Source organism: Pan troglodytes, chromosome 18 (assembly GCF_028858775.2).
Source record: "Pan troglodytes isolate AG18354 chromosome 18, NHGRI_mPanTro3-v2.0_pri, whole genome shotgun sequence".
NCBI classification, from domain to species: Eukaryota; Metazoa; Chordata; class Mammalia; order Primates; family Hominidae; genus Pan; species Pan troglodytes.
In genome coordinates this window covers 3,870,368-4,099,858 of record NC_072416.2, presented here as the reverse complement: position 1 = coordinate 4,099,858, position 229,491 = coordinate 3,870,368, and the positions used below count along the sequence as shown (strand labels likewise).

Below are 229,491 nucleotides of genomic sequence, written 5' to 3'. Positions count from 1 at the left end.
TTTTTTTTTTTTTTTTTTGAGATGGAGTCTTGCTCTGTCGCCCAGGCTGGAGTGCGGTGGCGCGATCCTGGCTCACTGCAAGCTCCGCCTTCCGGGTTCAAGTGATTCTTCTCCCTCAGCCTCCGGAGTAGCTGGGATTACAGACCAGCTAATTTTGTATTTTTAGTAGAGACGGGGTTTCGCCATGTTGGCCAGGCTGGTCTCAAATTTCTGATCTCAAGTGATCCGCCCGCCTCGACCTCCCAGAGTGTTGGGATGACAGGCGTGAGCCACCGCGCCAGTCCAGATTTTCGGTTTCTTTTCAGCTACGTGCAATCTGTTTAACCCATCCACTGGGTTATTAATGGCAGCGATTTTTTTTTTTTTTTTTTTTTTTTTGAGACGGTGTTTCGCTCTTGTCGCCCAGACTGGAGTGTGATGGCGCGATCTCGGCTCACTGCAACCTTCGCCTCCTGGGTCCAAGCGATTCTCCTGCCTCAGCCTCCTGAGTAGCTGGGACTACAGACACGCGCCATTAACGCCCGGCTCATTTTTTTGTATTTTTAGTAGAGACGGGGTTTCACCATGTTGGCCAGGCTGGTCTTGAGCTGCTGACCTCAAGTGATCCACCCGCCTCCCTCGGCGTCCCAAAGTGCTGGGATTACAGGCGTGAGCCACTGCACCCTGCCAATGATTCTATTTTTGTCCTATTTGATTTCTTATATTCTAGCAGTTTTAATAGGCTCTTATACTTCCAACCACATATTTATCTTTAAGAGTTGGGTGTGCCTCATAACTACAGTATCTGCAGCCTTTGCAGGTCTGATTCTGCATGTCATCCTGGTTGACTCTTGGCTTAGGGTCCCCTTTCCCCCATTCTGAGCTAGTGTCCCCAGGACTTTTGTCTCTGGAAGTACTTGAGGCCTGAACTTAAAATGTGTTGCTCCGTAAGATTTGCACTTTATTTTGCCGGGCAGGGGGACACCATGAACCCAAGACTTTGAAACTCCATTTGGGAGCCACACATGTATTGTGAATCCTGATGAAACCACATCAGTGACTATTTAATGCTAATAGAAATGGCCACTTACCGTCTTTCACCTACTGCAATGCTCATCAGTTCAGATCCTCTCATCCTAATCTGATTGCACCGAAACAGTAACTCCCGTAACTGACACCCTACTGATTTTTTTTGTTGTTCAGTTTTTAGAGGCAGGGTCTCACCCTGTTGCTCAGGCTGGAGGCACTGGCATGATCAGGGCTCACTTGAACTCTGAGGCTCAAGTGATCCCACCTCAGCCTCCTAAGTAGTTGGGTCCACAGGTGTAAGCCACCACTGCTCGGCCAATTTTAAAAACATTTTTGTAGAGACAGAGGTCTCACTGTTACTCTGGCTGGTCTTGAACTCCTGGCCTCAAGCGATCCTCCCCCTTGGCCTCCCAAAGTGCTTAGATGACAGGTGTGAGCCACCATGCCAGGCTCTATTGTGTTTTTCACATTTTCCACTTGCAACATAATTTGCCGTATAGATGTTCAACCATCCCACTAAGAGGTTTCATTCAGCCTCAGATTCCAATTTTCCTGGGATCCCAAGTGACTTAATTTTGCCAAATCTCCATTTCTTTTCTTTTTTTTTTTTTTCTGAGATGGAGTCTCAGTCTGTCGCCCAGGCTGGAGTGCAGTGGCACCATCTCAGCTCACTGTTACTTCTGCCCCCCGTGTTCAAGCCATTCTCCTGCCTCAGCCTCCCGAGTAGCTGGGACTACAGGCATGTGCTTCCACGCCCGGCTAATTTTTGTAATTTTTAGTAGAGATGGGGGTTTCACCATACTGGTCAGGCCGGTCTCAAACTCCTGACCTCAGGTGATCCACCCACCTCGGCCTCCCAGTGTTGGGATTACAGGCATGAGCCACCGTGCCTGGCCCCAAATCTCTATTTCTAAGCCTGCAAAACAGCCTAAAACATCCAGCCTATTAGGAATGTCAGCTAATCCATGAAAGGAGCATGGCGCCATCTCCAGCAAATAACGTGCGATAAAGGTTACGGAGAGTTGTGAGGTTCCATAAAGTGAAAATGATGAGGCTGGGCAAACAGATGTAATCTATAATTCTTCCTGGTGAACAAGTTAGAGCAAGCTTGCATTTTGGGGGATGTTTAAAGCTTCTGCTTTATACCTTTGAGAAACTTGAGCCCTTTGAATTCCTGAGGTAGCACACTACAGTAGGAGCAATGCTACCACAGGGAGAGGCCAACAGACTTGGCCATCGACTCAATTGATTAATTATCACTACCATGATTGCACAGATTTGTTACTTTAAGTTGGTTAAAATGAAATTTTAACAAGGTGCTGGATAATTCTTGATGCTTATGGAATCATACAACTGGTCTTCTCCTGAAAGCTGGTGCTGAATTAGAACTTCTTACAGCTGGGCATAGTGGCTTACACCTGTAATCCCAGCACTTTGGGAGGCCAAGGAGGGAGGATTGCTTGAATCCAGAAGCTTGAGACCAGCCTGGGCAACATAGTGAAACCCAAACTCTACCAAAAAAAAAAAAAAAAAAAAATCAGCCAGGCGTGCTGGTGCATGCCTGCAGTCCCATCTACTTGGGAGGCTGAGGTGGGAGGATCACTTGAGCCTGGGAGGTTGAGGCTGCAGTGAGCAGAGATTGTGCCACTGCACTCCAGCCTGGGTGACAGAATGGCTCTGTCTAAAAAAAAAGAAGAAAGAACTTCTAGTAACAGAGGAGTTGACTTCCTTTCAGATTCAGAAATACTATTTGGGATGCAACTTTTTCTCACTAAAATACTTTAAAATGTAAGATGGGCATGTAAAATATAAAATATGTTTCTAAAATTCAACTTTAATTTCTAAGTATCTGCCCTGATGCTTGCTAAGAAGCCACACAGTTCCCTGTGATGTTCCTCTCATCTTCATGAGCTGAGTTTGAGAGAGCATCTTTAGATAGCACTTTGTAGCCACACATTACACAGGAGTATTTCAGTGATGATCTTCAAGATGGTCAGGACTATAAGTGCAGAAGAAATTAAGCAGCCAGCACGGGAGGAGGCATCTACACGCTCACAGGGTGTGACCTACCAGGTACACCACAAAGATCATACGGCAAAGTTACCTGACATCAAAAGAGCCTGTGTATTCCTGGACAAGGCACGGGGCTTGAGGTGGCAACCCTTCGGGGTCTGTTATTCACACCCTCACCCTGTACCAGGTGGCACCACCCGCGTCCTTCTAGACTTGGCCACTGCCAGGCCTCTGGAGACGGAGGAGCTGTGACTCCCAGAGGTTCCCATGCTTGCTGGTGGCCTTGGCAGCCGCTAGAAATAGGAAACTTAGCGTGTCATTACCTAGCCTGGTTCTTGGAACTCGCTCTATACCCTGTGGGTGAACAAGTGAAGACGGTGTTTCAGTTAATGCATGTTGGTTTTCTTTCTCAAGCGTTGACTTTCATCTCATCTGGCCCCGATCTAGCAGGCAGAATGGTGTGGAGCCTCCTAGAGAGGGACTCTCAGGCTCACAGTCTGAGAAGCTTACCCTGAATCCACATAATGCCTGTAAGGATATTAAGTATGTTTGAAAACATATGAAAATAGCTAATACATCAGAAGAAAGACATCCAATCTGTTTTTTATTTTATTTTTTTACACAGGGTCTTGCTCTGTGGTCCAGGCTGAAGTGCAGTGGCATGATCATCACTCACTACAGCCACAACCTCCTGGTCTCAAGTGATCCTCCTGCCTCACTCAGCCTCCCGAGTAGCTGGGACTACAGGCATGCACCACCACATCTGGCTAATTTAGAAAAGTTTTTTTTTGTATAGACAGGGTCGCAGTATGTTGTCTAGGCTGGTCTCAAACTCCTGAGCTCAAGTGATCCTCCCACCCTGGCCTCCCAAAGACCCAAAGACCACAGACCTGAGCCACCATGCCCACCTGTTTTCTTGACAGGACTTGCATATGACAAGCTCTCTGCTTCTCCTCACCTATGCATTGCAAGCCAGGTCAGAGGCAGGTTAAACACCTTAAGGACGTGTTAGGACAAGTGGCATACAAGGGAAAAAAACCCATTCATTTAAGTTACAGAAACAGAAAAAAAAAAAAACTGGCTTATTCCCACACTTATTCTACGCAAAGCTTTGAGAAGACTAATTTTGGCATCCTCTGGCTAAATACAAAACAACAAAACAAAACAAGGCAAACCCTTTCAGCAAGAGCTGTGGGGGAAGGGACTATAAGGGACACACACAACTGACAGGCAAAAGCTCTGAGCACGTGATTGCTAAGTTTAATTCAACTGTTACACCCCATTCTGCCTTGTAAAAATAACAAAACGCTCCTATCAAAATGACATTGTGATGTGAGTACAGGCTTGTTTTGGTACAGCTCTAGAAAAATGTTGGCACCGAATGCACTTAAGAAAAGTGTTAAGGCTTAATACAAATACAGAGACGAGTCATTTCTCAATGCAGCTTAGAGGGTGAGAACAGGATGCTAGGTTTTTAAATCTTCCAAATACAGGCAGTCCCCAACGTACAGACATACAGGACACCTCCCAAATGTAAACGACAGCCACACAGCAGGGCTTGCATACGCAGGAACTCTTCTTCTCCCAGTGAGCAGACTAAGCACTCTGAATCCTGCCCCACTGCCTCGCAGAGGGAAAGAAGGCAGGACAGATGCAAGAAGAGTAATGTCAGGGGCTCCATCACAGCTGCCCAGGGGCTTCTGCTGTAGTTCATATTTTCCTCATTCCCATCTCTGGTTTCTCCCATAACCCAGAAGTCCCTGCCAGGGGCGGAAGTAAAGAGCTTTTCCTCTCACCTAGTGGACTGAAGGGCTGGGAGAATCACAGGGCCCAGTACCATCACGTCCTATTTCTTCCTGGCAATCTGATTTGGAATTCGTGAATCATTTTCTCAATAAAAAAACAGAAGTTATAAATGGTAGTTCATTTCCACCATTAAACTGTTTCCTTTCAAGTTGCATCAATGACTTTGAAGCACAAACCACCTGAAGTGTGTGTAGAGTCACACACAGTGTTTCTTGGCTCCAAAGTCTACAGGCAATCAAAAGGGGGAAGCTGTCTTTGGTTGACAAAGCCTTGTGCAGACCCCAGTGTGCCAGGTGTAGGAAAGGGAGCTTGGCAGGCGGCTCCTGCAGGCACTTAAGCAGTGAGGCAGCATGAGCCTGACTGAACACGGCTGCTGCTTTTCTGAAGTTTAATAATGATGATGTTTCTAGCACCAAGCATTAGCTTTGTAGGCACTCAGAGCAAAGCTGCCGCCACCCAGACGTTCTCCTCTGTTAACAGATGCCCACCCAAGGGCAGCATGAGAACTGGGCCTGCAGCCCTTGAGGGGGATGGGCAGAGGCTTCTGCCTGAAGATGAAAGCACCACCACCTTTGCCATCCCATTAGCTGAGTGAGCAAAGCTCAGGGAATTGGACAGGTGTGACTTTGCTACTGAACTCCTTCATCTCCTGGCCTAAGGTCTCTAGTCTCTTCCGGAAGCTTGTTTGTGAGTTAGATCCAGAAGTTCTATAAAGCTTTGTAGAGGGTGGCCTCCACAGCTCTTCTTCCTCTTTGGTGTACCTGAACAATTGACTTTTTTCTGGAAAGGTGTCAGAAACAGACCAGAGTCAACAATCATTTACGTAAAGCTGGTATTCAAAATTTAGCTTTTTAGATATTATTAAAGAATCCAAACCTAAGAACCCAAGGTTCCCAAGCATCTCTTCTTTCCACCAACCAATTAAGGAATAAAGAAAGACACAGGAAGAATTTAAACAAGCCACTTACTCGGAAATATCTGAATAGATTTTTAAAGTCCCGCAGAGGTCAGCGGGCCTCATTTATGGGAAGAACTGTGACTTGTGAAGGGAACTGTCTACATCACTGGAGAACAACAAACGCCTAGACTTAAGGCTGATGAGAGGAAAAAAGCAAGAATTCACAAGCAAAACTGGCATGTAAAGGACCAAGACCAGCCCTGTGTGAAGGACAGGCAGATTCCAACATGAGATCAGATCAGGCCGAGGTTTCAGATGGCAGGAACTGGGCACTTCAGAGGGTCAGGGCACCAAAACAATCTTCCATGAAGTAGAAGACGGATAACTATTATTATTTGGTTTTTTCAAAGCTGCCGAGGAAAAGCAATCAAGATGTTTCAAGAAAAGACTATAGAACAATATGCTGGGGGTAAAATGAAGTGGGGATGCTGGATTTAGCAGCCATGATCTCCAGAATGGAAGCGGTTCTGCTGAGAGGTCAATATACTGTTAGTGTTTCTGCTTACGCCTCCTCCATCCCACAGCAGCAGTGGACAGGTTGTTTTGGTTTCTTTCAGCCATTCCTAGACATCCAATCAGCTGGCGGCCTGTTGATCCAAGGACCATGCCCTGCCCCACCTCCCCACCCTCACCCCCCTTCCAGTTCCTCTCAAACCTGGACTACACATGAGTGATGGCCAGGGGTGCCCCATTTCGTCCCCACAGAGGCATCTCCCAGCCATCTGGAAGGCACGGGTCTCCAAGCAGCTGTCATGATGGCCAGGAGACGCTGAGCAGCCAGGCTCACACAGGACTAACCCTCTTCCCACCCCGCTCATTTGGGCAAAAGGAAATGAAAACATTGCTACCCTATCTCTTGAGTTTCTGGTCTGGCTCCGGGTGGAGCAGTGGCTTCTCTTAGTAGAAGGAGATGCTGGATTTGCCTCCCGGTGGGTTCAGGACCTTGTTGTGAGAGCGAGGCCGCGGCCCCAGCCGGGGCTCATGGCTGTCGACTGTGGGCATGGGCTCCTGCTCCTTGGCGGGGCCTGCTTCTCTGGCGCTGCCTTTCTCACCTGGCTCTGCTCCAGCCGGGATGCTCCTTGCAGCTGTGGGACACAAAGTTAGCACAACATCCCATTAGAGGCAACCTGTGACCCTGACAGGCAGGCTGTGGAAATAAAAAGTGTGTCATAGAGCAACCTGCAAGAAATTCATGCTGTAACTGGGAAAGAGAAGACAATACAGACAGGCTTTTCATCTGGTACCAAAACAACTCACTGTAATTAGCAGATGCAGTTTTGAAATGGGCATAAAGTTGGGGCTTGCTACTTTAAATACTCCTTGATTTCTTCCTAAGTGAATTGTTTCTTTATATTGCTTGTTAGACACCACTCCCATTTCTTCCATCTCAAGTATAGAAAGCAAGCCCCTGAGAGTGACCATGAGGCGGCGAGCGAATGCATCCTAGGTGAGGGCTTAGCAAGGCAAAGGCAGGCCCTGTTGCTGTTACCCTGGGCTTTTCCAAGGTGAATGAAATCCCACAAATCTTGGTCATTAGTTAAGGGAAATGGAGACCCAAGGCAGAAACCGGTGCTCATGGTCAGGCTAAAGAGCCGTGGGGAGAGTCGAAGTCTGCCGCTCAACCTGAGCAGTGGCTCACTCCCCCGGGGTGACTCACCATGGAGACACCCGCCTCCCCATCCTCCATCCCTCCCTTGTGCCCCTCTCTTCTCGATTAGCTCTGCCAGCTCTATGCTTGGTCATGAGTTCACTGAAGGTTTGGGATCCCTGCCCATCACTACACAGATGAGCTTCTAGGAGACGACCCCATGGCCCTGGGCCTAGGCTGATGAGCAGGACAACCAAGTCCCAGGGTTTCACCCTAGCCTTCTTCAAATGCTGAATCCTCTTGCAGTGGATACAACCTGAGCTCATTTTAATCAGGTGGCCCAGAAGGTGCAGAGAAAGACTCCTTTTCATTCTCAGAGGAGAGACTAGCAACTCTTCCAGAAATAATGAGGCCACTCAGGAGAAGGGAAAGAAAACAAAAGCTCACCTTTAAGATCCGATTTTGGTTCTTCTCCTTCACATAAGAAAACATGATCCTGCAACAAGGCAAACCACCAAATCAGGACTCACTCAGAAAATTTTACCCTCATTCAAATGGACAATGAAAATCAGGACCATATAACCTTTTAATTTACAAAAATGCTTGTACATCTGACCTCAGGACCCCCCCAGTCCTCTACAGATTATTCTGAAACAAACCTGATATCTCATTTATCCATACATATTTCAAGATGTAGCTCTTAAAAACATCCTTTAAAAAATAACAGTAACACCATCAAAACTGCGAATATTAATGATTCCTTAAATATCAAAGTCAAATTTTTTTTTTTTTTTTTTTTTTGGAGACAAGAGTCTTGTTCAGTCACTCAGGCTAGAGTGCGGTGGCATGATCTTGGCTCACTGCAGCCTCTGCCTCCTAGGCTGAAGCGATCCTCACATCTCAGCCTCCCGAGTAGTGGGGACTACAGGCGTGAGCCACCACGCCTGGCTAATTTTTCTATTTTTTGTAGAAACAGGGTTTTGACAGGGTTTTGCCACGTTGCCCAGCTCATGGACTCAAGTGATCTGCGTGCCTCAGCCTCCCAAAGTGCTGGGATTATAGGCGTGAGCCACTGTGCCCAGCCTCAAAGACAAATTTTTAAACACTGGCATAATATTTCATCCATGCTGTAATATTTCATCCATAATAATTTCATCCATGCTGTAGCGCGTGTCAATGCTCCATTCCTTTCTATGGCTGAGTAATATTCCATTGTATGGACAGACCACATGTTGTTTACCCATTCATCTGTTGATGGACAAATGAGTCATTCCCGCCCTTGGGCTACTGTGAATAATCCTGGTGCAAGGATCTAGTGTTTGACTCCTTGTTTTCAAATCTTGTGAGTACGTACTTAAGAGTGGAATTATTCGGTCATGTGGTAATCCTGTTTAACTCTGAGGAATTGGCAGTATCCACAGCCACTGCACCATCTTCCATTCCCACTAGCAATGCATGAGGGCTCCAGTTTCTCCGCATCCTCACCAACTCGTATTTTCCATTTTTACATCACACCATCCGAGCAGGTATGCACTGGCATCTCACGGGTTTCTGATGTGCATGTCCCCAGTTATTAATGACACTGACCATCTTTTCGGGTGGTTTTTGGCTGCTTGTATCTCTTCTTTGGAGAAATGTATATTCAAGTCAACTACCATTTTTGAATTGGGTTTGTTATTTCGTTGTTGAGTTGTAGGCATTCTTTATATATTCTGGATAGTAACCCCTTATCAGAAATGATTTGCAAATATTTTCTCCCATTCTGCGAGTTATCTTTTCACTTTTTTTTTTTTTTTTTGACACGGAGTCTCACTGTGTTGCCCAGGCTGGAGTGCAGTGGCGCAATCTCGGCTCACTGCGCCCTTTGCCTTCTGGGTTCAAGCAATTCTCTTGCCTCAGCCTCCAGAGTAGCTGGGAGTACAGGCGCCCACCACCACACCTGGCTACTTTTTTTGTATTTTTAGTAGAGACGGGGTTTCACCATGTTAGCCAGGATGGTCTTGATCTGACCTCGTGATCCGCTCGCCTCAGCCTCCCAAATTGCTGGGATTACAGGTGTGAGCTACTGTGCCCAGGCTTTTTTGTTTGTTTGTTTTTTGTTGAGACAGAGTCTCATTCTGTCACTCAGGTTGGAGTGCAATGGCGCAGTCTCAACTCATTGCAACCTCAGCCTCCCAGGTTCAGTTGATTCTTCTGCCTCAGTCTTCCGAGTACCTGGGATTACAGGCATCCACCATCATGCCCGGCTAGTTTTTGTATTTTTAGTAGACATGGGGTTTCACCATGTTGGCTAGGCTGGTCTCGAACTCTTGACCTCAGGTGATCCGCCCACCTCGGCCTCCCAAAGTGATGGGATTACAGGTGTGAGCCACTGTGCCTGGCCTGTTTTCATTCTTTATAGTGTCCTTTGATGCACAGAAGTTTATAACTTTAATGAAGGCCTATTTATTTACTTATTTTTTCAGACAGTCTTGCTTGTTGCCCATGCTGGAGTGCAGTTGCATGATCTTAGCTCACTGCAACCTCTGCCTCCTGGGCTCAAGTGATCCTCCCAACTCAGCCTCCTGAACAGCTGGGACCACAGGCGTGCACCACCATGCCCGGGTAATTTTTTTTATTTTCGCGGAGAAGGGGTTTTGTCATGTTGCCCAGGCTGGTCTCAAAATCCTAGGCTCAAGCAATCTGCCTGCTTCAGCCTCCCAAAGTGCTGGGGTTATAGGCATGAGCCACTATGCCTAGGCTTTTTATAATTTTTTTGAGACAGGATCTCATTCTGTCACCCAGGCTGGAGTGCAAATGGCAAAATCACTGCTCTCTGCAGCCTTGAACAACTGGGCTCAAGCAATCTTCCCACCTCAGCCTCCCAGGTAGCTAGGACCACAGGTGCACGCAACCATACCCAACTGATTTTTTTTTTTTGGGGGGGGATGGAGTTTTGCTCTTGTTGCCCAGGCTGGAGTGCAATAGCACGATCTCAGCTCACTGCAACCTCCACCTCCTGGGTTCAAGCGATTCTCCTGCCTCAGCCTCCTGAGTAGCTGGGATTACAGGCATGTGCCACCACGCCCGGCTAATTTTATACTTTTAGTAGAGACGGGGTTTCTCCATGTTGGTCAGGCTGGTCTCGAACTCCCGGCCTCAGGTGATCCGCCTGCCTCGGCCTCCCAAGGTGCTGGGATTACAGGCATGAGCCACTGTACCCAGCCCCCAGCTAGTTAAAAAAAAGTTTTTTTCGAGTTGAGGTCTCTCTATGTTGTCCAGGCTGGTCTGGAACTCCTGGGCTCAAGTGATTCTCCCACCTTGGCCTTCCAAAGTACTGGGATTACAAGTGTGAGACACCATGCACGGCCCAATTTATTTATTTTTAATTTTGTTGCCTCTGTTTTTGGTGTCATATCTAAACCTCCATTGCCAAATCCAGGGTCATGAAGATTTGTCCCTATATTTTCTTCTAAGAATTTTATAGTTTTTGCCCTTAACTTTAGGTCTTCGATCCATTTTGAGTTCATTCTTGTGTATGGTGTAAGGCAGAGTAAGCTTTTATCCTTCTGCATGTGCATATGCAATTGTACCAATGCCATTTGCTAAAGAGACTGTTCTTTCCCCACTGGATGATCTTGGCACCCTTGTGAAAAAAATTAATTCACCAAAGGGGTTTATTTGGAAGGCTTTATTTCTCAGTTCTCAACTTGACTCCACTGGTCAGTGTGTCTGTCTTCATGCCAGTGCCATGCTGTTTGGATTACCATTGCTTTGCAGTAAGATTTGAGAGCAGGAAGTATGAGCTCCAACATCTTTTTCAATTATTATTATTTTTGGATGCTTGGGGTACCATGAAATTCCATATGAATTATAGGACTTTTTTCCCATTACAGAATAAAACACCATTACGACTCTTATAGGGCTACATTCTTGTCTCTCTTTAATCCTCAGGACCTCCCTCTATTCTCGTCATGTCGTTTCCTATGTAAGCCATTGTTCTGAGCGCAGCTCTGTGGTGTTAATTAACATGTGGCTTGGTCTGATTTAAGCTTGATTTTTTTGACGAAACAGTGTCAATGGGGGCCCATGGTGGATTTCCATTCCCAGGCCCATAAGTGTTGGTTCTCTCTCATTTTGTGATGTTAACGGCCACTGATGAACATTTCTCAGATCCACGATTTCAGTACAAGTTTATAAAACAGTGATATTCTAATTCCTTTATTCCTTCTTCACTTACATCCCAGAGACTTTTATAAAAGGGAACTTTCTTTCAACAGCTGCTATCCTAACACACACTTCATGCAGGAAATGCTGGCTAAATGCCCCCTTCTGTCTTCCGCCCGCTTTCGCAGTGACGAGCTGGTCCTCCAGCATTCTCCCAAGGTCATAAATTACATTACTTTTAGTATCAATAGGAAGCCGGGAATTCTGAACAGTTGGTGAATTTAAATCCACTGCAATTATTTCACTTATTGATAATCAAATGGTCCCATCTCTGGCCCCATGGCTGCTCTTCACCTTGGTCCCCAAGTCCTCTGACACCACCCCAGCAGCCTGTAAGGGCTTCCTCATTTTCTGGCATTACGAGATATTCTAGGCTTATTTTATACATTCCCTGACCCTGACCTGGAATTAGTCATTTCTCTGGTGATGCTAGCGATGTCCAATGGTCCTGGACCAAAAGAACTTTATTAAAAAATCAAAGAAAGCTCTACTCTGTTTCCACTTGTTCTATGCCCAGTTGTACTGATGGCCTACAGTCCTCTACCTGATCTACTACGTTCACTGGAACGTGTGAGTCTCAGCAGGAAGCACCTTGCTCTCGTGTCCGGCTAATTCGAGTGCTTTATGTAGTGGAGGAATTGCTGACTTTTGGGACATTTCTGGTCTTGCCAAAGTTCACCTTGTAGTAAAGCCCCCAAAGATACTTCCCAAAGAGATGCTCTCTTGAAAATAACTCAGACAGCATGGCAGGGCACAGTGGCTCACATTTGTAATCCCAGCACTTTGGGAGGCTGAAGCGGGTGGATCACTTAAGGACAAGAGTTCAAGACCAGCCTGGCCAACATGGTGAAACCCTGTCTCTTCTAAAAATACAAAAATTAGCCGGACGTGGTGGTGCATGCATGTAACACTGGCTACTCGGGACGCTGAGGCAGAATTGCTTGAACCCGGGAGATGGTGGCTGCAGTGAGTTGAGATCGTGCCACTGCACTCCAGCCTGGGCGACAGAATGAGACTCTATTTCAAAGAAAACAACAACAACAAAAAAAAACACAACCAAACCTCAGCAGAGTCTAACAGGTCCTATATAAGACTCTATACACTGGAAACAGATGTCGCTGCAGAGATGCCAGCACAAGAGAGATGTAGGGCAATCCAAACCAGGCTGGCCGCGATCAATGCCCTCATCCACTCATGTCCTCTCCTTTCTGTCTACATTTCCATTTTAATTCTGCAATGGGCCATCTTCCAGCATATAAACCAATAAACATGCAGCAGTTTTCTAGGCGTTAAGTAACTCTAGAAATGGTTAAGAATTTTCCACTTTAAGGAACTAGACCATATCTTTTAACCACAAAAAAGGTAGAACAGTGAATAGATTAAAAAATATCGCTAATTATGTTAGTAATAAATCCTGGTCTTTCTTACTGACGAACGGTGGCTGCAGTAAACCCTAGAAATGTTCTGCCACCATTCAAACAAATGTCCAAGCTAGGGTAGTGCAGGCTCTGGTCCTCACGAAAGCCGAGACTGGCCTTAGGCAAGCCCTCCACCATAGCCCAGGGAGGCTGCAGCTCTGATCAATCCCTGCTAAGGCCATGCCCGAGGTCGCATCGCGTAGGCATTCCTCTCCTTTCCAGGCCACTTGTCTTATCCTACTGATGCCATTACTGGGTCAGAGGCGTCAGCTACGCTTCAGTCAAGTGCTGACAATCTCCACAGGTAACCAGCCGAGGACCTCGACTGTGCGGGGAAAAGCCCATCAAAAAAGAACTGTCACTTTTCCTCTGCAAGGTGAAACAGGAAGAGTGGAAGACGGACAAGGGCCCAGCTCCTCTGCAGCACGTTCCGCTCCCCACCGCTTCTCCGTGCCCCGCAGCGCTGCAGTGAGGAGCCGCCACAGCCCGTCTGCAGTGGGCGTCCGCCACCAGCACAGGAAGAGCTTCCCCCACGGCTTCAGTCAGCACAAGGCTGGACTGTTTCCTGGGTGACTCAGGGGAACTTCCAAACTCGATGACTAATGCTTGCATCCAGGATAATCTACGGCACCCACCATGATTCTCCCTAAAAACATGTCGCATCTGCCTTGGAGCCTTTTTGGAAAGAGCACCTGGCATACCCGCTGCTGCGCTGTCACGTCTGAATGCAGTCCATACCTTGGGTTTGTTTGGGTGTGCCAAGCGTGAAGTGGCAGTGACCGGAGACCCAAAAATGTCGCTGGTCTTCCCTCCAGGTGGGTTCAGGTGCTGTCGAGTCTGCACGGGGGTTGATTCGTCAAAGATACCACTTCCTTTACCCCCTGCAGAAATGATCACAGAACACTGAGCAACCAGACGTCCACCGGACCCCACCCCACCCCACCCCCGCAGTGCTTTGGAGACCTCCTCTCATAGGAACCCCGAGTGCCAGCCCTGAGCTCCAGGCCAACAGGGCAGGATGCTCAGACTGAAACCCCTGAAGATCCATGAAACCCCTGAAAACCATGGCTGGATCAGGGGCCTGCCTGCAGCCCTTATGTCTAGAACTGAGCTCATCTAGGCTGGCCTCTAGAGGTGAGATGGCATCAAACTGCAGATTTTCCCTCTAGAATTTCTTTAACCCTGAACATTTCATGCTTTCCTGTTGAAGTGTCTGCTCACAAAACCCATGAAAAGTTCTTCAGTAGATTAAAAATAAACAGCTAAATGTTTAAGTCACACAGATAAGAGTTCTGAATTTAATAACATGCCCTATTCAAGGGAAACCTGCCATCCTGAAAATATTTATTAGTCATTCTTCTGACCTCATTCTGGCTGGTACTTCCAGTGACTAGATATGTCAGCAAATTAGACACATGTAACATCTTTGTGGCCAACTATAAGTGACTTGATAAGCCGTAATGAAAATGTGCATCTAAGATGTAACTTCCTAGTAGCAGGTGACTAAGGGCTAGATGCTCAGTATAAATGCCCGTGCCTAACATTCCACAGAAAGATGGCTACCCTGTGGGACCAACTGATCATCTCTTCACTCAGCAGACACCAAGCACCCGCTTTTGACAAAGTGCTATGCTAAATGGAGGTTGGTGTCATTAAAATCACGGCCCTGGTGCACCAAGAACTTATAATCTAAGAGGAAAGAAGATGCATTCTGCTAACTTGCTGTGTGATCCTATGGAAGTTACTTGGCCTTTCTGTGTCCCACAGTCCTCATCTGTAGAATGGGGATAATAAAAGAACTCCCTCACAGGACTGGAAGAAAGCTCAGTGAGTTACTGTAGCTCATATGTCAAATGCTTACAACAGTGTCTGGGATGGAAATAAACATGTCAACTCTATTTTCTATGCAATGATAAAGAGGTATCTATACATATCATCCAGTGAAAAAACAAGGGTGCAAACAATCCGTATAGCATGCAGTGTTTTCATGTAAAAGGGGAAGTGTTCTTATTTGCTTTTATCTGAAGAAAAGCGGTTACCTGTAGGGGATGCCTACATGTGTGAAGAAACAGGACTGGGGAAATGCAGGGGCTCCACACTGCTTAACATGGTCTCCTTTTTTTATTTACAGAGTTTTGATCTTTTGCATTTTCTGTTCTCAAAAAATTACATTTTGTAAATTGACTTATTTAACTTAAAGAGAGTTTATTCATGTGTAATGCTTGAGCATAGCCCACCTGGAAACAACAACTCCAAAGGAATGGAGTCAGTGTTCTGAAGTAGAGACATTAGGGTTTCATTTATATAGGCAGAGACAGAGGAGCTTTTAGCAGGACTACAAACTTTTCTCACACAAGGTTAGTGTACAGTTACAGCAATTTGGTTACAGGAAAAAACCACATTTTCAACAGTTAATTCCTAGTGTTAACAATCCACACTGCTCCACAGAAGCAACCGGATGAAGAGCCCACGTGTGCTTGCGTGGAGATGAGGCTCGGCTGGGGGTCTGTGCACCTGCTCGTCTTCAGACCCGCTTGAGGGCCCCACTGCTGCGGCGGGGCCTAAAGCAGGGTGGCTTTCTGGGACACCAGTTCTAGGGGCCCAGAGTGCAGCGACAAGGAGGACTATAACAGAGTACAGCAACTGGGGGGTCGGGCGGGCGTGTCTACCTTTTGCAGGTGGTAACAGAACACCTGGGGATATGCGGGACTCGCCCTGCAGAGAAATGTGTACATTTTTCACATGATTTCAGGGTGATTATAAACCTTCTGAACCTCAGCCATTGACCTCCCAGGGACCCACAGTCCCCAAGCTTGACACCCCTGGCCAGGGAGAGCAGCACAGCACGGTGGGGAGAGTGTCCTGTGGCCAGACTGCCTGGGTCAGGGAGTCTCTGCTCAGCTGCTCACTAACTGTGAGACCTTGGACAAGTTATGTCAACCTTCCTTCATATCCATCTTCTTAACTTTAAAAAGGTAACAAACAGTCCAAGTGCACTGGCTCACACCTGTAATCTTAGCACGGTGGGAGGCCAAGGTGGGAGGACTGCTTGAGTCCAGGAGTTCAATACTAGCCTGGGAAACAAGTGAGACCTTGTCTCTACAAAAATATTTTAAAATTAGCCTCTGGTCCCGCTCCTCAGAAGGTTGAGGTGAGAGGACTGCCTGAGCTCAGAAGTTGGAGGCGGTGAGCTGTGATGGTGCCACTGCACTGTAGCCTGGGTGACAGACTAAGATCCTGTCTCAAAAAACCAACAAAACAAAAAAAAGGTAATAAATAATCATACCTACCTAGGGTCACTGGTGAGGCTAAACAAGTTAACTCAGGTGACGTGGTTAGAATAGTCCTGGCATGCTGAGTAAGCCCTCAGCAATGCTGCGGGGCTGTGTCAACAAGCACGTCAGGACCACGGGGCGGAGAAAACTGTGTGTGCAACCCCCAGCCCCCACTGCATTGTTCCTGGCTGTGCTATAACGGCTGACTTTTTTTTTTTTTTTAATGTGACTCCAGCTTTTTAAAATAGAAGATAAAAGTAACTCAATTTGAAGTTTTTGGCCAAAGACATCACTCATTTTTAAAAAATAGTTAAACTGTGAAACATAACAGAAAAGTCTGTAAGACATTAACTATCACAAATAACTACAAGGCAGACACCAGGTAACCACTGCCAAGGTCATCGAGAACAGTGCCCGTTCCCAGAAACTCCTGTGTTCCTTCACTCTCACCCAAGGTTACCACACTCCTGAATTTTTTGGAAACCACAAACATTTTTACCACGTATACGTGCAATAGGTACTAAACAATGTACCTCTGCTTTTAACCTTCATAACTAGGTAGTCATACCACATATGTCTATTACCATTTTACTTGAAAAATAAATTCAGCTTTGAAGCAAGAAAACATGCTTAAATTCACTAATAATTGAAGATAAACTCGAGAGATGTTTTTTCCTCCTGCTAGATTTTTGATTTCCAAGGGCTCTGTGTTATTTTGTTTTTAAAAATATCATTTATTTATTTGGGAGATTGGGCCTCGCTATGTTGCCCAAGCCAGTTTCAAACTCCTGGGCTCAGGCAATCCTCCCACCTCGGCCTCCCAAAATGCTGGGATTACAGGCGTGAGCCACCGCACCTGGCCTACAAGATTTGTTTTTAAAAGCAAAACTAAAAGATAAATACTGCTGGTGCAAATAAGCACATACACAAGAATGGTAAACACCGGGCAATGCCCTGAAAAACCGGTTGGAACTATCTATCCATATTTTAAACTCATATATCATCTGATCTACCAATTCCATTTTGAGAAATTTATCCCAGTGGATACATTCAGGAAGTCAGTTTAAGGCATGGAATCTGGAGTCAGAAAAACCTCAATTCAAAGGCTAGCTCTGCCACCGACTAGCACTGCTACCGGCTAGGTCTGCTACCGACTAGCTCTGCTACGGACTAGTTCTGCTACCGACTGGCTCTGCTACTGACTAGCTTGGGATTTATGCATGCCAGTGACCTTTTCCAAGCCTGTTTCCTCCTCTGTGAAAGGAGCAAAACAACCTACTCCTAGTTATAGCGAACACCAAATGAAAAATACACATGCAAAGCACTTAGCACAGTCCCCGGTAAATATTAACAATTCATAGACGTTGGTCATCATTGCTAGAAGAGGAAGAACAATTCATGGAACATCTAAACCAGGTGACTAACAAAGAACACAGAGACTACTGAAGATTCACTGAAACACTGAATGGGAATTGATAAACATTCGATGGCTATGATGTGGTCAGTCACACACACTCTCGGCCTCTGCATACTTTTCTCAATCAAGCCCTGCAACTGGAGGGCTGTGGGGCTAGGTCTGTGTGACTAAGTGTAGAAAGAAGGCAGGACTCCAGATCTCGTTGGGTGGTGAACACAACTAGCAGTTTCCCTTTCAGGCTTCCCTTGATAATATATCATAAACCGTCTTCCAAGAGCACTGGAGAGATAGGAAAACTCCCAACAACCGTGAGAAGGACCATGAGAAGCAGGAACCTGGCATGGGGAGCCATGATGGCTGGCACCACACACTGTGACCGGGAGTAGAGGCTGGCTCACTAGCCGCAAGGGGCCGGGCTCCCCACTGGGCATGAGACCATGTGGAACGGGCAAAGTGGTACCGCCTGCCTTCCATGGAGTGCTCTAGGAACAGCTCCAGACATGACTCTGCTGAGTAGGGGCCAAATGAGCAGATTCATACACCTGGAAATGGCTCAGATAGGATTCTATCTTGCATGCGATGTATTATTCTGCTATCCTTGCTAAAAAGGACATGCAGGAGTCCCTGGGCCTAAATTCATAAACCGGAAACAACGAGAATGTTAGTTACTTAATAAGAAACACTCATTTCTCTAACAACCAAAAAAGCAACCAAACAGACCAAAAAAAAAAAAAAAAAAAAAAAAGGCAAGCAGCAAACCTAGCTTCAGCCGGGCACAAGGGTGCATGTCTGTAATCTCAGCAATTTGAGAGGCCGAGGTGGGCAGATGGCTTGAGCCCAGGAGTTCGAGACCAGCCTAGGCAACACGGTTAAACCCTGTCTCCACAAAAAATACAAAAAAAAATTACCTAAGCATGGTGGCATACGCCCGTAGTCCCAGCCACTCAGGAGGCTGAGGAAAAAGGATCACCTGAGCCTGGGAAGTCAAGGCTGCAGTGAGTCATGGTGGTGACACTGCACTCCAGCCTGGGCGACAGAGTGAGACCCGGTCTCAAAACAGACAAAAAACAAAAGAAAAAACTACTTTCTGGATCTACTGCTTTTTTTTCTCTACATTTGGTCAAGAAATATTGGTACCCCAAAACGGAGTGAGGTCGGGAGTGGATCTGGCTCTGATTCATGACCTGCCTGACACAGTGACAACTAAGCATGGCCTCTCACACCTTCTAAGGATGGAAGAGACCATGCTTTCCCCTCCTGTACAGACAGGGGAAAGCGACTCAGGTAACCTCCACTGGGTGGTTATTCAACTGGACAGTCTATCAGCCAAGAGAAACCTTTTTCTATTTTTTTTTTTTTCTTTTTGAGACGGAGTCTAGCTGTCACCCAGGCTGGAGTGCAGTGGCATGAATTTGGCTCACTGCCACCTCCACCTCCCGAGTTCAAGTGATTCTCCTGCCTCAGCCTCCTGAGTAGCTGGGATTATAGGCGTGCACCACCACACCCAGCTAATTTTTGTATTTTTAGTAGAGATGGAGTTTCGCCACGTCGGCCAGGCTGGTCTCAAACTCCTGACCTCATGATCACCTGCCTCGGCCTCCCAAAGTGCTAGGTACAGGCGTGAGCCACGACGCCCGGCTGAGAAACCTTTTTCTTTTCTTTTCTTTTTTTTTTTTGAGACAGAGTCTTGCTCTGTCACCCAGGCTAGAATGCAGTGGTGCGATCCCGGCTCACTGCAAGCTCTGCCTCCTGGGTTCACGCCATTCTCCTGCCTCAGCCTCCTGAGTAGCTGGGACTACAGGTGCCCGCCACCACGCCCGGCTAATTTTTTTTCTTTTTTAGTAGAGATGGGGTTTCACTGTGTTAGCCAGGATGGTCTCCATCTCCTGACCTCGTGATCTGCCCACCTTGGCCTCCCAAAGTGCTGGGATTATAGGCGTGAGCCACCACGCCTGGCCAAGAAACCTTTTTCAAAGAGTCCCTCCCACTGTAACCACTAGGAGGTTGGGTAAATACTGAAGAACTATGTAGATGTGTGCTAGATCAATTCTTCCTTGTTAAGAGTTTCAATCCCACTGACGATCTGAATAAAAACACTCTCCCTCCCTAGGAAAAATGTTTAAATGCACAATAATTTGCACGCAATTTCAGGAATCTCATGGGGGTCCGTGGAACAATTGGGAGCAGCTCCCTGGCAGGAACCAGAAGCCCCCGTCCACTTTTGTGTCCTCAGTGCCTATATTCAACCAAAGTCTCCAGAACAGATGGAGAATTCAAGACTACTCAAGTCACCTTCAAGAGAGAAAGTACAAATCAGAACGTTTTCATTTTGGAAGAACTCTGATGACAAGTGATTACCTGAACCAGACAATATGGGAAAGGATCAGTATAAAGAAACAGAAAATATTTTCAAAAGAGAATCGTGGAGGCCAAAGGATTAAGGATTTCCAAAGGCCCATACCTGGGGGATTTGTCCTCTTGGGTATGTTCTGAGGTTCTTCTGTTGGTCCAAAAATATTAGATGCCATCCTATTAGGCCTGCTGGAAGGAGTAGCTTCTTCTGGACTTCCAAAAAGATTGCTCGATTCTCCTCCTGGGGGCTTCATGGCCCTACAAGCACAGAGTACATGCCAATTACTGATGGCAGACCTGAAAGCTTGTCACTGTGCAAGGATTTTGGCACAACTAGACAGGGTAGAAGTATTTTGTTTTTTTCTTTTTGAGACAAGGTCTCATTCTGTCACCCAGGCTGGAGCGCAGTGATGTGATTTTGGCTCACTGCAACCTCTGCCTCCTGGGCTCAAGTGATCCTCCCACCTCAGCCTCCTGAGTAGCTGGGATTACAGGCACCCACCACCACAGCTGGCTAATTTTTTGTATTTTTGGTAGAGACAGGGTTTTGCCATGTTGCCAAAGTTGGTCTTGAACCCCTAAGCTCAAGTGATCCGCCCACCTTGGCGTCCCAAAGTGCTGTGATTACAGGTATGAGCCACCATACCCAGCAAAAGTATTTTCTTAACATCTACTGAGAAATCACATACCACCATTAGTTAATACTGGTATGACTAGTTTACAGACGCCAGACTTCTGCTGCTGCTCTTTAGTTTCCCTTAAAAGTATTCTTTTTTTTTTTTTTTTTTTGAGATGGAGTCTCGCTCCATCGCCCAGGCTGGAGTGCAGTGGCACGATCTCAGCTCACTGCAACCTCTGCCTCCTGGGTTCAAGTGATTCTCCTGCCTCAGTCTCCTGAGTAGCTCAGATTACAGGTGCCTGCCACAACACCTGGCTAACTTTTGTTTCTTTTTTTGAGACGGAGTTTTGCTCTTGTTGCCCAGGCTGGAGGAATGCAATGGCGCAATCTCAGCTCACCACAACCTCCGCCTCCTGGGTTCAAGCGATTCTTCTGCCTCAGCCTCCCAAGTAGCTAGGATTACAGGCATGCGCCACCACGCCCGGCTAATTTTGTATTTTTAGTAGAGACGGGGTTTCGCCATGTTGGTCAGGTTGGTCTCGAACTCCTGACCTTGGGTGATCCACCTGCCTTGGCCTCCCAAAGTGCTGGGATTACAGGTGTGGGCCATCGCACCTGGCTCTTGAATCACTTTTTATTGTAAAAACTTAAACTTAAGAACTAATAAGGAATTGCCACAAAGCTCTATTTCTAGAGCACTATCTACATTAGCAAACCAGTGAAACGCTGAATTCAGAACAACTGGAAAAACCCTTTAAATGCATTTGAGAGAGAGGCTTACTGAAATTGAGATTTAAACCAGTGAGTGGCTCATGCTCTCTCACTAGTCCTAAGCAATGGGACTGTCTGTGATCCCAGACGTTTAGAAACGAAGTCAGCCCTCTGTATCCACGGGCTCTGCTTCCATGGATTCAACCAACCTCAGATCAAAATGTCAGAAATAAAAGGATGGTTGCATCTGTACTGAACATCTACAGACTTCTTTTCTGTCATTATTCCCCAGGTGATACGGTGTAACAACTATGTGCATAGTATTAGGTATTATATGTAACCTTGTAACCTAGAGATGATTTAAAAGCATATGGAGGATGTGCATAGGTTATATGCAAACAGTACACCACTTTATATCAAGGACTTACACATCCTTGGATTTTGGCATCCTGGGGGTCCTGGAACCAACTCCCGCAGGATACCAAGAATGACCATACTTGAAATTACAGGGCTCAGCATCACACAAAAACTATGATATGAGGTTAGATCTCACTGGAAAGCTTTGCAAACACTGACCACTCAAGGTTTGGTTAACAAAAATAACAGTTTCTCCTCAAAAGATCTAGAAAGAGCGCTGAGGGCTCCTTGTGACTGGATGTGAATGGAGTTCTCAGATCTCCTGCTATAAAGCAGGAAGGCAGAGAGTGCTTCAGTCTCTGCCTGCAGAGACCCATGGGCTGGCTACTGTACCCCAGAAGCCAAGCGTGTGCTGGCTGACCTCTGAAGTGGTGCCCAGGGCCCCTGTCCACTCAGGAGGCTGGGGGAGGTGGATGCCAAACTTCCTGTCAGCAGTTGCCATTTCCTGGAGGATTTGAGGAGGGAGAAAAAAAGACAGGTGCACTTGAGAAAAATTATTTTTTAAAAATAACCAATAACCAAGCTTAAATGAGAAAGGGCCGTCCGGGAGCAGTACCTGGCACCTGTAATCCCAGCACCTTGGGAGGCCGAGATGGGAGGATTGTTTGAGCCCAGGAGTTCGAGACCAGCCTGGGCATATGGGGAGACCCTGTCTCTACAAAAAATACAAAAATTAGGCCAGGCGTGGTGGCTCACGCCTGTAATCCCAGCACCTTGGGAGGCCGAGATGGGAGGATTGTTTGAGCCCAGGAGTTCGAGACCAGCCTGGGCATATGGGGAGACCCTGTCTCTACAAAAAATACAAAAATTAGGCCAGGCGTGGTGGCTCACGCCTGTAATCCCAGCACCTTGGGAGGGGTGGGCGGATCACGAGGTCAGGAGATCAAGACCATCCTGGCTAACACGGTGAAACCCCATCTCTACTAAAAATACAAAAAATTAGCCGGGCGTGGTGGCAGGCGCCTGTAGTCCCAGCTACTCAGGAGGCTGGGGCAGGAGAATGGCGTGAACCCGGGAGGCAGAGCTTGCAGTGAACCAAGATGCGCCACTGCATTCCAGCCTGGGTGACAGAGCGAGACTCCGTCTCAAAAAAACAAACAAACAAACAAAAAATTAGCCGGGTATGGTGGTATGCGCCTGTCGTCCCAGTTATTCGGGAGGCTAAGGCTGGCTTGAGCCCAGGAGGTCAAAGCTGCAGTGAACCATGATTGCATCACTGTACACCAGCCTGGACGAAAGAGTGAGGCCTTGTTTCACCAAAAGGAAAAAAAATAAAGGGTGGGGGGTGGGAGGGCATGGCTTAACAAGATTTTAGGTGAGATGCTCTTAGAGTGGCCATAAGGCCATCTGACTTCCATATCCATTTTTGAATCACGCAGCCCTGCTAATTCTACATTTTTTTTTTTTGAGACGAAGTCTCGCTCTTGTTGCCCAGGCCAGAGTGCCATGGCACAATCTCGGCTCACTGCAATCTGCACCTCCCGGGTTCAGGAGATTCTCCTGCCTCAGGCTCCTGAGTAGCTGGGATTACAGATGCCCGCCACCATGCCCAGCTAATTTTTCTAGTTTTAGTAGAGACGGGGTTTCACCATGTTGGCCAGGCTGGTCTTGAACTCCTGACCTCAGGTGATCCGCCCACCTCAGCCTCCCAAAGTGCTGGGATTACAGGCATGAGCCACTGTGTCCAGCCTATTTTATTTTTTTGAGATGGAGTCTCACTCTGGTACCAGGCTGGAATACAGTGACGCGATCTCAGCTCACTGCAACCTCTACCTCCCAGGTTCAAGCAATTCTCCCGCCTCAGCCTTCCGAGTAGCTGGGATTACAGGTGTGTGTCACCGTGCTTGGCTATTTTTTTGTATTTTTAGTACAGACGGGGTTTCACCACGTCGGCCAGGCTGGTCTCAAACTCCTGACCTCAAGTGATCCGCCCGCCTCGGCCTCCCAAAGTGCTGGGATTACAGGCGTGAGCCACTGTGCCCAGCCAATTCTGCATGATTTTTCTTGGCTAGTGTAGCGGGTCTAAACATGCGCGGGTCTCTACAGTTCTCTCTTTGGAAATAAGGGATGAAGGCCTGCAATCTTTAGAACTGAACTGGATTTATCAAGTCTTATGTGAGCTGAGCATGAGCTATAATTCCTTTTACTGACTTATTTCAAATATGGCTTTTCTCTCAAGCCCTCAAGGTGCTACAAACTGTCAGATCCGATTCCAGGTAGACTCGCCTTGACTGCAAGCTCTGTAGGACTCTTTCCCGACCCCACATTCCCTACATTCACAGTCTCCTGTCTCCTCTGCCTTTCACCCTTGCTTCAGTTCAACTTGCACATCTCTCGAGCACCTATCATTGGCAATCCTTCCCCAGACGCCGTAGATAGAGGAAAGCAAGTCCTTACCCTGGAGGAGCTTCAAGTTTAAACAGGAAAGCTAGAGCTCTGCACAGGTGGTTTCAGTGTCTGCGTGAGTGACGTGACAGATGCCTAGTGCCATCGGGACTCCAAAATTTGGAAGAGGTGAAACCCAAATCGAGTCTGTGGCCTCCATGTGGAATGGGGACCAATGGGCGCAGGAGGTGAGTGGTAGTTACTTGCAATGACCAGTGTTACTTTGGGGTGATGGAAACACAATATTTAATATTGTTCTATGTGCTTTTCTGAATTTTATTTGAAAACAAGCGAAGAAAAAAAAGTGGTACCAAAGAATGTTTTAGCAGAAATTATGGCGCACACAGGCCCAGCCCCAGGCAAGGGGCAGCGGCTATCTCGGTCACAAAGGCAACAGGTCCCACTGCAGGTTTCACACAGACCGCAGGGCTGGGCTGCCTCAAAGGGGTCTCGGATGAATGGAACTGAGCGTTCAATAGACCTTTCAACAAAAACAGCCCGACAACAATGGCGCAGTGTGGCTTTCTCTAGGCTACAGGCACTTACCACTATGACACTAATAGGGGGAGGGGGAACGCTAGAGCTCACACATTTGGGGACAAATTCACAATGTGGGTGGGGGGTGCTTCCCAATTATTTTTTGCCTTTTGTCGTACCCCTTCCATATATTTCAGTGAAGATATTCAAAACACACAAGAGAAACTCAAGCGCACAGGAGAAGAAAAACCTCACACAGCTGGAGTGGACTGCAGCACTGGAGAGGTAGGGAAAAGCTGTGTGACCCTCCTTGGGGGTCTCCATGCTCCTGACCCTCTCTAACAGTTTGTCCCCGAGTTTCAGAAAGGATGAGGGGACTGGTCAGGCTTAGAGAGAAGCAGTGAGAAATAAACTTGGATTAAATTCCTTACAAATAGAAATGTTACAGCTTGAAGGAAGACCTCAGGTTAATCGCGGCTAAAGCATAACGCTTTTACGAAACCCCTTTAACACAAGACAATCCCTCAGCAAGGAAACAAGAGATGTGAGGTCTCAGGAGAGGAAAACCTGGCTAGGTAATCTTACAGCCACCACCTGACTCTCTTCACAGTAAAACTAAATGTGACGCTTACAAGGCGCCCGCCCTGCGACTCGACCCCGTTCAGATGAGTGGCAAATGTGCAGCGTCTGGTGGACCCCAAGCAGAAGCTTCCAGTGATACCTCATCATCCAGTTCAGACCGGCTTTCCTTCCTCACCATCCTAAAAGGAAGAGTTTTCTCCCTTTCTCAACACCTTGTCCAGAAACCAGTCCCCCAGGGTAGTGTGAGTATGACTTTAGTGCGGCCCTGTGCAGCTAACTTCTGGAGCGTGAAAGTCAACATAAAAACATCGGCGTCGCTCAGGGTGATAATAAACACCATCATTTACCGGGCAGCCAGTGCCAGGCAGCGCAAACAAAAAGGAAACGTACTAAATGCACACAACTGGGACAGGGCTGGGGATGCAGTCCCTCCCCCCACTGGTGTGGGTGGTGCAAAACTCTGGCCACCAGGAACCAGAAACCGGATTCGCTCTGAGCACTAGTTTAAACTCCTGGTCCCACATCGGTGCAGACCTAGGCATAATAATCACTGTTCCATGGATGAAGGGCTGTTTCTTTGAGACAGAGTCTTGCTCTGTCATCCAGGCTGGAGTGCAGTGGTGTGATCTCGGCTCACTGCAAGCTCCGCCTCCCGGGTTCACACCATTCTCCTGCCTCAGCCTCTCAAGGAACTGGGACTACAGGCACCCGCCACCACACCCAGCTAATTTTTTCGTATTTTTAGTAGAGACGAGGTTTCACTGTGTTGGCCAGGATGGTCTCGATCTCCTGATCTCGTGGTCCACCTGCCTCAGCCTCCCCAAGTGCCGGGATTACAGCCGTTGAGTCACCGCACCCTGCCACGGGTAATTATTTGGTTACAAGTATTACTGAATACTGACCTAACTCCCTCAAATCTAAAGGGTTTTTTTTTTTTTTTTTTTTTGAGACGGAGTCTTGCTCTGTCGTACAGGCTGGAGTGCAGTGGCATTATCTTGGCTCACTGCCACCTCTGCCTCTGGGTTCAAGTGATTCTCCTGTCTCAGCCTCTCCAAGTAGCTGGGACTACAGGCACACACCACCACGCCTGGCTAATTTTTGCATTTTTTGTAGAGACGGGGGTTTCACCATGTTGGCCAGGCTGGTCTCGAACTCTTGACCTCACGTGACTCGCCCACCTCAGCCTCCCAAAGTGCCGTGATTACAGGTGTGAGCCACCACGCCCGGCCAATCTAAAGGGTTTTTATTTTTAGCAAGTTGGAGCAATTCTTTTACCTAGTATTTATTCAATATAGTATTTGTCTTCACTTGATCATAGCCAAAAGGTTGAGAAGCAATATAGTATTGGTCTTAACAGTCATGGCACACATATTCTCTTCTACTTCTCTGGCGAGGCTGTGCCACAGAGGGGCTCATCGTACAGAAAACCTCAGGCATCTGAAGACCCAAACTTCACAATGCAAGTTTACTGCTCAAATGGCACGAAAGACCTGGTAAGCTCTGTCCCTCTGATTCATGTGAGTCCCAATACCCAAAGAGTGCTTTAAAAGTTCAAAAACATAAGAAAAGTGTGCTCAGTGTTCCTGGCTATTAAAGCTGAGTCAGGAGATCTTCCTCCGAATCCACTTCCTCCTACAGCGAAGCCCAGGAGCGCCATCCACCTTCCCAGGAGATAGAACTGACTCTTCCCCAGACGCCCTGGCACTTTCCAAAGGAAGTGGACTCACATGAACTAGTGGAAGCGCGGCCATGGGCAGGGCACAGGCCACACACACACCAGGGACACGGGCAGGGAGCACGGCCACACACACACCAGGGACACGGGCAGGGAGCACGGCCACACACACACCAGGGACACGGGCACACGGCCACACGCACAGGAGGGGGGGTACGGCCAGGCACACCCCACGAACACACCGCCGCACACCCCTTAGGGACACCCCCCTGGGAACATGGACACGCATCCCACAGACAAAACGGGCCGCACCCACGGGCACACCCCGCCCCCAGGGAACCCCCCACGGAACGCACCACACGGAATGCGGGCGCCCAGGCGCGAGGGAGCGCAGCCCGCCCTCCACACAGCTTTGTTCCCAGAGCCCGGGCGCCCCTCCCCGCCCTCGGCCTCGGTCGCGGGCAGCTCTCCACAGCCCGGGCCTCAGCGAGCGGCCCCTCGGGCTTCGGGCCTCGGTCTGGCGGCGGCGCAGAAAGGCGGGCGGCGGCCCCGAGGGCCTCTGTGAGGTCGCCCTGCCCCCCAACCCCACCCCAACCCCACACGGCTGGTGGACGCCCTGGGCTCGCCCGCTCCCGCCACGTGGTCGCGCTATCCGACCGCCTCCCGTGTGCCCCGCGCCGCACCTGGAGCCGGCGCGGCCGCCCTCGCTATCCGGAACCTGGAACATGTCGACCGCCGCCACCCTCAGCTCGCCGCGCGCCGTTCCCGCCCGCCCAGCGCAGGTACTCAAGACCGCCCGCCAGCGCCCATTGGGCGCCAAGACGCCAATCATCCCTCCGCAGCCTATCTCAGCGCGGCCACCGCCCCTCACGCCCACCCCCGACGACTTAGGCTTTGAACGGTCGGCGCCGCGCCCGCAGCCGATTGGGGAAGTCGACGCCGCTCGCGGAGGTGGGAGCTCGCATTGGGCGGCGGGCCGGGCGGGCTCTGGGACGGCCGCGCCCTCGGGAGGAAGCCCGGTCTGCGGGAGCCCGCGAGCCTACCGCGGGGCCGCACCTGGGCCGCACCTGCCCGACCAGGGACTGCGGGCATGGGCGCGCGGCCCTGAAGAACAGGCACAAACGACAGTCCTTAGATCAACATTAGTATGTATTTATGCACAATAAAAACATTTACAAGTTGAACTGGAAATTTAAACAGAAGTTTAACAGCTCTTATTATATTAAATAACCAAAACACCTTTTATTCCCAAAATTGGTAAAGAATAAATAATATAATTTACAATATGGTACAAAAAATAACCAGGAAAGGCAGGCATTCTGCTTTATACATACACTGTATATGCATATTTATAATCTATAAAACAAATTCACATCTGAAACGAGCGGAGGCCTCGCTATGGCTTAACCGAGTAAGAGAGAGAAGGGGAGCGGGGCGCGGGAGGCAGGGCCAGGGGCTGGGCTCCCCACACTTCACCCACCCCAAGGACACGCAGCCACTGTGACATCAGGAGAGCGCTGACAGCCGCGAAGGGTGTGCTGTGGGTTTTTTTCCTTCGTTGTAAATTACTCTTTCCTTGCTTTCTTTTTTTAACTTGAGACCCAGTTTCGCTCTTCTTGCCCAGGCTGGAGTGCACTGGCGCGATCTCGACTCACTGCAACCTCCGCCGCTGAGGTTCAAGTGATTCTCCTACCTCAAGTCTCCTCAGTAGCTGGGATTATGGGCATGCGCCACCACGCCCGGCTAATTCTGTACTTTTAGTAGAGACAGGGTCTCTCCATGTTGGTCAGGGTGGTCTGATACTCCTCACCTCAGGTGATCCGCCCGCCTCGGCCTCCCAAAGTGCTGGGATTACAGGCGTGAGCCACTGCGCCCGGCCTCTTTCCTTCTTTTCTTAAGACAAAGTGCTGTATTTCCTGACAAATGCATCGGCTAGAGCTCAAGGTTTAAAGAGAAAACACAACTGTCTTCCTCCTCCCTCGTTCCCGGTGTCTTATGCCCCACAACTTTCTTTGCAGAAGAAATTTTGAATTCAATGCTGTGATCTAATTAAAGATGCTATTAAACTAAAAAGGTTATCCACCAGAAATGAGGCCACAGCCTCTCATGCCCAGAACCTGGAGGTGCGGCAAAGCAAGGAGGCCAACCGTGGAAACGCCGCCAAGACCCCACTCCCTGAGCTGGCACCCTACAGCTACAAGACATAGAAGGACAAAACAGCCAGGAAGCCACGAACTAGGCATCCCCCGAGGCACGCAATGCCCGCTCATCACTGCACATCCACAACAGAATTGAGGCCAGAGGACTAACTTCCCTGGACCACAGATGCTCTGTCCCCATCTCCAGAAAAGACGAATCAGCAGAAAGATCCCAGACAACGTCAGAGGGATTCAGGAAAGCTTTTTCTAAGAAACTGATCTCATCTTAATTACAGCATGCTCAAATGCACAAAGGAAGCCACAGGCTCATACTGAGACGATCACCGCTTCTGTTGGAAAGGCAGAAGATGCAGGAAGTCTCTGTTTGGATCTTTTGAAAATTCCAGCCTTTAACAGTTGCCTATGTTTGCACATAAATATTCATTTAGGCCAGAAGAAAATGTATCCATTGTTTTTCTGCAACAAATGACACCATTTTCCCTTAATGTGGCAAGCAAATGCGTATCACCTGTCTAGTTACTAGAGAAGCAGAATCCTCTAGAACTCTGTCAGCTTTATTACAGGAGAGGAGTCAGCCCGTCCTCCTCCCTAACCCATCTCCCCACTGATGGCAATGGCTGCAGTCGGCTGCTCCCAGGAGTCTACGCTGGAGAACCAAGTGGTAGGTGCTGTCTAAAGAGCCTACGAAAGCAGACTCTGACCTCCAAAACTTCACCTCAGTTGTCAGGGGGTAACAGGTACCCTGACAGGCAGTTCACAAACCCTCCTGTCCCTGGCACAGTGCACACAGCTCAGTGCTGTTGGGACTTGGCGTCTCTGGTCTAGCCTGTGGGAGTATGAGAAAGCTAGCAGTGGCCTGAACTCGGCCTGGTATCCTAACCCTCTAGAGACGCAGCAAAGCCAGATGCCCAGAGGGAGATCTCCTTGTCTTCTCTGGCTCAATGAGATGCTAATTTTGGAAGCTGGTATACTTAGCACAAAACACAAGCTAGTGTAAAGATGCTGTAGTTCAAACACTGCTGTCTCTCTCCTAATCAAGTGGCATGTTTCTTTTTTCACCCTTAAGAGGTTTGGGACTGTTTGCTTAAGATCTCATGTCAATGTCTGAAGGAGGGAAGCCAGCTCAGGCAAGAGCTCTAAGAAAAACTCATGAGACAAAAGAAGGAAGCTCTTGCCTGGAAGTTCACTGTCCTCTCCACGTCCTCCCAGTGGTGCAGTGCAGGGCCTGCCTGTGGTCTACAGTGGCTGTGGTGGGCTGGCAAGACTGCAGGACGGAGGGCGTCCACATGCTTGTCCACACCAAAGGCCTTTCCCTCCTCTTTTCACCTTCTCCATTGTGGATGGGGAGAGAAGCAGTGGAGGGGCCAGGGCTGGCCTTGAGGGCTGCTGCGTGCCACACGTGTGGGGGAAGAGGAATGGTGGGGAGGAGGGAGAGTAGGTCCAAGGGGGTTAGGAAAGCACAATCAATCCCGGCTGCTGCGGGGGATGAAATGAGGCAGGAAGGGAGAGATGGCGGCACAGGCATGGCCTGCCCAACACCTCTGTAGCAGCTCCAGGCCACACTGGATGTGGCTGGACGGTGACTCATGTGCCTGGAACTCCTGAGGATGAGAAGGCAAAGGGGCCCTTGTTAGCTCTGTCCTGGGGAAAGACTGGATGTTGGGCCGTCTGCAGTAGGAACGCTGGCCACCAAAGAGGGCGCAAGGAGGGAGACCACCACGAAGGCATATATTTGGTGAGGTCTGACCACATCCAGATGTCTGGGCCCTCGCCTGGGTGTCCCAAATGGGAAGGAGACACAGAAGTCTCAAGGCAAAGGTATGCAAGGGACTGAACACGTATGTCAGGCACGCCCACACCAATGCCCGTGAGAGACACTTTCCCTGCAAAGGCAGGTTTGTCTCAAGTGCCAAACAGTCACACATCGAGTTTGAGAACTTATCAGGAAAGTCTTCGCTGTAATCATATTAGCGCCTAAGGGTCACCCCAGGAGGGAGAAATGACACCTTAGATCACCTGGAAGCTTGCAAAGGGACACAGGAAGGAAAGCAACTACAGAGGGGCCTTTGTTCTTCCTCTTCCATGTCTCCTAATTCTTAAAACACAAGAAAAACATTTTCAACCAGCTTAGCAGGGTCCCATGTAAAGTCCACACAACCTGCATAGTACAGGACTCTTCCTGCCCCCACTCCCTGTTAAGAGTACGAACAAAACCTCTAGGGAGGGGAGGCACCAGCCCAGGGCCCCAGGACTCCGCAGCAGCCCTGTGATCGGTATCCATGCTCTTGCTGCCTTGGGATGTGACACCACCAGGCATGAGCCCAGGCCACACCCAACTGTCCTGCCCGTTACAGTCCACAGAGGGCACAGCTGATGCATAGCACAGGTTTGGCAGAAAGCAAGCAGCAGGGGCTGGGGCCTCCCTGCAGAGAGGGAGATCACAGCTCCTAGTGCAAAGCAACTACACCAAGGCACACATACTCCCTTGTCTCAGAAAGAAATGCCACCGGAATGTCCAACACAACAATCGAGGCAGAGCACAGGCTGAAACGGGATCATTATGCAGACCCTAACATGGGCCCAGGCGTGGTGAAGAACGGCTCTAGTACCACAGTGATTTCTAACGCTGGCTCTTGCCAAGAACTCATCCTAGTCTCCTTGGACGCCGTTGCCTGCTGCTCGTGGGGAAGCAGCTCTGTGACCATGTTCCTGCCCGTTGCACAGTCTTGGGTGCGGAGATGCCTCTGTTCAGACCATCTTCTGGGGCTGCTGGGTTTATCTATTTTTCTCTAGCTCGAAGAGGGCTTCATCCGCCACCAGGACGTGTGGTCACTGGGACAGGTCACTGACAGTGGGGCCGCCTCCACCACCATCAAACAGAGCTTCTCGGCGGCCAGGCTCAGCGATGGACAGCTCTTGGGCCAGGTCATTGAACCGAGAAATGTAATCAATGCTGTTTTCGTTCATCATGCACACCAGCTGGGAATCCACAACCTGCAGGAAGAGGAGACAGGAAGAGCAAGTCACTGCGACCGGCTGGCCCTTCAGTGGAGGGCGGGTCCTGAAACAGGACGAGAAGCTCCTATCGACTCCCGCTGCAGGAAGCTAGCTAGGGATGGCAGCCCAGGGCTCTGTGCAGAATCACAATCACCTGTCGTCTGCCCGCACACTCTTTAGATAAGTGCTCGCAGAGAGCCTATGATGTGCCTGGCACATCTGATGGCTGGGGTGAGGGTGCTGGTCCCCCCGCCCGCCATGAGACCTATGGGGGAAGACACCCAACAGGTAGACAGACTGTATGCAGCAGACACAGACACTGGGGGCAGCCTGCAGAAACAGATGCAGAGTGAGGGGGGAGAGAGTGCCGGGAAAAGGAGACCAGAGAGGGTGCTCCAAGGACTGGGACCTGAGCGGGAGGTGGGGTAAAACCCGAGGACACGTGGGGGACACGTTTCCATCATAGACATGAGGACAGGTGGGGGGCACGTTCCCGTCACAGACATGAGGACAGGTGGGGGACACGTTCCCGTCACAGACATGAGGACAGGTGGGGGACACGTTCCCGTCACAGACATGAGGACAGGTGGGGGGCACGTTCCCGTCACAGACATGAGGACAGGTGGGGGGCACGTTCCCGTCACAGACATGAGGACAGGTGGGGGGCACGTTCCCGTCATAGACATGAGGACAGGTGGGGGACACGTTCCCGTCATAGACATGAGGACAGGTGGGGGACACGTTCCCGTCATAGACATGAGGACAGGTGGGGGACACGTTCCCGTCATAGACATGAGGACAGGTGGGGGACACGTTCCCGTCAGAGACATGAGAACAGGTGGGGGGCATGTTCCCATCATAGACATGAGGACAGGTGGGGGACACATTCCCGTCAAGAGACATGAGGACAGGTGGGGGGCACGTTCCCATCATAGACATGAGGACAGGTGGGGGGCACGTTCCCATCATAGACATGAGGACAGGTGGGGGGCACGTTCCCATCATAGACATGAGGACAGGTGGGGGACACGTTCCCGTCAGAGACATGAGGACAGGTGGGGGACATGTTCCCGTCACAGACATGAGGACAGGTGGGGGACACGTTCCCGTCACAGACATGAGGACAGGTGGGGGACACGTTCCCATCAACAGACATGAGGACAGGTGGGGGGCACGTTCCCATCATAGACATGAGGACAGGTGGGGGGCACGTTCCCGTCAAGAGACATGAGGACAGGTGGGGGACACGTTCCCATCATAGACATGAGGACAGGTGGGGGGCACGTTCCCATCACAGACATGAGGACAGGTGGGGGGCACGTTCCCATCATAGACATGAGGACAGGTGGGGGGCACGTTCCCGTCAGAGACATGAGGACACGTGGGGAGTACGTTCCTTTTTTAAAGAAGCAACAGGCATGTTCCCTGAGACAGGAAGAGGCTTTGACTGAAAAGCACGACCAAGGTGGTGGCCATGACAGAGTGAGTGAGGCAGCACGGAGCTGAGGAGACGGAGGACGGGAGGGCCTCGGCACCGGGATCTTGTCCCATGAGCAAATACGTAGAATGTGCCGTTTTCACTGCTTATTGTCTGCCTCCTGCTCTAGAGCAGAAGCCTCATGAGGACAGGGGCCATTGTTTGCACACAGCAGACCCTGCAGAAATATCCCTTAATGAACTGCATGACACTGTGAATGCAAGAAGTCTGGAAAATTCTGAATAGAGCTATGGCGTAAATGAAGTTTTATGCTTTGATTATGGGAAATGTCAGACAAATTAAAATTTGTTTTCAAAAGCAGAGCAAAGAGTAATTCTCCTTCCCCTGTATGTCCATCAGCAGCTCCCACCTATTTCATCCCAGGGCCACCCAGCTCCACCCCCGCCCCCTTCATGCTAGCCCTACCACCAGACCCTTTCATCCACAAATGCCTCAGACCATCCTTCCAGATGACGAGGACCTGCTGACAAACACACTCACGTTCTGAGTGGAGGGTTCTTGGGAAAATCTCATGCTAAACACTGATCTGCTCTTTCTGCAGGTGAACACATGTTTGCATTACTCGCGACGGGCAGCGTTTCACAAATACTAACTGCATGCACCCTTTCTCTGCTACTCACTCCCAAGTGCCGTCTGTTGCCCAGGATTTTGTTAAAGGTGCAAATTCTGATTGGGATGAGGCTAACACTCTGCATTTCTGACTCCAAGGGGCTCCTGTCACTGGGCTGTGGCCCGTCCTTTCAACAGCATGGCCTGAGCATGCTGCCTCAGGGCACGTACGCAGCGCCCAACTCCACAGAGCCCAGCACTTAGGAACATGCGCACAAACACGGGAAGAGACAGAGACTGGCTTCTCGGGAAACATCAGAGTCCAAGGTGTGCTCTGAATAATGATTCTGGGGCCAAACAGGTTTGAGAAACGCCACACACTGTGAGATGGAGGTCTACGCTATTAATTGTGTCTATGTGTATATTTGGCTAAAATTTCCAGTCATATCATGGCTTGGCTTGGAATTCTCCAAAGCCTGCCCATGAGTTCATCATCTCAAGAGTCACGATTCACATTCCGATACTGGGTAGTGGAGGTGTCCGTGAGAAACAGCTGTTTTGAGCTTTTTTGGATCCAGGGTTTCCCTCAAGTATCTACCCACAAAATCCTCAAGGAACACCTGCCAATGTCCCAACATTGTGGGGACTAGATTCCGGGAATGCTGCTCCAAGACTTTCACATGGGCTAAGCCCATGCGGATGATCTCCTGGACCTGGAGTTCCCTCCCTGTCCATAGAGCCCTCACCCGATTGCCCACACACCTGCCACTCTGCACTTTACGTCACAGTGAAACGGGCCTGTCTTCACCCTGCAAGCCTGACCTGCCCACGAATGCCACACAAACCATGTGGTGGACGCCTTGAGGGCTACAACCAGATAGCCTGGCCAACAAAGAGGGACGCTGCATCTCATCAAAAGAGGAGAGTCACAAACCACGTTTCGCCTTCCCCTCAAGAACCTGCCCCAGTGACTCCTCCTATCACTACCCTGGGCATGGGAGAAGCATGAGGACAGCAGAGCCCATCCCAGTTCCCCTGCACCGCAGCTCAACATGACAGGGAGATGCCGCTCAAAGGTCCTGCTGTTAGGATGGGAGCACTGATAACACAACTGCTGCCACCACCCCTTACTCCTCCCTCCACAACACTCCCCGCACCTCAGCACCTTACAGCCAGGGAAGGAGAGGTAACATCCCCACTCGGCTCTGGCTGCCTTCAGAGACCCTGCTCTGCGCCCCAGACCAGGGCTTCCAGTTCAGAGGCCTGCAGAGCTCAGCTATGACTAAGTCTGTCATTCTGCATGTGGGGACGAGAGCCGGCCCAGCGTCCCCAGATCTCTCCATTCTCAGTAGTCAGGGACCTGAGTGTGGACGTGCTGTCTCCTGTTCTTCTACTCTTGGCAAACAGCTCTTACTAACCCACAGGTGTGCAGGAGAGTGCTGGCAACCTCTGGCACGAGGGTTGGCGGTCAGGTTCAGCTGTGAGGTCAATGCACTCACCTCTGCAACGTCAGCCAGGGACCTGGACACAAATGAGTCCCGCGAGTTTCCATCCAACAAGCTGGGGCCAAGCAAGGAAGTGCCACTGTTGGTCCCAATGGGAGTCGGCAACATCTTCCGGCTCTTCTCTGGGGAGATGAAGCTTGCTGCGGAGAAAAGGCCAGAGGAAAACACCCTGAACCCTGCTTGGTCTGGACCAGTACAGCAGAAGGGTCCTGAGGCTGGGGGCAGCCAGGCCAAGCCCTGGCCCCAGCCCCGGCCCCGGCCCCAATCCAGACTTGTGCGAAGAGCTTCCGAGGGACTCAACATGCCATGACGAGCTCTTCTCGTTTAACAGGCCTTCGTGCATACAGACATGCACCTTGTTTTCCACGAGTCCCACGGTCTCCCACCTTCACTGCCATCCCCCACCCCCATCACAGTCTCCCACCCTCACTGCCATCCCCACCCCCATACTTTCTTCTGTGTGACTAGTCTCATGCAGGTTGTTTCCAACTTTGCTTTTAATTTTTTTTAAAGGCAGGGTCTCGCTCTTGCTCAGGCTGCAGTGCAGTGGTGATCATGGCTCACTGCAGCCTCGAATTCCTAGGCTCAAGCAATCCTCCCACTTCAGCCTCCCGAGTTGCTGGGACTACAGGCATGCACCCCCACACCTGGCTAGTTTTAAAATTTTCTGTAGAGACAAGGTCTCTCTATGCTGCCAAGGCTGGTCGCAAACTCCTGGCCTCAAGCAGTCCTCCTACCTTGGCCTCCCAAAGTGCTGGGATTACAGACATGAGCCACCATGCCTGGCCTGTTTCCAGTTTTTCATGATTAACGTGTGACTTTCCAAACATCTGCACTGCTACATGAGACAAAAGGAAATGCCTGCAGGGTGCTGGGTCCCTCAGCACCTCCCAGACCCAGGTCGCCCAACTGGTTCAGGGCTGTCAGGCATGGTACCGGCCATGCCTGATGTGCCCAGCCACAAGCCCTGGCCCCGTACAACTGTGGGCGGGAAGACCCCAGACATCCGAATGGGAGCTCTCTCTGGGCAGGCAACAGCAGCAGGGTGTGCCTTTCCCTGATACACCCCCTTCCTGCCACACTTGCTACCCAGTGGGCAAACGGGCAGTGGGGGAGGAGGATGGACACGTCCTCTGAACTCTCCGATCTATATTCAAGAATGTGCCAGGTGGCAGCTGGACCATCCACTTCTGAATACCTTACTGACCACAGAAAGAGAAGAGCCAAGAGAGTGCCAAGACACCAGTTTCCTTTTCTCCCCTCAAGAGAACCCAGTCGGGAGGGGCCAGGCTAGCTGAACAGACTGGGAAGGCACACAGAACCCAGCATCTGGGGTCACGGGAATGTTCTAGGTCTCCATTGAGTTGTGGGTTACCAGGCTATACATGCTTGCCAAAGCTTGGTGAACTGTACACTAAAAATGTGTACATTTTCCTACATGTAAATTACACCCAAAAATATTAACTCAGAAAAATACAAACACTTGAGAAGCGAACAAGCCAACCGTCCTAGTGGGAGTTTGAGTAGAATGAGAATCCAGTGTCCCGCAGACCCCAGCCCCTGCTGCCTTGGAAAAGGAGATGGGAGCCCTCCCCATACACTCACCAAACAGGCTGCTGAGCGAGGAGTCGGTGGAGTCACTGGGGTACCACTGGGGGTCGTGGGTGGGAGAGGCGATCCAGTGTGGCTGGGGGCTGCTGGACGGGGAGGGAAGGCTCTTGGAACTGTCACTGCCATTCAGTTTTGCTGGAGAAAGAGGGACTCCTTCACCTGCCAACCAAGATCCCAGATCAGAAACACCTTGTTGCGGGGTGGTGAATAGCAACTCACTTCTCCAGCCCACCACGGAGAAGGCAGCAGGGCCGCAGGGCTCTACCCTGCTGAACCAGATGGATGGCATGGCTCGGCAGGTAAGGAGCGCAGCACCGCAGAACAGCTCTGCAGGGAGGCAGGGCGCAGCAGAGTGAAGGCGACGGCAGCAGCCACCACGGATTCCACATGAGTCATCTCACGGCACCCACAGCAGCCCTAGGAGCTGTACCTTATTCTCAATTTACCGCTTAGGAAAGGGAGGTTCAACAAGTTGATGACCTGCCCAAGGCTACATGCTAACACACTGTGAACTCGTATCTCTCTCAACCCACAGCCTGGGTCACACCAGTGAGCAACAAACCACTGCTCCCAGGAGCTTTGTCCCAGACAGCAGGTGAGACCAAAGCCCACAGGGCCCAGCCCAGCTGCTTCACAAGCTGTGCAAGACCCCAGGCCGCCTGCTCAGGTTCAAGATCAACTAGGAAAACACTCTGTGATCCCCAGGCTGAAGAGCACCTGGGGGCCATCCCACTGTCTCGCCTGAAGGTCAGGAGCAAGCCTACCAGGCCATCAGCTGCCTCAGGTCCCACAGGTACCTTATCCACCTGCAAGGTCCCTGCTGGAGACAGGCAGCACCTTGTAGGTGACAGGTTTTCAATTCGTAAAAATTACAAAACTGGAATATCCCCAGGAAGTGTGGCCAACATTGGGGCAGGAGATCAACACCTGATGACAGGAAGGGCTGTGAGGCCGCCCTGCCCTTACCGTACTGACCGGAGCTGATGGCGATCTCAATGATGGAGTCACTAATGTGTGTGGCAGGCTCGCCCTGTGACAGCGCATCCTCAGGCGGGCCGGGCAGGGAGATGTCGAGCAGAGCAGAGACGTCTGGTGGAGACAGCCGGGTGCTGGAGCTCTCTGACGAGGACAGCGGTATGGAGAGGCCATTCTGGAGAGGGGCCTTGGGCAGCTCAGATAAGGAGAGAACAGATGAGCCCTGCTGGGAGACAGGTATTTTTCAGACACAACCAGGTCTATCAGAACCCATGACAAGGGATGAAACACCAGCTTACTCTCCTAGCTTGCAGGCAAATCAATAGGGTGATGAGCGCTGCAGTCACCTCATCCTTCCAACTCAGGAACACACTCGGGGAATTTATTTCTCCCAAAAACACTCACTATGGCAGAGTCAGAAAGTCAGGCTGCAGTGGCCTGGACCTGCTTTGACTGCCGCCAGAAAGAGAGTGGGGGCTGGGGGAGTTACTAGCTGACAGCCTCCTTCTCCCAGAAAGCTGAGTTCTTCCAGAGCGCTAAGTTCTTCCAGAGCTGGGTCTGAAACAGCCCGCCTTGGAGAGGGGAGGAGGGAAGTCTAAGGTGGCGGACAGCCATATTCATTTATCCACCCTGGGCAGTCGGCACAGCAGGTGGAAGAACAGCAAAGCCACTGCACAGTCTAGGAGAGAAGCCGGGCCACTCCAAGACTGCAGGTGGCAGCTCAGGGCACTGGAGGGAGTCCTGGGGCAGCTGCTTTGCTCAGCAGCCCAAGAGCACACTCTACCTGGAAACTGTCTGCCACTGGCTCCTGCTCAGGCCTCGAAGGGATGCTGACAAATGGGTCGGAGCCCTGCAGGAAGAGCACACCCATGAGTAGCCGCAGGGTGCACCAGATGCCACCCGTACCCTCACCCGCGACAGAGTTCCAGAAAAAGAGGCGTTCCATCCCCCTGGCCTCCTAACAGCAGAGGGACAGTAAATGGACAGGGATCTAAGGTCGAGAACACTGAAAGGCTACTTTCAGGTGTGGACCCTGTACTTCCAATTTTTTGTTGCTTCCAAGAGTGAAGTAAAGTCCTATCAGGAAGTCAACCTTGTAGCAGGCAGGGCTGGGCTCCCTGGAGTCTTAATAGCATCAGCCCACCCCACCCTCCTCGGGGCAGCTCTGAAGTGGCCATGGGAGGCCAGAGAAACCAGGTGCTCAGAGCCTTGGAAAGGAGCAATGGCCAAGGCCATACAGGCTGCTCTCTTCCCAGATGAAAGAGATGCTCAGTGGTGTCCGAGCACAGCGCTGTGGGCTGCCACCTTGGTTATGGTCACTCTCAGGTGGAGCTATGTTTCCACACCGTCTTAGCTCTGAGTTCTCCAGGGCCACATGGCAAGCCTGTCCCCACCTTTCGTCAGTGGCTCTGGAGGCCTCTCCTGCTCTGTACTACACAGAGTTTGCTTACGCCATGGCACCCCTGGTCCAGAGACTCTCCTCCAAAGGCAGAGCTGGAGTCCAGCGTGATCTCAGCCCCATGGCTTTGGCGTCCACACCAGAAGTTGGTGGTAATGCTGAAAAGCCCTTCTAAACATACTCACCCCCACGGTGGGGAGGGTGTCTCCATCCTGGTGAGTTCCAGTAGAGTCCTGCCCCGAGATGGCACCCGTCACCTCGTCTGAAGACAGTGGAGAGATGCCAGACAAGCCCTCGGTGTCCAAGGCAGGGAGGGGGTTCCCGGAAAGGATGCCGGCACTTGTAGCTGCTAAGTCGATAGCACCTGGCAACAAAAAGGACGCTGCACATCTCTGCTCTACTGACAACCCATAAGATGTCCCAAGAGGGCTCGGGGAACAGCTTCTCCCTCGCACCTCATGTCAATGCAAGAGCCAAGGGCTTAGATGTTCTCGGTGAAGGGTAATGAGACATTATGATTTGGAGAAGAAAACATTCAAAAAACCTGGTCACAAAAACATCCCTCAGAGGCTCACTCAGTGGCTGTGGCCATGCAGGTACAGACTTACTGGCCAGGTGACTCGTGGCCTGGGGTGGAAGGACCTTGGGCACGATCGGCCGAGACAGAGCTGCTTTGGTCAGAGAAGACTGGATGGGCCGGAACGAACCTCTCCCTGCGAGGGCGAGGGCAAAAGCAGACATGTCGAGCCCGCCCGCCATGCCCTCACAGCAGGATGGGGCCGCAGGGGGCTTCCTTTACAGCCACTGTTGGGAGTGTGGGAGCCGAGCCAAGCTGGAAGCCACTGAACATTCCAAATGCTAACATGAGGAGTCAGAGGTCACACAGGCCCCCAACGTGACACAAGCTCTGGCACCCACCACTGTGCCTCCCAGGAGCTACTGGAAGGCTGCGGTCACCACTGTCATCCTGCGGAAATGGCTCTTGAAGGGTGACAAGCCCCCAAGCTGAGGTACAGGCCCCAGGGCAGTCAGAGCATCAGATTCTGGACTAAGATGCTGCCACTGCAATTTGGTTTTATCTTGCCAGGCTTCCCACAGTTGAAAATTGACAAGTAGGCAAGAGAAAAAGCAATTGACAGCTGTTAAGGGTCTTGCAATAAGTCAGTGAGAGACGTGAAAGTCAACACTGGTAGAAAAGGGAAGTCACAGAGTATGTGTTTCACTAGAGGCTTCTCCCTGTGTAATATCTACTGCAAGGAGCCAAGGCCCCCACTAAATGTACAGACTGATGGAAGCATAATCCATACACCCCAAGAACACATCCATTCCATAAAACGGCTGACAAGACATTACACAGAGAGAGCAGACAAGAGACACAACTCGAACCAAGCCAAGCGCCTCACACAGGGCCATCTGAGGCCACAGACGAAGGGCACCCTTTGGACTAGCTGCCTCGCTGGACTAGCTGCCTCGCCCGACACCGCAGCCTGCAGCCCAGCACATAGGGCACATTAGGTATTTGTCGGTATAATGGAAAAGGAATGCCTGAAAATAAGCCATGGAAATAAGCACCCATTGTCTCCAAAGCCAAGGCCCTCATGTGAGGAGGAGGGACAAGCTACCCCAGAAAAGCTCAGGGTCCTTACCAGTTACGGAAGAGTTAGACAGGATGGAGAAGGAACAAACGTTGTGGGACTGGTTTTCCGATGGTCTAGGGAGCAGTGTTCTCTGTGGGGAAAATGGTCAACAATCAAGGTGATGAAACTCCCACACCAAAAAATCACTCCCAGTTACAAAGGAATGTCCCAAGTAAGAGGGTGCCCAGCATAGCCAGGTGGGGCTTTTTCCAGAGCCGATGACACAGGGTACCTGGGACTGCTCAGACAGTTAGGACCCGTGTACCCCAAGCTCCAGTTAGGTCCTCTCTCAAACAAACCCAGGTAATCAAACCCTCCCCAGGGAAACTGGAGGAATGTCAGAGTCATCCACTTTTTTTTTTTTTTTTTTTTTTGAGACGGTGTCTTGCTCTGTCACCCAGGCTAGAGTGCAGTGGTGCAATTTCGGCTCACTGAAACCTCCGCCTCCCGGGTTCAAGTGATTCTCCTGCCTCAGCCTCCCGAGTAGCTGGGATTATAGGCACTCGCCATCACGCCCAGCTAGTTTTTGTATTTTTAGTAGAGACGGGGTTTCTCCACGTTGGCCAGGCTGGTCTTGAACTCCTGACCTCAGGTGATCCACCTGCCTCGGCCTCCCAAAGTGCTGGGATTACAGGTGCGAGCCACCGCGCCTGGCCTGATCCACTTTTAATCCAGAACTTTCTTCTGGATTTGGCTGGAATGCAACTAGTTATACAAACCTGTTTATAACCACTGGACATGGACTTTTAGGAGTGACACCTCCCATTCTGGGCTTCCTCACACATGGGGTGAGTAAAATAAAGTCACTGCTTGTAACACACAGGCACCAAAGGGCATGAAGTGCTCCTTTCCAGGGCTTTTGTGTGTGAACAATTAGGCTGAATGTGCTACGGCAGGTTTGAGTGACAAGGACTACCATCTGAGAAACCGTGTTCATCACTGAAACTGCTAGTAATCAAGATAAAACACGAACAAAAAAGTATCTCTCGACCTACAAGTGTCTGAGGCGCTTCCGCCTCTGGGGGTGCCGCTGCAGTTCTGACCCTTTGAAATGCCCCAGGACACTGGCGTCGGAGAGACTAGAGAGGAGGCACTACTAGGGACAGCAGTAGGCTGCAGCCTAGTAGCCTGAGCTTTCACTCCAAAGGCTACACTTTTTGTAGCAGAGATTGACACACTTTTTCTGTAAAGGGCCAGGCAGGAAATATTTTAGGTTGTGGGGCCGTATACCTACCCGTGTGGAAAACAGTAGATAGTACAGAAATGAATAATCACGGCTGTGTGCCAGTAAAACTTTATTTACAAAAATATTATGTGGAAAAGAACACAAATTGTATGATCCCATTTATAGGAAATGCCCAGAACAGACAAATCCATAGAGACAGAAAGCAGATCCGTGGTTGCCAAGGGCTGGCGGGAGAAGGCAACGTGAGTTCATAGGAGCAGGGTTTCCTTTCTGGGTGGTAACGTTCTGGGATTAGACCATGGTGATGGTCATCGTACACCTTGTGACCACTGAGTCATAAAGTTCAAATGGGCAAACATTATGATATGTGAATTCTCTATCTATAAAGTTGTTTTAAATTAAACAAAACAACGGTCAGGCTGGAAGTGGTCCCTGGGCCATAGTTTTCAACCCTGGTCTTAGTTTGAACAAAGAACACCTAAGATTTAGCAGGCACTTTCTTCCTAAGACCGTTCATGCAATGTCTCATTTGTAAATATACTAATCTCAAGGGAGAAAGAGATTTCTAAGAGTCTAACAAAAGGAAACCTGTGCATTAATCCAAAATAACACACATCCATACATTTCTGAGGCCATAATTACCTCAGACTTCCCACCTCACTTTCTGTATTTTTATGCGTCAGAATGCCAAACTCTTCTTCTGAGGTGCCTCTGAGTCCCTGGCTGTCCCCCAGGCTTGCATACGGCATCCTCGGGGACTCCCAGGGAGCTCATGAGAGGCCTGGGCTCTGGCTGACCCACATGCCCTGGCAACTGCTCCCACGGACTAAATGTTTATAAATAGGTGTTGAGAGTCCATAAATACATCCCAATCTGGGACATTCTTTGGACTTGAATCCCTATAATTGTCTTTTTTGCAAGTGGATTTCCATGTTGTTGAAAGATTACCTTTACTTCTGGGTACCATTAAGTTCACTGTTATTACTTGTATTTTTACCCTACTCACAAGCGGGAAGGAAGGGGCAGGAATTTCCCACATTTTACACCATGAAAATGTGAGAGAGGGAAGAAGCCCTGTGTCCTGGTTGGCCCAGCCACGAGGCCACACGTTCAGACTTGAGAAGACCCTGACCTGGACCACCAGTGGCTTCCGCAGGTGCCGGTTCCGCAGCTTCCGGGGCTTTGGCAGGAAGAAATCCGACTGCATCTGTAAGGGAGCAGCGTCCGGCACCTGAAGGTGCACTCTCCAGACCACGGGGACGCTCGCAAGCGGGCGGCCCGGCCCCACACACTCACGCTGATGGAGTTCAGATGCTGGCGGAAAGTCAGCTCTGCTTCTTTACTGGGAGAGAAGAGCTTCCCATGTCGGCTGTTGGGTGGCAAGGTTGTCGGGACAGCAAAAAGGCCTCCATCTGAGTCATTGGTTCCTGTGCTGGAGGGACCAGGCACCAAGAGGGGTCTTGGAGGGTTTCTCAAACCTGGAAGAGGAGAGGAGAGAATCAGTGTGACAGCATTCACCTAGCAACAGGTCCAGGGTCACGGAATTCTGTTGGGAAGAAAGTCAGAAAGACATTCTCTTGGCAACCTGTTCGGCTGCCTTGAAAGGAGACACCTCTATCTCAGTCCCACATAAAGACTGATTTTCTATCCTTCTCACTGAAATTCTTGTTCCCATTTTGAGCAGACCACTGGTCTCCTGGATAGGACAAAAGCACTTCACCACTTCGCTCAGTGCTCAGGGGTAAGGGCAGATAAGACACCAAAGATGTTGCAGGGCTAGAAGAGCCTTCCGTGTCTCCAGGGTAGACCAGAAGTCAGTCAACTTTCTTGGTGAAGGGCCAGATAACCAATGTCCACTCTGTAGACCACACCGTCTCTGGGGCAACTCAGCCGTGCACAATAGCAACTACAGACAACAAGTGAGCAAATGAGTGTGGCTGTGTGCCAATAAAACTTTATTTATAAACAGCAGGCAGTGAGCTGGATCTGGGCTGCAGGCCTATAGCTTGCTGCTCCCTGGTGTAAATCTCTAGTTTTTAGAAAACAGACCCAGAGGTAAAAGAACAGGAAATATTTGAGTTAGTATTGTGGGACCCTGCTAAATGTTTTCATCACTGTCAACTGCTGCTGTAAATCACCCTGTGAATTCATGGTAGGCCAGCCTGGCCAACATAGCGAAACCCTGTCTCTACTGAAAACAAAAATTAGCCGAGCATGGTGGCACATGCCTGTAATCCCAACTACTCGGGTGGCTGAGGCAGGAGACTCGCTTGAACCCAGGAGGTAGGGGTTGCAGTGAGCTGAGATCACGCCACTGCACTCCAGCCTGGGCAACAGAGCGAGACTCCATCTCAAAAAAAAAAAAAAAAAAATTCTTTCATAGTAGGGACTGGCCCCCTCTCACAGTACCCCGCACCTGGCCCCCTCTGTCACCCAGGAGGCCAGGACCCCTCACCCGGCCCCTGTCACCCAGGAGGCCAGGACCCCTCACCCGGCCCCTGTCACCCAGGAGGCCAGGACCCCTCACCCGGACCCCTCTGTCACCCAGGAGGCCAGGACCCCTCACCCGGCCCCCTCTGTCACCCAGGCTGGAGTGCAGTGGCACAATCACGGCTCAGTGCGGCCTTGAACTCCTGGGTTCAAGTGATCCTCCCACCTCAGCCTCCCGAGTAGCTGGGACCACAGGTATGAGCCCCAACATTCAACTACTTTTTTTATTTTTATATTTTGTAGAGATGGGGTCTTGCTATGTTGCCCAGGCTGGCCTCAAGTGATCCTCTTGCCTTGGTTTCCCAAGGTGCTGGGATTATAGGCATGAGCCACTGTTCCGGGCCTTATTTTACCTTGAAAACTCATTGTTTTTTTTGTTTTTGAGATGGAGTCTCGCTCCGTTGCCCGAGCTGGAGTGCAGTGGCGCGATCTTGGCTTATTGCAACCTCAGCCTTCCGGGTTCAAGTGATTCTCCTGCCTCAGCCTTCGGAGTAGCTGGGATTAACACGGGCGCACCACCACGTCAGTCTAATTTTTTGTATTTTTACTAGAGACGGGGTTTCGCCATGTTGGCCAGGCTGGTATGGAACTCCTGACCTCAGGTGATCCACCAGCCTCGGCCTCCCAAAGTGCTGGGATTACAGGCATCAGCCACTGTGCCCAGTCTAAAACTCACCATTTTTACACTTAAAAATTCACCATTCTAACCATGATAATCTCTGCTTTATTCTAAAAATACTATGGGTTGAAAGCCAGTGAAACTGATGCCTCGGGAAACTGTTCATGCTTGTCTTGGGGTTTTATGCACCAGGAACACAATTTATGATCCCTGAATTTAAATTATTTCCTATACGCAGCTGGGGTACACTGTGGACTTGGAGATTGCTCCATCATTCTTTCCGGGACTTGTGTTAACCTACTGGCACCTCCCCTAACTGAAGGATTCTCTATTCTGAGGTTTTACATGTAAAGAAAAACAGAAAAAAAACAACCTTCTCAGGGACTTTGAACCACCAAACTCAGCACATTAGCGAGGCTTTTGCTGGCCCCATGAAGCAGACCCCAAAGTGACCAGACTGTCAAAGGCTGGCTTCTCACCAGCTTCTACGCCCTGGGACCCCAAAGTCCTTCACGACAAGGCCTGGCATCACCCTCCCCATGAGGAGGCAGTGATTCTGCACCTTCACCCTGTCGGCTGGATAGTGGTGAGCTGGACAGTGGGGTCCGGCCTCAGGCACACCTGTGCTCTCAGCTTCGGCACGGCCCCTGAAGCCTGAGGTGCCATCAGGGCAGCCCAGGCACAGGGAGTGTGGCTGCCACGGCCTCACCTGAGGAGCAGGGTGCAGAGCTGGGCGGGAAGGTCTTGCTGCTGCGGAGGGAGGCCTGGTTCCGAGGGCAGCGGGGGCTGCGAGAGCTGACGGTCACCACCTTCCCTGGGGGCGTCATCGACTGCTCCTCCTGGGCGGGCCTTACTGAGGCTGTAGAGACGGTGTTTGCTTCCAGAGCCTAGGACAGAAATGGGCCAAACAATGTCCAAACTCAGCACATGAGAAACGGCTCTTGCGTGCCCTGGAGTAGGAGGCACGAGAAAATCATCAAGCTCAGAGAGCACAGTGTCATGACGGCAAAGGCCAGGGCCAGAGACGCCCAACCTCAGTGTCCCCAGAGTCGCTTGGCAGCTTGCCAGTTTTAAAAGTTACTGGTCGGCCAGGTGCAGTGGCTCACACCTGTAATCCCAGCACTTTGGGAGACCGAGACGAGCAGATCATGAGGTCAGGAGATCGAGACCATCCTGGCTAAGACAGTGAAACGCTGTCTCTACTAAAAATACAAAAAATTAGCCGGGTGTGGTGGTGAGCGCCCGTAGTCTCAGCTACTCCGGAGGCTGAGGCAGAATGGTGTGAACCTGGGAGGTGGAGCTTGCAGTGGGCCGAGATTGCACCACTGCACTCCAGCCTGGACTACAGAGCAAGATTCTGTCTCAAAAAAAAAAAAGAAAAAAAATCAATCAATCAATCAATCAATAAAAGTCACTGGTCAGGTAAGTAATGAAAACCACTCCCTTCCTCACAAGTACCTTTCCACGTGCTACAGGCAGAGGTGGGAGGGAGGGAACCAGCCCGAAGTGCCAGCACAGGCTGCAGGAAGAGGTGCCGGATGGCAAGTGACAAGTGTCAAGAGCTCAAAGCTATATTAAAAAGTCAACATGAGACTGCAGCAGCCTCTCTGCTTGTGAGTCAGAGGAAGGAAATATAGGCTGACTTTCTAGAATCAGACACAAGCACAGCTGAAGAGCACTCTGCAGGGATGAAGCCCAACTTTGGGGGGTGTGCAGGCCCACAGAGCCCAACCCCAGGGGATGTGCAGGCCCACGCCACAGCCTGCAGAGCCTGCTGCCGAGTCCTGGGGTCCCTGTCTGGCTCACCACAGAAACGCCACCACCACTGGGAAGACTCGGCCAGCACCCCAGCCTCTCGGCTCTCTTCCTTCTCCTCACTCTCCTGAACACCCCACACACCCCACCCGGGGCAACCTCCCTATGGACTAAGAAGCCCTCCACCCCGTGCTCTCAGCACAGCCCTGCCCGTCTGCTCATTCAGAGCCTTCAGGCCCTAGCCCCATACCCCAGGCTTTCCCCAGGACCCCTCCCACCTCATGACCCTTCCTATGCTACTCATTCCACCTGCGACAGCGGCTCAGCAGCCTCCGGCATCTCCTGATCTCTGGGGCTCAGGCCTTTTGGGGTGCCTGTCACAGCTCCACCAGGCAAGAGACAGCACAGGGCCACCTGGCCCCACATCTGAGCTACATCAGGCACCTGTCTGTCTGTCCAGTCTGCCAGGCCCACCCCAAGTCAGCCTCCCTAACTAGCTCCCAGGGGATGGGGATGCCTTTCCATGTGGGATTCCTACCTGTTCTGTGTCCCAGAACCGCTGCCTGCCCTCTCAGGAGCCTACCCTGGCCCCTTCCCTGGGGCACCCAAACACAGGCGCCATGTCTCTCCTCAGCCCCTCCCATGAGCCCACCAAAAGCCAAACCTGAAAAGCCTTCTAAAGACACTGTCTTTCCGGTCCCCGCTTACTCACCCTGGTGTCCCTGCTATGCTACCCCCGAGCCACTTTCACCCTCAGGCTTGGCCTCAGAGGTGCCTGAGGGTTGGGCTCAGTCTCCACCACCCCTGCAAGAACTTTCTTTCCTCCAGCCCCCATGATGCTCCCCAGGCAAATCTGCACATTCCTGCCACCTGTTGATGGACCAACTCTCCGGGGCAAGCCCTGCACGGGCTGGGGGTGGGAGCGGAAAACCAGCGGGAGGCGTGGCGAATGCAGGCAGAAGTGAGCATCACTCAGAAGCTGTAAGACGGCCTGTGTGGAGCAGTGGGTGTGTGGGGGCTCGTGAGCGCCCGAGTCCCGAGTACCCCCAGCACAGGGACATGTGAGCCTCACACACATTCTGACCATGAAACAGTGCTAAGGGGTCCACAGTGACCTGCAGCTCCTGCCCAGTCCATCCTTTGAGCCCCTCGCTCATGTCCAGCAGCTCGCCAGCCCCTAAACATGCCATTTCAGGATGGACCTGCCGTGGGACCTTGCTCTCTTGCACCCAGAGATCCTATCGGACTTGGGGCTGTGGGGTAGGATTACTCCTGGCAGCAGTGCCTTCTGCACCCCATCTGTCGGCTCCACCAACTGGCCTCCCTGTGGTAAGGGACCCTTCCCTAGGCTCAGGGACCACCCACACCCTGCAGGGACCATCCTGTCTGGTCCCCAGCTCCACTATTCTCCTGCGGCACCACATCCCTGCTCTTCTGTGACAGCCTCTGACTTTGCCACATCTGCACAGCAGCTGGGATGGTCTTTCCAGAGCAAGAACTACACCCATCATTCCCTCTGTGGAAACCTGTTAACAGTGATTAGATAAGCCAGAAGGCTAGCTCGGCTCCAGGCCTCACTCTGTCACCCTGGGTCCTGTGCACACTGTCCCTTCAGCTGCATGATTGGGCTTGGCAGACTCCCAGGAACACGAGGAGGCTCACAAGGTACTGCCTGCCTGTTGGCCGTCTTCTTCCACGCCCCACACAGAAGGGAGCACCCAGGCCACTCATCACTGCACTTCTGGAACCGTGCACGTAAGTGGGGACACTCATCAAGTGCCCGAGGGAGAGGAAAGTAGTCTGTGGAGAGCCTCTGTCACCCGGATCATTTGGGTCCCTGCCTCTCCCCCTTCCTTGAGGTCCTGCAGGCTCCTGGCCCCCAGCCACAGGACCCTGTCTCTCTCATCTGGACCCCAACCGTGCTGGCCCTAGCTACCCAGCAGGGAGCCCTCCAAGGCTGGGCCCGGCTTCCCTTGGGCCGCCAGAGGGGCTGGGCTCCAACCTACTCACCAGCTTGGGGTTGACCTCGGTGGAAATGAGCTTCAGGAGGCAGCTGAGGAGGCGCTGCTTGTGGAGGGCGGTGGGCGGGGAGCCGGGGCGGGGGTCCTGGCGGCCGGGCCCCAGCCAGTCGTACTCCAGCTGCAGCTTGCTGGGCTTGCCCATCATGAGGTAGACTTCGGCCAGCGTGAGGCTTTCGGAGGTCTGCAGGTTCCAGCCCTCCTCACGGAGCTGCTGAGCCAGCCGGCTGGCGGGGACCTCCTTCGGGGGCCTGGCGGCAGGCTGTCCCTGAGGTGGCGGAGGCTCCGCGGGGCTCCCCTTCTCCTGGAACTCCTCTGCAGGTGCATCTGCCAAGTCTTTAGTGCAAACATCCAGCAGGAGCCCGGGGCAGGGCCTCGGGGATGGGCCAGTGGGAGCAAGGTCAGCAGCCTCCTTGCTGACAGGAGCCAGCACCTCTGGGGAGGCCGCCCCGCCCAGAGGGGGCTGCTCGCTCCCAGGCCGTGTGTCCGCACAGCGGCACTGCTCGGGGACAATGAGGTCCTGACAGGACTTTAGGTAGCGGGGCAAGGGGTCTAGAAGCGAGAGCTCGTCCTCCAGGTCTGGGAGCTGGCCACAGGCACACGGCAAGGCCCCTGGCTCCCGGGTGGGACTGTCCCTGCCTTCTGCAGGGGTCTTCTGAAGACATGGCCCAGTGTCCTGGTGCCTGGGAGGAGGCCTGTCAGGAGCATCCGGGCTGCTCAAGCTTAGGGCAGCCCCCTCCCCGGGGGCGCTTTCGGGGGAACTCTCTCCGGAGCTCTGCGAGGCGTCAGCCGCAGGAGGGGGCCGCCCCACACCCTTGCCCTCAGCTCCGCTCCGCGGGCATTTCACCTGGCCCCGGGCCGTGCCCTGCCCACTCTGGATGCCCAGGATCTGGGCTGGGGGCAGCACGTGGGCGTCCTTGGCACTCTGCTTGCACCGGCCGCCCTCCTGCCAGTGCACTGTGCAGAAGGCCTTGGAGTGCACCACGCGAGCCACGCCCGGCAGCGGTGTCAGTGTACAGTTCTCGCCTGGGAACAAGTGCAGTGTCACCTTCTCCTGCATTGGTGCGGAGCATGAGTCCTGCAGCTGCCGCTCCTCGAGTGTCTTCCGCTGAGTGCCCGTCAAGGAAGGCCCACACTGGCTAGCACTGAGGTCGGGATGCTTACCAGGCACATGGGTACAGACACGAGCCATGCTCCCCACTGGCATCCCCCAGGGTATAAATCATGCCACCACCCGGGGCTTTCCTCACACCACTACCCAACAATGCTGACCCGGGCACTTAGTACCTTCAGGAAATTCACACCTGACACGCACCACGCCTATGTGGGGAGCAGGCAGGGCCGGGAGCCAGCCATGGATGTGAAGAAGGCTGGGCTGACCCTTGGTCGTTTTGCTCAACCTGCTGGTAGGAATGCTTTGGCCACACCCCGTGGGCCGGACACAGGCCACTGACATCGTGGAGGGCTGGCTGTGACTGAGTTCTAGCACTGCAAGGCCACAGAGGGGGCTCCACACCCAGGGAATAAGGGGCTCCAGGTTATGGTTCCAGATGTACACCATGTCACAGCATGGCTGTTCTGCCCACCGGGACCATGACGATGACAGGCACAGGGAGGCGTGGTCCATCTCTGGGCAGCAGAGGCAGCGCAGCCTGGATGGTTTGCTTTAGCTGGAAAAGGATACAACTCGCACCTCATGGAGCGCCCACTTCTGCTTCAAGAATTCGATGAGGCTGGAGACCTTTCGATGTAGCTCCACGATCATCCTACGGAGACGACAGACAGGAGGAAGTGAGGTTCGCAGAACAGGAAGGAAACCATCTGAAGAGTCCCGAGGCTGCTTACAGCAGGAGGGTGCCAAAAGAGACAAGGGACCTCTGGAGAGGCACCCGGGAGCGGGCGTCCGCAGGGCCCTTGGCTCCTGTGGCTAAAAACCAGCCTTTCCAGCTGCGATGGCCAGAGATTCACACAGAGCTAAAGAAGACAACACAGAGATCCCAAGTATTCTTTGCCAGCAAAAGGTCTCCGCCAGGCGTGGGCGTGGATGCTGGCGCACAGCCTCTGCCTAGTCTACCAGCTCCTTCTGGCTTCAAGGGCGGGCGGGCCTGGACAGTGTTAATACATTCTGAGGGAGAAGTACATGAGCGGAAGGAATGAAGTACTGACGCGCTATGATGGGTGAACCTCAAAAGCATCACGCCCAGTGAAAGATGCCAGGCCCGGAGGCCTCTGCGTGTGATTCCGTTTCTATGAAACGTTCAGAGCAGGCAAGTCCACTGAGACACAAGGCGGACTGGGAGGTGTCGGTGGCCGTGGGAGGGTGAGAACGGAGGAGTGAGTGCTGAGGTGCACAGGGCCTCTTCTAGCGTCATGAAAATGCTCTGGAGGTGGACAGAGACGGTGGCCACAGAACAGTGTGATCGTGTTAAATGCCCTTGAACTGCACACGTAGAAATGGCTAAGTTCACCGGGCACGGCGGCGCACACCTGGAATCCCAACGCTTTGGGAGGCCGAAGCAGGCAGATCACCTGAGATCAGGAGTTCGAGACCAGCCTGACCAACATGGTGAAACCCCGTCTCTACTAAAAATACAAAAATTAGCCAGGCATGGTGGCACGCGCATGTAATCCCAGCTGCTCGGGAGGCTGAGGCAGGAGAATCACTTAAACGTGGGAGACGGAGGTTGCAGTGAGCCGAGACTGCGCCATTTGCACTCCAGCCTGAGCCACAGAGCAAGACTCCATCTCGGAAAAAAAAAAGAAAAAATAAAAAAAGGCTAAGTTCATTTTATGATATGTGAATTTTACCTCAATTTTTTCTTTTTTTTTTTTTTTTGAGGTGGAGTCTTGCTCTGTGGCCCAGGCTGGAGGGCAGGGGCGCAATCTTGGCTCACTGCAACCTCTGCCTCCTGCATTCAAGTGATTCTCCTGCCTCAGCCTCCCGAGTAGCTGGAATTACAAGCACCCACCACCGCGCCCGGCTAATTTTTTTTGTATTTTTAGTAGAGACAGGGTTTCACCATCTTGGCCAGGCTGGTCTCAAACTCCTAACCTCGTGATCCACCTGCCTTGGCCTCCCAAAGTGCTGGGATTACAGGCGTGAGCCTCCACACCCAGTCACCTCAATTTCTTTTTTGTTTGTTTGGTTTTTTTTTTTTGAGACAGAGTCTTGCTCTATCACCCAGGCTGGAGTGCAGTGGCGCGATCTCGGCTCACTGCAAGCTCCGCCTCCCGGGTTCACGTCATTCTCCTGCCTCAGCCTCCCGAGTAGCTGGGACTACAGGCGCCTGCCACCTTTGTTTTTTGTATTTTTAGTAGAGATGGGGTTTCACGGCGTTAGCCAGAAAGGTCTCGATCTCCTGACCTCGTGATCCACCCGCCCTGGCCTCCCAAAGCGCTGGGATTATAGGCGTGAGCCTCTGCACCCGGTCACCTCATTTTTTAAAATGTACAAATGAAAAAGGGTCCATTTCCACGATGGCGCCTTGTGCATATGCGAGCCACGAGTCTCCAAGAAGTGGGTGGGAGAGGAACTGTATGGGCCTTAGTGGGGGACGAAAGGAAGGCTCTGCAGCTCCTCTTCTCACCGCGACATCCCCTCCACGGCCTGAACACAGGTTGGGCGATCCCTGCCCAGATACAGGACTGCAGCCCAGTGCTCCCTGGACTCCAGTCGCCTCCACACTGCTGCGTCCTCGTGTGATGACAGAGCATAGGGGTGGACCTGCTTCTCCTGGAAGTTCCTTGAGGGAAACTCACACACGTTGCTTCCAGTCCTGCTCAAGCAGTTGGGACCCCTCTGCGTGCCAAGGGCCATGTTACCTGAGGCGTGGGTTCTGGGCAAGGCTCTGCACGCGGGCCCAGGCGTGGTTGTTCCGCGGCTGTAGCTCTATAGGGACTTTCAGAGGCAGGCGCACTGGCTTCTGGTCCTCTTCATCACTCAAGCCTGCAATGCAGAGGAACCATGAAAGTTTAGTGCAGCCCAACCTTAAGGTAGAAAACCAAGGGCTTGGCCAGAAAAACCAGTGAAATCAGCTGTGAGCAGACGGCCTTGCCAACAGAGGCAAGGAGAGCAGAGAAACCCCAGCGAAGAAGAAACTCCAATGTAGCTGCTCAGGGGTTTGCAAAGGCCACAGACTGGTCCAGAGAGGCCATAGGAGACTCGATCCTGACAACCTCCGACCACTCTGCTGACTGCTGCCATGGCTCTGAGCTCAACTTGACTGAGTGGTCGTAGGGAGCATTTCAAGTTCAAGAGTGGTCCATGTGCAGCCCTGGGATTAAGCAGGGTCAGACACAAAGCAACTGTGGCAGCAACCCGGTAGCTCAGCCTGCCCATCATTGAATGGGACACCATGGGCACCGCCTCTGGTCCCGGGAGCGCCCCATTCACTTACCATCCGGATCGCACAGCTTCTTCAGGGCGCGGCACATGGGCGCTTTGATCCGCAGGTTCCGCCCTTTGTAACGCACAGTGGTGGCCCTGGGAAAAGAGTTTTGAAGGAACGCTGAGGCCTGTGAGTGAACAGAAGGACGGAAGGGCCAGCACACGGAGAGGCGCTGAGCCAGGCCAGGTGGGGCCTGGCCAAGCATCCACCCCCAGCCTCTCGAGCCCGCGTAGGACAGTGGGAGGACACAGTGACAAACAAGAAGTGGTGACTCTGCACATCCTGCTACTTTCCTGACCACACCTCACACTCCAAGGGACACCTGCTGTTTACAAAAAATGTGCTGTGCCCTCCTGCCTTGGTGACTGGCCTGGCACAAGCTGATGTCCCATCCCTGGAAAAGCCACTGTCCTGGGGTCCCCTCAGATGGCCACCCCTCTCTCCACTGCCCCAGCTCTGTGCAGTCCTCCCGCTTTAGGCCCTCAGAGCAGAAGCTCTCAGTCCTCCTCCCCATGACCTCTCAGTCTACCTCTCCGTGACCTCTCAGTCCACCTCCCTGTGACCTGTGTGTGACCTAAATCCAGCTCTACATGACCTGTGACCTCAGTCCACCTCCCCATGACCTCTGTGTGACCTCAATCCACCTCTACATGACCTCTCTGTGACCTCAGTTCACCTCCCCGTGACCTCCATGTGACCTCAATCCATCTCTAGATGACCTGTGTGACCTCAGTCCACCTTTCTGTGACCTCTGTGTGACCTCAATCCACCTGTGACCTCTGTGTGACCTCTCAGTCCACCTCTCCGTGACCTGTGTGACCTCAGTCCACCTCTCTATGACCTGTGTGTGACCTCAATCCACCTCTAGGTGACCTCTGTGTGACCTCAGTCCACCTCTCCGTGACCTCTCAGTCCACCTCTAGGTTACCTCTGTGTGACTTCAATCCACCTCTAGGTGACCTCTCAGTCCACCTCCCCATGACCTCTGTGTGACCTCAGCCCACCTCTCCGTGAACTGTGTGACCTCAGTCCACCTCTAAATGACCTGTGTGACCTCAATCCACCTCTAGATGACCTGTGTGTGACCTCAGTCCACCTCAACATGACCTCTGTGTGACAATTCACCTCTAGGTGACCTCTGTGACCTCAGTCCACCTCTCCATGACCTCTCAGTCCACCTTTCCGTGACCTGTGCATGACCTAAATCCACCCCTAGATGACCTCTATGTGACCTCTCAGTCGACCTCTCCATAACCTGTGTGTGACCTCAGTCCAGCTCTCCGTGATCTCAGTCCACCTTGTGACCTCTGTGTAACCTGTCCAACTCTGTGACCTCTGAGTCCACCTTTTTGTGACCTGTGTGACCTCAGTCCACCTCTCCGTGACCTCAGTCCACCTTTTCGTGACCTCTGTGACCTCAATCTACCTTTCCATGACCTGTGGCCTCTGAGTCCTCCTCTCTGTGACCTCTCAGTCCACTTCTCCGTGACCTCTGTGTGACCTCAATCCACCTCTCCATGACCTCTGTGTGAGCTCAGTCTACCTCTGTGACTTCTCAGTCCACCTCTATGTGACCTCCCTGTGAGGAGTTTCTGATCTGAGAGAAAAACCAACTTGAATTCCAAGGAGTGGACCCCAGTCAAGACATGGCTTTGGGCAGCGGCCCACTGGCTGGTGAATGACAACGGGCTTGTGTTTTACAAAATGCTCAGGGCATGTGTATCTTGTTTTTACGGCTTTCTGCCTTAACCAATTTTAGCAATTCACCAACTCCCAGTTGCACACGTCAGGTAGGAGAGTTGCTGCTTCTATATTTGCTGTTGCTATTCAATTTCTAAGAAACAGTCTATGAAAAAAGCTACAGAACAGAGCGTGATTCTAAGGATGCGTAAAAAATTACATCTTCATCTCTGTATGTATCTATATTTGTACCTGTACACTTACTTATGTAAATTCACTAAGAAAAAAATTCAGAAAGACACACATGAAATGACTGTAAGTGGTTAGCTTCGATGAGATGAGCAGGATGGGGTGGTGAAGAGGGTCTTATATTTTATCTGTGTATTGTTTGAAAATTGCTTAAGACTTATATTTATGCATTACTTGTATAGTTTTTAAAAAATCTTATTCCAATACAATGCTGACCAAAATTAGAGATCAAAATGTGAACAAGAGTCTGAAGCGAGTGCTGCGTGGGAGGGACTCTCCAGATGACTCCCGCAGTTTGGCTGAAAAGCAGCCTCTGCTGAGGGCGTCTAATGGAGACAGCCAGTTCTGGCAACCTCAGACAGGCAAAAAGGGTGACACCACAATCTCCACATCCCAGTAAACAAAGCTGCAATCCCCATCCTTTTAAAAGGGTCCTAGCTCTAATTTCAGCATTATGCAGTCTCAATACCCCGCAAAGATTTTACCATCACCCCAAAAACCTAAGGCTTTAATCAAGTGTTTAGGGCCAAACAAGCCGGGCAAGGTGGCTCACGCCTGTCATCCCAGCACTTCGGGAGGCCAAGGTGGGCAGATCAGCTGAGGTCAGGAGTTCGAGACCAGCCTGACCAATATGACGAAACCCTGTCTCTACAAAAAATACAAAAATTAGCCAGGCACGGTGGCATGCACCTGTAATCCCAGCTACTCGGGAGACTGAGACAGGAGAATCACTCGAACCCAGGAGGCAGAGGTTGTAGTGAGCTGAGACTGCGCCACTGCACTCCAGCCTGGGCAACAAGAGCGAAACTCCATCTCAAAAAAAAAAAAAAAGAAAAAAATAGTGGCTCATGCCTACTGTTGTAGGCTCAGCTCTTTGGGAGGCCGAGGCAGGCAGATCACGAGGTCAGGAGCTCAAGACCATCCTGGTTAACACGGTGAAACCCCGTCTCTACTAAAAATATAAAAAATTAGCCAGGCGTGGTGGTGGGTGCCTGTAGGCCCAGCTACTCGGGAGGCTGAGGCAGGAGAATGGCGTGAACCCAGGAGGCGGAGCTTGCAGTGAGCTGAGATGGCACCACTTCACTCCAGCCTGAGCAACAGAGTGAGACTCCGTCTCAAAAAAAAATAAAAAAATAAAAATAAAAAAAAATAAGGCCAAACAAACAGTGAGGTCCCAATTGGCAGAAAGGCAGGAGCAGCAGCTGGGTTTCAGTAGCTATGGAAAGCTCAACAATCCCTCGTGCATGGCAGCTACTCTTCTATCTATCCATTGACCATGCCTCTACCCACCCACTCATGTGTCCATCCATCCATCCACTCACGTGTCCGTCTGTCCACCCACCCAACTACTGACTGAGTGCCTTCTGTGCTGGGAATCAAACACAGGATACCAAAGGACAGAGCTGAGCCTTGGAAAGCCTGACCAAAGAGTCAAGACGGTAGAAAAAAAACTTCCATGCCCTCACCCCCTTTCTGTCTGTACAGATTTTCTGTCTTGAGGGATAATTTAGAGAGGATGAGTCCCCAGAGAACAACATGTTGTACTGAGACAAACTTCTTTTTTTTTTTTTGAGATGGAGTCTTGCTCTATTGCCCAGGCTGGACTGCAGTGGCATGATCTCAGCTCACTGCAACTCCGCCTGCTGGGTTCACACCATTCTCCTACCTCAGCCTCCCGAGTAGCTGGGACTACAGGCGCCTGCCACCACACCCAGCTAATTTTTTTGTATTTTTAGTGGAGACAGGGTTTCACCACGTTAGCCAGGATGGTCTCGATCTCCTGACCTCGTGATCCGCCCGCCTCGGCCTCCCAAAGTGTTGGGATTACAGGCGTGAGCCACCGCACCCGGCCTGAGACAAAATTCTTAAACCACCTTAACCCAGCTGAAATACACAGATCTAAGTGCCACAGCAGTTTTATGAGCATTAATGATGTCAGAGTAGGGTGGCAGCAGAAGGAACCAGGGGAAACATTGGTCAAAAGCAGTCATTAAGCATGAAGTCAATTCTTTTTTTTTTTCTTTTTTTGAGACAGAGTCTCATTGTGTTGCCCAGCCTGGAGTGCAGCGGTACAATCTCAGCTCACTGCAAGCTCCACCTCCTGGGCTCAAGTGATCCTCCTGCCGCAGCCTCCCAAGTAGCTGGGACTACAGGCGCCCACCACCACCCCTGGCTAATTTTTTGTATTTTTAGTAGAGACAGGGTTTCTCCATGTTGGCCAGGCTGGAACTCCTAACCTCAAATGATTCGCCAGCCGCGGCCTCCCAAAGTGCTGGGATTACAGGCGTGAGCCACTGTACCCGGCTCGAGTCAATTCTAAAATAATCTCCTCCAATGAAGTGCTCTGGAAACAAATGGACGTTTCCACTCACCATTTTTTATTCCATCTGCCCCAAAACAACAGTAGTAGGCAAGATTCAAACAGCTGGCGGAGCTGTGTCATGTGGCACCTGTGTTTTCAATAATCACATTTTCCGTTAAACTGCTATTTTGTGACTTCCTTTTTTTTTTCCTTCAATCAAACTAAGTGCACCCTTCTGCATTCATATGGAACCATTCTGAGGTTACAGTCCTCCGTCTTTTTCTCTCAAATGGAAGTTCTACGACCGACTTGAGGCTGCGGCACCGAACACGATGAAAAGCCATGTTCAAGTGCGAAAGCCAGGGTGACGCTTAGGCCTGGTCACAGTTCCGGGACGTGATCCATACCTCCCCATCCTCGCACCAGCCTGGAAGCTGTAAGACAGGCTAAGACTTCCCAGATAGGCCCGGCACAGGGCTATAAGAGGTGCTGTCTATAGAAGAATCACAAGCTGACCTCTAAGTGAGCCCTCAAACAGAGGCTCTATTTACACCCCTCCATGAGTAGCTTTTTTTTTTTTTTTTTTTTTTTTTAAGGCAGAGTCTCACTCTGTCGCCCAGGCTGGAGTGCAGTGGTGCCATCTCAGCTCACTAAAACCTCTGCCTCCCAATCCAGGGCCTTAGGCGATTCTCATGCCTCAGCCTCCCGAGTAGGTGGGACTACAGGCATACACCAACATACACCCGGCTAATTTTGTATTTTTAATACAGACGGGATTTCACCATGTTGGCCAGGCTGGTCTCGAACTCCTGGCCTCAAGTGATCCACCCACCTCGGCCTCCCAAAGTGCTGGGATTACAAACGTGAGCCACCACGCCTAGGTGAATAGCATTTCAGAATAGAAATATCATTGCAGAACAGAATAGCATTTCTGAATCGAAAACAGAGTAATTCCTCTATGTACTTGGGAGCCTGGCTTTCGTTTCTGATAGATTTATTTTCTTCTCTGCAAAGCCACTTGATAAATCGAATAAGCACGTGATAAACTTATGCCTCTGGGTCTGTGAACAACGTAGTAAGCTTTCACTTTAGTTTAGAGCTTTACTCAATTCATTTAGTCTTTAATTTAATTTTACAATTCTAAAACCAAAAGAAGATTCACAGTTAATTGAAACAGGTCTGCATGAGAGGTAGAGGCGACAGCAAGTCAAATACCCCAATCGCTTTTGAGCTGAAATCCAGGGGTAGCCTCCCACAGGCACCTCAGTCATTTTCCCAATCTCTCACCTTGACAGGTTTCCCGTTTGTTCGTAAATACGAATGTCTGCTGGTCAAAGAATGGTCACAAAAGTTGACAGAACAGAAGGTCCAGAATGGACCCACACGGTACAGTCAACTGATGTTTGACAAGGATGCAAAGGCCACTCAATGGAGGAGAGACAGTCCTTTCAGATGGCACAGCTTGACACCCACAGACAAAAAGCAAAGCTCCACCTAAACTTCACATGGTACACAAAAGTTAATTCAAAGCAGATCATGGATTTAAATGTAAAACTAGAAAACTTCTAGAAGAAAACACAGGGGCACATCTCTGTGACCTTGGGTTAGGCAAAGAGTTCTTAGATGTCATATTAAAAGCATAAACCATAGAAGAAAACAGTGACAGACTTGACTTCATCAAAGCGAAGGACTTTCACTCTGTGCAGGACAGTAAGTGAACAAAAAGACAGGCCACAGTCTAGGAGAAAGTATTTGCAGATGGAGTATCCAACAGAAGACTTGTGTCTACAATATACAAAGAATTCTCTAAACTTAAGAAGAAGAAAACAGGCACAAGATATGAACAGGCACTTCACCAAAGACACACAGCAAATAAGCACGAGAAAGACACTCGGTGTCATGAGTCATCAGGGAAACGCATCAAAACCACAGGATGATGCCACTCCACACCTACTAGGGTGCCTTTAGAAAGACAAACACCCCGAACACGCTGAGTGCTGGGGAGTGTGGGAAGCAACTGCAACTCTCTTGGAAGAGTCTGGCAGCTCCATGTAAAGCCAAACACACACTCCCACCTCCTCCTCCTGGGGACCGAAAACCACGCTCACACAAAAACCTGGAGGCAAAGCCTGGGCACTTCTTCATCAACACTAAAACACTGCAAATAGCCCTGGGTCCCTCCACTTGGAAGGGATAACAGAGTGCAGCATGTCAACACCGTGGAACATGACTCAGCAGGTGAAAGTATAAGCTGCAGATCCACAAGTCAACACGGAAGAGCCTCAAGGGCATACTGCAGAGTGGGGACGCCCATCTCAGAAGGCTGCACACCATGATTCCCTTTAGATGGCTTTCTGGAAAAGGCAAAATTACAGGGAACGGAGAGTGGCGCAAAGGGTGCCTGGGGCAAGGTGTGGGGGAGGGACAGAAGGGGACTTGGGGGTTGCTGGCAGCGTTCCATATCTTGACAGTGGTGGCAGCTACACAACTCTACGAATTTGTGAAAACTTCTAGAACTGTAAGTGAAGAGGCCAATCTACAAAACTAAGCCCAGGATGATTCCAATGTGACGACGACACTCTGGGAAAGGTGCAGCTAGAGAGAGCGGGAGACCAGAGGCTGCTGGGGTGAAGCTAGAGAGAGTGAGACCAGTGGCTTCTGGGGGCACCAGGAAGCAACAGGCAGAGCACAGGATGTTCAGGGCAGTGAACCGCCCCCGTGTGATGCCAGAAGGGTGGGCACATGTCATTACCCATCTGTCCAAAACCACAGAAGGCACAACGCTGAGCGGGCCTGTAAGTAAACTATGGACTCTGAGTGATGAAGAAGGGTCAAGGAAACCTCATGAGTTGTGATAAAAGGACCACACGAATGCAAAGTGTTAATTACACCTGTAATCCCAGCACTTTGGGAGGCCAAGGTGGGAGGATAACCTGAGGTCGAGAGTTCAAGACCAGCCTGGCTAACATGGTGAAACTCTGTCTGTACTAAAAATATAAAAAATTAGCCGGGCGTGGTGGTGGGCGCCTGTAATCCCAGCTAGTCGGGAAGCTGAGGCACGAGAATCGCTTAAACCTGGGAGACAGAGGTTGCAGTGAGCCAAGATCGTGCCAGTGCACTCCAGCCTGGGCAACAGAGCAAGACTCCATCTCAAACAAAACAAAAGAAAATAAACCAACGAAGTGTTAATAACGGGGGAAATCGTGTGGGGCAGGGGAGGGGCGTAGCTCTGTACACAGTTTTTCTGTAAACTTAAAACTGCTCTAAAAACTAAAATGTTTTAAAACAAACTTCTATAACTGTATGACAAAAAGCAAAAAAAAAAGAACAAAAGTAAAAATATTAAAGCAAAAAATGGGTCAGGTGTGAAGGATCATGCCTGTAATATCAGTGCTTTGGGAGGCCAAGACGGGAGGATCACTTGAGCCCAGGAGTTTGAGATCAGCCTGGGCAACATGGCGAAACCCCGCCTCTATTTAGAAAACGAAAGAAAGAAAAAGAATGTACACACCACACCACACCACCTCCAACAGCGTCCCCATCTCTTCTCCACAGGGAACGAGAGGCATAGTTTTACCCAGAACGAGGGGCTCTCCTGCTGCAAACCCTCCTGTGCTCAGAGCCGGGCCTGGCCCAGCCCTCCAGCCTCAGCTCTGCACTCTTCCTCTCCCCTCCCCTCCTGAGGCTTCCATGACCCAGTTCCTCCTTCCCACCTTCCTTTCCCTGGGCCAGGTGATTCCCCAACTCTTTGTGTGGCCCCTGATCGCTTCCCTAAACGCCCCAGGCAGGTTCCCTTCCTGCCAGTTGCCATGTCTGCACCCACCTGCCACGTCAGTTTCACAATAACTTTCATCCCCAGTTACTGTACATGTCTACACCACATGCTAAGGTGACCTGTTCAATGGACATGCATCAGCTGCCACACCACAGCTGTCACCGCTGCATAACGAGCACCCATTCCTGTGCCAGGCACACACAGGCACCCAGACATTTCTAGAACCAATGAACACACTATTCAGCAGCCGTTCTGCCTCAGATCTCTCCATGGGTGCAGACAGAAATCTTTCCTTGCTGGTACCATGCTGTTCCAAACCTTTTCTCCGTGTCTCACACCTCTCTGGAGGATGACAATACGACAGGTGAGGCTGGGGCCCAGAGAGTCAGGTGAGAACGGCCAGGTCCCTTAGCGCAGGCTCCCACTCTCGCTGCGGCCTCACCCAGCACTCGGTCCAGGAGTCAGCACTGCCTTCACCTGCCATTTGCCAAAATCCTTGGCTACACGGGCAAATTCTCCATCAGCGCCCACACCTGAGCTCACCTTTTCTTTTGCCACCTGCCCAGTCTTTTCCAGACAAGCTGGTAGCCAGGTGAGCTACCTCAACACTAGCTTCCTTAAGAAAAAGGACAATCAATCTTGCCATCCTGCTGACAGGCCCACCGCCTAGGCCCACAGTCAGTCATCTCAGAGCCCCTCCACTGCGGGAGTACAGCAGAGGATGACAGCCGACATTCAGCCATGCCGCCTTCTGGCCAACATGCCCAACACGCGGCCTGGAGGAGCTGGGGACCCATGCCAGGCTCCCTCTTCATTTGGTTCTCAGAGTGGCAGATGGCACGACTGTAAATGGCACCAAGCGTGCTGCATAAGCTCATGACACATTTCGATTCCGCTGTCCACGCACCTGCTGCCCGGGAGGATGAGGCTGGAGGGGCGCTAGCACACATGCTACTGAGTACAGACATGGCCCAGGCCCATGCCTGCTTCTTGCCCTTCCCTCGGCAGAACCACCTGAGGGTTGTTTTTTTTTTTTTTCTTTCCCCTAGACAAAGTCTTCCTCTGTCACCCAGGCTGGAGCACAGTGGAGGGATCTTGGTTCACTGCAACCTCCGCCTCTCAGGTTCAAGCGATTCTCCTGCCTCAGCCTCCCAAGTAGCTGGGATTACAGGCATGCACCACCACACCCAGCTAATTTTTGTATTTTTAGCAGAGACCGGGTTTCATCATGTTGGTCATGCTGGTTTCGAACTCTTGACCTTGTGATCCACCCTCCTCGGCCTCCCAAAGTGCTGGGATTTCAGGCGTGAGCCACTACGCCTGGCCAACCTGAGGGTTCTTTATACCAGAAGGCACTTTCCCTCTGCACACTTTAGCGAGCACCTCTAGTCCTGCAAGCCACAACCCTGTCATCACTCGGGAGACTACACTCTATCACGCAGCCCATAATCAAAGCCCCCAGTTGTCCCTAGAATACTCTTTGTAACCATTTCCTTCCTTCTCCTTCCTTGGTTTTTTTTAAGGTTCAAGACCTCCACAAAGCTACTACCTGCATTTGTTTGTCGAGTGTCTCCAGTCCCTGGGAACTCCCTGTGCCCATGTGGTCAGAAGGAATCTATTTCTTACGTAAGTTCTCCTGCGGATGGCACTGCAGGTGCCCACCACGCCCCCGCTGGGCAGCACATCTGTGTTTTGGCAAAAGGAACGCTCATCGGACAGGCCACTCTGTGCACCGTCCTCAAGCATACAGCAAAGAGTCTGGAACTCTGGCTTCATTCCATCAATCATGGAGGAAATGAAATAAAAGGTGAAGTAAGATTTGCCCCAAGTATGGATCCTGCGGCAGTGTTTTCCCTCATGGGACAGCCCCTTGCCTACTGGTCAGCTGACATCAGAAACCAACCAAGCCTTGGATCTTGGGCCTTCTCAAGACGGTTCCTCCAATGTGCCCAGTGCTGCTCAGGATAAGCCAGATACTGCCTGATGGAGGTAGAGCAGGAGCAAGAGTGGGAAGGAAGCAGGGCTCTGAAGCTGGGAGGGGCGCCTGGGCAAGGCGGTGAACACCCTCCCTATGGCTGGCGGCCCCTGGCTGTACCCCAGACCCACTCTGGGAAGTCTGTCCGGTGTTGGGGCAAGCTGCACTTTCTGGTGGCTGTGGTCACCCAGTTACAGTCGTTGGCTGCAGGCTGGTGGCAGCTCACACACAGCCTGGGAATCATGCCCAACACCTGCTGTGCTGGGACTGGAGGGAAGGCCTGTGCTGGCCCAGCAGGCACTGCTCCCACTGGGGCAGGGAGGGTTCCCAGGTCATCAGACACAAGCCTGGGGGAGAAGGGCCAAGGGGAAAAGCAACCAGAGGTCCAAGGGTGAAGTGCTATGGACGGAAGAGAGATGGGTAAGGACTGTTCAGGAGTGGCTGCAAGGGCAGGGCTCTTGGGTGCGGGTGGCACACCCACAAGGATCGGGGCTGGTTGTGCAGACCCAGTATCTGCGGTTCAGTGAACTGAGAGCAGTCAGCCAGGCTGCCGGGATAGCTCTGGTGTGGTCAGTGGGCGGGATGGATGTAAGATGGGATGGCTACCCATGAGGACCCACACCAGGTGAGAAATGTACATGCACAGAACCCCACCAGGCTGTGCACTGGGAACCCCCAGGCTGTGGAACGGGGACCCCCCCCCCCAGGCTGCAGAGTGGGGACCCCCCAGGCTGCGGAGTGGAGACCCCCAGGCTGTGGAGTGGGGACCCTCCCCAAGCTGTAAAGCAGGGAACCCCCAGGCTGTGGAGTAGGGTGGCGGGGCCCTGCCCTGGAGTGCAGCCCAACAGCAGCAACTGGGCAGATGTCAACTGGACCATCAGGGGCCCGGTTGTTTGTGTGGCCAGGAGAGCATGTGCCCTCTGGGAGTCAGGTGTGTGAGGGGAGGAGAGCGGCCAGTTGGAGACGGAAGCATCCAGGGCACAAGAAGCTGTCAGAAGTGGCCCAGGACACGACAAAAATGCAATGGAAAGGAGAGGCCCTAGAAGCCGCGGACCAGCCCCACAGCAGGCACAAAGGTGGAGGAAAAGGAGCACAAAAAGCAGGGCCCTGAGTGCTGCGTCGAGACCACAACGCCCAGCCAGAGACCCTCGGGAAGGAGGAGGCCAAAGACGGCACTTCCTTCCCTCCCCGGGGCAGGCACAGGCTCTGGGCGCAGTCACCGCTCCCTGGACCAAGCACCTTTTGTTGGGACTGAACACGTAACTGAGAGGTTATGAAGTTTTAACTCGGAAGGTCCTCACTGAGAGCATTTCAGCTTCTGTATTTTAGAGAATAAACACAAAACACCCAGAGAAGTGATGTTTCACATGGAAACTGGGACTTACCCAACCTGAATGAGTTCATTCAGCTTTGTTGCATTCTTGTCATCCATACCTTTAAATGGAAAAAATAAATAAATGAGACCACGATGTAGTTAGGAGCAAAGCCCTGAAGATTTCCCATACAATTCCGCTCAATATAGACTCAAATCCCATTACCGAATATTAAAGTTCCTCTGGAATAAAAGCCCTACAGTAGCTGCAGCCCCTCCCTCAAAGTCACACCTTCGAGTCAGCTGCCCTGGTCGCCCCCGCTCACCTGAAAGCCTGGCACGCCCCTGCCTGGCCTCCTCCTCAGGCAGGCCCACTACCCAGCCTCTGACCAGTTGATCTGTCCTCCCAAGAGCTCCCTCTTAGGTCCCCCAGCGCCGGCCTTCCACTCATCCCTATCTGCCTGGCTCAACAGCTGCTTCCTGCAGGCACCACACCTGCCCGCGCACACTTCCTGCTGGGCTCGTACTGACAGTGTCCGGTGTTGACCTTCTGGCCCACAGTGTGGAACCCCCAAGGCACCCAGGGTCCACAGAATGAAGACTCCGACACCCTCTGAGTTTCCTGGAGCAGACGCCCCATTTCCTGTGACCTGCTCGGGACTCTTCACTATCTTCAAGATGTGCAAGAAAGCAGCTACAGTACGTTAACGGGAGAGACTAGGTGCTGGGTACTTGGCTGTTCACTGTAAAGTTCTTTGAATTCTTCTGCATGTTTTAGGGAAAAAAACTCCACAAACGACCAGGCTGAAAACCAAAACCAAAGACAAAATTGTCAAAGCAGCCACAGACAGACAATGCACCTCGCACGGAGGAATGAGGGCACAGATGACCACTGACCCCTCTCATCAGAGCAGCACAGGCCAAGAGGCAGCAGACAACGGTGTCAATGTGATGAAAGAATGAACCCGTCAGATCAGAATTCTCTATCCGGCAAATACATCTTTTAAGAATGAAGATGAAATAAAGAATTTTCAGATTAATAATAACTAAGAATTCACAGCCGGCACAACTGCACGGAAAAAAATACAGGAGGTTTTTCAGAAAGAAAGGAAACAAAGCCAGATGGAAACGGAACTTCAGGAAGGAATGAAAAGCACCGGAAAGGGCTCTTGTCGCCAGGCGAGGCACCAAGAAAGGAACCGGTTGCGGAAACCGGCCAGGCATGGCATGCCACAGGGTCACCGTGCCCCACCTCTCCTGCTCCAGGATGAAGGGTTGGAAGCCTGGGTGCAGTGTGCCCCTCACTCAGCAATCAAGTCATTTATTTTCATCAAACTTGAGCATCCTCATGAGGCAGGAGAATAGGGTCTAGAGGTAGGGAACCTAAGGCCAATTCACGCTGACTTCCTAGAACTAAATCAAAAGGAAAACCCCAACTTTCTACACCTAAGTAACAAACGGACCAGACACGCTATTCCCTTTGCAACGACCCCTCCCCTTCTTTCTTCATGGCAGATGGGAAATTGAAAGTATCTCTGATTGGTTGCAGAAAGCAGAAAGCAACTGGACATTTACATAGGAGTACAACTTTGGAACTTCACTTCAGCCTGACTGGTTGCTTCTGCTAGGTTTGAAAAAGTCTAAAAAGTCTTCCCCAAGACTGGGGCCAAGTCTTCCTTTGCAAAGAAGTGTAACTTTGTAACCAGTTTAGCTTCTGATTGGTTGTTTTCCACAACCAATCAGATGCTTGCATAGAGTGTAACCTTTGTAACCTCAGTTCAGTCTCTGATTGCCGGCCACTACTTCATTTACATAGGGTGTACACCAAGCAGCCAATGGGAAACCTCTAGAGGGTATTTAAACCCCAGAAACTTCTGTAAAAGGGCTCTTGAGCCCCTACGTCCGGGCCCACTCCCACCCTGTGGAGTGTACTTTGGTTTTCAATAAATCTCTGCTTTTGTTGCTTCATTCTTCCCTTGCTTTGTTTGTGCATTTTGTACAATTCTTTGTTCGAAATGCCAAGAACCTGGACACCCTCCACCTCTCAGAAGCTTCTAGGGAGGAAACCAGAACAAGCAGTGGTGCCAAAGGACCAGGCAACAAGGAGTGGGAACACATGGTCAAGATGGGGTTTTCCTTTATCTGGGGAAGATGAGAGCTGGGAGAGCTGTGGCGTAAACTCCTTGGGGCCTGGGATGCTTCCCAAGGCTGAGAGAGGGCAGATGAGAGGCGGCAGGAACAGGCATGAGGAGCTGGGACACGAGGCCCACGGACATGAGTGTAGGCTGGAGAGGCAGGCTGGAGGAGGGAAGAGGAGTGGCTGGGCCCATAGGGGACAGACCCAGTGGGGAAGTGCAGGAGGGCAGGGCCTCCCACAGACAAATGCCACACTAGATTGCAGCAGCCACCCCGCAGGACACAGCAAGGCATGGAGGGGCAGCAAGGGGTCAGAGTGTGGCGCAGGCCTGGCACAGACAGGGCGACTGCTCTGTATCTATCCTCTCAGCCCCACCACCCGCCCTGAGCTGTGACATGCTAGCTGGCGTGGTCGTGCAGTATCCCACTGAAGACGGGGGGATCTCCTACAGTGCCCACTGGACAGCCCAGGCATGCTCTCTTCTTATGAAGTCAGGCAGAAGAAGCAGGGCTGAGGGGCGCTGGGCACAAGCACCTGGTAAGTCTACAATGTCCCTACCTAGAGGTCGTGTCAAAAATGTCTCAAGGGAATCTGGTCCCGAAGAGATGATCGGAACAAATCCAAGCAAGGGCCTGCGTGAGGAAGGCCTGAGCGCGTTGCAGTGTCTCAGAAGCCCAGGCAGTGCGGCCGCTCTAAGTCAAAGACACCCAAGGGAGACTCCACAGTCACATGCAGGGCAACGGCCCTTGACAGAAGCCCTGACTGATATTTTGGGATGTTTTAGAAAATCTGAATATGGGCAGGAAATTAGGTAAGATCACTACACCTGTTTGGTAAATGCTAAAAGTCTAGGTGCGACCATGGTATCACGGCTATATAGGAGAAATGTTCTCTGAGGTGATGCCGGTGGAGGTATTCTGGGCTGTGGCGTGACATCTTACAGTCGAGTGGAATGCAGAGTGTGTGAAACACATGTGTGCACGCGAGCATGTGTGCATGTGCATGGAGAAAGAGAGCAAATGTAGCCAACGTCAGCAACAGGTCCATCTAAGCTAAAGAGCACGGCCGCCATCATATTCTTCACCTCTTCTAGTAACATTTTTTCAAGATAAAAGTTAGAGGGAAACTAGAAACAACTTTGAGCACTAAAGCCCAAAGGTGACAAGGACAGGAGGAGCCGTGGGCAACCCCACAGTCAGCGTACTCACAGCCCCCAATCTTCTTGCGCAGCTCGCCATAGCAGATCAGGCCATACAGTTCCTGCGATGACTTCTTCAGGCCTCGAGAGAACACTGAGAAACAGAAGAGAAGGCGGCTTTAGAGAGGGGAACAGGAGGTGCTGCCTGGCTCGGGTGTGAGAGCCACACCGGGCTCATGTGGTTTCTTGGATCTCCTCCCTGTACCTTTGTCATGCAAGCTGTCAACCACAGGGGACACTGGGCAGAGTGTATAGAACACGGTGCTGTGTCTGCGATTTTCAAAATAAAAAGTTAAACCAAAGTGGGGCGTTAGAAATTTACCCCAATAGGCAGAGGAAATGTCCCCTGGAGGAGAAAACACAACACTCAGAACAGCTGGTACTCGTGGAGGCGGCAGATGTGGCCAGCACTAAACCTGTCATCCATCTCTGCACACAGGTGAGGGCAGCAGCCCTGAAACCTGGATGCTGCCTTCCTGCCTCACCTGTGCCCTCCCGGGACAGTGGATCTGCATAGCCCGGGCCCAGGTGGGAGGAGGAGCCAAGGACAGGTGCTCACCCCTGCCTGAGGCCCATTCTCCTTCCTCAGTAAGAGGCCCTGTTTTTTTTTTGGTTTTTTTTTTTCTTTTCTTGGAGACAGGGTCTCACTCTCTCGCCCAGACTGGAGTGCAGTGGCATGATCTCGGCTCACCGCAACCTCTGCCTCCCAGGCTCAAGAGATTCTCCTGCCTCAGCCTCCCAAGTAGCTGAGATTACAGGTGCACACCATTATGGCCTGGCTAATTTTTGTATTTTTAGTAGAGACAGGGTTTCACCATGTGGGCCAGGCTGGTCTCGAACTCCTGACCTCAAATGATCTACCTGTCTCAACCTCCCAAAGTGCTGGGATTACAGGCATGAGCCACCGTGCCCAGCCAAGGCCCCTGTTTTATTTGGGAGGCAAACAGGCTGCGACATGGACAGCTGGTCATGGCTACACCACTGGAAGTAGTGGAGACTTCCAGAAGCCTCCTTAAAGAGCCTGATTTGGGCAGGAGGGTTCCCCTTTTCCCACCCCTCTTTCCTCAAGAGCCACTGCCTGGAGCTGTCACCAAGGACAGCCAAGCACAAGAATGGGAGGCACCTGGGTCCTGCCCGCCCTGGGCGCCAGCCTCTAGGCGTCTCTGCCACGAGACAGTGAATTCTGAGGCGCTTGGGCCACTGCTATTTTGCATTTTGTTACTGTATTACACCAGACCTAATCCTGCTAGGGAAACCAAGTGACAACACAGTCCAGGCCCCTTTGGGTCACTTCACAGAGCAGGGGTGAAGGCCATTTGTCCCCTCTACTCTCACAATTGTCCTCTCTAGTTCTCTCCTCAGAGACCTGTTCTCAAGGCCCTAAGACTGGTAAATGGAGAAGCAGGCTTTCAAGATATGAGGAGGATTCTGGACCATGGGTCTCGGACACGGCTAAACACAGGCCAACTGCTCTCAAAGGCTCTTCTGAGAGAAAGACCTAAGACCTAAGGGTTCATCAGACTTTCTTTTTTTCTTTCTTTATTTTTTTTTTTTTGAGACAGAGTTTCGCTCTTGTTGCCCAGGCTGGAGCGCGGTGACGCGATCTCAGCTCACTGCAACCTCTGCCTCCCAGGTTCAAGGGATTCTCCTGCCTCAGCCTCCCAAGTAGCTGGGATTACAGGCATGCGCCACCACGCCCTGCTAATGTTTGTATTTTTAGTAGAGACGGGGTTTCACCACGTTAGTCAGGCTGGTCTCAAACTCTTGACCTCAGGTGATCCGCCCACCTCGGCCTCCCAAAATGTTGGGATTACAGGCGTGAGCCACCACGCCTGGCCTCATCAGACTTTCTTAAAGGAGCCCATGACTCGGAAAGCTTTAAGATCCACTATTCAGTAGACAAGCAAAATGTGGCCATCCACCCAAAGGAAAATAATCCAGCCATAGAAAGGACTGGCACACGCTACAACACAGACAAACCCTGAAACCTGACGCTGAGTGAAGGAAACCAGGCACAGAAGGACACGTAGCACGTGATCCCGTTTCTATGAAACATCCAGAGTAGAAAGATCCATAGAGACAGGAGGTGGTAAACTGAGGGCTCCCAGCACTGGGGCACAGGGTTTCCTCCTGGGCAATGGACATATTCTGCAACTAGAGAGTGGCAATGGCTGCATAACCTTGTAAGTACATTAAGAACCACTAAGTTGTATACTTTAAAAGGGTGAATAATATCCCCATTTCTAAAATATATATTTTAAAGTCCACTATTTGAAATGGCAAAAAGAAAAAAACCCACAACCCAGAAACAAGAAAGTAGCACCAAGAGCAAGACACTGCAGACAAGGGACCCCAGGGGAGGTGGGACCCTGGGACAAAGCAGGGCTTCCGGGAGGTGTCCCTGATGCCCCGCCTGGCCCCACGGCCTCCTAGGTGGCACCTCATGTTTTATTACACACTCAGGGACAGGAACCAAGCTCACCTCATCCAACTTTGAGTTCGTGAAGCAAAATCTCCACTGAGCAATGGACAGCAGCAAGGAAACGCAGATGTGCATGGAAACCACGGGAGATTAGTAAGACGAACACACACGCAAGGCCCCCAAGCTGGGGGCGGAGTCAGTCCCTTCCACGCTCCTCGCTTGCCACCACTCTGTGTCTCACGCCACACGATGAGTCAGACAAACCCGTGATAAAGTGCACACGGTGTGCTCTTCAAAACTCCAAAGCACAGGCCAGGCGTGGTGGCTCACGCCTGTAATCCTCGCACTTTGGGAGGCCGAGGCAGGTGGATTTCCTGAGCTCAGGAGTTCAAGACCAGCTTGGCAACATAGTGAAACCTCATCTCTCCTAAAAAATATAAAATTAGCCAGGTGTGGTGGTGCACACCTGTAATCCCAGCTACTCGGGAGGCTGAGGCATGAGAATCGCTTGAAACTGGGAGATGGAGGTTACAGTGAGCCGAGAGTGCGCCATGGCACTCTAGCCTGGGCAACAGAGCAAGACTCTGGCTCAAAAAACAAAACAAAACAAAACTCCAAAGCACGCCAAAAATACATGTAACGTGAAAAAGTTGCCACTCTGTTTGATGCGCAATGACAGTCCATGGGGCCAGTCACTTCACAGTGTCCTGGTGGCCTCCAGCCTCATGCTCCTGTTGGGCAAGTCAGCATCGGGTGCCCCAATGCCGCTGCACGCTGGCACGGAGGCAGACAGCCCTGCTGAAGAGACAGTCAGGGCCATCAGAGAACCCGGGAGAACACGGGAGAACGGTGAGCTCAACAGGAAGAAGGCACATCATGTGGGGTCACGCCAAAGATGCACGAACAGGAGACACCAAGGCTGTAGGAGCCTGCTGTGCCAGGTCAGGAAGAGAGGGAAGCACAGGGGCCCACACGGAGAAGGGGAAAGGACCTGTGTTGGGTGTGACCCCCCACCGAGAGGTGTGAGGGAGCATTTACCCTTCACCCTAGATGGACAGAAGGGCCAAAGAGGAATGAGGCCTCCTCGCACCAGCAAGTTTAGGATTAGGAGGTTGTTTAACAGGGAAAGGTGACACAATCAGAAAAGAAATGTTTGCTTTGACTGCCTTCTGAAATTGACATGGGAGAAAGCCTGGGTTGGCAAGTAGAATGTGCATTTGAACCTCAGAAGAGGAGATAAGTCTACGCCAGGAGCCTGAGGGTCCAAAGACGCTTCCCACCCTGCCCGCAGGTGGTTCAAGCAAAGCACACTAGACCGAAGCTCCTGGAATCCCATCCCTCTCTCTATACCTCGTCTACTAAACAGCTGCCCAGTCCCCTCCGCTGCTGGCCAGCTTCCCCCATAGAGAGCTTTTCAAGACCAGCCACAGTGGATGGCAGATCTGCTCGCATGGACTGACTTTCTTTCTTTTTTTTTTTTGAGACGGAGTCTTGCTCTGTGGCCAGGCTGGAGTGCAGTGGTGCAATTCTCCTGCCTCAGCCTCCCGAGTAGCTGGGAGTACAGGTGTGCACCACCATGCCCAGCTAATTTTTGTATTTTTAGTAGAGATGCGGTTTCACCATGTTGGCCAGGATGGTCTTGATCTCTTGACCTCGTGATCCGCCCGCCTCTGCCTCCCAAAGTGCTGATTACAGGCATGAGCCACCGCACGCAGCCTGGACTGTCTTTCAAAAAGGCACTAATGAACAATGCAAAGGACAGACGACACAGGAAGAGGCCGACAATGAAAAGTCGGTGCTGCGTGCCACTCTGGAAGGCACAAGGCCACTCACCACAACCTGACATTAACCACAACAGCCTTGGATGACGGGATCTGACCAGTGCTGAGATTTCAAATAAACAAGTGAGCTGAACATGAGAAGACCAGCACAGGCATCAAATATAGGACAAAACGGAACTGATGTGCTATAAATAGGTGAAGTCAGCAGAAAATCTTACATGAATGGTCACGTGGATACCAAAAGCAAACAAACAAAACCGCATCGGCGGCAGACCCGAATCAAGGGGTACCCCTAATGTGCAGAGACCAACAGCCGTTTCCATGGATCTCCAGAAACGGCGACAATCTCCCAGTGGAGGTTCTTCAGTGGAGAAGCTAGCTGCGTGGTGGGCAGGGGGTGTCTGCGGCCCTCAGGGCTCTGCCCAGTCACACAGGGGAGCTGGGTCCTGGCTCTTCCCAAAGCTCCAGGCAATGCTGATGCACCATGGTCAAGATGCCATAACCCACCCAGAGGACACCACAGGAATGGCCAAGGCGAAGGACTTTAGGTCACCACGAGGCACAGGCAAGGGCACAAAGAGTGGCAGTGTGGCCACAGTCCAGGTACCCTGGGTCAGAATGTGAGACATCTGAAAGAAGGCTCAGAAGGCAGAGGGGTGCTCTGGGGGTACATCTGGAAGGACCATGCTGTGTGTGAAGCTACAGGAATGAAGAGCAGGGCCCAGCACAGGTGCGCTGCTGGAGAGGAAGTTCTGATAGGCGGAGGCAGGAGACAGCTAAGACTCCCAAGGACAGAGATGGTGATGGACAAAGCATCATCCAGAGAAGCCACCAGTAGCCAAAGGGTGCTCTGAGCCAGAAGCCAGAATTCTACCTGGGGATGACTTGGTCCCGTGACTGAACGAGGGCCGACGCAGACCTGGGTCCCAGCGTAGAGGGCGAGAGGCCTGGGAAGGCTGGCCGTCCCCCAGGAAGACCAGTGCCAGGCACGGTGCCTGCGGCCCAAGCCCCCCGCTGGACCATGGTGCTATCATTTGCAGTGGAGACCACAGGCTTCAGGTGAGCCAGGGACCCAGAACTCACGCACACTCAGAGCCACTGGAAACACACAAACCATAGCTCAGAAAAGCAGTGGTAAGAACCCTGGAGCATGGGATACGGGCCACTTCCTGGCAACTTGGTTTGACCGAGTTAGACAGCACACAATCAGCCAAAGCGCTGCAAGGCGAGGAGCCCCAGGCCAAGCGGCTGGTGAGAAAATGCCAGAAAGCAGGTCCGGCGGGCTTGCTGGAAGCTGCGCTCTGAGCAGAAGCCAGCCCTGCCTGTGGGCACCCCCGAGCCTGGCCCGTGGCACACTCACCATGATCAAAGTCGATGTACTTGGTGATCTTGTGCCAGGTGCGGTAGTAGAAGTGGCGGACCTGCTCCTTGTTCTTCACCATGCTCGCTGGCTTGCCTTTCTTCTTGTACTTCAGCGCAATGTTGTTCTGAATCGCTTCAAAGTCTTTCCCATGCTGGAAAATAAATTCCATGATAAATGTAGAGGGGTTAAAACAATGCAGCTTTCTGTGTTAACTAGACCCTTTCCAAGGTTCCGAGAAAGGAGAAAGGAGACAGTCTGCGGTCAAACAAGCAGCCCTTCCAAGCCCTTATCTGTGTATGAACTTGAACTTCGACTCCCTAGAACCTTAGGTTTTAATCAGGATAAAGGAGCAATGGAACCAGGAACAGAACGATCAGAGCACATGGATACCAAAGAGGCAAGCACCCCAGACAGGAGAAACATAAAGCTCATCACTTGGACAAATGGCTTAATTGCTAGAGTTCTTCACAGATAATGAAATGAGACACCTCCATGAAGAAAAGCTCTGGAAGAGAAGCAGTTATGGCTCTTAAAGAACAGATCAGAAACATCCTCACTGCTTTAATCTGACAAAATATATTCCATATTCAAACAAGGACAGCAAACGTGAACATTTAGTAAGTGAACCGCACAGACTATACTCTGATTATACCTGGAGGCCAACCCTTCTTGGAACGCTTCTTTGCAAAAGCTGAGTGTGACTTAGATTTTCAGAAGAGAACTTGTGTTCCACAGAACAGCCTCACCTCAGTGCTGCTTCAGGCACTGCCATAGAGAACCTAGTGTTCGATCATCTCATCAAAGCCAAGCTCCTAAGTACTGGAAGGGCTCAGCAGTAACCAGCATCCTTAGCGCCCAGGTCTTGGTTTCTAAATACCACTTTGCAAAGGGAAGCTGGGCTCCCAGGAAAAACAGCCAACTGCAGAGCAGCAAGCAGCCGCTGAGTCTGGAATGCCTGACGGCACCAGCACACGAGAATACACTGGCAGGCGATGGGGACGTGAGAAGAGGATGCAGGAGCCAGCATGAGGCTCCCCAGTGGCCAAATGGGGAACCAACGGGGCGAGAAAGCCGACAATGGCATGGTGGACCATGGCCCCCAGAATAAAGCCAACATCTGTGAGTCTACATGGGTGTAGGTAACAGAATAACTGCACGTGTGGGGGAGAACGCAGGGCTCTTCTTGGCACAGGACTTCCAATCAGCAAACACAGAAAGAATAAAGGAAACAGAAGGTCCTCACTGGGAGCAAACAGCACAGTAACAACTGCTTCAGGGAAAAGGCAGCGATGGCTGCTGAAATCAGAGAGAGCAAAGAATGATGAGAAACATGGTATTTACACAGCCTCAAGGCCAAGCCATGACCCAGCCACGGTGAGACCTGGCAGACGCTGCCTAGGGCAGCGACCAAGGCAAACACCACCAGGACGGAGACAGAAAGAACACCACGGGCCGCCAACTGGATGCGCCAAGAAGGACACGGTATCACTGCTGTGGAATTCTTGACAGAAATGCGTACCATAGAATCATGAGGAAACTGCAGATCAACCCAAACTGACACAAGGGACATTCTACAAACCAACATGCTGTGAGTCTCCACAAGTGTTGAGGTCATCAACGACAAAAAAAACATGCAAACAAAAAACAAAAACCCAGGAGCTGTCCCAGGTTACAAGAGACTGAGAAGTTTGGGCAGCCGAGTGCGGCGCAGCGTCCTGGCCAGGATGGACCTGAGTGGGACCCTTGTTAATCTGAATACCGCCTGCAAACGAGCAGGCAGTATTTCTGTGGCAGGTCTGTGCTCATACCCTCACAGTGCGGCTGCCCTAATGCTGTGGAGGCAGGGTGGAGGGGACCTGCTTTGTGCTGTTTTTGCAACTTTTAAAAAGTCTGAAATGTTTCAAAACGAAAAGTTAAGGGAGCCAGGTGGTGGCTCGTGCCTGTAATCCCAGCACTTTAGGAGGCTGAGGTGAGAGAATTGCTTGAGCCCAGGAGTTTGAGACCAGTTTGAGCAATATAGTGAAACCCCATCTCCACAAAAAACTTAAAAATTAGCCAGGCATGGTGGCACATGCCTGTAGTCCTAGCTACGTGGGAGGCTGAGGCAGGAGGATCGTCACTTGAGCCCAGGAGGTCAAGGTTGTAGTGAACTAAGATGGCAGCCCTGGTGACAAAGCAAGGTGACAAAGCAAGACTGACTCTCAAAAAAAGATGTTTTTTAAATCAAAAAAATAAAAAACATGCTGATGGGGGGTAAGGGGTAGTAACTGGGGAGCAAGATCCTCAGGGAAATGAGAACCTGGGGACTGCTGGGGTGCTGGCCCCCAACCCTGTCCACCTCAGAAGACTCTTGGCAGCTGGGGGACCGTGAGGTGAGCTGGAGGGGCCAGAGGGGAGGTGGCATTGTGCTTGACACACTGACACATTTTAGGATCTGTAACTCCCAGCAACACAGGGGCTGAGGGAGGTGAAGACAGAAGCTGCTGTGGGCTGGCGGGTGGGGCTGGAAGGCTGGCACCCCAGTGTGGGTGCAAAAATGAAATGAAAAATTAAAAACTTTAGAAAAAGTAAAACGTGTTCATTGTTTTCAAAAGGAATGGCAGATAAAGCATAAAGAGGCGAAGCAGCACGTGAAAGGCCTTCCTGCAGGGTCCAGGCAGGCCCAGCCCTCCCCACGCTCCCTGGGCCTCGGCAAGAACCACGATGAAGCAACTTGACGGCCTCTGCATGTCACTGCGGGGTCGTCTACTCAAGAGGTTCCCTGAGAACCCGGGTTCCAGGCCTCCTGCTCACGTGTTCTTAACCTCTGCTGCCTCCTAAAGTCCCAGGGCATCTATGTCGCGCCTGCCGTGTGTCTCCAAGGCAGCAAGCCCCACCAGACAGAAGCTTTTCTGTATTCTCAGTGTGGCGAGAGTGCTCTGTCCTGAGTCAGGAACCAGATATATACACGGTAACGGCAATGAGAACAAAAGACGGGCAGGGCTGAAAGTCTGAGAGAGCTGTCTGGAGTGAAGAGAGAGAAACCTGCAGTGTCCACAGAGCTGTGGAGATGGTAACAGGCTGAGGATGCCCCCGGCTGCCTGTACAGAGACGGGGAGGGCCTAGGTGGGGACAGAGAAGGGGAACACTGCGAAGCACAGAGGCCAGAGCTGAGGCCGCAGCCATTATGCAGACAGGGAGAAGGAAGCACAGGCGCTGGCTGTGTGGCTGTCAGGTAGGAAATCAAGAACTGTATGGCAAAAACAAGCATGGACGATGGACGGATATAAGCAGGAACAGGAACTTGAAATGAAGTCAGGGCTGGGTCTGTGCAGACCTGCCACAGAAATGGAAGGGTATTCAGAGGAAGGAGGCGAGTGCCCTGCCACAGGTGAATGCCCGCCCTGCCAGAGGGAGAAGTCTGGACGGGCCATAACTGGACGGGCGCGAATCTGAGCATGCCCAGCACTGCCCAAAGTAGGGTGTGCAGGGGCAGCACTCTCGCCTGAGGAGCAGCTGAAGCAGGAGAGAATTCAGCCCATAATCAGGAGTGACCAACTGAGGCCCAGTGATGGCGGTGGGGTCCCTGCATCCAATCAGGCCCCAGCCAGCCTTGCTGCACCCCTCCCAGGGAGGCATCAAAAAGGCAGCGGTGGCCATGACAACATGGCAGAAGCCGCACTTCTCAGAGCAGAGGCCTGTGCCCAGTCACCGTCACCCCACAGCTCGAGGGTTCACAGTCACACCTGCCACCGGCCAGTCAGCCACACATCAAGACCCCACCAGAAGGCCACCTAGTTTTGATGAGACACACAATGCAGAAATGAAACGTGTTAGGCCAGGTGTGGTGACTCATGCCTGTAATCCCAGCACTTCAGGAGGCTGGGGCAGGTGGATCACCCGAGGTCAGGAGTTCAAGACCAGCCTGACCAACGTGGCGAAACTCGGTCTGTAATAAAAATACAAAAATTAGCCGGGTGTGGTGGCGGGCGCCTGTGATCCCAGCTACTCAGGAGGCTGAAGCAGGAGAATCGCTTTAACCCAGGAGGTGGAGGTTGCATTTAGCCAAGATCGTGCCACTGCGCTCCAGCCTGAGCAACAAGAGCGAAACTCCGTTTCAAAACAAACAAACAAAAAGTCCTTTCTCTTGCCCTCGCTCTTTCTCATATACAAACTCAGATACAGAGAACCCACAGCAGAAAGCATTACATGATCAGAACAGCCAACTATTAATTATGATTACTAGTTCAGGATTTCAGAATCCTCAAAAAGCATCTACCCGATAGAAAAACTCTAATGAGCAGCTTAACCCAATGGGAAGGACACGAACTGAACTGCTTGAATAAGGGTAAAGGGTGGATCATTAACAAGGAACTCCTCCTCTGCTACCTTTAATGGACAACCACATCTCCTGCTCCCAGGCACCCAGACCCTCTTGCAGAGGCTGCAGTCTTGCCAAGGAGGAAGGGCCACACCACAGGAGTAATTGTTTCAGGCAAGAATCAGCAATGGTTGCTGATTCTGAAAACATTCCAGGAATCGCAGGTCCTCCAAGACCAACAAACAGCTTAAAGGCACGATTTGGGGCTTGAATCTACACAAAACCAGCCTCCTTGCTGTACTCTAGAACCCTCCAAGGGAAGAAAAGGAACACACGAATGTGTTTAAATGGCTTCATATCTACTGCAATGGGACTCATGCACACTTCTCTTTGGACAATCAGAATCAAGCCACACTGCCACGGCAGTCCGATCCACCTGGGGTGGGCAGAACCTAACCTGCAGCCCAGGGCGGGAGCGACCCTGGCCACAGCATGCACCGTAGTCAAGTCTCATGCCCACATTTACGAGTGTCTCCTTTTCTAATGCCTCTCTTAACATCTCCTTCCAGAGCCTCCATTTCTTTCTTGAGCATTCTGCTTCCCAGGCTTGACAAGACTTCTCCATCACCCCAATTAATTAGCTATTAAAAGAACAAGGCTCCTGGGAGGCCAAAGTGGGAAGATTGCCTGAGCTCAGGAGTTCGAGACCAGCCCGGGCAACACAGTGAAACTCCGTCTAACTAAAATACAAAAAATTAGCTGGGCGTGGCGGCGTGTGCCTACAGTCTCAGTTACTCAGGAGGCTGAGGCACGAGAATTGCTTGAACCAAGGAGGCGGAGGTTGCAGTGAGCCCAGATTGCGCCACTGCGCTCCAGCCTGGGCAACAGAGTGAGATTCCATCTCCAAAAAAAAAAAAAAAGAACAAGGCTCACCGATCACGAACCTAATTCTAATACTGTATGCCAAAGAAGCAGTCTAAAGTATGAAGCGTGCACACCGATGTTCACCACAGCGTTACTTACGACAACAGAATCTGGAAGGATCTCAGTCATCCTTGACCACACAGGAATGGCCAAGCAGAGCAGTGGCTGGCCAGGGCCTCGAGGGCCACCCTGTCTGGTGCAGCTCTTCAACTCTGCCACTGCAGTGGCATCAGCCGCAGACAGTACATCGACCCTGGCCATGGCTGTGCTCCAATATGATGTTTTTACAAAAGCACACAGTGAGCACACAGGCAAGGAGAATATTTACAGGCGTTAAAAAAAATACAGAGCAAAAGAGCTATGAAACACCATGAAAAACGCAAGCAATGTTAATTAAAAAGTATGCTCACAATAATTACAAGGATTTAGAAAACAATAATGCAGGTGAAACTGGCCAGCAGGGAGCACGGGCATTCACTGGGCGGTGGGGTCAGGGAGTGGCTTCTCTCCATTTTTAGGACTTTCCATTTTGTCCCAAGTCAGCAGCAACATCTCGTGAGGTTTCTCAGCTACACTGACCCCCGAGGCAAGCACCGCCTTGTGCCTCCCCTCAAGAGGCCATCCCGCCTAAATCAGCCCACTCAGCACAAAGGGAAAGCCCTGAAACAAGAGGGCCTTCAGTCAAGAACATCTTTGAGAGACAAGGGGTGAGAATATCCAAAAGGAAATGAAGGAAACACACAAAAACACCTCCTCACAGACATCTCACCAGTACTAGCTTCTAAAATCTCAATGAGGAGATAAAACAGCCAAGGTCAGTGGGCAAGGCCTAGAGCCCACATCAGCCTCCGCCACTGCGGGGGTCGCCCAGGAATCTGTGTTCTAGAATCTAACAGCAAAGAGGAAGCACGGGGAACAGAGGGCAGGGCTCCGAGAGGGACGCCCAGGCTGCCTGGCCGTGCCTCCACAGCCTACTCACCTCGTACAGCCCCTCGAAGAAGGTGTTCTTGTCCTCTGTGCTCCACGACTCCCACTGCCGCCGGACCTTTTTGCCTTCTTCCTTCTCGCCACCAGAAGACCCTAAGTTCCGGGAGGAGGAGCGCGGGCCCCCTGCAGGGGCAGCAGGGGCAACCCCAGACACATTTCCAGACGATGATCCACCACCTTCAGCCCCTTGGAGAGAAAGCACCGTACAGTGATCTGTTCCAGAAAGCTGGCGGGCTGGGCAGGGTAGAGGGCCGGTGGGAGGGAAGGGCCCACTGCCCTGAGGTCCCACTCCACACTCCTCAACCGAGGATGCTGGCAGGCAGCACCCAGGACCCACGGCACCAGCGAGGCTGCTTAGGACTGCCAGGATCTTTACCTGGCCAAATGACCCTCAAATGTTTTTACAGTTAGAAAAGGAGCAAGATTTTATGTGGAACCATGTAACAGCACAACGACGCTGCAGCCTAAGACGCCCTGTCCACAATGGAGACAGAGATCCCTTCCCTCTGCAAAATGAAGCCTCACGTCACATTTCATGCGTGTTTCTTTTGTAAATGAGGTTTTTGGTTAAATATTCTTACCATCTTTTCAAATAAGTAGGTTGAGATTCAAAGTCAAGGAAACAAACGTGTAAACCACCACCTTCTTTTAGATAAAATCAGTGCTTCAGAATATGAACCGTTCAACGCCTAAGAATCTTTAGTCTTAAAATTCCTTACCCTCAATCAATGTCCACCAACAAAACGTAGCGTTCTGAGAATGACCTGATAACCTTGCAAATCCTATTATAGCATCAGTTCCCAATCTCATGCCAAGTCCTCTGAGACCAAGGAGGGAAAAGCCCAAGACGACCCCAAGGAGGCTTCATTCCCCAGCTGTGGACCGAGAACCCCGGCCAGGCTCCTCCGAGACCGGAGGCAGAGATGTGGCAGGAGTCAAAAGACCACAGAAAAAAACTTTTCATGGCCTAACACACTCCTCCCACCCATTTCAGTTCCTCCTCGCAGAGGGAGCGGGAACTGTCAGCATATCCCTGTGATAACCAGGGTTCTCTTTTTATGGAACTGCAGGACCATAAAAAGCTGGGAAACCTTCAAACTCTGAAACAAAAATGCTTTAAAAATCAAAAACCGGCTAGGCGTGGTGGCTCACTCCTGTAATCCCAGCACTTTGGGAGGCTGAGGCGGGTGGATCACTCGAGGCCAAAAGTTCGAGACCAGCATGCGCAACATGATGAAACCCCATCTCCACTAAAAATATAAAAATTAGCCAGGCGTGGCCAGGTGCAGTGGCTCACGCCTGTCATCCCAGCACTGTGGGAGGCTGAGGTGGGCAGATCACAAGGTCAAGAGATCGAGACCAACCTGGCCAACATGGTGAAACCCCGTCTCTACTAAAAACAAAAAATATTAGCTGGGCATGGTGGCACACGCCTGTAGTCCCAGCTACTCGGGAGAGGCTGAGGCAGGAGAATCGTTTGAACCTGGGAGGCAGTGGTTGCAGTGAGCCGAGATCGCGCCACTGCACTCCAGCCTGGCTACAGAGCAAGACTGCATCTAAAAAAAAAAAAAAATTAGCCAGGTGTGGTGGTGCACGCCTGTAGTCCTAGCTACTTGGGAGGCTGAGGCAGGAAAACTGAATTGCTTGAACCCAGGTAGTGGAGGTTGCAGTGAGCCGAGATCGCGCCACTGCACTCCAGCCTGGATGGCAGAGCGAGATCCTGTCTCCAAAAAAAAAAAAAGCAAAAGCCAAGCAAATGTAGATTATTGTAAAAATGCTTTCCTAATGAGATAATCACAGGCTTTTCCATCCAGATCTGCTTCTTCATCGACCCAGAAGCGGGCCCTGCCTGGGCAGCCACATGCAGGCTGGAGGCTCAGTGCCTCACCTGGTGGGGGTCTGTCTCCAAATTTGGAGGTGGAGGTTGCAGTGAGCAGAGATCGTGCCATTGCACACCAGTCTGGGCAACAGAGTGAGACTCAGGCTTAAAAAAAAAAAAAAGAACTTAAAAAAGAAAAAAAAAACTCAGCCTCTCAGTCACGCCAGCCCCATTTCTGGTAGTCAATGTCCACATGTGGCCATCGTTGCAGAGAGAGCTACCAGACGGTGCTGCACCTGAATGTCCAGCACTCACAGCCCAAAACACACTGGCATGGAATAAACAACGAGTTCCAAGTGTGTCCCACCCAGGCCGCTTTCCGGCTGCTCCATTCCCAGCCTGCACAGACAACAGAAACAAAACTCAGGTATGCATATGCTCTGTGCTACCAACCAGGCTAATCAAATGCCTGACATGTTATCTGGCCCTGCCCATTCCTCACCAAACCTGGACTTAATCAACCAGGTGGTTCCCCAGAACCTGGTGCTTCCGCAGATGATGGACAGGTACAGATGCCATTTGAAACTTAACTTTTCAATACAGGGCACTCTGGCTCACTAGGAGCCTGGATTCCTCACGTGGAGTCACTTCAGCAAGGACTGCCTGTCCACCTCTGCACCACCCACAACAAAGGCTTTCAGAGCCATTTTCAGGTTCCTAAGAAACACTCGCTAAACTATCATCTTCCAAGACCACAACTTGCTAACCAGCCCTGCCGTTACGTATCAGGTTTATTTTTGCTAGCCCATGTTGGCATTAGGTATATTTGAAAAAGTAACAGACATAAATTTCCTAAAATTCCATAATCCAGATGTCTTGTTAAGTCTTACTGGATCACAGCACTGGTGATCCAAGACAAGGAGAGGGAAACAGTAAAGGCTAACAGAATGGAGTGTCTGAGCTGGACGGGCTCTCAGAGGTGGACAGGAGGCAAAGGCACACAGGAGATGTGAAAAGAAGGCACAACAGTAAAGGCAGCTCTGATGAGGCTGGTGAAGCAGCACTCACTCCTCAGAGGAGCAGGCCACCTCCCAGCAGCCCGAGGCTGGTGTGAGGGGTTCACCCTTTCCTTCTGATGTTTTAAAAATGACACATCCTCAGTAGAGGAAAGTAAACCAAGATGAACATTCAGAAAAGAAGGCAGGCCTGAGGTTGGGAGTTCAAGAGAAGCCTGGACAACATGGTGAAACCCTGTCTCTACTAAAAATACAAAAATTAACCGGGCGTGGTGGTGGGCGCCTGTAATCCCAGCTACTTTGGGAGGCCGAGGCAGGCGGATCTCTTGAGGTCAGGAATTCAAGATCAGTCTGGCCAATGTGGTGAAACCCTGTCTCTACTAAATATACAAAATTAGCCCCATGTGGTGGCGTGCACCGGTAGTCCCAGCTACTCCAGATGCTGAGACAGAAGAATCACTTGAAACTGGGAGGCAGAAGTTGCAGTGAGCCGAGATCTAGCCACTGCACTCCAGCCTGGGTGACAGAGTGAGAGACTGTCTCAAAAAAGAAAAAAAAAAAAAAAAAAGGAGACTGCCGGGCATGGTGGCACACACCTGCAGTCCCAGCTACTTGGGTGGCTGAGGCAGGAAGACTGCTTGAGCCCATGAGTTCAAGACCAGCCTGGGCCACACAGGGAGACCTTGTCTCTACAAAACAAAACAGACAGAAAACCCCAAAAAACAGACAAGAAAGCAAATCGCCCCAAGTAACCTTTTCTAATATTTGGTGCCCATTATTCTAGACTTGGAGTGCTTTTTTGGTTGCTGTTGTGTAAGGAGGCTTGCTCTGTCACCCAGGCTGGAGTGCAGTGGTGCAATCCTGGCTTACTGCAAGCTCTGCCTCCCAGGCAGTCAATTCCGGCACCCAGCCTCTTGAGTAGCTGGGATTATGGGTGCACACCACCACACTGGCTAATTTTTTTGTACTTTAGTAGAGACGGGGTTTCACCGTGTTGCTCAGGCTGGTCACGAGCTCCTGAACTCAGATAATCCTCCCGCCTCAGCCTCTCAAAGTGCTAGGGTTACAGTCGTGGGCCACTGCGCCCGGCCTAAACTTGGAATGCTTTTTAAAAAACAATCACAAACTTCAGAGCAGAAACTGAAGGTGGCCTCTGGTTCACCCCTAAAATTTCAGATGCAGAAGTGGCTTCACTGCTTGACCTCGGCTCACTAACGGAGTACAGCACAAGCGAAATGAAATAGAAAGTGGGACCAGAGACACCTGGTAGAATACAATGATGACAGCCTGGGCGAGGCCACCTGACTCAGCTCAGAGAAATTCAGATGAAAACAGAAGGTGATGACTGAAGGGGAAGACAGAGAAGCAACAAGAAAAATGGGAGGAGAAAGGCAAGAGACGGAAAGGTAAGATGATGTCAACAACACTAGGTGGGCTTCTCTGGGTGCAGGACACCCAGCAAAAAGCAGAAGGCCAAAGCCAGGTCCATCTGTGACTGTTGCTGAGCCCACAGAGGCTGAGTGTGGTCTGCACAATGAGGAGAACCATTGAGAAGCCTGCAGGGAAGTGGGGTGCAGAAGCAGGATCGCCAACTGCGCTCTTTGAAAGCAAGAACCGTGTGGAACTTCCCCACACCCAAGCCTGGTCCCAGGCCTCACACACAGCAAGTGCTCAGTGACAGCACAGGGTCCCACGGAGCCTAGATAAAGGGCCTCCCCAAGCTCCCTCTGCCCCTCGGCAGCCCCAGACAGCACACCCCAGGCTGCTGGGACCCAGGTCCTCCCAAATGGAACCCACCTTCCTGCTTAGCCCGCGTCAGTGCCACAGTTCTCCAGAGGCCACACTGCCACCTGCTTTCCCCTTCCCATCCGCACCGCGTGTTTCCCAAGCCAGCTCTGTGCCGCCCAAGTAAGACAATTTCAACAGCCTCTTCTCAGGTCTCCCAAACCCCTAGCACCTGCCACAGCCTGCTGTGCAGACAGTGCAGTGAGGGCACAGCCGTGTGGCCCCAGCGCACCCTCCCAGCTGCTGGCCCCCCACCTAGCTCCAGACAGGCCCTACCACCTATTCTTTGCAACACGTCCTCTTCCCCATCACATGTCCTGGGTTGGTCTGGAATGCCACCACCTGCACCCCTTCATGTCACCTTAAGAAGAAAAAGTATCCATATCTTTCAACTGGGGAAGCTGAGGCACGGGCTGAGTAGGTCACCCACAAAGCCACACAGCTGCTCAGTGCCCAGCAGGCCTGGAAGTAACAGAACCTGTATTTAAATGGCACCTTTAAAATGCATTCAAATGCCCTGCTTCTTCCTGTCCTCGCAATGGGTAGTTATCTCCATTTTAGAAATGGGGAAACTTTCAGAAATTATTAATAGCATTATGTCATGTAAAAAAAAAATGAAATGGGGGAAACTGAGGCTTTAGAAGCCCCAAAGTCACCAGGCAGCAAGAACCACGCAACCTTCTCACTTAAAACCCAGGCGTTTCCCATGCCGTGCCGTCAGAACAGCTCTGAAAGCCAAGCAGCGCACACTGTCCTGTCACAGAGCTGGAGGATCGGGGTCGTGGTGGGGGAAACCAACCTCAAAGTCCCTCCCTCAGCCTGGGAAAGGTGAGAAGTTAAATGACTCGCCGAAAGGCACGCGGCTAATAGACAGCCAGAGCTGGGCCTTTGGAAGATGTCTGTCTGGACGTGAGAGGTCAGACGCAGAAGCCCAGTGACACCCTGTCATCATCTCTAACATCAATTCACTGTCCTGGAGCACTCTTTCTGCGGTTTGGTGAACTTCCTTCAGAGGGTTAGGAATAGTAAAATCAAGAGTGACAGAACACCAACTGCGAGGGAGTCAGCGTCTGGTCTGGAGGTGAGAGGACTGCAGTGAACACACCCGTCTCCCCCATGCTTCACTCATTTCTCAGCTAGAAAGGCACTGGCGACACCCGCTCGTGGAAGGGCATCTCCAGACTTGACCGTGCCCCAACCCCAGCGCCGGGAAACGTCCTCATGGCCTACGTCTGCAGCATAAGACAGCAGGGACCCTTCCCAGGAGGCCAAGGATGGCGCAGAAACTGCAGAGGTCCAACGCGTCCACCTCCAAGTCTCCTGAGGCATTCCGTGCCTCTCCTAACACATCGCATCAGATGCTGGTGCCAGCAGCTCTGTTCTTGGAGCCGGAGTTGTGGGTGAGGGCTGGGTGGATACCATCTCCAAGGTCACATGGGGGGACTCTTCAAGCAAGCCAAGCCGCAGGCAAGGTGTCATCTCAGATGAGTTCTGAGCCTCCCCTACCCAGCCCCATCGTCATGCACACGCAGTGGTGTCGCTCCATCCTATACGACAGGCAGTCGGTGAGCAAACGGGGACCCCTGCTGACCTCGCGTTGTCCCATCAATCTAAAGATCTGGTCCACACTCCAGGCGTGCCTGCAAGAGCCCTGGTCAGGGTCGCCAGACTCTGAGATGTCCTCTTCCAGGTTCTGAAGCTGACCTAAAACCTAATGGTCTCCACGACACCATCTGGGAGTCACTCATACTGTCCCCTTCTGTGCCGGGGCTCCCACCCTCAGTGCCTGCAAGGCTCAGCGTCCTCCTGCATGCTCTGACCAGCGCTCTCTCTCTTGAAGATTCTCCCTTTCCCCTCATACAAATATTTGAGAGAAATACAACTAGAACTCCACTGTTTATATAAAAGCGTATGCCCTCTTCATCAAATACCAGCAGATTTTCTAATTGTATCCTGTAGGTATTGCAAGATATCCCAACTAAACTACAAACTCCTGGAAATGTCTCCTTTTTTCAGTGTTTCTAACGTGGTTCTTTAGAGTTAAAAACGCTGTTGTGCTGGGCACAGTGGCTCACGCCTGAAATCCTAGCACTTTGGGAGGCCAAGGCAGGCGGATCGCCTGAGCTCAGGAGTTTGAGACCAGCCTGGGCCACACGGTGAAACCCCATCTCTACTAAAATAAAAAAAATTAGTCGGGCGTAGCAGCATGCGCCTGTAGTCCCAGCTCCTCAGGAGGCTGAGACAGGAGAATTGTTTGAACCTGTGAGGCGGAGGCTGCAGTGAGTTGAGATCGCAGCACTGCACTCAAGCCCAGGCAACAGAATGAGACTCCGTCTCAAAAACAAAACAAAAACAAAAACAAAAAACAAAACCCCGCTGTTGTTACTTATGTGACAAAGAGCTTCTACACACCACTTTATACAACGATGTTAATTTTCACATTTCTGACTTTGCTATCTGGAATCATCTCCCTGTTATATCCTTACATAAGCCACAATAAGATACAAAAATGAAAATCGAAAAGTCTACCTCATTAGACAACTTCACAACAACAGACACCACAGAAACTAGTTTTAATACCAAAAGTATACAGGTATTTGAAAAGCAGCTCAGCCTTCAAACCAATGTTCAAATTTTGCCTTACCTACTTTATCTTTTTTGGTTTTGTTTTGTTTTTGAAATAGGGTCTTGCTGTGTCACCCAGGCTGGAGTGCAATGTCCACAGCTCACTGCAGCCTCCAACTAGCAGCCTCAGGTGATCCTCCCACCTCAGCCTCCTGAGTAGCTAGGACTACAGGTACAATCTCTTATGAGACATCTTTTTGAAACATCTAGAAACTACAAACAGTCCACAGATTATACAAAATATAAAGAGTAAATTGTGCACAGTCATTTACCAATTCCTACACACAAACGACTGTCACTTCAGACTACATTACCCTATTCTGGAGATGGTGCATTTCCCCATCCTTGATGGAACTGAAGTTCTTCGGGGTGAGTGAGGGGGACCAAAATAAGCAGAGGCTCTCTGTCCCCACCTCCAGTGTTCTCTCATCCCATCTGCCCCAGCAGAGCACCAGCATTCCTGGACTTCTACTCACCCCACAGCTAGGCCCCCCACCCCGCCAGCCTGTGCAGCCTCCTCCTGCAGTCCTGTAATCTTGAAGCTGCATGCATTTTTCATGGCAGAAACACCAGGTGCCTGTAAAACACCTTGTGACTTAAGGCAGGTGTTTATTTTTATATTTATTTATTTATTTAGAGACTGAGTCTCACCCTTGTTGCCCAGGCTGGAGTGCAATGGCGCAATCTCGGCTCACTGCAACCTCCGCCTCCCGGGTTCAAGCGATTCTGAGGCAGGTGTTTATTTTATCCAAAAGATGGACTAGTTTGCCCAGGGCTAGCTAGATCATGAACTGGCCAAATAGGGAAAGGTATCAGGAGTCTGTCTCCTGACTTATGTCTTTCAGATGGTTTCTGCAGCTCTAAGCCAAAATCTCCAGTGCGTCCCAGGGTCACGTGGGTGGTGTAGTAGAGCTGCAGGAATGTGTGTTTTGGGATTTCTGGTCTGCAGCTTACCTTCTGTTTAGGTTGAGCATGTGACTTAAACAATCTACTTCAGGTTCTGCACTCATTTAAAAGCAAAATTACAGACATGCAAGATGCCTGGCAAACAGGCACTAAATCCCAGCTACTATCGCTTTATCAATGCAAGAAGATTTAAATTTGAAACTGTACTAGAAAAAAAAAGCATTTTTCATTGAAGTCAATAAGAGTCTCTTCTTCAGAGAAAGAAAACACACTTGCATGCAGAAAAGCCAAACAAACAGACTTTCCTTTTCTCCACAAGTCCTTTCTTCCAAATTCACTGTAAGAGTCTCAGGCCCACTGAGATTGAAACTGGCCAGGGCAGTAAGTAATCAACCAAAGGAACTGCCAGTGATTGAGCTATGTATTCCTTAGGCATAATAGAAGTTACATCATTTCCAAGCGAAAAATTGAAACATGAAGTATTGATCGTTTCCTCCCTGACAGATGCTCACCACTCCAGATGCAGATTTCTTCAGAATGTAAGAGGATTCTCCCCTGAGCATCTTTCTGGAAGGTGAGCTAAAGACTGTTGTGGGGCAACTGCCACCACCTGGCCTTCTTTTCTGAAGGGTAATGGAAGCAACGACTGAGCAGAGGTCTCTCCAAAGACTGGTGTCAGAGGATGTCCTGGGCACAGTGAAGTGCCTCCCAAAGCACCGAGGAACCTGAAAGCAGAGAGCAGCAGACAGGCAGCCTTCCTTCCCGGGAAGCTCCAAGGCAGACAGTGGCCGAGAAGTTCTGTGATGCAAAGGAGACCCACTTCCTACTCCTCTCCTAAAAGCCACCATCACAGCTTAGCTTATTATTTGCTTAAAGATATATTTGCTTGTGGCCAGGAGCGGTGGCTCATGCCTGTAATCCCAGCACTTTGGGAGGCTGAGGCGGGAGGATCACAAGGTCAGGAGATCGAGACCATCCTGGCTAACACGGTGAAACCCCATCTCAACTAAAAATACAAAAAAAAAAAAAATTAGCTGGGTGTGGTGGCGGGCGCCTGTAGTCCCAGCCACTTGGGAGGCTGAGGCAAGAGAATGGTGTGAACCTGGGAGGCAGAGCTTGCAATGAGCTGAGATCGCACCACTGCACTCCAGCCTGGGTGACAGAGTGAGACTCAGTCTCAAAAAAAAAAAAAGATATATTTGCTTGCTAAAGTGGCATAATGGATATGTCATGAGGAGCACAAATTCTAATAAATTTGCATTTTATTAATATTAAAACATAATGAAAAGTCCCACGCTTCTCCAAGCCACACAATGGGACAAGAAGCAGAGAAAGAAGTGCCAGCAACCTAAGTGTGAGCCAAGCTCAGGAAACCTTCTGCACCTTAGCAAGCCACTCTCAACTATACAAACAAAAGCAAGCCTCCCCTCGTCCCAACTGCCAAAAATTGACCTGATCACTAACGTCTCAGCAGCACTTCACTTATACATACAAGTAGCCACGTACACGTCTGAGAGTGCTTTCACACCAATGCACTATTTCATTTTAGCAGCCGCACTTCAACGGGGTGAAGTAGCTGCTCTCACTCCTTGCCTCACAGGTGAGGACACCCGACAGAAAAGCATCTCCAAGAGGGTGAAGGGGCACAGCAAGGTTGGAGGCCAGGGACATGGGGGACGAATGCCGGCTGGATTCAAGGTCCAGGGCTTCTGAACCATGAACAACAAACCTTTGAAGGAACCATGGAGCTTATATGAGCTTAGACATACCTGTAACTAGCAATAAAAAACTAGTAACAAGCAAAGCCACTCATGTTTTCCAAATTGATCAGCAACTTTCACATCAAAATAAATTCATATGAGGCAAGTTTTAAATTCTGAAACATGCTAAGTTACCTTCTATTTACATCTTTAAATAAGTATACTTATATCAGAATTCTTTACCAATGAGTAAGGCCATGATTCCGGAGGCCAGCCTTCTTCGGTTGAGAATGCGGCAGGAGAAGTGGGCTTAATGGAACACATGTGGCACAGATCTCCAAAGCAGGTTCTCCATTAGTTCGTAATATATTTCCTTGTCAAAACTACCAGGACCATTCACTAAATGTAAACGAGCATTTCCCAAGGAAGGAAGTGAAAGATTTTTTTTTCACGTGAAACTCACTGGAAGCTGATGTTATATTTGCTATTTATACAAAGTGCTGCGAACATGCTCGGAAACAAAAAGAATCAAAGAGTCATTCACCTGAGTAAGGAAAAGCACAAGACTGAAATAGAAATAAGAGCAGACAACAATGAAGCACTGGCACATGGAGAACGAAACTAACATGCCGTTTTCTTACTATCTTGGTAACAGACCCCAGCTAAGTAGCAACATTCTCCATCACCTCACAATACAAGGGCGAACACTACAAGCTGCTGCTTGTTCACGTCAATCGTTTTCACCACTCTTTCCTTTCTTTGGCACAGAAGTAAACCCCAGTTGCAACTCAAAGGGCCCCATCTCTATGCCCTTCCTACTCTCAACCCAGGAGCACTTGAAGGAGAGGACAATGGGTCCAAGTCAGACCCCAAGGATCCTTTCTCCGCTTCTTACCCATCTTCCCCCCAATGAGTTTCAAAAGCCTGCTCCCTTGGTGCATTTCCACCGCCTGATGTCTGGGAAAGAGATACAGCAGGTATTTTTTTCTCTTCCCGTTTCCGAACTATTGTCCGCTGTTTGAAACAGAAAACCATAGAAAACCATCAGTGATCCTTTGGAAAGGAAACAGCTTTAAGGGATCTCTTCGACTCCCCCCCCAAAAAAGGATACTCACTGCCTCTTCAAAGAGTTTAAATATAGAAAGTCGCAGCCTCTTCGAAGGAGAGAGGGGACACATGCCCCATAAGTGCCACCCAAAGTGAGGGCCTCAGTGTAGGCCGCGGGATGGGTGAGCTAGGGTGGAGCCCGGCTGGGGCGAGGGGTTCCTCTCCCCCCGGGCACACCCCGGAGAGGGGCTGGGGTCTCCCAAGGGGACGGGCCGCCCTACCTTTTCCGCGGGGCCCCGAGCCACTGGCGTTGCCGCTCCCCACAGCGCTCGGAGGGTCCTTCCTGGGCCTCTTGCTCTGCGGCCGCACGCTGGACCGGAGGAAGTGGTGCTGGTCCTGGGGGCTGCCCTGCGGCGGGGACGGCGCCTGCGGCGCGCCGGGGGGCGCGGGGGGGCCGTCGGCGCCGGCCCGGGGGGTCTTCTCGTCCCTCTTTGTGCCGCTGCTCTCCTCGGCCGCGTCTGCGCCGCCGGCCCCTTCTCCTTCCAGGGACTCCTCATCGGCCGCCCGCTTGCCCAGCTTCTTGAGCCCGTCCTCCCCGCTGCCGCCGTCGCCCAACTTCACTGTCATCCTGCGGCCGGGAGAGGGGAGGCGGCCGGTGAGGCGGGCGCAGGCCGGGAAGTTTAGCGGCCCCGACGCGCTCTCAACATGGCCGCCGTTGTTTGTTCCAAATCCCCTCTCGGCGGCTCGGCCCGGCCCGCCCGAGCCCGCCCGAGCCCGCCGCGGCCCCTGCCGCCCCCACGCCGCCGCCCCCGGCCCTGCCCACCAGCCCGGGACCCTCCCGGGCCTCCCCGGACGCCCCCTGGCCGAGGCTCGCGTCCAGACGCCCGGGCCGGCGGCGGGAGGGCGCGACAGCTCGGCGGACCCTGCCCGGCCCCGGCCCCGGCCCCGGCCCCGGCCCCGGGGTCTATGGGAGCCCCGGCGCGGGCGCGGGTCTGGGCACGGTTGCGGGTCCGGGCCGCTGCCCCGCCCACAGCCACCTACCCGGCGGGGCCGCGGCTCATGGCCTGGCCCTGCGCGCCGGCCTCGCTCCCTGCGCCGCCTCGGCCGGCCGGGCCGCAGCCCCAGCCCTAGCCCCTCGTCCCACCCCCTCCCCGCCCCCCGAAAGGCGCGGGGCTCCCGGGCCCCGCGCACCTGCCCCACGCGCCGGCCCCCAGAGCTGGCCCTGGAGGAGGGCAGAGGAGGACGGATCCACCCCGGGACGGGAGAAACGCGGGCTCGCCTGCCCGCACGGGGAACTCCATGGTGGCCCAATGCCGCCGGCCCGCCTGCTTATTTTAAAACACACATAAAGAATAATCAGCTCCGGGTCTCTGGGAATCTTCTTCCCAGGGTGGGAAATGTGAGCTGCTGCGGGGATTTACTAGTTAAAAATGCTTTTGCAACAAAGGAGCCTGTTGCACGGAACAGGTTGGAACCACCCGGGAAAGTGACAGCCCAGTTATGTCCGGGTCCAGGTGCAAAAAGCGGTAGAAGACAATGGTGTTAAAACTCTTGGCAACAATTAATAAAATTATTGCATCAACTTTGCTACCCACCGCCCTGTAAAATGTCAACAACAAAGTGCAGTGACTAAAAATGCTGCAGCCCAGAAACCAGAGCCACTCAAAAATAAACTCAGACAATCAGGTACACACCAAGAGCTGCAGCCCAGAAACAGTCCGGGACGGGCACGTGTGAGGAAGCAAAAACGCTGAAGATTAGATTCCTCAGCAGATACTGACCCTGCGTTCAACACAACTGTTGAGAACGGGGGCATTTCCACTTCAAAGGAACACACGATCGAGGCACCAACACCAACCACGAAATACAGGGACGCGGTCGAGGACCTCTCTTTCCGAGAGATCGGGAAATGGCTTCAAAGTCGCAATGATGCCCCCACCCTGAGGTGCAGATCACACAAGGATCCGTGGCCGTTTTCTCCTGTCGGAATTGGTCTAGGGAATCTCTTGAGTTCACGCTAGTTTTAAAAAAAAACTCTGCCAAAGAACAAAACCACCCACGACAAACACCCCAACTTAAGGGATTTCGTGGCAAGACTTCCCACTCTTCCCCCTCAACCCACTTCTTTCTACTCAAGAAACCTAAACCCCCAAAGACCTCGTCTCGGGCTGAGAACCCCGCTGCCCAGGGACCTGTCCGCCCGCAGGCCACCCGGGACCCAAGCAAAACAAACTCGGCCACCAGAGTGAACTCGCCCGCTCGCCGGGCTCCACACCCAAGACGCCGACCGAGCACGGGGAAGCGCTTTTCGCCACTGAAAGGACCGACGCCGTCCAGACTTTACCCTAAGGGCCAACAAGCAGGGGGATGGCCTCCTTTTCGCGAGAACCTCCAACGAGACCGGATTTTCTCGGGGGCGCAGTCTCCTCCAGCCCCGTCCCACTCCGCACCGGCTCGCGTCTCGGGATGGGGACGCAGAAGCCTCCTCGCCCTGAGGCCAGTTCTGGCTGTACCGGGCGCTGTGGAAGCGACGCCCCCCCAACAGCGCTCTCCCGCGCCGCCCAACAGGAACCCCCGGCCGGGCCTCGCCATGACAGCCCCACCGCCCAGCCTTGGTCACCTTTTTCATCAACGCCGGGCGGCAGCCTGGCTTCCCGGGGCCTCCCCGGGTGCCCGCAGAACCAGCCGGGCCGGGCAGCCCCGGCCCCCGAGCGCCGGCTGCAGGGAGGCCGCAACGCCGGGCTGGTCGTCCGCCTCGGAAGCGACTGGTCGATCGGCGCTAGCCCCGGTACGTCCCCTCCGCGGGCCGGCGCGCGGCTGAAGGGGCTGCGGTCGCAGATACTGCCGCCGCTCAGCCTAGCGAAGCCGGCCCGCCGCCCTCAGCAGCAGTTCCGGCTACGGCGGCCGGTGGGGACCTCACGGACGGCGCGCGGGGGCGGGGCCGGGGTGCGCGGGCGCGCGGGGCGGGGCGACGAACGCGGGGGCGAGCACCCCCAATGTTTCTTCGGGCCCGTCTCCCCAAAACGGCGCCCCCATTGGCTAGCGCTGGGCGGGCGCGCTCGCACGTACGAGCCCGGTGGGCGTCGGGGGCGAGCCCGCGGCGCCAGTAGTGTTGTGACGCCAGCCTCGCGACCTTGCGGACTGTGCGTCTCTTTGGATTGGTGGACAGACAGCCAATAGGCCAGGGCCCGTGCTGTGATTGGCCGCAGCAGTGTTGACGGATACGTGAGAAGAAAACGGCGTGGTAGCTCGGAGTGTGGAATCGGGCGCGAACCTGAGTTCTGAGAAGTGTGGAAGCACGTCTGAGGCAGTTAAGCGCACCCTTTCTTGGGTGGAGTGTGTGCTTCTGCGCTACGTTAGCGTAGCCGAGCGGCGCTGGGCACTTAGTCATTTTCTTCATAGCAAGAAAGCAGAGGGGTGTTTTTCAAATTCTAGTGTTTCTTTCTTTCTTTTTTTTTTTTTTGAGACGGAGTTTCGCTCTGTCGCCCAGGCTGGAGTGCAGTGGCGCAATCTCGGCTCACTGCAAGCTCCGCCTCCCAGGTTCAAGCGATTCTCCTGCCTCAGCCTCCCGAGTAGCTGGAATTACAGGCGCGCGCCACCATACTCGCTAATTTCTGTGTTTTTAGTACATACGGGGTTTCACCATGTTGGCCAAGCTAGTCTCGAACTCCTGACCTCAAGTGATCCGCTCGTCTCAGCCTCCCAAAGTGCTGGGTTTGCAGGCGTGAGCCGCCGCGCCCGGCTCAAATTCCAGTGTTTCTTTTCCTTTTCTTTTCTTTTTTTTTTTTTTTTTTTTTTTTTGACTCGCTCTGTCGCCCAGGCTGGAGTGCAGTGGCCCGATCTCGGCTCGCTGCAGTCTCCGCCTCCCGGGGCTCAGGCGATTCTCCTCCCTCAGCCTCCTGTAGCCGAGACTACAGGCGCCACCGCGCCCGGCTAATTTTTGTAATTTTTTAGAGACAGGAGCTCGCCTTGTTGCCCAGGCTGGTCTCGAACTCCTGGGCTCCAACGATCCGCCCGCCCCAGCCTCCCAAGAGCTGGAAGCCCAAGCGCGAGCCCCGCGTCCGGCCGCCAGCTGCTTTCTGGGGGGCGCTCCCTGCCTCGCTTGGCTCTGTGGAGTCCAGGGCCCGGCGATGGAACAGGCCCTCAGTCACCCAACAGCTCAGGACACTGCCGAGCGCATCGACTTTCCCAGAAACGCTTGACCCACGCCCTCCACTCCGAAACTAGAAACGCGGAGCCCAGGGAAGGCCTGGGCCGAGACCGCCCCGTGATGGAAAGGCTCCGCCTCGGGATGCACGGGAAGGGAACACGCCCAGGAGGGGAGGATGCCGCGGTTGATCGGGGCTGTGACAGCGCGCCCTCCACACAAAGGGGACCCGGACGCAGGCCCTGCGCCGCCGTCTCTCCTAGAAAAAGCTCGTCCCGCTTCTCTCTTGCAGAGCGGAATAACCCGGCCCCCGGCGCTCGGGCCTCGGAGCCGCACGTGCGTGCCCGATCGCCTTCGGCTCTTTCCGGCCGCTCGGGGCGCTTCGGGAGTCCTCGGGGCCGCCTCGCTCACCTTCGGCTATTTCCGCGTTCCTGGCGCGCCGTTGTCCCGGCAACGCGCGGCGGCTCAGTGGCCTGGCAGAGGTGAGTGGCCTTAGGGCTAGGGCGGCCGACCCAGGTCCTTAGGAGCCAGGCCGGGGTTTGGGGCCGAGGATGTGACCGGTGGCGGGCGTCGGGACCCTCCCGTCTCCTCCCACGATCCCGGCGCCGCCGAGTCCCCGCGGCCGCTCGCGAGTCCCATCGAGGCTGGGGCGGGCTTGGCGCGGGGTCCAGGTCGCCCGTCGGACTATGGCTGTCGCCCCCGCCCGGCCTCGAATCGCGGCTGAGTCCGGTCGCTGGGAGAGTCCCTTTGGAATGGGCGGGGTGGGGAGGTGGGCGGCGCCATCACACCCCCCAGGCGAAACGGGACAAACGAGAGATGCAAAACAAAAACATTCTATGTTTGGTCACTCGCTGGGTCGGCCCTGAGGGTCGCGTTGCATCAAACCGCCAGCGCATGGCTTTTCAGTACCGTCCGCTGGATGCAGCGAGGACCCTGCGCAGGCCGAAGGCTCTGGACTGTGGCCTGGAGGGCGAGGCTTTGTAGGGTGGCCCCGGGTGCCTGCCCCCGAGAGTCCACCGTGGAGCCCCATCCCGGAGTTCCCTACTCAGCGTCACCGAGGAAGGCTACTCAAAGCCCTGTGACCCCGTGCCGCTTAGCTGAATGGGCTTAACAGATTCTTTCCCAAAAGCTGGTTTGATGGAGGCGCTTGTAGAGGCTCTGGAGACGCTGGACGCCTGAAAGTGAGAGGAGTACTTCGGTTAGAATAAATACAGTTTTTTTCCTGTTCCCCAAAGTTGATGTATTTCCCGGTTTTATGTTCCAGAGACTGGGACTTTGTTTCAAGAAAAGGAAAGGTACTTGTTTCCGACCTGAAGCTATTACAGATTGTCATCAAGTACATAACTGTTGTATTGTCAGCCATCTCTCCTCCTTGTGTTAACTTTTTTAATTATACTGATAATACTCATTTTGGGAACTTGTTAAGAGGCAGTTGAAAGGAACTATGAACAATTATATTAATGCATTGTGTATGGAACTCATTCAGGCAGGCCTGCAACCCGTTTCTTATATTAATACAACAGGAAGAATCTCTCTCCTTGCTAAGTTTCATCCGCGCAGGGCCTGTTCTGTGCAAGGCACTGTTGTAAGGAGGTGGGAATACTGGGTGCCTCCTGCTCTCTGGGGAAGATAATATGGGGGGCAATGTGTGAGCAGTGAAACTCACATTTACGGTAAAGTCTAAATGCAGCCACGGAGAAGCGCAACGTTGTGTGGGGACACTGGGCAAGAAGCACACGACAAAGGCAAAGCCATCAAGCCCTGAGAGAGCTCCCTTACCCAAAGCCGGGGGGAACCTTGAAAAACCCCGGGCAGGAAAGAAAACAATTAAGAACGTTTGCCTTCATAGTTATTACAAAGTGTCGTATTAACGTATCACTCATTTTTCAGAGAAATATTTTCACAGAGTAAACTTATTAGATACTAATTTCCCTTAGCCCAGGATTTGTAACCTTGGGGCTGGCTGCAACATGTTAAAACCCCCCCTTTTTTTTTTTTTTTGAAACAGTTTTGCTCTGTCGCCCAGGCTGGAGTGCAGTGGCAAGATCTCGGCTCACTGCAACCTCCACCTCCTGGATTCAAGCAATTCTCATGTCTCAGCCTCCTGAGTAGCTGGGATTACAGGCAGGCACCACCACACCCAGCTAATTTTTGTATTTTTTAGTAGAGAAGAGGTTTCATCATGTTGTCCAGGATGGTCTCGATCTTCTGACCTTGTGATCCACCCGCCTCGGCCTCCCAAAGTGCTGGGATTACAGGCATGAGCCACCATGCCTGGCCAAAACTCATTTTAAGAGGTAATCCCAGCTACTTGGGAGACTGAGGCAGGAGGATCACTTGAGCCCAGGAGTTCAAGGCTACAGTGAGCCATGATCACACCACTGCTCTCCAGCCTGGGGGCCCTGTCTCTAAACAAAATATATACTTTTTAATTTAAAGGTTTCTTTTGCTATTTTAAATTGCCCAGGTTTTGATCTGGAGTGTTTGTTTGCTGTTTGGGTTTCTTTTTTTTTTTTTTTTTTTTTTGAGGCGGAGTCCTGTTCTGTTGCCAGGCTGGAGTACAGTGGCGCGATCTCAGCTCACCGCAACCTCTACCTCCCAGGTTCAAGTGATTCTCCTGTCTTAGGCTCCAGAGTAGCTGGAATTACAGGTGCCTGCCACCACACCTGGATAACCTTTTGTATTTTCAGTAGAGGCAGGTGGCATTCGCCATTTTGCCCAGGCTGGTCTCGAACTCCTAAGCTCAGGCAATCTGCCCACCTCGGCCTCCTAAATTGCTAGGATTACAGGCACGAGCCTGTATAATTTTAAATGGTGGCAAACCCGGCTACAAGTATGTTCTTCTCTGCCAGTTAACTTCCCCAAATTGACTGAGGTGTAAAAAAGTGAGCAGTAACCAGACCGTCACTTTATTTATCACCCTAACCCGCCTGAAAAGGGACGATATGTTTATCTTTTCCAGATCTGAAAGGAAGAGTGAAAGAGATTAAGTTCACGTAACTGATCAAGCTCAACTTCTCACAGCTGCTGCAGTTGTGCATTCTTGACTCTCTAATAGAGGAAGACTTCTGTCTTCTACCACCTGTGAGTCAGAGGTAGAAGACAGTCTTTGATTTTATGCTTTATTGGAAATTCAGTACTGGTTTTTTTCTGTACCAGTACTCTTTTCTGGAGCAGTTTGCTTTTATTTTGTTTGAAAATGTTGTTTAAAAGGCAGTGGTGGCCCACGGCTGTAATCCCAGCACTTTGGGAGGCCAAGGCAGGAGGATTACCTGAGCCCAGGGGTTCAAGACCAGCCTGGGCAACATAGTAAAACCTTGTGTCTACAAAAATTATTTAAAAATTAGCTGGGCATGGTAGTGCATGTCTGTAGTCCCAGCTACTTGAGAGGCTGAGGTGGGAGGATCACTTGAGCCCAGGAGTTTGAGGCTGCAGTGAGCCGTGATCACACCACTGCACTCCAGCCTGGGTGACAGAGCGAGACTTGGTCTAAAAAGTTAAAGGGAACTACAGAAATAGAACTTGTCCTTATTGTTACTGGAATGAAAGTTACTGAGGATTGCGTGTGTAGTTAGGCCGCAGGCCTTTTCTTTCTTTCCTCCTTTGATGGCCATGAGTTGTATTCGTTTCTGTCACAGCCTGGGTGATTCCGGGTCTAACTGCTTCTCTTCTGCATGTCTCCCTGTTGGAGATCTCCTCGCATCAGGTTGCCTGCTCAGTCCACAAGGCATTTTCAAGTTGCCGATGGTCTTCCGATAGTGGCTTTGGGATGCTTCCTTTTTGTCATTCCATGTACAGTCATATTGCTTGTTTTATTTAAAACTGATTGGACTTGGTCATTTTTTTTTTCCCTGCAGGTTTCAGCGCTGAGCAGGCCTGAGTTCCGTCATGGCCCTCTATTTTGACCACCAGATAGAAGCCTCAGATGCAGCGGGGTCACCCTCATACATCAGCTGGCACCCTGTCCATCCATTCTTGGCAGTTGCTTACATCAGCACAACCTCAACAGGCAGCGTGGATATTTACCTGGAGCAAGTGAGTGCTCAGAAGCAAGGAGCCTGACTGTGGTAGCTTCTGGCTCATGTTGTTTGTGTTGCTGTTGTCCTCGAGTGTGTGCACATGTGTGTGTGTGCCTATGGGTGTGTGTGTATGCATGCATCTGTGTGTGCGTGTATGTGTATTGGTGTGTGTATGCGCATATGTATGTCTGCATCTGAGTGTGTGTGCGCACACGTGGGTGTGTGCATATGGGTGTGTGTGTGCATCTGTATGCTTGTATGTGGGGGGGTGTATGTGCGTGTGTGTGTGCACACGTGTGTGTGTGCGCGTGTGGTGCGTGTGTGTGTTTTCAAACGAACTCTACTCTAGCTTATTCATGAAGAAAACGACATCCATCAGTGGCTCACGCCTGTAATCCCAGCACTTTGGGAGGCCGAGGTGGGTGGATCACTTGAGATTAGGGGTTCGAGACCAGCCTGATCAACATGGAGAAACCCCATCTCTACTAAAAATACAAAATTAGCCGGGCGTGGTGGCTCATGCCTGTAATCCCAGCTACTCGGGAGGCTGAGGCAGGAGAATTGCTTGAACCCAGGAGGCAGGGGTTGCAGTGAGCGGCGATCACGCCATTGCGCTCCAGCCTGGGCAACAAAAGCAAAAGTCTGTCTCAAAAAAAAAAAAAGAAAAGAAAAAAAAGAAAACGACATCCGTCATCAGTTTTCACAGAGGCCAAATCCCAGGGTTATAAAAGCCCTAGGATGTGGGCAGTTCTTTCACGCTGGCTATTTTGGTGGCTTGGGGACATGTTTAGGAATCCTTCATGCTTATCAGCATTAAGCCACTATCAGTTCACGGTCATCACCAGAAATGTCCCCACAGTGCTGTTTGTGGATCCTGAGGCATCTTCCTCTGTCAGTGCCCTCCTGCACACTCCATAGGGGCCATTTGGAACTCTAATCATTTCCACAAACTGGGTGGCTTTAAACAACAGGAAGGTATTCTGGCAGCTCTGGAGGCGAGAACTCCAAAATCAGGTGTCAGCAGGGCCCGCTGGCTCTGAAGGCTGAGGGGAGTGTCTGCCCCGAGCTGCTGTCCTGCTCCTGCTGTTCCCAGCAAGCCTTGGTGCTCCCTGGCTGGCAGATGCGCTGCTCCAGCCCTGCCTCTGGTGTCATCCGGCCTTCCCTTCTGTATGTCTGCGTCTCTTCCCCTCTTCCTAAAAGGATATCAGGCATATGTAACTAGGGCCTGCTCTAATGACCTCACCTGAGCTTACCCACATCTGCAAAGACCCTGTTTCCAAAGGACGCCATGTCACAAGGACCAGGGATAGGACTTCCACATATCTTTGTGGGGACACAATTCACCCCCTAACAGAAACGTTCCCCAAGCTCCTCAGACTTCCATAACCACCCTCTCGGTGCCCAGTGCACCTCATACTCCATAAAGAAAATGAGGTGCCAGGTGCGGTGGCTCACGCCTGTAATCCCAACACTTTGGGAGGCCGGGGTGGGTGGATCATGAGGTCAGGAGATCAAGACCATCCTGGCTAACACGGTGAAACCCCGTCTCCACTAAAAATACAAAGAATTAGCCGGGCGTGGTGGCGGGCGCCTGTAGTCCCAACTACTCAGGAGGCTGAGGCAGGAGAATGGCATGAACCCAAGAGGCAGAGCTTGCTGTGAGCCGAGATCACGCCACTGCACTCCAGCCTGGGCAACAGAGTGAGACTCCATCTCAAAACATATAAATAAATAAGAAAATGAGGTTTCCTCCTCTACTCACTCTTCAGCCCTCTGCAGGCTCCCTATTGCCACCACAACTTCACCCAAGCAGCGACAGTCATCAGTTGCTTCTAGGTGTCACCCCCCTGAGTGTTTTGGGGTCCTTGTCTGTACCACACTCCTGTGAAGTCCTCTGGGAAACATGCCCGAGAGCGCAGGGGCAGGGCGTTCCCTGCCCGGCCTCCATGGCTTTGCCAGCTCTTCCTCCATTTCCAGCCTGTGAACACCATGGCCTTCTGCAGAGCTTGGTCAGGGCTCCTCTCCATTTCTTCCTTCTCCTGTGATCTGAGTATCCCCAGTGGCTTGCGGACATACATCTCCTGCCTAGAAGTTCCCTCTGAGCTGTAAGCTTAGGGACCCAGCTGCCTTCCTGACATCTCTAGGGTGTTTCAAGGAGACCTCAGACTGTACAAAACTGAACTGAAATTGTCCCCCACCCTTCCCCTGCCTCATATCTCCTGCTCACTGAGATGGGCACCTCCCATCTCAATGAAAGTCACCCCCTTTATCCTGGTTTCTAGAACAAGAACCTGGGCATGACTGTTGACATTTCCCACTCCCCTACCTTGTAATCCATCACTAGATCCTCCCAGTTTCTCCCCCGGAACCTCTGGCGAGTCTGCTGCTTCTTGCCCTTCCAACCGCCCTTCCTTCCTCCAGGCTCCCATCCCCCTCTCCTGGACACCAGCACAGCTTCCTACTGTGGCAGCTGTGCCCTCACAGGCCTCCTCTACTTTACACGGCAACCAGGCCTGGCCTGTCTTGGCATCACAGATGGAATCACTCCCTGCTCCCACCTCCCCGGCCCTGTGCTGCTCTTTGGGTGAACATGGAGTCCCTGATGTGGCCCCTAGCGCCTCCCAGGTCTGGCTCTGTCACCTGTAACACCAGGCTCACCTTCCTTGATGCTGACACAGCCTTGCACAGCCTTCCTCGGCCTTCCAGCCCTGCACACGCTGTGCCACCTGCAAAGAAGACGCTCCTTCATCCATTTTTGTAATTAATGCATTAATCCTTCAGGTGAAAGTGGCTAAGCGGCCCCTTCCTCAGGAACTGCTCCCCCCCCACCCCCACCCCCCCACACATGCCCTTGCAGCGCGGTGCAGCGCTGGTCAGTGGCTCCCTTGTTGCCAGCAGGCTCCTCCATATACTGGCAGCTCTGCGAAGGCCGTGCCAGACTTAGGGCTCAGTCCAGCCCCAGCACCAACCCTTTGCCCATTTTTTTGGGTAGATTCTCCCTTGCAGGAGCCTATAACATATATTGTAAATGGGATATTTTTTAGAATAAATATTATTAAATTCCAAAGTTTTAGCAATTTTAGGTAAAATTTTTAAATTTAGAAGATCTAAAGCATACTATTATAAAACTAGTCAATAGCATATTTCTGTGTTTACAGTTGGCACAAGGAAAACTTCAGGATTTCAAAATAGTGATCTATTGGACAATGATGAGATCACAGAAGATGGCTCCTAAGCCCAGTGGAACAACTGGGGGCAAACCAAGTTAATCTCTGAAAACACACTTATATCTTCCCCAAAGCTGCTGCTTTAGAAAATTTTAGAAAACACAGCACATGGCCGGGCACGGTGGCTCACGCCTCTAATCCCTGCACTTTGGGAGGCCGAGGCGGGCAGATCATGAAGTCAGGAGTTTGAGACCAGCCTGGCCAATATGATGAAACACTGTCCCTACTAAAAATACAAAAATTAGCTGGGCTTGGTGGCGCGCCTGTAGTCTCAGCTACTTGGGAGGCTGAGGCAGGAGAATCGCTTGAACCTTGGAGGCGGAGGTTGCGGTGAGCTGAGATCATGCCACTGCAGCACTCCAGCCTGGGCTACAGAGTGAGAATCCATCTCAGAAAAAAAAAAAAAGAGGAAACGCAGCACATATCTCACAAGCTGTCATTAGTGACATCACCACATCACACAGCCTTTGAAAAGCTCCACTGTAGACGCGTGAGAGAAGGAGAGTATGAATGGCACTAACCTGTCACTATTATTCTGAAAATAATTTTCACCTTTCAGATCCCTGAAAGGGTCCTGGGGTCTCTGGACAACACTTTGAGATCCTTGGGGCCACAAACCTCACCTGCTGGCTCGCTGCTGGTTTTTGTAGATAAGGTTTTATGGAACCCAGCCACCCACTAAAATGCGTGCCAGCCATCCAGCAGCCATGGGGAGGAGGTGGCACATCATGACAAGGTGACACTCCATGAGAAGCTGGTCGGGGTTGTCAGCTGAGCACAAGTTACCTTCTGCTTTGGTAGCTCAGCTAGGGGCAAGGTTGGTGCGTTTTTATGAAAAAGAGTCTACTGAGAACATTGCCCCATTGCCTTAATAGCTTTTATACCTTGTCGCCAATGTGGAGTCCACAGATCACACAGAAGTTTTGTTTGTTTGTTTGTTTGTTTGTTTTTGGAGACAGAGTCTTGCTCTGTCGCCCAGGCTGGAGTGCAGTGGTGCGATCTGGGCTCACTGCAACCTCCGCCTCCCGGGTTCAAGCAATTCTCCTGCCTTAGCCTCCCGAGTAGCTGGGACTACAGACGCCCGCCACCACACCTGGCTAATTTTTGTATTTTTAGTAGAGACGGAGTTTCACCAAATTGGCCCAGCTGGTCTCGAACTCCTGACTTTGTGATCCACCCACCTCAGCCTCCCAAAGTGCTGTAATTACAGGAGTGAGCCGCCGTGCCCAGCCTAGACAGAAGTTCTTAAAAGTAGCTGTCCCTCTCTGAACTGCGGGATTTTGCCTCTCATCCAATGCAGGGGGAGTGCGTGCCAGATACACATGTCGAGAGGCCGTTCCGGGTTGCTTCCCTGTGCTGGCACCCGACGCGGCTGGTGCTGGCTGTGGGCTGGGAGGCTGGAGAAGTGACGGTGTTTAACAAGCAGGACAAGGAGCAGCACACGATGCCCCTGACACACACAGCCGACATCACCGTGCTCAATTGGAGCCCCAGTGGAAACTGCCTGCTGTCTGGGGACAGGGTGAGTCAACACACGCAAGATGCTGTTTTCAGACCTTGGCCTTTTCTGACCATGCTCGAGAGTATGAAAGATCAAAATATGTGAACTGTGTTGTTGCCAAATTCAGTTGATCTTGTCAGATGCAATTGTAGATTTTGTTTTATATTGGAAGCAAGGCTTGAAAATTTGCCACTCTGTGGCAAAGGTGTGTCTGCACCTTTATAAATGAACTTTGCTGGGAAACTGCATTCATAAAGATAAGTGCCCAGATACTGTCACTTTTCCCTAGGCCTGTTTGTCTAGCTCAGGGCTTCTTAACCAGGGTTGGTTCTGCCCCCCAGGGGACATGGGGCAGTGTCCAGTCACATTTTCTGTTGTCACAATTTTGGGGGAGGATTCAGCTGGACCCCTGTGGGTGGGTGGTGGATGCTGCCCACCATCGCACAGTACACAGGACAGACCCACAGCAGAGCGACACAGTGCAGAGGCAACTGAATCACAAATATATGGTAGAAATGTTATAATGTGTTTACTTAATTAACCACAGGTAACACATTCACATGTTCCAAGATTCAAAAAGGGTAACAGGCATCTAGAGTGAAGACTGAGCCATGTCCTGTCTCCTCAGTCCCCTGGCTGCTGCCCTCCAGCACACACAAGTGCATTCTTACCACCTATCCTGCTGCTTCAGGCACACACAAGTGCATTCTTTCTCTCACTTGAGATTTGAAACTTCTACATTATGAGAGGAGTTGAAAGAACAGTGCAAGGACACCCATCCACCCTCCATGTCGATTTGCCCGCCGTTCCCACTGCCAGGTCTGCTTTCCCTCCTGCTACGTGGGTATTTTTCCTGAGTATTTGTGAGTTTATCACAGATAACGATGCTTCAGCCCTACATGCTTAGACGCCACTCTCCTGAGGCCTAGGGCATTCCCTACACAGCCACAGTAGAGTTCTCACACTCCAGGAAATGTAACAGTGACAGTGCTGACATCCAAGATGCAGTTTATGTGCACATTTCTCCAGCTGTCCCAGGAATGTCCTTTAGAGCAGGAATCCAGTAAAGGCTCATACGTTGCATTTCACTGTTATTTCTCTCTAGTCTCTCTTTTTTTTTTTTTTTTTTGTGATGGAATCTTGCTCTGTCGCCCAGGCTAGGGTGCAGTGGCACGTTCTCAGCTCACTGCAACCTCTACCTCCTGAGTTCAAGCGATTCTTCCGCCTTAGCCTTCTGAGTAGCTGGGATTACAGGCGTGCACCACCATGCCCAGCTAATTTTTGGTATGTTTGGTACAGACGGGGTTTCACCATGTGGGCCAGGCTGGTTTCAAGCTGCTGACGTCAACAGATCTGCCTGCCTCGGCCTCCCAAAGTGCTGGGATTACAGGTGTGAGCTACCACGTCTGGCTAGTTTTTTTTTTAATCAAGAACAATTCCCTGGTCAGTCGGTTGGTTAGTCTGCCTGCATTGCTTCCTTTTTTCCTCCCTTTCTTTTTTTTTTTTTTTGGTCTTTCATGAAATTTACATTTTGAGGATGAAGACTGGTTGTTTCATAGACTCTCACTCAAGTTGGCTGTGTTTGTCTCCTCATAATACTTTCATTTCAAACGTTTTTGGCAGAAATATCACGTAGAGGACATTGTCTCCTGATTTCCTCATTCTTTTTCACATCAGTGGTGGCGTCCTATACACACTGTCATATCTCTTGGTTTTTCATTTTACAACGTATCCTGGTGATTCTTCCATATGGGTAAACAGTAAACTTCCTTGTTTTTTTTAAACCGGCTTTTCTTTATATGAATGTTGTAATTTACTGAACCAGCCCCCTGTTGATTAACATTTTGGTGGTTTTCTATCTTTTGCTAATTAGACAATGGTGCAGTGAGTAACCTTATGCTTTTGCCATTTTGCACCTGTGTACATTTAGAAAGCACTGAGAAGGGGGTGCAGATGGGTCCCGGGGCATGCCCTGTGGCTTAGCGGATGCCCAAACCACTGTCCTTGGGGCCTGGACCAGCTCATAGTGCACACCAGCCTCTCTCCCTAGAGAGTTGCGTGTGAGTAGCAGAACTGCTCAGGAAAGTAGTATCTCAGAGTGTTTTCATCCAGAACAGCTCCCTGGTGGGTCTAAGTGTTTCTTAGAATTTTCATTTATGTTTCTCTTGCTATCAAGGATGAATATCATTTATAGGAGCCATTTGTGTTTCTGTTTTTTTTTGAGACGGAGTCTCACTCTGTCGCTCAGGCTGGAGTGCAGTGGCACCATCTCGGCTCCCTGCAAGCTCCGCCTCCCAGGTTCACGCCATTCTCCTGCCTCAGCCTCCTGAGTACCTGGGACTACAGGTGCCCGCCACCACGCCTGGCTAATTTTTTGTATTTTAAGTAAAGACGGGGTTTCACTGTGTTAGCCAGGATGGTCTTGATCTCCTGACCTCGTGATCTGCTCGCCTCAGCCTCCCAAAGTGCTGGGATTACAGGCGTGAGCCACCGTGCCCGGCTTGTATTTCTATTTCTGATCATATTATTCGCCAAGTTTTTTTTATCAGGTTGTTCCCTTTTTCTGGATGATTTTTCTTCCATTTTTCTGTTTAATTCCCACCTAATGACATTGGCCTGTCCCCAGATTTCTACTTCTTTGGTGATCTTTCCTACTCTCTACAGTGGAACCATCTGCCAATCCCATATTAGTATAAAATAACTCAGGATCATTGACTTTTGTAATTCTCAGCTTGACTGTGTTGAGAAACAAGTAAGCCAGGCATGGTGACATGCACCTGTAGTCCCACCTACTTGGGAGGCCGAGTCAGGAGAATCACTTGAGCCCAGGAGTTTGAGTCTAGCCTGGGCAACATAGCAAGACCCCATCTCTTGAATAAAAGAAAGATAGAAACAGCTAGCAAAATAGATTATCCAGGCATAAAATGAAACCCAGGTATCAGCTGATCAAGTCTTGTGAGTCAGAATATTTAAGAGCAGAAATGCCTAATCCTTCTAAGAAAATCTAAGATTGTGCTGGAACTAATTTAGTAATGAGTTCAAGCAGGAAGAGAAGTAATAACGAGGGAACAACACTCGGAACTCTACACTGCAGAGACATCTCTTCCCCAGACTTGGTGCAAGGCGCTTCCCTGCTCTTCCACCAGAGACCCTGTTGTGGTTACCCGTGGAATCAGCCCAGACCAGCTGAAGTTAGAAGTGCACTTAACCTGAGGCCGCTGGGGTATCCCACAGTCTCCCAGAAGAGCACGGCCAGGTTAGGACGGCCTGCTTCTGCTCCCTGTCCCAAGTCCAGACTCAGGGAGGGGCCTCAAAGTCCAGCTTGGGCCACGTGCCCACAGTGCACCAATCAGCAGTAACCAGGGAGGCGGACGATCCCTAGAAAGGGATTTCCCACTAAGTGTCCTTAGAAGTCCCATCAGTAGAGAAGAGGAGAGCACGTTAGACGGGCCAGGCCACTCACGCCTTCTGGGGAACTCCTGCGAAGCCAAGTCTGAGGGTCAAGTAAACCCTCACCTGATGCACACCCTGATGTGGGGCCAGCCAGCCTTTAGCAAAGCTTCCCAGTGATGTGCCGCGGGAGAACCCACCACTTTAACTCGCACTCTGATGCCATGATGCACCCCCAAGACGCTCATCCAGCGCACGCCACTTTCCCATCAGCCCCTTAGTCCACTTAACTCTGGCTCTTCACAAGGAGAGCTGGTTTCTCACCTTTGGGGTAGCTTTTCTTTACGGTCTTACTGTATAAAATTATACTGTGTGAAATAACGCAGAATTCACAGATGGTGGAGAGACACCCCTCAGGAGTGGTGACAGGTACAAAAAAATGAAGGCAGAGAAGACCCAAGCCTGGACCCTGGGGCAGCTCAATGCTAGAGTCAGGGGTGAGGAGCAGAGGGTGCAGCCGAGGAGGTGGAGGCGCCTCGGGCTCAGTTCTACGTCTTGTACTTCATGCTCACATTCCAGGATCGTTGGGCAGAAACCTGAGGATCAGGAATATTTGACTCATTGCGTCCTGTGATTTCCTTTCCCCTGAGTTGGTGGAAGTTGAGCTCTTGATAGTAGACACCTGTCCCTCTCTCAGAACGAGGGTTTGCTTCCATCCTCCTGAGCAGAGATCTCTGCTTTTGGGTGCAGGCGCTCTAAACTTTTGCATCCAACAACCTCTTTCCCCAGAGCAGCAGCCTGGAAACTTGGACATTCCAGGTGGCAGCCTGGAAACCTGGACATCAGCCTGTCTGATGATGTTGAGAATGCTGTTTAAGTGGTCAGCTAGAAGCTCGTATGTGCTAATAAAGATTTCTAAAGTCACTTGTGCAAAAAATCAAAACAAAACAAAGCAAAACAAAAAACTAGCAGATGACACGTGAAGGGCACAGGAATGAATGCCTCTGAGGATGTGGTGTGCGTAAAATGCTTTGCAGACACGGGAGCCACAGCGGTCCTCGGCTCCAGGGAGGAGACTGGGAGGGAGATGGGGGGGGGTCATTCATTTTCATTTCTATCATTAGGTGGGGGTTTTTCTCAATATGTAAGCATTATTTTTAAAATATTTTTTAAAAATTACTAAACACAAATACACCAATAGTGGTTTTGTTTGTTTGTTTTTGTTTGTTTGTTTTAGACAGAGCCTCACTCTGTCACCCAGGCTGGAGTGCAGTGGCGGGATCTTGGCTCATTGCAAGCTCTGCCTCCTGGGTTCAAGCAATTCTTGTGCCTCAGCCTCCCAAGTAACTGGGATTACAGCAGGCGTGCACCATCACACCCAGATAATATTTATATTTTTAGTAGAGACAGGATTTCGCCATGTTGGCCAGGCTGGCCTCGAACTCCTGACCTCAAGTGATCTGCTCACCTCGGTCTCCCAAAGTGCTGGGATTACAGGCATGAGCCATTGTGCCTGGGCTGCCTAGTGTTTTTATTTTTGTCTTCATCAAGCTGTTAGAGTCAAGAATCATATGATAATATACACTATTCCTATGACGTGTACTTACATGCCACATGCTATTTTAGATCTTGCAAAACCTTTCTTAGAGGTTTCTTGTGTAAGTTTCCTTTTTTTTTTTTTTTTCTGAGATGGAGTCTCGCTCTGTCGCCCAGGCTGGAGTGCAATGGCACTGCAACCTCCACCTCCCAGATTCAAGTGATTCTCCTGCCTCAGCCTCCCGAGTAGCTGGGACTACAGGCGTGTACCAACATGCCTGGCTAATTTTGTATTTTTAGTAGGGACCAGGTTTCACCATGCTGGCCTGGCTGGTCTCGAAATCCTGACCTCGTGATCTGCTTGCCTCGGCCTCCCAAAGTACTCGGATGAGAGGCGTGAGCCACCAAGCCTGGTCTGTAAGTTTCCTTTATTTTATTTATTTATTTATTTGTTTGTTTGTTTGTTTGTTTATTTGAGACGAAGTCTCACTCTGTCGCCCAGGCTGGAGTGCAGTGGCGCCATCTCGGCTCAGTGCCTGCTCCGCCTCCCAGGTTCACGCCATTCTCCTGCCTCAGCCTCCCGAGTAGCTGGGACTACAGGCGCCCGCCACCACGCCTGGCTAATTTTTTGTATTTTTAGTAGAGCCGGGGTTTCACCGTGTTAGCCAGGAGGGTCTCAATCTCCTGACCTCGTGATCCGCCCGCCTCGGCCTCCCAAAATGCTGGGATTACAGGCGTGAGCCACCGCGCCCGGCCTGCAAGTTTCCTTTAAATCTGACATTATTTGAAAATACTCTTCCTGTGTACAATAAAAAGCATGTTATCCAGCATTTGGGGAGATTGGAGTCGGTGCTGCCTGAAAAGGCGGTGGGAAGAAGAGCGTACTGTGGGCTAAAGGGCCCCCAGTTTTGGGCCAGGAAGCGTCCCCTGGGGAGTGCTTGGCGTCTGAGCAGAAGAGCCATGCACACGGACTCAGACTGAGATGCTGCCCCTGGGCGCCGCCTAACCGCATCCCCTCGTCCCGGGAGGCCCCGCCGGCTGTCCCTGTGGAGCGGTCCTCCCCTTCCCGGAACTCCACTCGCACCTGTCTGTGCCGCGCAGTTGCGACTGTGATGGTTTTAGATTGAGCACGCAGCGCACCCAGCACGAGGACTTCACTTCTTACCCCATTCTCCAGGAAACAACCATGGCTCCTCGGAGAAATGGCTGATTCCAGAACTGGAATACAAAAATGAGCCTAGGCCAGGCGCTGTGGCTCACACCCGTAATCCTAGCACTTTGGAAGGCAGAGGTGGGAAAATTGCTTGAGCCCTGGAGTTTGATACCAGCCTGGGCAACATAGTGAGACCCCATCTGTACAGAAAATACAAAAATTAGCCAGCTGTGGTGGTGAGCATCTGTATTCCCAGCTACTCGGGAGGCTGAGGTGGGAGGTTCACTGGAGCCCTGGAAGCAGAGGCTGCAGTGAGCTGTGATTGCACCACTCCATTCCAGCCTGGGCGACAGAGTGAGACCCTGTCTCAAAAAAAAAAAAATTTTTTTTTTTGAGAAATGAACCTAGGTAATCTTAGGGCACCAGAAAGGAAGTGCTCACCAAACCCAGGTAATGGGGGCACATCAAAGGGACAGAGAGGCCAACTAGAGAGCTTAAAGCTGGCACAATGTGAGCAACAGAATACATGAAGCAGCCTTGGATGATAACCCAGCGTGGGAAGTAAATACCCACACGTCTACCCTGATGCAAACACAGGATTGAATGAATGAGTTAATGGTGGTGAAGAGGCAGGTCTCCCATGCTGAAGAAGCCCGGGTGGTTTACATGGATGCTCCACCCCTGAGGGCAGGGCGTATCTCCCACTCCTCAAGTACGGGCTGCAGAGAGTGACTTCTTTCTGAACAGTACAGGATGGAGGGGGATCCAGGGAAGAGCTACTTCACAGTGGAGAGACCCCACAAGCACAACCTCCACCAGGTGGTCGAGGTCAATGCCGGCAGTGACAAGTCATGGGGACGCAGCATGCAGAGAAGGCACCTCAGCTTTATGCTCCTCCTCCCCAAGCCCTCCACCCCAGGCAACTATGAGAAAAACTATCAACAATCCCAGTGGAGGGGCATCCCATGATATACCCGGCCAGCAGGTCTCACACTGTCCAGGGCCTTAAGACAAAGAGCCTGCGACACTGTCATAGCCCAGAGGAGCCTGAGGAGACACGGCGGCCAGATGTCACGTGGGGTCCCAGCCTGGCCAACATGGTGAAACCCTGTCTCTACTAAAAATACAAAAGTTAGCTGGGTGTGGTGGCACGCACCTATCGTCCCAGCTACTCAGGAGGCTGAGGCAGGAGAATTGCTTGAACCCAGGAGGCAGAGGTTGCAGTGAGCCGAGACCACACCGCTGAACTCCAGCCTGAGTGACAAAGTGAGACTCCGTCTCAAAAAAAAAGAAAAGTTTATTTTAAAAAGTTGAAAATATAGCAGTTGCTATCTCTAGGCATGAAGATGTGGAGACGCTCTGTAGAAGAGTTTCCAGTTCTTTCTTTAAAGACTTTCGAATTGTTTGAATTTTTCATTGTGTATACACAGTAGTTTTGTAACTTTTTTAAAAAAGGAATATGCATGTGTTCTGTTGCACAGTTTAACTTTTGCCTTCCACCAGTCACTCTGCCAGGACACCTGTCCCACCACCAGTCACTCTGCCAGGACACCTGTCCCACCACCAGTCACTCTGCCAGGACACCTGTCCCACCACCAGTCACTCTGCCAGGGCACCTGTCCCTCCACCAGTCACTCTGCCAGGACACCTGTCCCTCCACCAGTCACTCTGCCAGGACACCTGTCCCTCCACCAGTCACTCTGCCAGAGCACCTGTCCCTCCACCAGTCACTCTGCCAGGACACCTGTCCCTCTGCCAGTGACTCTGTCAGGACACCTGTCCCTCCGCCAGTGACTCTGTCAGGGTACCTGGCCAGCCTTCATGGGGAGGTCAGCGCTGGGCACCGTGTGGCTGGTGTTCACCTGTCCCTCCACCAGTCGCTCTCCCGGGACACCTGTCCCTCCACCAGTCGCTCTGCCGGGACACCTGTCCCACCACCAGTCGCTCTGCCGGGACACCTGTCCCTCCACCAGTTGCTCTGCCGGGACACCTGTCCCACCACCAGTCGCTCTGCTGGGGCACCCGTCCTAACACGTGGTGTTGGGTCTTTCCAGCTTGGTGTCTTGCTCTTGTGGAGGTTGGACCAAAGGGGCCGAGTGCAAGGGACGCCTCTGCTGAAACACGAGTATGGGAAACACCTCACGCACTGCATCTTCCGGCTCCCCCCTCCTGGCGAGTAAGTGTGGGGCTTGCCCTGTGACCTGTGTGTGTGTTTACATCAGGGGAGGTGGGAAGCGGGCTGCTCCTGACCCAGGAGGGGCCCCAGCCCTGAGGTGCTGTAGGAGTGGCAGAAGAATCTTGACTTCGTGTCGTGTTTGCTTTCAGGGACCTGGTTCAGTTGGCAAAGGCAGCTGTGAGCGGTGATGAGAAAGCCCTGGACATGTTTAACTGGAAGAAGAGCAGCTCTGGAAGTTTGCTGAAGATGGGGTCTCACGAGGGGCTGTTGTTCTTTGTCAGTCTGATGGACGGTGAGGAACTTTGGTTGTGATTCTCAGGGGTCCTAGCATTTTAGGGGTGTCTGGTAGGGATTTTAAACTCACAGATGGCGTTTCTGCATAGAACAGTAACGGTGATAGCAGCAGGCTGCACAGAAAGATGACGTGTGCCAGGCGGAGTGCCGCAGCCACTCTCTGCAGCCATCCATCCAGTGTTGAAATGTTGCCCTCGCTTTGTTCTGATAGACAAGTTGAGTTTTGCTTGTGTTTGAAGGGTTTTCATGAGGAGGCTTTTAATCAGCATTTACAGGCTGACTGCATGGCACCAGAGACAGTTTTGGAAAAATTCTTTGGTGGCACCCTGGTATTCAGTCTGTGTAATTATCAAGCACCTATTGTATGCCAGGTACTTGGCTAGGGTGTGGGAATGAGGTGTGAGCAGGGCAGGGGGTTTCACTCCAGCCTGAGGCCCCCGGCCAGCCTTCATGGGGAGGTCAGCGCTGGGCACCGTGTCGCTGGTGTTCAGCCCGTTCTTCCTCACTGTACGAGGGGGACAGGCTGCACAGCCAAGGCCAGAATAAATGCAATATGAAGTTAAAAGAAAAAGCGCATCTCTTACAGCCATGTGACACTAGCCCAGGTGTGTGGGTTGCTGGCATGGCTGAGGAGATGAGAGCCACACAGAGGTGGCCGGGTCTTGGGAGAAAGGAGGCTTTTGCTATCGGTTTCACCAAGCAGCCGGATCTTGACAGGAAGAAGAGAGCAGATGAGAGCAGACGGGGCTGTGTGGTTTTTGTAATTTTTAAATAAGGGAAATCTTTCATTTTAGAAGGTGAAGACATAGAGCTAATGGAGGGGGGACATTGAGAAGATCCCAGTGGGGACATCCGAGTGGGCACAGCACCGTGAGATGGCAAGGAGGGGGCGTGCCAGGATAGGGGCCCCCCAGGAAGGCTAATGAGAAGGGGGTGGAGAGATGAGGCCCACAAGGAAGAAGCGCTGGTCACCTAGAGGAGGGGGTGCGTGCCAGGGAGGAGCCCGGCTCTGGTGGCGTGTGGGCTGCGAATTCCTGCCGGTTGTCCGGGAGCTGTAGGCTTTGTGGGTGAGTTCATCTCTGTGCCTCACGTCCTTATGTGGAAAAGGGGGTAATACTGGTGTCTACCCAGTTATCGTAAAGATGCTTAGAACTGAGCCTGCCACGTACTGTGCACTTATTAAATACTAGTTGGTGTCACAATTCACCTCTAGGTGATCCTGAACTCTTCAGCTGGGTAAGAGCTTGTGCTGAGTGTGGTGGTGCCTGTGGCCTCAGTCACCCGGGAGGCCTGGTTGGGAGGATCACTTGAACCCAGGAGGCTGAGGCTGCAGTGGGCTATGATCATGTCACTCTACTCCAGCCTGGCTGACACAGTGAGAACCTGTCTCTTGAAAAAAGAATTAATAATAAAAATAAGAACTCGTTATCCATCGGGAAAAAGATGAGAGGGGAGGGGCAGGTGAGAAGGCTCCCAGAGGAGTCTCCTCAGAGCAGCAAAAATGAGCCTGAGTCCCCGAGCTCATACAGGGCCTGCAGACAGAGTGGCTGGCCAGCACCGGAGCAGGCTCAGGCAGGGCAGGAAAAGGGGGATTCCAGGCTGGGTACAGTTAAGTCCTGTAGCTTAGGCCAGGAGCAGCTTATGGAGGTTGAGAGAGGGAGGTCCAGAGAGAGCCTGGCAGGAGGCAGGCGGCACAGCAGCGACACCCAGGGCAGAAAGGACAGGGAGTAGTGGCCACAGAGAGGGCTTGTCATTTAGGGCCTCAGCGTGTGGAGGGTATGAGGTGGACTCAGAGCTCCGAGGCTGCCAGATCTGCAGGGTCAGCTGTGTGGATGTGAAACCCTCCAAGACAGGGGTAGAGGAGGAATCCATAGAGACAGCTTGAGGCTGAGCTGAACCCATGAAGTGGAGGTTGCAGCCTGTAAGGTCAGGTCACATGCTTCATTTTTAAGTTCTTTTTTTTTTTTTTTTTTTTTTTTTTGAGACAGAGTCTTGCTCTGTCGCCTAGGCTGGAGTGCAATGGTGTAATCTTGGCTCACTGCAACCTCCACCTCCGGGGTTCAAGTGATTCCCATGCCTAGGTCTCCCGAGTAGATGGGATTACAGGCGGACACCACCACGCCTGCCTGGCTAGTTTTTGTATTTTTAGTATAGACAGGATTTCACTACGTTGGCCAGGCTGGTCTTGAAATCCTGACCCCAGGTGATCTACCAGCCTCGGCCTCCCAAAGTGCTGGGATTACAGGCATGAGCCACTTTGCCCGGCCTATTTTTAAGTTCTTATACTGAAGATGCTTTGCTTTGAAAATGTCCTTAAGTTGATAGAAATGGCTGCTGGTGAGGGTCATGGAAGCAGATAAACCAGGGCCTCCTCATGTAGTGACCCCACGTTTGTCCCCAGGGACAGTGCACTATGTGGATGAGAAGGGCAAGACCACTCAGGTGGTGTCCGCAGACAGCACGATTCAGATGCTGTTCTACATGGAGAAGAGGGAGGCACTGGTGGTGGTCACAGAGAACCTCCGGCTGTCCCTGTACACGGTGCCTCCTGAGGGCAAAGCAGAAGAAGTGATGAAGGTGAGTGGGAGTGGGCTTGGGGGCTCACGCTGGGGATCTTGGGCCAGGTTCTCTCTGGCCTCGTTGACGGCCCTTTCTCTTCTGGATAGCAAGACTGAAAAAAAGCCTATCAACTGAGTTAGGGCGGCTAACATAGCTAGCAGTGTCATTATTTATCATACCACATTCAATTCATAGGTGAAGGAAACAAAAGAGATGGAGATTGTCCTGCATCTTTGGGTGGATGTGGGGCCTGATGGGAGACAGCCTGGGCCCACCCCCAAGCTGCACCCCTCATGACCTGGGGCGCAAGTAAGAGAGTCACACTCACTGCACAGCCTCTCATTCCACCTGCAGAACTCAGCGGGCAGGCGACCGTATCCCCGTCTTCCAGCTGGTTTGTTCCACAGGAATCCCTGCTCCTTGGAGGCCACTGAACTTTCCCTAAAGATGCTCTTGCAGATGACAGAGCTAATTTTTCCTCAGTCAGTGTTCATTCGGGCCTTTACATGCCCTGTAAGGGCGGCTGAGGACACGGGCACTAGTCACAGCGACCTCGTCCCAGGGGCCAGCTTGGGCCACCGTAACAACCTACCACGGACTGCGTGACGTGACAGCAGACATTTGTCACAGTTCTGGAGGCTGATGTCCCACATCAAGCAGCCTGCAGGGGCCTCTTCCCGGTGTCCCCACAGGGCAGGGAGGGAGAGGGAGCACCAGCTCTGGTGTCTCCTTCCACGGCCACAGCCCTGCCAGGCCAGGGCTCATCCACCCCAGGATCTCATTAACCTTAAGTACCTCCTGAAGGCAAGTACAGTTGCACTGGGGGTTAGGACTCCCACATATGAGTTTGGGGTATGCAGTTCAGTCCACAGACCTTGCTTTAAATACCCTGCTCAGCTCCTTACTGGCTGGTGGGCCCTGGCCAGGTTTGTTCTCTACAAAACAGGGATGATAGGCCTGCCCAGAGCGTGTGGTTGGATGAACAGGGAGCACCAGCTCAACTTAGTGATCACTCCAGAGCGTGTCCACCGATGGCCACCCGCCCACGCCCTGTGCTCAGTAGCCATTATTATTATTATTATTATTTTTGAGACGGAGTCTTGCTCTGTCACCCAGGCTGGAGTGCAGTGGCCCAATCTCAGCTGACTGCAATCTCCGCCTCCCGGGTTCACGCCATTCTCCTGTCTCAGCCTCCCAAGTAGCTGAGACTACAGGCGCCTGCCACAATGCCCGGCTAATTTTTTGTATTTTTAGTAGAGATGGGGTTTCACCGTGTTAGCCAGGATGGTCTTGATCTCCTGACCTCATGATCCGCCTGCCTCGGCCTCCCAAAGTGCTGGGATTACAGGCGTGAGCCACTGCGGCCGGCCCAGTAGCCATTATTTAATGTACAAGAGTAGTGGTTTGCTTCGGCCCCTACATCTCAAAACCCAAAGCCACCTCACAGAGTTTCCATCATTTGTCCCCATGTTTCCCCCACTTGGTGAGTCTCCATGAAGTCACTGAGGACCAGAGACTCCAGGCTCCTGAAGCCGGGACATGCCGTCTCGGCAAGCATGGTGCCTCTGCTCAGTTGTTTCCTCACACAGGTCAAGCTGAGCGGGAAAACCGGCCGCCGGGCAGACATCGCTTTGATTGAAGGCAGCCTTCTCGTGATGGCCGTCGGGGAGGCTGCCCTCAGGTGAGAGTCTGCCTTTCCAGTGCCCCTTGATGAGAGTTCCCTGAGGAACAGGCTCCTCTAAGTCAGCTTTGTGTTGGAATGTAGCATATGTAAAATGCACATATGATGCTGACTGCTCACATACTGGACGTACCCATTCACCAGCTCCCAGACTGAGGAGCTGAGCATTAAGAGACCCCAAGAGTCCCTGCCTGCCCCACTGCACTCCCTCGGGGCTCCCCTTGCCCCCAGGTGGTCCTGCCCTGGTGTTTGCCCGTGGAATCTCTTTGCCTGGTTTTTCGGAGTGTGGCATAACTAGAATCAGTCGTTGTGGTCTCTGCTGCCTGCTGCGTTAGCTCAGTGTGCTGTCCGGGGCCATCTCGTGCTCTGTGTGGGGCTGCAGTTCCTGTGTTCTCTTGGCGACCTCCTGCCATATACAAACCACCATCTAGGCAACGGCTTTCTTTCATTAGAAACAGGACGTAAAATGTCCCAAATGTAACAGCAGTGTTCGTTTTCATATCAGGAGTCTGATGAACTATGTCTTTTTCCTGACTTTTAATGTTTGCTCCACAGGTTCAAAAACCCCTCAGAGGGAAACGCCACTAATACAGGCCCTCCATGGGGCTTGCTTTCTTCTGTTGTAGATTCTGGGACATAGAACGAGGAGAGAATTATATACTGAGTCCAGATGAGAAGTTTGGCTTTGAGAAAGGAGAGAATATGAACTGTGTGTGTTACTGTAAAGTCAAAGGTGAGGCTTCCTGGCCTGGCACAAGAGAAACAAAACCAACCACAAGCATTGTGCGCCGGCTGCAAAATAATGGTAGTGAAACGTGGAGGCTACTCACACAATGGTAACTTGGTAACTCACAGCCATTCAAATAGTCGGGCAAGGGCAAGCAAGCAACAGCAGAGCTTTGTGATCCCACATGAAGGCCAGGGGGTTTGGTTAGAAGCATGACAACCTGCATCCCAGTACTTTGGGAGGCTGAGGAGGGAGGATCACTTGAGCCCAGGAGTTCAAGACCAGCCTGAGCTACATAGTGAGACCCCGTCTCCACAAAAAATACAAAAATTAGCCAGGTGTGGTGGTGTACAGCGGTGGTCCCATCTACTCAGGAGGCTGAGGTGGGAGGATTGCTTGAGCCTGGGAGGTTGAGGCTGCAGTGACCTAAGATGGTGCCAGTGCACTCCAGTCTGGGTGACAGAGCGTGACCCCATCTAAAAAGAAGCAAACCGATTCCTGCTCATTGATCTCTGTTCCCTCCTGAAATGCCACGGGAAGGACAGTGCAGGAAGTGTGTGTGCATGCACGTGTGTGTATGTGTGCATATGCACATCCAGAGCACAGGAGACTAGGAGGTGAGCCAGAGCCGCGTCTCTAGTGCCTGCTGAGTGCTGAGCATGGGGCAGCCCCGAGCCAGGCCGACTGGCCTCTAGGAAAGCTGGGAGAGCAGCATCCCCCACCACCCCCGCACTGGCACTGTGAGGTTAGGGCAGCAAGGACCTGGGCAGAAAGATGCAGCCAGGGATGAGGTGGAGAGGCACCAGACTGGGCGAGGGCTGATGCTTTGAAGAAGGGGGTTAGAGAACAGAGCTTGTTGCTGTTTTGTTCCCTTTTTTTAACTCTGTTCACATGCAGTTTGTTTCTACCTGTAGGTCTTCTGGCCGCTGGTACCGACAGAGGGCGAGTAGCCATGTGGAGGAAAGTACCAGACTTCCTGGGCAGCCCCGGGGCAGAGGGCAAGGACAGGTGGGCCCTTCAGACCCCTACCGAGCTCCAAGGAAACATCACGCAAATCCAGGTACAGCCTCCAAGGGTGTTCGGTGCACTCATTTTCTGCTGCATGAAAGTGGAGGCCATGGCCAGGCGCGGTGGCTCACGCCTGTAATCCCAGCACTTTGGGAGGCCAAGGCGGGTGGATCATGAGGTCAGGAGATCGAGACCATCCTGGCTAACACGGTGAAACCCTGTCTCTACTAAAAAATACAAAAAATTAGCCAGGCGTGGTGGCGGGTGCCTGTAGTCTCAGCTACTCAGGAGGCTGCGGCAGGAGAATGGCGTGAACCCAGGAGCTGGAGCTTGCATTGAGCCGAGATTGCACCACTGCACTCCAGCACTCCAGCCTGGGAGACAGAGTGAGACTCCGTCTCAAAAAAAAAAAAAAAGAAAGAAAGTGGAGGCCATAAATGACTCTGAACCTATTTTTATCAATTATTCAACTTAAGACTATGTGAAAATAACAATAATAAGACATTTTAAAAGACCTTTTGGATTTCAGAATTGCAGATAAGAGATTGTGGACCTGTATTAGTTATAATATATATCTACCCATGAACCCATCCCTCCCTCTTCATCTCTCTCTATCTATATGAAAAAGAGCTTTACTGAGATATAACTCATGATATATACAAAGTGGTTTTTGGTATATTCACAATTTTACAAGCATCACTGCAGTGAATTCTAGAACAGTTTCAGCGCCGCAAAAAATCTGTACCTTTTAGTGGTCACTCTTATTTTCCCCTCTCCAGCCCTTGGCAGCCACTAATCTACCTCCTCTCTCTAAGGATTTGCCCATTCTGGATGTTTCATGGAAATGGAATCACACAACACCTGGTCTTTTGTGCCCGGCTGCTCCCACTGAGCTGAGGTTTCAAGGCCCCTCCAGATTGTAGCCTGTGTCAATGCTTTGCTGCTTTTCATGGCTGAATCACATTCTCTGCTGTGAACAGACCACATTTTCTTTCTCCATTCATCAGTTGATGGACATTTGAATAATGCTGTTACGAACACTTGTGTACACGTTTTTGTGTGAGGATGTTTTAATTTCTCTGCAGCATTTGGTTCTTTCTTATGATTTCTCTCTGCTCCTGTTCTCTACCTGATGAGACACTGTCGTTGTAGCTTCCTTCACTTCACCAGGCTGGTTTCCTTCAGCTCCTTCACCACGTTTCCAGTGGCTGCTTTGAAGTCTTTGCTAAGTCCAACATCTGAGCCCTTTCAGAGCAGTTTCTGATGTCTGGGTTTTTTCCTATATGGAATTTATACTTTCCTATTTTGCATAGCTCTTTATTTACTTTTAGATAGATTTAGAAGTTTAATATAAAATTATGAAACCAACATTTCACATCAGCAGAGGAAAGCTGGATAACTTAATCCATTATGTAAACTTCCTGTCTGTTTATAAAAAACATAAACATCCCTATGTCACACTCAGAAAAGTGTGTCCCACTCAGAAAAACTCTAGAAAACGCTCTTCCCATCAGAACAGACATACCAGTGCTGCCTGTCCAATCACAACTCTTGAGCATCAGTATCTTGAAGTCTTTCTACACAGCATACTCTTTACCTTTATAAGACTTTTCTTATAATGTCTTATAAGATCATTTTTTAAGTCCGGAACAATGGTACTTGGAAATGGTTTCTGAGTTCTCATGTGTGTAAGTATTCTCCTGACTGCATCTTTCTCCTGCTCTGTTCACACATCTGCTTCTTTCTCTTGCAACCTGGAAATGAAGTGGGGTTCCAGGAAGAACCTGCTGGCAGTGAACAACGTCATCTCCGTGGCCATCCTCAGCGAGCGGGCCATGTCGTCACACTTCCACCAGCAAGTGGCCGCCGTGCAGGTCTCCCCGAGGCTGCTGAATGTGTGCTTCCTGTCCACGGGGGTCGCACACAGCCTGCGCACCGACATGCACATCAGTGGGGTGTTTGCCACCAAGGTGACTGCCGAGGGGACCCGTGGGTGGGACACAGACAGAAGAACTGCCCCATGGCCAGGTAGTTCAGGGCAGCAAGGGCCCCAGATGGCAGGTTAGGCCACTCTCAGTTCCATCCTAGATTCTCTTATTTCCTGGATATCCATGTACCTTATATTCATAAAGAAAATCGTAATAAGAATATAGGCCAGGCACGGTGGCTGACGCCTGTAATCCCAGCACTTTGGGAGGCTGAGGTGGGCAGATCACTTGAGGTCAGGAGTTCGAGACCAGCCTGGCCAAGATGCTAAAACTCCAAAATACAAAAATTAGCCAGGCGTCGGGGTGTATGCCTGTAATCGCAGCTACTTGGGAGGCTGAGGCAGGAGAATCGCTTGAACCCAGAAGGTGGAGGTTGCTGTGAGCTGAGATCGTGCCACTGCACTCCAGCCTGGACGACAGAGTGAGACCATGTCTCAAAAAAAAGAACATGATAATAAAAAATATATACACCTGCCATGTACCCTTATAAATTAAAAAAAAGTCAGTTAAACAATAAATTTAAAAAGTAAATAAAGGAAAGAGAGGGATACTTTCTTTGCCATTCCCCAAACCTAAAAAAAAATAGGAAAAAAAACCAGAAAAGAATCATAATACAACCCATGGATATCTTATATAACACGGAAAACAGCCTCAGCCTGTCCACAGAGGACCCAGTGATCTCATACTCGTAGGATGACAGAGCAGCAGCGTTCGGAAGTGTTTAGAGGAGGCTTTGGAAGTGTGCAGTGGGGTGTACAGTTGCACCTCACTTTTCCCGCCCTTTGCCTTGAATGTCCACGGTTCTTTTCAGGATGCTGTCGCAGTCTGGAACGGAAGGCAGGTGGCGATCTTCGAGCTTTCTGGAGCCGCGATACGGAGTGCAGGTGGGTTCTTTTCACCCCGACAGAGGCACTCCCACTACCTGGCTTTATTTCCTCCCTGCCTAATGAGAGGGCCACTGTGGTGCAGTTGAGGGCTGGCACAGGGGCTGGGGAGACCCTCGTGCTAGTGCCTGCGCTTCCAGAGCCAGGGCTGCAGCTGTGGCCCCGTGCTGCCAGTGCATCCTGGGGCCTGCTGTGTGGGCATAAACAACCACTGTGCTTTTGTGGGGTTCCTTCCAGGGAGGAGGTGGCTGCCTCCCATCTTCTGAAATGTTTCCAGACCATGCACAGCAGTGAGACCTGTGGTGTCTTGACCCAAGGCCAGCCTCTGTCTGAAACTTCAAGGTGGCTCTTCAGACATACTCCGTTAATCTCAAACACCCTTCTAGGTCCCCAAGATCTCTCCAGCTCTCTGCGGTTAGTTTTGCCATCGTTGCCCAGGCTGGAGTGCAGTGGTGCGATCTCACCTCACTGCAACCTCCGCCTCCCGGGCTCAAGCAGTTGTCCTGCCTCAGTCTCCCCAGTAGCTGGGATTACAGGTGCGCGCCACCACACCCGGCTAGTTTTTATATTTTAGTAGAGACGGGGTTTCAACATGTTGGCCAGGCTGGTCTCGAACTCCTGACCTCAGGTGATCTGCCTGCCTCGGCCTCCCAAAGTGGTGTGATTACAGGTGTGAGCCACCGCACCCGGCCTTGGCCATTGTTTTCTTCCTCCTCTCTTCAGCACATCTATGGGAGTTCCCTGAGGCAGCTGTAGCAAAGGACCACAAACTTGGTGGCTTCAGACAAAGATGTGGGAAATGTATTCTCCCATAGTTCTGGAGGCTAGAGGTCCCAAATCAGTTTCACTTTTCACTGGACAGAAGTGATCGCGTCAGCAGGGCCACGCTTCCTCTGCAGCCCCAGGGGAGAACCCGTTTCAGCTTCTGGTGGCTGCCAGCAGTCTTTGGCTTGTGGTCCCAAACCTCCAGTCTCTGTCTCTCTGGTCACATTGCCCCTGGTCTGAAATCTGCCTCCCTCCCTCTTACAGGGACACTCGTGAGTGTATTTAGGGCCTACCTGGATAACTCAGTATAATCTCCCCATCCCAAGACCTTACCATCTTCTGCCATATAAAGTAATATTCATACATGCCAGGGAGCAGGACCTGGCATCTTTAGGGAACATTTCCCAGCCCATTGCAGTGGCCCCGCCACCAGGATGTGCTGCTCAGCTCCCCCCATTCCACAGTTACCACCTTCACCAACCCTGCCCCTTAGCCGCCTGCCCACACAGGAGGCCGCGTGTCATGCTCTTCCCAGGGCGGTTGCCCCCTCGTGTGTTTGAACGCCCCGCCTCTTCAGGCACGTCCATCACTAGTTTCCGCCTCTCCCTCAGATCTTTCCCACACTGTTTTTTCTCTGCTAACACTTTGTTGCTTAAAGTTCTCTCATAACATTTTTCACACTCTGTCCAGGATTGTACCGACACTTCACATCCCCTCCCCTCCCCTCCCCCCGCTCCCCTCCCCTCCCCCCTCCTCCCCTCCCCTCTCCTCTGTAGACTCCCTAGGAGCAAGGGTGAACTTCTTATTTCCCCCAGTAGGACCAACACAGCAGGTGCTGGGATATTTTTTGTTCTGTGTATATTATCATCTCCCTAACTAGATTCTTTCTGAGACAGAGTCTTGCTGTGTCACCCAGGCTGGAGTGCAGTGGTATGATGGCGGCTCACTGCAGCCTCCATCTCCTGGGCTCAAGCAATTCTCATGCCTCAGCCTCCCAAGTAGGTGGGATTACAGGCATGCACCACAACACCTGGCCAATTTTTGTATTTTTAGTAGAGACAACATTCCACGATGTTGGCCAGGCTGGTTTCAAACTCCTGACCTCATGTGATCCACCTGCTTCAGCCTCCCTAAATGCTGGGATTACAGGTGTGAGCCACCACGCCCGCCTCTAGATTCTTATCTATTATGTTGCTGCAAAAGTAATTGTGGTTGATGGCAAAAACTGCTTTTGCACCAACCCTAATAGTTAGGTCCAGGGACCAGGGCTTGTGGCCACCAGAGTTCCACCTAAAATGAGCAAACATTTGCTTAACTGGGTGTGTTGTCATAGATGCTGTGCTGCTGGGACCACCAGCTGCCAGATGGGAGGGGTGCAGGGCAGGGAGCCCAGAGCCCAGCATGGAGTCTCCACATCAGCCCAGGACCCGCACGCACTGCCACTGCTAGCCGTGGCCACGACAGTTCCCTGTGCCTCAGAGCCTCATTTTCTTCATCTGCGAAGTGCAGATAGCGCACCCCTATGAAGCTGTGGTGATGCTGAGATTAATTAGGGATAGTGTGTGGGAATGCTCCTGAAACTCCCAGCAAGTCTGGCGGATGAGCGGCCGCCATCCTGATGTTCATCTTTCATTTTAGGGACCTTCTTGTGTGAGACGCCCGTGTTAGCAATGCATGAAGAAAACGTTTACACGGTGGAGTCAAACCGAGTTCAAGTTCGAACCTGGCAGGTAAGTTGCTGCTCCACTGCAAGAAAACCAGAGCAGAGTTTGAAATCCTGCCTCTCAATTGAGCCAATGCCTGTTTATTGATTTTACCTAAGGTTATTAATCCTTTCTCACACTGTGTAAAGAACTACCTGAGACCGGGTAATTTATAAAGAAAAGAGGCTTTGTTGACTCACATTACTGCAGGCTTTACAGGAAGCATGACTGCGGAGGCCTCAGGAAACTTACAATCCTGGTGGGAGGCGAAGGGGAAGCAGGCACATCCTACATAGCCAGAGCAGGAGGAAGAGAGAGCGAAGCGGGAGGGGCCACACTCTAAACAGCCAGATTTCGTCAGATCTCTATCACAGAACACACTAGGAGACTGTGAGAAACCACCCCCATGATCCAGTCGCCTCCCCCCAGGCCCCACCTCCAACACTGGAGATTACAATTCATCGTGAGATTTGGGTGGGGACACAGAGCCAAACCATATCACCTCGCTAGATGGGATTTCCCGCGTCAGGTGCTTGATGGTAAAAATGAATCCTGGGACAGCTGTTCAATCTGTGGCTGTCACTTCAGAAATCGGGAGACAGGGCAAGGACCTTTTGCAGTGAAAAGGATGACTTTGCAGGACTTTGAATACACGGGGCTATGAAAAGAAAATAAATCCTTGCTGGGCTTAACGTGCACCCTGACGGCTGGCTGGGTGGCTCCAGTTCAGGACATAATGTCCTTAGCCAGGCTGTCTCCCACATGTGTCTTGTGGGAGGGCCAGGGCGACCTCTAAGAGGTTCCCTTTTTTTTTTTTTTTTTTTTTGAGATGGAGTCTTGCTTTGTCACCCAGGCTGGAGTACAGTGGCGTGATCTCAGCTCACTGTAATCTCCGCCTCCTAGGTACAAGCGATTCTCCTGCCTCAGCCTCCCGAGTAGCTAGGACTACAGGTGTGTGCCACCTCGCCCAACTAATTTTGTATTTTTGATAGAAACGGGGTTTCACCATGTTGGCCAGGCTGATCTCGAACTCCTGACCTCGTGATCTGCCTACCTCAGCCTCCCAAAGTGCTGGGATTACAGGCGTGAGCCACCACGCCTGGCCAGGAGGTTCCCTTCTGAGTAAAGTCAGGCATCCACTGCCCCGTCTGCATCCCACACACACTGGCTGGAACCTGGGGGCAGACACAGTGTGTTGATTTCCTGTGGCTGCCCTAACAAATTACCACAAACCGAGGGGCTTCCGACACAGACCTTTTTTCTCTCACAGTTCTGAAAGCCAGAAGTCTGCAATCCAGGTGCTGTGCAGGCTGGTGCCTTCTGGAGGCTCTGAGGGTGAGCCTCCAGCTCTTCCACCTTGCCTCTCCCAGCATGAGGTGGCGCTGGCAGGCTTTGCTGTTCCTTGGCTTGTGCACTTGACCTTGAACCACAAGGTCTGAACTGCAGGGGCCACTTAGATGCACATTTCTTCTGGTTCTGCCACCCCGAGACACCAAGATCAGCAACCTCCTCTGCCTGTTCAGTGTGAAGATGATGAGGATGAAGAGCTCGATAATGACCCACTTCCACCTCACAAATAGTAAACATATTTTCCCTTCCTTACGATTTTCTTAATAACATTTTCCTTTTCTGGGTGACTTTATTGTGAGAAAAACAGTATGATACATACAACATATACATATGTGTCAATCAACTGCTTACGTTATTGGTAAGTCTTGTTGTCAACAATAAGCTGTTACTAGTTAACGTTTTGGGGAAGTCAAGTTATATAAAGGCCGAGCGCTGTAACTCACATCTGTAATCTGAGCACTTTGGGGAGGCCGAGGTGGGAGGACCACTTGAACCCAGCGGTTTAAGACCAGCCTGGGCCGCATATTGAGACCCATCTGTTAAAGAACAAAAAAAAATTGGCTGAGTGTGGTGGCGCACGCCTATAGTGCCAGCTACTCAGGAGACTGAGGCGGGAGGGTGGCTTGAGCCTGGGCAGTCAAGGCTTCGGTAAGCTATGATTGCACCACTGTCCTCCAGCCTGGGCAATGGAGCCCAGCTAATTTTTGTATTTCTTTTTAGTAGAGACGGGGTTTCACCACATTGGCTAGGCTGGTCTTGAACTCCTGACCTCATGATCCACCCACCTTTGCCTCCCAAAGTGCTGGGATTCCAGGCGTGAGCCACCACACCCGGCCATGTCTTTTTTTTTTTTTTTAAGGGACAGGATCTCACTATGTCACCCAGGCTGGACTTGAACTCCTGGCTCCGGTGATTGTCCTGCCTTAGCCCTGCAAGCATCTGGGACTACAGGTCTGAGTGGACATATCTTTGGGAGGGGCACCGTTCAGCCCACTGTGTGCAGCAAGGTTCTGTGACCAGGTTAAGAGCTTTTGTCACGAGCCTGATTTTAGCTATCGTTGTGATTTTTATCCATCTCCAAGTTCCTTCTTGGGACCCAGCATCTGATTGCCTGGGGCGGCCACATTCCTGTCCTTGTACCTTACATGGTGCTCGTGTGCTCCCATCATGGATTGTTGATTCTCGTTGTCATCCAGACGGGGGACAAGTCAGCGATAAGTGCCAAGGAGAAGACAGAAGCGGGTGGGCCCCTCTGTGGAGGACTTCTGTCTGAATCAGGTGGAGGGAAGACATGGGGAGGAGCCACATGGCTGCAGTGCCAGCTGGGAGAGAAGTACGGGCAGAGGGAGCTGCCGAGACCACATGTTTTCCTGCAGCCTGTTGGGTGTGAGGGGAGACAGTAAAGCTGGAAGGGAGTAGTTGAGAGCCTTCTGGGCATCCTAAGCCCAGAGCAAGCACACTTTTGTTGCTGCCATCCCTGCTCACCCCTCCGTCTTTTTACCTATGCCTCTCTGACTCCTCCCATTGCATGTGGGCATCTGTTGTAGACATAAAGGGAGGTAGAGCAAGGCTTTTTTTTTTTTTAAGTTGGGGTTCTGCTTTTTTTGCCCAGGCTGGAGTGCAGTGGCACAATCTCAGCTCACTGCAACCTCCGCCTCTGGGACTCGAGCGTTTCTCCTGCCTCAACCTCCCTAGTAGCTGGGATTACAGGTGCCCACCACCACGCCCGGCTAATTTTTTGTATTTTGGTAGAGACGGGATTTCACCATGTTGGCCAGCCTAGTCTCAAACTCCTGACCTCAGGTGATCCACCTGCCTCAGCCTCCCAAAGTGCCGGGATTACTGGCCTGAGCCACCACGCCCGGCCAGGCTGTGTTCTTAAGGACAGATGAGGGGCAGCTGCTTAGACGACCCTTGAACAATACAGGGGTAGGGGCGCCAACCACCTGAGCAGTTGAAAATCCCCATATAACTGTTGACTCTGCCAGAATTGCAGTACTCGCAGCCTACCATTGACTGGAAGCCTCACCAACAACATGAACAGTCGATTAACACATATTTCATATGTTGTATGTATTACATAGTGCATTCTTACAGTAAAGTAAGCTAGAGGAAAGAAAATCCTACTAAGAAATCATGAGGAAGAGAAATACATTCACAGTACTGTACTGTGTTTATCGATACCCTAAGTCTACAGGATGAATCATCTTTCTGAAATGGTGGCATCCACAGGTGGCGTCCACATCTGCAGACCTGAATCTACTGTCCATATCAAGCAATTCCACGTTTTCTTGTAATGTCACGGCTTTCCCTTGCTTCTCGGGAGCACTTCCAGCATCACTAGTGGCATGTCACATGGGTCCCCCTGGGGTTATTCACCTTTTACAGTATTGCACGAAATGCATGAAAAATCCTCTAGAACCGTGAGAGGTCGCTTTTTACTGTGATGTGCATTTTGCTGGAGAGAGGAGCTGCCCACTCAGAGGTGATTAGCACTGCACAACATTTTAAGGGGATCCTCGAAACACTTGAGTGAAACTGAGCACAGTGGCAACAGGAGGCAGCTGTGAAATGCCAACAGGAGCACGATGTGGGCCACAGCTCCCTGTCTGCAGTTATGATTGCAGATCGCATCTTTCTGTTGGTTTACACTTCGCTCAGCTGCACATAGTGCCATCTCTGGAAGCATGTGCAGATTTGTGTATACTTTATGGACGTGGCTGATAAAAGACTAGTATCTACCTATATTTTATGCATTCGCGACATACCTGTTAATTTTTTTTGTTCTTTCTAGGCTACATAGTTTGTCTGAGTTTTTTCAAATTGTTACAAATCTCCAAAAAAGTCAAATTTTTTTTTTGTTTTGTTTTTGAGACGAAGTCTCGCTCTGTCACCCAGGCTGGAGTGCAGTGGTGCGATCTCGGCTCACTGCAAGCTCCGCCTCCCGGGTTCACGCCATTCTCTTGCTTCAGCCTCCCGAGTAGCTGGGACTACAGGCGCCCACCACCACGCCCAGCTATTTTTTTTTGTATTTTTAGTAGAGACAGGGTTTCACCGTGTTAGCCAGGATGGTCTCGATCTCTTGACCTCATGATCTGCCCGCCTCGGCCTCCCAAAGTGCTAGGATTACAATCATGAGCCACTGCGCCTGGCCATACTTTTTTTTTTTTTTTTTTTAAAGACAGAGTCTCACTCTGTTGCCCAGTCTGGAGTGCAGTGGCATGATCTCGGCTCACTGCAACCTCCACCTCCCAGGTTCAAGCAGTTCTCCTTTTTCAGCCTCCCAAGTAGCTGGGATTACAGGCATGTGCCACCACACCTGGCTAGTTTTTGTATTTTTAGTAGAGATGGGGTTTCACCATATTGGTCAGACTGGTCTCAAACTCCTGACCTCAGGTGATCCACCCGCCTCAGTCTCCCAAAGTGCTGGGATTACAGGCGTGAGCCACTGCGCCTGGCCTTTAAATATCTTTATTGAAAAAAAAAGTTCATGTAAGTGGGCCCTTGAAAATCAGACCTGTGTTGTTCAAGACCTGTGTTTGCCAAGAAAAGACCTCCAGAGGTGGGGCTGTGCGGGCACCAGTGGCCTGCAGGGAAAGGGCCAGTGGCATGATGGGAAAGGGTGAATGGCCTTCTGGGAGAGGGCCAGTGGCATGATGGGAAAGAGTGAATGGCCTGCTAGGAGAGGGTCAGTGGTGTGATGGGAAAGGGTGAATGGCCTGCTGGGAGAGGCCAGTGGCATGATGGGAAAGGGTGAATGGCCTGCTGGGAGAACACTAGTGGCATGATGGGAAATAACAGTGGGTCCACTGAGAAGTCCTACTTGTAGAGCTTGGGAAGATACCTAACAACAGTTGCCATGGAGTTGGGTCCTTTTATTCCTCTGTTAATTTTTTATTTTATTTTATTTTCAGAAACAAGGTCTCACTTTGTTGCCCAGGCTGCACTGCAGTGGCAATCATAGCTCACTGCAGTCTTGACCTCCTGGGCTCAAGCGATCCTCCCACCTCAGCCTCCTGAGTGTGGGACCATAGGTATGCACCACCATGCCTGGCTAATTTTTTATTTTCATTTTTATTTATTTTTTTACAGATCTCATCCTGTCGCCCAGGCTAGAGTGCAGTGGTGCCATCATAGCTCACTGCAGCCTCAAACTCCTGGGGTCAATTCATCCTCCTGCCTCAGCCTCCCAAGTAGCTGGGACCACAGGTGCCAATCACCATGCCTGGCTAATTTTGTTGTTATTATTATTATTATCATTATTATTATTATTATTATTATTATATTTTTGTAGACATGCGGTCTCACTATGTTGCCCAGGCTGGTCTTGAACCAAGCTCAAGTGACCCTCCTGCCTCAGCCTCCCAAAGTGTTGGGATTAGAGGTGTGAGCCACCATGCCTGGCCACTAATTTATTAAGTTACAAAAGGAATACATGTCAGTTGTAACTAGTAAGGTGGCTCTGGCGTGAGTAAGGGTGGGTTAGTGATCCCTCATGACCCTTGTTGGACACCCAGCATGTCCTTCCAGGACACTATCCCTCCTCAGGATGCAGATGCATGGCTGCTGTTAGTGTTTGTGTCAGGGACGCAGTGACTACAGACACTTAGGAGCTTCCAGTCCTTAAAAGGACAGCTTCCTAGGCCAGAACTTTGGGGCCCCAGCCCTGCGTATGTTTCAGGGAGTCACATCTGCCCCATGGAGAACCTGAGGGGCCTCCCATGCAAAGGTCAAGTGCCATGGAAGGGGGTGGTATATAGGACCAGTTGGTGGTGGGAGGTGGGAAGGGAGGCAGGAGGGCTGGTCACCTGGACCCTCACCCTGAGGGCAGTTGAGGTTGAAGCTAGGAGTGACAGGGTACATGTTGTTGACCAAAAAGAAAGAGGCTGAAGCACAAAATGTGATTTAAACAGTCTACTTGGCTGGGCATGGTGGCTCATGATGGTAATCCCAGCACTTTGGGAGGCCCAGGCGGGAGGATTGCTTTAGCCCAGGAGTTCCAGACCAGCCTGGGCAACATAGTGAGACCTCGTCTCTGCAAAAAAATACAAAAATATTAGCCAGGCATGGTGGCAAACCTATGGTCCCAGCTACTTGGGAGGCTTAGGTGGGACAATTACCTGAGCCTAGGGAGGTTGAGGTTGTAGTGAGCTGTGGTTGTACAACTACACTCCAGCCTGGGCAACAGAGTGAGACACTGTCTCAAAAATAAATAAGTAATTAAGTGAGTAGTCTACCTGAGCCAGGATAAAGGCAGCTGCCCAGAAAACTCAGCCCCGAGGAACACTGGGCCTGGGCTCCATTTTACGTTTGTTACAGGCAGGTTTTTAAGGCCGAAAAGAGGGACCGGGCACAGGCTGATGTCAGGTTGTTGGTCAGGAATCCTCTTTGGTTGATGGAAATGCCATTGATTAGCAATGGGCTGAGCATTGGTGCAGGTATGGTCTGCGGCAGCTTATCAGGTTAGTTCTCAGCTACCTGTGGCGGCAGCAGGCAGTTTCCAGAGAAGAACACAGCTCAAGGGAGAGCAGGGCGTGGCTGCTGCCTCATTTAAGGTCTCTGGGGGCCTGATCCCTGAAAAGGACTTAACCTTCCTCTGATAACAGTTCTTTCCTTTCCCGAATTTTGACTTATTTTCTTGGCTTTGTGTCATTTTCTCCCTAGAAAGTAACTTCTGTGCCAGCGTAGTGGGGAGCCGAGCTTAAGGGTGGAGAAGAGTGAAGTTGTGGGAGACGCCGCAGGAGAGCAGCTCAGCCTGGCCCCAGGCAGCAGCCACCAGCAGAGCTGGAGTGGAGGGGCACTGTGGCTCTTATAAGGGGGGTGACCAGTTGCATGATGGGTGGCTACAGAGAGTATAGAAATTAGGATGTTCTGAGTTTTCTAGCCTGAGAGGTTGGGTTTGTCGTGGCACCTTTAAGACAGGAACTCCAGAGGCAGAGCTGGCATAGGGGGCGGGGCAGGATGCGAGTTCCTGGTGCCTTGGAGAGCCCTGAGGGGTGTCTAAGAGACAGTTGGAAATACAAGCTCTGGAGATCAGAAGCTGGGTCAGTGCCCTGAAGACAGTACTTTGGGAGTTGGGAATGTATTGACATAGAGATGTTAAAGAATGTAAGAGTTGAGCTCAGATCTGAACCCGGGGCCCAGCAGGTAAGGGGCAGGGCAGGGAGTGAGCTCACCGAGGAGCCTCCAGTGCTCTCTGTCATCATTAATAGTGTCAGCCCTGGCCCCATCAGCTAGTCCGCTCCCCCTGCTCTTTTTATCCTGTGTTCAAGCAGCCACTTGCTCATTCCATAAGCATTTATTAGGCTCCCACTGGATACATCAAAATGAAGTGAGCTTCCTCAGCTTGGAATACTCCCACCCTGACTCCAGCCATCCGTCCCTCACCCTCAGTTTCCTAAACACACTGTGCAGGCTCCTGCCCCTTTGCTGGCTTTTGGAGTCTGTGTTTAGATTTCCGTGCCCACTAAGTTCTCCTGGAGCTCTGCCCACCTTCCAGCCTGCCTTGTCACTCAGATTCTGTGCAGCTCCCATGCACTAGATCTGTGCCTTCCCTGCTGCCTTTCTTGGCCCCAGGATGCATTCAGCCGTTCGCATCTGACTCGCTGCCCCCACGTGGAGTGCCCTGGGGATGTGCCACTCACTTGTGATGCTCCTCCCCCAACCCACTGCTGGGCAGGGTGTAGGCATTCACTGGGCATTGGTTGAATTGAGCCAAGAGCTTCGCTTTGAAACTCAGAGGATTAAGGTTAGTCCCTAAAAGACACACCACAAAGCATGAGGTCTGCTCCAGCGCAACTGTGGGGTGACTGTGGGGTATATGCTTTCTTTTTTGTTGTTGTTTCTTTGAGATGGAGTCTTGCTCTGTCGCCCAGGCTGGAGTGCAGTGGCATGATCTCGGCTCACTGCAAGCTCCACCTCCCAGGTCCACACCATTCTCCTGCCTCAGCCTCCCGAGTAGCTGGGACTACAGGCACCCACCACCACACCCGGCTAATTTTTTGTATTTTTAGTAGAGACGGGGTTTCACCATGTTAGCCTGGATGGTCTCGATCTCCTGACCTCATGATCCATGCGCCTTGGCCTCCCAGAGTGCTGGGATTACAGGCGTGAGCCACCGCGCCCAGCCTGTGGGGCATGCTTTCTAATGTGCCGACTGTGGGACGTGCTTTCTAACGTGCTGGAAAGGCCAAGGTGATGCTTTGAAAATATAAATGATGCGAAATCACTTCCCAGCTCAAAACCCTGCAGTCTTCCAGTTTCACTTAGAAGGAAATCTCACTCTTCCCCCCAGCCTGCAGGAACGCCCCTGTGGCCTCTGCCCACCTGGCTGACTTCTTAAACATTTTACTGAAATACCCACACACTTAGAAAGAGTGGGTGCGTCGTGCCTAAGCGTACGGTGCAGGGGCTTTTCGCGGGTGGGACATTGCCAGCGTGTAACTAGCATCTTTCCTCTCCCCCACCGCCTCACCCAGGGTAACCACCACGTGACACAACATAACAAGTATTCCTGCTGCTTTCACATGACAGGGCCTCCACAGACAGGGCCCCCCAGAGCTCCCCGGTGGATGGAATTCACCCTCTCTCCGTGCCTGGCACTTTCCTGAGATCCCATTCTTTACCTACATGGCACTTACTCAGCTGAGATTACATATGTATTTGTTTGTCGACCACACTGCTGTCTGTTTTCCCCTCTAGACTGGAGGCACCAGAGCTCTCCTGAGGACAGGGCCCCATCCTTCCCCTGCAACACTAGAGTCCAGCAGAGTGCTGGGCACACTCTGAGCCGTCAGTAAACACTGAGCGAGTGAATGAGTGGAGTGTACAAGATTATCTGTGAACAATGTTCAGTAACTCACATGAAATATATCCATTTCTTGTGTGTACAAGGTTATCTGTGAACAATGTTCAGTAACTCACATGAAATATATCCATTTCTTGTGTGTACAAGGTTATCTGTGAACAATGTTCAGTAACTAACATGAAATATATCCATTTCTTGTTCCTTTTCCCCAGGGGACTGTCAAACAACTCCTCCTTTTCTCGGAGACTGAGGGGAATCCCTGCTTCTTGGACATCTGTGGGAATTTCCTGGTTGTAGGGACAGACTTGGCTCACTTTAAAAGCTTTGATCTTTCCCGAAGGTAAATTTTTTTTCCAAATAGAAGTGTGAACATTTTTTCAGTCAGTCAGGAGACAGTGTGATGGGTAGAAAGTGAGTTAGAAGCCAGAAGACTCTTTAGGTGCCCATTTTAACACCGACATGCCACTTGTGCTCTGGAATGCCTCATGTTGGGGCTCAGTTCCTGGCCTTTGCCTGGTGGTAGAGCCGTGTCGGGGAGAGGAGGCTTGAATAGTTGAAGCACAGGGAGTGGTGAGGGTGGGGAAGCTTCTATATGATGAGTGCATGACATTGTACATTTGTTGGAAATCATAGTGCTTTATGGTGCAAAGTGTGAACCTTAATGTATACAAATGTTTAAAAAATCATTCAGGCTAGGCAGGGTAGCTCACACCTGTATTTCCAGCACTTTGGGAGGCCAAGGCGAGAAGACTGCTTGAGCCCAGGAGTTTGAGACCAACCTGGGCAACATAGCAAAACCCTGTCTCTACAAAAACTTTTAAAAATTAGCTGAGCATGGTGGCATGTACCTGTAGTCCCACCTGCTTGGGAGGCTGAGGTGGGAGGATTGCTTGAGCCTCAGAGATCGAGGTTGCGGTGAGCTGTGGTTGTGCCACTGCACTCCAGCCTGGGCCACAGAGTGAGACCGTGTCTCAAAAAAAATCACTTAGAATGTTAGAGGACCCCAGGATGGAACACAGAAGGTAACAAAACAGTCTCACTGTGTTACCAAATGTATGAAACAGCTTCACTAAAGGGTGTGGGGGGAAAGTGCTGACCTAAGTGGCTCTGGGAGTGAGGGGAGGCCCTGGCGAGCACTTAGGCCGAAGGAACTGCACAGGAGCTCGGCTCTCTAGTGGAGAATTCTGCTCCCCACAGGGGTTGGGGTGAGCAACGCTGATCCTGTGATGCGTGTGCACTGGAATTGGACAGCTGAGCAAATGGAGGGTAGATGGCAGGAGCCTGGCATCGCGTGGTGGGAGTGGGAGTTACAGATTAGCAAGTGGAGGGACTAGAATAAGCCCTGGGAGAGTAAGATCAGAGGTAGAGGTGTCAGCATGAACAAATCCCTGGCTTCATGTAGGTAGGGATGACTCCATACACAGAATCGTAGGTCTGTATCAATGTACCCGTTGGTACACACATATTTCCTCGCTCTGTCAGCTGAGAGGGCCTAGAAGCAACAACCCTGTCCCAGCAGGCACACCTGGTGCCCAGACCTTGGTTTCTACCACCATCCTCCAATAAAGGAGCTATGGATCCTTGGAGAGATGCTGACTCTAGGACCAGGACAGGAAATGTACAAATGAGCTGGCAGCATCTGTGCTACCCGAAAGTGAGGAAGCGCTAAAAACAAAGCAAACCAAAAAACCTCATAAAGATGGCAGGGTGGGGGTCACAGAGACACAGAACCCACCAAAAGAGGTCCTAATAGCCAAAGCTGGAATAATTGGAGCAACAAAATAAATAAAGCAGGCCAGATGCGGTGGCTCATGCCTGTAGTCCCAGCATTTTATTTATTTATTATTTTTTTTTTTTCTGGGTGGCCCATTTCATCCTGCAAGTCCCAGCACATTGGGAGGCCAAGAGAGGTGGATTGCTTAGGCCCAGGAGTTCAAGACCAGCCTGGGCAGCATGGTGAAACCCAATTTCTAAAAAAAAAAAAAAATTAGCCAGGCATGGTGGCTTGCATCTGTAGTACCAGTTACTCAGGTGGCTGAGGCAGGAGGATCACTTGAGCCCAGGAGGTCAAGGCTGCAGTGAGCCAAGATCACACCACTGCACTACAGCCTGGGCGACAGAGTGAGAGACCCTGTCTCAGAGAGAGAGAGGGAGAGAGAAAAGGAAGGGGAGGGGAGGGAGAGGAGGGGAGTGGAGGGAAAAGACAAAAAGAGAGAAAGAAAGAAAGAAAAAGAAAGGGAAGGAAGGGAGGGAGGGAGGAAGGAAAGAAGGAAGGAGAGAAGGGAAGGGAGGGGAGGGGAGGGAAGGGAAGAGGGAGGGAGGAAGGAAGGAAAGAAGCTTGAATTATATACCAAAGTAAAAAAAAATGACTATGTGTGAGTCCGAATGATATGAGTAAGTCAATAAATAGGGGAGAAGAGACAGATGTCCCATAGAAAAGAATTCCACGGCCGGGCGCGGTGGCTCACGCCTGTAATCCCAGCACTTTGGGAGGCCGAGGCGGGCGAATCACGAGGTCAAGGAGATCGAGACCATCTTGGCTAACACGGTGAAACCCCGTCTCTACTAAAAATACAAAAATAAATTAGCCGGGCACGGTGGCGGGCGCCTGTAGTCCCAGCTACTGGGGAGGCTGAGGCCGGAGAATGGCGTGAACCCGGGAGGCGGAGCTTGCAGTGAGCAGAGATCGCGCCACTGCACTCCAGCCTGGACGACAGAGCAAGACTCCGTCTCAAAAAATAAAAAAACAAGCTACCACTACATACTTTGTATTGATTATGTCAGCAACAAACTAGAAACAGCTAAATGTCACTGGCAGGGGACGAGTTAAATAGCTCAGTGTGTCCCTATGACGGGAAACTGCAGCTGTCACAGCGGGCGATGAAGCAGTCCCCACGTGCTATGAAAAATCGCGGAAACAGAGCATAAGGCACAAACTCCAGGTATAGAACGGCGTACAGCAGCGTTGTTTCGGTTTTTTTTCGTTTTTTGTTTTTGAGATGGAGTCTCACTCTGTCGCCCAGGCTGGAGTGCAGTGGCAACCTGCAGTGATCTTGGTTCACTGCAACCTCCGCCTCCTGGGTTCAACCCTCAAGTAATCTGCCTGCCTCACCCTCCCAAAGTGCTGGGATTACAGGTGTGAGCCACCACGCCTGGCCTAGAACAGCATTTTTAATAAGCTACTTGAACAAGAGGAAGGGGACGAAGCACTCATAATCGTCTTTGTTCGTAAGAGTACCTGAGGTGGAAGAACTCACCCTGTGTTTTGCGTTTGCCCCCCCTCATGGTGCACACGCGCCACCCAGGGTGAGAAGCAGCCTAAGAGCTGTGCAGTACTCATCCGGTGAACAGAGGTTTCAGGGTGGGCGGAGAATTGGGAACTGGGCCTCTGGCGGGCACTGAGGTCCCTCTTCCTCCCTGCAGAGAGGCCAAAGCACACTGTAGCTGCAGGAGCCTGGCGGAGCTGGTCCCTGGGGTGGGGGGCATCGCTTCTCTGCGGTGCAGCAGCAGTGGGAGCACCATCAGCATCCTCCCCAGCAAGGTGAGGCCACCCCTCGTCCACTCGCCCACCCCTCGTCCACTCGTCCACTCCGCCTCCTCACCTCTGTCCTCCCAGGCCAGGCCTCCTGCCTGCTCGTGCCTCTCTCCTCCTGTGCAAGTCTTCCTGTCCTGTGTTCTGTTCAGCCCCACTCTCCTTCCCCTCCTCTCCCCGGGTCTCTCCCTCCCACCTTCTCCGGGAACCTCCCCAGCATGGTCCTCACCCAGCCTCTGTTCCTCCCCAACCTGCCGTCTTCTGTCCCCTGCCTTTCTCCAAGTCCTCCTTCATGGAAACAGTCGATTCCTTGTCGGAGAGTTGCTCACTTCCCTTCATCCCTGCCTTCTTCATCCCACTCAGTTTTCTTTGGCACGCGAGGAGGCACAGGACTGTTGGAGAGCCCTCAGGCGTTCCACTCAGAGAGGCAGGGTGATGTTGGTGTGCAGAGGGCTGGCGGCAGCCACATGGAAGGGTCTGGCAGGGGTGGCAGGGCATGGCAGCGCTGTTTGGAGCCGGTTGGTTCCTTCCCTTCCGCTGGTGCCGGTTCCCTTGTTCATTCGCTCGTTCAAGGGCCGTGACTGATCTCCTGCCGTGGGCCAGACGCTTTGCTAGGCACCACGGACACAGAGGTGCTCAGGTGAGCGCAAGGACCCCGCCCACTGCCTGTGGATGAGCAGGGAAGGAGGCATGTGTGCTTGGAGGGTGTGGAACTGCACAGCATTGCGCTGCTGTGGAGCTCGGGCCAGGCCTGCTGAGGGGGTGACGGCCCAGCCAAGGTTGGGGCGAGAGTGAGCGGGTGAGGACTGGTGGGGACAGCAGAGGGCAGAGGGCAGAGGCCGGCATTGGCAAAGCCTGTCCTCATCGAGGGTCTGCACTCGTGGTGAAGGGCAGGGCCGAGGCTGACGCAGGTGGGACTTTCACCTCAGGGCAGAAGGATGAGGATAATGTCAATATCATCTTTCTGGAGGGTTCTTTCTAGAAGATGAATCAAGGGGTCGGTGGGTGCGGATGCCTAGTTGGTCCCCGTGGCAGCCACTGGAGGGCTCGAGCAGCTGCAGTGGGGCTTGACGATGGACTGGCCGAGGGGTAGGGCAGGACAGGGCTGCAGAAGGCGTTTCTAACCTTTGCAGCCAGGTGGGAAAGGAAACTGGGTGAGGAGATGTTTGCTGCAAAGGTGGATGAGCAGAAGGGCAGGTGCCTGGGAGGCAGCCAGTGGGCAGTCCCACACCTGGTCAGAAGGGAGGGCCAGGGCTGCAGGCGGAGCTCAAGGGACAGGCGAGAGGATGTCCCCAAGGAGGAAAAACAGTGGCCACTGTGGCCCTGAGAACCCAGATGGGGCCTGGGAAGCCAGGTGAGCAGGTGCCGCCAGGGAGGTGGGGCCACTGGGAGAAGGAGGCAGCCAGGAGCCTCAAAAAGGTCGAGGGTGCATTCTGAGGGGTTAACACTGACGGGAAGACCCAAAAGAGAGAGAAAGCACGGGGTCCCAGAGGTGCCATGGGGGAGAACACGGGGCTGGGAGGAGGCAGGGGCTGGCAGAAGGGGCCTACTTGACCATGGCAGAAGGAAACAGTGGAAAAGTTCAGCTGTAATAAAGGAGTTTCAGCTGAGAACGGTTATCCCGCACCTGCAATCCCAGCTGCTGGGGAGGCTGAGGTGGGAGGATCACCTGAGCCCGGGAGGCGGAGGCTGCAGTGAGCTAAGATCGCACCACTGCACTCCATCCTGGGCAACAGAGCGAGACCCTGTCTCAAAAAACACCAAAACCAACAAATTATGAATATTGAAAGCATGCTAGTCCTTGGAAGCTGAGTGGCCTGTGGACTTGGTGACACTGGGTGTGTTTCTCTTGACATGTGCTGTGTCAGCCCCCTAGCACAGCCCACAAACCCGCTGGTCTGGGCAGGCGCCGTGAGCTTTCTGGTTTTCTCTTCTCCTAGGCTGACAACAGCCCTGATTCCAAAATCTGCTTCTACGATGTTGAAATGGACACAGTGACCGTCTTTGACTTCAAGACTGGACAAATTGATCGGAGAGAGACGCTGTCCTTTAATGAGCAAGAGACTAATAAGTAAGATTGTGGTTCAGGAGGATTTTGTTGGAAAAAATGATGTTCAGTTACTTCTCAGCTTCTGGGCGTGTTGTTGCTAAGTTAATGCGCCAGCCTTCAAAAGGCCCCAGCAGGCACCAGTAGGAAAAAGAAAGAGGAAAACAGAAGCACACTCTGGCAGTGCGTAGATTTGAGTTCTTAGTCTCTGTCCTTCAGGTGGAAGGTTCTGGAGTTAGCTGAGTGGAAACTGGAACTTCTGGAAGGGTTCTGGCCGGGAATCTGTAGAAGTGGCCCATGAGTCACTGCAGGGAGAGAAATGTGGTGACCTCAGACCCATCCGCGTCTCTGATGTTGGGGGGCATTTGCCTGTTTAAAGAATGTACTTCTAGGGAGAATAATCGTCTGTCTTCACTATATCTGGAGTTCCTTCGTTTGGAGAACTTTGAGTGCTGATGATAGTTCACTCACAGTTCATGGTTGATTCTGCACAAAGTGAGGCACAAAAGCAAAGTGGGCCACGGAGCTGAGCCCGCCCAGCCTGCGTGAGCCAGGCCTGCAGGACAGGAAAGCAGGACGGGCACCCTGGGGCCTGCATATGCTCACAGAGGAGCAGAGCAGTTACAAGGCTGGGCTCGGGGGTGGTTTTCTCTCTTTTTTTCCCTCCTCCATTACTTGACCACCATCAGACACACCCCTTCTGTCCAGCCCCCCTGGATTCCCCCTGCCTCTCCCACACACCTTTCGCCTCAGATCCAGTTCTGGAACCTTCTTTCACCTGGTGGCCTCATTTCATCCCTCTGCCGGTGACTTCCTGTGGAACTCTCCATCTTCACAGCTCACCGAGTGCAGGCCCCATTCTCCCACCTCAGACAATGAGGCCTGACTCGGCCAAGTGCCAGCTCTCCCCCTGCTGCCACTGTTCTTGGGCCGCTCCTCGAACCCTTCCTCTAGTCCCCACTGCCCATCACCCAGGTCCGCAGCGTTTCTCATACCAAAATGTCTTTTCATTCATGCTTTTCCCTCTCGACTCTGCGCCTGCCGTGTGTGGCTTCCCCTGGGAGCTGTGGGAGCCTCTGAGTTCCTTTCTGCATTCGAATCTTGCCCCCTTCCTTCTGTCCGTTCCCGTCCCGTACCAGGCCGGTCTCACCTCACGGGAACCAGCTTGTGTCCCCGGGCTCTCTGGGCCTCAGAGCTGCCTTGTCTGGAGCATGGCACTCGCCCCTCTGCCCTGCTTTCTGCTCTGCTCTGCACTGGTGCCGAACGTGGCTGTGAGGGCACCTCCATTGCTGGGTGCAGCGGCTTACTAGGGGATCTTCATGTCCTGCAGCACCGGGTCCTGTCCTTCTTCAGCAGCCATGGGTCGTGCTGCCCGGCAGGGTCCCACTCTGCAGCCTGGGTTCGTGACACCCTGGGGGCGGCGAATGAGGCTCATAGCCCTCCTCACCTTGGGCACCTGCTCTCTCTTGAAACCTTGTGTGTCGTCTGCCGGCACATCATTGTGTTTCCCCACAGCATTTTGTTGAGTTCTGGACCCATCCAACATAGAACTTTAGAGATGGGAGGGACCTGGGTCCAAGGGGCAGCATGGCACAGGGACCGGTGGGGACAAGGAACCCGGCATGACCACAGAGCCAAAGCCTCGACCCCGCCCAGCAGGGGGTGCCATCCCACCTCGAGGTTGGCCTGCTGGTCCTGGAAAAGGAAAAGGGTCCCTTTTGCTTTGGGGATTCTTCTGGGCCCCCATAAGGCCTCCAGAATCAAAGCCTCATCTTTCTGTAGTTCTTTCAAACTGGGCTTTGCTCGGACCCTTAGCCCAGTTGTTAAAATCTGAGAACACGTTCCAGTAGGGCGCATGGCAGTGAGACCCCAAAGGTTCTCCCAGAGCTGAGCGCGTGGACACCATGGTCTGGGACAGCACCTGGAGGCCTCGGGAATGTGTGTGGGAGGGAGACTGGTAGCAGGAGTGCCCGCCCTGGGGTTGAAACGGGTCTTCCTTTGTCTTTTAGGAGCCACCTCTTTGTGGATGAGGGACTGAAAAATTATGTTCCCGTGAACCACTTCTGGGACCAGAGCGAGCCCCGGCTGTTTGTATGCGAAGCCGTGCAGGAGACGCCGCGCTCCCAGCCTCAGTCTGCAAACGGGCAGCCCCAAGATGGGCGCGCTGGCCCTGCGGTACGCTCTGCCTGTTGTATTTGAGTTTAGACACACTCAGTGGCCATTTGACAGACTTAAGATCTTCATGGGCTGGGCACGGTGGCTCACGCCTGTGATCCCAGAACTGTGGGAGGCCAAGGCGGGAGGGAACGCTTGAGCCCAGGAGTTCGAGACCAGCCTGGGCAATATATTGAGACCCTCGTCTCTAAAAAAGAATAATAATAAGAATTAATAAAAAAAAATCTTCCTAGCATGGGGTCTGGGAAAGGGGTCCTGAAAATTCGTTCACGTGGAGTAGAGCATCTGCCTCACAGCTCCCACTGACGGCAGCGTCACTGTAACCTCAATGCCACCTCTATGGATTTGCCATTGCTAGGTCTGTTTTGAGCTATGCAGAAAAGCTACGGTGTGTGGTGTCTCCTCTTTGAGGTTTATGCCCATGGGCCAGCTCCACACTTACTGTCTGGTCTGACCTGAATGGCATTTTTTTGGTTCTCTTGTCTCAACTGCTACATGTGATTCTCTCTCTAGGAAAGAAATCTTTTGTTTGTTAGTTTTGTTTGTTTTTTGAGTCTCTCTCTGTTGCGCAGGTTGGAGTGCAGTGGTGCAATCTCAGCTCACTGCAACCTCCGCCTCCCGGGCGGAGTGAGCCGGGATCGCGCCACTGCCCTCCAGCCTGGGTTACAGAGTGAGACTCTGTCTCAAAAGAAAAAAAAAAAGTTATCTGCAGTCATTGTTGATACCCTGAGTTCAGAAGCAAATCCACCCTTGGTTCTCAGGCGCTGAGCGGGAGGACACTTCCAGGTGGCATCTCCACCACCAGAGCGGGGAGGGGAAGACACTGCCCGAGGCGCCACTTCAAGATACAGGCTGTGGGGGTGACCCAGGCAGTCGGGAGGACGGGCGGGCTGGCACCTGGGGAAGATGGAGACGTGGCAGGGAGGTAGGGCCGTCTCCTGGCAGTTTGATCCTAGGGCTCTTTGTCTGCTCTGTGATGATGCGCCCTTGTCTGAACTCACACCAGGTAGCAAGGAAAGGCTTTGCCTTCCCTTCTCCTCTTCTGGTTTCCTGTCCAGAGCAGCTGCAGGTATGGGCGCATGTCCTGGTGTTGCTTGTTCTGCTTCTGTGCAACGGACCCGCAGAGCATGTGGTTTCTGTGCTGCGTGTTCCCTGTTCCTTGAAAGCAGGGTCGGGGCTCTTTGTTGGTGGTGCCACTGTTGATTTTTTTTTCTTCTTTTTTTTTGAGACGGAGTCCTGCTCTGTCACCCAGGCTGGAGTGCACTGGCATGATCTCGGCTCACTGCAACCTCTGCCTCCCAGGTTCAAGCGATCCTCCTGCCTCAGACTGCCGAGTAGCTGGGACTACAGGTGCCTACCACCACGCCTGGCTAATTTTTGTATTTTTAGTAGAGACGGGGTTTCATCACGTTGGCCAGGCTGGTCTCAAACTCCTGACCTCGTGATCCGCCCACCTCAGCCTCCCAAAGTGCTGGGATTACAGGCGTGAGCCACTGTGCCCAGCCTGCTACTGTTGATTTTTAAATCAGAGTAAAGCCGCCAAAGAGGGAGAACTTTTAAACCATGAAAGCTCTTTTGAGTTGCAGTCACCAATTCAGGGTGGGAATGATGAGCCTTTGCTGCAAGAAAATCAGTCACTTGGGAGAGTCCAGTGGTCGCAAGCTGGACGAGGTGCGTCCTTCCAGTAGGCGTGTTGGTTTTTCCCAAGTGGAGCAGATAAAAGGTGGTGTAATCAAAGCAAAGCACCCGACCCCACCATGACGCAGTGTGTAGCAACGACCCCACCGTGACGCAGTGTGTGTAGCAAAATGGCACTCATACCCCAGAAATTTATGTAAGTTAAAAAAAACAGAACAGTACTTTTCTTTCTCTCCCAGGCAGATGTTTTGATCCTGTCCTTCTTCATTTCCGAAGAGCACGGCTTCCTGCTTCATGAGAGCTTCCCCCGGCCTGCCGCCTCCCACAGTCTCCTGGGGATGGAAGTGCCTTATTACTACTTCACAAGAAAGGTACGAAGCCACGACATCCGCACAGGTGTCTTCTGATCTCTCCCCTTGCCTGGCTGGGCTCTTGCAAGCATCCCAGGGAGCTGAAATGTGAGTTAGCCCTCATGGCTCTGCCGGGCTTCCCTCTCCGTAGACAGCGTCAGCCATCCAGTCTCACTTGTCGCCTGAAATTCCAGCAAACACTGCGGTCTTTCTGGGGAGAATTGGAAGTGGTTTTGCTCTCAGGATAGAGAGAACTCGTGCTAATGAGTGCTGTCTCCGGGTGAAGGAGCTCTCGGGCAGGACTCAGGACTCTGCACCCTTCCCCCTTGCCTTTTCCCCGAATGCTGAACACCTTTTTAGCTTTTCTGTCTTTCTAAAATTCTAGCTGCCTTCTTAAAATTACGCATTTCTATATTCACTGTAGGGATCTTAGGAACTACAAAGAATGAAGTAAAGACCCAAACAGTACAAATCTCCATAATCCCAGCCTGGAGGCAGCCACTGTGGGCAGGCTGGTGGCTCCTTTCAGTAGGGTTCTGGCTTCTGGACGCCCGTCCGTGTGAGACTCATGCATGGACGTGTTTTTAAGTTACTGAGAGAATGGGATCGTCATCAGTACACACACCCCAGTAGGTTCTTTTGAACAAGTTATTTACTTCTCTGCGACTTGGTCCCCGTGTCTCCAAGGTCCCTTTTGGACCTGAAACAGTCATTCTCTGCTTCTGAGAGGGTGTGCTGATCAAAGGATCTGCAGCTTCTCTGCAGAACAGCAGCCCACGTGTGCCCCACGAGCATTCTGAGACCCGGTGGAGTGCCTGGCTCTGAGAGAGCTGCTCCCCTCGCTTCACTGACCTGTTGTTCTCAGCCTCTGGGAGCATCCCGAGTCACGTGTGGGGATTTTTCAGAGAGGAGCCTGGCTGACCTAAGGCTCAGACTCAGGTTCCAGCTGGCGCCGGCCTGTGAGCCCCACAGGGGTTCTGCAGGCGGGAGGCAGGGGGCCACCAGCTTCCACCTTTCGGGACCTAGGATGCCACCAGCTGCTGCTGCTTTTATTTCTGTGAAACATGGAAGCTTCTCTCCTGTTACACACTCCATCAGCAAACAACACGCACAGAGTCTTCCCTGCCTCTTCCTGTTTACTGTCAAATCAGAGGAAGGACTAAACCGTGTAGACTCGGACCTGGATTGCTTTTGAATTTCCACACGCAGTGGCTTATCAGTGTTAAGAATGAACTCTGTACTTTTCTAATTTTCTTCAGTAAGCCTGTGTTACTTTTATAACCCAAGGTGGGTCGAGGGAGCATTTAAACTGGGACAGAGGGAGCGTAGACCCCAGAGGGACATTCCGAGAAGGGGAAGGACAGGCAGCCCTGCATGGCCACAGAAGCCAACACAGATGCTAGTGCACCAGCAGCCACCACGGTGGACCGCGGGCGCACCGGCTCCACACACACCCCTGAGCTGGCGTTCACCTTCATAGGACCTGGCATAAAGGACACGGTGGTGGTGGGGTGGGGCACTGCCTAACTTGTGACAATGACGTGACCAGGTGTGTGCTGGCCTCTGGTCCTCAGGCTCTGCTGGAACCTTGTGTGTGGTGATGAATTAACAGCATTCACACAAACGCGAACCTGGGTGCGGTTGGCGGCCATGTTCCTGGTCACCGTGTAGAGCCAGGCTGCGCAGCCAGCAGAGGCTGGCGTGGTGCTGGTTTATGTGTCACACTGTTCCCTGCGGTGGAGGCAGTCTGGCTTCATGAAGACTGGGAAAGCATCGTGTGATTTGCCAAATCGAGGGCTCCCTGCTCTGTCAATGCGCGTTTCCTTAATTCCCGTATTTTAATAGACAAGTGTCACCAGATTGGCATTCCTCTGAATTTCATGCTGGCTTTACGTTTCTTATGTGCTTTAATTTCTCTTTTATTTCAGAACTCAAAGCATTAACAATGTTTTACATTATTTCTGTTGAGTTTTTCCCCATTAATTTTGCATGGTGGCGTTTGTGTCTTGCGCACACTCATGCATCTGTTCTTTTCTCTCTCGTTTCTCACCTTCCCGCATGCGTCCATTCCTCATAGTTGTTGTTCCAGAGAGCAGGCGTGTATGACGCAGTCGTAAGTACAGACGCCCAGGTCGTGTGTCATTTGCTTCACCGGGTTGTTTTCCTGAGATCCTTTTCCTCCCTTATTTTCAGTACAATTGTCTGTGCACCGATACTTTCTGCTTACCTTGCATGTTCGCTTTACCGAGGTCTATTGGAAGCCTGAGACACTCAGTGTCAGCTCTCTTTATTTGAGCAGGATGCCTCTCACCTAGCAAAGCTCATCAGGAGCCAGCTGTGGTCATGGCTGGGACATGTGACACAGCAGCTCTTTCCTCTGCTGTGTGGGACACAGGAAGTACTTAGTTTACCTACATTTGCAATAGAGGGAGTTTTCGTAACTCAGCCATTCAAGTCTAGTGAGGACTAGCCATGACGTCTTTTGTCCGTTAACGCTGCCCTTGTTCACATTTTCAAACGGCTCGGCCTAGTTTCTCCGAGGTAGGAGGGTGGATCCGGGTCCAGCAGCTCTTAGGACCCTGCCTCTGCACCGTGTGACTGGTCAGCTGTGACGTGCGATAGACAGTCCCTCCCTCACAGAGCTGTGAGCAGGACATGGTGAATGATGAGAATTCCCATTCACACAGCGAACTGGGTACCATTCTGTCCACACCAAGCTGACATTGTTATCAGAGGTCAGGGCGCTTCCTTGCAGTTTATTAAACCAGAGCAGGCAGGAATTCCCTGTTGTTTTTGTGCGTGTACGTTTTCTGACAGTTTCCACTGAATGCAGAAGCAGTCCAAACCCTTCAGCACTCAGCACCCTGCAGATGGGCCCCAGTCACATCCATCCTCAGGCCCTCCACTCCATCGCCTCTCTGCAGGGCCTCGGGGCCTTTGCTTATGCTCTGCACTGTGCCAAGAAGGGCCTCCCCATCACAACTGGGTCTGACAAATCCCCCAGATTTCTTTGAGACCCAGGCCAAGTGCCGTCTTGCCCATGAGGCCTACTCACCGGGGCCGCAAGTCAGCTTCTGCAGGAGCAGTGAGCTGATGGGAGCACAGCTGGGGAGGCAGGTGGCTGGAGTCACCCTTCAGGAAGTCACAGAATAGCAGATACAAGACCAGGGAAGCCTGACCCCAGAAGGCTGCGTCGTGATCCGTTTCACACGGGGGAGTGCGTGTGCTCTCAGAGAAACGGGATCCAGATGAGGGGCAGGGCTAGAGCCCAGAGAGAGCGTGCAGAGCGCCTGCCCCACGGAGGAAGGGACCCATGATTAAAGACGAGGCAAGCAGTTGGAGGGGCTCGTGGAGGGGCAGTGGTCCCTCGGGAGCACCGATTTCCAGGAACTGGGTGAAGAAGATGCCCAGGTGAGGATGGGCCTTCAGCAAGCCATAGCAGTGTGCTCCCACACTGGGCCCACAGCCGCGTCCCTCCCTGTGCCATGCGGGGCCTCACTGCCCAGGCTGAGGGCTCTCCTGAAAAATACCCGTAGAGGGTACACAGCCAGTCCAGGTTATTGTTCTGGAAAATTCTACCTGAAATCATGCTCCTGTTACTTAATTTTAAGAGAGTTTAAAAAACAAATTCATGCACGGGCAGCCTTTGCTTACCCATTATCTGAAGCCAGAGCCAAAAGCTCTGACCATTGCCAGTGACCCTAAAAGTTTTCAGGGCCTCTGGCAGGGACTGGGCCTGTTGCTAAATATCTGTGTCTGTCTGCAGAGGGATTTCTCCCCCATAATGGAGCTAAATCTAGAGGACGAGATCTGGGTGAGGGCTTCAGCTCTACATATGAATTAACAAACACATGGGTCCTTTGTCATTTAGCCCGAAGAAGCAGACAGAGAAGACGAGGTGGAGCCTGGGTGCCACCACATCCCTCAGATGGTGTCCAGGAGACCCCTGCGAGACTTTGTGGGGCTGGAGGACTGCGACAAGGCCACCCGGGACGCCATGCTCCACTTCAGCTTCTTTGTCACCATAGGAGACATGGACGAAGCCTTCAAATCCATCAAGCTCATCAAAAGGTGAGGATCCCGACCACTGGGATGTCGGGAGATAGCGCGTGCTCACGGCTCTTTCCTTTCTCCGTTTGCCTTCTTGGTTCGCCTGTTGAAATATTTGACTCCTCATGACTGCGTCATGGTGTATTTCATGGTCTTCCCACTCGATGAAATGCTGCCCAGCTTGCAGGTGCCACGTGGGAAGCTCTCAGCCTCTGTGGTGCTGGGAGCCTCTCGGGCTGTTTAGCTGCTTCCTAGTGGAAAGTTCTGCCGTTCCTAAACATCTATAATACCCATCCCTCTGGGAATAATTGCTCCTAAACAGAAGTTTGGACAAGTAAACACTAAAAACAACCAGGCGGAAACACAATTAAAAATGCTCTAAAAGAGGGTGTCAATCAAGGGCTGTCTGCAAGCACCTTCTTCTCCATTCCTGAGAGAATCTAGAAATTCTTTCATCTTCACAAGAGCATTTCACAGATTTTAATGTCCAAAGGGTAGAAAATCGAAGAATGAAACTAAAGAGGTAAAAGGAGGGTGTGGCCTTAGGTTGCCTGGAGCAAGCCCTCCCTCAACGTGCAGTGATGATGCCTGTCACACAGGTGTCCGAGAGGGTGCAGGACCCCGGCCCACTGTCGTCCTTCTGAAGCAGCATGGCCAATCCTTCATTCCCCGTGCCGGGCCTTCCACACTAGCTGTGCAGATGAGCTCTTTCCGGTTTGCACATGCACCAGACAGGCTGAGCAGCACCGCCTGGCCCCTCTGGATTACTTTGACTTAATATAAAGGTAGTCGCAGACCATAATTGACCCTGTGGCCAGTTTAAACCTTCAATGTGGCCGGGTGCGGTGGCTCACGCCTTTAATCCCAGCACTTTGGGAGGCTGAGGTGGGTGGATCACCTGAGGTCGGGAGTTCGAGACCAGCCTGACCAACATGGAGAACCCCCCCGCCCCCCGATCTCTACTAAAAATACAAAAACTAGCCAGGCAGTCGTGGTGCGTTCCTGAAGTCCCAGCTACTCAGAAGGCTGAGGTGGGAGAATTGCTTGAACCCGGGAGGTGGAGGTTGCCGTGAGCCAAGATCACGCCGCTGCACTCCAGCCTGGGTGACAGAGTGAGACTCCGTCCAAAAGAAAACAAAACAAAACAAAAAACAATTATTTTCATCCTGCTCTGGTTTAAAAATTCCTTGTCATAAAAAAGTTGAGCAGGGGAAGATGAAAGTCAACTATCCCTGCTAGTGTGTACTGTGGACGTGAATCTGGTATTTCTACGCTGTGTGCTGAGTGTGTCATAGACAGTCAGTCCGTAAATGCTTTCCAGTCTTTAGCAGTTGAAGACCAATTCCTGGAGCAATACGGGCCTCAAAATCCAAACTGATCCCCTCAACTCGCTAGAAGGCCAGAAGCAGCCAAACTAAAGATTTATATTAGCAGTGGGTGGCCTGATGGCCCGGCCCCGACCGTACACGTCACAGCAGTTTCTCCTTCCGGCCGATGCCAGCAGGGCATGAGGCCAGGCAGTGCCGCACCCAGGCAGAGGAGGCGCCAGGCCAGGCACCAGGACTGTGGTTGCAGCGCTGGTTGTAGTGTGGCCAGGCAGCCTTGGGTTCTGGGTTCTGGGCGGGGGCGTGGGCCGGTTTTGACCCCTCAGATGTAGATGTTAGTTGTTTTCTGCCCAACTCAAGGACTCAACTCAACAACCCCAAACGGGGTTGTTTGGACCCAGTGCAGCATCATGCAGGCATTTTGTAGCCCACCAAGCATTTCGCTAAAGATAGGCTGAAGGTTTTTTGTTTTTGTTTTTTGTTTTGAGACGGAGTCTTGCTCTGTCACCCAGGCTGGAGTGCAATGGCACAATCTCGGCTCACTGCAACCTCCACCTCCCGGGTTCAAGCAATTTTCCTGCCTCAGCCTCCCGAGTAGCTGGGACTACAGGCACCCACCACCACGCCTGGCTGATTTTTTTTTTGGATTTTTAGTAGAGACAGGGTTTCACTATGTTGGCCAGGCTGCTCTCGAACTCCTGACCTCATGATCTGCCCGCCTCAGCCTCCCAAAGTGCTGGGATTACAGGTGTGAGCCACCGCGCCCAGGCTGGCTGAAGGTTTTTAAGCAAATAGACCTCATCCCTTTTATTCTACTAGTTGTTGATCAGAGAGTCTGTAAGGACTTGGGCTTCTGAGACTTGGTTGAACAGAAGTGTGGATAAGAGTGTGTATGCCTACGGGGTCTCTGAAAAGGTCTTTCTGACCCTTAGTGTGAGCCCCCAAAAAATCACAAAAAAGTGGATCAAATGTTTTTCAGCCATGTCGCAGTATAGATGGATAGAACACAAGTGATAGACAGAGTTCAGAGGCTTGCATTTATTTAACTTAGGAAAGGAATCAAGCAAAACAGACACGAACACGATTCTGTCTGAAACCATCACTAACCGGCTATAGATTCTGACTCACTCAAGGAATATTGTGGATATTTTAAGAAGATTTTCCTGGTTTTCTGCCTTACCAAAGTGTAAGATATGGCTGGGGTGCCCCTCTCAGCAGATGCAGAATAAATTAATCCCAAAGCACAGCGGAGCGCAGGGCGGCCTCGCGCCACCTAACCTGTGTCTCAGCTTCCAGCTTCCACCCCGAAGCGCGTGTGACCGTGGAGCCGCGTTGCGCTAACCAGGAAAGCTGGAGGCAGAACGAGGTTGGCCCACGACACATACAGACATATGACCGACATAACAGTAAACGCACACGCGTCTCGCACGCATGGCGCAGAGGTCACCCAGACTCATCCCGTGCCTCTGCACGAGCAGGGGAAGTGACTTGGTGGTGGAGTCCCTTGGTTTCTAGGCTGTTCCATGATAGCAGGTGTGCGTCGATGGAGTGCTGAGAAGGGCGACTCAGCATGGTGACTCCACGTAGTCATTGTCCAGCCCACGGCGAAAGCGCGCCGTCAGGGAGCGGCTGATGACAATCACCCGGGGGGCCATGCAGTCCTCCCTCTTGTGGAGAATGTTCCAGATGAGCATGGCTGCCGCCAGCGTGGCCAGAAGGCAGGCGCCAATGTTCAGGTAGCAGGACCAGGACAGGTTGGTGTATGGGCCAATTCTGTAGAAAGTCACCAGCCCGATGACCAGGACAAAACCTGCAGATGAGAGAAGGGTCGAGAGGCCTTGTCTGAGAGGAAGGCGGGTTCCACTCCTTCCCCAGCCCTCTGTCCTAGAGCGGGTTCCTGCCTGCTTTATCCTTCCCCAGCCCCCTGTCCTAGAGCGGGTTCCTGCCTGCTTTATCCTTCCCCAGCCCCCTGTCCTAGAGCGGGTTCCTGCCTGCTTTATCCTTCCCCAGCCCTCTGTCCTAGAGCGGGTTCCTGCTTTATCCTTCCCCAGCCCCCTGTCCTAGAGCGGGTTCCTGCCTGCTTTATCCTTCCCCAGCCCCCTGTCCTAGAGCGGGTTCCAGCCTGCTTTATCCTTCCCCAGCCCCCTGTCCTAGAGCGGGTTCCTGCCTGCTTTATCCTTCCCCAGCCCCCTGTCCTAGAGCGGGTTCCTGCTTTATCCTTCCCCAGCCCCCTGTCCTAGAGCGGGTTCCAGCCTGCTTTATCCTTCCCCAGCCCCCTGTCCTAGAGCGGGTTCCAGCCTGCTTTATCCTTCCCCAGCCCCCTGTCCTAGAGCGGGTTCCTGCCTGCTTTATCCTTCCCCAGCCCCCTGTCCTAGAGCGGGTTCCAGCCTGCTTTATCCTTCCCCAGCCCTCTGTCCTAGAGCGGGTTCCTGCCTGCTTTATCCTTCCCCAGCCCCCTGTCCTAGAGCGGGTTCCAGCCTGCTTTATCCTTCCCCAGCCCCCTGTCCTAGAGCGGGTTCCAGCCTGCTTTATCCTTCCCCAGCCCCCTGTCCTAGAGCGGGTTCCAGCCTGCTTTATCCTTCCCCAGCCCCCTGTCCTAGAGCGGGTTCCTGCCTGCTTTATCCTTCCCCAGCCCCCTGTCCTAGAGCGGGTTCCAGCCTGCTTTATCCTTCCCCAGCCCCCTGTCCTAGAGCGGGTTCCTGCTTTACCCTTCCCCAGCCCCCTGTCCTAGAGCGGGTTCCTGCTTTATCCTTCCCCAGCCCCCTGTCCTAGAGCGGGTTCCAGCCTGCTTTATCCTTCCCCAGCCCCCTGTCCTAGAGCGGGTTCCTGCCTGCTTTATCCTTCCCCAGCCCCCTGTCCTAGAGCGGGTTCCTGCTTTACCCTTCCCCAGCCCCCTGTCCTAGAGCGGGTTCCTGCTTTATCCTTCCCCAGCCCCCTGTCCTAGAGCGGGTTCCTGCCTGCTTTATCCTTCCCCAGCCCCCTGTCCTAGAGCGGGTTCCTGCTTTACCCTTCCCCAGCCCCCTGTCCTAGAGCGGGTTCCTGCTTTATCCTTCCCCAGCCCCCTGTCCTAGAGCGGGTTCCAGCCTGCTTTATCCTTCCCCAGCCCCCTGTCCTAGAGCGGGTTCCTGCCTGCTTTATCCTTCCCCAGCCCCCTGTCCTAGAGCGGGTTCCTGCTTTACCCTTCCCCAGCCCCCTGTCCTAGAGCGGGTTCCTGCTTTATCCTTCCCCAGCCCCCTGTCCTAGAGCGGGTTCCTGCCTGCTTTATCCTTCCCCAGCCCCCTGTCCTAGAGCGGGTTCCAGCCTGCTTTATCCTTCCCCAGCCCCCTGTCCTAGAGCGGGTTCCAGCCTGCTTTATCCTTCCCCAGCCCCCTGTCCTAGAGCGGGTTCCAGCCTGCTTTATCCTTCCCCAGCCCCCTGTCCTAGAGCGGGTTCCTGCCTGCTTTATCCTTCCCCAGCCCCCTGTCCTAGAGCGGGTTCCAGCCTGCTTTATCCTTCCCCAGCCCCCTGTCCTAGAGCGGGTTCCTGCTTTACCCTTCCCCAGCCCCCTGTCCTAGAGCGGGTTCCTGCTTTATCCTTCCCCAGCCCCCTGTCCTAGAGCGGGTTCCAGCCTGCTTTATCCTTCCCCAGCCCCCTGTCCTAGAGCGGGTTCCTGCCTGCTTTATCCTTCCCCAGCCCCCTGTCCTAGAGCGGGTTCCTGCTTTATCCTTCCCCAGCCCCCTGTCCTAGAGCGGGTTCCTGCCTGCTTTATCCTTCCCCAGCCCTCTGTCCTAGAGCGGGTTCCTGCTTTATCCTTCCCCAGCCCCCTGTCCTAGAGCGGGTTCCTGCTTTATCCTTCCCCAGCCCCCTGTCCTAGAGCGGGTTCCAGCCTGCTTTATCCTTCCCCAGCCCCCTGTCCTAGAGCGGGTTCCTGCCTGCTTTACCCTTCCCCAGCCCCCTGTCCTAGAGCGGGTTCCTGCTTTATCCTTCCCCAGCCCCCTGTCCTAGAGCGGGTTCCAGCTTTACCCTTCCCCAGCCCCCTGTCCTAGAGCGGGTTCCAGCTTTACCCTTCCCCAGCCCCCTGTCCTAGAGCGGGTTCCTGCTTTATCCTTCCCCAGCCCCCTGTCCTAGAGCGGGTTCCAGCTTTACCCTTCCCCAGCCCCCTGTCCTAGAGCGGGTTCCTGCTTTATCCTTCCCCAGCCCCCTGTCCTAGAGCGGGTTCCTGCTTTATCCTTCCCCAGCCCCCTGTCCTAGAGCGGGTTCCTGCTTTACCCTTCCCCAGCCCTCTGTCCTAGAGCGGGTTCCTGCTTTATCCTTCCCCAGCCCCCTGTCCTAGAGCGGGTTCCTGCTTTATCCTTCCCCAGCCCCCTGTCCTAGAGCGGGTTCCAGCTTTACCCTTCCCCAGCCCCCTGTCCTAGAGCGGGTTCCTGCTTTATCCTTCCCCAGCCCCCTGTCCTAGAGCGGGTTCCAGCTTTACCCTTCCCCAGCCCCCTGTCCTAGAGCGGGTTCCTGCTTTATCCTTCCCCAGCCCCCTGTCCTAGAGCGGGTTCCTGCTTTATCCTTCCCCAGCCCCCTGTCCTAGAGCGGGTTCCAGCCTGCTTTATCCTTCCCCAGCCCTCTGTCCTAGAGCGGGTTCCTGCTTTATCCTTCCCCAGCCCCCTGTCCTAGAGCGGGTTCCAGCCTGCTTTATCCTTCCCCAGCCCCCTGTCCTAGAGCGGGTTCCTGCTTTATCCTTCCCCAGCCCCCTGTCCTAGAGCGGGTTCCTGCTTTATCCTTCCCCAGCCCCCTGTCCTAGAGCGGGTTCCTGCTTTATCCTTTCCCAGCCCCCTGTCCTAGAGCGGGTTCCTGCTTTATCCTTCCCCAGCCCCCTGTCCTAGAGCGGGTTCCTGCTTTTTCCTTCCCCAGCCCCCTGTCCTAGAGCGGGTTCCTGCCTGCTTTATCCTTCCCCAGCCCCCTGTCCTAGAGCGGGTTCCTGCTTTACCCTTCCCCAGCCCCCTGTCCTAGAGCGGGTTCCTGCTTTATCCTTCCCCAGCCCCCTGTCCTAGAGCGGGTTCCTGCTTTACCCTTCCCCAGCCCCCTGTCCTAGAGCGGGTTCCTGCTTTATCCTTCCCCAGCCCCCTGTCCTAGAGCGGGTTCCTGCTTTATCCTTCCCCAGCCCCCTGTCCTAGAGCGGGTTCCTGTTTTATCCTTCCCCAGCCCCCTGTCCTAGAGCGGGTTCCTGCCTGCTTTATCCTTCCCCAGCCCCCTGTCCTAGAGCGGGTTCCAGCTTTATCCTTCCCCAGCCCTCTGTCCTAGAGCGGGTTCCTGCTTTACCCTTCCCCAGCCCTCTGTCCTAGAGCGGGTTCCTGCTTTATCCTTCCCCAGCCCCCTGTCCTAGAGCGGGTTCCTGCCTGCTTTATCCTTCCCCAGCCCCCTGTCCTAGAGCGGGTTCCTGCTTTACCCTTCCCCAGCCCCCTGTCCTAGAGCGGGTTCCAGCCTGCTTTACCCTTCCCCAGCCCCCTGTCCTAGAGCGGGTTCCACTCCTTCCCCAGCCCCCTGTCCTAGAGCGGGTTCCAGCCTGCTTTATCCTTCCCCAGCCCCCTGTCCTAGAGCAGGTTCCTGCTTTACGGGGCGGCTGCCCTGGTGTTGAGCCACCTTGTATTAGCCCTTCTGTGGCTCTTAGGACTTCAGGCTCTGGCGGCTGTGGAGGGGTGGTATGTGTCTGCTTAATTCTGTCCTGGCGTGCTGCTCCTGGGGCCTGGCCAGGCGGCAGGCCTTTTTTTCAGGTCAGCACTGATGCTTGCAACACCAACTTGGGGGGGCCTTTCCTAGCCCCCCAGACTCAGCAGTAATTTTGTGTTAAATCCATCTCTGACTTTTGTAAATGCTTAATTCATTCAAAGAAAAGACTTTTCTAAGTCTTATCTGGAAACAGGTCAGTTTGGTGCTCATCGCGCCCAGAGCTATGCTTCTGACAGTTTTCTTGCTCTTGGCCTTTGCTTTGGGAACTCCAGATGGCCTGGAGTCTGCGGCTCAGGCAGGGCGGAGATGGGGCCAGGGCCTTGTCTAGGGCTCCTTGGCTATATCTGGTGTCTTCCCTCACTTCCGAGTCAGTGCTTCTCGTTCTAGACCCTCCCTCCTCCCTGGCAGATTTTCCTTCCATGCTTTCCCCTCTCTTTCCAGAGCCTGAAACCAGAGAAGGAGAGGTGGGCCGTGAGCAACCCTTGGTTGGCGCAGCTTGTTCCCATCTAGTTAGTCGCTGATACTACAGTTTCACTTACAGTTTTATCTTTGAGGAGCTCCAAAGACCTTTTTAGTTCTTACAACAGGAAAATCAGGGTTTCGTGCCTAGAGTCTACCAACTAGGATAACAGGACACTGTGGCCGCAGCGATGGAGCCGGGCGTCCTAATCCAGCTGGAAACATAGGCTCTAGGATGGAGGAGAGGCTGTCCACATGGCCCTGCCCCTCCTCATCCCCTACAGCCATGGGGATGTGGCCACAGATTGTCCTGGAGGCCATGGGGCCTCCAGCCAGCCTTCAGCCCCAGCCCCGCTTCTGCCCACCCAGCACCCCTCCCTCTCTGTTACAGTAACCTGAGTGAGTCTGTTTCTTGTACCCAAAGTGCCAGAGACTCTCTGTAACTTATACTGGTCCAGATTAAACTCTCCAGCCCCTCTTGTCCATAGGGGACTTGTCCATGTCCCTCCCCAGGCTCTGGCCACGCCGAGCCCCACTGCTGTCCCTCCGCCTGGCCTGCATGTTGACACCTGCGCGTCTGTTCATGCCGGTCTCTCCACTCCCAGCCGCCTCCCCTGCACTCCCCAGGAAACCAAATCATGCCCTGCCCTGTGTGGCCCCAGCATCGAGAGAGGATGGGAGAGAAAGAGACACAGGGACAGAGACACAGAGACAGAGACACAGAGAGACAGGCAGAGACACAGACAGAGACCAAGAGAGAGACAGATGGAGACAGAGAGAGACAGAGACAGAGACACAGGGAAGGAGAGACAGAGAGCAAGAGATGGGTAACCAGCCTCGTTTTTCCTAAAAACCCAAGCATTATCTTTTCATCATCACTGTACCCTCCAGAAAGTATGAATTAAGCATTTATCTATCTCCATTTTGTCCTGAACAATGACAGTGACTGGTTTCTGTGTTCATTCTTTATAATACTTCATGGAGCTTCTTATACGTGGGTAGCTCCTGGATACTTCTGTTTTATTAAAAATAACATTCTAGACAAGGCACAGTGGCTCACGCCTATAATCGCAGCACTTTGGGAGGCTGAGGCGGGTGGATCACAAGGTCACGAGTTCAAGACCAGCCTGGCCAAGATGGTGAAACCCCATCTCTACTAAAAATACAAAAAAAAAATTAGCGAGGTGTGGTGGCAGGCACCTGTAATCCCAGCTACTCAGGAGACTGAAGCAGAGAATTGCTTGAACCCAAGAGGCGGAGGTTGCAGTGAGCCAAGATCACGCCACTGCACTCCAGCCTTGGCGACAGAGCGAGACTCCATTTCAAAAAAAAAAAAAAGCATTATCTTTGTAATGAATACTAACAAAGGAAACTTCTGGCATTTCTACCAGTGCAGAATGTGCCCTCTGCTCACGATTGTGTGGTATCGATGCTTGTGTTACTGGGGTGAAGGAATGAGCCTGTGTTGTGTGTGAGGAAAATGAGGGCACTTTGAACAGCGTCCTCTCATGTTTATGGGGTCTGGCACTTTCTGCCGGTGGGGGGTGGGTTGTGCTGGTGTCAGGGCTCAGAGGAGGTGGTCCTGGAGGCAGGGCAGGCACAGCGGAGAGCTCAGGACACCCGAGACAGAGGCGAGCGGGAGGGGTGGGGCACTCCTGGCAGGGGCAGTGGGAGCCTTGGGGAGAGTCCCAGCCCAGCAGGGGGGCGATGCAAGCCCTGAGACCCTCGAGGGCGGGAGGAGATTATACCGGCAGTAACTGGCCTTCATCAGGCTCCAGCCCGCCATGGCCACAGCCTGTTTCTCCCCCTCACCAGGCTTCCTTTCTACTTGCGGGTGTTACAGAAACGTGTTTAAAATCTCAGGGGGCCTCCAGTTCCACACATCATTCATCCAAATGGAACAGTGGAAAGGGATTGTGCCTCCCATGGCTTCCAGGGTCAACCTCCCTCACGGTCTGCAGTTGCCGTGGGGGTCAGTTTCCGTACATAGGGGACCTGGAGGTACCGTCATTGCAGGGGGACAGCGCGGGCCACACGTCATCAGGGAGAGGCCCCGGGGACATCACCAGGGACACACCCGGGAGGCTTCTGAGTGCACAGCTCGGATTCACAGTGGCTTTCTAGGAAAACCTCGGGAAGAAAACTCTAAGGAAACACGGGGCAACCAGCCCGGGTGGGAGGCCCCGAAGAGTTGATCTTGCCGGATCTGCCGGACCACGCACGTGTGGTGTGGCCTCCTTTGTATAGGTAGCTCCCAACAAAACACCGTAGAAGACTGAAGTGCCGCTGATCTTAGGCTCTTCCGTGAACAAGCATGTCCTGAAGTTGGGTTCGACAATGAGGAATGTGCTGGACATTTCAAGGTGTCTGTAGCAGTGCCAGGTGACCTTGCTGGGGATACTGATGCAGGCAGCCCTCCCTCCACCGCTGCACCCTGATCTGTATGAAACTCACATCCTGTCTCCCCAACATTCAGTACCCTTGTGGTTCCCATTGCCTTAGGATCTCCCCTGCTACCTGCGGCTGCCCCTCTGCCACCCTGTGGCCCCAATGGCCCTTTCCACCCCTCTCAGTCACTGGGTCCACCTACTCTGGGCTTCTCCTCGTGCCACTGTCCCCGGCTTGACTGGCCCTGGGGAAGAGGGGCCCCTCCTGCTTCTGATCCTTCGGGCCTCGGCTTAGAGTTGCACCTGCCCACCCCCGCCAGCCGTGGTCATTGTGTCTTTACCCATGGGTGGCCCTGGCCGCTCTCCCCCGCCACAGGGCAGGCTCCCCGGGGCCAGAACTTGCCCCACCGTTGACCACAGCTTCCCAGAAGTCTCTCTGCCATTACTTTTTGAGTTAATCATTTGAGGAGATCAAAGTAGACGTGAAACAGAACAGAATGCAGTGTGGAGCTGCGGGAAAGGCGAGGAGGAACAGCAGCCTTGGCAGTTGAGTGACCAGCACCCCTCAAAGGGACAGAGCCCTTTGGGCAGATCACATAGATGCCGCTACCCTGGTGCCCTCGAATGCTCACGGAGGGGCACCACGATTCCCAAGGACCCACTGGCATCGGCTACGTGGCCCTGTACTCAACAGGCCTGTTCAGCCTCCACTGGCACGCCGGGGACCACACTAGGGTCAGCGTCAGCCACAGAGACGGCTAGGGCGCTCTTGACTTTCCTTGGGGAACTGGCATTCCTCTTAGAGAGATGGGGAAGTCATTAATCTCTGTGTCCCCAGAGGGTGGCATTTGGCAGGACCTTGCCCTATGTGGAGGGTCAAGCTTGCAGGGAAGGCTCTCCAGACTCTAAATTAAAAGTGGAAAGGCTAAACCATGGAGCAAAGCACAGAGAGGGTAGGCAGAACTGAGCCCGGCCTCCTGCCCTGAGGCAGCCTGCCGGGTGCCCTAGCAGTGTGGAGCCACCCCAGCCCTGAGACGCTGGGTCCCTCGAGGCCCACCTGGAAAGCCCCTCTGCCTGCCTGGCACTGGCCAGCATCACACGCTGCTTCCTGAACTGTTGTTTTATTGTTATTTATTTTCTTAAGTGCTTTTTGTAACAAAGGAGTTTTACTTATTTTCTTAAGATCAGTGTCATAGCTTTTGAAAATGCGTCGTTTAGAGCATTAGAATGGGTCGACCATTCTAATCCAGACATGACCTCCCTGTGCATGATTGGCTGTGTTGCTTGCCATAAACACGAGCTCAGGCCTCAGAGCATCTGTCTGCTTCCAAGAACACTGTTTCTAAATATAGAAGATGAAGGGGCTGGGGCGGTGGCTCAAGCCTGTAATCCCAGCACTTTGGAAGGCCAAGGTGGACAGATTGCTTGAGCCCGGGAGTTTGAGACCAGCCTGGGCAACATAGTGAAACCCTGCCTCTACAAAAAAGTACAAATAATTAGCTGGGCGTGGTGGTGCACACCTGTAGCCTCAGCTATTCAGGAGGCTGAGCCCAGGAGGTCGAGTCTGCAGTAAGCCGTGATTGCACCACTGCACTCAGCCTGGGCGACAAAAAAGAGAAGAAGAAAAAGAAAAAAAGACTCAGAATGTAGATAAACTGATTAAAGAAGTATGAGTTCACATGTCCACACACAACCTGGACATGGGCCCTACATCCTAAAAGTGTGAGTGGAAAAGTAATCAAGGTGGCAGATCAGGTGTAAACAGCAAGCCTAACAGGCAGGGACCGTCACAAAGCAGGAGGGAACAGGGCAGGCCAGCCCTGAGTCATGAGTCTAGAAAGCTGTGTCTTGAAATCTAGCAACAAGTGGCCAGGCGTGGTGGCTCATGCCTGTAATCCCAGCACTTTGGGAGGCCGAGGCAGGTGGATCACCTGAGGTCAGGAGTTTGAGACCAGCCTGGCCAACATGGGGAAACCCCATCTCTACTAAACGTACAAAAATTAGCTGGGCGTGGTGGCGGGCACCTGTAATCCCAGCTACTGAAGAGCCTGAGGCAGGAGAATTTCTTGAACCCGGGAGGCAGAGCTTGCGGTGAGCCGAGATTGCGGGCCATTGCGCTCCAGCCTGGGCAACAAGAGCGAAAGCCAGTCTCAAAAAACAAAGAAAGAAAGAAAAGCACCCGGGGTGCGTCTGGAGCCGCGTTCTGGGAGCCGCGCTTCACTCGCTGGTGGTACAGCTCCAAGGCTGGAGCTTCCTTGGCATTTTTGTTGCCACAGAAGCAGATGGGAAAATTCTAGGTCTGTACCTTGTGTGAAAAAAGGCTAAGTAAAATTTTGCATTTACGTGACTTCTGTGTGGAGAGCAGCGTCGGCTTTTGTTTGTCTTTGGTTCTGTTTGGAGCGCATCTAGGTAGAGAGGGGTTTGGAAGGTTAGGACAGCGCCCTCGGACGCCAGTGAGACCCAGAGGCGCCGCCAGGCCCTGAACCTCATGAACCTGCGCGGCCCTAGGCATGCGGTGAAAAGGGGACGTTGCCCTCGTCCTAGCACCAGAGCAGGCAGGGGCACCGCTGCTGGAGAGCGCCAGGTGGCTCCTGCGGAGGACGGTGGCCCAGATCCTACCCTGACGGAGAAAGGTTCACGTCATGAACAGATGCCTGGCGTGAGGGAACCTTCCGTGTGTTCCACCTGTCAGCAGTAAAAAGCCAACAAATACACGGAAATGCAGAGGCGCCTGTAGCTACATGCCTCGCTATGCTGCTCTAACCTTGGCCTCCAGACGCGCGTAAGAAGGTGACTGAGTCAGCTGCATGATCGCACTGCGCTGTGGATGCCGTTAGCCTTTTACTTCTGTCCTTCCCACCTTCCCTACGTGGGGGAGATGGGAAGGGGTGGAAGGAGACAGGGCTGGGGCTGGCCCTAAACCTTTGAGTTTTCCATTCTCCCACCATCTTTATATTAAGATTCCCTCTCTTCTCATTGTCCTGTTTCCTGAAGACTTTTCTCCCAAAACTTCAATCATGTTCATCAGTTTGTCTAGAAACAAATGTAAGGGAAGAGTTTTAGCAAACACGAAATTCTGCCCATGGAATCAATTCCATTTCATGAAGTTGTGTTGCCAAAGCAAACAACCTCTTCCTGTGAGCCGCCCGGACAGTGTGAATTACAGCTCTGCAGCCCAGCCAGCCCTTTCCCCTCTCCTTTCCTTCCTGCGGCTTCTTGGGGCTTCAGCTTCTGTCACAGGCCTTCCTTTTGGAATGGCTGTCACACATGCACGCAGGTGGCAGAGTGGAAAGACCTCAGGGCTGACCCTGATGCTCTTCGTACAGCTGCAGAGCTAGCAAACTGGGTGCAACTGGCTCTAAAGAGAATCTATGCGGAGCAGACGGCCCCCTGGCCACCTCAAGTCCCTGCTGGGGCTGGCATTTCCCGCCTGTGAGCAACAAGATGACGGTGACCCAAACAATCCTCTCTAGCGGGAGAGGCCCTGGGAGGGAAGAGCGAGAGGCTCCGAAGCTCTCAACAGCCAAAGTTGGAAGGGAAAGAAGAGACGAAGGGACATAAACTGATGCCTGGGGAGTGGGTGCCAAAGACAGGCAAGCGAGCTATCCAGACCAGGCTGATTGCAGTGGCCCACACCTTCATCCTAGCACTTTGAGAGGCTGAAGCGGGAGGATCACTTGAGCCCAGGAGTGTGAGACCAGCCTGGGCCACATGGCAAGACCCCATCTATGCTTTAAGAAATAAATAGAGGATTTGCCAGGCACAGTGACTCACGCCTGTAATCCCAGCGCTGTGGGAGGCCAAGGTGGGTGGATCACCTGAGGTCAGAAGCTTGAGACCAGCCTGGCCAACATGGTGAAACCCCATCTCTACCAAAAATACAAAAATTAGCTGGGCATGGTGGCTCATGCCTGTAGTCCAGCTACTCGGGAGGCTGAGGCAGGAGAATCACTTGACCCTGGGAGGCGGAACTTATATTGAACCCAGATTGCACCACTGCACTCCAGGCTGGGCATCGGAGTGAGACCCTGTCTCAAATAAATAATCCAGACCAAGCAAAGAACCGGGTTATTGTAAATAACAAAAAAGTGTATATTTCCACAAGACAATTCACAAGTCTAAGAAAACAGCAGACTTTCTCACCAGCGAGCAAGATTCCAGGTCAGTGAGTATCAACCCTGCTGGCCATTTAAGCACTGATAAAGTCAGCGTCTCCAGGAAAACCTAAATGCCATTTTGAAGGCAGTTCAGAATAAAACACGAAGAGTGGACTTCTACAAGTCAGCTTCTCAGTGTGTCACGGGGCATCGGGATGGACCAGTGCCATCCATGGTGCCCTTTCTAGTGTCCTTCTGGTGCCCCGATGTCATGTCCAGGGAATTTTGGGTTATATGCCACCATTTTCCAAAAAGGATTGGAAGCCATTTATACAAATTACAAGGTAATGAATGGGGAGCAGGAAAGAGGGACTGTTTCAAGCAAGAAGCAGGCGAGAAGACTTCGGCATCATGCCCATCTCTCTGGCACCAAAACAAGGGGAAACCCAGCTAAGCCCAGCATACTTATAGCAAAGATGCCACAGGTCCCCACACGGATGCAGAGAGTGTCATGTGAGCACCAACTGGGGGACGGCGGGGACTTCACTGGCTTGACCCCAATGCATGGCCACGACCTCCTCATGCTGGCCCAAGTAAGACAGCACAGCTGCCCTGGGGCTCCAGCGACGGCTGAGGAGTTGCCCGTTGAAGATATGACTCAACCCAAGTACAGAGCTCTGCAGGGCTGCTGGATCGAACCACTGAAAAGTGTTCTCTTCAGGCCAGGCTCAGGACAGCAGACCCTGAGGCCCAGGCCCTGTGTGAAAGCCAGAGCTGCGGGCGGGAGGGCCCTGCTCCATGAACGGATCCTGGCAGTGTTCTTGCCAAGAGGACAGTTTGCCCCCCCGAGGGAGGCAGGCCTAGGTGGGGAGCACAGGTGCTGCACCAGGGAGCACGTGGGATGCGCCTTGGGCCTGAAGCTTCTCAGTGTGCATATTACCCAGCAGGGCTTCAGAGAGACGCTGGAATAACAGCTGCGAGCATTGCTGACGATGGCACATCTGTGCGCTGGAGTGGTCACTCTCCACTGCACAGATCACACCAGGGGAAGGGGGGCTCGTCCAGGCACTCACAGCTGACCAGGGGCAGAGCCAGGAGCAGAACCCGGGCCACCTGCTCTGGGCTCCTGCAGAACCAGCCAGTGATCCAGCTGGGAAACACCTGAGGGCTCGGAGCATCCTCAGGCACCGGAGAGTGCCAGGGAGCCTCCCGGCCTAGGCTGCCTGCAGAAGTCGCCCTCAGCCTTGTGCCACTCAGGCGTCGGGTGCCAGGGTCATGCTGTGGCTGCAGCCATCAGAGGCTGTAATGACCTTTTACCTTCCATTGGCAACTTGCCCTGACCCCCTTCAATACCCCTTTCCCTCTCTGCCCGTGCCTATCTGCACAAATCAACAAGACCACAGACTGTGAAAGAACAGAGGTGCAGTGCAGAGAGAAGAGGCCACGAGGAGGAGAGGGGAGAAGCAAGGGGTCTGTGGAGTGAGCAGAATGCAAGCTCTGAATAGAATGCCAAGGGCAGCGGCAGCCAAGCCAGGACAGTGGGGTCCCCACACATCTCAGCTGCTCTCTCTGGGTGTCAGAGCAGGGAAGAGGGAGCCTTGAGGGGCGAGGAGGGTGGCCCCTTTGCAGACCCAGGCGTCGTGCTGAGCATGGCACTGAGCCCAGAAACATTCGTGGAGTGAGAGCAAAAGCACAGGCCCCATCGCCTCTCTCTGGAGCTGACAAGGAGCCTTCCTTTCAGTGTGTTGTACTCTGGCTTTCCAGGGTGTTCCAGCCTCCCCATAATTCCATGTACTTTTCCTCCTTTCATGAGCATCTTCTCTCCCCACTGCCCACCCCACCTCTGCCGAGCCCTGGGATCGAGGTTCACTTGCATAACAGGTAATAGCAGGCGTTTCCTTGTCCTGTGACAGGACATCCTGGCGCCCTTCAGTCTCTCCCTGACTGTTTAAAACAGACGCGAGTACAGGAAAAAAAACCCAACTCTAAAATTAGCAGCATGACAGAAGAAAGGCACATAGCTACTTTCTGTCCTGTTTGTCAATGAAACAAGTCTAAACAGGGCCAAAATGCATTTCCTTTTTGGGCAAAACAGACCCGTTAGGGGTGATGGTTGGACACTGAGGGGGAGAGGCGGCCTGTGGGGGCAAGAGAAGCCGCCGAGACACCAGGGGCCCTCTCGGTGCTGCTGGCCCTCGCCCTGGTGCCTGCCGTTCTGGCGGTTGTTGAACAGAGCCTGGTCCAACCTTGTCAGAGGTCGTGTTAGAGCACAGTCCCGCCCCCGCCACCACCCCTCCTGACCAGAACAGGCCTCCGAAGGCCTCCAGCCCTGTCCCCCGGGAATGCTGTAAGACAGCTCGGTTTAGTCCATCAGGGTGCTCGCCCCCATGTGTGATTTTTTAAAATACATTTGGAAACACTATCTTGTCCTGAAATAAGATTTTGCAGGAAGTAAGCTATCATTTTCGACGTGCCAAATCCACAGTAGTCCTAATAATTCTAAACAAGAGTTTCAAGGAGATTTATTAAGAAATGCAGTGATCTGGGCCGGGCGCCGTGGCTCACGCTTGTAATCCCAGCACTTTGGGAGGCCGAGGCAGGCGGATCACAAGGTCAGGAGATCGAGACCATCCTGGCTAACACGGTGAAACCCCGTCTCTACTAAAAATACAAAAAATTAGCCAGGCGTGGTGGCGGGTGCCTGTAGTCCCAGCTACTCGGGAGGCTGAGGCAGTAGAATGGCATGAACCCGGGAGGGGAGCTTGCAGTGAGCCAAGATCGCGCCACTGTACTCCAGCCTGGGCGACAGGGCGAGACTCCATCTCAAAAAAAGAAAAAAAAGAAAAAGAAATGCAGTGATCCAGCTGGGCGCAGTAGCACACGTTTGTAATTCCAGCACTTTGGGAGGCTGAGGTGGGTGGATCACCTGAGATCAGGAGTTCGAGACCAGCTGGACCAACATGGTGAAACCCCGTCTCTACTAAAAACAAAAATTAGTGGGGCGTGGCCAGGCGCGGTGGCTCACGCCTATAATCCCAGCACTTTGGGAGGCCAAGGTGGGCAGATCACGAGGTCACGAGATCGACACCATCCTGGCGAACATAGTGAAACCCCGTCTCTACTAAAAATACAAAAAAAATTAGCCGGGCATGGTGGCGGGCGCCTGTAGTCCCAGCTACTCAGGAGGCTGAGGCAGGAGAATGGCGTGAACCTGGGAGGTGGAGCTTGCAGTGAGCCGAGATCGTGCCACTGCACTCCAGCCTGGGCGACAAAGTGAGACTTCGTCTCAAAAAAAAAAAAAAAAAAATTAGTGGGGCGTGGTGGCGGGTGCCTGTAGTCCCACCTACACGGGAGGCTGAGGCAGGAGAATCACTTGAACCCAGGAGGCAGAGGTTGCAGTGAGCCGAGATCGCGCCACTGCACTCTAGCATGGGTGACAGAGCAAGACTCCATCTCAAAAAAAAAAAAAAAAGAAATGTAGTGATCCATTGGGTTATCCTACAGAAGGAGTTATTTTCAGAATCAAAAACTATTGCTTTTGCTTTCTCTATGCCACTAAAATATCTTTATTCTGACCCAGCATTTCCAATTACATTTTCAAAATCTTCCATTTCCTTCTTTAAGCCACGGCATTTCCGATTCCTGCACGCGGTAGAGATTGGCCATTTCAGTGAGACAGGAAAACCACTTCTCTGTTTTATGGCCCTCCGGTCAGCAGAGGGCCCCGTGGGAGCTTTCCTAGCCTGGGTACCTCGTTGAGAGTCTCATGTTTTCCCTGCAGTCATGCAGGAGGGGAGGAGGCGGAGTCAGTCCTAGGTCCCACATCCCTGTCTCATTCGTTCTTACAATCAGCTGGGTGGGGGCAGAAATTACCCTTTTCGAAGTTGGGCATGCAGAGGCTCACGTTAGTTTAGTCATCTGCCTGACCCCACGTCGATGGTGATGGAGCCAAGACACAGCTCCAGTTCCAGGCTCCACGCCCTGTGCTCTTCCACTGAAGCCTCGAGGCCCCTCCCTTCCCGCCCCTACCCGCCAGGGGAAGTGACTTGCCCAGGGCCACGCCATGCTATTAATAGCGCTCAGAGAGCCCGGCCTGACTCGCCCGGGGCACTTTCCAGCACAGGAATACCTGCCCCCACAGTCTGTCAGCGTCCTTCTGGAAATTGTATTTCTTAAGAAAGATAAGGGCCCAGGATCATTATTCCTAGAATGATTCACTCTGGACTTCCTGCCACTTCCTCTGTGGGAACTGCAGGGCAACCTGCAGAACGCTGCACCGGCCCCGAGGAGGAGAAGGAGGGTGCGGGCAGCTCCATGCTGGCCATGCTCAGCCATGGGCCGACATGCTCGCTTTCTCTGTGTCCCTGTTTCTGCGGGCACCGGGCTGACCTGTCCCAGTGAGCAGCAGGAGACCTGAGCCTGCCCCAGATGCCCACAGTCTTCAAACCTCTCAGTCAGCCACAGAAGACCAGCAGAGCCCCCTGGGGTCACTGGTGGTCATGGCTGGACACTGCTGTGGCTCCAGCACTTGTCTAGAACACCGCAGGACCCTTCCATAGGTCGTTGACGACAACTCCATCACTGTCACCCTCTATGACGCCAGGTCTTCTCAAGACCTGTCCCAGGTTGCTGGGTCTAGAGCGTTGAGAGGAGGCTCTGAGCACCGATGGCCCCTCGCCTGCAAGGCCAGGCCTCCTCCCCAACTCACATGGTGGCTTGGGGAAGCCAGGGCCTCGTGATGGTCCTGCCGTCTGCATCTGTGTCCGAGCCAGGCACACAGCATGTGCTCATGCAGGCACCTCACTGTCAGCTCAGGCAGTGTGGAACGTGCTAGCGTGTTCTCACTCTGTCTTGTCCCGCTCACGGAAAGGGCCTGTGCTGACCCCAGGCTGACCCCAGGCAGGTCCTAGGAAGCTGCGTTTATAACAGAGCACATGCCTTGGCCTTCCTAGGCCTGACCTGTTCTAGGCCTCTTAGCTGGGAAGGTCAGGGCCAGGCATGGGCTCTTCTGCCTCTGCCCAGGGGCTGGTCCCCACCAGCTGCCTCAGCATTGAGGAAGGGGCAGGACCCAGGCTGCCCCATGTGGACTGCACAAGGGCCAGTCAGCAATCAGACCCCACAGACTCAGGAAACCAAAGCGCCTCAGTCTTTAAAGTGGAAAAGGGTGTGACAGACACGCCAGATGGTCGCAGCCTCCCTGCTCCTTGGCCTGGGTGTGTTTCTGTCATTCATCATTCTTGCCTACAGCAAGAGGGAGGGAGGATGCCCCATGGGGCTTCTCAGTGCCTGCAGCTTCCCCCCAGGCCACCTAAGGCCTCAGGACCCTCCTGTGACACCAGAAGGCCACAGGGGGCAAGGGTGCGGTGGCCACACCCGCCCGGGTACTTACTCGCCAGTTGGAATGCAGCGGCCATGGCCTCCTCCCAGCACGGGGCGTCGGGTGACAGCAGGGGCAGGCCCACCAGCCCCAGGAGAAAGGTGAGCTGGCCTGCGGCGAGCGCGGCCGTGGCCACCAGGTTGCAGGCGCGCATCATGTCGAACTGCACTGTGGGCCAAGAGCAGAGAGGCAGTGGTGAGTGCAGGTGGGCTCCAGAGGCCACGCCAGCCGTCACACCACTTTCGTGGTCTCTGTTTGCCTCGGAAAGGATGGTCGGCACAGGCTGTGCCTCCATTGGGCAGAGGCTTCGGGAAGCATCACGCCCTCCCCCTCACCTGCCTGCAAGCCCTGGGTCCCATGTCTTCTTGATGGGAAGGGTTCATCCCAGCCGCCGAGCCTGGCTGCAGTGGTCGTATCCCTGCAGGGACGGGCCCTACTCTGCTATTTCTGTCTTCCTGAGACAGCTGTTCCTCTCTGCCTGACTTGACCCTTGAAGGCGCTGGCGTGGGGGTGGAGGTGGGAAGGGGAAGCCCACCAGCAACACCGGCTTCCCTGTCACTGAATTCACAGCATCCAAGACGAGGGCGCTGCCTGACCGGAGACTCCGCGGGGCGCCAGCTCCTCAGGCGTGCTGTCCTGCGTGCTCAGCTGCCTGACCCCCAAGCGGCTCATGGTGGCATTCCCTCCTCCCAGCAGCTGAGGGACTTGGGACCGAGGAGAAGCAGCTCATCTGGGCCCCTCATAACCAGCAAGGGGCTGAGCAGGGGTCAGACTTGGGTCTGAACCAGTGCCCCCCACCTCCCCCCCTCACCTCCTGGGGCCCCGTCACCCCATCTGCCACAAATCTTTCACTCAGCGGCTTAAGTCAGGGCCTGCTTCCCCACTCACAGCAGGCCTGTGCCCAGCCTTCTCTGTCCCCCACCTACACCTGGTTGCAGGAGCCAGGTGGGCAGGGCACATGGATGCGTGGTCAGGGGAAGATGGAGCCTTCTGTGAGTGAACTTCAGAGGGAGGTGTGTTTGTTGCCCTCAGGGACCAGGGCTCGTCACGTTTCTGTAGCAGAGAAATGTTCTCCCGCAAATAAAACCTTACACAGGGGCCCAAATGAGGTGGTGGTGAAGCAGTGTGTTCCCAGGCCCCTGCATGCTGCAGAGCAGACAATGTGTGTGCTGACAGACACTCAGCCTGGAGTCAGGGACTGCACGTGAAGCAACAGCCCCACAGAGTCCCTAGCCTGTCGTCACCATGCCTTCTTTTCTATTGAACAATATTTGGGAAATTCGATTCCCAAAACTAAGTCGTTATAAACAGTTGCACCTTTTTAAATGACTTGCCTTGAAATTTCAGGGCACTCTTCAGGTAACTGATGCAGGAATCTAAGAGGGAAGCAGCCTCACCACTCAGGAGCGGGTCCCCTCGCCCACATCCATCACAGACACCAGAATCCAGGCTCAGGAGCGGGTCCCTGTGCCCGCATTCATCACAGACACCAGAATCCAGGGAGCAGCAGAATCTCCCAAGAGCCCTGAAGGTGCTGGCCTCTAGGGTGACTGCTGTGTGTCCTGGGTGGAGGCCGAGAGGGGATGGGGAGATCCTCAAGCTGCCTCCTCAGAGCGCGCCTGTGGGAAGCCAGCCCAGCAGGGGAAGCTGTCGAGGTTCACGCGTGCACGGGGCAGGCACGCTGGCATCAAGGCTCAGGGGTGGTGGGGGATGCGGGCTGCTTTACTTCGTGAGTGTTTACGTGGTTAGAAGTATCCGTTGGAACCACTATTGCCAGTATTAGCAATTCCACACTGTTCAACCTCAACATTTATTGAAATGCAATCTGGATTCACAGAATAACCTCAAAGCTCTGGAGCCGAGGCATCTGCTTCCCACCTGGCCCTTGGGCTGGGTGCTGCTCCAGTGCTCACATCTGCCCCGGCCCCAGGCTGAGGTGGTGTGTGAGATGGTCTGTCTAGGCTTTCGGCGTCCCAGCATCCCTGGAGGCACACTGCTCCTCGCCGCTGAGGGTCCCCCCGCCGTCCTACCCACTGTATTTCAAGCTGCTTCCCTCCACAGCGTCCCCTCCTGTCACTCGGGGCGGAGGGAGCTCTCCTTCCTGGGTGCCAGGCTTTTCCACTGTGCCCGCTCCGGCCTGGGTGGCGCCCCCAGCCCTGAGACCTCCAGGGCGTGAGGGCAGTGCGCAGAGAGTGGAGGCATGAAGGACCCTGGGGCACGGGGTCCCCGGGCTGCTGAGGAGTCTGAGCAGCCAGCACATGGCACCATGAGCCTTCCGCTGGCAAGGGGGAGAGCGGAGCACGCTGCCTGCCCGCGGACAGGCGGGCACCACTGACAGGGCCGTGGGAAGCGGCAGCAGCTGCCCCTCGCTCATTTTTCTCGCAGCAAAACAGACACCCCAGTGAGCGTCACTGCCACGTAACTGAGAGCTCACGTTCCTTCATCTCCAAAGTAACTGCAGAGTTAGAAACCATAGCGCTCCCGCGAGGTTCTCTCTAAAGAAGGAACAGAAGACGCGGGGGCTGAGAGCCAGCCTGGTGGCCAAGGGGTTCCCGTACGGACAGCGGGAAAGCCTGGCAGCAGGTGAGGACCTGGCTCAGCATGGGCATAGGTGGCCGTGGGGCCAGAGTGCTTGGAGGAAGGGGCAGAGCCCAGGGCACTGGAAATGCCAGGGGACAGCAGAGATGTGCTTGACCTCAGCCTGGCACCGTGTAACTTGCTGAGGCCTAAGGCGTGGGGCGGCATTTGCACCGTGTGGCTTGCTGAGGCCCAAGGCATGGGACGTCACTGGCACTGTGCGGCTTGGTGAGGCCCAAGGTGTGGGGTGGCGTGGCACCGTGTGGCTTGGTGAGTCCTGAGGCTTGGGTCGGCGTTGGCACCGTGTGGCTTGGTGAGGCCCAAGGCGTGGGGCGGCGTGGCACTGTGCAGCTTGGTGAGGCCTGAGGCGTGGGGCCGTCTGGCACTCTGCAGCTTGCTGAGGCCTGAGGTAGGGGGCCATCTGGCACTGTGCAGCTTGCTGAGGCCTGAGGTGGGGGGCCGCATGGCACCATGCAGCTTGGTGAGGCCTGAGGTGGGGGGCGCCTTTGCCCTGGGTTTCTCACCTGCCCTAGGGCCTGTGCAGATGGGAGCAGCAGGAGCCAGGGTTCAGGCAGACACTGCCCTGGCTGACTGGCAGGACCTTCCTGACTGCTCCAACGGACTCCACAGCCAGCCCCAAGCAGTGACCACATACAGCCTGCAGGGACCGGAGTGAGGCCTGCATTTTGAGGGCGTCCTGTCCACACATTAGGGACGTGTGTGAGCTCTGGAGGCCCGTTCCAGCAGGATCTGTGGCACGGTGCTGTGCCATCTTTGCTCTTAACTGTCTTGGCAATGACTTCCATTCAGAAGCCTCTGCTTCTGTAAACATTGCAAAATGAGGGAGGCATTAAAACATCACGCAGAAGGTCATGTTCGAGAGAGGAGCAGCTCAGATTCCCTGCCCAGGGCTCTGCACTCTGCCCTGGAGGGGAGGAGAGACCAGAATGAAGGGGGAGGAGGGATGCAGAGCTGCCCTGGGAGGAGCATAGCCCAGAATGGCATGACCGAGGTGGGCTTGAGCACCAGGCACAGCTGCATGTGTAGTTGTGGTGAGGGTGAGTGACCGAGGTTCCTGGGAGCTGGGAATGAGCAGACGCACCCCTGACCTGTCCTCTCGCCCTCAGCCCTGGCCTCTCAGCCTTCCTTCCTGGCAGCTCCAGGCACACAGCCCTGTGCCACACACCATGGCAGGGGCTCTGTGCAGCAGCCGTGCCCCACAAGCCACTGTGCAGCCTCCAAGTCCCCAGGGTGCATGGCTCACCACAAGGCCACCCACAGACCCACCGCCCTGCCAGGAAGGAGGCACTCCTGACCGAGCCTTCCTGTCTGAGCCACGCTCCCGCCTGCCCCAAGAAAGCTGTTTGGAGCTGGCGTTCACCGCTTGGGTGTTATACGGGTTCTTGGGGTGCTGTCTGTGTGCGTGGCTCTGCGTGGCTGTGCGTGGTAGCAGCTGACTTTTAAAGGTGTCGGTGAGAACGTGGTTCAGCTGGGTCCTGGCCGAGCAGGAGGTGAAGCCCGGGAGCTCTGTCCTCCACCTGTATTCAGGCAGGGTCTTACGTGCCCGTTTGATGTGTGGCGGGGCATGCGTGGTGACGGAGACACGTGGAGCCACCGGAGAGAGGGGTGGGGCTCCCCCTTAGCTAGCGCCAGGCTCTGGCTCGCCTGCCTTGAGATTCAATCACACAGTCATCTGTTCCCAAGCCACCTTGTTTCAGATGCCTGACAGAACGCACGAAATACAGAGAGATGACGTAAATATCCAAAACGAGACGAAGTGAGGAGCAGAAATTGAGACCCCCCTCTGGACATGGCATGTGAGGTGGACCTCAGGCCTCCCTGGTCCCCCGAGCTCCTCACAGGGAAAGAGCACCCCTGATCCGTAATGAAAGTCCCACTCACCACAGGCCACAGGACACCCCTGGCAGGGGCATGGGAGGGCCTGAACCTGGATGAAGTCGAGACCGGGCTCCTCTGCCCAGCCCTCTTTGCCCTGACCAGAGTTCAGGATGTCCGGGGCGCGTCCCCTGTCCCTCAGGCAGGCTCCTGGTGATGTTTGCGAGTGACGAGCGCTGGATGATTTTGACTCCATGTGCTCCATGGGGCAGGGCCTCAGGGCACAGAGCCGTCCGGAGACATCCACGCGGGCCTCAGTGACATCCGGAAACCCCGAGGATGGCCTGGTGTGCGTGAGGAGGCACGCGGTGTGGCGTTGTCTTCCCTGGCCTGCGTGAGGTGACACGCGGTGTGGCGTTGTCTTCCCTGGCCTGCGTGAGGTGACACGCGGTGTGGCGTTGTCTTCCCTGGCCTGCGTGAGGTGACACGCGGTGTGGCGTTGTCTTCCCTGGCCTGCGTGAGGTGACACGCGGTGTGGCGTTGTCTTCCCTGGCCTGCGTGAGGTGACACGCGGTGTGGCGTTGTCTTCCCTGGCCTGCGTGAGGAGGCACGCGGTGTGGCGTTGTCTTCCCTGGCTTGCCCCACCCCGACCCTAGACTGGTTCTCGGGATGGAATTGTGAGCAAACCAGCACCCAGCCTCACAGCACAGACGGTCGCAGCCCATCATACGTGCTGGGTGATTTTACAAGGAACACTGGCCAAGGCAGGAAGGAAGACGCTAGGAGCTGGCTGGACTCAGTGGGGTGGCCAGGCTAGAGCTGCTGCCCCCAGCCAGGGCTGACTCCCAGGCCCGCCTAGGTCACACGGCAGGATTTTGCAGGAAGGTTCATAGGGTAGCTTGATGTGCAGTGGTGGCAGGTAGTGGCCCCTCACCCGATTGGGGACATGGGTGCACGTGAGTGAGGGCAGCGAATGTTGCTGTGGACAGAGGGGCCACCCCGTGGGAGAGCAGCACGTGGGCTTGGAGAGGTGGGCACCAGTGCAGATGGACGTCGGTGAAGGAGAAGGCGAGAGAGGCAGGAGGAAGACACCAGCACGGCCAAGGGAGACTCTGGGCGCGTCCCCGTCTTGGGGCCTTGGGGGATGTGGTGGCTGCACTCCAGCCTGGGTGACAGAGCAAGACTCTGTCTTAAAATAAATTTTAAAATTAAAGAAAAGTTACCCGTTGAGCCTGTTCCTTTTCCTGAGCTGAGTCCCGTTTGCAAGGAGCTTCCGTGACGCTTCCCTTGTGTGGACAAACCTTCGCTGCTCAGGTTCACTGAGGGTCAGCCACCTGCAGATGCCATACAAGTTGCAGGAGGATGTTGTAAATATTGTCCAAGGGGCTGACCAGGGCTCAGGGAGGAGCAGTGGACGCAGGCAGGTGAGCAGGAGGCAGTCCAGGGGGCTCTGTGAGGGGCCTCGTGTGTCCTGCTGGCCTGAGGTGAGCAGGCCTAAGCAAGTGGACAGCCGGGCGCCTGGGACGGATGCATAGGTCGTGCCAGAGGCTACACGCGGCCCTGTGACTGGAGGAACGCAAGAGGTAGCAACAGGGAGGGGCGCCAAGGCTTCCAGCTGCCCTGAGATTGGGCTGCCTGGGCCACCTGTGGGTGTTGGTGGCAGCAGTTAGGAGGCCTGGAGGTGCAGAGCTGCGGCCGAGGGCCGGCTGGGAACTCCCTCCCCCGGGGGTGCTCTGTGGGCTGGACGCCAGTGATGGTCCCAAAGCACATGAGCGCCCGGCCCCACCTCCAGGGGCCTAAGCCGCTGCCCCCGCAGAGGTTCAGCCAGTAACGGGGCTGCGGCTCCTTCTTCAGCAGAGCAGGCAGAGTCTGGAAGAAGGGCGCCTGGCCGGAGTCACGCGGAGACCCAAGCCTCGGGCTTCCCATAAGACACCGAGTTCTGAGAGCCGGTGGAAGCTTTGAAGTTATTCATAGGCTTTGATCTTTTTAAAAGACGGCTGTTGGTCCCTGCTGGTGAAGGATGCGAGAGGAAGTGCGCAGTCCAGGCTGCGCGGTGCAGCCGAGGCCCTTTGAGTGGACAGAAGGGGTTGAATTCCCTCGTGGGACCTTGTCCAAGCCACATGCCTTCTGCAAAGCCTCAGTTTCTTTGCCTGTGAAATGGGGATGACATTCCCTGCTGAGGGTTCTGAGCGCGGCAGGTTGGGGATGGAGCTGTGTGGTTGAGGTACACGTGATGTGTGTTACCCCAGTACTCCGGGACTCCCTCGGAAGCCTGGAGCAGAGGCACTGCCTCAGAGACCAGCATTATCTTCAGAGCAGAAGGAGCGTCCAACCCCGAGTCTGTGAGGCTCTGCAGCAGAGACTTGGGGTGTCTGCGAGTCAAAACCTTGCTGGCAGTTTCAGAGAGTCGGCCTTTGGGAGACCTTGTGTCCCTGTGCCGTGACTGTTGAGATGACCCCATGGGGTGTAAGCGCCTTCCTATTTATGCAGCCCCACACCTGCCACTCAAACCCCACGGTGCGGTGGCATCATTCTGAGCCCCTTCCTCTCCTCTACAACCACTGAGCATCCCTGTCCCCTTCCGAGCGTCCTGGCCTCCCTGTCTCCTTTCCAGCGTCCCATCTGAAGCTCATCCCTGGGGATCCTGCTGCTGCTCTCTGCCTCAAAGACCCCAACAACTGTGAGAACAAAGCCAGAACTCACCCGCGTATTTTTAAACTTCTTGTTTATTTTACTCATGAGTAAAGAAAGAGCATTTTCATTTTTTTTATGTTTAGAGACAGGGTCTCTCGCTATGTAGGCTAGGTTCGTCTTGAACTCTTGGCCTCAAGCAGTCCTCCCGCCTCAGCCTCCCAAAGCGCTAGGATTACAGACGTGAACCACTGCGCCCAGCCGTAATAATTATTTTCAACCAAGGAAAAATGCCTTTCCTTGATTTGATAAATGTACCCGTCTCTTAACTATGCGTAACGGCAGAGAGGCCCCCCAAATGCCTGAGATGAATTCCTGTGTAAAAGAGCTGGAGGCAGATTCTGTGCTGAGCAGGAGGAGTGTGTGGGGCCGCCACTCACCAGGGAGAGGGGGCCTTGGGGCCTGCTTCCCTGGGAGACCCAGTGCCCCCTCCTGCCTGCCCAGAGGCCACGCTCAGGGCAGAGCAGGGGCCAGGCCTCCCCACCCGCTCACCAGGTCCGTGCCTGGCGTCTCCCGTGTGCCCTCGAGCCTCGGCCACGCTGAAGGCGTCAGGAAAACAAGTGGACTTACGTTTGACGGTGCCTCGGGACTCCTGGAAGCCGGCCGCCTCGGAGCCCCAGCCCAGCGCCTCACAGTCACGTGCGTCCACCTGGCCGGCTCTGGCCCCAGGGCTCGGCCCTCCCCGGGCCCTGTCTACCAGCCAGCAGGACCTCCACAGCCCCACGCTGCGCCTGCGCCCATCCTCCAGCGTCTGGCACACCCAGCTGGAGGTGAAGGCCGCCACGTTGTTGAGGATGAGTGAGACCAGGGCCACCAGCACGGCCGCAGCCACGAGTCTCTGCACGGTCATCGCTGACGCCGGTGCCGCCGCTTATCCGGAGAAAGCCAAGTCCCAGTCCGCGGCCGCACGTCCAGGGAGAGCCGACGCTGCTAGGGGTGGCTAGAGGACATCACCACTCATCCTCGGGGCGGCGCGGGCGGAGGCCCATGGGATGGTCCAGGTGTGCCACCTCTCGGCCCGTCCTTATCCTCCTTCCTGCACCTGGAGCAGGGCCAGGCCTGTGCTGAAGCTGCTCGCCTCGGGGCCCATCCCAGGGAGGAGAGGGTGGGCAGCAGCAAGAACCCAGGGCCAGGAGTGCGCCGTCTTCCCGGGAAGCGGAGGCCGGCCTGCGCCGCGCGTGCCTCTTCTCGCCTGCAGCAGTGGAAAACAGAGTCACTCGGGAGGCCGGCAGCAGTGGGAGTCGAGCCCGCGCCACACTCCTTAGCACCGGCCCGCTGTGAGTGCCAGGCTCCGGGCAGGGTGGCCGGTGTGGAGCGGGTTCACAGCTCCTCTGTGCTGCCTGGGCCCCTGTGTGGATGCCTCCAGGGCAGTTGGCCGGTCCTGGAAAGCAGAGTGGCTGCTGCAGGGACGCCCGTGTGCGCAGAGCTCGCCTTCCCTGGCTCTCAGCAGAGAGGAAATGGTTGTTTTTGAGACTGTTTTTGGTGAGCTGGAGGGCGTAGCCAACCGCAACAAATAGCGGCCCTGCCACGGCAGCCAGACACCAACAGGATGTGCTTCCTGATGGGAAAGGCCGGGAGACTTCTGAGGCCCTGCTCCAGGCCCACCTCCTGCCGCCCCTCCCCATCTTCCTGTCCCAGAGGAGAGGCCAGGGATGCCGGGTGCGGGACAGACCCCTCGTCTGGCCTGTTGCTTTTAAGCCTGGTGGCCCCCGGGGCCTGGAGGCTGGTACTGAGCGACTATTGCCTGCCCTGGGGACTTCACACCCCCCAGCCATCCAGTTGCCCCCAGGACCATAAGTACCCCCAGGACCATAGGAACCACAAGCCTCCCCCCGCCCGCGTGTTCCAGGCCTGCCCCTGCCACGGGAATGCTGCCCTCAAAAGGGGGGCAACTATCACAGGATTGCTGGGAAGGGGAGAGACCCGTGTGCCTGGAGGGAGCAAGTTCACCCAGACCTGCAGGGCCAGGGACCTGTACTTGGAGGACCTCGGGGCCAGGTCATTCTTAGGTGGCAAGAAGGGTAAGATTCTGGATGTGCCGGGTGGGGCTCTCAGCGGGGCCTGGGACAGAGCAAATGTCACGTGGGGCCTGGGCCACCTCTGCTATTGATGGGAACGGTCACCCCCCACAGCTGGGGACAGGACTAGGCAGGTCACCTTGTGAGTGGTCAGGCTCTCGGGCAGAGCTTATGCTGCCGGGGAGCTCAGAAGCATCTTCGTCTATTCTGCTCAGAATTATTCTGCCCAGCTGGGCAGACACCACGAGAGGGTCTCCTACTCTGTCCCATCTCCAGAGACCCAAAACCCAGCATGGAATTCCCAGCCTACCCAGGCTCCAAAGCTTCGTGAATGCAGGTGTCCCACATCCGTGCAAACCGTTCATGGGCACACGCCCAAGACAGTGCTGGGACAGAGAGTCCTGTTCCCAGCCTGTGGTAACAGCAGAGCTTTGACCGTTTCCTGTCCTTGCACTGCCCGTGCTTGGGCCCTGGCTCAGGGCGGTCCCGAGAGCTGCCATTTCCTGGGACCAGTCTCCATTCACACGTTGGCATGTGGCTCTGTATATCCACAGGTGAAGCAAGGTTCCCCACACACGCCCTGTGTCTGTTCCAGAAAGGCAGCAGCTCCGTCCTCACCAGCCCGTGGTGCGTGCTGGGTCCTGAGAAGCGTTTCTCCACTGGCTTCCTGAGGGACGTGCCTGTGGGGGATTTTCCCCGGGGATTTGTCGCAGACGTGTCCGTCAGGTTTCTCCTTTCCCCTCTTCCTTGGCTTGTGCCCAGGGAAAAGCTGCTGTTTCTGTTTCTGTTCTCAGCCCCCGGAACCTGACGGGGCGTGCGGGGCACAGTGGTGCTGCCGGCCCCCACTCTCCCGGGTGGCTTGGAAGGCCCTGGGGGGATGTCCCCAGCCCTTCCTGCCTGTGCCCTGCTCCTCGGAGGTGGACGGGGGTGCAGTGTCTCAAACACTCAGTGTTCCTAAGCACACGGTGCAGAAGGGGGCCTTGAAAGGGAAGTCTCCCAAAAGTTTCCGTGGGGGAAGAATTTATTTCCTCCTTAATTAACTAAACCATTAATCTTTCGGGAGTCTTCAAATGGCTAACTTCCAACAAAAAGCCAGTGCTGGGTTTCAGAGCCCAGAGGACACGTTTGATTGTCTCAGCGGCCCGCTCTGGTCCTTTCCTCAGGTTGAGTGGGTAGGAGGCCACGGCCAGACTCCTACACAGCGGCAGCACCCCCAGAAGTCCTGGTTCGCAGAGGCCAGCATCGGCCCCCACCCTCCTGGCACTTCTGGGGTGCTCCAGGTCCCTGTGCCCTCAGCTGTCACGCCGCTTCTAACCCTGCGCGCTATGGCAGGCTGGGCGTGGGAGGGCGGAAGGCCTGGGAGCAGCATGTAAGTTAAGAGCGACCCTCCTGGGAGGATCTGTGGCTCTCGGGGGGTGACTCCCAGTAAGGGGACTCGCAGCTGGGCAGTGGGCTTCCCCCACAGCGCATCACACCCTCCTGCTCTCCCTGTTGCTTGGGGTCTTGGTCACAGTGGAGTCCCACTGCCCCCTCCCACATATGTGCCTGCGGCTCCCATATACCCAGCAGAGCGGGAGCCCTAGCACAGAACAGGGACACGGAGGGAGGGGGCGGCCTCGGCAAGCATGATCGTCAAGCCGCCGTTCGCCAGCCGCCCTCATCCTGACACAGAGTGGTCTCGGCAGAGCTTCTGCAGGACCTTTGAAGGCTGCGTCCCCTGCCGCCCATCTGCTTCTTGTTCCAGTGCCTCGGGGCTGATGAAGTGCAGATGTGGGTGACTCCACAGACTGGCCGGGACAACAGGAAATTCTCAAGACTTGGATGGGAACTAAGAGGGTGTTTACTTCTTGGAATTTATGTCAGATGCACAAACCCCAGAACCCCACACCGGAGTGGAGGCTGTCCCCAGAGCCCTGGCCGGCCGTCGCGGAGAGGATGTGGGAATCACGCGGGGCTGGTGCCCTCGAGCAGGAGGCTGGCTGTGGAAGGAGCTTGCGGAGAGCGCCTGGGTCTGGACGCTTCTGGCGGGTCTGTGACCGCCCTTCCCATGGGTTCTCCCAGCAGCCTCGGCCTGGCAGGCAGGGGTCTGTGGGAGGGCGTGTCCAGCCTCCACTGGTGGCCGCACATACAGCACATGCTTCTCCAAGGCCCGCATGGTGCAGACTTAATGCCCAGGACAGGGCGCATGGAAGTGCGGGCATCTGACGGTGTGCTGGCTGGGTCCTCGGTCACACATGGGCCCCAGGAACCAGAGCAAAACCAAGGCCGGCCTGCGGGCTCTCTCCTGCTCCCCACGGGCGGCCTCCGCGTGGGAGAGACGGGGCGTTCAGAGCACAGGGGAGCCCGTCTGGGACCCAAGTCAGCTGCCACATTCCTGTGCTTGTTTGTGATTTTCCACCGCGATTGGATGTGGACGGAAGGAACCAGTTGTTTTCAGGACAAGGGAGAGGAAAGGAGCCACGCCTGGCAGGTAGAGGCAGGTCCCAGCCCTGTCCAGCCCCACACCTGGGCCTCGGGAGAGGGTGCGCACAAACGGGAGATTTTTTAAAGATTCCAGTTGTGGGCCGGGCGCAGTGGCTCACACCTGTAATCCAAGCACTTTGGGAGACCGAGGCGAGCAGATCACAAGGTCAAGAGATCGAGAGCATCCTGGCCAACATGATGAAACCCCATCTCTACTACAAATACAAAAAGTAGCTGGGTGTGGTGGCGCATGCCTGTAGTCCCAACTACTCGGGAGGCTGAGGCAGGAGAATCACTCGGGAGGCAGAGGTTGCAGTGAGCCAAGATCGTGCCACCACACTCCAGCCTGGTGACAGAGTGAGACTCTGTCTCAAAAAAAAAAAAAAAAAAAAAAAAAGATTCCCGTCGTGAAGTCTTTTGGGACAGGAGAGTAAAAAAGACTGCATGTCTTATAACGTGCTGTTTACGAAGCGGCCATCACGCCTCACGCACTGAGGCCCCAGTGCCGCCACCACCCGGATGTTAGAGAAGTGAGATGTCTGTGAGGAGGCATGGCATCCCTTCCATCCGATCTGTAGAACTGACTGGAAGCTGTGCAGTGAGGACACAGTGTTTCTTTTGAGATTCAGATGTGACCCCTGCACTGCACTCCACGTGCATCATTTGCTGACGGATGAGGCCCAGCAGTGTTTTGGGGAGCCCTGGACCCCCAGTCTTGAGGCGTGTCTCAGCACGGGGCAGCTGTGTCTGAGCCGTTTATAAACTAGTTTGACACCCATGGGTCCTTCCACGTGGATTTTTACCCAGGACCTCAGCATAGAGGAGAAAGACAAGCCTTGGTTTTCTGCTGTTAGAAAGAAGTTTCACTGTAAAGATGTGACTTCCTGCCGGGAGCTCTAGAGGGCCGAGGGCAGCACAGCCTGAGGGGCTGCTGGGCCGGGTGCTCAGGCCTCTCCCTGTGCTGAGTTGGTGGCAGGAGTTCCGAAGCCAAAAGACTGAGGAGCGCGAATCGGAGATCAGGACGCTGCTGCCTGGGGCACCTCCCTGGGGTCCCATGCGCCCGGTGTCACCTTCACCGCAGCGCCGACCGAGCGTCCAGGAAGCTGCCAGTGGGTGCACCCAGATGCTGTGAGGAGCCCCATGTGAGGCCATCAGAGGACACGCATGCAATGGCAGTGGCAGGGAGGCAGGCTCACTTCCCGGCCCCCCAGACGCTTGACACCCCCACGAGGGTCTGGCCCATGGGTTTGGACACACCCTCTCCTGGCTCCAGGCATGACTGTGCCACGTGGCAGGGGCTGCCTGGGCTGGTTGCTGCTAAGACACACGCACCTGCCCGCCCTGCGTCCCTGGGTGGTGGAATGCATCCATGGAATTCACCCAAGTACATGTAAAACCAGGCACAAAGTACCTGCTGGCTTTCAGGAGCGGGCACCTGGGTATGCCGCGTTGCAGCCACAGACACCACCGCAGGGCCCGTCCCAGGAACCTGCCTCCAGCCCCTAGACTCAGACGCAAGTGCGCCGAGCCTGCCCGGGGCTACCGTCTCGGAGCCATTGCCCTGTGATTCTGTGGGAGCCAGGGAAGCTGAGATGTGGGCAGCCCACACCTCCCGGAGACAGAGGTACCACGGTGGGACTGGGCTCCCTGGCTGTCCTCCCGAGCCCCTCCTTCTCACAGAGGCAGGGCCATTAGGAAAACGCCCAGCTGCACACACCACAGCTCCGCTCACTCACCGGGACAGCGGGCTCGGGGCTCTGTGGGCGGCTGGTCCCTCCAGTCCTCAGAGCAGCCTGTGGCCGTGCCAGCGGGGAGGCTGCAGGGCTGCTGCCCTGCTAAGACTGTGGGCTGGACTGAGGCTTATCTGCAGGGAGCAGCCTGGAATGCGAGGGTGGGCCTGGGTGGGGATGCTCCGAGGCCACTTGCAGGGTGTGCTGCCTGTGCTTGTGGGAGTACGTGCGTGCATGTGTGTGCCTGTGTGTGTGCGCCTGCATGTGTGTGTGTGTGCATGTGCGTGCATGTGCTTGTGTGTGCATCCGTGTGTGTGCATGCATGTGAATGTGTGTGTGCGTGCACATGTGTGTGCATGTGCGTCCATGTGTGTGCATCCGTGTGTGTGCACACGTGCGTGCATGCATGTGTGTGCGTGTATGCGTGCATGCGTGCGTATGTGTGTGGCTTTGGTGGGGCTTCTAGGGGAGGCGCGTGTGGCAGAGGAGAGAGATTCAGGAAGTGACCAGTGCGTCCTCTGCCTGTCCCTGCTCGGTGACCACACTGAGCTGTGTCTTGGAACAGGGCCTTTGTCTGAAGCCCTGAGCCCACGTCAGGGCTGAAGCCGCAGGCCAGCCCGGCCCCAAGGCCCTTGCGGCGGGGTCTCCCTGGATGACCTTGGACCCACCTCCTGCCCAGCCCCACCAGGAGGCCTGGCTGAGTGCCCACACACACATGCGGACACACGGTTCTCATGCAGCGTCATGTCCCTAGAGTGGCTGTCAGCAGCCTTTGCCTACCCTGGAGCCGACACAAACCAAGTCCTCAGTCATTTCTGGTCCTGCCTGGATCAGCGCCAGCAGGGGAAGAATGCAGGAAACCTCATGGAGAGGCGGGGGGCTGGGCGCGGTGGCCCATGCCTGTCATCCCAGCAGTGTGGGAGGCCAAGGCAGGTGGATCACTTGAGCTCAGAAGTTCGAGACCAGCCTGGGTAACATGGCGAAACCCTGTCTCTACAAAAAATACAAAAACTTAGCTGGGTGTGGTAGCACACACCTGTGGTCCCAGCTATTTGGGAGGCTGAGGTGGGAGGATCACTTGAACTCAGGAGGTCGAGGCTGGAATGAGCTGTGATTGTGCCACTGCATTCCAGCCTGGGCAACAGAGGGAGACCCTGTCTTACACAACAAAAAAACCCTAAGAGGCAGGGTGACTTCCACCATCCCTGCACCTGTGCCCTGACGCAGCTCTGCCCACTTGGCACCCTGTTCCTTCACACACACAAAATTCACTGCCCGAGAGTGGGGCACAGGGCTGGGGTGGAAGGTGCTGTCCCCCGTGACCCACTGGTCAGCCCGTCTGCAGGCCTGCCTCCAGGGCCCTCTGCTCGGCAGACCTCCAGGGCTCTGCAGAACCCTGCATGGGCTGGGTCACCGTCTCCTGGGGAGACAGGCCTGTCTCCAGGTTCCAGGGCTGGGTCAGGGTCTGGGCCCTGTACCCCGTCCCCCAGGCTCCGCCCTTTGGCTGCCAGACTGTCGGGTGAGGGCCCCTGCTGTGCAGGGCTGGTTTACCAGGGGCCCTGCAATCCCAGGCTCAGGTGAGAGCAGGAGGCTTTGTCTCAGAGCAGGTCCTGTGTGTGCAAGCAACACAGGAAGCCCACATTTCCTGATCAGACAGCCGCTTAGAGCAGGGAAAAAGGAGGAGGAGCCTGGTGACCTGCATAAGAGATCCTTCTGTCTTTTAATGGGACCCGGCCCCTGCCTCTTGGGGTTAGGAAGGCCGTGGGACTCGTGACAGGCACCTCTCTGCATGGCCTGCAGTCTTGCCCAGAGACGGAGCCGATGGGTGAAGGCCCCTCCTCATGCCCGTTTGGCAGCTGTGCCTGATGACTACTTGCCCCAGGAGAAGGGGCCGTAGGGCCAGGGGGCCCTGAGGTGCTGGGCAGGAGCCTCACAGACCCCCGTCTGCCCACAGTGAGGCCGTCTGGGAGAACATGGCGCGCATGTGCGTGAAGACCCAGCGGCTGGACGTGGCCAAGGTGTGCCTGGGGAACATGGGCCATGCCCGCGGGGCCCGAGCGCTGCGTGAGGCGGAGCAGGAGCCGGAGCTAGAGGCCCGCGTGGCCGTGCTGGCCACGCAGCTGGGCATGCTGGTGAGGGGCGCCCGCCATGGGGTGGGTGGGAAGGCACCACGCCTGCCACAGCCACGGCCCCCTGGGGAAGGAGGAGGCACGCCCACCGGCCTGAGCCTGCACTGATGTGGGCAGAGCCGAGAGGCATGACCCAGGAGAGCTGGGCAGACAGCGGCGGTGGAGGTGAGGCGGGTGGAGGCTAGGCGACCGCCGGCTCTCCAGGGTGTGTGCCTGTCAGGTGTGTGGGCCTGGAACAGAGCGCCCGAGAGACCCCCAGGTCAGCAGGGCTGAGCACGGGACTTCTGGGGAGGCTGTGGGAGGGGAAGCTGTGGGAGGGGGGGCTGTGGGAGGGGAGGCTGTGGGAGGGGGGCTGGGAGGGGGGGCTGTGGGAGGGGGGTACCCCTTGGTGGTGCATCTCACTCTCCAGCCGTGGGACGGGGATGCCCCGTGGGTGTGTGGCGTTCGTTGTGCCCGCAGCGGCCCCGTGTGTCAGTGTGCTTGGCAGTGTGGGAAGGCACGGTGACCGGTGGCCTGGCGTGGAACAGTGTGTTTGAGACGTGGGTGTGCGGAGGCTGCACGACACCTGCCCATCCTCATTCCTCAGGAGGACGCCGAGCAGCTGTACAGGAAGTGCAAGCGCCACGACCTCCTGAACAAGTTCTACCAGGCTGCAGGCCGGTGGCAGGAGGCCCTCCAGGTAGCCGAGCACCACGATCGCGTGCACCTGCGCAGCACCTACCACCGCTATGCCGGGCACCTGGAGGCCAGCGCCGACTGCAGCCGGGCCCTCAGTTAGTGAGTGCGGCCCTCGCGGCCTCTTCCCTGCCTCTCTGGATGGCCCTGGCTCGTGAGGCCTCTGTGTGTGCTGTGGTGAGGTGGCCAGGGAGGTTCTTAGAGGAGGCGTCTGTCTCAGGGTGGTGGCAGCCTTCTCGGCAGGAAGCTTCTGGGAGTCTCGGAGATGTGGGGTTGCCCCTTCCATCCTGGGCCACCCAGCTTTCCAGGCAGGAGACAGAAAGACGTCTGTCCCATTGGTGGTGTCGGTTGCCGAGCACAGATGGGCCTGGTGTCTCCTGAGGACAGACAAACCCCATGTCACCCTCTCCAGAGGAGGAGCTGCTCTTAGACCCGTTCCCGGGGTGCGGATGGGCGACCCGCCTCCCGGGCCCCCACAGTGCAGGAAGCCCCCACTGCCCCCTGGCCACGTGTGCTCAGGCTCTGCAGAGCTGCCAGCCAGGAGCCCACACCCCGAGGGCCACCGCTCTGATGCGTTTCACCGACGCTGCCCCTCAGCCCACCCGGTTCCCGTGGGGCTGGGATGGGAGGGAACGAGTACCTCTGTCTCCTTCTCTCACAGCTACGAGAAGTCGGACACGCACCGCTTCGAGGTGCCCAGGATGCTGTCGGAGGACCTGCCGTCCCTGGAGCTCTACGTGAATAAAATGAAGGATAAGTGAGTGTCCCCACCAGGGCTGGTGGGACCGCACTCCATCCTGGAGGTTTGCAGGGACCCCAGGGCTTGCTGAGGCGGCTCCCTTTCCCGTGCTTCCTGCACGAGTGGGCAGCGTCCTCCCGGCTCCTCAGAGCCATGCCAGGGCCCTGAGCCGGGCCCTCCCTTTGGACAAAGCCAGGGGTCCTCACTCTTGGCCCAGCCTGTTTGCAGGTCAGGTGACATGCACTCTAAGGGTGGCACAGGGGCGGGGTGGGGGCCGTCCCGGGTTGGAGCGGGGCTCGGGTGGAGAACCCATGGTCTTGGGCTGCCCGCAGGACCCTGTGGCGGTGGTGGGCGCAGTACCTGGAGAGCCAGGGCGAGATGGACGCCGCGCTGCACTACTACGAGCTGGCCCGGGACCACTTCTCCCTGGTCCGCATCCACTGCTTCCAGGGCAATGTCCAGAAGGTAAGGTCCCCGCAGGGGAGCCGGCCAGGCGGACACGAGGCAGACACAAGGCCACCGTGTCTCGTCTCTGGGTTCTTTGTCTTTCTAGGCTGCGCAAATAGCCAACGAGACAGGAAACCTGGCGGCCTCCTACCACCTCGCCCGCCAGTACGAGAGCCAGGAGGAGGTCGGGCAGGCGGTGCACTTCTACACCCGGGCACAGGCCTTCAAGAATGCCATCCGCCTGTGCAAGGTACCACGGGGCCAGGGCGGGGAGCCGGCGCTTCTCAAGGTCCCCTGAGGAGAGCTTCAAGTGGAAAAGTGGACAGAGAGAATCGTGTCAGTGACACGTGGTCCGGCCAGTGTCTGCCACTCACTGCTCACCCCGCCTGCCTCACCCGCCCACCCCTCTGCCCACCCCTGGCCGCTTCCATCTGACATTGTTTGCAAAGCACTGAATTGTCCCCAGATGTTTCCCAGGCTCCAGGGCTCCTGAGCGGGTGGTGAGGCTGCTCACGGCCTATGGCCTTGCAGACGGCAGACCCTTCCTAGACAGCTATTGGGCGTTCTGCACCACACAAATGTCCCAACCTGGGCTCTCGCTTCCAGAAGCATCTCCTGTGTCAGGTATTTCTTGCAGTGCTCTGTGAAATAGAACCCAGAGCATCGGAAAATCCTTGTAGACAAACCCAGTAAGTCATCGGCTCCTTAAAACCCATCACCGCAGAGATCGCTGAGCAGCGTGTCAAAGTGAAGGGGCGGGTTCGCACCCGGCCACATTCCAGAATCTCAGCGGACCTGGGGAAGCCAGTGGGAGCCGCTTCAGGGCCCTGCCTCCCTCCCTGCAGGAGAACGGCCTGGACGACCAGCTCATGAACTTGGCCCTGCTGAGCTCCCCCGAGGACATGATCGAGGCGGCCCGATACTACGAGGAGAAGGGCGTGCAGATGGACAGGGCAGTCATGCTGTACCACAAGGTGAGGGCCGGCCACTGGCGGGGACCTGGGGGAGGGGCAGCAAGCCAGGGGGCCCTTGCCTGTGCGAGGCCTCCGTTCTCGGGCCCCCAGGCCTCGGGCAGCTGCTCAGAGCCCGCCGTATCCGCAGGCTGGCCACTTCTCCAAGGCCCTGGAGCTGGCCTTTGCCACCCAGCAGTTTGTGGCCCTACAGCTCATAGCAGAGGACCTGGATGAGACGTCAGACCCTGCGCTCCTGGCCCGCTGCTCCGACTTCTTCATCGAGCACAGTCAGTACGAGAGGGCGGTAGAGCTGCTGCTGGCTGCCAGGAAGGTACGGGGCCAGCAGGCCCTGGGCTCGGCTCCACGCAGGCACCACGGCTCAGGTCTCCTGTCCCCAGAGGCCGTGGGAATGGCTGCTTGCTTGGTTATGAGTTCTCGAGGAAGGCTGTGGTGGGTGCCCCCTGCCCTAGGTTTCACATACGGCACACCCAGGAGGTCCGCAAGTGTAGACTCGCCATCCTTCACGCTGGCATCTGATCATACACAGGGAATGGTGCACTCACCTATGGTGGGGGGGTAAAAATACACAGAACACAAAATTTACCATCTTAGCCTTTTTTTTTTTTTTTTTTTTGAGACAGGGTCTCACTCTGTTGCCCAGGCTGGACTGTGGTGGTGCCATCTTGGTTCACTGCAGCCTCAACTTCCCAGGCTCAAGCAACCCTCCTTCCTCCTGAGTAGCCGGGAATACAGGTGTGTGCCACCATCCCCAGCTAATTTTTTAAATTTTTTTTTTATAGACTCAGGGTCTTGCTGTGTTGCTCAGACTGGTCTTGAACTCCTGGGCTCAAGCAATCCTCCTGCCTCAGCCTCCCAAAGCACTGGGACTGTAGATGTGAGCCCTGTGACTGGCCAGGAACAGTTTATTCAAATGGAAATATGGGTGGTTCCCAAATATAAAATGCTTAGCTTTATTCATGATAGAAATACATATCAAAATTCACGGAGATGCCATTTTTTACTGGGCTACTAAGGGTGAAAAGGCTGGAGTGCAGTGGCGCAATCTCGGCTCACTGCAAGCTCCACTTCCTGGGTTCAAGCGATTCTCCTGCTTCAGCCTCCCAAGTAGCAGGGACTACAGGTGCCTGCCACCACACCTAGCTAATTGTTGTATTTTAGTAGAAACGGAGTTCCACCACGTTGGCCAGGATGGTCTCGATCTCTTGACCTCGTGATCTGCCTGCCTCGGCCCCCCAAATTGCTGGGATTACAGGCGTGAGCCACCGTGCTTGGCCGACATATTCTCTTTTTTTTTTTTTGAAATGGAGTTTCACTCTTGTTGCCCAGGCTGTAGTGCAATGGGGCGATCTCAGCTCACCGCAACCTCCACCTCCCGGGTTCAGGTGATTCTCCTGCCTCAGATTCCCCAGTAGCTGGGATTACAGGCATGCACCACCAAGCCTGGCTAATTTTGTATTTTTATTTTTATTTTGAGACAGAGTCTTTCTCTGTCACCCAGACTGCAGTGCAGTGGCGCAATCTTGGCTTACTGCAACCTCAGCCTCCCGGGTTCAAGCAATTACCCTGCCTCAGCCTCCAGAGTAGCTGGGACTACAGGTGCCCGCCACCACACCTGTGTTAATTTTTTGTGTTTAGTAGAGACGAGGTTTCACCATGTTGGCCAGGATGGTCTCGATCTCCTGATCTCATGATCCACCCGCCTCAGCCTCCCAAAGTGCTTGAGATTACAGGCATGAGCCATGGCATCCAGCCTAATTTTGTATTTTTAGTAGAGACGGGATTTCTCCATGTTGGTCAGGCTGGTCTCGAACTCCTGACCTCAGGTGATTTACCTACCTCGGCCTCCCAAAGTGCTGGGATTACAGGTGTGAGCCACCATGCTCAGCCATATTCTTTTTTTTTTTTAATATAAATGTGTTATTACTTCATATATATTTGTGGGTTATTACTGTTTTTTTTTTCTTGTTGAGATGGGGGTCTCACTGTGTTGCCCAGGCTGGTCTCAAACTCCTGGGCCCAAGTGATCCTCTCACCTTGGCCTCCCAAAGTGCTGGAATTACAGGCATGAGCCAACATGCCTGGCCTAAGACATATTCTCAAGTGAAGAATGTAAAATTTTTCTTAAAATGAGGGCTGGGTGTGGTGGCTCACACCTGTAATCCCAGCACTTTGGGAGGCCGAGGCGGGTGGATCACCTGAGGTCAGGAGTTTGAGCCCAGCCTGACCAACAGGGAGAAACCCTGTCTCTACTAAAAAAAATTACAAAATTAGCCGGGCATGGTGGCGGGCGCCTGTAATCCCAGCTACTTGGTAGGCTGAGGCAGGAGAATGGCTTGAACCCGGGAGGTGGAGGTTGCAGTGAGCCAAGATTGTGCCACTGCACTCCAGCCTGGGCAATAAGAGCAAAACCCCACCTCAGAAAAAAATATATGTATTTCTTAAAATGTTAGGAAAATCAGGCCGGCACGGTGGCTTGTGCCTGCAATCCCAGCACTTTGGGAGGCTAAGGCAGGCGGATTGCTTGAGCCCAGGAGTTCAAGACCAGCCTGGGCAACATTGCAAAACCCCGTCTTTACTGAAAATACAAAAACTGAGGTAGGAAGATCACCTGACCCTGGGGAGGTGGAGGCTGCCGTGACTGCACCACTGCACTCCAGCCTGGGGGACAGAGTGAGACCCTGTCTCAAAAATTTAACTTTAAAAATTCAGAATTATAGAAGAAAATTACCAATTTCCTTTTCTCCCAGACATAATATTCTCTTGAGCATATATCACTTGAGACTATTGTTTCCTTCGTTCCATTCTGGAATGTTAACAGCGTGAGAAAGTAACGTGAATGATTGTAGGTTGGTGAGGCAGGGGAGACATCCTTGTCCCCTCCATACCCACCCCAGCTAGACAGAAGCCGCCGCTGAGCCGAGGGGCCTGGTTTCCTCTGAAGCGGTGGCAGATGAGGGGCGCACTTCGGTTCCCGGCCCCCTCGGCAGCCCCGTCCCATTTCTGCACCTTTGCAGTATCAGGAAGCCCTGCAGCTGTGCCTGGAGCAGAACATGAGCATCACCGAGGAGATGGCGGAGAAGATGACCGTGGCCAAGGACTCCTCGGACCTGCCTGAGGAGTCGCGGCGGGAGCTGCTGGAGCAGATAGCAGACTGCTGCATGCGCCAGGGCAGCTACCACCTGGCCACCAAGAAGTACACGCAGGCCGGCAACAAGCTGAAGGTGAGCCTCTCCCGGCCCCAGCCCGCGGCTACCTCACAGGCAGTTAGGCTGCGGGCCCCCTGCACGCATCTCCATTTGCCTTCGTGATGACCCCAAGCTAGGGCTGAGCCTTTCTGGCCAGGAAGAGCACAACCACTAAGATCTCTCTCTACCGGGCAGCCCTGAGCCACTCTTCTTGTGAGAGCTCCTGCTCGGGGTCCCTTGTGCTTGTCCCGGCCCAGCCCCTGCTTGCCTGAGCCCCACTGTCTCTCTGCCTAGGCCATGAGGGCGCTGCTCAAATCCGGAGACACAGAGAAAATCACGTTCTTCGCGAGCGTGTCCAGGCAGAAGGAAATCTACATCATGGCTGCTAACTACCTGCAGTCCCTGGACTGGCGGAAGGAGCCGGAGATCATGAAGAACATCATCGGCTTCTACACCAAGGGGCGGGCCCTGGACCTCCTGGCTGGCTTTTATGACGCTTGTGCCCAGGTGCAGGCCCTCCCTGGGATGCCAGCGGGGCCCCGGGGAGGGCTGTGGAGCCCGGCAGGTCTTGACGGGTTTCATCTGTACAGGTGGAGATTGATGAATACCAGAACTACGACAAAGCCCACGGGGCGCTGACCGAGGCCTACAAGTGCCTGGCCAAGGCCAAGGCCAAGAGCCCCCTGGACCAGGAGAGCAGGCTGGCGCAGCTGCAGAGCAGGATGGCACTGGTGAAGAGGTTCATCCAGGCCCGCAGGTGCGCCCCCGGGGCCAGCGGGGATGGGCCAGGGCAGATGTGACTACAGGGCCGGGGCTGACCACGAGAAACCCCAGCCAGCAAAAGGGCAGGACAGCAGATGGGAGCTCACTTGGGACAGCACTACTGCTGAAGACACACCCCACCTCCTCCTGGGAGCCCTCAGAGCCCGGGCACAGCCTTGGGAAGGTGTTCTGGAAACACCAGAGATGCTGAGAGAGAAACCTGGTGGGGGAGTGGGAGGAGGCAGATGTGGAGCAGGAGGGGGTGTGTCTGGGGAGCCACAGACCTGCTGAGGGTGTGCAGGGGCTGGGCAGGGGAGTCCTGAGTGAGGGCCGCTGTGTGACCTGGGGTGGGGGGACCATGGTGACCAGCGGGCTCATGCCTCTCCACAGGTCAACTGCCACCAGCTCCGAGCTTGTGGAGAGGAGACCCAGGCAGCCGATGGTCTCGGTTTTCAGGAGAGGCCGAGATGCTAAGTTTATTTGAACACCTCCCCATCTTTATTATGGGCAGGTGACTCAGCTTTTCAGAGAGCTGCTGTGTGGCCACCACAGTGGGCACTCGCCTGTGCGCTTCAGGGCCCAGCTTCTGTCTCAGCTGGCAGGGCTGTTTTCCTTATCGGAGAAGCTTTTCCAAAACAAGAGTTCCAGAAGTCCTTTGAACAATGTCGTACAAAGCGGTGCCCCTTGGAAGGGCACGGTCCGCCTGCACGTGTCAATTCTGGGGTATCAGCATCTCACAGATGTCTGCTGAGCTGAGGCCACAGGGCAGGAGCGGAGGAGAATCGATAGCAGCTGGTCATCAGGGATAGCACAGGACGTGGGTGGAGGGGAGACGACGTGTGAGGGCCAGGGTGGGCAACCTTCTACGGGCCAGGGGTCAGAGGGCAGGCCAGGCACCTGTCTGGAATGGCCGAGTCAGTGGGTGGCCAGATGGGCCCTGGACCCTCCTGACATGGGAGCCTGAGCTCTCCACGGCTCCAGTCACCTGCCCTGGACCATGTTGTGTTCCAGCAGGCTCACCTCCCTGGTGTCACCCCAGCTCACAGGCCACACACCCTGCTCTGCCACAGACCCTCACGCCAGGTCACACACGCAGCCTGTGTGCGGGCAGCCTCTCTGCTTGGAGGATTCTTCCCAGCGGCCTTGGGCAAGGGGTGCCGTGCGCCTCTCCGTGTACCCTGTCCACATGCACCACATCCCCTCTGGGTCACGCTTTGTGCAGAGGTTTCTAGCCCCCTCTGGACTGTTCCATAGAGCAGGAACTAGGGGTCAGAAGTCTTTGGTCTTCAGTCCAAGCATAGGACCCAGCATTCAAGTGATCAGTAAGAGTGTTACATGGATGAGTTAATTTATGAATGAACAAATTAAGGAATTGATGAATTTAACTTCATAGAAAGTTTCCTCCTGCCATTCTGAAGAGCTCCTCTTACAGGCCAAGAGTCTCCTCTGACCTCTGATAGCAGTAGGTGTTCAGGGCTTCGGGGCCCAGGCCTCATCTCTGCTCTCGGCAGGACGTACACAGAGGACCCCAAGGAGTCCATCAAGCAGTGTGAGCTGCTCCTGGAGGAACCAGACCTGGACAGCACCATCCGCATCGGGGACGTCTATGGCTTCCTGGTGGAGCACTACGTGCGGAAGGAGGAATACCAGACGGTGAGGCCTGAGTGCTGCTCACTAGCAGCATCCCGCCACGCAAGGCTCCTGAAACGAAGGCTTAACGGCTCAAACTGAGGCTGTGTGTAGGCGGCTCACTCCTGTAATCCCAGCACTTTGGGAGGCTGAGGCAGGAGAATGACTTGAGCCCAGGAGTTCAAGAGCAGCCTGGGCAACATGGTGAAACCCCATCTCTACAAAAAGGGGAAAAATTAGCCAGGCATGGTGGCTCACACCTGGGGTCCCAGCTGCTTGGGAGGCTGAGGTGGGAGGATCCCTTGAGCCCAGGAGGTTGAGGCTGCAGTGAGATCTGATGGCGCCACTGCACTCCAGCCTGGGTGACAGAGCGAGACCCTGTCTCAAAAGAAAAAAAAAATCTGTCGGTAGCAAAAAGTAACAGTCTCATGCTGTTACTGGCTGTTACTAGCAGTGTCGCAGGAAAGCGACAGACTTACTTTGTTTGTGAAGAAATGTCTGCATGTACCCGAGTATGAATAACCACGATTTCTTTTTCAGGGATTTTTACAAAAAAAGAAAATGGTGTTCCATTTTTTAGTTGCTTATTTTTTAATTTTAGAGACAGCGTGTAGTCACTTTAAAGTGACCAGCTAATCACTTATTCAGCTGCAGTGTTCTAGTGTTTTCCTCATCTCCACCAACATTTGATCATTCTTTCTAACTTTAGCCATCCTAGGGGGTGACTAGTACCTCGCTGAGGTTTAAATTTACATTTTCTGGATGAGTAGTGATGTGCAGCTCCTTCTCATGTGCTTATTATCCATTTACACACCTTCTGTGAAGGCTTCAAGTCTCTTCTCATCATTTTATTGGGTTTTCTTATTATTGTATTTTTTTTTTTTTTGAGACGGAGTCTCACTCTGTTGCCCAGGCTGGAGCGCAGTGGCGCGATCTCGGCTCACTGCAAGCTCCGCCTCCTGGGTTCACGCCATTCTCCTGCCTCAGCCTCCCAAGTAGCTGGGACTACAGGTGTGCGTCAGCATGCCTGTAGAGATGGGGTTTCACCATTTGGCCAGGCTGGTCTTGAACTCGTGACCTCAAGTGATCCACCCGCCTCCACCTCCCAAAGTGCTGGGATTACAGGCGTGAGCCACCGCACCTGGCCAAAGTTCCCTTCTATTCCTTTTTTCCTCTGCTTCTGAAATTCCAATGACTTGTATATACAGTACCATCCCCTAGCTCAACTGATGCTCTTCTTTTCTCCCCCAAGGACTTTTTCTGTTTTTCATTTTAGGGATTTGCCATTTCTGTTGCTTCAAGTTTACCAGCTTTCCTTCTGCAGTGTCTCACTCTGATGGTAATCCCATCCATCTTTTTCATGTCAGTTTTCTACCAGTCAACTTTTTCTACCAGTTTTTATTATTGTTACTTTAAACCTTTTTTCCTGCCTTCTTTTTAGTTGATTTTTTTTTTTTTTTTTTTTTTTTGAGACAGAGTGTCGCTCTGTCCCCCAGGCTAGAGTGCAGTGGCGCGATCTCGGCTCACTGCAAGCTCCGCCTCCCGGGTTCACACCATTCTCCTACCTCAGCCTCCCGAGTAGCTGGAACTACAGGCGCCCGCCACCACGCCCAGATAATTTTTTTGTATTTTTAGTAGAGACGGGGTTTCACCATGTTAGCCAGGATGGTCTCGATCTCCTGACCTCATGATCCGCCCGCCTCGGCCTCCCAAAGTGCTGGGATTACAGGCGTGAGCCACCGCACCTGGCCTTAGTGGACTGTTTTTTACAATTTCATTTTAGCTATCAGCTTTTTATCTCTACTCCTCTCTTTGCATTGTATTTCTAGTGTTTGCCCTGGAGATTACCATAAACATACTTACCACATTAGAGTTAGCAGGTAGGTCCATTTCCCACCTGTGTCCCCACCTGTATTTGTCGTATGTGTAACATGTACACGTATTATAAACACAGTATAGTGTTATAATTGTTGCTTTCGACAGTCATATGTATTTTGAAGAAATTAAAAGGAAAGAAATAGTCTTTTACATTTACCTACATATTTACCATTTCTGGTGTTCTTTTTTTTTTTTTTTTTTTTTTTTTGAGACAGAGTTTCGCTCTTTGTAGCCCAGGCTGGAGTGGGCAACAAATCTCAGCTCACTACAACCTCTACCCTCCAGGTTCAAGTGATTCTCCTGCCTCAGCCTCCGGAGTAGCTGGGATTACAGGCATGCGCCACCACGCCTGGCTAATTTTGTATTTTTAGGGGAGATGGGGTTTCTCCATGTTGGTCAGGCTGGTCTCAAACTCCCAACCTCAGGTGATCCACCCGCCTCAGCCTCCCAAAGCGCCATTTCTGGTGTTCTTACTTCTTCCCTATGATTCCGATTTGCATGTGGGGTATCACTCCTCTTCAGCCTGAGCTCCCTTTAACATTTCTTCCAGTTCAGATCTCCTGATGATGAATTTTCTTACTTTTCGTTAATCTGAAATGTATTTATTTTGCCTGTATTCTTCAAGGTTGTTCTCATCAGATAGAGAATTCTGAGGCCAGGCACAGTGGCTCATGCCTGTAATGTCAGCACTTTGGGAGGCCAAGGTGGGAGGATTTCTTGAGGCCAGGAGTTCAAGTCCAGCCTGGGTAACAAGTGAGACCCCATCTCTGAAAAAAATAGCAAGGCATGGTGGCATGCACCTGCAGTCTTAGCTGCTTGGGAGGCTGAGGTGGGAGGACTGCTTGAGCCCAGGAGGTTGAGTCTGCAGTGAGCTGTGATAGCACCACTGCACTCCAGCCTGGGTGACAAAGCAAGATCCTGATTCAAAAAAAATCCTGATTTGACAGATTTTTTTCCTTTCAGCACTTGAATGTTTTCCCTGTCTGGGCCTCCATTGTTTCTGGAAGAGTCAGCTATGGGCTGTCTGTGGGGCCCTTACATGTCGTGTGTCTCTCCATCTCCCACCGCACTGGCTGCTGTCATGACTTTCTTCTTCAATTTGTGATTCAGCAGTGCGATAATGATGTTCCTAGGTGTTTTCATTGTATTTATCCTGGGCTTTTGGGATCTATATTTGTGTTTTGCCAAATTTGGGAAATTTGCTTTTTTTCTCCTTCTGGGACTCCAATTAAATGTTAGGTCTTCCATATCTAGTAGACACACATTTGTGATTACTGCTCATTATTTTCTTTTTTTCTGTCCTTTGGATTAATTTGTATTTATCTAGACTTTCTTTAGCTATCTTCAATCTGCTGTTAACCTCTCCAGCAATCTTTTTAGAGCTTGTATTTTGCAGCCCTAGAATTTACACTTAGTTCTTTTTATTATTTATTGGCTAAAATTCCCTATTTGTTAATTTGTTTAAAATATATTTTATATTTATATCCTAAAGCAGAGTTGTAACTGCTGCTGTAAAATCTTAGCTACCGATTCCAATATCTGGGTCATGTAGGATTGATCTCCATTACTTGCCTTTTGAGTATGGGTCAAATTTTCCTGTTTCTTATGTCTAGTCATTTTTTTGTATCATGGACATTGTGGATAATCCATTGTAGAGACTCTGGATTCTGTTACATTCCTCCAAAGAGTATTGCTTTTTTTTGGTTCATTTTATTAGGCAATCACCTTTGCTCAGCTCAGAGCCAAAACTCTTTCCCCTGTGGTGGATAGCAGCTGAAATCCCTGCTTGTAGCTTGAGTTGGCTTAAAGTCTGCGCCTCCCCTGCCTCATGTGTAGTGTGGGAGCAACTAGTGACGAGGGCAGCATATGCTCAGGATTTGGGATCCCCTCTGTGACTGCTGCATCCCCACATTTCCACCTTCACATTCCAGCTGCTGTGGTCAACAAAAATCTTTTATTTATTTATTTATTTGAGACGGAGTCTCGCTCCGTCGCCCAGGCTGGAGTGCAGTGGTGTGATCTCGGCTCACTGCAAGCTCCGCCTCCTGGGTTCACGCCATTCTCTTGCTGCAGCCTCCCGAGTAGCTGGGACTACAGGCGCCCGCCACCACGCCCAGTTAATTTTTTTTGCATTTTTAGTAGAGACAGGGTTTCACCATGTTAGCCAGGATGGTCTCGATCTCCTGACCTCGTCATCCGCCCGCCTCGGCCTCCCAAAGTGCTGGGATTACAGGCATGAGCCACTGCGCCCAGCCTCTTTTTCAACCATAATTCTGTTGTAGCCAACATAGAGAATTGCACGCGCCTGCATCCGTCAGACCCTGCAGCTATGCCGATGCCTGCAGGGCCTCTGCACCCACCAGTTGTGTTGCCCTAGCAGATAGTTCCCGGGGCTCACAAACTGAGTATCGAGAAATGAGCTTGGGAAACATGCTGGCGACCGTGTCGGGCTCGCTGGGCTGCAGCCTCCAGAATTCACAGGAAAGCTCCTTGGCAGTGGCTCTCCCTCAGGGCTGAAAGGTCAGCTCCGTGAGACACAGACTTCCTGGCCCGGTTGCTCACTCCCCTCTGCGCCGTTCCACTTCCATTCACTGACCCCTTTTGCTGCTGGAAAAAACAACTCAAGTCTAATCCTAACAAGGTTTCTTTTTTGTTGTTGTTTGGTTTGGTTTTGAGACAAGGTCTTGCTCTGTCGCCCAGGCTGGAGTGCAGTGGTACAATCACAGCTCCCTGCAGCCTCAGCCTCCCGGGTTCAAGGGATCCTCGTGAGTGGCTGGAGTGCAGCACCGCGCCCTGCTCCAACGGGGTTTCTGTTTCTAGGAGAACTATAGTTTTCCGTATAAAAGCAAAATTGGGAGTAGAGAGATGCCCAGACTGCTATATCCTCAAAATTAACAGGAAATCCACATTTTAAATATTTCGCCAACTTCTTTATTCTCTCTATGGTTGCTTGAAGCCTGTGGAATTTAGTAACTCGAGATACAAAAGAAAAAAGACACTGGGAAGCCCAGCTAAACTGAGAGTGCCCAGGCACACGCTCCCTGGCTGCTGCTGTAGCGCCACCCGGGATCACGTGCACCACCTCACCCAGGCCACAGCTCCTACATCTGCTCAGCTTTCCCGCCATCATCCATCATCTGAGCACAGCCCGCACACACCCTCCCGATGCTGGAGACCGGCAACATTTCTGTCCCCACGTCCTGCCCTCCACCGCCCCTCACCCACCTACGCTGCCTGTCCTGCCCCCCATCCTGCCCCCCACCCACCTACGCCGCCTGTCCTGCCCCCCACCACCCCTCACCCACCTACGCCACCTTTCCTGCCCCCCACCACCCCTCACCCGCCCTGCGCACCTTCTGCCTGCCTTCTGGGAACCACTTGATTGCCCTCTCCGAAGCTAGCTCTGCACACAGAGCAGTCACACGCGCCAGGCCCTGGTTGCATCAGGACGCCGGCCCTTTCTGACCACAGGGTCCCTCTTCGACCCTGGTCAGCTCCTTCCTCTCTCTCCCTCCCTGTGCCAGCCCTTCTCTGAATTCTGCCACTGCAGGACCTCGGCCTGACCTGGCTCCCCACTACAGCATTACCCAAGCTTGTTCTGTGCCCTTACGTCCTGTGTCCCCTGTGTCCCCAGCACAGCGCCTGGCACATGGCAGGTGGTTTGTCAGCATGTAAGGCAGCATCTTTTCAGGTGTGGCTGTTTGCCCTCAGCCTCTCGTTTGAGACTGTGGAAGGCTTGCACTCCACCAGCGCCCACCCCAGCTGAGGCCTTCCTTAAACACAGGTCCACTGCCAGGTGATGGGAGGGGCCATCCAACAAGCTTATTATATCTTCATAGCTGAGACTCCATCTCAAAAAAAAAAAAATACCCAAGCCAAACCAGTAGATATTGCTGCCTGCCCTCCACTCTGACATATGCATGTCCACCCGCAAGACTCGAGTGCAGAACACGGGGCCTCTGCCTCCCCAGGAGGCTCTGCCCGCACACACAGGGTGAGCAGGCCTGTGCACAGCTGCTGAGGGACTTTCCAGGGCCCTGGCTCTGCATTTCCAGCTGAAATGCCGACCGAAGCTTCCTGTTGAGTGTCCACACATGACATGTGTGGGGTCCGCGGGCACCGCATCCCCTCATCACCACATTCCCCCATCACCAATGGGAAGCCTCAGTGCACCCCGTGTCCTCCAGCGCGGAGGCACCCCCACCCGCCTCCAGGGGCAGCAGCACGTGCCTGGCCTGCAGGCAGAGGGTCGTGCCCGGTTGTTCAGGAAAGCTGAGTAATGTCTGCTCCTCTGCCTCAGGCCTACAGATTCCTGGAGGAGATGCGGCGGCGGCTTCCCTTGGCCAACATGTCCTACTACGTGAGCCCGCAGGCCGTGGACGCCGTGCACCGGGGGCTGGGTCTCCCACTGCCACGCACCGTCCCCGAGCCGGTCCGCCACAACGGCATGGAGGACGCCAGGGAGCTGGACGAGGAGGTGGTGGAAGAGGCAGATGACAACCCTTGAGGGGCCTGGGCCCCAGGACCAGCGTGCTGCTGCAGAAAGGCATCTTCTGGAATTTTTTCGTCAGCTGCGGCAAAGCCAGCATTTTTGCTGGGAAAAGACATGTCTGTGTTGGAATACGCAACAGAGCTGGGCGAGAACGCAGCGGCCCGGGCCGGCAGAGGCTGTGACCCGTCTGCACCTTGCTGTGTCCCGCCTGCCTCTGGGTGCCCGGCAGCTCCACTCGATTTTTGGATTCATTCCTTTGAAGGGAGTCGGGTTCACCCTTCCATCCTATTCTCCCAGCTACACACTGTAAAGCCTGAGAAACTTCTAGAACCTCAGGAAGCTGCAGCTGGAGGGCTGGGGCACCTGCCCCCCTGCTCCCCACACATCATATCCTCCCCATACTCCTACAGGGCCCACGGCTCCTGAGCAACAGCTGGGACACCCGGGCCTTGGCGGCTGCACCCCCTGCTAGGCTCTGCCCACCGGCCACCAACACTCCTGTAATTCCAATAAAGTAGTTTATTTTCTGAGAGCCCGTGCCCTGTCCCATCCCGCCCCACGAGCCCATCCAGGAGCCACACACCCTGCCTGGGCTGTGAGCACTATTCTCCTGGTGACACAGCGCTCAGCCCGAGGGACCTGGGACAAGAGCTGCTCTGTCCTGCTTGGTGGCTCTCAGAGGAGAACCTTGGGGGCTCTGAGCAGCAGGTACACCGTCCTCCCCTCCTGCCAGCCTGGTTCTGCCCTCACTGCAAGAGTCAACCCCGCCAGCAGCGCCCACAGCCCCAGCCCCACGTCCAGGCTGCCATGTCCCGGCGGGCAGTGCCCAGGCCCAGTGTATTTTTAGCAGACTGGCTGCACTATAAATAGCCGCAGGCCGGGCCTTCCTGCATCTGCACTCTCCGTACCGGATGCGGCCGCAGACCTGGCCTCGCTACAAAGCCTGGCTCTGCTGCTCCAGGCTGCTGCTCAGCCGCCTTCCTTGCTGTCAGCGGGGGTGGTCCTGGGGAGGCCTCCAGGGACTAGGGAGACGCGGGTGGGAAGAGCCTGTTCTTGAGTCTCTGCAGAAGCAGCAGGGCCCTCAGTGCCAGCGTCCTGCAGTCCTCGTCCGGGTCTTTCTCGGCCACGTCTGCCAGACGAGAGTGACAAGCAAAGCTGAGGCAGCATGGAGGGCGTATTCTCCCTCCTCCTGTCTTCAGTCTGCCTGAACCAGCCCCGCCAGGCCTGACTCCATGGAAGAAAGGGGGCTCGGGTCTGCAGTGACCCCGGACTCTCCCCAAGGCCTTGGGGCCTGCATGCCACAGGCTCTGTGCAGGCAGCACTGTACATGGAGGGCTGCCCTGAGCCGCGGGACAGGCAGCCATGGGAAGGGGGCCTGGGGTGGGGCACACAACCCGGGAACACCGGAACACCAGCAGGGCCTGCTCCTTGCTGGACGGCAGACAAGGGCTGTGGTCGGAGGTGGAAGACCCTAGGAATCCGGGTGGTGGGCGTGCCACCCGCCTGTGGGGAGGCCTCTTGGGTGTCTGGGACCGCACACTGCCAGAGCTCTTGGCTGCCCGCAGTGCTGGGACCCTCACCAAGGCCTCCTGCAGCCTGGGGCCCCGGGGAGCCTTGGGGGGGCTCTGCTGGCCACAGCTCCTCCCCAGATTGGGCTAGAATCGCAGGGTGAGGAGGCACCTGTAGACCCTTGTGGGAGGTGCCTATGAAAGGAGAACACCCTGTCGGGACCCCGCCAGCCGAGTGGAAAGGGATCGGCTGAGGGACAGGGCCCCCCTGCTCCTCCTGGTGCTTCAGGCCCCCAAGGCCCCCAGATGATGACGTTGCAGGTACCCAGTCTCTGGGGAAGGAGGTGGGCCAGGAACTGCAGGGAATGTGCCCGCCCACCCAGCCCCGTCAGTGGCTCCACTGGCCAAAGGGGAACCTCTCCTCCTCCAGGCAGGGCGAGTGGGCGACAGCATGCTGAGGAGGGGTTGGGCAGCAGCTCCAAGGGACTGGTGTCTGGGGGGCCTCACCCCCCTTGAAAGAAGCAAAGCCCAGCACAGCACTCCCCACACTTTGGGCCCAGGACCCTCCAGCTGCTCCGTGGGAAGACATTCACGGCCACCCTGAGCACAGGTCCTGGGAAGGGACAGGGCAGAGCTGGGCCTGCCCTTCCCGTGTCCATCGGTACCGTGCCCTGCTCTTCAGCCCGTCCCCGGGGACTCGTTGGCTCCACTCCCCATGGGAAACACCCGTTCACACCCAGCAGGCTGGCACTGCGCCCAGGTGGGGAGAGGGGAGATGGCTGGGGCAGAAGAGGCACACAGCCCAGCCCCACGGGAAAGGAAAGGTGACCTCACCAAAAGCATCCCCCAGCATGCCCCAGCACAGAGGTCTGAGCACAAGTCCCTGGGAAGGACCCGTATCACCCGGGACCCTCCTGACAAACGTGGAAACTGAGGCGGTATCCATGAAGCCACCTTAAGGGCCCCACAAACCAACCACTGGACCACAAAGGCCAGCAAACAACAAAAGGTGCTGGGACTGGCCGGGCGCGGTGGCTCACGCCTGTAATCCCAGCACTTTGGGAGGCTGAGGCGGGTGGATCACGAGGTCAGGAGATTGAGACCATCCTGACCAACATGGCGAAATCCCGTCTCTACTAAAAATACAAAAATTGGCTGGGCGCAGTGGTGGGCACCTGTAATCCCAGCTACTCAGGAAGCTGAGGCGGGAGAATTGCTTGAACCCAGGAGGCGGATGTTGCAGTGAGCCAAGATTGTGCCACGGCACTCCAGCCTGGGCGACAGAGCAAGACTCTGTCTAAAAAACAAACAAACAAAAAGTTGCCAGGACTGCACCGGCCGGAGGGGCCCAGGGAGGCGGGCGGGCGGGGTCACAGAGGGACCCCAACAGGGTCCAGGATCAGGACCAAAGGAGGGAAACGGCCAGTGCTGGGGTGGCTGCACCTCCGGCCTGCACACACTGCCTGTGTGGGTCCCAAGGAGTCACGGCAGCCTGGCCTGCAGGAGCTGCAACACACACACACACGCACACACGCACACACGCACACCCCGGGCCGACACACATCACACACACACACACACACACACACACCCCGGGCCAACACACATCACACACACACACACACACGCGCACACCCCGGGCCGACACACATCTCACACACACACGCACACCCCGGGCCGACACAAATCTCACACACACACACACACACACACACCCCAGGCCGACACACATCTCACACACACACACACCCCGGGCCGACACACATCTCACACACACACCCCAGGCCGACACACATCACACACACACACACACACCCCAGGCTGACACACATCACACACACACACACACACACCCCGGGCCGACACTCACCCGCCAGCCAGGACCGGGCTTCCAGCAGCTCGTCCATCAGGTCCTCCAGCAGGCGCGCAGCAGGCACGCTGAGCAGGACGGAGGAGATGGCTGACAACAGCCCCTGGCGCACGTAGCTGCCGGCAAGAAGGCGGGGGCTGAGCTCGGCAGGGACCACACCCCAGACCTCCCACTCCCCTCAGTGTGGCAGACCACCCACACTGCGGCCCTGCCTGGCACACTTCCTATTTGGGAAGTACCAGGCCAGGCTGCCTGTCAGCCACCTCGAGGCTCCACAGGGCCCCCGCAATAAGACCCCTGTGTCTGCCTGCACCCCTGGCCTGGCCCAGCCCCACAGGCCACTCACGCATCGACGTGGAAGCGAAGGGCCCATACGAATTCCAGCAGGGCCTTGCCCATGGCCACAGCCACCTGGACACCAGCAGAGGGACAGTCAGTGGGGTCCCGACGCCGTCCCCACATCCCAGCACCCATGGGCGGCTTCCGCTGCTGGGCAGCAGCAGGGACAGGGCCTGCCTGACAGCCGAGGGGATGCTCCCGCTGCCCGGGGGCCCACACAGGCAGCCCCTCCCTCAGACACCCATCCCTGGGCGCAGGTGAGGCTGAGGAGCGCTCCTGATCCACAGGCAGCACAGGCCGGCGCCCGGCGACCTCTCCCGGCTCACCGTGGTGTTAACAGCCAGGCACATCAGGGCCCCTAAGGTGTGCGCCAGCCTTCCGAGAACCAGCTGGTCTTCTCCCAAGAGGTCGAAGGTCACCAGAGGCCTAGAGCACAGGATGGAGCCCAAGGTGCAGCGGGTGCCTCAGGGCCAGGTCCCCAACCTCCTGGGCCACCGTGGGAGACCGAGGGAGCCCCACACAGCCCCTCCTCCCGTGCCCACCGCCTTGCCTGCACCGAGATCATAGGAGCAGACATTTCCGGGTGCCCACTCCCCCTGCAGGGCTGTCTGGCACAAGTCCACCTGGGCCAGGAGTTCCCAACGCCGAGACCCCCACCCCTGCCGCAGCACAACCCAGGCCCCACACTTCTCTGCCATCTCGAGAGCCTCACGCCCTGAACGTGGGGCCAGTGTAGCGCCGGCTGAGGCAGGAGGAGGCGAGCAGGGCCCAGCAGGTGATGGCGTCGGGCACGTGCGGGCGGCACTGCCAGCCATGCCACAAGCCCAGCATCGGAGCAGATGCCTGGTGCCTCATGGCAAAGCTCAACCACAGAGGAACCTTGCGGGACGCTCCCTGCCACTTAACACAGGCTTACAAAAAGCCACAGCAAAGCACGACCCTGTTCACACCCAAACCCACTCAGATCCCAGCCCGAACTTCTTGGCCACAGTGGTACGTCCAGGGTCCCTGTCCCCCACGTCCACAGGCCCACGGAAAACCCACTCACCTGTCAAAGCGCTGAAGGAGGGGGAAGAAGAAGTGGCCGGCCACGGAGCTGAATCTGCTGGGGCTGCCTGCCGGGCCCTGCCTCGGGCCACCCTGCCAGACACAACTACAGCGATCACGGAGGTGCAGGCTTGGGCAGCGGGCACGGCACCCCCAGCCCGAGAGGATCCCACAAAGCAGCGTGGACCCCAGCCTCGCCTTGCCTCCCTGGGCTACTCTTCCGGCCCCGCCCAGCTCCCAGGCCCCATGGGGTTGGTGACGGGACTCAGGCTCCGCGGCCAATGCCTGGACAGCAGACCAGGCGTTCCCGAACTTGCAGGCAGGACATTGAAGGCTGGAGGAGCGTCCTGGGGAGGCCGCCCTGGGCACTGCAGGATGCCTCCATGGCCTCCAACCCTCCCCCAGTGACAACCAAAAACATCTCCAGACGCCCCTAAACATCCTCGGGTGGAGCAACACCACCCCGGCCTAGATGGGCTCTGAGGACAGAGCACCACCAGGACTTAGCACCACCTGTCACTTAGCATGTCCCCAAGCCCAGTCTGGGTCTCCTACAGCCAAGATCCAGTTCCTCGGTGCAAACCATGGACCCTGCCTTTCAGGAATCCCGGCAAAGGCACCATCCCCAGCGAATGTGGCCGCCCCTCGCTGCAGACAGCGCCTGGAGGTGTCTGACCGCCCTTCCCACCCACCCACGGTCCCCATGCCCGTGAGGAGCTGACCAGGCGCCACTAACCTTGGAGAGCCGCCGGGTCTTGCTTCTGATCCGCTCCTCCACCACCACCCGCCAGTCGGACGCCACGGCACTGCCAGGCTGAGAGACGGCTGCCTCTGGCAGGCACGGGGTGTTGGGACTTGGGGAGCCAGGTTGGGGAGTCCTCCCGAGGCACCCAGGCCTAGACAGCTCCTGGGCGGCCAGAGTCAGCACCTGGAGGGAGATAGGCCCAGGGCCGTCGCCACTGCTCCAGGGAAGAACATTTCCCAAGAGTCAAGTCATCAGCCAAAGCCCCAGAAACGGGCCCGGGGGCCCTCCCAGCCTGGGAGAAGGTGTTCTGGGAACAAGGAGAAAAGTCATTTCCCCGTAGCTCACAGCGACCGCGCCTTGGTAGGCGGGAAGGTGGGGAAGGTGGGCACCGTGCTCCAGGAGATGAGAACACGCCCAGGGCCGAGCGCAGCCTCATCCTAAAGCCACGCAGTCCCGCCACACCAGAGCCACATGCCCTTCTCCCAGGAAGTCGGCCTCACAGCAAAAGCAACGCTGCAGCGGCACGTGCCACGGGCGAGGGGACCTCAGAACATTGCGGAGAAGGCACCAAGGACCCATGTGCGCCTCCATCTCTAGGACACCTTCTTAACAGGCCAGCGCCAGACCGGAGGCTCCCAGGCTGGGAGGGTCGGGGCGACTGCTGACAGGGATGGGGTTTCCCTCTGGGGTGATGAGGACGCTCTGGGACTAGACAGAGGAGGCGGCTGCGTGACACTGCGGATGTTCCGAACGCCACCCAAGTGTGCACCTTAGAACCAGTTACGGCCAAGGTGGGCGGATCACGAGGTCAGCAGATCGAGACCATCCTGGCTAACACAGTGAAACCCCGTCTCTACTAAAAATACACAAAATTAGCCGGGCGTGGTGGCGGGCGCCTGTAGTCCCAGCTACTCGGGAGGCTGAGGCAGGAGAATGGCGTGAACCCCAGAGGCGGAGGTTGCAGTGAGTCAAGATCGCACCACTGCACTCCAGCCTGGGCGACAGAGCGAGACTCTGTCTCAAAAAAAAAAAAAAAACCAAAAACCAGTTGCGGTGAGTTGTTCTCATGTTCTCAGTCTTTTTTGCTTTATTGTGGTAAAATATATACAAGATTTACCACGTTAACCCCTCCCCTCCCTTTTTTTTTTTTTTTTTGAGATGGAGTCTCGCTCTGTCGCCCAGTCTGGAGTGCAGTGGCGCCATCTTGACTCACCACAACCTCCGCCTCCCAGGTCCAAGCAATTCTCCTGCCTCAGCCTCCCACGTAACTGGGACTACAGGCATGCACCACCATGCCCAGCTAATTTTTTGTGTTTTTAGTAGAAACAGGGTTTCACCATGTTGGTGAGGTTGGTCTTGAACTCCTGACCTCATGATCCGCCCGGCTTAGCCTCCCAAAGTGCTGGGATTACAGGCGTGAGCCGCCGTGGCCGGCTGCTTTTTTTTTTTTTTTTTTTTTCTACAGAGACAGAGTCTTGCTCTATTGCCCAGGCTGCAGGGCAGTGGTGCCATCACGGCTCACGACAGCCTCAACCTCTGGGCTCAAGCCATCCTCCTGCCTCAGCCTCAAGAGTAGCAGGGACCACAGGCGCCACCACTCCCGGCTAATTTTCTTCTGGTGGAGATGACAGGGTCTTGCTATGTTGACCAGGTTGATCTCAAACTCCCGGGCTTGAGCAATCCTCCCACTTTTGTCTCCCACAGCACTGGGATGACAGGCATGAGCCGCCGCGCCCAGCCTGTTTTCCCCATCTTTAAGTGTACAGTTCCGTGGCATTAATAAGTACGTTCATGATGGGCAACCATCACCTCCGCCCTCGCCAGAACTCTTTTGCCTTCCCAAGCTGAAACTGTCCCCGTGAAACCCTCACTCCATATCCCCTCCCCAAGCCCCTACAGCCCCGTCCGCTCTCCGTGAACTAGCTCCTCTGGACGGCTCGCTTAAGTGAAATCAAACGATATACAGGCCCTGGGGCTGCTTTAACTAAATGTTCTCAAGGCTCATCGTGTGGCAGTGCGTATCAGAATCGAATTATCTTTGAGACAGTGTCTCCCTCTCTCACCCACACGGGAGTGCGGTGGTGCAAACAGCTCCACTGCAGCCTCCACCTCCTGGGTTCGAGGGATCCTCCCACTCCAGCCTCCCGAGTAACTGGGACCACAGTCGCCCGCCACCACACTTGGCTAATAGAGGTGGAGTCTCATTGTGGTGCCCAAGCGGGTCTCGAACTCCTGGGCTCCAGCGATCCTCCCGCCTCAGCCTTCCAGTGCTGGGATTCAAATTTTTCTTTTTCATTGCTAAATAATATTCCCTCACCTGCGCAGTACACATTTTATCCTAAAGCGGTGAATTTTATGGCGTGTGAATTATATCAGTAAAGCTGTTATTTTAAACAAACAAAACTCTCTGCCCCGGGAGCCCTGACTCCCCCACTGCTGAGTCCTGCCGGGTCACACACTCACGAAGGCAGTGGACAGGCCTGCACGAGCCCTTGGGGCCCAGCAACAAGGAGACCCAGGTTTTGGCAGCCCCACCTTAGGGCAGCTTGGGCCAGACCAGGGGGACTGAGGCCCAGGAGGCACTTACGTCCAGGATGTCCATGCGCTGCCGGAGGCTGTAGTTGAGGGCATAGAACTGCGAGGTCAGATAGTCGGCCACCTGAGGACACAGGGGAGAGGCTGCTGTGGTCCGGGACCTGAGGGCCACCCGGGGCGACCTCCGGGCACCTCACAGCCAGCTCCAGCACAGGACCGAGCCTCAGGCACCGCAGCTCCCAATGCTTCCCGCTGTGCCTGCACTGGCCAGGGCCACGGGTGCGGGAACTCACCGGGGCCGGGTCTGTGACCGTGACGGCCACCAGGGCTCTCTGGCGCAGCCCTGCAAATCCCACCACACAGGTCTTCTCCTCCAGATGCAGAAGCACCTTGGCCAGCTCCACGCTCACCTGCACGCAGGGGTTAGGGCTGGGAAACCTGTCGGACCCAGCCGCCCGCCCTGAGGCCTCACCGAGGCTCACAGGGCCTGAGCCACCCACCCCAGCAGAGGCCCCAGGCCGTAGGCCCCCCGGGAGAGGCAGCAGCCCTGTCACACACGGGAGCCATATGTCACCCTCAGTGGCCAGGACACAGATGGCATTGGGGGAGCTACCGTCTTGGGCCTCCCCACCCACTCCCGCCCCCCACTCACCTCCCGAGTGGCTGTGGGGCTTCTGTAGACCAGGCCCTCAAGGGCCCGCAGGGCCGCCTCCCAGCGCTCTATGTCCTCAGACGTGGTCAGGGCTGCACAGAACCCAGAGTGGCCTCGGTCAGCCTCAGCCCTGACCCTGAACCCATGAGAGCCAGCAGCACGGTCGGCACCCCGGGCCCAGGGCTTCCTGGTGGCCCCTTGAGGCAGAACCAGGCTGTGAGCGAGACCCATACCCAGCCCAGCAAGGCCCTCCAGGGGCCCGTGCCCACCTTCCACGCAGTCCCGGACGTAGGCAGGAGCCTTGCTGCTCTTCAGCTCTCTGTCCCCCGACATGTCGTAGGGGACAAACTCATCATCGCTGTAGGAGAGCAAAGCAGACATGAACAGCCCATGGCCTGTGACAGGAAGTGCCCAACGGCAGAGCCAGCCCCTCTCTCCTCCCCAAGATGCGGAGCTCACGCCTCGGCCCCTGCGCCTACGGTGGAGCTGGGAGCTGTGGGCCCTCACATGAGGACGAAAGAGAAGAAGCACGGAGCAGGCAGGGAGCCCCCCATGGGGCCGCAGCTTGGAGTGTGAGGGGTTCGCCTCCCGGCCTCCTGCACGCTGCCCACTGGGGTGGCAGAGCCCCTACCTGTCCAGGTCCGAGTCAGAGCCCGCCAGCTGTGCTTGGGGGACACCGCCATCCACGATCTCTGCGGGGGTCTCTGCAGGGGGCTCTGCCGTGGCTGGAACGAGGGACGTGCTTTAAGGAAACAAGGAACAAAAATCCTTTAGGGGCCCCTCGAGCCTCTGGTCTCAGGACTCACAGGACAGAAAGAAAGGGTTTCCCCCCTCCCATCGCGGCGGCGGAATCCAGAGCAGTAAGATGTGCACGCGGTGGGGTCCCGGGGGGCAGAGACCCTCACCCCGCCTCCGAGGCGCCGTCACCCGCAGGCTGGGGGGAGGCCAAGGCCAGCAGCTCGAGGCTCAGTTCATCCTCTTCGTACTACAGCAGGGGAGCAGGCTCAGCAGCATCCACCAGGCTGCAGCGCCCCTCCCCGAGACGGAGCCACGGGAGCCACTCCCCACTGCGGCCTCCCTCCCAGCCCGGTCTCACTCAGTGGCTGGGCCCTGGATAGCCAGGTGTCTTTTTAAAAGCGATTTTCTAAGATTCCACCTCAGGCCAAGGGTAGCACTGGGAGTGCTCAAAGCTGGGGGGCCGTGGCCCCTCTCGAAGGAGCTGGGCCTCCCCCAAGGCCAATGCCCCAGAGAGATCCCAGGTTCTCAGCAGATAAGAGGACAGGCCGTCACCTCCACAGCCTGAGGCAGAAAGGGCTCCTCCACGGCCAGGCAGCCGCCCACACCGGGCAGCAGGCAGCAGAGAGGCTGACACCCACGGCCACCGACCCAGAGCGACCTGGCTGCCCTGCAGCCCTGGCCGGACAAACCGCAGGGGGTGGCCCCCTTAACCCCAGCCTCCCTCGGGCCCCCGTCTAGAGAGAGTCTGTGAGCGTGTCCAGGCAATCCTTCTGGGGGCCCTGTGCTCACCCGACCCTGTGTGGCCCCAGGAGCTCAGGGCTGAGAACCTGCCACAGCTTCCAGCCTCAGCCCTGCGAGAAGTCCACACGGACGCTCTGCAAGTCTGGACCCCGGGAAGAGGCGGTGACCCTGGGGCTGGAGAGGCAGCCGCTCGGGAGACCCGGGCCAGCCACACGGGGACGTGGAGGGGACGGCCCGCTCACCTGGAATTTCAGGGGAGGCCCCTCGGGGTGGATCCGGGCACTAACGACCTCTGCCACGATCATGCCCAGGCGTCGCACGGGGGGCAGGCTACTGTCCAGGCGGCACTTCACGCCCGCCATCATGCTGGCCAGCAGCTCTGCAAGCACCGGACAGGCCCCCTGAGCACCTCGGGGCGCCCGAGGCCGGGGGGAGCCCAAACCACCCGCTCACCATCCCGGCTGTCCCGCAGTTCCGGCTCCCCGAGGTGCGCCAGGCAGATGAGGACGGCCTTGCTGACGTGGCGCTGCTGCGGCAGGGGAGTGTGGCGGATGGCACTGCTGCTGCCCCACGTCTCCAACAGCTCCTTCAGCACCTGCAGGTGGCATGGCCCAGGACTGCGTGGGGCTCGGGGCCAGCCTGTCCCCGCCAGGCCCACAGCCACTCTGAGGGAGCTCCGCCCCAGCCCAGCCAGCCTCACCCTGCCGCCCAAAAGGTGAGCCCCGCACGGCTCTTCTCCCAGGGCCTCGCAGGGACGGAGAGCCAGGAGGCACGTACCTGCAGCAGGAGCGGGCGCCGCTGGCTGTCCATGGCCAGATGGCCCAGCAGGCTCTGCAGCATGGGCGTCTGCAACAAAAGCACATGCCTGTCCACCGGGCTGAGGCCGCCGCCTGGCCAGCCCGGGGCTCCCAAGGCCAAGAGCCATGCCAGGACTGGGACCAGACTGAGGGCAGCAGACGGACAAGCATGGGGGCAGCCACTGCCTCCTGGAATGCGGGACCCCTCCCCTCCCGCAGAAGCTGCCCCCTGGGCTCAAGCGACCCACCCGCCTCTATTCCTTTGAACTGAACGTGATAAAATGGTTCCATATAAAAACGTAGGATGCAGCTGCTGCCGTGCTGGGGCAGGGCCTCGCCATCTTAAGTTCTCGTGTGAGCAGAGGAGGAGGGTGAAGCAAGATGTGGCCGGGAGTCAGGGGACCCGGCTCACCCACTCCGGGCTCAGGGGACCTGGCTCATCCCCTCCGGGCTCAGGGGACCTGGCTCATCCCCTCCGGGCTCAGGGGACCTGGCTCATCCCCTCCGGGCTCCAGGCCATGGGGACGGGAGTCATAAGTCCCGGAAATGCACGACCTCCTCTGTGTCCTCACCTATCCCCCACCCACCCCACCCCACCCCCTCAGGCCCCTGGCACAGAACGCAGCTAGGGCGGGTGGCTTCCCGGGAGTCTAGAAGATTGAGACATGAGAAGCCCTCACTCAGAGCCGTCACAGCAGGGCCTGTCATCAGGGCAGGGAGGCACCCACCGCCTCGCCAACTCCTGCCAGCCACTGCCAAATCACAGGCAGGGTCTCCCAGGCAGCAGACACCGCTCCGACCCCATGTTTTGCAGCCATTCTTGCTGTGATGGGGCAGCCAGCAGCCTGCACCCTCCGTGGCGTCCTCACCGTGAGCCGGGACTGTAAGAACAGAAGCTTCCGGGTCATCACAAACTGGGCCTTCTTGTTCTTCACCACCAGGTTCCCCAGCAGTCTCGAAAGGACCTCAGGCCTGCAAGACAGAGTCAGGGGCCAGAGCTGCAAGCCAGCCTGGAGACAGGCAGGAGCGAGAGCGTGAACTCCGATGCCCACAGACGGCGGCCTGACTCCCGGCCTGCCAATTCCTAGCCACGAGCCTCTGGTTCCATCCTCCGACTGCCTGAGCTGGGCCTTCATCCTCCCTTCTCTGGGGCATAAATGCCACAACCCAGAGAGCGCATGCACCGCAGCCCGGGCGGAGGCGGGTCCACCCCCGACAGCCTCCTTCCCTGCACCTCAGCCCGGGCGGAGGCGGGTCCACCCTTGAAGGCCTCCTTTGACAGTGCCAAAAAAAATGTATTTACAAAAACACGCAGCGGGCCAAATTTTGTCCAAGTAGCCTGTAGGCCCCTGGTCTAGACTGAAAGAGTCCTCCCAGTGAGAGGTTATGGGTCTCCAGAAAGAGCCCCACAAGTCTCTCCAGCCAGTGTGGAAACAGATATGGCTGGATTTCTCCCTCACTTATCACTTAAAATTCCACACAAAGGAATAACGGTTAAAAAAACATTTGGGAGGCCAAGGCAGGAGGATCACTTAAGGCCAGGAGTTTGAGACCAGCCCAGGCAACAAAGTGAGCCCTGTCGCTACAAAAAATTTAAAAATTAGCTGGGTATGATAGCGCGCACCTGTGTTCCCGCTACTCAGGAGGCTGAGGTGGGAAGATCGCTGGAGCCCAGGAGGTCGAGGCTGCAGTGAGCTATAATCACACCACTGCACTGCAGCCTGGGAGACAGAGCAAGATCCTGTCTCTAAAAACAATCCCCCCCAACACCACCACCAAAACAAACTATAAAATAGAATGTGATTATATGATTATATAGTTCACAGAGAAAAGAATACAAGTGCCTTAAACACACACACCCTCACCCAGAATCAAGAATGCAAAGTCAGCCGGGTGCAGGGGCTCACGCCTATAATCCCAACACTTTGGGAAGCCGAGGTGGGTGGATTGCTTGAGGCCAGGAGTTCAACACCAGCCTGGCCAACATGGCAAAACCCCGTCTATACTAAAAATACAAAAATTAGCCGGGTGTGGTGGCGGGCGCCTGTAGTCCTAGCTACTCAGGAGGCTGAGGCAGGAGAATCACTTGAACCCAGGAGACGGAGGTTGCAGTGAGCCGATTGCACCGTTGCAGTCCAGCCTGGGTGACAGAGCAAGACTCCAACTCAAAAAGAAAAAAAAAAAAAAAAGAGGAGGAAACACTTTGGGCAGAGACAGGTATGTCCTTGCACACGTTGAAGGGAGGGGAGACGTCTGAGGCAGGCGAGCTGGCAGGGTTTGTGGGGGTAAATGGCCGGCAGTCCTGCTTCCAGAAATGCAACCTTGATTCTCCTGCACAAAGACGTGGGGAAGTGAGTCACCGCCCATCACCATGTCAGAGCCTGGACATGGCGCACACGTGTGCGAGGGGGACCACAGGCGCAGGACGGGTGGACGGCCCAAGGTACAGGCGCCTTTACGGTGTGGGCTGTTCACAACATCGATGCTATTTCATAAGAGAAAGGGACCCTCTGATGCAGAGGTCACCATCAGCACGTGCGGGAAGTGAGAGGGCACCACCCACACCCTGTGGCACCTACATGGGGGTGCCAGCTGCAGCACGGCGCCCAGGAGAAGTAGCGTGAAGGAATGGCAGCCTCTGGGGGTGCAGACCCCCAGAAGCCAGTGCAGCTGGAGGAGAGCCTGGCTGCTTACCCCGGCGCGGCCTCCACCAGCCCGGTCAGCACGGCCTCCATGGCCCGGTCCGGCACGTGCTCCACCAGGCGCCAGCAGACGCGCTGGTGCAGGTAGCTGCCCTGGGTGAGCGCTGCCAGCCGGGGTACCAGCACGCCCAGGATCTCCTCTGAGGGGACAGACGGAGGACCTGAGCCTGGGGAGCTGCACCCACCTGGTGTCTGGGGCTGTGTGGGTCCAGCAAGGACAGCCCCACAGCTCCCCAGTCAGCACAGCTGAGCCCCAGATCCCACGGGCCCAGGACAGGACCGGGCAAGGGGACCCCGCAGAGGGCCAGGGTCAGGAGGGATTCTCGGCCTTCTGCAGAAGGCTGACGGGCTGTGAGGGTCGGGGCAGGACGGGCAGGAAGGCACTGCTCTACTCACGCTGCCTCCCGTGGACACAGGCTTTCCCGAGGACCTGAGACACGAAGGACACGGAGGAATCCAGGCCACCTGGGACAGAAAGGGAGGCCTGATGAGGAGGCCGGCGGGAAGGCACAAAAGAACATCTAGGTGTGGGGAGAGCTGCTCTCGGTCAGGCGGACTCCAACCGACAGCAAAACTCACTCAAAACAACGGCTGGTGCCCATCAGCCTACCCAGCAAATCTGAACAGGAGTGCGTGGAACTTGACAAGCAAATCACAATCCTTTCAAACCTTCACCCATCTTAGCCCACTTAATCGTCACGATGGTGTAGGAGGTCGGGACGGGTATGATGTTGCCAAGGAAGGAGAGAAAGCATCGATAGGGCCCGGCCAAGTTGGGTCAGCCACGCAGGGTAGGCCCGGGCCCTGAGCCGGGCATGAGACAGCCACGCAGGGTAGGCCCGGGCCCTGAGCCGGGCATGAGACAGCCACGCAGGGTAGGCCCGGGCCCTGAGCCGGGCATGAGACAGCCACGCAGGGTAGGCCCGGGCCCTGAGCCGGGCATGAGACAGCCACGCAGGGTAGGCCCGGGCCCTGAGCCGGGCATGAGACAGCCACGCAGGGTAAGCCTGGGCCCTGAGCTGGGCATGAGACCCTGGAGCAGCACCACCACCACGGCCGCCCACAGGGAAGGAGCGCACGCCAGGGAACGGGGGGAACCAGGAGGGGCCGGGCTGTACCAGCCCCACAGAAGAGCTGGGACGCAGGGGAGCGGCAAGCACAGAGCCGCGTGGGGACCAGGATGGCCCCAGCCAACCCCGAACGCGTGAAAAAGCCGCATTCCACGTGTGTCCGAGATGTTCCCAAAGCCTCAACACATGGACCCACGCACAGCAGCAGCTGCAAGCCTAGGGCTACGTTCGGAAAAGACGGGAGGGGCTCGGGAGGTTGCTGCAGGAACCCCCAGGTGAGGCGAGGGGGCTTGGGCCACACAGGCCCCACGCAGGGACTCGAGGGGCCCGGCTTCCTCCTGGGCTCTGAGGGGGCGCCGAGCTGCTCCAGGACCCCAGGGTGCCCCTGAGCGAGGGAGGGAGTTTCAGAACGAGGTCGGGGCAGCATGTGGAGGGTGGAGTCCGGACCCAGGTGCTCGACCTGCGTCTGAGCTGTCGCCTGGAGCTCGGGAAAGGCAAGAGAAGGAAGGGGTCACCCTGCAGGGAGAGGCAGACGCTCCGGGTGCTGTGCAGGCCCCGGCCCAGGCTCCTTCTCGCTAGTGAAACGCACACTCGCGGCAGCCGCCATCTGACGCCCCAGGGAAAACAGAGCGAGCACGGGCGCTCACGGGGCCCTGCAGCCCAGCAGCGGGCAAGGCCGTTCCCACAACACCCCCTCTCCAGGGCACCGCCAGCGTCTGCCTCCAGACCTGAGAACCTCGAGATCCCCCACCTGGCCACCACAGCACAGTTGGGCCCTGGAAACCCAAGGGACTGCAGGGACAAGAGAAGCCCGCGTGGAGGGCAGCGGACTTCAGCCCACAGCAGATGAGCCCTTCCGGTCACTACTGTGCGGGACAGGGACATCCCCACCTGCCTGACGGCATCAACCAGAGACTCCAAAGTCTCCAGAGGCCGTGAGGCACCAGAGGGTGGCAGGGGACGAGGACCCAAGAAGACGGGTGGCCAAGGGGTTCCCCGAGGCAGGGCCTCACCTTGGAGAGAGTCCACAACTGCCTGCAGCACCCGGACGACCTCGTCGCCGAGCAGGCGGAAGTAGTTCTGGGGGAAGAACTCGGCCAAGTTCTCCTGCTGCAGGCGGTTGCCCAGGTGATCGGGCAGGGCCACCACCTTGCCCAGCAGCGTCTCCCGGAGCAGGATGAAGCCGGGCTGCGTCTGCTGCCGACACTGCGCCTCCATCAGCACTGCCAGCCGGCCCTCGCGCAGGAATCTGGCCAGCAGCCGCGCCATCTTCATCAGCCGGAAGCTGGGGCTGAAGATACAGGCGTGTTGGGCAGAGCTGCCAACCCCTATCCTCGGGGCCCCCTTCCTGCCACAAGGAACCAGCAGCCCGGATGACACGGGCAGCCCCAACAACATAACCAGCGTGAAGTCCAAAACCACAAGCCAGATGGGAAAATCTGTTAATCCATTCCTAAATAACTGCGATTACTGTGTGAGAGCTCTCGGGGCCCTGAGCGGCTTCCCCAGCCTGGAGTCTCACTGGACACCCCTCCCCTGCTGCTGACGCGGATAACTCAGTGCTTGCTTTGATCACAGCAACCTCTGAAAACCCAGCTTCTCAAGATGCAGTGTCCTGGCAAGGACTGCAGTGTGATCTGAGGCTGAGCCTGGGAGCCGGCTGGGGCTGGGAGTCCACATGGGACACGTGTCAGTGATGACAGCTGTGCTTCCCTGGAAAACCTGGAACATCCCCAGCTGACGGGCTGCCTCTGCCGCCTGGGATGTGAACACTCTCATCCCATCCCTCTCTGACACAGCCGGACGGGGAGCAAGCGAGGGACTTTGTGAGACACGGCAGGTACCCTCCCATCGCAAAGAAGACAGACACAGACCGCTTCTTCTGTTCAGGGGTTCAGCCAGGAGCAGGCTCTCTCTCTAGCCCCTCACAGGGACTAGAGAGGCTCTTGGTCCAGTCCTTCAAGCCACTCTCATCACTTCTGAGGCTACCGGCAACCCCAGGATGGGCCCAGCCCACTCACCCCGCAGCACCCTCGATGGTCTCCATCAACACCAGGAAGGCTTGGTCCGCCGGGCCCTCCAGGAAGAAGCTGGCCCACAGCTCCTCCAGGCGGCCGTCAGGCAGCAGCTCCAGCCAGGCCGGGCTCAGCCTGCTGGCAAGACATCTGAGGACAGGCGAGAAGTGGACCGAGGCAAACTCCTCCTTCTCCCTCGGGAGCGCTGGAGGCTCCATCTCACCGAGATACCGCTTCAGGGACTCCAGGGTGCAGAAGATGTGGCCGCCATCCTCCGAAGACGAGAGGGCATGAATGGCTTCCCGGACGGCGAGTCGAACCCCTGAGGGTGCTGGCTCCATCCTGCAGGACAGATCCGGGCGTCACGGGAAGACGACCTGTGACATGGACACAGGGCTCAGCTTGGGGCACGGAAATAATCCACACACGCTCAGGAAGCCCCTCGGTGAGCGCCCCGAGACCCCACACCCCTCACCCCTGGTCCCACCCAACCCTGTCCCGCCTCCTTCCCCTCCAGTGCCTGCCGGTTTCCACCCAGAGTTCGCTCCTCCGCTCGGACCCCAACGCTACCAGCCACTGCAGGGCTTCTCAACCCGGGCCACTGTGCCCAGGGAACATTCTCAGTTGTCTCAACCAGGAGTGCCACTGGCGCGAGAGGGAGGTGGAGGCCAGGGATGCTGGTGAGTGTTCCCCGGGCACAGCGCGGCCCCACGCGTCCTCGCACCCAAGGCGGGAAACTCGGCCCGCGGGAGCTGCCGGCCCTCCCGGCTCCCTGAGCGGTGAGGGGTGGCTCCAGTCGCCATTCCTCAGCCCCTTAGAAACCAACAGCTTACGGGGAACACGCGTTCGGGGCTAGAGGAGCCGCACGCGGACCCGCCCCCGATCCAGGCCCGGACCCCAGCCTGTACCCCGACCCCGACCGGACTCCTACCCGACCTGGACCCGACCCAACCAGACCTGGAGCCCAACCCGACCCAACCGGACCCCCGATCCCCGATCCCCCGACCCCCAACCCGACCTGGACCCGGCTCCCGGGTGACTGCAGCGCGCTCAGGCCCCGCGCGCCAACGATTCGCTGCAGCCGATTCCCCACGGCCGCTGCGGCCCCGGACGAAACGCGATCGCGGCCCAGCCGGTTGGCCCCGAGCACGAGTTCCTGGGTCCGGGCGAGGCTCCCGCGGGTTTTTTTGAGCCTCTGGGGCGGGTCTCCGCGGGCCTCTCAGCGCGAATCTGCGGAGGACGCCAGGCGGGAGGGCGCATATGCGCCTGCGCTGCGCGGGGACGAGGCGGAGCCTGGACGCGGGAGCGGGGGCGGTGGGGTGGGCGGGGCCTGACGCGTGAGTGGGGCGGGGCCTAAGGGCAGGGCCGCGCTTTCCCACGTGGCTACGAGCTGGGTTCGCTGCGCCCGGGTGGTGGGTTCTCGCCTTAGTTTCTCCCATCTCGGTCTTCCCTACCCTGGAGTGATGTCAGCCGTCTCTTCCCTCCGCCTCGGGTCCCACATTCTCTCCAGAACGCCGAGCGTTCGCTCTAAGGCAGATGTTTACCAAGACAGGCCTGGCTCGTCTTCCCCGGATGTAAGGCCCTGCTTTCAAGGGTCAGAGGCCAGTAAGGGAAACGCACGGTACACAAGGAAGTAAAAGAGCAGTTGAGATCGTGTCAGATCTGAACAAATGCAGCTCCGTAAATGAGGCCGGGTCGTGGAATAAAAACTGCGACCAGTAGGGTAAGCGCTAGACGCATGTGGCTCTGTAAATTAACTGAAGTTAAATAAGTCCAGTTCCTTAGCAGCACTAGCCCCATCTCAAGGGCTCGGTACTACCTTTGGCTGTGGCCGCCAGGCTGGACAGCCGGACACCGAACATTTACAACATGCAGTGCCTTCTGTAAACCGCACCGGAGTGTGGGGGGCTTCATCTTTGTGGAGGGGGCAATCCAGGAAGACACCTAAAGAGGCGCCCTTTCAGCAGCGATGGATGTGGGAAAAGCTGGGGAACAGTTATCCATTCAACAAACATTGATTAAATGCCTGCTTGGTGCACCAAGCCCTCTGAGCAACAAATGATGCAAAGTTCCTGCTCACCTATCGGGGGAACAGACAAAGTACATACGAAATATGCCAGGTGACAGGCCTCGAGCAGAAAAACTGGCAGAGGCCGGGCCCGGTGGCTCACGCCGGTAATTCCAGCACTGGGAAGCTGAGGTGGGAGAATCGTTTGCGCCCCGAAGTTCAAGAATGGGCAAAATAGTGAGACCCTGTCTCTACAAAAAATTTAAAAATTAGCCAGGCACGGTGTCATGAGCCTGTGATCCCAGCTATTCAGGAGGCTGAGGTGGGAGGATGGCTTGAGCCCAGGAGGTTGAGGCTGCAGTGAGCCATGTTCACTGTCACTGCACTCCAGCCTGGACAACAGAGCAAGACCCTGTTTCAAAAAAAAAAAAAAAAAGGAATCAAAATAAAAAACCGGTAGGGTAAGAAAATAAGAGCCAGTGGCCGGGCACAGTGGTTCACACCTCAATCCCAGCACTTAGGGAGGCCGAGACGGGTGGGTCACAAGCTCAGGAGTTCGAGACCAGCCTGGCCAACATGGTGAAACCCCATCTCTCCTAAAAAAAGAATAATAATAATAGTAATAATAGTAATACAAAAATTAGTTGGGCGTGGTGCCATGTGTCTGTGATCCCAGCTACTTGGGAGGCTGAGGCAGGAGAATTGCTTGAACCCAGGAGGCAGAGGTTGAAATGAGTGGAGATTGTGCCATTGAACTCCAGCCTGGGTGACAGAGCGAGACTCCTCCAAAAAAAAAAAAAGAAAAGAAGAGCCAGAGAGCAGTGGGTGCTGTCTTACGTAAGGTGAGAGCTCTGAACAGAACACCTTAGAGCAGAGCCCTGAATGTGTTGACAGCCAGGGAAGAGTCTCACTGGCAGGAAAACGGCAGGTGCGAAGGCCTGAGGCCGCAACTGTTGCCCGGGAGGTGGAGCCGAGGGAGGCATATGCAGGGGTGAAGCCTGGAGGGAGTGAGGCCGTGGGCCAGGCCACAGAAGGCCCTCGCAGGGACTAAGATTTTGCTTGTGTGGCAGGCATCTCCTGGAGGCATTGAAGGCACGGGTCCATGCTGGTGCAGTTAGGAGAGCAGACGGTAGGAGGGCGACACGGACGAGGGGACTAGGTGGCCATTGTGAGGATGAGCTTGGGGCGGAATGGGGGTGTAGAGAAGCAGCTGAACTCAGGGCATGTCTCTGCAGGCAGAGCTGATGGATGGGATATGGGGCAGGCAGCATCCCATCATCCCGGAAACTCCTCCTCCGTCTGCTGCTGGGTTCCAGCCCTCGCCAGTGCCCACGGCAGCTCTGTCCTTCCCTATTCCCTTCTTTTCCTGAAGCCCCGCATCCAACAGTGGGTGCTTGGAGGACAAATTTCTCAAGCCTTTGTGTGTCTGAAAATGTCTTTATTCTTTGCTCTGTCACCCAGGCTGGAGTGTAGTGGCGCGATTTCAGCTCACTGCAACCTCCTTCTCCCCGGCTCAGGCGATCCTCCCGACTTAGCCTTCCAAGTAGCTGGGACTGCAGGTGCACACCACCACGTCTGGCTAATTTTTGTAATTTTAGTAGAGACGGGGTTTTGCCATGTTGCCCAGCCTGGTCTCGATCTCCTGGACTCAAGTGATCTGCCCACCTTGACCTCACAAAGTGCTGGGATTACAGGAGAGAGCCACCACACCCTGCCTCGACCCACGACTTTAAATGGAAATCAGGCAGGCTTAGTGGCTCATGCCAGTAAATCCAGCACTTTGGCTAGGCTGAGGTGGGAGGATTGCTTGAGCCCAGGAGTGTTTGAGAACAGCCTGACAACATAGCAAGACCCGTCTCTACTGAAATAAAATAAATACATAAATAAATGGAACTCACTGTCAGTTGGAAGCTGCGAGATCCGCGGCTCTGTGTGTGGCACCAGCGTCGCTGTCCTGGTGGCCGCCAGTCCCCCGGGGCCTAAGGCCCCAACCCCGTCCATGTGCCCAGGATTTTCTCTCCGATGCTTTCTGCATCTTCTCCATGTCCATGGTGTTCTGACACTTGACAAGGGGAGCCTGGGGGCCACCGATGGTTTCCTGGCCTGGCACCCTCTTGGCTCACGCCACCTTGGGAATGATGGATGCCCCCAGTGGGACAACTTTGTGGATGATCTTATTCCCATGAGCTGGGTGGCTTGAAACAACAGAAATGAGTCCTATCACAGTTCTGGGGGCTGGAAGTCTGAAGTCAAGGTGCACACTCCCTCGAAGGCTCTGGGCTGGGGGGTCCCACTTTACCTCTTCCAGCTTCTGGGGCCTCCGGGGGCTCCTCGTGGTAGCGTCACCCCAGTCTCTGCCCCATCTTCACAGGCCGTGTCCTCTGTGCCTCCTCCTCTATCTCTTATACCCCTGTCATTGGCTTTAGGGCCACCTGGATAATCCAGGATGGTCTCATCTCAAAATCCTTCATGACATCCGCAGAGACCCTTTTCCACATAAGGCCCTGCCTGGGGTTTATGTGTGTTTTTAGGAGGGTCTCATTCAAGCCAGTACACAACCTGTAACCAAAAATACCAGCCTGGCCCACATGGGGCAACCCCGTCTCTACTAAAAATACAAAAATTGGCCGGGCGCGGTGGCTCATGCCTGTAATCCCAACATTTCGGGAGGCCACAGCGGGTGGATCACCTGAGGTCGGGAGTTTGAGACCAGCCTGGCCCACATGGTGAAACCCCGTCTCTACTAAAATTACAAAAATTACCCGGATGTGGCGGCACATACCTGTAATCCCAGCTACTTGGGAGGCTGAGACAGGAGAATCCGTTAAACCCAGGAGGCGGAGCTTGTGGTGAGCGGAGATCGCACCACTGCACTCCAGCCTGGGTGACAGAGCGAGACTCCGTCAAAAAAATTAATTAATTGGCCAGGCGCAGTGGCTCATGCCTGTAATCTGAACACTTAGGGAGGCTGAGGCAGGCGAATCATGAGGTCAGAAGTTTGAGACCAGCCTGACCAACATAGTGAAACCCCATCTCTACTAAAAATGCTAAAATTAGCCGGGCATGGTAAAGCATGCCTGTAATCCCAGCTACTCAGGAGGCAGGAGGCTGAGGAAGGAGAATCGCTTGAGCCGGGGAGGCGGAGGTTGCAGTGAGCTGAGGTTGCGCCATTGCACTCTAGCCTAGGCAACAGAACGAGACTCCATCTCAAATAATAATAATAATTAATTAATTAAGGTGGCTCCCAGTCACATTTCCATTGCTTTACTGAGAGAGACGGGGCCTCCCAGGATGCAGCCGTGCATGGCCTGGGTGATGGGTGCCTGTGCAGACCTGGCTCTGTTGACTCCCCAGCCCCCGTCGGGTTCCCTGTCTTGCTTCGACTTCTCGGGAGCACAAGTCCATGTGCTCCTGTTAAAGCCATCGCCTCCCGCCCGCGGGCTTGCACCCAGCTGAATGATTCTTCAAAGAAACTGTTTGCATCTGTTTTAAGCTTGTCTCCTTAGGAACCTGCAAGTCTCAGAGCCCACTGGCTTGAAGGCAGATGCCTTTCATGGAGGCGGCAGGAAGAACCTGACATCCAGCCAGGGCCAAAGAAGGAAAACCACTCAACAGGAGAGCTGGGGGGACGAGACACAAGACAGACCCACGGAGCCACCTTCACCCTCTCCTGCGGCTGGAGGGAGACTGCTGGGGCCTTGCCGTCTCTCCGGATGGGTTGCTCGTGGAGGAAGACCTTGTCTTTCTTCCTTGTTTTTGTGCCTATATATCTACATGGGGCTTCATCGCAGGAAGCCGCCCCAGTGGGGCCCAGGAAACCGTTTTTCGAGAGGCTCCGTAGGCTGGAGGAACAGGCAAGTTATACCCCTGACATGGCGCAGTCGGGTTTTTAAATTGGCAGCAGATGGAAGACGGATGTTCCAGAAGCAGAGTGATAAACATCAGGGCTTGGCGGACACGAACACCGCGTGTGACGCTCTTTCCATCCATGAAGATTATTTCACCTGCAGTTGGACACCAGGGAAGAGCTGAGCTGGACTCCACTCACCCAGGACACAAGCCTCATAACATGTGGGGGTCAGGTGGGGCCAGAGGCTAGAAGGGGGTCTGGAAGGGAGTCAGGGACCTGGGGGCCATGGGGGCCGGGTAGTGTCATGGGGAGTGGAAACTGGGAGGTCACAGGTCCACCTTGTGGCAGTGGGTGTGAACGGCCTCCCGGACTCCCACGCGGGGTCCATGGACAGTTCCGGAGTGCTGTGTGCCTGTCGGGCCTGCGCTGGGTGCTTCCTGTTTGGGCTTTGTAAAGCACTCATGAGGCCACCCTGCCGTCCCCTGCTCACAGGCAGGAGCTGGAATCACGAGGGAAAGTGATTGCCGGTGGTTATGGGGTGAGCAGTGGGGATCAGAGCCCCAGCTGTGGGCCTGGAGTCCACACCCCACGTGGTGCAGCTGCATGGCCTGGGGTCAGTCCCTGGCACCCACCACATCTCACGGCATCGCAGTGGGGATCAAATCGGTGGGCAGATAGCCAGTGCTGGCCATGGGCCGGGCACGCGGCCGCTGCTCCCAACTTGAGAGGGCAAAGCCTTTCCCATCCCTCCCAGCCGGCCCGGCCCATCATCACTGTGTCCTCCTTACAGTTCCGGAGATTCCAGGAGGTGACCTGGACACACCTGCAGAGCATCGCCAGCAACTACAACGTGTCCTACAACGTTGACGTCCGGTTCCGGAGCCTGGCAGAAGAGAGCCAGGCTGTGGCTCAGGCAGTCAACCGGTCACAGGCCTCGGTGCAGGGGGAGCTGGCGCAGCTCAAGGCCTGGGTGAGGAAGATGCAGCGCCGAGGCCGGAAAGTAGACACGCGGCTGCGGGCCTTGGACCTCACCCTGGGCGAGAGGAGCCAGCAGCGGGCCCGGGAAAGGAAGGCACACAAGGCCCAGAGGGACGCCCTGCAGGACTCACTGGCACGCCTGGAGGGCCTCATCCACAGCCAGGGCGCCAGGCTGGCTGCTCTGGAGGGGCAGCTGCCCGTGGCCCACCCTGGCACTGCAGCCCTCGGGCCGGCCCTGGTCCCAACCCCAACCCAGCCTGAGGAGCTGAGCCCGACCTCCCTGAAGCTTCAGAGGGACAGGCAGGAGCTCCGAGCTGCCTCTGAGCACGGGGGCCCCCCACAGGACTCCTCGGCCCCTCTCCAAGGGAGGCGGGAGCCTCCAGCCTCAGGCAGCCATCGGGTACTCAGTGGGACTGCCCCAAAAGACCCTCGGCAGCAGGCATGGTCCCCCCAGGAACCAGGAGAGAGTAAGTACCACAGGCTCCCAGCTCATGGCCAGGCTTCCCTCCAGCTCCTCCTTAGACCGGGCCCCCTGGAAAAGGCTTCTCAAAAGAGGTTCAGTTAGGGGCCGGGAGATGGGGAGAGGGTCTCAGATCATCCGGCGGGGGGTGGCCCACCGTCATCACAGAGGCTTTCTAAGGGGAGGCAGGAGGAACACAGTCAGAGGAGGGCGTGAGGGCAGAAGCAGAGGTGGCGGGATGCACAGACGGGGAGGCCCCACGCCGAAGGGTGCAGGCGCCTCTGGAAGCTGGAAAGGGCGGGAGATGGTTTCTCCTGGAGCCTCCAGAGGAACCAGCCCTGTCCACACCTGATTTGAGCCCTGGGAGACCGTGTTGGCCTTGTGACCGCCAGAAATGTGAAACACTAAACCTGCGCTGTTGTGAGTCATGAAATTTGCAGAGACTCCCTGGCAGCGAGGGGCGCTGGCTCAGCTGGTGCAGACACTCCCTGGCAGTGAGGGGCGCTGGCTCAGCTGGGTGGGCCGACAGCTAGGGCTCCTAGCAGGACCCCGCCACTCCTGAGTACGGCCCTCATGTTCAGTCTTCCCGCCTGTGGAACTGGGGTGATCCCATCAAGAGAGTGAAGGAGACGCTGCAGGGGAGCCATCGGCAGGGCCAGCGCAGAGTCAGTGCTCCGTGAAGGGTGGCAGCCGGGAGTGGGAGGCCAGGCACCCACAGCACGTGTGCTTCTGGATGCTTCTGCTCAGCCTCCTGCAAGGGGTTGACCCTCCCTCCTCTGTTTCTAGTTTGCGGCGTGGGCCCCACCCTCGTTTTCCCAAACGCCTCCACCAAAAACGTGGTCTTCCTCAGCCCTGGCTTCGTCACTGCCCTGCGAGCCCTGTCCTTCTGCAGCTGGGTCCGCATGGCCTCCGGCCGCCTGGGCACCCTCCTGTCCTACGCCACCGAGGACAATGACAACAAGCTGGTGCTGCACGGCCGAGACTCCCTGCTGCCCGGATCCATCCACTTCGTGATCGGGGACCCGGCCTTCAGGGAGCTGCCCTTGCAGCTGCTGCTGGACGGCCAGTGGCACCACATCTGTGTCATCTGGACGTCCACCCAGGGCAGGTACTGGCTCCACGTGGATCGCAGGCTGGTGGCCACCGGCTCCCGCTTCAGGGAGGGCTATGAGATCCCCCCCGGAGGGTCCCTCGTGCTGGGCCAGGAACAAGACAGCGTGGGGGGCGGATTCGACAGCTCCGAGGCCTTCGTGGGGAGCATGTCTGGCTTGGCTATCTGGGATCGGGCGCTGGTTCCCGGGGAAGTTGCAAACCTTGCCATCGGGAAAGAGTTCCCGACAGGTGCCATCCTGACGCTGGCCAATGCTGCACTAGCAGGCGGATTTGTGCAGAGAGCCAACTGCACCTGCCTGGAACGCTGTCCCTGAGGCCGAGCCGCACGGGGGCTGAGGCCAGCAAGGGCAGCATGCCCCCATCCACATTCCGCCACCGCCCCCCCGCCAGCACATTCTACAAAGGCCACCCCCACCCGTCCTGGCTATGCACACCTGCGCCCTCACATAGGGGTGCCTCTTCCATCCTGGGGGGTGGGGAGGTGGACAGGGAGCGAACAGAGACAGAGAGAGCCTGGGGTCAGGGTGGCCCACAAGCCCATGTTTCTTCCATCACCACGGCATTCTTACTTCCTGCACTGTCTTCCTTTCTTTTTTTTCTTTTTTTTTTTTTTTGAGACGGAGTCTCACTTTGTTGTGCAGGGTAGAGTGCAGTGGCGCGATCTCGGCTCACTGCAAGCTCCACCTCCCGGGTTCACACCATTCTCCTGCCTCAGCCTCCCAAGTAGCTGGGACTATAGGCGCCCGCCACCATGCCAGGCTAATTTTTTTGTATTTTTAGTAGAGAGGGAGTTTCACCATATTAGCCAGGATGGCCTCAATCTCCTGACCTCGTGATCCGCCAGCCTTGGCCTCCCAAAGTGCTGGGATTACAGGCGTGAGCCACTGTGCCCGGCCCCTTTCTTTCTTATCTTTTTTTTTTTTTTTGAGATGGAGTCTCACTCTGTCTCCTAGGATGGAGGGCAATGGCATGATCTTGGCTCACTGCAACCTCCGCCTCCCGGATTCAAGCAATTCTCGTGCCTCAGCCTCCTGAGTAGCTGGGATTACAGGCGCCCGCCACCACGCCCGGCCCCTCCCTCCCTCCCTTCCTTCTTCCTTTCCTTTCCCGTTCCCTCCCTCCCTCCATTCCTTCCTTCCCTCTTCCTCTTTCTCTCTCTCTTCTCTCTCTCTCTTTCTTTCTGACAGAGTCTTACACTGTCGCCCTGGCTGGAGTACAGTGGCACAATCATAGCTCACTGCAGCCTCAACCTCCCGAGCTCAGCTGATCCTCCCACGTCAGCCTCCTGAGTAGCTGGGACTAGAGGCACACACTAACACGCCTGGCTGAAAAATTTTTATTTCTTTTTTCTTTTTCTTTCTTTTTTTTGAGATGGGGTCTTGCTCTGTTGCCCAGGCTGGAGTGCAGTAGTGCAATCTTGGCTCACTGCAACCTCCACCTTTTGGGATAAAGCGATTCTCCTGCCTTAGCCTTCCAAGTAGCTGGGACTATAGGTGTGCATCACCATGCCCAGCTCTAATGTTTGTATTTTTAGTAGAGATGGAGTTTCATCCTGTTGGTCAGGCTGGTCTCAAACTCCTGACCTCAGGTGATCCACCTGCCTCGGCCTCCCAAAGTGCAGGCATGAGCCACGGTGCCTGGCCCAGGCAATGCTTTTAAAACAACTTTATTGGCTTGGTGCCGTGGTTCACGCCTGTAATCCTAACACTTTGGGAGGCAGAGGTGGGTGGATCGCTTGAGTCCAGGAGTTTGAGACTAGTCTGGTTAACACGGCGAAACCCCATCTCTACTTAAAAAAAATACAAAAAATTTAGCCAGGTGTGGTGGTCTGTGCCTGTAGTTCCAGCTTCTCGGGAGGCTGAGGTGGGAGAATCACTTGAGCCTGGGAGGCTGAGGCTGCAGTGAGCCGAGATCGCACCACTGCACTCCAGCCAGGGCAACCGGAGTGAGACCCTGTCTCAAAAAACAAAACAAAACAAAACTTTATTGAGGTAAAATTTACATATCATAAAATTCACCTTTCAAGCGCATAGTTCAAAGATTTGTAGTGAATTTACGGAGTTGTACAGCCATCGTTAACAATCCAGTTTTAGGACCTTTCTGTTCCCTTCCTTAAAAAGTGTAGCAATCGCTCCTGGGTCCCCCGCACCCTCCCCAGCCTCTGGCAGCCACCTGCCTGTTTTCTGTCTCTATGGATTTGCCTGTTCTGGACACTGCATATAAATAAACCAAAAGCAATTGTCTGTTTGTGTCTGGCTTCTTGTAATTAGCACAAGGTTTTCAAGCTTCGTCCACGCTGCGGCGTGTCTCAGCGTTTCATCTGCGCTGTTGCCAAAGCATGTCACGTTGTATGGATGGACCGCAGTTCATTTATCTGTTCATCCGCTGGTGGACATCTGGGTTGTTTCCAGTTGGGGTTACTGCGGATAAAGTCGCTCTGAGCACTCTCAGACGAGTCTTTGTGTGGGCATTTTTTTCGCTTTGGTGGATACCTAGCAGTACAATTGCTGGTCTTATGGTAAATTCATGTCTAGGCTTCCTGTTGTTTTGAGACAGAGTTTCACTCTCGTCGCCCAGGCTGGGGTTAATGGCGCAATCTCAGCTCACTGCAAGCTCCGCCTCCCGGGTTCAAGCGATTCTCCTCCCTCAGCCTCCCGAGTAGCTGGGATTACAGGCGTGAGCCCCAACGCCCGGCCCATGTCTAGGCTTTCAGAGAAACTGCCCAACTGTTTTCCAAAGTTGCTGCATCATTTTTCATTCCCGCCAGCCATCTATGAAGGTTCCTGTTTCTCCACATCCTTATCCACACTTGGTTTTGTGTTTTCTTTCTTTCTTTCTTTCTTTTTTGAGACAGAGTCTCACTCTGTTGCCCAGGCTGGAGTGCGATGGCGCAATCTCAGCTCACTGCAACCTCCACCTCCCAGGTTCAAGCAATTCTCCTGCCTCAGCCTCCCGAGTAGCTGGGATCACAGGTGCTGCCACCACCACGCCCGGCTAATTTTTTTGTATTTTTAGTAGAGACCGGGTTTCACCATGTTGGCCAGGCTAGTCTTGAACTCTTGACCTCAGGTGATCCACCCGCCTCGGCCTCCCAAAGTGCTGGGATTACAGGCATGAGCCACTGTGCCCAGCCTCTCTTTTTGATAATTTTTTTTTAATTCCAAATCACGGCAGGGTAAAAAACAAAACTTGCATTGACCATTAGAACAGACTTGTACTGAAGTTTCAGTCTGGTGTAAATTGACTTCATGATGTTGGAGATTCCCAAGAAAGGCCCAAACACAAGATCTCCAAGAATCCAAAAGTCAGCTGGTGCAGACAGGAGAAAGCGGGGCGTGGGGTGGGGTGGGGCAGGGGAGGGGCCCAAATCCGCTGATCGAGAGAACAGGCCTGGTTCTCAGAATTCGCCAATCCCTCCCATTCTCCCTCTTCCTATCTGAAAAGTGAGGAGGCCGACGAGAGAGTTCCCACAGCCTTCACTAGCAGATCCACAAGGGGCCCGAGCCCCTCCGCCCAGTGCGTAGGTGGTTTCAGCTCTGCGGATGCCTGGACCCTGCCCAGCTGGCACCGTGGGGAAGGTGCCCTAAGTCAGTCCCTGGAGTCTCCTAGCAATGTCTCTGCAGAGCAGCCTGTGGACCCCAGCTGGACCCCAGCAAGTCTGGGCTTTCAGGTCAAGATCAGCCCAGCCCGCCTCCCCCAGTGCCACCTGTGCGTGACTCAAGGTCACAGATGGGGTTTTAGAGCTGGAAAGCCCCGCGGATGCCGGAGTGACGGTTCCCTGAGTCACTCACCAAGTTCTGCTTCTGCACGACGGTGTGTAACTCTATGGACGGCAGCTCCTTCCCAAACCTCTTTCCTTCCCCAGCCTCCTCAGACGCCTTCTGGAACGCCCTTGCTCCACCCCACTCTGCCTTTGAGGAGGGAGCCATAAGACGTCTTTTTTGGGGAAAGATTGGTCATTCGGGTCACAAATATTTCTTGTGACAGTGATGTCCTTAGCACAGTTGTCTTGCCCAGGGTCCCAAGAAGGTGAACTGGGGCAGGGCTTTGAGACAAAGGCTCTAGTGGCCCCCAGATGGGTGCAGAACTGGGGCGGGAGTCCCAGCCCCTCTCCAGCTTGCGGGTGCTTCCAGCGCCCTGGGGGACCAAGATGTCGCCCGGGCCACAGCGGTATTCCGCTGTGTGGCCACAGAATCTAAGCCTCATGGACTCGGCAGAGGTGGGCGTTCAGGATGCTTCACGGGGAGGGCTCAGCTCACTCCAGGTGGGAGAACAGCAGAGCAAGGGCTTGGACTTGGGAGTATGGGGGCAGCTTGGGGATTGTGGGGATTTGGGGCCTGTCTCGGGTTTGGAGCAGGGCTGTCTGGGCATCCGTCTCACGTGGCTCACCAACCCCGCTGGGAGCAGCAACAAAGCCACCTGCTCATTTCTTCTTTCCTTTCTCATTGTATTTTTTGATCTTTCTCAGCAGAATCATACCTGTGCAATTTGAGGTGTGAACCACACCCACCTCCAAGGCCCACTGAATCCCACCTTTCACCAAGTCTGTTACGTTTCCGGGTGAGGAGGACAAACCACACAAAATACAGACAAAAAACCTACAGGGGCCCTTGTCTTGCTGGGGAAGTCAGTTCCCGACAAGGAGCCCCTCCCCCACCCTACCCACCCCCGAGCCCATTCCTCTTCTGAAACAGCCACTTGTCCCAGAAAAGGACACACTTAGGTCCCTGGGCTGAGAAGGATGGCCTTTGGGACCTGGCTTCCCCTCCCCAGCATGACCCCTTCTTCCCAAGCTCTGTTCTTGTGGGTTCTGCATACAGCCCCACCATGCTCCACTCCAGCACTCTGCTCAGCTCTCTGCCCACCTGGGTATCTTCATCCAAACCCTCCTCAACCCACAAGACCCAAGTCCATCCATTCAATTCAATCAACAACGTGCTGCACTCCTACTGGGTCAGGCGGCATGGTGCCTGCCTCTGAGAAGCCTGGGGAGGGGAACTGTCCCACCTCTGAACCCCCCGGGGGACTTGCTGTCAGTCCTTGACCCAAAGCATTTGAGAGCAAGAGTTTTGAAATCAGACTAACCCAGGTTCAACTCCTGCCTGCTTGTGGGGAGCCTTGGAAAAGTCAGCTTCATTCTCATCTTTAACGCTCGCTGTCCTGTATGACATGGGGGTGCAATGCCCTCGTCACCATCCCTCAAAAGGGCAAAGCCAGCCAGGCGTGGTGGCTCACGCCTATACTCCCAGTACTTTGGGAGGCTGAGGCAGGTGGATCACTTGAGGTCAAAAGTTCAAAACCAGCCTAGCCAACATGGTAAAACCCCGTCTCTACCGAAAATACAAAAAATTAGCCAGGCTGGGTGACACGCACCTATAATCCCAGCTACTCGGGAGGCTGAGGCAGGAGAATCGCTTGAACCCGGGAGGCAGAGGTTGCGGTGAGCTGAGATCATGCCACTGCATTCCAGCCGGGGCAACACAGCGAGACTCCATCTCAAAAACAAAACAAAACAAAACAAGCACAAAGGCAGGGCACACCCATGAGAAAAGTACCTTTTTTCAAAGAATGTTGTTCATGGTATTTCAGAAAAAGTATTGTAGTGTAATCACCGGGGAATTCAAAACCCTTTTAGATTTCCTTCCTCTTATTTTGGGCTTAGTTTTGGTTTTATTTTGATATAAGCAAGGGAGGGTTCCATTATCTTCTCAGCTTTAGAGGCTCTAAGGAACTTTTATTTTATTTATTTATTTTTTTGAGACGGAGTCTTGCTCTGTCACCCAGGCTGGAGTGCAGTGGCACGATCTCAGCTCACTGCAAGGTCCGCCTCCCAGGTTCAAGCCATTCTCCTGCCTCAGCCTCCCTGGTAGCTGGGAGTACAGGTGCCTGCCACCACACCTGGCTAATTTTTTTGTATTTTTACTAGAGATGGGGTTTCATCGTGTTAGCCAGGATGGTCTCAATCTCCTGACCTCGTGATCCACCCGCCTCGGCCTCCCAAAGTGCTGAGATTACAGGCGTGAGCCACCACGCCCGGCCTCTAAGGAACTTTTAAACTCTTTTGATTTGGAAAAATTTCAAGCCTAAAAAAAGTTGCAGATGAATACATTGCACATCATATATATTTATCTAGACTCTTCAAGTGTTAGCTTTATTATTATTTTATTTATTTATTTATGTATTTATTTATTAGGCAGAGTCTCACTCTGTCACCCAAGCTGGAGTGCAGTGGCGTGATCTTGGCTCACTGCAAGCTCCAACTCCCGTGTTCACACCATTCTCCTGCCTCAGCCTCCCAAGTACCTGGGACTACAGGCGCCTGCCGCTGCGCCCAGCTAATTTTTTTTTTTTTTTTTTTTTGTATTTTTGGTAGAGACGGGGTTTCACCGTGGTCTCAATCTCCTGATCTCGTGATCCGCCCGCCTCGGCCTCCCAAAGTGCTGGGATTATAGGCGTGAGCCACCACACCTGGCCAGCTTTATTTAATATTTTTAAACTTTTATTTTAGGTTCAGGGGTATATGTACAGGTTTTTTATATAGGTAAACTCATGTCATGGGGGTTTGTTGTACACACAATTTCCTCACTCAAGTACTAAGCCTGGTACTTGACAGTTATTTTGTTTTGTTTTTGAGACGGAGTTTCGCTCTGTCGCCCAGGCTGGAGTGCAGCCGCACCATCTCCGCTCACTGCAACCTCCGCCTCCTGGGCTCAAGTGATTCTTGTGCCTCAGCCTCCCAAGTAGCTGGGATTACAGGTGTGTGCCACCACAGCTAGCTAATTTTTGTATTTTCAGTACAGACAGAGTTTCACCATGTTGGCCAGGCTGGTCTTAAACTCCTGACCTCAAGTGATCCACCCACCTCGGCCTCCCAAAATGCTGGGATTACAGGTGTGAGCCACCATGCCCAGCCCAATAGTTTGTTATTTTTTTCGGCTCCTCTCCCTCCTCCTGTCCTCCACCCTTCAATAGGCCTCAGTGTCTGTTTTTTTCCCTTTGTGTCCATGTGTTCTCATCGTTTAGCTTCAACTTATGTGAGAACATGCGGTATTTGGTTTTCTGTTCCTGAGTCAGTTTACTAAGGGTAATGGCCTCCAGCTCTATCCATGTGCCTGCAAAGGACACGATCTCATTCTTTTTTATGGCTGCATAGTATTTCATGGTACACATGTACCACATTTTCTTTATCCAGTCCACCACTGATGGGCATTTAGGTTGATTCCATGTCTTTGCTGTTGTGAAGAGTGCTGCAATCAACATACGCGTGCATGTGTTTTTGGTTTTGCTTTTTTTCTGAGACAGAGTCTGGCTCTGTCACCCAGGCTGGAGTGAGGTGGTGCAATCTCAGTTCACTGCAACCTCCACCTCCTGGATTCAAGCGATTCTCCTGCCTTAGCCTCCCAAGTAGCTCAGGTTATAGGCGCCTGCCACCACACCTGGCTAATTTTTGTATTTTTAGTAGAGATGGGGTTTCACCATGTTGGCCAGGCTGGTCTCGAACTCCTGACCTCAAGTGATCTACCTACCTCAGCCTCCCAAAGTGTTGGGATTACAGGTGTGAGCCACTGCGCCTGGCCTGCATGTGTTTTAATGATAGAACAATTTATATTCCTTTGGGCATACACCCAGTAAGGGGATTGCTGGGTCAAATATTAGTTTGGTTATCAACATTCAAAGCCTGAATTTTAAACAGGTTGTTGGGCTGGGGGCTCATATCCGTCAGCTCATTCACATTTAGCACTGGTCTCATCCCCAGTAGCTTTTCCAGGACAGTGACCTTCACCACAAAGCTTGAGTTTTCCCAGTGCAAGCCTGGGCTTCCCAAGCATTTTTACTTTTCTAAGGAAGTCATCCTGGAGAGGATACCTGGATAGACTGGGGAGCCTTCTCTGTGTCTCTCCCAGTGCTGTCTAGCATCAATTCATGGGCCACGTCTTTCGAGTAATTTGTCTGCACCTCTTGGGCCATGATTTCCACCATCGTTTCTGGATTTGACGGGCCTGCCAGTGCTGCCTGTGAGAGGTCTTCCCAATCTGCTTGCTGCACTGTTTTA

The 229,491-nt window shown here is 54.0% G+C and overlaps 6 protein-coding genes and 2 long non-coding RNA genes across 36 annotated transcripts; 3 read left to right on the top strand and 5 right to left on the bottom strand.

Moving 5' to 3' along the window:
• Positions 1–4,259: 4,259 nt before the first annotated feature.
• Positions 4,260–27,713, bottom strand: JPT2 (Jupiter microtubule associated homolog 2). Its single transcript, XM_063796454.1, has 6 exons — positions 27,591–27,713; positions 20,151–20,299; positions 13,736–13,878; positions 7,821–7,869; positions 6,634–6,870; positions 4,260–5,607 (listed from the first exon to the last, which is right to left on the bottom strand). The coding sequence occupies exons 1-5, from the start codon at positions 27,632–27,634 to the stop codon at positions 6,683–6,685; spliced, it is 573 nt and encodes a 190-aa protein (XP_063652524.1). The 5' UTR covers positions 27,635–27,713; the 3' UTR covers positions 4,260–5,607; positions 6,634–6,682.
• LOC107968766 (uncharacterized) lies at positions 26,684–27,541 on the bottom strand. Its single transcript, XR_001710181.3, has 2 exons — positions 26,894–27,541; positions 26,684–26,815 (listed from the first exon to the last, which is right to left on the bottom strand). It is a non-coding gene; the product is annotated as an uncharacterized LOC107968766 (long non-coding RNA).
• Positions 27,714–28,038: 325 nt separating the features above from the next.
• CRAMP1 (cramped chromatin regulator homolog 1) lies at positions 28,039–93,915 on the bottom strand. 15 transcript variants are annotated; one of them, XM_063796435.1, is made up of 21 exons: positions 93,617–93,915; positions 91,278–91,624; positions 80,091–80,284; positions 73,885–74,038; positions 68,332–68,415; positions 65,060–65,108; positions 53,703–53,788; positions 53,128–53,251; positions 50,990–51,071; positions 49,298–50,413; positions 46,242–46,419; positions 43,720–43,901; positions 43,556–43,630; positions 41,247–41,328; positions 40,209–40,313; positions 39,786–39,964; positions 38,986–39,051; positions 38,193–38,424; positions 37,221–37,385; positions 35,610–35,755; positions 28,039–32,060 (listed from the first exon to the last, which is right to left on the bottom strand). In XM_063796435.1, the coding sequence occupies exons 2-21, from the start codon at positions 91,621–91,623 to the stop codon at positions 31,896–31,898; spliced, it is 3,810 nt and encodes a 1,269-aa protein (XP_063652505.1). In that variant the 5' UTR covers position 91,624; positions 93,617–93,915; the 3' UTR covers positions 28,039–31,895. The 15 variants fall into 15 exon arrangements, with proteins under 15 accessions (XP_063652505.1, XP_016784656.1, XP_063652497.1 ...); XM_016929167.4 differs by having other exon boundaries at positions 38,193–38,427; positions 93,617–93,910; XM_063796427.1 differs by lacking the exon at positions 93,617–93,915 and adding an exon at positions 93,341–93,564 and having other exon boundaries at positions 38,202–38,427.
• On the top strand, positions 80,214–80,629 carry LOC107968765 (uncharacterized). The gene is made up of 2 exons (XR_001710180.3): positions 80,214–80,301; positions 80,506–80,629. It is a non-coding gene; the product is annotated as an uncharacterized LOC107968765 (long non-coding RNA).
• A 253-nt stretch (positions 93,916–94,168) lies between the features above and the next one.
• IFT140 (intraflagellar transport 140) lies at positions 94,169–196,802 on the top strand. Of its 14 annotated transcripts, none has more exons than XM_016929149.3 (32): positions 94,169–94,306; positions 95,436–95,625; positions 99,001–99,178; positions 103,690–103,911; positions 112,024–112,145; positions 112,295–112,437; positions 114,841–115,016; positions 116,588–116,679; positions 117,306–117,412; positions 118,321–118,466; positions 120,181–120,384; positions 121,214–121,286; positions 123,690–123,781; positions 133,124–133,251; positions 136,335–136,452; positions 138,384–138,514; positions 140,500–140,665; positions 141,672–141,734; positions 142,543–142,674; positions 146,525–146,724; positions 181,315–181,492; positions 182,076–182,266; positions 182,826–182,921; positions 183,236–183,368; positions 183,457–183,600; positions 184,196–184,324; positions 184,452–184,634; positions 187,339–187,545; positions 187,804–188,016; positions 188,100–188,266; positions 189,783–189,924; positions 196,079–196,802. In XM_016929149.3, exons 3-32 carry the CDS (start codon positions 99,032–99,034, stop codon positions 196,283–196,285), a joined length of 4,452 nt encoding a protein of 1,483 aa, XP_016784638.1. In that variant the 5' UTR covers positions 94,169–94,306; positions 95,436–95,625; positions 99,001–99,031; the 3' UTR covers positions 196,286–196,802. The 14 variants fall into 14 exon arrangements, 13 of the variants coding, with proteins under 13 accessions (XP_016784638.1, XP_054524617.1, XP_016784645.1 ...); XM_016929151.4 differs by lacking the exon at positions 94,169–94,306 and adding an exon at positions 98,106–98,227 and having other exon boundaries at positions 94,775–95,625; XM_016929150.4 differs by lacking the exon at positions 94,169–94,306 and adding an exon at positions 98,106–98,238 and having other exon boundaries at positions 94,775–95,625.
• On the bottom strand, positions 149,052–178,021 carry TMEM204 (transmembrane protein 204). Its single transcript, XM_016929172.4, has 3 exons — positions 173,720–178,021; positions 166,058–166,213; positions 149,052–149,838 (listed from the first exon to the last, which is right to left on the bottom strand). Exons 1-3 carry the CDS (start codon positions 173,997–173,999, stop codon positions 149,594–149,596), a joined length of 681 nt encoding a protein of 226 aa, XP_016784661.1. The 5' UTR covers positions 174,000–178,021; the 3' UTR covers positions 149,052–149,593.
• Positions 196,775–214,340, bottom strand: TELO2 (telomere maintenance 2). Of its 2 annotated transcripts, none has more exons than XM_016929169.4 (21): positions 214,048–214,340; positions 213,036–213,406; positions 212,028–212,305; positions 210,341–210,409; positions 209,937–210,084; positions 208,112–208,214; positions 207,223–207,291; positions 206,899–207,040; positions 206,688–206,824; positions 205,872–205,951; positions 205,598–205,708; positions 205,236–205,324; positions 204,967–205,058; positions 204,608–204,724; positions 204,367–204,438; positions 201,771–201,962; positions 201,036–201,127; positions 200,314–200,413; positions 199,995–200,059; positions 199,649–199,764; positions 196,775–197,399 (listed from the first exon to the last, which is right to left on the bottom strand). In XM_016929169.4, exons 2-21 carry the CDS (start codon positions 213,368–213,370, stop codon positions 197,293–197,295), a joined length of 2,514 nt encoding a protein of 837 aa, XP_016784658.3. In that variant the 5' UTR covers positions 213,371–213,406; positions 214,048–214,340; the 3' UTR covers positions 196,775–197,292. The 2 variants fall into 2 exon arrangements, with proteins under 2 accessions (XP_016784658.3, XP_054524654.1); XM_054668679.2 differs by having other exon boundaries at positions 206,899–207,046; positions 207,229–207,291.
• A 1,490-nt stretch (positions 214,341–215,830) lies between these two features.
• Positions 215,831–223,681, top strand: PTX4 (pentraxin 4). Its single transcript, XM_063796456.1, has 3 exons — positions 215,831–218,891; positions 219,678–220,332; positions 221,112–223,681. The coding sequence occupies exons 1-3, from the start codon at positions 218,751–218,753 to the stop codon at positions 221,750–221,752; spliced, it is 1,437 nt and encodes a 478-aa protein (XP_063652526.1). The 5' UTR covers positions 215,831–218,750; the 3' UTR covers positions 221,753–223,681.
• Positions 223,682–229,491: the final 5,810 nt, after the last annotated feature.

Coding starts and splice junctions, on each gene's coding strand:
- CRAMP1 (XM_016929165.4), bottom strand. CDS start 92,812: ATGCCCCCGTTCTCAACAGTTGTGTTGAACGCAGG. Junction 65,109..68,331: donor GCGCAAGAAGATTGGGGGCT/GTGAGTACGCTG, acceptor TTCCATTTAAAG/GTATGGATGACAAGAATGCA. Junction 35,756..37,220: donor CTCGCTCAGCAGCCTGTTTG/GTGAGTGTATGG, acceptor TTTTCTCCGCAG/CAAGCTTCATCTCCCCAGAG.
- TELO2 (XM_016929169.4), bottom strand. CDS start 213,370: ATGGAGCCAGCACCCTCAGGGGTTCGACTCGCCGTCCGGGAAGCCATT. Junction 208,215..209,936: donor CTGGTGGAGGCCGCGCCGGG/GTAAGCAGCCAG, acceptor TCTGTCTTGCAG/GCCTGAGGTCCTTTCGAGAC. Junction 197,400..199,648: donor AGCCCGGTCCTGGCTGGCGG/GTGAGTGTCGGC, acceptor CTCGTCTGGCAG/ACGTGGCCGAGAAAGACCCG.
- JPT2 (XM_063796454.1), bottom strand. CDS start 27,634: ATGTTCCAGGTTCCGGATAGCGAGGGCGGCCGCGCCGGCTCCAG. Junction 13,879..20,150: donor CAAGAGGACAAATCCCCCAG/GTATGGGCCTTT, acceptor TCATTTCTGCAG/GGGGTAAAGGAAGTGGTATC. Junction 6,871..7,820: donor ACCAAAATCGGATCTTAAAG/GTGAGCTTTTGT, acceptor TGTGTCCCACAG/CTGCAAGGAGCATCCCGGCT.
- TMEM204 (XM_016929172.4), bottom strand. CDS start 173,999: ATGACCGTGCAGAGACTCGTGGCTGCGGCCGTGCTGGTGGCCCTGGTC. Junction 166,214..173,719: donor GTCCCGAGGCACCGTCAAAC/GTAAGTCCACTT, acceptor CTTGGCCCACAG/TGCAGTTCGACATGATGCGC. Junction 149,839..166,057: donor CGCTGCATTCCAACTGGCGA/GTAAGTACCCGG, acceptor TCTCATCTGCAG/GTTTTGTCCTGGTCATCGGG.
- PTX4 (XM_063796456.1), top strand. CDS start 218,751: ATGGGTTGCTCGTGGAGGAAGACCTTGTCTTTCTTCCTTGTTTTTGTG. Junction 218,892..219,677: donor TCCGTAGGCTGGAGGAACAG/GCAAGTTATACC, acceptor TCCTCCTTACAG/TTCCGGAGATTCCAGGAGGT. Junction 220,333..221,111: donor CCCCCAGGAACCAGGAGAGA/GTAAGTACCACA, acceptor CTCTGTTTCTAG/TTTGCGGCGTGGGCCCCACC.
- IFT140 (XM_016929149.3), top strand. CDS start 99,032: ATGGCCCTCTATTTTGACCACCAGATAGAAGCCTCAGATGCAGCGGGG. Junction 181,493..182,075: donor CCACGCAGCTGGGCATGCTG/GTGAGGGGCGCC, acceptor CTCATTCCTCAG/GAGGACGCCGAGCAGCTGTA. Junction 188,017..188,099: donor TTTATGACGCTTGTGCCCAG/GTGCAGGCCCTC, acceptor TCATCTGTACAG/GTGGAGATTGATGAATACCA.